The sequence below is a fragment of the Apostichopus japonicus genome, chromosome 20 (genome assembly GCF_037975245.1).
Source record: "Apostichopus japonicus isolate 1M-3 chromosome 20, ASM3797524v1, whole genome shotgun sequence".
Lineage (NCBI taxonomy): Eukaryota > Metazoa > Echinodermata > Holothuroidea > Aspidochirotida > Stichopodidae > Apostichopus > Apostichopus japonicus.
The window spans coordinates 21119042-21395040 of record NC_092580.1 but is presented as its reverse complement, the minus strand read 5'-3'; the positions used below and the strand labels follow the sequence as shown (position 1 = coordinate 21395040).

At 37.0% G+C, this 275999-nt stretch overlaps 11 protein-coding genes, 1 non-coding gene and 2 pseudogenes across 31 annotated transcripts; 8 read left to right on the top strand and 6 right to left on the bottom strand.

Annotated features, from left to right (window-relative positions):
- Positions 1–577: 577 nt before the first annotated feature.
- LOC139961725 (putative helicase MOV-10) lies at positions 578–27166 on the top strand. Of its 3 annotated transcripts, none has more exons than XM_071961157.1 (22): positions 578–737; positions 7008–7199; positions 8052–8188; positions 8780–8931; positions 9845–9976; positions 10489–10595; positions 11412–11506; positions 12783–12928; positions 13477–13572; positions 14419–14587; positions 15854–16002; positions 16504–16680; positions 17301–17463; positions 18160–18327; positions 19167–19279; positions 19540–19733; positions 20207–20427; positions 20924–21106; positions 21762–21962; positions 22438–22526; positions 22897–23027; positions 25214–27166. In XM_071961157.1, exons 2-22 carry the CDS (start codon positions 7010–7012, stop codon positions 25261–25263), a joined length of 3063 nt encoding a protein of 1020 aa, XP_071817258.1. In that variant the 5' UTR covers positions 578–737; positions 7008–7009; the 3' UTR covers positions 25264–27166. The 3 variants fall into 3 exon arrangements, with proteins under 3 accessions (XP_071817258.1, XP_071817260.1, XP_071817259.1); XM_071961159.1 differs by having other exon boundaries at positions 593–759; XM_071961158.1 differs by having other exon boundaries at positions 593–804.
- Positions 27167–28091: 925 nt separating this feature from the next.
- Positions 28092–50914, top strand: LOC139961727 (protein CFAP20DC-like). 2 transcript variants are annotated; one of them, XM_071961162.1, is made up of 20 exons: positions 28092–28653; positions 34349–34443; positions 34868–34951; positions 36035–36128; positions 36866–36938; positions 37614–37728; positions 38129–38285; positions 38646–38740; positions 39245–39326; positions 39803–39921; positions 40693–40738; positions 41430–41534; positions 42039–42707; positions 43482–43617; positions 44213–44330; positions 44663–45169; positions 45892–46113; positions 46852–46934; positions 48063–48166; positions 48551–50914. In XM_071961162.1, exons 2-20 carry the CDS (start codon positions 34423–34425, stop codon positions 48724–48726), a joined length of 3006 nt encoding a protein of 1001 aa, XP_071817263.1. In that variant the 5' UTR covers positions 28092–28653; positions 34349–34422; the 3' UTR covers positions 48727–50914. The 2 variants fall into 2 exon arrangements, with proteins under 2 accessions (XP_071817263.1, XP_071817262.1); XM_071961161.1 differs by having other exon boundaries at positions 40693–40744.
- A 1222-nt stretch (positions 50915–52136) lies between these two features.
- Positions 52137–63103, bottom strand: LOC139961730 (carnitine O-palmitoyltransferase 2, mitochondrial-like). The gene is made up of 12 exons (XM_071961164.1): positions 62892–63103; positions 62284–62333; positions 61748–61944; positions 61325–61384; positions 60882–60985; positions 60133–60266; positions 59441–59643; positions 58587–58860; positions 57285–57477; positions 56538–56711; positions 55837–56065; positions 52137–54683 (listed from the first exon to the last, which is right to left on the bottom strand). Exons 1-12 carry the CDS (start codon positions 62961–62963, stop codon positions 54358–54360), a joined length of 2016 nt encoding a protein of 671 aa, XP_071817265.1. The 5' UTR covers positions 62964–63103; the 3' UTR covers positions 52137–54357.
- Positions 63104–63255: 152 nt separating this feature from the next.
- On the top strand, positions 63256–87288 carry LOC139961724 (uncharacterized). The gene is made up of 15 exons (XM_071961156.1): positions 63256–63462; positions 64391–64558; positions 65557–65608; positions 66267–66411; positions 67462–67517; positions 68264–68365; positions 69496–69568; positions 71274–71311; positions 71822–71924; positions 72361–72468; positions 73193–73284; positions 73740–73797; positions 75479–75567; positions 75769–75878; positions 81197–87288. Exons 2-15 carry the CDS (start codon positions 64447–64449, stop codon positions 83206–83208), a joined length of 3150 nt encoding a protein of 1049 aa, XP_071817257.1. The 5' UTR covers positions 63256–63462; positions 64391–64446; the 3' UTR covers positions 83209–87288.
- Positions 75880–80689, bottom strand: LOC139961729 (uncharacterized). Its single transcript, XM_071961163.1, has one exon. The coding sequence runs from the start codon at positions 79576–79578 to the stop codon at positions 77488–77490; it is 2091 nt and encodes a 696-aa protein (XP_071817264.1). The 5' UTR covers positions 79579–80689; the 3' UTR covers positions 75880–77487.
- A 692-nt stretch (positions 87289–87980) lies between the features above and the next one.
- Positions 87981–124677, bottom strand: LOC139961722 (uncharacterized). 3 transcript variants are annotated; one of them, XM_071961153.1, is made up of 21 exons: positions 124349–124677; positions 123517–123626; positions 121803–121831; positions 120934–121016; positions 120177–120254; positions 119339–119451; positions 116858–116934; positions 116149–116297; positions 115223–115300; positions 114431–114546; positions 113201–113289; positions 111847–112019; positions 110954–111031; positions 110587–110708; positions 108266–110115; positions 99197–99261; positions 97283–97866; positions 96560–96683; positions 94167–94319; positions 93025–93154; positions 87981–91534 (listed from the first exon to the last, which is right to left on the bottom strand). In XM_071961153.1, exons 1-21 carry the CDS (start codon positions 124472–124474, stop codon positions 91446–91448), a joined length of 4416 nt encoding a protein of 1471 aa, XP_071817254.1. In that variant the 5' UTR covers positions 124475–124677; the 3' UTR covers positions 87981–91445. The 3 variants fall into 3 exon arrangements, with proteins under 3 accessions (XP_071817254.1, XP_071817256.1, XP_071817255.1); XM_071961155.1 differs by having other exon boundaries at positions 116858–116931; XM_071961154.1 differs by having other exon boundaries at positions 120934–121013.
- Positions 124678–131199: 6522 nt separating this feature from the next.
- Positions 131200–175610, top strand: LOC139961613 (putative N-acetylated-alpha-linked acidic dipeptidase). Its single transcript, XM_071960935.1, has 18 exons — positions 131200–132306; positions 145623–145785; positions 151002–151142; positions 151503–151625; positions 154328–154511; positions 156114–156204; positions 156876–156971; positions 162494–162579; positions 162811–162930; positions 163936–164021; positions 165042–165105; positions 165947–166014; positions 166691–166785; positions 168503–168593; positions 169577–169832; positions 171038–171119; positions 172189–172281; positions 173342–175610. Exons 1-18 carry the CDS (start codon positions 132047–132049, stop codon positions 173541–173543), a joined length of 2301 nt encoding a protein of 766 aa, XP_071817036.1. The 5' UTR covers positions 131200–132046; the 3' UTR covers positions 173544–175610.
- Positions 144196–144272, bottom strand: LOC139962267 (U2 spliceosomal RNA; annotated as a pseudogene).
- Positions 170567–170643, top strand: LOC139962273 (U2 spliceosomal RNA; annotated as a pseudogene).
- A 3087-nt stretch (positions 175611–178697) lies between the features above and the next one.
- On the bottom strand, positions 178698–178770 carry Trnai-aau (transfer RNA isoleucine (anticodon AAU)). Its single transcript has one exon. It is a non-coding gene; the product is annotated as a tRNA-Ile (tRNA).
- A 120-nt stretch (positions 178771–178890) lies between these two features.
- On the top strand, positions 178891–189403 carry LOC139961601 (U3 small nucleolar RNA-interacting protein 2-like). 2 transcript variants are annotated; one of them, XM_071960918.1, is made up of 13 exons: positions 178891–179101; positions 180501–180598; positions 181146–181264; positions 181839–181906; positions 182220–182388; positions 183076–183200; positions 184007–184099; positions 184855–184955; positions 185439–185573; positions 185915–185977; positions 186318–186457; positions 187195–187277; positions 187498–189403. In XM_071960918.1, the coding sequence occupies exons 1-13, from the start codon at positions 179030–179032 to the stop codon at positions 187684–187686; spliced, it is 1455 nt and encodes a 484-aa protein (XP_071817019.1). In that variant the 5' UTR covers positions 178891–179029; the 3' UTR covers positions 187687–189403. The 2 variants fall into 2 exon arrangements, with proteins under 2 accessions (XP_071817019.1, XP_071817020.1); XM_071960919.1 differs by having other exon boundaries at positions 178892–179101; positions 187198–187277.
- Positions 189404–190579: 1176 nt separating this feature from the next.
- LOC139961948 (interleukin-1 receptor-associated kinase 4-like) lies at positions 190580–221104 on the top strand. Of its 6 annotated transcripts, XR_011791105.1 has the most exons (12): positions 190592–190756; positions 193878–194090; positions 194774–194922; positions 195582–195623; positions 196574–196612; positions 197933–198093; positions 198226–198290; positions 198849–199067; positions 201864–202047; positions 204255–204473; positions 205227–205380; positions 221095–221104. XR_011791105.1 is itself a non-coding variant. In XM_071961660.1 (11 exons), the coding sequence occupies exons 2-11, from the start codon at positions 193903–193905 to the stop codon at positions 205254–205256; spliced, it is 1296 nt and encodes a 431-aa protein (XP_071817761.1). In that variant the 5' UTR covers positions 190580–190717; positions 193878–193902; the 3' UTR covers positions 205257–211364. The 6 variants fall into 6 exon arrangements, 5 of the variants coding, with proteins under 5 accessions (XP_071817761.1, XP_071817760.1, XP_071817759.1 ...); XM_071961660.1 differs by lacking the exon at positions 221095–221104 and having other exon boundaries at positions 190580–190717; positions 205227–211364; XM_071961659.1 differs by lacking the exon at positions 221095–221104 and having other exon boundaries at positions 190590–191088; positions 205227–211364.
- Positions 212156–257041, bottom strand: LOC139961946 (6-phosphofructo-2-kinase/fructose-2,6-bisphosphatase 1-like). Of its 5 annotated transcripts, none has more exons than XM_071961653.1 (16): positions 256901–257041; positions 245591–245716; positions 240428–240524; positions 239080–239143; positions 236273–236347; positions 234081–234137; positions 230279–230400; positions 229577–229638; positions 228959–229032; positions 228348–228566; positions 226378–226482; positions 225786–225827; positions 225392–225479; positions 224711–224773; positions 224534–224598; positions 212156–212378 (listed from the first exon to the last, which is right to left on the bottom strand). In XM_071961653.1, exons 1-16 carry the CDS (start codon positions 256962–256964, stop codon positions 212238–212240), a joined length of 1464 nt encoding a protein of 487 aa, XP_071817754.1. In that variant the 5' UTR covers positions 256965–257041; the 3' UTR covers positions 212156–212237. The 5 variants fall into 5 exon arrangements, with proteins under 5 accessions (XP_071817754.1, XP_071817753.1, XP_071817756.1 ...); XM_071961652.1 differs by lacking the exon at positions 256901–257041 and adding an exon at positions 253559–253764; XM_071961655.1 differs by lacking the exon at positions 256901–257041 and adding an exon at positions 249287–249423.
- Positions 249223–266993, top strand: LOC139961949 (ubiquitin thioesterase OTU1-like). Of its 5 annotated transcripts, XM_071961664.1 has the most exons (3): positions 258480–259160; positions 261300–261449; positions 261840–266993. In XM_071961664.1, exon 3 carries the CDS (start codon positions 261844–261846, stop codon positions 262783–262785), a length of 942 nt encoding a protein of 313 aa, XP_071817765.1. In that variant the 5' UTR covers positions 258480–259160; positions 261300–261449; positions 261840–261843; the 3' UTR covers positions 262786–266993. The 5 variants fall into 5 exon arrangements, with proteins under 5 accessions (XP_071817767.1, XP_071817766.1, XP_071817768.1 ...); XM_071961666.1 differs by lacking the exons at positions 258480–259160; positions 261300–261449 and adding an exon at positions 249223–249361; XM_071961665.1 differs by lacking the exons at positions 258480–259160; positions 261300–261449 and adding an exon at positions 249572–249887.
- The last annotated feature ends 9006 nt before the right edge of the window (positions 266994–275999 follow it).

Below are 275999 nucleotides of genomic sequence, written 5' to 3'. Positions count from 1 at the left end.
ATCATGCAAAAATTGTTCTTTGTCTGTCATGCGTGCCATTGCGTTGTATGTTGTACCTTGATTGCTAGCTACAACTACACTGTTCTCACGCTGGGGGATTAACACTAGCTCAGACTGAGCATGGTAACAAAATTCGCTGATGTGATTGGTCTATTTAATACCCGTATTAATTCTATTTACGTGGTAGAAAAATTCGCTGATGTGATTGGTCTATTTAATACCCGTATTAATTCTATTTAATACCCGTATAAATTCTATTTAATGCCCGTATTAATTCTATTTAATACCAGTATTAATTCTATTTAATGCCCGTATTAATTATATTTAATACCGGCATATGAAGCTGCATGGTGATTGGCTGAGAATTAATGCCGGTATTAAATAGAATTAATACCGGTAATAATTTTAATTCGTACGGACATTAAATCAGCAATTATTTCCCGTATGGCCTACCATAAACGTTCCATACTGAGCTGCCATGACTTTGTCAGCTGTTTTGTGCTGTTCTGAATGTCACTAAAAATGCCAACCTTTTCGGCGTTCCATATAAATATTAGGGGAATCCCAAGCCCTCTTATTACTTCGCATAGGGCGTAGTCGCATGTGTTCGATCAAGTTAAAGAACTGCCACATGTGGATTGAAGCAAGTAGGCGAATGTACGAATGTTACTCAGATGAAATTATATTCCCAAGCTTCCGGTATCCCTGAAAATAGAAATACCTGGATCAACAAAAAAGTGAGTTCTCTTCATTTGTAAGGTAGTACTAGTTGCAGCCGTACGTGTGTAACACTAAAATTTAGAGGTACCTTGCTTAGTCTTTAGCTATACTTTTCGATAACATTGAACAGAGCTTGAACCAAACGCATCACGTATGATTATGAACATCACACTTCAAAGAAATGTGTAATGCAAAAGACATAGTTACAATTCTAGCCTAGCGGCTTGTATAGATTAAGCCTATCATTATTCTAACATAACTTAGCTTCATCGCCATTTAGACCGGTTTGTTAATTATTCCAGTCGGATCAAGCAAGCCATCTCAGAAGTTTGTGACAATCAATTTCGTAGCAGTATGCCTAACTTGATAAGTTTAGTTTAGAGACCCAAGGACTAGGAAGTTTTACAGCTTATTTGAGACCCTATCTCAAGCTTTCTCTTTCGATAAGTGTTCAGATGATAACATGGCAGGGGTGGGATACAGCCTTGCATAATTAGGCTCATTTTATATATATCCATAGTCGTTAACTATTAATTTTATGTTTATTTGATGGGTGTTAAGAAGAGGCCTGTATTGATGGGTCAAATGGTATCTTGCTGTTAAATATCGGAAAAAGAAAGTAATTCAGCTACCGTGGTGTTTGCCAATTAGGCCATTTTGTTACGTTTCGGTTATGTAAGTTGTATCTTGGCTGTTGCAGATCTGGCTACTTGATACAGCTTTGGTTCAAGTTATCATTATAATTATTGGTGTTGTTGTTAAAAATGGATTACAATTGGACAAGCAACAATTGGTAACTGTATAATTAAGGGAGTGATCGAGTGCCAGACTCATCATGAGACCTCTCATAGAACTTAAGGCTTTTGAGCTCGTTGTGAAAGTTTTTATTAACCAACAGGCAGATATGACGGAATTACTATTGCTCTTTGAGTCGATAATGCTAGTCTAATGCCAGCTAATTAGCCCAAACTATTGTGTGTAAGTGATAGGTTGCTCTAGAGGTAGCATGTCTCGTAGCCCTATTTGGGTCCCTCGAGACTTACCATCTGGTCACTGCAGTATGTGCGGTATAATATTAGTTGTCTAGTGTTCAGTGTGTATATACAGCTGTGTTTAAACCTTAGATTACTCAGGTTTCATAGTCACTCAATCAGAACGTATTGTGTTTAATTACTGGTATGACATACAAGGAAATGTATAATGGCAGTTGGAGCTTTCTGCTAAGACCTTTGTCTCCATGGTAATCGATGTATGATATTCCGTCCCTCAATGCATTTCATACACTTTTTCATTCCTTAGGTATCTTTTAAGCTCTTTTTCTCCTCTTTAAAATTGTGCTTACGATAGTAACGTAACGTCTATTGAAGGTTGCGTTAAAGACAAAGGAATGGTTTACCATAAACAAACTGAAACTCAATGACTCGAAAACAGAAGTGCTCCTAATTTGTTTTCACTTTGATACGTCTCGTACGTTACTTACCAACCTCCACATCGGATCCGCATAGATCTGATAAGTTATCTGATTCAGCTAAGAACATCGGAGTCACTAATTTTGATAGTTCATACTCATTCAAGCAACGTATTTCTAGTACTTGTAGGTCAATCAACTTCTTCCTCCGCAAAATGGCACACATTCGGAAATATCTAAGGGCAGGTCCAAGCTATTTGCACTGTGACGTACGGGACATTTCAGAGACTTAAATGTGTCTAAAAGTTATAAAAAATCTATTTTCCAGAAACTTTTTCAGGTTTTCATATTTGTTATTGCTGCTACTTTATTACAAACTCATGAAGATTTCCTACACTTGCTTTAATTAGGTCCCATCTTAATTAATGTACAGTGTGACGTACGGGACCAGAGAATTTTGTGTTTTTCTTGCTAAAGAGCAATGCTGAAATCCCTCTGAAATTAGGAGGGCAGTGATCAAGCTGTTATAACTAGTGAATAGCCTAACCTTCCAAGGGCTAAGCTGTAACATATTAGAAAAAAATATGAAGCCATTCCAGTTCAGTGATTACACAAATGAAAATTGTCCTGTGACGTACGGGACATGTGACGTACGGGACAATTTGTCCAAATAAAAATTGACTATGAAAACTCATATTTTTATTCCTGAATATACCATAACAAGCTGATTTCTACATAAAAACATTAATTTGGATATGCCAGAACAATGTCATTGGTAATTTAATGCCATATTTCCTTCTTTCGGGGATCGAAAAGAGCAGTGACTGTACTTGTGAGATCATTCCACTACATAAAACATGGAATGCGTAAAGTATAAATCTACTCTACACATTCATCAAATACTCATAACATCAATTTTAGCTTTGTTGGACCACAAATGATCCAAGATGCAAGTTTTGGTGCAAAACTGTCTCGGTATATACTGTACAACACTGTATCATACTCCCCACTATTGACCCTCAAGTTGAAATATGATCCATCCCATTCAAAACATACCAAAATGTCCACAGTAACATCCACATAATGTCCATCTATGAAACTAGTACAACAAAGAAAACTCTATAGACCTACCTGTACTGTAATACTGATTACCAGACCAAATACTCATAACATCAATTCTAGCTTTGTTAGACCACAAATGATTCAAGATGCAAAGTTTTGATGCAAAACTGTTTTGGTATATACTGTACAACACTGTATCATACTCCCCACTGTTGACCCTGAAGTTGAAATATGATCCATCATATTCATTACATACCAAAATGTCCACAGTAACGTCCACATAATGTCCATCTATGAAACTAGTACAACAAAGAAAACTCTATAGACCTAATACTGGTTACCAGACCAAATACTCATCATAACATCAATTCTAGCTTTGTTAGACCACAAATGATTCAAGATGCAAGTTTTGGTGCAAAACTGTTTCCAGTATATACTGTACAACACTGTATCATACTCCCCACTATTGACCCTGAAGTTGAAATATGATCCATATCCCATTCAAAACATACCAAAATGTCCGAGGTAACGTCCATGTAATGTCCATCTATGAAACTAGTACAACAAAGAAAACTCTATAGAACTAATACTGGTTACCAGACCAAATACTCATAACATCAATTCTAGCTTTGTTAGACCACAAATGATTCAAGATGCAAAGTTTTGGTGCAAAACTGTTTTGGTATTTACTGTACAACACTGTATCATACTCCCCACTTTTGACCCTGAAGTTGAAATATGATCCATCCCATTCAAAACATATCAAAATGTCCACAGTAACGTCCACATAATGTCCATCTATGAAACTAGTACAACAAAGAAAACTCTATAGACCTAATACTGGTTACCAGACCAAATAGTCATAACATCAATTCTAGCTTTGTTAGACCACAAATGATTCAAGATGCAAAGTTTTGGTGCAAAACTGTTTTGGTATTTACTGTACAACACTGTATCATACTCCCCACTATTAACCCTCAAGTTGAAATATGATCCATCCCATTCAAAACATACCAAAATGTCCACAGTAACGTCAATGTAATGTCCATCTATGAAACTAGTACAACAAAGAAAACTCTATAGACCTAATACTGATTATTGAACAAACTCATGAGTGATTGTCCTCTGCAAAAATTGGGCGAGCAAAACTCTACACTTGTAACTAAAAATCTCAATGTCTACTATCTAAGTTCAGGACACAAGAACATTGTTGCACAGTCATGATAGTCACACTTCACAATAGGCCTACGAAATGTTGAAATGCAAACTCAACATTCTTGAAGTCGTCCTCATTCAACGTCAATGTTGAATAGCATTGTAGATGATTCTGTATCCCACACACACACACAATTGACTTCCCGATAGTATATTGAACAACACCTGGGCTGTTGGTGGTCATCAGTCAATGGTTTATTTGAAGCCATGTTGTGCTCTTCAGGAATGCAGGGATTATAAGTTGCAACTACCATCTTTCAACAAAATAAATTGGTAAGCATTGGAAGGTTTCCAGTAGAGGTCCCCATTGGAGCCCATGCATGTTTATTATGTATAAATACAGGGTTTCCCCCACACTATGTCCCGTACGTCACATTTTGTCCCGTACGTCACATTTTTAATTTTGATAATTAGATTTGCTGTGAATATTTTTTCAATTTTTTTGGGATGGATTTTGTTGAACAATGTTCTTAATTAGAACTTTACAGAATATCACCAAAAAAAAATTGTTCGTCCATATCAAAACTTGAAGAAAAGTGCTGAAAATTGTGACGTACGGGACACCAGTATTTGGACACTAGCTAATTAGCATATTTAATTGATGAACCCCCAAATATAATATGTCAAAATTATTGGAAGGAAGGGTGTATCTTGTCCCACATAACTTATATTCAATAAGTTCATATTGCTGGCAGGGAAATAGGATTCCAAATGTCCCGTACGTCACACTGCAACTTTAATTTATGCAAATTAGCTGGCTGTAATTGTTCGAATAGGCAAAAAAAAAATTAAAAATTATGAAAATCTGAAACTTCAATAATTCAGCTTTAACATGACACCACATTTAGGGTGCTTCAGTAAAGTTTGAAATTTGGCTTCTAGGGATACAATAGCTTGGACCTGCCCCTAACTGAAAAGTCCTGCAAGACCGTCATTCATGCTATTATGTCTGCCAAACTGGATTATGCCAACTTGCTATATGGTTTACCAGATAATCAGCTTTGATTGCTCCAGCGAACGCAAAATACAGCAGCCAGAATCATCACATGCTCAAAGAAGTTTGACTACATCACTCCTATTCTAGCTGTGGCAGCTGCATTGGTTACCTGTTTCCTACAGGATAAACTTCAAGATCATTCTGCTCACATATAAAGCCCTGCATGGATTAGCACCAGAATACATGAGTAGCATGATCAGTCGGAAGACCACCACCCGCTCTCTCCGATCCTCAAATCAGCTACTGCTCCATGTACCTAAGTGGAAACTCAAGTCATTTGGTCAAAGATCGTTCTCTAATGCCGCTCCTACTCTTTGGACCTCACTTCCACTGCACATCAAGTTGGCACCCAACGTTAACATTTTCAAAAACAGACTCAAAACACATCTATTTTTGACTGCACTCCCTGAGCACTAGGGCCACTGAGCATTGGTTTTCCTCTGGATATTGGCGCTATATAAATTTGCATTTATTATTATTATTATGTCAAGATCCGCAATAAAGAACACGCAGTATCTCAAATGGTGTCTTAGAGTATTCTGTGAATTCCACCTCTTACATTTAAACATCTTTGCCTCTTCTCTCCATTCTATCCTGATAAAGTTGACTGCTTTTGCATTGTATTCAGCTGCAAAACTTTCCTTTATATACCTGATTGTAACAAGATGGCTGCTCCAAACTTAAAGGTCTGCTGTATAGACTCCAACTATATAGCACGCTCTCATGGAAAAGTTTCTTGAGATTACGTAATCGACCTGCCTTGGTCGTAAAATGACCTCTTTTCACCCATGAGTCTGCAACACCTGCCACATAGTTTGTCTTGTATGAGGGTCATGTGTGAATGCTGTATTCATGATTAACTACACTGTAGACATGAACATATTTCCACACAGTGTTTGCAATACAAGGAGCCTATAATTGTGTTAAGAAGCTATGCAGGCTAATAGTACAGCCTGAGGTCGATTTACGACCGTGGCAGGTCGATTATCTATTCACAGAACTTTCCTAGCTATATAGTGTGCTATAATTAGAGCCAATAAAGCAGATCTTTAGGTCAAACATTACTTATATGGTATCACCCTCCTTTTCATGTGTAGTATATATGGTTAGTGGCTCATATTGATTCACATTGCTTGAAGTCCCTTTGTGGTAGCATTTTGTTGTAATTCAATAAATTATTTCACTCTTTCCTCTAAAAATTAATAGCCTTCGTCATGACTACAGTAGTAATTGAAAATGAATGAGTTGGAAAATCAATTAAGAACAGTGAAAAAACTTCCAGTCTCCACCGGGCATCGAACCCAGGCCTCCTGCTCTGTGTCCGGACATCCTAATCACTAGGCTATAGATGCTGATTGTATGTCCAGAGGTTCAAAACCGTTACGGAAGGTCGTAATTCCACTGTAGGCGTTTTGTCACCCGTGTCGAACAATACTAGTTCTGTTTTTGGTGACATATTTTGCCTTACTCTAGATATATATATATATAAAGTTCATAAATTGGTGTTCTGAATGAAATCTGAACAAAGTAAATACTGCATACATGATCTCTGACATTTCTGAGATTCTAATTGTCCTAACTTCCTCTTTACTGCTGATATTTCAGTCATGAGTCGGAAGAATGACCGCCAACAAGAGCAGTACAGACACTTTTCAGAGAGGATAAAGAGAATAGGTGACGACTTCTTCACCTATGTCAGACAAGAAGATCAAGATTGGCAGTTGGAGTGGACAAAGAGTGACCTTAGGGATTGCTACACGAACGAGTATAAGCCACCAAGAGGAAAAGAACTCACAGGTAGGAATACTGCAGGGCCACATAGAGAGTAACTTTTTTTAAAATTTTGTTGAAATTGATGACGGAAGCTACAGTTGTCATCAAATATTTCCTTCAGACTTTGCGTAAGCATTAAACTACCTGTATGCTATTCCAGATAATCAGTCAATTGAACATTTAAGAATCTATATGCAAGAGACTTTAATTGTGTAAGGCAGATTTCTTTTTTTGCAAGTTTGTAAACCTTGAAGAGTTTGCCTAATGTCAGCCTGGTTGGTGGAACTTTGATGGACACGTAAAATACGTAGCAGCCTGTTATTTATTCAAACTTACTCCCTGTTATACGCGTGTGTTTACCAGTGTTTACTAAATATCAACCAATTTGTATTGAATTGCAATCAAATCAGTCGATGTGTATAGTTCAACAATCAAATCAATCAATTAGTTTAAAATGGGTGGTTTTAGACCTTTTGGTGTTGTGTATATATCTAGGTGTTTAGATCATACTTACTGTCAGGGTGTGTTAAATAAGAAACTTCAATACCCACCAATGTGTTTGGTTTGCTTGGTTGTAATTATGGTTTTTGTAGGAGCTTTAATGGTATGCTGTCAGGGTGTTATACTTAACATAGTAAACTACCAGTGCAGAAACCAAATCAGCAAACCTTAGAAATTGTTCACTGTGGACTATGCCTTGAATGGTGGGAGTACTTTTCTTTTGGCAGAAAAAAACAACAATAAAAAAATAGAACAAGCTGGCAAAAAATAGCATAACAATTTCCATTGAGCTTCTTTTAAAACCACTATCAAACGATCTATTGCTAAGTTACGATGACGAAATAATCTATTCACTTTAACATTTCCTCCCCAAAGGGGTTTCTTTCGGTGCGCTCATGTTCAACTTGAGGGCTTTGAAAAAAATAAAGTATTCCAGGGGTGGACGTGTGATTTATTTCAAGATAGCTGGTACGGCGACTGTGGATCAGCATCGACAACCCCCTCCGACACAGGTAAGTCACTTCCCATGGGGAGTAGATTAATTTTAAAAAGAAAGTAAAGTTGCTTTCTTGTTTTATTAATTTGTCTACCTTTTTAGAAAATGTCCTCTTCTTTCTTTCTTGTCTTGTCTTGATATGCAGATAAATGATCTTAAAAATCTGTTGGAAAGAGGTATTCACAGCAGCTGTGACATTACCCCCTCCCTCCCCCCAGGGTTAAAACCCATATTTTGGGAACGACTGGTCTATAGTTCACAAAGCATAGAACAACTTCTTGCGGTTCAACAGCCCACTCATAAATACACTTTTAAATACCTGAACACATGTAAGCACTTATGTTAGCTTGGCAATAATGGAAAGTTACAAGTGCTGTCCCTGGATGATGTTTTGTTCATGTGAACATTTCTCCAGCTATGAAAGGCTGTAATTGTGGGCTAATTAATTGTCGTTGACTATCTGCCATAATATTGTGAATTAATTATTAAAAAGCTTAATTTGAACCTTAAAAAGAAAAAATATTTGAAAACTCTTTGCGGTGTGAATGAAACTTATCAATTAATTATACTGAAACAAACTTTCACAGTACTCTCTTTTCATTTGCAGAGCAACCCTCAAGAAACTTCCCAGGATGTGACATACCCAACTCCCTGTGACATATGCGGGATAATAGTTAATTCAGAGTTTCAAGAACAAGAGCACATCAGGGGCGCCAGACACAGAGCAAACTTGAGTAAACTCTTCATTAGAAAACGAGCGTAAGTTTCTTTAATGACATCAGACGTTGGGGAGCTCATTCAGGTTAATAATCAGCACAAATGGAAAAGGAGGAATTTTTGTATTTTTGACTACTTATTGGATACTTTGCTGGGAAGATGTTTTCTAATGGAGCCAAAACCTGCTCCATTTTACAGTTATACTTAACCTGTTTGAGAAACAATATGGTGCGGTAATGAAAATATATATTTCTAACAGTAGCACGCACTTAATGGTATTTGTTGCTGATTGCTGAAAGGAACCTTTTTTGTGCCTTGATATAAACTTGACAAATAGTATGCCTGTCAGATTAAGAAGTAATTATGTGCATCAGGTCATGAAGTAGTCAGTATGTGAATAAAAGGTGACGTTTTGTTTTGAAGTATACAATGGGCTAGTTGCATAGGGCTTTAATTACAAGTAATGTTGAGAGTATACACATTATCATCCTTTTTGCTGCAGTTATACTTTTGTTGTTTTAATATGCAGAAATTTCAAATACAGATACCTTCACTTTAAGGAATGGTGCGGCAAAGGTGTAGTCAGAGGTAGCCTTCCCTCACTTTGAAATGGCCAGCTCCGTCAGGGGGGGGGGGGAGGGATGGGAAGGAGTGTGGGGAGAGTCAGAAGTATCTGCCTTCTCAATTTCTATTCTCTAAGTTTGAAAGCACTCTTTGATGTTTGGTGATAATTTGCCACCATGACAACTTCAATTTCAAAATCAGACACTGTAAAACTGGACTTAAGAAGCATATCTATAGATTTCAATAGGAACAAGCTATTGCAATGAAATTTCCTACTAACTTGCGTGCACTATACGTATCAACCATATCAGTATCACATTTCGTAGTGGAATTACACAAATTACACAAGCTTGTTATGTCCACTTTGAACATACATTTTATTCTCTTTCAGAAATAATCTGTTGGAAAACAAGCATGGTGTTGTTATAGAGATTGGAGAAGGAAATTTGTCCAAAAATGGACAGGTGACCATTTCTACTAAGCGGGGTGTGTTGCAGACCATTTCACTCAATGTACAGAGCAGGTCTGTTATATGTACTCATTATATTTATTTTCCATTCCACAGAAATGTAATATGCTCACTTTGCTCTCTCAATAAATTTATTTATACTTTTATAGGATTACAGGGAATAATTTGTCTCTGCAAAATGGACAAATTGCTATAAAAGTTATTAGATGTATACTAGCAATTATTCCAGAACCATTGTAAATTATAAGAGACCAGATTCAGAGCCTTGGAAACTTACACAAAATTTGATCACTAAATTATTCCCCGGATGTAAATATGAAGAATGAACTTTCTTATAAATATGACTCTCCATTCTTGGAAAAATAGTTGCTAGCTTCATCTCCAAAAGCATTGTTAAACTATAAAAAGATGTAAAATCGAAAGATATTTGAAAGTCTGTTGATCTTACTATGTATTTGGGAGGCAGGGGAATGTTTTATTTTGTAGTTGACAATTTGAGTAAATTTATTGTTTTGACATTTGTTTAATAGTTGTTCTAATTACACACTGTTTGTTTTATCCTTTAGTAATACCCCAGTTACCCTCACAAGGGTGTCATTACTATCTCAGGACCCAAGGCTAACTCTTAAAGCCGCTGTTGGTGGCTTGACCAAGCAAAAGCTAATTCAGCCAGGTTGGTTATCACTATCTCGTTTTATTTAACAATACCATTGACACATTGACAGATCGTTATACTAAGATTTCATAAGAGTTTGGGAAATACTAAAGAAAAGAAATTCTATAGATACACTGAGTCAATCCCATTCTAACCCAAAATCTATTTGCTGTTGTCAAGTTTGTTTGTGGTTTCCCATTCAGTTTTTAAGGTTTTGATGTAACATGATACCAACAACAACTACAAAGACAATAACAACTACAACAGCATCTATTTTAACAACTACAACAACAATAAGAACAACTATAACAACTACAACAACAATAACAGCAACAACTACAACAACTACAATAACAGTAACTACAAAAACAACAAAAACTACCACAACAACAACTACAACAATAACAACTATAACAACAATAGCTACAAATATAACAGCAACTACAACTATCACAACTACAATAACAACAACTACAACAATAACAACTATAAACAACTACAACAATAACAACAACAATGATGTTAACAATAACCATAATGATTATTAAAAACAACAGTAATAATAATACTCCGTTTTATATGGCCTGAGACAAATTTAAGATTAATTGCGCTGAGACAAGGAGGGGAGTATGAACAGAATGATAAACTATAACATTGTGATGTGATATCACATGTTGTTGTGGTATGGTATGTTGTTATATTACATCCAATGACATTCATGTTGCTGTTAATATGAAAATTAATGATGTTGAGATTCATGTTTCCTATAATACTCTTCTACTGAGACTGAAATAATTTTGTCTGACGTTCCTGCCATGTTCATCCCTTTTGCAGGACAGAAGCACACGACAGAGCTGTCGTGTAAAAGCAATGATTTTGGAGAAGTCAAAGCTCTCGTGGCATTTGCATTTCAACTGCAGACCAATAAGGTTGGTGGATTCTTCTTTGTCGGTGGTAATGTCTTCCTAAGGTGTAATATTTTGATCAAAATTCCTGTCATGTCATGAATTGAAAATTTTGAAATTGGTTGCAAATGAGGTTTGCATAATATTAAATACTAATGTATTGTATAAACAAGGTTGAACACTTGGGTAGGTGTTACAACTGTTTGAAATTCCTGTTGTGTCAGTGAATTCCCACCTGTTTGCTTTTCTTTGTCCTTTTTACTAAAATGAGTAATTTTGTTGACCGAATGGACCAGTTAAAATTCATAACCTGTTAAAAGTCATAAAAAACTCTTTCTTTCCTTCTTACAGAATATATGCTTCTTCCATATATTCTGGTTACTTATATATATATATATATATATGTATATTACTATATATATATATATATATATATATATATATATATATATATATATATATATATATATATATATATATATATATATATATATATATATACATATATACATATATACATATATACATATATACATATATATATATATATATATATATATATATATATATATATATATATATATATATATATATATATATATATATATATATATATATATATATATATATATATATATATATATATATATATGTGCATAAATAGAATGTTCACTTCTTCAACATTACACGAGTAGATGTTTGCATACCGTACCTCAGTGTTTAGTTGCATTTGTGTATTAAACCTATGGCGACCGTGCCTTTCCATCAGCCGGGCCCAAGCTCTGGAATAGTCTGCCCATATCTGTGCCGAGTTCTCCCACTCTCAGTCAGTTCAAGTCTTGCTTGAAGACTCATTTTTTCAAGTTGGCATTCTATTAGGGTTGTACAGCGCTATTGAATACTTCATAGATTTTAGCGCTTTATAAGTTCATTTATTATTATTATTGCTAATTATTACTTTGAATTATGTCATTATTTTCAATCTCTGCTATTAAGTGGCTTTTGCTAGTGATAGACCCTCTGCTACCTTACCTGTAATTTTGATCTTATCTTAAATATTAGATCTTCGGTTGACATTTGCATGGTTGGAAGAGCAGGGTTGGTAGCAGAGCAGGGGGGGGGGGAGGTGGGCAGGAGGGGACTGTTAAAATACTATTTTGGTAGTCGCATGACAAAAAAGATCCAAACATTTACTGAGAAGAAAACTAGATTTGATCACTGCATGGTCCTGTATGGTAAAAAATGTCTTGTCCAAAACTCAAATGACTACAAAATTGTTGTGCATCACTGAATTCTCCAGGTGTTCCACATATTAAGATCAATCACATTCAGTGTTGGAGGAGAAGACAAGGAAGACCTAGCCCCAACAGCTCCATACAAAAGACCAGCTAAAGTTGCTGTGACTCCGCTTCCAAAAAATGTCTTGTCGGGAATTCCTGTTCAGTTGTAAGTCTGAATATTCGTGGCTTCGTTCTTTTGCTTGTCTCACTGCTCTTTCTTTTTTATATTTGTGCAATTTTTTTCATTCATTTATTCATATCCTTTACTCATATCCTCAGTTAAATCTTCAATATACTATCAACTATATAGTAGTGATCAATTTACAAACTTTTGTGGTTTTAAATTAAAGTCATAGTATCCCTTTGATTTTAAGTCCATAATTAAGTCTGGCTTTTTTTTACACAATGTTTAGAAATAAAGCATCATTTCCGTCACTTCGGTCTATTATCGTCTCTCCATTTCCAAGACAGATCAGTTTATCAGTTTTTGAACTCTGTGGCCTAAAACCAAGAAAGTAGGGCTCCCTCAGCTCAAAGAGTTTGATGATTTTTTATTCTATGAAGTTTGTTTTCTTGTTTACAATTTCTGTGACTTGTGACAGTAGATCTTTAGAATCGGTTTCTTTGTCAGAGTAACATTTCTGTTGATATTTGCTCTGTTATCATTTTTTTTCTGAATAAAAATCAGTTTATTCTTTGTTGTTTTTTCTTAAGTTCTGGCAGTGGGGAGTTGCCTCAGACAGTAAAAATGCAACAATATGGCATTCCAAGCAATGTATCTATGGATTTGAACTTGCCTAATGCTCCAAAGTAAGTTTTTTTAGGTTTATTTCAATCAGTTTATCATTCCCTTTTATTGTAAAGATTTGAATCACTGCACATGATTGTTTTTAGGTTGTTTGGATATGTTTCAGTTTTGTATTTATTTTCCAGTTTTGATTGTAGAGATTGTTGAGAATTGATTGTAGAGAAATTTCTGGTAAAATCACCAGGATTGAATCAGTTATCTCCATACTGTACTCGTGTAGATTTCGTAAAGATTTTGAAAATGAGGGTGTCCTTGAAGCCAACTGGGGTCTGGGCCTCCCTCATTATTTTCCAAAAAGTTTGTTTTCAATCTATATAATTGATTTTTCATAGATGATCAGTTACATAAAACCAATTTTTTATCTTTCACATGGCTTTAAAGCCATAATTATGCCAAAACTGAAGTAAATCCACATGTAATAGGTTAACAGGTATTTTCAAGTGCAGTCTTGTTATGATGTTTGCAAAGACAAGTCATTTTTTCTGTTTTCTTCTTTTCATTCTGACATAATTGAATCAAAAGCTTTTCCATGACTTTTCTTTCATTTTTACTATGTTATGTCATATAAGTCTGGGAATGAATAGATATATATGTATATAAATATATATATATATATATATATATATATATATATATATATATATATATATATATATATATATATATATATATATATATATATATATATATACATATATATTTATATACATATATATATACATATATAGGCCTACATGTGGCTCTTCCTAAACAGAATCGAGCACTTTCGGAGGTGTATAACCAAACTCTTACATCAATATACATATATATATATATATATAGATAAATATATATCTTTTCCTTCACAGTTTATTGGAAGAATTAGAAGCACCTTTATCTGCTGGAAATTATTCCCAAAAATTCCAGCTCCTCCTCTATGCAGAGGAACACCAAATGAAGGTTGACATTCATCAATATGACAGGAAGGGTGTAACACTGACAAGGAGTAAGAAATATGACGGCCTGCTCGACTTGCATGTGAGTTTTTAATTTAAGCTAAAACATTAGATTTTTGCACGAAATTGTCTACTTAGTTTGCGTGAACAATACCGGGCTTTCATCATCTTGGTAATGGTGTGGGGGGGGGAGGGGGGAGGGTTGTGTCTGTGTTAGCTTTGCTTATTTTTCTTTAGAATTGAGTCAAATCCTGTGACACCAAGTGCCAAATCGTGGCACTTGTGATATAATATGCTATACTTTTCCATGCAGGGAGAACTGATATGTGATGGTTAGTATTGGTTACTACCAGAATTGAAGTGAATCTGAACTCATAATTGTAATCTAGCATACATTTACTTGTAATCATACTTGCCCCTCAAGACTTGTACTCATACTAGGGGCTCTTTGGAAATCTGACATAGATTCTAGTGCAGGATATAATTAGTACTCATACTTGCGTGTAGAGCATTTGACTAGTATACTCATACTTGCGTATAGAGCATTTGACTGGTACTCATACTTGCGTGATGAGCATATGACTGGTTCTCATACTTGTATGGAGAGCATTTGACTGGTACTCATACTTGCGTATAGAGCATTTGACTGGTACTCATACTTGCATGATGAGCATATGACTGGTTCTCATACTTGTATGGAGAGCATTTGATTGATACTCATACTTGCATATAGAGCATTTCACTGGTACTCATACTTGCGTGATGATGACTGGTACTCATACTTCTGTGTAGAGCATATGACTGGTACTCATACTTGTATGTATGAGTACCAGTATGTATGGAAAGCATTTGACTGGTACTCATACTTGTGTGTATAGCATTTGACTGGTACTCATACTTGTGTGTAGAGCATTTGACTGGTACTCATACTTGTGTGTAGAGCATTTGACTGGTACTCATACTTGTGTGTAGAGCATTTGACTGGTACTCATACTTGTGTGTAGAGCATTTGACTGGTACTCATACTTGTGTGTAGAGCATTTGACTGGTACTCATACTTGTGTGTAGAGCATTTGACTGGTACTCATACTTGTGTGTCGAGATGTATACACAGGGGAGAAACTCAATGGTTTCTATTGGTTTCACCATCCTGCCTTACTCTCCCCATCTCTCATCCTAAGATTTCCATATTATTCCAATATCAATGAAGAACCTATGCATGCACTGAAGTGCTCAGTGATGTGGTCGTAGCAAAACACACTTATAGCTTTGTACTTATTCATGCCTGGATATTATACTGACTGCAGATCGGTCATAAAGATGTATATTCCTTTCTTTACACTTCAAGGTTCCGGGCTTGGCTGAGAACCGTCCTTCAGTCTTACGAGGGGATCATCTCTATGTAATGTTTGCTGATAGTAGCAGACCAGACCAAACTTACAAAGGCTTTGTTCATCATGTGGAAATGGAAGTTGTGTCGTTATGTTTCCACAAAGAGTGAGTCATGAAAGTTGTGCTATCCAACATAACTATATGCCTCTTATTTGGTGCATTTGCACCAATTCGCGCTGGTTGCAGTACATGAACTGTACTCATTCTTATGATATTCTCGAAAGTACTTCCTCTACAAATGTTCTCAACAAATCCAGTTTTTAAGTTCTTGTCTCTGTTCTATCTCTGTTCTATCCTCTCCCCACTCAATCCTCCCACATGCACCCCCCCCCTCACCTTCTAACTTCATTCCCTAGTTAAAAATTGTCCAAAACGAAAATGACCAAAATGATATCACATTAAAGACAACCTTATAGTGCTGCATTGATAAGAACTGGAAAGACATCTTATTAGCACAGTTAGGCTTAATAAGGATTAATAGGCTACAGTAGCCTATATATAGGATATATATCCTAAACTAATTAAATTGGACAAATGAGCAAATGAATAGAGCTGAAAGGATTTCATAATTCATCTTTATATATATATATCTCTTGACTGATTCAGCTTGATGAAACTCTTCATAGAGAAGATGAAGTTTGACATCCAGTTTACCTTCTCACGGTTTCCGATACGATCGTCACACTTCTCAGTAGATTCAGATACACTAGACATGGAACGTTTGAAACCAGTTATCTTTCCTGAACCAAAGAAGATGAAGAAAACTGAAGCTGAAAAGCTTGAGTAAGTTGGTGTTCATGACATTTATTTATGTGTGTGTGTACTCTAATTGAGGACTTGAACAAAGGAATTCCAGGTCATGTGATGTCTTATCAAAAGAATCAACATTTGATTGTTCAGGGGTATTGTTAATGATAGGGCATATAGATTTGAACAATGGATATGATCAAACAATGGGGTCCTCAGTCTGAATGTAAACCACACCTTCGTCTAAATTCTGATGGAATAATTGCTTGTACTTTTAATACACTGTGCTGTGATGTGCTGTACTTAAGTGGTTGCATTGCCCAACTTCATCACAACTAGTATAAATCGTTTTTAGCCTTCATGGAAAAGAACATTTGCTGATATCATTAATACAGGGAATCAAATACTCACGGCATTTGCAGTCTCTAAATGTGTTTTACTGTATTTTTGTATTTCACCTTGAAGCAGAGCTTGGTGGAAAGACGGGTGGTAGACGAATTCATACAACGGTTTTAAGTTCCATGCAGTACTATTTGACTTTTTATTGTGTATATGAAGCATTCATGAACTTTTGTGATTAAAAGACTCAATTTTCCCTGTTGGTGTACGTAAAAATTATTTCTTGCTTTTCTCTACCCCTGTGACTTTGTTCATAGCGCTTTTGCAAAGAAGCTATGTGATAAAAATTTGTCTAATAATATGGAGCAAGTCAAAGCCATTTATCACATTCTGCATGGCACGTCACTCCCTGCACCGTACCTCGTGTTTGGACCTCCTGGTACCGGCAAGACTGTTACCGTGGTTGAAGCAATGATGCAGGTTGGTCAATCTTTAGTTGTGCCGTACAACTTTCATTCATCTTTTTACAGAAATGTTTCTTTTTTATTTTCGTCTTTGATAGAGACATCTCTCTTTAAGCAAACCGCTTCAGTTATTGCAGTGATTCAGTTTCTTTTTTGTTAATATTGTGATATTATTAATTTTACTAGCATTTTTCTTGTTTAATTAAGACTTAAAAGTTTATATAAAGTAGCTATGTTCTACAAATGTGGTTGTACATATTTCATGATAGCTTGCGAAAATTGGTATCAATTTAGTAGTCAGTCAGTTTGTCACAAAAATAAAGGGCTAATCTTTTCGAAGTAGAATAATTTATGAACATGCTAGTATTATTTTTCAAGTATTTAAAGAAGTAACAAAGTAGTATTTTTTGAGGAATTTTCAAGACATATAAAGTTTGACCTAAAATGAGTAAGATGAACTACTGCCTAAAGGTTTGAGACATTTTAACTGAATATACAATAGAATAAGGGTCAGGCTGTACTCCATCCTTCAGTGGTGCTCGAAATACCCAATCTGTGATGAGTGACCATAAATGATATGTACGCGACACTCCAATTCTTCCACAAGAGGTCTGAAGGTTTACACAAATGAGACACTTGCTGTTCAAATTTGTTGAGATGGTTATTAATTTCTACTCTTTTTGTTCTGTTTCTCTATGTGTAATTAATTAAGGTCTACCATCAGAGTAAGAAGAACATCATCTTAGCCTGCGCACCTTCTAACAGTGCTGCCGACCTCTTAGCTAAGCGCCTCCTAGACAAAGGCTCAGTCGCCAGGACCCATCTGTTGCGAATGTGCGCACTCAGTCGCAACTATGATAGTGTCGATCCTGCTCTACAGGTGATTTCTGTGATATTTTTGTCCTCTCAAATTTCGCATAAATTCTGTCTAAAAATGTAAGGCTCATGGGAAACTAAGAGGAGTGGGAGAAGGTTGGCAGGAAAACTTGGTGTCAATTTTTCTGTGAGTTCTGATATGTTTTCATGGTAGCCTTGTAAGTAGTGGCAATATGTTAAAACAATTTCAGGTCAACACAAATTTTGCCATTAAGCCATAACTCCAATGGTTGACGAGGGGAACTTGTGATCAGTTATAGTTATGTTACTGGTTTTATATGGGAACATGATAGAAATTCACTAATCTAGATAGTAAACAAAAACTGCTTTTCAGTACATGAAATCAAACTTTTGAAGTGATGTCTTCCACAAGAAAAAAAAAAATCTTATACTCTTAGATGTTTTAAAACTAGGTGTGCAATTTCGTTTTCAAAATGTGCCTCAAATGGCTTTAAGTCTTTTTTTTTAACCCAATCTTCACTTTCACCATGTGTTACATTTTGTTTTTTAACATTGGTTTGAAATTTGTATAGGCTTTCTGAACTTTTAGTACTACTTATTTTTTCTATACTTTTGTTTGTACTTGTAATTTATTTTGTATTTATGTTCTTCCTTTGTAAATTTGATATTTTAGCTCCAATGAAAAACAATCCTTTGGGATGATTTTGATTCTAAGTAAACTTGAAACAGTAAAATGTAGTTGTGTTTCATAAAGATATAACATACTTTTATGTTTGTACTACCATGCAAGCTACCATGATGTCATTTTAGGTTTGTAAGTTGCAGTCAGTTCATCTAAGTTATGAAAATTCACAGTTTGTTTGAATGTTCTACTCACTGTAGGAGATTAGAGATGACTGCTTAAACTACGACAGGTCTAACTATGTGGTTTTCCCTAGTCCAACAAAGATCAAAGAAAAGAGGATCATTGTGGTTACCATGGTGACAGCTGGAAGGTAAGTTTGATCCTTTTGAGAGACATTTTCTGATGCATCGTATTGAATCGTACAATGGTAATCTGTCTGTCCAACAGTTTGTTACTCTTGTAACTTAATATATGGGTGGTAGGTGTTATTCTGAATTTTAAATAGTTCCCAGTTTTTAAACTTTTACAACCATGTGAAGTTGCAACTACTATAATTTAATAAGCTAATTCAAAAACTGTAAAATAAACGCCAGGTACTTTCATTACGATTGATGGTTCATATCCTTTCAGACTGGTCCTCTCAGGCTGTTTCAAAGACTTTTTCACTCACATCTTTCTGGATGAGGCAGGACATTCTATTGAACCAGAAGCCCTCATCTCTGTATCGGGTTTGCTACCGAAGAACGGTCAGCTGGTCCTGGCTGGAGATCCTAAGCAATTGGGACCGGTCCTGAGGTCTCCCATCAGTAAAAAGCACGGTTTGGGTGAGTTATACTTAATTATTATTCCCTCACCCAGTGAATGGTTTCATCAGGCTGGCAGTATGTTTAAATTTTTTAGATGATCTGAATGGAAAATATGTCAAAGCAACGGCATCTCTCTAGATTTAACTCAAGTTCAGCTGCATTATAAAAAACCATGGAATGCACCTTGCACAACCTTATACCTACGTATTAAGCTAAATACAAGTGACCACCAAAATTGTTATACTGAGCCGTGATTCATCACACATACTAAACTGACAACTGGATGTGATAAAGGTATAGCAGCCTTTTCCTGTGTCAGGAAACTAAAATCGGCTTTGGGAAAAATAGCGCGAGTTGTTTCTTAGCCTTCTGATGTACTATTTACCATGACTGTGCATGCTTCTGTAAGCATGGAACAATAACTAATAATAATCTGATGAGATTTTGATTACAATTAATCACTATTGATGTCATATCACTTTTATTCTTAGAGATATCTCTCTTGGAACGATTAATGACACAGTCAAAGGCATACCAGAGACATGAGGGTGTCTTCAATGACAGAATGCTGACAAAGCTTCTGTGTAACTACCGCAGCCACCCTAAAATCCTACACCTTCCGAGTGAGATGTTTTACGATGGGGAGCTCATAGTGTGTGCCAACCAAATGATGCGAGAATGCCTGTCAAAGGTTGATGCGCTTCCTGCTAAGGTAGTTAATGGATAACAATTTTAGATGGTTTGCAAATGATGCTTGACTTTTGGATAAATAAAAGCAACCACACAAACATAAAGAGTTTGTGCTTGCACAGATTCAAAAGGTTCTCTTGGTTCTACTGTTACTGACACTCGATCAGTACTACCAAACTTTTGGAAATAAATTAATAAAAAAACGGAAAGTATGAGTATCTCATTATTTCATCCTTTTGTTTAACTTTTCATCTGTGATTAGTATTCTGGATGGAGATATCCTTAGCTCTTTAATGATAATAAATGGCATTTTTCTGTTAGAAGTCCTGCATTTGTCCTAGCTTCCACACAGAACTTTCTCATCACCTTCGAGACTGTTGAGGGTTTCCTTGTTAGAACTCACTCCTATATTTCTCCATCCTCACAGCAACTTTCCTGTCATCTTCCACATTATTGAGGATAAAAACTGCCAATTGTCCAGTTATAATGGCCGTATTAAAATTCTTCTTCACTCACAGAATTTCCCTGTCATCTTCCACGGCATCGATGGTAAAGACGAGAGGGAGGCAAACAGCCCGTCTTTCTTCAATGTAGCCGAAGCAGAGCAGGTTTGGCAGTACATATCCTACCTCCTCAATCTGGCTGGACACAAGAATATGAGAGCACGAGATATCGGGGTAATATCTCCGTACCGAAGACAGGTCAGTCAAACACTACCTTGTACCGTAGTGTTACAGTTAAGTTTGTCTGACTAGAAAATACTGGACTTAGGACATGACCAATCTTGATAGAAAATTTAACACATTATAGGAATTTGCCAGTATTTGTGACTGATATCTCCCTAATAACTATAACTAACACTGATCGCTGAATGAAGTTTAAGCTCATTTCTATGCCAGTAGCAGACAGATGTAAGAGGGCAAAAAGCTAGGTCCCTTATGAGTGTGTATACACCAATGCTACTTGAAGAGTTAGGCTAACACTTATAAGGTTCATTTTAGTCAGAATTTTAGTCTTGATATGTTCAAGTCCAAGAAAAAAACACAAACAATTTGACTGCTAGGGATGTTCCTCTAGCTATTCCAGTTTTCAGGAAATGCTAGCTGATCAGGCGAAACGAATGAGGATGTTGGCTCCTCAGGATTTTGAATTAGCTCTTTACCAATTTGATGATCATTTTAGAAGGGAAAAGATTGGATTTATCCCGACCCACCTTACTTTAGTCTGGCTAGTGTTTTGTTCCAAACCCTCTCAGATGCTAGGACTCTTTGCTTCTTTATCCACTAGTTCATAGCATTATTTTGAATTGTGTTACTTTTTGTATTAATACAAGTTTTCTGGTCTCATATATGGCAGGTGCAAAAGATTCGTCAGATACTTGGCAAGAAGAAAAGAAGGATCAACCGGAGAGACCTTGGCGACATCAAGGTTGGGTCTGTTGAGGAATTTCAAGGCCAGGAGAGGTTGGTTATCATCATCTCCACAGTCAGGAGTACAAATGCAGAGTATCTTAAGATGGACAAAGATTACAAGTTAGGTTTCTTGCGGAACCCAAAGGTAAGTGACAGCTGCCCATTGAAATTGATTTTGAGGGGAGGTATGTTTACAGGGTTATAAGACGGTAAATGTCATAGCATATGTTTGTGGAAACTAATAACTAACCATAGTAGATTGTTGCATTTAATGCCACGCACATCAGTACAGAAACATCTGGTAATTTTCAAAGGGTATATTGCCAGATAATTCTAGTGTCCAACAGCATTGTTTCTGATCTAGGCATGCCTGATGAGACGGGGATGTTAATGATATTTGTTATAGAAGCGCCATATTCTGGAAACAAAGAGCTAGGAATAGAGACACTCATACAACTGTACCCTTAATGCATGGGAAACTAATACAGTAACAACAAGTGTTGTTTCTCGGCCTTGTGTAATACGAAGAAATACAAAGGTTTTGTTTGATATATAGTGATTCGAGACTAAAAATATCTTCTTACTCCAACTTTTGACTCTCATTTCTGCTTCCATTTTAGAGATTTAATGTTGCAATCACAAGAGCCAAAGCTCTGCTCATTTGCATCGGAAACCCTCACATGCTGAGTAAGGACGAACATTGGAATCGGTGAGTGCCTTATCGTAATGAATTAAAGAAGTAAAACTATTATTTTTGGTTTCGAACAGTTGCAACTAAACATCGTTTTTTTTTCTCTTCTACTTTTGTTTTCTACTAATTTGCATGATGGTGTGACAGGATTGGAAAGCCATGAGACAAATAGACATTCTAGAAAGATCATTGAACTTTGGAAACTAATCATTTGCATATTTGATGGCTTTTGATGGTTACATTCAACAAACCTAAAATGATAATTTGATATCGTCTGCTACAAAAGTGTTTGGTCTGTAGAAGAATACATATATCATATCGAAATTGAGTCCATTGTGGACGATCTTTTTATTTCTTAGACTTTCTTTTCAATTGTCATTTTCTCAAGGTTTCTGGAATACTGTAGAGACAATGGTGCTTACAAGGGATGTCCTTATAGTCCGGAGGAAGTAGAACAAGATATTGAAGAATTGAACGCTGAGATGGAGAGTCTCAATATATCACCCGAAACAATGACACGTAAGCATGCATCGCACAGATATAAGCTGGTCTCTTTCTTAGTGTTGTCTATAGGGAGCATATGTATAGTTCAACTCCAACACATATGAGCTTGCTATTTACCTAACATTCTTGTAAGCATCATCACACAACTATAAGCTGGTCCCATTCTTAGTGTTGTCTATAGGGAGCATATGTATAGTGTAGTTCAACTCCAACACATGATCTTGCTATTAAACTAACATTCTTGTAAGCATCGTTGCACAGCTATAGCTGGTCTCTTTCTTAGTGTCGTCTATGGGGATAATATGTATAGTTCAACTCCAACACATGAGCTTGCTATGAAACTAACATTCTTGTGAGCATCATCGCGATAAGCTGGTCTCTTTCATAGTGTTGTGTATAGGGAGCATATGTATATAGTTCAACTCCAACACATGAGATTAAACTAACATTCTTGTGAGCATCATCACGGTAAGCTGGTCCCTTTTTTAGTGTTGTCTATGGGGAGCATATGTATAGTTCAACTACAACTCATGAGCTTGCTATTTAACTAACATTCTTGTAAGCATCATAGCACAGCTAAAATCTGGTCCCTTTCTAAGTGTTGTCTATGGGGAGCATATGTATATTGTTCAAATACAACACATGAGCTTGCTATTAAACTAACATTCTTGAAAGCATCATTGCACAGCTTTAAGCTGATCTCCTTCTTATTGTCTATGGGGAGCATATGTATAGTTCAACTCCAACACATGAGCTTGCTGTTAAACTAACATTCTTGTAAGCAGCAGAGCTTTATTTGTATCTCAGACGACAAGTGGATTTACCTTAAGATGAAAAAGGAAAGATGTGGGTTTTACTCTTTTTAATTGTTCTTTTGAAAATGTTCTCAGCAACTTTGGGTTATATAATTCAGCCTGTGAATTGGCACAATAAACAGTACAGAAAGCATCCTTCAGAGGTCACTGTGATCAGATTGTGGTGAAAACATTTAAGTCGGTAGCAGCTAGTGCATGGCAATTTCTCTCGACAGCCTTTGGGTCCTCTCTTGAACCAACGATTTATTCTGTTGCAGTTAAGAAAGGGTCAAGGGTTATCTCAGTGTAGGCAGCATTGCCCAGCAATAACTTTTACCTAGTGGTCAGACTGTGTATGAGTTTAATGTCAATTGAGGTGGAAATACTGTATCTGTATAAGGTATCTTAATTTAATAGTCAGAACTTTGTTTGAAGCATTTGCTTCAGTAACATTTTTGCCCACTTTTTACTAGTCTCCCAGTCATGAGATCCCCGTCATGAGATCCCCGGTTCGATTCCCCGCCAACAGCAATGTGTGTCGTCTGGCAAGGGTGTTGTTCAATAACAACTTCCCGACATGGACGTTAAATGAATGTGTGCCGAGAGATTGGCTTCGGTCAGCTTGCGAGTCTACAAACCTCCATGGCTTCTTTCGCGAGTTCCTGCTTGCGGGAAGATCACATATACATACATACATACATACATACATACATACATACATACATACATACATACATACATACATACATACATACATACATACATACATACATACATACATACATACTAGCATTAGTTAAAGGGAACGTGTGATTAATCCATATACTCAGGTGATTAACATCTGGAGAGTATAGTGCAAAGCAGTGAATACATTCTGCCTATCACAACATATGAAAATTTATTGTTGTTTTTTGGGGCTGTTGGGACAACTTTGACCATGCCCTGTATTTGGAAAAAAGTGAATGTTGAGAAATGAAAGCCAAGGTCATGTCAGGACAATTCCATCTGAGCTAGGTCAAAGTCTTTGAAGAGTTTTTTTTCTTCCAAAGTTGTGGCATGCTAGCTACTGACCCATAGTTTGCAAGAGGACAGTGTCCTTTAAAGCAACAATATCTCAAATTGGTTGGTTAAAATCTACAGAAATCATGGAATTTTGAAAAATTTACTTACATGTTGGTTGAGGTAAGGTGAGGTATGGGGGAGGGGGGTAGGAGGGGATGGGATTGTTGAAGTGTTCATTGCAAGGATATACAGTGATGTTAGTTTTATATGCCCTGTTAGAGTGATTTTTCTTCAGTTCAAACATTTCAGTGACTTGATTTTGTATCTGCCCACACATTACTCTGCCTTTTCTACCGCTCTTGTGTTTAGCATCTTCAGTGCTCTAGTTTTCTTTTCCTCTTGCAGAAGAAGAGGCAACTGCCGTCACGGATCAAGAATGGAGAGGAGACTTGTAAATCACACTGTCATCAATTTGGAAACCCTGGGATGTCATCATTAGACGTTGACAGTATTAAACTAATTTTTAGATCTTTTATTTTGTCACAATTCACAATTCAAGTAAAATCTCCTTGATATACCTCCGGTGTTCACAACTTGGTGCTAAATATTACAATTTGGAGGTGCATTAATTCGTATGGAATTCTGGCATGTCTTTTCTTGGTACAAGGAACATATGCATTCCTCAGGTAATTTTACCTACATCAATCTTTCCAATAACATAAAGTGGCCTTTTCATGTTTCTATTCTTGTCAAGAAGTTTTTCATTCCACCATAAATCTTGTGGTATAATACTCATCTTGTTTGATGTGGCTGCAAATGGGACATTCTATATTCTTAATGATGACAAGGAAACTTGGTAACCATTCCTACCTGTTCTGAGTTTCAAGGGTATTTTTTTTTTATTCCAATAACTAATTTGAGATGTTATTTGGTTACAATTCATTGGAAAAGTAAGTAACTAATGTTTACTGCATATTTTTTCCAAAGGTATTTTGCATGTCATAACGAAAAGAGGACACTCTCATATCGGTCCTAGCTAGTTCTGCGAAACTTGACAGGGCTGCATCCGATAGTGGTACAGTGAGTTGTTCAAACCTCAAGTATTGAGTAGTAAGTGATTATGGAAGAATATATCTTTTGGAAATACATTTTCAAGGTTCCAAGTCAAACTAATTGCTTTAAGCACCTTAACTTGATGGTTTCTAAAGCATTTTGTTTGCATACAGTCAAAGTGCACTTGTAGTGGAAGCTTGAATTTAGTCAATCACCCAAGATGCAGTCTGTCTGTAAGCAGGTTCATCCTGAGTTTCAATTAAGACATTTGTGAGTGCTTTTACATGTATGTCTTGCTTTTGGTTCAGAGATCTGCAAAAAGTACAGATTACACAAATAAGGACCGATGTGATAATTTTATTCCTATTTGTGATTAATTAGTTGTTGATTAATTGTATGATGGTAATGAGAAATACATGGGCACATATGTGCATTTAGGATGTATCTTAAATACTGAAATAAGATTTGTAATAAACTATAATAGTAAATGACATAAATAACAAGTCGATTAAACTATTTTTTGTGTATTTAAATCTATTAAAGGGCATGACACTCTTGTTATACTTTTCTCCTGATATTATAAAAATAGAAGCAATACATAGTTAGCAGTAAAACATCTTCTCAGTGGAAGCCAGAAATATATTCTCAATTTGGTATTTACTACAGTTACTGCATTTTTAATTTATAAGTGTATGTATTCTAGAATAAGTGGTATTGCAAATGTTATCATTCCTATTTTTTTTTCTTTGCATGAATTTGACATGACATGGGACATATAGCAATATGTTATCATTTACTTGCACTAAAATGCATCTTTGTTTCCATGTTAACATTGTGCCAGCATATAAAGGTCAACAGTTTTAGCCCCAAATAAGCTAACAAAAAGTAAAAGTCAATGGTCAAACACAAAAAGTCAATGGTCAAACACAAACTTTAAAACTTATTTTATTGAATTGAATTGAATTTGTAATTTTTTGTCCACAATCGGAAATTCGGCTTACACAGGTCGTAAACGAAAAAAAAAACAATAGTATAAGTATCATGACTTGCCAGCCTTTTAACATTGATTTGATTATTTATGGAATTATTTCCACCTATTTTCATAAATAACCTCCTAAGAAGGAGTAAGTTTATAAAGCTTTAATTGAACTAAGATGATTTTATTGATATGAGACAGCCAAAGAATGCTTTATATTCCATTCCTGAAGATTTATATTCCATATTCAAGCAATATTTTTCTTTCTTTTTTGAATTGTGAGAATATTAAAATAATAAAAGAAAGGCATGCAGCTGATATGGAATTAATTACTTTGTGTTCAAGATTCTTATTTGTCTGTTTCTCTTTCTTGGGGAGGTTTGCACGACCGTGGCAAGTGCATGTATTTAATGCTCATATATTTCACTTAACTATGATCACACAAGGATGGGAAATATGTACAAAAGATGACTAAGTTTGAATTTTAATTATGAAGCAATAGAAAATTAGGGAAAGAACTGATTTGACATTCGTTGGAACTTCTCTCTGAATATGCAAAATTTCTCTGCTCAATTATTATTTAAAGATATTAGCGAGCGGCTATGACAACAGGGCGCCATGGCAACGTAACAAGTCAATTGTTATGCTACTTGCAGAGTAGGGCTGATCATTACTACTTAAGATACTGGGAGTAAGTGAGTGGCAAAAACAATGCGCAATTCCAACTGAACAAGGCTATTGTAATGTTGTTGCAGAGCACAACTGTCTATTTTATTGAGGCAATGAGGCTTAGCAATTATTGGGAGTTTCCGGGTTCGATACCCAGCCAGGTGATAGTAAGGTGGTTTTTCATCCAAGAGCAATCTATGGTTTTCCCATCTGAAATGACTTTCTAAATTGGAAAAGATTCCAGATTTGAGTTAACTTAAATGTCGATTTGGCGGAAGCCACCCAACATGTAAGTTGTAATACTTATGATGTAATACTTCTCCCACATTTGTGGTCACTTTAGCATTAAAAAAGGACTGCGCTGATTATTATCATTATTATTATATTGGATATTAGTGTGTGGCTGAGATTGCCATGCACCCTTGCAAACTCACAAGTCCATCATTGTTTAATGTGATGTTAGCAGGGCACTTTTGACCATTGTTATGTAAAGATAATGGCTATTAGCGAGCTGCGAAGATCAACGCTACATTGATACAATACGTACAGTACAATACAATACAAGACTATATTGTTTGGCCATTTGCAGAGCACTTCCATTGACGGGACGAGAAAATGACATATATACCAATTTAATTACAAATATGTTGATTTAGTAGTAGTAATAAGTTGAGTCTCGTCTATCCGACATACTCAGTGATTAACCTCCGCCACTTATCACGATCTTGTGCAAGGTTTATTGCTTCCTCAAAATTATTAATGTTAACGACTTCATTTTTCCAAGCAAGGTAGTCACGGGCCTTCCTACTGGTTTAGCAGTATGTCTCAGTGCTTCTCTTATTAAAGCAACCTTTGCTGGAGCGTCCTCCTGGAGTCTTGCTACGTACGTGACCGAAAAATCTCAATCTTCTATGTGCCACTATGACCAAGGTGTTTGGTTGGTTTCATTGTAGAGCTCATCGTTTGATAACCAATTTCACAGGACTAGTATTACAGTGAAATTTCATATGGCGTTCCAAAGAAATGACCATGGTCGCAGACTCGCTTTTGTACACAATAAGTAATTTCGAGCTGAGCTAGCTTATGTTACAGACTTAGGCCTAGCAACAGTTACGAAGAACGCTTTTTTTGTGAAAATTTTGTCGAGGTACTGCAAGTCCTTCAACTTTGCATGTTCTTAAGCCGACTGTAGTTTTCTTGTAACCCTAATAAATACATCAGATTCTCCTTATGAGAACTTGGGCTCATACTGTGCGTTATGTTAGCCAGTTTAGGCCAATTAACAATGTAACGTCATACTCAGTCATAGTTCATACAACTTACAAACTCATAGAGTCATATGCCTACTAGCATACTACTACTAGCACCTAGGCCAAGTTAGCCTAAGTTACTGTAGGCCTAGGCTAGCATACTTAGGACTAAGTTGCCAAACGTTACCAGTACAAAGTTTTGTTGAGGCCTTAGGGCTACTGTAGCATACGGCTTACAGCGCAACAAGTTGCTAGCTAACAAACCTAGGACCTACTTCCAAGGCCAATCATTGATCTAGGCTAGGTGAATCATAGCCTACTTACGAGAACAGCTATACCGTTACTAGCCTAGGCCTAACACTAGTAACAGTAACTACCCTACTAAGTATTACTAGGCCTGTAGCCATACTGGAAGTCTGGATTAGTGAAGTAAACTAAAGGCGTCATAATTGATGCACCTTAAAATATTACTAGCAATGATACAGCAGGAAACCAAACTTTTTTTGTTACATATTTCATAAGTTTGAATCCATTTCAGGTAGCCTATGTCACGTGCTGACGGTCACACTAATTAGCGTCAACTCACGACAACTCACGACAACTCAAGACAACAGGCTTAAAATAACATCAAATACAATTGATGTTATCAGAGTATATCTGGAAACACGTTTAAAACTGACTGGAACCAGCGTGCATACAGATCTTTCACGGGAAAAAATGTTTTTGTCGTAAAAATCGCCAACTTTTTCCTAACGTTGAATTAGACGACGTGATGCTATTGCGCTTGCGCAATGCCATCGGACCGAACCATTATAATATGGGTGGGTTTGTGCTAGGTTTGGAAAGTACCTTGTGTACAGTGTCGGTAAGGTGGGTTGTCGTAGTAATAAAGCACCAAAGGCCTCACAACCCACGTGCGTTAGGATATCACGGTGGTGATTGGCGATCTTTGGTGATCTACTAAAGTTACTTAATTGACAGCAATTTCGAAATCAAATACACTCTTCATCACTCTGCAATTAAATCCTATCACACAATCATGAATTAAAGCTAACCCTGAATATAACACGATCTGGTTAAACATAGGAATGGCTCTGTAAAAATGAATAAAAGACCATTCACAAAAAGTAGTAGTACTCACTGACACTAGTAGTAGTAGTATAGTATAGTAACGAATGATTCTCATAAAAAGTAGTTAAGTAAAATTAGATGGCGCTCGTCGCCTTTTGCCAAGTTACCAGTGTGTGGGCACCATTCTCAATTGAAAAATTACACTTACCTGTAGTGGAATGGTTCGGTCCAATGTCATTGCGCAAGCGCAATGGCATCTTGTCGTCCAATTCAACGTTAGAAAAAAGTTGGCGATTTTTACGACAAAAACATTTTTTCCCGTGAAAGATCTGTATGCACGCTGGTTCCAGTCAGTTTTAAACGTGTTTCCAGATATACTTTGATAACATCAATTTTATTTGATGGTATTTGATGTTATTTTAAGCCTGTTGTCTTGAGTTGTCGTGAGTTGACGCTAATTAGTGTGACCCCGTGCTGATCAAATTGTGTTTTTATTACAGCTTTTAACACCCTTCCCTACCCCCCAGTTTTGCATGTATTTTTGGAAATCTTACTCCCTAAAAATAACCAAAATTACCTTAACATGATACCACTACTTTCTGGGGTCTGAGCTTATAGACTTAGAGGCTCAGAGTAAGCAAACAGCATCCAGAGTCAATGGATGTATACTAACACAAAAGTTACAGTACGTTGCATTGGCACAGACCAATAAATGTTTTGAGATCATTACATTTTGGAGAATCACACATGAAAAACACATACAGTTGAGTGATTTGGATTTTTCCGTGATACAGTCATCGTTGATTAACCCTTAAGTGTGTCAATTATGAGCCCTCCATGCTACTAGGCTACTACTTTCATAAAAGAGGGGGTTGCACTTGGGTCATTGTATCCGACCGCTATATAGGGGTTATGGGATCCACCACTGAAAAATAACCTCTTTCTAAGGCATACATTTTGGTCTATACAAGTAGCTCCAAAAGCATCAAGGTGCTAATTGTATAGCCTTGTAAAGCCGTAGACTATGTAAATACCAACACTGGCAGTTTGGCCTAATGTTAGGTTAGTCGGCCTTACTACACTTTTCCATCATTACTTTCCATTTTGTGGCGGAAAGGCACAGTTTTTATGGTGGAAAGTTGCCTTCTGAGATAACCCTTTTTCACACTTGGTAATCCACTGTCGTCTCAATCTTCTTGTCAAGTACCGTCAGGTGGCTAGGTTTATATTCCTAGGGGCAGAGTGGGTGGGGTGCCTATCCCCCAAATTACTCTAATAAATTACATAACCAAGGCCTTGCACTAAGGCCTTAGTAAGCTTTTTGCAGGATTTCATTGCTAAATATCGATAGTCCTAGTCTATCTACTACTGATAAAATCACGTACATGTACTGTTGGACTACAAGGAAAAGCCTTACAGTATCACTGATACCGTCATTCTAACTACAGGTGGGTACTAACCTGAATGCCTACTGTACACCTTTTAGTACTGCTTGATGACTTGGAAAGTTCTGGCTATCTTTGTGATCACTCTTAAACAATTGTCAAAAATAGAAATCATCCTTCCTTTTCCTATTATTGGTTCCTTGCTTTAGCAAAAGGAACCTATGCAGTCAGGTTGGCGTGTGTGTGTGTGTATGTATGTATGTGTGTGTGTGTGTCTGTGACACTTGCTTGGGTACGCTCTATCTCAATAAGGGAATGTTGGATTGAGGCCAAACTTGGACTATAGATCCACCATATGGAGAAGGTGTGCCCTATTGTTTCTGGTGCCCACAAAGGTCACCAAAGGTCAGTTATGGTCCAAAAACCGAAAATATTAAAACTGCAATAACTCCCAGTGCCAATGTGCGACAAGATTGATATTTTGGGACAAGTTGTGAACTGGTTAGGGGAGCATTTTCAAACTTAACGGTCATGTGATCCGAGGTCAACAAAGGTCAATTAATGATAAAAAACTAGTATTTTTGCGATAACTTGAGAACGAAATGTCCGTTAGGGTTGGGAGTTGCTTCAATGTAATCCAATTGTCGACCCGCACCTGGGTGACCCTTGACCTCAATTTGACCTTTGGTGACCTTTACGTGTTTTGGGGGATTTTTACAGTTTTGATGCTATTTTCAGATGTCAAAGGTACCTTCTGAACATAAATGTCAATAGGTTGACCCCGTGTGACCTTTATGTGCGAAGTTATATGGGGTCAAAGTTTTTCGGTCGGAGTTAGGATGGTTGTACAGACTTGTCGTTTTGTTTTTTGGAATCAGGAGATTAAACTACATTTGAAACCAAGGTCAAAAGGTCAAAGGTCACATTAGAAAAAATGTGCTTATTTTGGGAGGAAACGAGCAAAAAAGAATATGTTTGGTTTTTGATGCTAGATTTGGATACCAAAGGTACCTTCCGATCAAAAATGTCAATGGGTTGACACCCGTGTGACCTTCGTGTGCGAAGTTATACAAGGTCAAAGTTAATTTTCAGACATTTAATGCAATAACTCCCAGTTCCAAGGTGTGACGTGGTTGATATTTTTGGACAAGTTGCAAATGGTATAGGGTAATATTTTCAAACTTAACGGTCATGTGATCCGAGGTCACCAAAGGTCAATTAATGATAAAAAACTAGTATTTTTGCGATAACTTGAGAACAAATTGTCCGTTAGGGTTGGGAGTTGCTTCAATGTAATCCAATTGTCGACCCGCTTCTGGGTGACCCTTGACCTCACTTTGACCTCTGGTGACCTTTGGTGACCTCTTTGTGTTTTGTGGATTTTTACAGTTTCGATGCTATTTTCAGATGTTAAAGGTACCTTCTGATCATAAATGTCAATGGGTTGACCCCCGTGTGACCTTTGTGTGCGAAGTTATACGAGGTCAAAGTTAATTTTCAGACATTTAATGCAATAACTCCCAGTTCCAAGGTGTGACACGGTTGATATTTTTGGAGTAGTTGCAAATGGTATAGGGTAATATTTTCAAACTTAACGGTCATGTGATCCAAGGTCACCAAAGGTCAATTAATGATAAAAAACTAGTATTTTTGCGATAACTTGAGAACGAATTGTCAGTTAGGGTTGGGAGTTGCTTCTACGTAATCCAATTGTCCACCCACATCTGGGTGACCCTTGACCTCAATTTGACCTCTGGTGACCTTTTCGTGTTTTGGGGATTTTTACAGTTTCGATGCTATTTTCAGATGTTAAAGGTACCTTCTGATCATAAATGTCAAATAGGTTGACCCCTGGATGAGCTTTGTGTGTGAAGTTATAGGAGGTCAAAGTTAATTTTCAGACATTTCATGCAATAACTCCCAGTGCCAAGGTGTGACAAGGTTGATTTTTTTGGACAAGTTGCGAATGGTATAGGGGAATATTTTCAAACTTAGCGGTCATGTGGTCCAAGGTCACCAAAGGTCAGCTAATGTTAAAAACACTAGTTTTTTGGGGGGAGAAAATGGGCAAAGAAAACATGTTTGAATTTTTACAGTTTTGATGCTCCGTTTAGGTCTCACCGATCAAAAATGTCAATTGGTTGACCTACGGGTGACCTTTGTGTGTGAAGTTATGTATACAAGTTCAAAGTTAATTTTTAGACATTTAATACAATTAAATCCCAATGCCAAGGTGTGACACGGTTGATAATTTGGTACAAGTTGTGAATGGGGTGGTGGAACATTTTCATACTTAAAGGTCATGTCATCTGTGGTCACCAATGTTATCATATCTGTTGACCCGCTTGTAGGTGACCTTATACTTCTTACATTTTTCGGCGCCATATTTAGATCTCAAAAGTGCCTTTTGATCAAAAATCCGATCACATTTTGTGATCACAAAAGTGTTGGCCATAGTGTTGGTTACTTTATGCGTACATGTAGGACCACAATTACTTGGACTATTTGAGCCCAATCTTGCTTGATAATATTATGTGTATTGTCATATACCCCAAGCAAGGAACCACAGTGCCCTTGGGCTCTTGTTCCTTTTTGAACAGTTAATATATGGTTATTACAACAAACATACATATTCCTGATATGGCAAGGACAGTAGCTACCCACATAGGAAGAGGTGTTTTATGACATGGCAGAAAGTCAAAAACAATATTTGTTCAAGTTGTCAAGTTGCAGCATGATATCTTGACAAAAATTGTGTAATTTTCGAGTTGCTGTCTTATGTCGTGGATCTATTTATCAATTAAATCATGACAAAAATTTGTTAAAATTGTCAAGTAACTCTGTTCTAAAGTTAGCAACATCCCTTGTCACATTCCACTAACATGACATCTTGACAAAATGTATCAAATTGTTGAAATGTCATATTTAGGCTAATACAGTACATCTGCAACTCATTTGTGCCTACAGAACCACCATACTCTCTCTTCAGCCATTTATATGATTAACAGTAGGTTAATCAGCTCATTTGGAAGCTTCCAACAAGAGTGCTATATTCAACAATAGAGATACTCAGGCATTTATGTTAACAAAGTTTGCATACAACTTAAATTGAAATATTCTCTTTTTCTTCATTCAGGAGAGGGCAAATATGGAATGGTTTGAAGGGTATTTTGCTGTTTCTAGTCACGGATAGGGACATCCTAGACCAAGATGTTCAAAAGTCAGTTCCAGGTGAGTGATAGTTCCAACCTTGCACCACTGCAGGGGAAACATGGTTTAGCAGACCAAGAGTCTCTTTTCTCTAAAAAAGTGCCTGTTGGTTCACAGTGGTTAGATGCAATCTGGTGCCAATTCAGTGTAACCAAGAGCACTTCTTTGCCAAAATATACCCCATGGATATATCCATAGTCTGGTCTGTGCACCATCAACCTTGTGAAATTCAAAGTATTGTCTCCAGCAAAACAGTTCATTTGTACACGATTAGAAAATAAAATTAATAAATAATTATGATTCTCCAAATATCAATTGAATAATAATGACAGCTTTCTGTAAATGAAAGGATAAATGTAAATCTCAGTTCTGAAGGCTATTTAATCATGTTTTTTTTTTTCTCACATTTATATTCTTAAAAAAAAAATTCTTGTTGCTTCCATAGGGTGGTCCATTTGTTGAGGTTTTCAGCTGCCAAGGGAAAGAACCACTCTCGAAATGGAAAGTGAGTGGCTCTTCCATTCAGAAGGTAAAAACAAAACTTACAGATTGTTATAGATTTGATAAAGTTAGTCTGTATTGCTGGGCGTCCTTTGGCATTTAGCCAGTAAATAGCCTGAATATCAGGGCATGATTATGTAAACTGTATTCTATCACAGTCTTTTGACCTCGTATCTTTTTTTAGAAATGAATTTTAAGAAATGGATCAGGAAACATCCTTTGCCATGATTGTGTGATATATTAACTTGGATTTAGAGGAGTTAGATCCTTCGTTTAATGATACACTTGCAGGGATGTGCCCACGCTGGGCGGCCCTGCCCAGCACTAAAAATTACCCCCCAGCACTGTCTTAAAAATCGTGAATCCCGCCCAGCACTATTTTCATCTAAAATCCCGACATTCCTAACAATATATTCAACATAAATTGGGCCTAGCCTATGCCAAAATCATACAGACTAATAATGCAGTTACGCATGCAAGAAACATTACTTACGGCTCTCAATGGGTTTCTTGTAAAATCTCTTTGAAACAAATTAATAACTTTTACCAGGTACGTTATATATTTCACTAAAAAAATAAAAAAATGTAAATTGTTAGCAAAACTAGTACTTGTGTATGTGCTTAATAAGCTTCACAAGTGCCAGCATTTGGCATCTGAGCACCTTCAAAAATAGACCCCTCCCCCAGGACGGCGATCAGTATACCTGGCACTCAGGAAATCTTGGGCATATCCCTGCACTTGCAGAGGTGGAGAGAGAGAAATAAGTAGTGAAAACCCATGTGTAGATCAATGTTCATAAATGCCATTGAAGATCCTATGCAGAATTGGAAAATCATTACAATTGACCTCAGAGGTCAGTGAAACAGAGAACACTATGAGGGATTCCGAAGAAGCCTTGTAAACATGATAACCTAAGAAGAAAACTTCAGGTACTAGACTACAAAAAGATACATCATCGATACCTCAATGCATATTTGAATTTTGTTTGAAAGAAACTTGATTACGTTTGTGCATATACAGCTCATGCAATAGCTCCTACTTATTTGTGCAATTAAAATAAAAAAAACATAAAGATTAATGTTGTGTGGTTCAAATTTCTTCATTTAACAGACTTATGAGAAAGAAGTGAAGAGTTATGTCTTTACATTGGAAGGGTCATCAACCACCACCAAGATGCACCTTCCTAAAGACTCTAAGCAAACCTGTAAGTTACTAAAAATTATTTTGATGGAAGTATTGCCAATGTATGATATTGTGATAGTTACTTTTCAAGTGTTTTTGCTTTCTAAAATTGATAGGCTATAAAATGATTTGTTTACTATTGGACAAAATGGTATGATAACGTCATGTGTGACAATGTTGGCCTTCCCTTAGAAACCGAAAGATTTTGGTCACATGCATGCAAAGTTAGTCTCGATTCACCTTACGATAGAACTGAATAATGAATCACATAGCGTAGTAACTCTGTGACTGCGACTGTCGACTTGTGATACGTTTGCCATCTCATTGGATATCACACAGGGAATAATTTATCCAGTATTGCATAGCAAAATACTAATATGCAAAATGGCCACATAGCTAACAAAGTTCAAAGATGTATATAGACAGCACCTGTTTTTGCACATGAACGAGTATATTTAACCATCAAAACTGCTATGCAAAACATGAACACTAAATTATTCCACGTTCACCCGTTAAAAAAAAATTGAGTGCTTCCTGAGACCGTGATTATGAATGCATTGCTATTAACCAAGTAGAGTTCAGCAAATTCATTGAACTGTACAAGTCCATAGTATGCCAGTTTTCTAGCAAATAGTACACTCATTAGAGTAATTGAATCTTAATTAAAAATTCAGTCAAAAAAAAGTGATGGCCACTTCTGTGCAAATACTATGGTAGCATTGTAACTTGTTACATTTCTTTTTTGCTTTTTTTTGTCAGTGGCTTTGATTCAGAGGTATTTCTTGATTCAGCTGAATGCACCAATGGGAGCTGCCCTCTCCCTTGAATTAGGGTAAGGTTTTAAATTAATATTCTTGAAGAATGTTTTATTCTTTTGTACACAAAGTTACTGTGTATGTTTCCACTATGAAACCAGTTTGCCAGCACCACGTTTCCCACTTGTCTGTTATATCCCCTACAAAAAGTGGTATGTATACAATTGTAGTATCTTCTCTGTGGATTTACAATACCTCCCTCCCATTCTCTCCCTCTCCCTCCAATAAGAAACATCTCCCTCTCGGCCTGACATGTTCCCTATCCCAACCCCTCTCCCCCTCCCCTCCTTTAAGTAAAAAATTTCTGATTATGCCATCAGATTTGTAGTCCAGAAGTTATAAAATCTTGACAGTGCAGGTTACATTGGGTTTACAAGAGTTATTACAGAGGGGGTTGATTTATTCTTGTAAGAGAAAAAAATTGTCAGTTCTCTAGCACTTCACCCTTCCTCTAAGTTTCCATAAGTCCTTTCAGGACGTAGCCTCAACAGTTTATGACTATATTGTCTGTAGCCACAAGTATTGAGGTTTAAAGAACATCAGTCATTAAACTTTGTATCAAACATTTAATACAACCAAATTGTTTGTGGCTAAAATAATTGAAAGAGAAATTAAACTCATCCAGCAGGTGTTTAGAATATGTGCCAAAATGAATGGACCAATGAATGATTAAGATTTCTTTCCTTTCTTAGCATTATGGATAACAGCAACAATAAAAGGAGGCTGCTATTTTCTACGGCTCAGAAGGAAATTTCAATCACACCACTCCATGTCAAACTACCCCTGCAGGTGCTCAGACGAGGCATGGTAAGCTTTGACACCTTTATATTAAAGTACTTTGTTTTTGTTTGTGCACTTTGTGGGGTTATCTAAAATATAGAAATGAAAATGCTCGGCAGTATTTTTGGTTTGTTAGTCTAGTCCTTGTTTAACAGTATATATATATGTCTTGTGACTCTGTTTTAATAGAAAAAGTTGTGAATCAGGCAAATTGCTAGTGTTGATATTTATTCATATCCAATAAGTATCACACAATATTAACAGAACCGGAAGGCACGGGAACGACCATGATATGATACGTAGAACATTTATGTAAATATTTAGATGATTTTGAAGCAAAGCAAAAAATATTTAAACCACTCAAGTCTTTTATATCTTGGGTATACTGCATTTACGTGTATTAAATGACTTACCCTTTCTTGGATAGTGGCTGAATCTGTGCTTGGATTTGACGTCAATCGTTGGAGAAGCTTTCAGAGGGCAAACTTTCAAGTCACTGGACTCTATCACCCTCTCTGCCTCTTGTAAAGTCAGGAAGATCTTCACCATGAAAAATCAGCCACAGGATAGCACTGATGACGATGGTGAGAGCCAATTTAGTTTTCTTAGTTTTTTTGCCCGGAAGAGTTTTTTTCTTCCTTTCCCTACACATGGGTGAAGGAAGATGAAAGATAATACTTAAAGGAAATGATAGTATCTGTATGGGTACTTCATTACATATTCCTTCATTTTGGAAAGATATTGATAGATGCTATTATACATATGGTAATTGGGAGTATGGGTTGAAAAGCCTTAATTTAATGTGAAAGACCATGGATATTCCTAGCTTTGTTGCTTATTACGAACAGAAGTCAGGTCGTTTAGTATTTCAAGTTACTTTCCTGTTTTTTTGTTTTTATCCAAGCTATTACTGATCTGTTCTGTGTTTCCCTGATCAATTTCAGATCTATATGAAATCAGTCCATCAACGAATAGTGTTGAAATAGAAGTTATTCCCAGAACTTGCCAATTTCCTTTCGATGTGGTTCATCAAACTCAAGTAAGGTCTCCTCGGCTGTTTAATTTGTTGATGTTTTTGGTCTTCAGAGTTTGAAATATCTAGCTATCAAGGTTTTGTGCTTTCCAGGTTTAAAAAAGGAAAAAATATATATATATACTTTTATAGTCCCAACCAGTTTTGGATTTTTCATTGTACAAATAAATGGTATTAGATAAAGAACCTGCAAATTGTGATTAAGGGATTAATGAAAGATTAATAAAATATATGCATCATCCAGATATTCAAATATCTTTACCATGGAAGGCAGGCTTATAAAGATGTTTTTAATTATCTCTTTTTGTCATTTGTGTATATTATCTCTGTAATGTAATTGACCATCATTTCAAATGCCACAGGTTTGAAAGTTTGAAATGTTAAAATTTTGATATTGCATATGATATTGATTTTGTTGTTCCTGCTGTCACGCATGGTTTGTTTTTAGATTAGTTTCCTGAGTTAAGTTGACTTACGTTGTGGCTGTTTCCTCTTTCTCTCCGTACTTAGGTCGTTAACATGTCAAAGTTACGACACGTGGAGATCAAGATGAGGATGGATGCATCAAGGCCCCCATCTTCCACAGAACCGGGTAAAAATAATATTTTACACTCCTGAAATTTAAGTTTTACACTTCATGTTTGCTATAGTTGTATGCTGAAGTTCTGGCTATCTGATTGGTCAAAATGTATAAGAAGAGGTTTACAATTTTAATCATTGAAAAGCCTACAATATAAAAACAAAAGAAATACCTCATCACTGATAATTATTTTTCAGTGTTAAAAGTTTTCATGTGAAATTGATCAACAATTAAGCTTTGCTCAGTTGACTTCCTCTCTAGTGACTAAACAGTACTTTTACTGTGGAAGGAAAAAAGTATAGGATCAAATTTTCATGCTTCCTTTGTTACCTCAGTCAGCCATATAACTGTGTTGTTATCTTTTGGGTAATTCTGTGTTCTTTGTCAGGCTTTTTATATTGTCTGGAAACAATCATTAATTGTTTCACAAATCACCCAAACAAGAAAACGTTACTGTTTTGAGAGTGATGGATGGTTTTTATTTTCAGATTTGAATTCCAGTATGAAAGGGAAAGATGACAAGCCTATGCACATTGCGTTTGGTACCAAGGTCCCTGTACCTCAGTCTAACCAAACCCGGAAGGCAACGTCTGCTCCATCTAGGGAGGTAAGTTGCTCCGAGGGCAGGCTCTCTCTTTATTATTCAGAGTTTGATGGTGTATTGGATTAAAGAAACATCCATTCTGTTTGTTTATCTTTGTCTTTAATACTGCGCTTCCTTTCTCTCTTCTATTGTTTTTCCTTTCCTTTTCTACTTTCTTTTTGATTGGTTCCTGGAAATAGATAGAAGTGGACCTCAGTAGTTATCCTTGTTTGTGGTCAAGCCTTCTGAGCCAGTGTCCGCTCAAGTAGACCAACAGATACATGATAACTGTTTACTGCTTTGTTATCTCTGCAGAGAGTGAATAATTAACTTCATTCAATATGACAAAAATCACTTGTTACCAAGGTCAAAACTTTTTTTACGGTTCAAATAGTTGTCTAATGCAACTTGTATTGTTGTTACAAAGTATATTGGAAACCTCAACAAAACTTGTTTCTTCCTAAATTCTAAACATCTTGGTCTCAGATGTTCCTAATCATAGTCCCCTTCTGACGGTGCACAAAAGTATGAGAATGGAATTGTTATTAACTATTAATTATAAGGTGGTTTCTGTGGGAGAAGACCCACCCATTGCCCTTGTTACTTATCTGTGAGTCTGGTAAGATGTGAACTATGATGATACTATGAGACAGTAAAGAAGACTGATTCGTAGGTTTCTTCTTCAGGACTGAGTTTAACTGATCCCAAAAGAAATATACATGCAGATACATAACAACAGATTCTCTCCAGTTTTTTATACCGTTTCATGTTTTTAGTCTTTTCCTTTTCCCAAAGGGTTCTGTGACATCCAGATCCAGCAGGTCATCTGGAACACATAGAGGTACAGGTCAGTTTGTAGAAGTCAAGAGTTGGATTTGATATAAATTAGTACCAACACTTTTTAGCAAATGTTTTCTTGTGCTCTAATATAAAACTTTGGCCTGTAACTGGCTCTGAACCCAGTATAGATATGTACTCTTCCAAGATATGCTCCATATTACAGGCATGAGCTTTTTCCTCGACTTCGCGGAATATCTGTGATTTCTTTTCTACCTCGGGGACAAAAACTATTATCCTAACACACTGTAGTATACCCAAACTGGAGCCTATACCGCAACATTTGCAAAGTTCCGTGCTTTTTTTTACCCCTGGCTCATCCCTGATATTATCAACTTATCATGTTTGTATTATCTATAGTTTTACTTAACTGTCTCCCACCCCTTCCACCCAATCTGTTATCGAGTCTTACTTCACAATTAATCAAAGTTTTGAAAGAAGCTGATGTACCGAAGAAAGCCTCAAGCTTTATGCCTTGAAGATGCTTTCATTCATAATAATGTCATTCTGATGTGTGGGATTCAAACTTTGAAAATCTCATAATCATTGCTTTGACCATGACCATGATAGACAATGTAACTATAAACTGTTTTGTTTCTGTAAATGTAATGAACTATTAAGATTTAGGTTTTATAGAATAATGGATATTTAATGTTCTGCGAAATGAAAATGTGACTTTGATAATTTATCTGTAGAAATAACAAATTCTGGAGATGTCACCAGCAGGAAAGAAGGACACAGTCGACAACGGTCGGATCCCGGCTCTGAGGTCAAAGATCCAAGTTTAAATTCAGAGAGAGGTTTGCATCTTGGATTTTCCAATTTTTTCTAGTGTTCAAAAGTGTTGAATAAAAATGTCAGTCATTTAAGATCATCCTACCGGGTGCCAGAATTTTTTTTTTATATATCAAACATTTTTATGAAAAACTCTTTTGTCAGTCGTTTACAAACAACAATCTAAATTTAAACATTAACATATTCGTTCAAGTCTTTCTATGTCATGAATATGCACAATGCTGACATAACACATTATGAATATTCGCTGAAATATTATTCTCAAACATGCCAGTCACCTTTCAGATTAATTTTATCTGAGATTTCATGATTTTAGAAAGATTTTGTCATCCTATTCCCAGTATAGAAAACTTTTGATATAAATTTAATTTAAAGATGTGCAGTTAACATCTGGACTCATTGTCATAGTTTATGTAAAGTCTCTTTATTGAGTAGTATTTTCTGTTTGTTTCAGTTTCTTAAAGTTAAAGGAGAGAGTTGAATTTTACTTTTTCTGTGCTTCCTTCCAGGTACTTTGACTGGGAGTAGAACATGGTCGGCTGGTGTCGTCCAGCTAGACGATAAGATGGCCCATCAGCCGCACCCACCTCGTCAGAAATCTGCGGAGAAGTCCCGCAGGGTGGTCAAAGTGAGACCTAGCAGCGGAAAGAGAGAGTCTGAATCTTCTCAAAATTCACAGAAGAAAGAACTCAAAGAGCGAACTTCTAACGGAACAGCCAATGGTTCCACGCAAGGGCATTATGATCCACAGAGGTACACAAGCCGCGGTAAAGGTAGTCGTGACGACACCGAAGACTGGCATGAATTTGACCCTTCTTCTGGTCAGTCTGACCGACAGTCGAGGAACTTAGAGTTGAGAACGTCTTCAGAGGTCAAAGTGACATCCAGAAGCGATACAGAGACTCGACCGCCTCCGCAGAGGAGAGAAAGCGAATCTTCGGAAGGAGTGATGCCAGAGAGTGAAGGAAACTCCGACTCGCTTTCAAACAGTTTAAAAATGGCCAGCATACACAGCAGGGGTGAAAGTCAGTCTGAATCGGACGAGGTCACAAGAAATAAGGTCAAAGGTCACAAAAGCAAGATTCCGAAAAAGAAAAGATCGCAGAAGAAATTGGGCTTGATGGACAGCTTGTCTGAGAACGAAGAAGTGCAATATGACTTGAGACGGATAAGGGAAGGTAAAGTAATTCAGGAAAATTTCATTCCAGTAGTAGGGAAGTAGATACAATGCCAGGATATGAACTGATATAAATAGGTGGAACTGTGTTAAAGCAGCAGCTGGTTTCATTTGAAGTGGTAGAAAGAGAAAACAAAATGCTATTCCACATTCTGCTAGATTCACATTAGTTAAATAGTCCAATATTTACATTTGTTGTCAAGAAAACTCTTAACTGGTAGACTGGCTTGTTATGTGACATCAGACCATCATACAATGAAGGCTGGATTTAGGATAGTGGAATCGATTTGATGTTGAACAAAGTTTAGTGTTTCACTCTTGAAGTAAAACTTGTTCTTTTAAATTGTTTGTGTGCATGCTAAGTAAGCTACCCGCTACCCCCTCCACCCTAAAGACCTCCCTATCTGTTTGTTTTTATCCTGTTGAAAGCATCATGACCTCTGATAATAAATCAAATTTTGAATGCTTGATGTTGAAAACTTTTCTGAAAATAATGAGAAAGAAATCCCAAAAGTTTGAAATGTCCAAGATTGATCAATTGCTATCTTGATGTGAGTGATCCTCAGTGGTATCTGTCGAATGATCATAAATTGGCAACCAAAGACAAAAGGTTACTTCCAAAAGATAATCAATTTGACAATCCTGACCAAAGTGAGGACTTTAACATAGATGTAACAAAGTCTACCAAGGACTTGAAAATTGTTTACTAGCCACTAGCAGTAAGCTACTACTGTGGTTGAACGGTTCGTGACAATATCCCTCTTTCACACTTTAGAGAGAAGAGAGCTAACTCAGACAGACTCTGGAGTCGCTCTCACAGAGAGTCGGACGTCCGTGGAGATTGTCAGCTCCCTGGAAGAGGATGGGAGTAGTACCCACAGTAAACCAGAAGGTGCTAAATCAATTAACAGGTAAACTCATATATGGTATGAAGAAACTTACAGAATTTCAGCAAACAATTGAAAAGAAAATGTTCCAGTTTTCCTTTTTTTTTTTTTTTCTTTTTCTGTGATGTCACCCAATCAGAATTAATTTAATTTAGAATGTGAATTTTGAACTTCATTCTTTACCAGTCTCATTTCAGAGAGTTCAAAGTTGCTATATTCCCGATTATTTCTTTCCTACTTCAATGCTACTGGACCCCTCTAGACCAAAGTCTAATGTTTAAGTAATTTGAATGAAAGAGTATATCAAAGAAAATCTTTTATTCATTAATCTGTATATTTATTACATGTTTATATTGGCTACATGTGGCTGAATGCTTATTAGTCTCATCATCCCTAGCAAAGTTGTATATCCAACTACATCCAAGAAAGATTAGTCCTGATGAGTACAAGACTATAGCCCTCTAGAAACTGAAATCTCATCTAGTCAGTTGTGGAGAGAGATGAAAAGACTCATAGTCAAGGTGATAGTCCTCACAGCTTTGAGAGTTTTGTTCCATCAAGGTTTTATTTTTAGTTTTTTACTTGCTGTATAAACCTCTTTTTCTTTTCTTCTCTCCAGGCCAGCCGAGAATGGTGCTAATAGTAACCTGTACACCTTTATGTCTCCACCAAGATCAGCTCCCACCAGACAGCTCCCACCAGAGAGATCAAGTTACCTGGATCAAAAGGCACTGCAGGTGAGTTCTCCTTGTAAACATTTGAAAATAAGTGAAATACTCAAATCCGCTTATTGAAATGACTGAAGTTCTTTCAGCAAGTATTCTAAAGTGTTTCCTAAAGTCCTCTGAGGGTAAAAACTGATGCCCTGATGGGAAAAACTGGTGGAAAGGACTTGTTTTGTCGTCCGGTAGATTAATTGTTTTTATTACTTGGTCTCATGCCATTATGTTTCAAAAGCCTGTTTGATCTCACCACTTCAGAACCCTGTCAGGTTTTTTTGTAGGTAGTGGCATAAACTTTCATGAGAACTTTAGCTTAGAAATCAGAGAGTTTTGTCTTTTCTTTTCAGGCCAAACTGCAGAAGATACAAGAGAGCTCCCCTCCTTCAGACGAGGGGATCATTCCTCACGAGGCAGCAGGCTCACAAGTGAATTATAACAGCAGCGATTTTACAAAGAACACCCTGGATGCAAGCCTCTCAGAAGATACATATGCCTCTATCATGAAGAGAACTCCCAGCCCTTGTCTTGGGAGATCTCCCGTCTCTAAAGACGTAAAGATGGAAACCAGCCGTGGAGATGACGATGATGATGATGAGGACTATGGGTCGGGGAGCCCTCTTCCCGTTCAAAGTCATTCGCCGACTCTGAGGAGGTGGAAACTTAATTCTAGCGCAAAGGGAGGAGCCGAGCATTCTGGGATAGATAAAAGTAGGAGTGGATTAGTCGGTACGGATGGTATGCCTCAACCGATGGCCAGTCAGGTGTCTCCTAGAGGGATGGGTACCATGTCAAGACTGAGCATCCATGCCAGTAAGGTGAAAGAAATACCAAAGAACGACCCACGATTGTCAGATGTAAGTCGTTGAAGTTTTTACGTGTAATATTGGTCTTAGATTAACTTGGGAATATCATTGCAGCTTTGTAATTTTTAAATGAAGAACATATTTGATTTTATGTGTGTGTGTGTGTGTGTTGTTTAGTTATCCTAATTTGAAGTCACAATGTTCAAAGTACAACTCTAAAGAAATTAACCAAAAGTAGACAAATTTGTATGAATTGAAGAGAAGTACAACTGGGCAAATAACCTAAGATGTTACTGTTATGTATTATTTTCAATCCTGTGGTTTAGCTTTATTTCAATTTACCTATTACACCACACCATTGCATTAATGGAGCAATATAAATGTGTTACAAATTGATTATTGTACTGTTTACTTATTTTTGTAAGGAGGGTAGAGTAGGGGAGGGGGGGGGGCTGGAGTAGTGTTTACTCTTCCTGATGATGATTGTATAACACTTTACATCAAAGAATATCTCAAAACACTTTACATGGGACTATAGTAAAATATTATGAATTACAAATATATTTTATGTAAGGTGGGTAGATGGGGGCTGGAGTAGAGGTTTACTTTTCCTCCTTATATTCTAAAATAATAATGATGACATCGACGACAACGTTTAGACAAAATAATAACAAAATCAGTCTGTAAAGTAAATGATGAAAAGATAAGTTTTAAATACATTTATGTGCCGATGTTGGTGTTTGTTTATTTGTTTACTTCTAATTTATTCTAAGGATTATGACTGGAGAAAGCACCATTCCAACAGCAGTTCCTTAGCATCCTCTTTGGAGGCTAAGATGCTCGCCAGTCTGAAAAGAGAGCAACTTGAAGAAATGTACGAAGAAGACAAAGGACCAGAGGCGAACAATAGCTTTGAGCTTCATAACTACGGTGATGACGATCTCAGTAGTTCTAGTGATGACACCACCACAACATTCAGTACCTGGAAACCCCCTGTGAGATTTCATCAAATTTAAACCATTTTTTTTTTTTTTTAGATTTATTTTGGACAGTCAGTAATAAATGACAAAGGTCTCATTTTGGTTGTGGAGAGCATGAGTAGAATTATTTTAGTGTACACATTTTGAATAGCAATTTCAAATAGCTAATGGGTTTTTTGTTTATCATAGAATATTGAAAGTATAAAGGTTGTTTGTTACAAGAACTGCTACACATCTATGCATTTGTGTAGCAAGTTGACCTCTTTGAATAGCATTTTGCTGTGTGATACCAGAAGAATCAATGACTCCATGAGCATTTAGTATTCACATTTCGTGTAGCACTGAGGAGGTTCGTGAATTTTAGTTCTCATAATATATATTGACAATTATATGTTACAGTGTGTACAAAGCTGCTGTGTACATGCATGCATTTGTGGTGCAAAAATTTGTCTATTTTTACATAGCATTTGGCTACGCAATAGAGATGAATTATTCCTTGATGTGAGTCATATGTAATTGCAAAGCATATTTCTCCAACTCTATCCAGCTGTGCACAAGAAATGTTAAACTCAGTTTTACAATCAGTGTTGTAGCTAACGTCATTGGCTGTTCTTGCCATATATGTGTACTTATCATATCTGCTTTAGTGCACCATTGAAACGATACATGTGAAATAATTGTTTTTATTTTTCTATATGAGCTGTTCTCCTGGTTAAAAGTATTGTGTTTTTCTTTTTCATTTTTTTGTGATAGGATGTAAATAAAAGAGGCCACAGATTCCAAGATGAGATGCACTTCCCTGCAGCTGAAGAAAAACTCATGCAGTCTAATCCACGGTAAGAATGAACATCCACAGAGAATAATATTATGCCTCTACACATTGTGATGTGTTGCATCACTGCTTTCTGCAGTTTCCCTAAATCATCACTACCAATGCACAGTCACATAGAAGAAATAAGTTTTTGTGCTTTGTTTGTGTTTTATCCAGCTTCCCAAAACCTAAGTAAATCATCTAAATTGATCAAGGCAATAGCCAAGATTATCCTTATAACATAAATGATAAATTAACCTGTCTGTATTCTGTGTGTGGTTTTTGACCCTTCTGTTACTGTTACTTGTCATTTAGCCTCTGAAGAAGATCCTGCTAGGATTGAAACGTCAGGCCAACTTACTTTTACACAACATAAATGGAGATTAACAAGGAAATAGTTGGTGATTGCATTCAGTTATATCTTGTTTCCATATGAGTATTTATTGATAAAGCTTTTACAATCTACTTGAAATGAAAGTTGACGTGTAAAAGCCATTGAATTGCATTGGTGTGACATATTATGTTCTTTCATATCGCATAGCATCAAAATTGTTTATCCCCAAATTGACTCACAAAGTTTCTTATAGTATTTAGTCTGTATGAATATTTGTCATAATAAGTAGAGGAGCGTTTATAAATCACAATACCACCAAAATCTCATTAAGAATTACTGTAACAATTTGTGAAATCAATTCCTCGTTTCGTCAAGTATTTAATTTGTATGTGTGTACGGCTGTGTGCCTGTGCGTGAAGTTATGATCTCTGTAGAGCATATGGAGCTATGTCTCATTGTCAGTCATAAATATTCATGACTTTAGTAGTCTTGCAGTAACCAACCTCACATGAATGTTGACTGTCTAAGATGCCCTCAAGCACAGATACTGAAGGAGGGAGGATACGGATTGTCCCAATTAGTGTAATTAGGAACTGACTAACAAGCTACTGACACACATGACTGTACAAATATGTAAGAGACTGCTAACATGACAGTGATACCTCTAGCCAGCAAGTCACTAACAGATTACAACCCCACCCACCTGTCCTCCCCCCGCCCTAAACGCCACCCCTAAAGTAAAGATTTGTCTGGTCTTGACAGTCTGAAGATGTACCCAATTTGTTTGTGATGGGCTTCTTTTATTTCACCTTGATGCAGAGATTGGGGAAACTTGTTTAGTCCTCCTATAGTTCTGCCCAGTGAGAAGATGAAAGAAGAGGTGTTGGTGGAGCAACTCTCTCCTGGAAAGGAGAATCCAGCAGGTATCAACAATATTTTATTTCTCATGTCTAAACCAGCAGATTTTTGGTGAAAGTTGTTTGATACTATTAGTTACTAACAGAAGCATTTGTTAGCTTCTTTTATTTTTTAATTGAAGAAAAGGACAAAATGTTCCAAACTATAGTCTGATATTGAAATATTGTAATTAATACTAACAAAATGAAGATGAGTATTTGTGGCAACTTATTTCAGGATGCACAGATTCCGTAATATTTCATTTAATACTCATGTTGTGATTAACTGGGACAGTGTCTTTTAATTTTCAATTTGCAGGAAAGTTACAGCCATTTAAAATATATATATATATATATATATATATATATATATAGATATATCAATTACCCTAATATTTATACCTCTCTCAGGAGGCAGTCTTGGTTACCAGAGGCAAGCATCGTCTACGGGGAGTGAAGGTGGGTCATCTGGGGTGTTGACGACAGGTCCAGATGTACATGGAGAAGATGAATTGGACCTCCTGTATGATCCCTGCCTCAATTGTTACTTTGATCCTGTGACAGGGAAGTACTATGAACTGGCATAGTGGCTGCAAATGACAGATATGTGATAAGTCGCTCATCCATATTCAAGATGGCTCTCTGTTGATGAATATTCAATAGGAAGGTGAAATATGATCAGGGTTTCTATTTGTCTTCTTTGAGTTGAGGCTGTGTGTTGTGTTGGGGTTGTATGTTTGTGTGTAATAGTGGTAATAGTTACAGATAATTGTATAACCATCTGTCTAATGATGACGTATGTATGTTGTCTACAAGTGTTTGGTTTATACTCCAATTACAAGCTTGGGTCATATTCTGTGCAGAAAAGTTTGTTTCCCACAAATGTTGTTTGTGGCTAATACCATAATACCTGGTGTAATGTGTGAGGAGTTAACTAACATACTATGTTTTTATTGCAAATCAAAAATCCACAAGGTAGTTATGCTTCAGTGTGTACCATGTTATGTCAAATGACTGCCACATATTCTCTAGTAGGGTGGGGGGGGGGATGGGGAGAGACTTTTATGCTTCTTTGTTGTGGGCATGAATTCATAAAGATGTGTTGTAAATACTGAGAGTTGAAACAATTGCATTTGAGGGAGAGTCTTCATATCAAAAAGTGAAAGCTTTATTTCCTGTATGGTGCCGAATCTTTCAGAAAGGACTGGACTAAAGTGAAGATTTTAACTTTGAAAGAAATGATTTCCTTTTTGTATAAAGGTTTGCGTTCAACCTGATTCAAAAGTTGGTTCTTTTACACTACTTTTTTGTTTTTGTACACCAACCCATAAACAGCGTTTGTTACCTCTGCATATGTTCCCTAAAGTGTGACTAATTGCTATGTATTAACTTATAAGGAAAGTGACTTTTTTTTGGATAACATTTGATGTGACTTAAAAGTTTAATGTACCTCTTGTACAACTTCGGTTATGTTTTCATTTGGATGTTCAAGTAACTTGTTTGTCCGTCCAGTTTGACAATGACAAAGTTTTATTTTCTGTACCACCATTGCCTAAAACTGTTCAGGATTGATTTCTTGCAGCAATGAAGTGTCCTTTGTACCAACACCTTATGTAGCACATTTTTTGGAATATACATTTTTATAGGTTTTTTTTGGGTACATTTGTCTATGACAATCTATAGTGACTTATGCATTGCATTCCGTATTTACGATTGCCTTGAGTATACACAAAACCTTGCAGTTTCTTTCTTTCATCAAACATTAATTCTTGAAAAATTATAAATAGATATATTTGTAGCCGAAGCACTCCATATAAAATTAAAACATTAAATTATTCTATTTGCCTAATGACTTTCATTGTATTCATCCTATTATCCTAAAATATTTTTAAATGAATGAATGAATTATTAAATTATAAATAATTTGCAAAAGAAAAGAAATTATTTTCAATTCCTATATTAAGCATATCTTTAAGTATTTAGGTATTTACTAATTAATTATTTGTTTTGAGGTCAAAAGGTTGCCTTATTTAGAACCAGGATATTCAAAGGATCTTTGTTAGGGATGTTTTCAAATGTACTGAACCACATCTTAGCACATGAGGAGTATGTGGTTTTTTATAATATTCCATCAAATGGAAATTTTAAATGGTGGCCTTTTATTACAGACTTAGAAACCTAAATCAGTCGCTGGAGTCTGGTCGTTAATTTTTACAAGTCAACTGAATAGTAATCAAAATACCATTGCAAGTGACAAAGTTATATGACATCCTCCTTTAATTAATTAAGTTGAATCAATTCCCTATGTTTTGTGGACCAGACACTGTTACATGGTAAATATTAAACACATTTATTTGGAAATATAAATTTGGAAACTTTAAACAATGTTTGCCTTTTTTAAATCATTATCTAAAATGAATCTTGACTTGTTTAGCTAATAATCCTACGTTGAATTTAAGTGTCCAAACACACAAAATTTATGATTCTGAACTCAGAATGCAGCTTTGAAATGTGTGCATGAGGAATTCATTATTTATAAGAATATAGAGGTGAGTTATATAAAATTTATAACAAAATGTTCACCCGTACTGACAAAGTGCAGATGTGCATGGAAGTCGTTGTAGACAATTCCTTGGTACACGTCATTATTTCAAATTGAAAACTTAATTATTTACAGGTTTTCTCAAGGTATTAATTTAGACCCAACCATACTATAAATACAATAAAGGCAAATTTATGTACAAAAGACCAATTATTTTTCAGTTTGTGAAGATAATTCAAACATTTTGGGGGTTGAAGATGTCAACATAGGAAAATTTAAATTGCATTAATTAATTAATTAAAAGTATTATTGTCACAGGAAGGATGTCTTCTGAATGAGATAACAATGACTCTATGTTTTTCAAATCGTTAAATTTAACCTGCACTTTTCAAGAGAGTGAAACTGAGAATGGTTTCAGACATCAATGTTTTGTTACGTGTTCAAAGTTGCAGTATATATTAAAAAATTAAAATTATAAAAGTAAATTCATAATTTCAAATACTTATCAATTCTCCATCTTAACTATTGAGAATATTCTTAAGGTCACTCTGCATTTGACAGTGTCTTTAATGATTGTGGTCTACTCTGTTTAAAATGGATGTGATGCTGTATGTAACTAAACCCAATATTAAATATTCGGTAGTAATGAGAAGATAGGTACTTCTTCATTGTGGAGCAGGCTAAGATTGTATTCATAAAAGTGACTCCTAATTTTTTTTTATTATCTCTTTCTTGTCATCCCTAGTCACTACTTATGCCTATGTCATTTATTAGATCTCAAGTCATTTATTAGTCTCAACTGCAAAAGGAAAAAAGCCGTCCACTTTTCATTTTTTTTAATTAAAAAGCTTACATAGCCTTGAACAGCTCTTGTTACAACCGTTTGTTACAATAAGTTTGTTTCTTGGTGTTACAGCCTTTAATAGAATTTATGTTCTTATCAGGTATGATCAAGTACTCTTGGAATTTAATATTTGATTTCAAGTATTTGGAATTGCATCGAAGTAGAATTTATAAAAACTAAAACGAGAACAGGACACATTCCCATTAGGACATCACAGATCAACATGCCAATCTTCATGTCAACTTAATATGACATCGACTGTTTGAAATTTTAGTAGGTTATATTCTTGGAAATTGCTTGTTTCGACTACTTATTTTTTCCGTTATTTGATATAGAGCTTGACAAAGTGACAGAAGCCGACGTGGTGAGTTTCCTTTCTGATCTCTGTATGGTGTTTTTTGATCTTGTGTCTTTTAAAGATTATCTTTCGGAAGATAAGAATTTAGTGTAATCTACTTTATTATATCAAATTTCATATGGCCATTTCCTATTGTTTGCTGTTTTGTGATGTATTTATGGAGATATGAAGGAATTACAAATGAAATAATATATTTTGGCACCAAACTTGCAAAGAAATAATATAAAAAAAAGGAAAAAAGAAAGAAACACTGTCTTCATTGCACTTATTATTCTCATTTTAATGATATTCATATATGCAAAATAGATAAAATTATGCGTAGGTTTTCTACTTGAGAGAATACTTTATGAAATAAGGTTTGACCATTTTCATGACAACTTCTGAGAATAAAAGAGTGATTTCGAATTTATTGCAAGAAGTTTGGACTTTGATTTTTTTCAACTACCTACCTCTCTACACAACATAGACAATTTATTTGTCTGGTTTATGCAGTATTGTTAAGTCACAAGGCAATCAGACCAGCCAGTCCTGAATTTATATCCATCCATTTTATCAAAAGGCATGTACATGTATAATTTTTATTTTTGATAAAACTAACCTGTTACAATGAATATTCAATATCAGTTGGTTTTGAACAGCTGATTGGGACAATTTCCTAATGCCTTGGTATATTGTCCTCTCATATTATGCTTCAAAACACTTGTATTGCAGTTTACCATCACGATGGTACTGACCTTTTACAGAGACTTTTGACTAAGTTTTAAAGGCATTGAAGACTCGCCCCAAACCGCGCTCGGAAAAAGTTAACTTTCCGTTGCTTGCAAGTGAAGTTTTCTGCTTGTCGCTACAAAATGCAGACAGTAATGAAACGTGTTACCTTGTTATCTTTAGCTGGACCTGAGATGTCCATGGCTGTATCGTTTGTACACTGTGTTGTAGGTATTGACCGCAGCTGTATGTACTGACTGTACACTAGTGTCTAATTACCGAAGGTAGCAAGCTGTGTGCGTGTTTTCTGGGATCGATGGTGGTGTCTAACACTTCTGTTACACCTCATTCGAAACTAGGTCAGATTACCGGCATAAGACGTTTCTTTTTGCGTGAGTCTTCACACTCTTTAAGTTTAAATGAGTGAGGCAATGTGCTAACTTCTACATTACAGACGAGAAATGTTTCTAGTGAATACTAACAGATTTTGACACATGAAATCTTCATTAAAATAATTACCCTGTGGTATACATACATTGTATGATGCAATGTCATAATTCATAGCACACCTTCCCAAGAATTATTAATAATGCATGGCACACAGTTCATACTTTGTAAGACCATCATATCCTGACATTGACAGTGTTAATGTGCAAACCAATGTGATTTCAATACAATAGCATACTACATATAAGTTACATACTGACCTAACGTTAAAATTATGAAAGACATAACTAACATATCGGGTACCCTTCACCAACCCCCAAATTTTAAATTTAAAAAAGAAAATGTTTTTCATTCATAAAACTTTTCTTCCAAAAAATTCCAGTCAACAGAAATTATTCAACAAAAATTGACAACATTAAACACTGTAAGTTAAACCTGACATACTGAACAGTTTAATTTGAAAATAAACCATTTTTAATCGTAATGTTATCCTACTGTAATCTAGTATTGATATACAATTTACTCTTTCCGACATCCCCCACAAAGGGAAGAAAGCTAGCAAAAGCTAGGCATCTCCGATAGTTTATCCACCTCTCAAAATGGTTTTCATTTCACTTTAAGTAATGTAAATTACTGAGCACCAGGGCCATTCAAGAACCCAGTGGGAAGGAGACAATCCCCATGTGCTCTGTTAGCCTGTGATTTATTTTTGATGATATTTCATAATACTGTATGGCCAAACAATCACAGCATCTTTTATCAGACACAGTGCGTGATGAACCTATAAATGATGATTACTGCTTAATACTCCTCAGAAAGTTGGTAGATAATTTGTCTGTCTGAAAAAAAAAAAAACCTAGGAGGTATTCTTAGCCAACATATTTATAGCAGAATGGGTTTAATTGCCTAATGAGAAATATTTCAAAACAATCTGTTGCATGAGTGCATTTAACATCCAATTATATCCAATTTTGAAGGTGTTGTATGAAACAAATAATGAATGGTTTCCATTCGTGCAATAGTGCTAATATTTCATTCGTTGAAAGATGTAATTTGTTCCATCTTTCAACTCATGAAATATTTGCACTATTGCACGAATGGAAACCATTCATTATTTGTATACTGTTCAACCTTTCTTGTAATAAATTTCAATAAGGTATGGAGGTCATAATTGTTGACACACCCTATACTTTAATGGAAACCTTGTAATTTACAGGTGTTTATATTAAAGTCATCGCAAACAGGGTTCAAGCAAGTTTAGCTATTTGATTGAGATACATTATACGCATCTTTGAAGGGCAGACATATATCAAATCAAACTAGTCTTTGGCAGCTGTCAATACCTCATGGATTTGATCCCAGCTGTTCCTGACGCATTCGATGAAGTCACTACCACTGGATGACTCTGGGTAAGTGGTCACGCCCATCATCATGGTGTCTTCCTCCGGGTAGTAACCGATACCGTACCCGCTGGGAATAACGGGAGCGAAACCACCGGCCAGAACAGCCGGAGAAAATATGCTACTCGTGGAGAGAACGATCTGGCAGATATTGATGTACGCTGGATCAGAGAAGATGCTAGGTTTGGTGCCACTCTGCTCGGCAAGAGTGCGCAGAGCAAACAGATGGCGATCCCATCCTTGGCCTACGTGGAGGAAAAAAAATTGAAATCAGGAAACGGTCTACCTAGAGAGATGACATGCATAAAAACTGCACCACTGTGGTGTTATAATAATAATAAATCATAATAATATAAGAATTTGTAAAGCGCTCTTATCCAGTTAAAAAAAACTGCTCAGAAGCGCTGCAGGAGCAAAGTACCCAAAATGGACACAACAGTTATCAAACAAATGAATACGCATTCATGCATAAGATTGTCTTGAGTTCTTTCTGAAAAGTTGACACATGCTGGATTGTTTTCAGATGTAAGGGGAGTATGTTCCAGAGTTGTGGAGCTGATCTAGCAAAGCAACATTCCCCATACAGTAGGTGGAAGTGCGAACAGTAGGAACAGATAGCATTATGTTGTACACTTGAACGTTATATGCTATATCTGTCAAGAATCTGACATTTTCAGGGTTTGCAGGATCTGTAACATCATCTATAGTAGAAATGATAATTTGAGGGTTCTGGCTGTGTATATTGTTTAACTGGTTTCATTCCAAATACGAGACAAAAAAAGGTATCTGGAAAAAGGGGGGGGGTGAGGGGTCGGAGGGGAATACCCCAGTCCATTTTCAGCCATTAACTCTAGATATCCAAAAATGGTATGAAATTAAAATGCAATATTTTGTTACAGTTCTACCACCGTCTTAAAATGTCAGTGAAAATCAATCACAGGAATACATCCTAAGTTATTCTGGTACTTTGAATGATCCAAAAGCTCCAGAGCAGTTGCATGGTTATGTTTGTTTTTAATATCTTCAGCCATGAAAGAACGCTTGAGTAAGAATATTTTGATACAGTGTCTAGTACTATTATTCATGTCCCAAGAACAGTCTAAATCTCTTGATAAAGTCTTTATTTCCTTTAGATACAAACATATCCACTGTATAAACCATGCAAGCCTTTACCTTTACACCTACCCGCCTGCCCAGCGTATTGGTCGATCTATGTATGGCATCTCCCTGGCCCTTTACTCCCAAGAAATGTTTCATATCTGGCTCACGTCAAAGATAAATACAGACCGTGGCTAGAGGATACCAAAGAGATGAATGAGATACTCAACATAACCACCAGAAATTGAGAACAAATTGTTCCTGGTTTTTAGGGCAATGAAAAGAATTCAATAATGTTACCCATGGCAGCTTCCTTTGTTAATTGGTTATGTCTATTGGAGCAATCTTTCAAGAGTTTCTTCTTCTCCTCATTGCTGACGCTGGAGCCACTTGCGAATGCTTGAGATGCGCGTAAGGTCTCTACCGTGGCTGGGCGTATCGTCTCAGTACGGCCGTGCTTGAAGGCTGCCGTACTGCACGATTCGTAGGTGGGAGCTACTTTCCCGCCTGACTGCTGAAAGTGTGCCATCTGAAGAATAAATTAACGATTGAGAAATGACGAAAGAATTCTAGCAAAGGGGTATAAGGGATGGGCAAAGAAGGAAGGTGTAGTGGGCCGACTTGAAGCGGTCCAACTAGATTTACTTAACGGTTGGCAAGTGGTACACTGTCTTTCATTAGCTAACTTGGTTTAATTGTTATTTTAGCCCAATTCCCTCAACTGCTGCACTCTAGACACATTGAAGCACCATTAGCAAAATCTATGTACACAAAACAAAGCCAGGAATAATAAAACAGATCTTCAGGTCTCATTGCTTGTGAAATCACATCTTTATCAAATCATAAATAAAAAAATTATGAAAAGGGCATTTTTTTTGGTATAGTTTTCAGTAGTAAAATGTAAAAGATGACATCATTAAAAGTTATTCCTATACAAAGAGCAGATGTTGTAATTATGTTCTCATGTAGTGATGGCAGTGATACAAGACTTAAATATTCACCTGGAATGAAAGTTGCATGACACCATCAGGACTCACTCCTCCCTTTTTGAGAAGATTTTTACCATATTTATCGTACTTGAGAGCTTGCATGGACAGCCGTGAAGTTTGTTCAGTGTAACGCTTAATGGCACTATTGATCCCATCTTTGACTGTGTCATCCAAGTTGAAATTCAGCTTTGATCAGAGAGCAGAGAAAAAAACATTAAATAAATGAAACTGGTTGCCAATTTTAAGCCAAAAATGTAACAAAGGAGATTTTGTCACAAACATGATATAAATGATATTACAACATGATAAGATTTAATACAGACTGCAATTTTAAGCATTAATGATAACCAATTTTGTTTTTCTGCTACTATCCTCATCTTTGAATGTAGCATAATTTTAGCTTTCCACTTTGAACTGAAAATTAACTATTCAGGAGAGGTATTTATTGCTTTTGTTATGACAGGTGAAATTTTCAACCTTACTAAAAACACTTTGGATACAAAGAAAGAAAAGATGAATAAATACATAAAATAAAATTCTGATTGAAAATAATTCAAATCCAGAGCTGACTATTTACATTTCGTCCCTTCTGTTACTGTTACTTGTCATTTAGCCTTTGAAGAAGATCCTGCTAGGATCGAAACGTCAGGCCAACTTACTTTTACACATTCTCCTACACAGGCTTTCTAGTGGATAAGCAGTTTGCTAACAGTTTTATTTTATTTTGAATGATATTTATTTATAACACTAAATACTCACCAGTTTGACCGCACTGCTAGAGTCTACTGCTGCTGGGCTGCTACCCGCCGATATCGGCGGGTTCTCTGTGGTCAGCTTGAAAGTTTCGTTGAAGAAACGAAGGATGGCGACACCGTCGCCCCACGCATGCTCAAAGTTGATGGACATCAGACCATTCTTGGCCAAGAGTAGTTGAAAAGATTTATCAAACCATCTAAGAAGTCAAGACAAGAAGGACCAATTCTTCAACATGAAATGTTAACTGATTGAATAATATGTGATACATTAGCATTTACCACATTCCCACAGATTCACCTGAGTAACGCTGTTGCCATAATTACATGGTGAACATGGTGAAGTAAATTACATTCTTTCTTTGACATAAAACTTGATATTACCTGGCTGTATGAGTCAATGACAACAACTTCTGCAGTCAATCTTATATCCAAAGAAAGGCCAGCATGCCTACCCTGCATATAATGTATTGTAGGGCTGGAGTAGGTATTGGAGGCCTGTATCAGGGGTGGTATGGCTAGACAAGGGGTTGTAGGGATAGACAAGGGTTTGTAGGGCTGAACAAGGGGTTGTAGGGCGAGACAAGGGGTTGTAGGGCGAGACAAGTGGTTACACGGCTGGACCAGAGGTAGTCCCAAACTAGAGGTTGCAGCATTACCCTTAGTAATGATCGTTTTGTGTTTAAATGATGCAGACTTTTCTCAAGCTTTTAATCATTTGTTTATATGACATCATGGTACAGATAAGTGGCAGACATTGTTACTTTACAAGTAGAACTGGCTGCGAAAAGTATCATGGTAGTATTGGAGTATTAAAAAAAAAAAAATCAAAGTAGATGGTTACGTAACAGTTGTGAATAAAGTCTAATGCGAGCAGTTCTTTTGCTGCTGTTCATGAAATTAATTGAAAGGCCATAAGAATTTTATTTGCTAGAATGATATTCAAACCAATGACCTCAGTTAGTATCACTAGTCGGTAGTGTGCTCCACCAACTGAGCTACCCAGGTATTAGTCTGTGGAGATCATAGTTATTGCTTTGCTGGGGGTGCTAGTCAGCAGCAGGGTCAGTACCGTGTATACTGGGTAGTCATCAGGGATGACACCCCAGTCTCAATCGATTCAACTTGGAAAGCGACAAAGAAGAAATCTTAAGAAAAATTCAGCTTTTTGTTTATATAAGACTATAACTTTATCACTCTCAATGAGAACTTATGAATCAAATTTTGAAAGAGCAAAAGAAGACATTGGCTGGAGAAAGTTTTTCTGTTCAAACGAAAAAGAAAAGAAAATGAGTTAATAATATGACACCTGTTTGCTCCGTCACCATAGAGAAATGCCCTGCAGAGTTCTATTTCATCTGTCGGTGCAGTATCATCGAAACATAGGCAGAAGGCAGCTGTGTCTATAACATCCATAGCTTGCTTGTTGTTTTCACTGAGATCCACTATGTGCTTCCTCAGTCTGGCCCAGGTGGTTCTCTCTTCGGAGGTCAGGTAGCCGACAGGGTGCTCTGGCCTGGGAGTGGCATCTTGGTAGATGTACTTCAGATGTGCATATATTTCAGATCCTGGGAGGATATTGCCTTTCATAATTGAGAAAAGTTAAAATCAATTATAATACACAATTGTTGTCAATACAGAATAATTCCAGTAACAAGCCAGGGGAGGTATGTATTATATTTAAACACTGGAAACAACTACATAGGTTCAGCAGGAAATCCACCTTCCATCATTTCTTCCACTCAAACGTTTATGAATAAATATTTCCCACTTGGTCTATAGAAAGGAACATAAATTTCAACATTCTTGATTCCATTATTATCATACTAATATGTTTACCAACTTTTGAATAATAGTTAACAATCGCATGTCACAATGGATTTATTTTTGGCATAAAGTTAATTTCCTTTGCACCTATCCTTCTTGTACAAAATATCAAAATTAAAGTTGAACCTTAATTTCATTACTACAAATTATATCAATGCACTATTGGAAACAACAAATATGAGCATTTTTGCCAGGGAGGAAGTACCAAGATTTCAATGAGACAGATAACAATCTCTCTGTCCCTACTACTGAACACAATTTTGCCTTTTTCTAAACTGATAGAAAATGTTGCAAGAGTAGACAAGGTTAACACAATCGTGCTACATGGAATTTTACCATCTTTATCATAGACGTCGAATGCGTAGAAGTTGCCGTTCTTCATAACAACCAGATGGCGTGCTGTTGGCACTGTGTAAAACTCATCCTTCTCCACCAAGGGAATCCTGGTAGAGTTCAGGAGACGGAAGTATTGGCTCATGTCTAACGGAAATGCTTTGTTCAGTATAGCATAGTACGCTGCAAATCTGCTCGGAATTAATCTACAAATTTGAAAGCAGAATCAAAAAATGAAAGAAAAATTATTAATGTAGTCTTCCACAACTGCAAATACTAACTGGAGACTACATAGGAAATAAGTACAGCAATGCAAAAAATTAAATATCAAAAACTTAAATATAAAAAAATTAATAAAATTGGCAAAACTGCTACACAATTGGAAAGACGAAAAGCATCGCTGTTTTGTGTGATATTTTATTTTGGTGTTGAAATTGTCTTCTTTTTAAGTTTTAATCTCTCTAGTCCATATAAAGATGGAAGAAAAAAACTTGCTAACGACCATAGGAAATAAATATGTGTCATACAGCAAAAAAATTGGCAAAACTGCTGCACAATTGGAAAGACGAAAAGCATCGCTGCTTTGCGTGATATTTTATTTTGGTGTTGAAGTTATCTTCTTTATAAGTTTTAAACTCTCTAGTCGATATAAAGATGGAAGAATAAAACTTGCTAACGATCAGACACATTCGTACCTAGCTATCTTACGGAACCGCTCCGTGTCGCTCTTCTCTGCATTAAGGTGATATATTTCAGGAGCCAGTTTGGATGCTCTCATCGTTTTAGCAAACCTCATTGCTGCTACCGTCATGTTTGCTGCTCGTAATACCTGAATTGAAATTAAAATTAATGTACAGTTTAGAGTAGAATAAGTAATAATTCACTGTTTGTGTTAGCAGGATACTCATATTTATTATTGTCTCTTTTTTTTCTTTTTGCTACGAGAATAGTGTAAACTTGAAGGCTACATCAGAACACTGACATTCACATGAGCAGAGCATTGAATGTCATATTTGTACAGTAAAGGACTTATGTGAACCATGGAAACTATATCATACATCGGTACATACCAGGTGTATTTGTACACAAATTTCAAAAATAATTATAAGCACACTGTCAGCCTTATGCTCAGACCTCAATAGAGACCTGATTTATAGTCTAAATATGCCTCACGATGCACCATGTCTCATCTCATTTGTTTTTTTCATGTTTTTGTCTAGGTGAGGATCCCTGCACACTGAAAGTAACATAATGATAATGGATTATTACACAATGTACTGAATAAGCAGATATCATCTACACGACTTAAACATTTGGTTAAGTTTAATTATCATATGTACAAGTACCTTGTCTCTAAGGTAATGTGTTTTATGATATTAAATGCTCTCTCATGTATCGGCAGTTCTTATAAACTCTAGCTACAGCTAGAGCTATGCAGACTTACCGGTTCATTGTACTCGGCCCTTTCATCGTTTTTAAAAGCAACGAATGGATTTTGATTGAGAACGATCGGTCTTCTGTCCTTAAGGTACATATCAAACCATGGACCTGATGAAAAGAAGGAAATAATATACCTTTCAATTTTGCTTCCTACTTGAAGAGAATGGGAGGAGGGGGTGGGGGGTGGGGTTGAAGGATGTAAGACATTTGACCTATATTTTAGTCCTTACAGCAATCTTTACAAGTGGACTTCACATAGTATCAATTTCTTTTTGAAATATTTAATATTTAAAATATTTAATATATAAAAAGTTGTAGGTCAACCAGTAAATCTGATCCATGTTATTTATGTTAATCTATCTAGAGTCAGGGAATAATTTATCAGCAAAGCTGGTGGAAGGAGGCGAGATAGCGGGGGGGACTGTCGGCAATGAACAGCTCTCTTACCTGAAATGTAACTAGTGTGTTTGTTTTGTTTATCCTGAGCTTTCAGCTGTTTTTGCAGATCTGAAACAAATGGAAAAACGTGTTGACAAAGTATTATAATAAATATGAAAATATCATTTTCAGTACTTTTTGCAACAAAGCAATCAACCATTTAAATTAAGTAAAAGCCTTCTCATCTCCCAGAATTGTTGTTTGCAGTTTAACTCAATACATTTGGGCAGCTCATTCCACTTTAAAAGAGGATGTCGAGCAGATCTTTAGCTTTTGTGTAAAGATATTTTATCCTCACAAGAAAAAGTATAACCAACCAACTTTTCTTTTAACAAAGGAAGCATACAATATGATATTTAACAAAACTCACAAACAAACAGCTTGCAAACTCTTCCAATATATATTTTGTAATTATGGTAAAGAGGATAATACCTTGTCCTTCCTTAGCTTCAAAGTCTTTCACTAATTTGGCTGTTTGAGCATATGCATCGTCGCTAAGAATAGGTTTCTGAGATGCAAGGTATCTCTTACAGGTATCTTCTAGCTTTGGGACTGGTAACCTTGGCAACCCTGCTTGGAAGTGCATTGTGGGAATAATGCTATCTTGGAGGTAGTCACTGTCATTGGTACTGCAGAAATAGAAATATACATCAATTCAGTTTTAATAATGGCTTCAGTAACATATAAAACTAAATTTACATCTCCAAGTGTCACTTTAACAAGGGCCATGCACATAGACGACCATTACCAAGTTTCAATGCATTATGTTATGCTCAAACATAATTCATTAGAAACACAAACATCTTAACAGGAGAATGAAAAAAATAGATGCCACTGCAATGAATCATATTAACCTACATAATAAAACTTTAGTGGCATCACTTTATGGTAAACATTTCTCATCATACTTGTGTAATGCATACATGCTATATCACAGTGAAATGTATATTGCTTGATAAGTAACTAACCTGTAATGATTTGCTGTGACATGATTCTCATTTCTGTGTTTTCGCAGGACCTGTCATAAATGGTATAGAAGTACACATGTATGTTAAAATGGTTTTCATAATTAACAATCTTGAGAATCAAACTTCATGTATAGGACATAGGGAAATGAACATTACAGTACAACCCCACACCCTCCTTGATCCACACCTAGTTAGAAGACAGGTTATCATAACTTTGAAATAGTTAATACCACTGGCCCATTGAAATTTTCAGTTTAATGGAACAGGCTATGTTATCGATAACATATGAACTACTGTAGCATACAGTATATGACCATTAAATAGACCGCCTACAATAATAATTAATATTTGGCTACTGCCACAGACTGACTGTATTGGTCTAGAATATTGAAAATCTGCATGAACATATGGCTTAAAATTTACCCTCCTTATAAATATTTATACATGTATAGCTTGTGACTCAATCTGCAATGATATTCGGTCGAAAACTGATTACTAGTTACTTGTTAGGTTAGGCGATGGCTAGGCATATAGGCCTAGGCCTAGGCTAAATTAGGTTACTATCTCTAGGCTATATCACTTATCAGTACCACCAGCCTAGGGTCTACCTGGTAAGCTGCGGTCACGGTCTTCCCCTTCGATACTGAGAGCTTTTGGTAAGCGTTTCTTACTTTTAACATCTTGTACTTTATTTCAAACGAAAAACAGAAGTGAAGCGTTGAAAGAAGTTTAGGCTAATCTAACGTTAGAGATCACAGGTTACACTTTCAGTGCAACAACTCATTAGATGTAGCCCATGACAGTCCTATTGCTTGCTTGCCACCGCAATAGAGCGGAAAGAAGGTGACATTGAAAAGTTGTTCACTTTTGTGGAAATATCAAATACTGAAATAAGGAAAATAGGGAAGAAAGAAGTTGAAATTTTTTTCAGGAAAATTGAAGACATAGGTTGTAGAATTTCTATGAAAATACTAACAAAAGGGGAAAACATAATCTAGTCCAACTGTGAGTTATATTATGTTGACTAGAGAAAAAAATTGCACGATACGCTAGCAGACGACAGACATCACTCAGCTCAGAGACCTGTCCAAAACAAGCGGAGACAAGTTCATGAATAGATTTCTGCTGCAAATAGGCAGAGGAAATCCACGCGAAATAATGTCCGAAGAAAAAGTCAAGGTATTGAATACGCAATGGACTAGTGAAAACTTAGTGTTTTTGTTTTGTGATATATAGTGTGCCATATGTCAATATGAGAATATTATGATGAACGTTAACGTTTGAAGGGAAATTGTGTGAATGCTTCAATTCTAAATTGTCACGCACTACTGTAGTACTGTTTCTAACGTTAGACCTAGGCTAGGCCTAGCATTGATCTTGGCTGTGTAATGTTACTCATACGGTTCACGTCAATTACAATAGGCCGAACTTTAGCTCCACAAACAACATAACATACAACTTAAAAGGCTATCTTAGTGACTCATTTAGCCTTGGACTGACTTAAATATTTACATTATCTGTTATTTACTACATTCTGGAGTAGCCAATGTCTATAGTAATTTAGCACGTTAAAGAGACACAAATTATTGTTAAGGCTAATCAGTTAGCTTATATTATTAAGTTGGTCATATCATAAGTAGCCTATAGTAATACAGTTTAAGGCTCAGTACTGAATACAGGCCAAGGCATATAGGCAATATGATAGTCTGAAATAATTCCAATTAATTATATCATTTTCTAATTTTGTTGTACTTAATGAACAAGGAACAATTTACTTTGGACTGCTACTCATGAACTAATTGATCTCGCACTTCTTAATCGGAAGAAAGAATCAACAATTTATTATTAATATGATTATATTTAAAACAATGTTTTTTCTTTATTAACTAATATGTTTACTTAAAATAATTATGAGGAAAACTTACTGTTCTGTGTATCCACACACACCACAACATCTTAACATTGTCTTGACATCCATTCCCCTTCCCCACCCTGCCATCCACCACTCTCAATTCCAATATAAAATGCCAAAATGTAGCAACTTTAATCCTTTTCTACTGTAGCTGTATTGCTGCTGAAATTAAGATAAATTTCTCCTCTTTCTCAGATGAAGTCTGCAGATTAATGCTGAGGAACCACATGTAAGGGAACCTCCCAACCATCATGAGTACCTTCAGTGGAATAACTAGAGAATATCCTGAGGTGGCCATAGACTATTTCAGTGGGAAGCAAATACTAAAAGCTCGGGCATATTTCCTGTCACATGTTCATACTGGTAAACGGATTGATTGTTATTCTCATCTTGGGTTTCGTGACTTAAACCAAGTGCAGTATCTCAATGATGAAGGGGAATGATGCATTGGTTGTCATTAGCACAATTTCTACTTTATTGACCATGAGACATCTCATAATTGACTGAAACTGGGGCATCCCTATCAAGTTGGTCTGACATATCACATCTGTAAATTGCTGACAATTTTCTTTAACTGAAACAAGCTGAATGTAAGCCATCCAAATTTTTGACTATAAATCAAAAACTTAAAAAAAATCAGTAGTGATTTCTATTGTAAAGAGGTCATAATATTTTATCAATGAAAAACAATGCAAACCAAATCAGAGAGAAATTTGAACCAATAAATTTGGAATCAAATGAAGCAAAAAATGTCTGCTGTTTTAAATGTATTTATAGCCAATATGCCATATTGGTGAAACCCAATTACACTAATTTTGTTTCAACTCACTAGAACTGATAATTGCCTTTTTCTTATCATGTGTTGCTGTATGTTATAAGATATGTTTACATGCTACGAAATCTCAACTAATCATGTTTTGTATTATCATGCAGAGTCAGTTCTAAATCTTTTGGTTTCTCGATTTTTTTTTTAAATTTAAACAGTTTCAATTGTTCTCAATCATAGTATGTTGGATGAAAGTGCATGTTTTTGGTTTGGTCTTATTGTAAATTCAATTCTTCTTTATTGTTGTTTGATGCTTTGGCACTTTTGAATCTTGTACATTAACATTAAGTACTTTAATGTTTGGGGGCTATTTATCAGACAAACAATTTTGCCCTTTTGAAACAATAAAATGACTGCTTGCCATACCTATGTCATGGAAAATTGTTGATCTCTGTAATTGTTGAACAAATTACAAACAGCCCAACAAAAAAAAAAACAGAAGAAAAACACCAAAAGGAAAACCTCACTTGTGGCATTATCTTACAATTTCCCAAATAATATAGAATTGTCATGACATGTTTTATCTTTGTTACAGATCATACAGTTGGGCTTCACTCCAGCACTTTTGCCAATCACTTAGAAAACCAGTGAGTATACTTTTGATTTTTTGAAATTGTTCAGCCTTTTCATATATTTAATCTGACTGAAGTATATTCACTGATAATCATATTTGAAATTAACCACTAAATTTATTAAGCTGTGAGTAAACGTATAGCCAGTTATTTTGTGATTGTGATTCATGTGAGATTCATTAACCTCTTTTGCAGCAAAGAAATTGCTCATTCTTAATAAAGTGGCATAAAGACATTCCTACATTTTTAGTTCCTAGCATATATATTATTGTGTGTGGTACCCATAAATAACTTCATTTTACAGTGCTGTAACCAGTCTTGTACGGAGTCTCAACCAAGTTTGTCAAGTTCTCCTCAGATCTACAGAAAATACAGTGATTTAAGTCAAAGAAAATTACATTTGATGACCCGATTTGACCTTCTAACAAAATAGCTTAGTAACTATTAAACTGATAGGGAGAAAAAAACTTGTATGTTGAATTTTATATCTGCTGAAAGAACATTTTTGGGACAAACTGGAAAAGAATAAAGAGAAATTGCCTTTTTAAATGACAGTAGTTTCTATGGAATTCTGACATTACGGTTATAGAACAGGCCATAATTCATAGTTTCCCTGCTAAAATATCCTCAGGATGGCAAAGTTGCTTAATGTTTTGAATTTTCATCCTTCCAGTCCAACTTACAAGTTATATTGCTCAGAAGTCACCAGAGAATTCCTGCTGACGAGTTCAAAACATCGGCACCTGAAGAAGTCTTTGTTAGCCTTGCCCGTAGAGCAGCGATGCGATGTATTCATTCCCAATGACGTCACTGGAGAGGTATTAGTCTATCGAAAAAATATGTGCATAATAGACTCACCTTAAAAGGCTTCATGCTATTTCTTAAAAGTAGAAACATCTTGAGTAAAGTTACATTTAGCCTGTTAGCCACAAGGACTGCTACAACTAATACAATCCAGCTTGAAAAGTAGTTTCAAGAGAAACGTTCGTAAAATAAAAGTCCAACTGTTATGAACAATCAGTGCATATCCACAGCGATGTAGTATTCTAAAGCTGGGACAGGCTCCGCAAAGAGAAAAACCAAAGTGCACACAAAAGTTTTCTCTTTCAGCTTGTCATTGTATATGTTCTCTTACACAGGCTCTCTAGTGGATAAGCAGTTTGCTCACAGTTTTATTTTTATTGTATATCACAGAGTCTTTACTTTGTATTGCATGTATGCTTGTTATTGATAATCCACCCACAATCTTTGTTATGAATTGATTAGTAAAGTCACTGTCATTACTCTTTAGTGTAATCTCTGTATTCTCATAGTAGTGTACGTTAGCCATATCACCAGCTAATTCGGTTACGACGTGGGTCTTGTCGTAGTAGTACGAGACAGTTAAATATATGTACACAACTAAACACGAAACTGAGATTGCGTGGAACTCCTTCTAATATATATTATTATATACGACAATGTGCGTCGGTTGAGACCCCATCCAGACTACGCGAGCCTCAGCTCCTTACAATATCTATGTAAGACACTTAACAAAGAACACACAATGACACTAACACAATTACCAACATAACTGAGATGCATATAACTACAACAACACGTGCAAGTTAACATACAAAGAAAGTAACAATACAATGGTATGCCAACATCGCGTGACTATAACAATAACATTAAAAACCAAAAAAAAAATGGTGTGCAATCTTACTCTTACATCAGCTTGCAGAGGTCTGACACAGTGAGCCTCATATTAGAATCTTCCTGCAGCATATAATTTTTTTCACACAGTGTTAACTGTGTATCTATCGGTAATATAATTTGTTGACATATTTTGCTTTTCATAAAAAATCTTTCTGTTTTGCTTTTGACAGAAAGAGAAATTGCAGGTGACACTATTACCTGCTGGTCACTGTCCCGGTTCTGTCATGTAAGTGAACATTTGAGATGGAAAAACGTTTAAATAGTTGATGATATTTTTTATAAATTACAGCATCATGTGCTCTAGTTGAAGCAGTGCCAAATGAATTTCTAGCAAACTTTAAAATAAACATGACTGTAAAGAACTTAGTTTGAGGGAAGCAGTCTTGTTGGAATCAAGTCAAAATTGCTATTCTGTGAGCGCCATACAAACTTCAAATTTGTCATAGTGTCCCTGCAGACTGTCTGTTATTGGAAGTGGAACAAATTTGCTAAAGTGAATAGTAGTGCCAGGGTGTAGAATAGGTATAACAAATTCCAAGAATGCCTTTTTAAATATATTGACCATGATTCTGTATTATTAATGTCACACTAAATCAGAAAGAAACATGTCATTTGCAATAAATGTCATAACCAAAAGATATCACTAATGGTGAACTGATACAAGTATCAGCTGCAGTGTTGACTACATCTCAACAACACTTGTTATTTTTAGAAGAGAGATACAGTTAACTATATAATTCAGTTGCTTTATTGTCTTTCTTCACTTCAGTTACTTGGAAAACTAAAAAACTTTGGTCTTGAGTATATATGCTTTTCATGAATGATTTTCAACCTCATTTAATGGCTTCTGCAAATCCACTTGACTCTGAGAGAATTTGAGAAGTCTTTTGTTCATTTTGTCTTTGTTTTTAATGTTTTTTCTATAACAATGTGTTGAAATACATTTGCTTATATAACATTATCTTCATACAGGTTTCTGTTGGAAGGCTATGCTGGTAAAGTTCTATACACTGGTGATTTCCGATTTAAGATTGGAGATGCAGCAAGTATGGATGCCTTACATGATGGAGAGGGGTAAGAGCAAACTGAATGAATCTTTGTCAATGTTATAACAGTCTATATGTTACAATTGGAATAATAAATTTAAGTGACAAATCCGTCAATACTTTTGTCATTCATCTACATGTTCCAAAACCCTCACTCCCATGTGTAAAGTTGATTTAACTAGGGGCTGAACCTTAATGGAATGGCCAGAGGATAATGAACAATGAGGGATGTGACCCTGGGGTTGTTATAGCCTACTCCCATATTGGGGGTCCTTTCATAAAAACAATGAAACTTTAGACTTCCAACAGTGCATAGTGAGGCATATGTAGACTACAAACTGGACCACTTCTCCAGACTGATGATGGAAGGAGGGAGGGGAGGGGTAAACATGGCTCCCCTTTGTGCATGCCACTTATGCAGCCAGTAGAGCAAACAAGTTTTAATTCTGAAGTCCCTGGTTCTAATCCATTATAGCCAAATATTTCTTTAGTCTTCCAAATTTGTTCATACTTCAGAGTCAACTTCCCCTTTTTTTATTATATATTGAGTATCTCAGTTTTACCATTTTTATACTCCTGAATTCAATTGTTCATTCACTTTAGTGATGCATTGATGAAACGTTTATAGGTGAAAACAAGTTCCTATTAATTATGGGTACAGTAGATTGTCACTGTCACTTGTCACTGTGTTATTGTTAACAATCAATTTCTATATCTTCGAATTTGAAATTTACCTTCATAAATCATAGTGAAGTTGTGTATCGCCTAGATTTTTGTGTCATGTTTGTACATTTTCTTACATCTGAAACTTTATAGGGAATGGCACACTGTCTGTCTACAAATTCATTTCTCGTTTCCTTCTCGTTGCCATGGTTTCCACTTAGGCTTCTTTGGTGATGCTATATTCTCCACATATCCTACCCTAACAGTAGATGATATAAGCCATCCTTAAATCCTGGTATTTAGTTATGATTTAGGATGAATTATTTTCATTCAATATATTTTTATGGGTTCTCTAAAAGTTCAGCTTTGTTTCATTTCATATAACTAAAGCCATAAGAAGATTGCAAATCCTTGCTCCAACATGTGGATCTTGTTCTCCACCATTTTCTTCTATATGTGACACAAACTGCTGATATATTTCTAATATCTCAACAGAGTCAAAGCCCTCAAGAGTCTCTATATTGATACAACATTCTTTGATCCAAAGATAATGTTTATCCCAAACCGGGTGAGTATTTCTCTTAGTAAAATTGAAAAAAGTTGGGGTTTTTCGGATTATGAATTTCTCTGCTGTATCCATTGCCTGCAGCCAGGCCTGGGAACATTGGGGGGGGAGGGGTTTTGCCCCCCATACAGACAACTATGCCCCCCTTCATTTGTGCCACCATCATGATTACAAGATATTCAAACGGTTACAAGACATGAATATTTTGCACCTATTAAATTCTTAAATTGTTGGTGCTCCTCTGAATTCTTGGCTATGTGGCTGACTGTATCGTTAATAGAAAGACATTGCAGTGTGCCTTATAGCCATCAGTTCAGGTAATTTCCATTACTGTAATATCCTGCCAAGTAAAACCCATACAATTGAAAAAATATGTCATTTTAGTGTATGTTGTTAAGTCACCCAGGCATAGTAAATGTAACCATTTCTCTGCAATAGATTGTTTTGTGCACAATACCCACTGCCCTTGGGTTGGCCATGGTCATGTAGAGACATTTATGATACTTTGGGTAGTTATAGGAGGGGGGGGATTATCCAAATTTAAAATCTTTGCTCCGACTTTGTAAGCTTTACATGAAAAGGCAAAAGGTTTGCTGCATTGGAATAAAATTCAGCAATTTTCTTGACAACCAAAAATCTTCAATCAATGATGAAATTTGTGGAAAATACAATCATTACCAGAACCAGGATCAGCTGCATTTCTAGCTATGGTCAACAGTTACAGTTAAAGAGGACTGAAAGTATGCAAGCAATTCTACTGAAATAATACACAGTAATTCCTAAGCTACCACTTGGCCTAGTGCTGAGAAACTCTTATAAATCAAACTTTGGATGCACTAAACTCGTAACTATGCCGGTAGATGTAACAAACATTAAGATTATCTTTACAAAACTTGACAGTTTGCTAATTTGGGTAATTTTATAATGCAAGGAACCCTGCATGTTGCAACACTATGATTCTGTCTTCTCTCGTACTGTGTGCATTTACTGCCGTAATGTTTTCTATATCCATACACACAGAGCAGATGGCAGCAGTCAAAATGAATAATATTTTACTGTTTTTGTCAATTTCAATGATTCAGAAAGAATACTCAATACTGTGATATGTATCTACTGCGAACATACATTGAGCTATTGATAATTGAAAACACATGTCATAAAAACTAGCTAAAGTGGATTTTACATTTCTCAAATACTTTGACGACAATGACCTCTTGTAGAGCTGCTGATTAATGCTATTGTTTTCAATAAGTGGCATCATTGGCAATTAGCACTAACGATGTTTGCCATCATAACATCGGTTGTTGAAAGAGCTTACTGTCAGTGTGTGTTACATTGTCTGCTGCTGGATAATTTTATTTTCACATACCATGATTGTCGTATGTCAAATGATTTTCTCATTCGTCTCTACATAAAAATGTCTTTCTCAACAACATGGAATTACAATTTACAGTGCATTATTATACAGATATTGCATTATTTATTAGCTGTGCATCGTTAGAGGAAAGAGCATTAATGTTTCCTTAAATATTCATTAAGAGCTTATGATTGTTTGTACAAAATATATGATTATTTGTATTTTGTACAGAACCTTTAAGGAAGTTATTTACAGGAATCTAAAGAATATTATTATTATTATATAAAAAATCTTTCAGATAAAATTTTCTCCTTAACTTTTTGAATTTTCTTCCCTTCCAAATCTTTTCAGGAGCAAAGTTGTGAAGCTATGTTGCGTGTTATAGAAGAGTGAGATTTTTATTTTATACATTTTATCAGCAACATTTGAATTAATTAAAAGTGATGGCCATATAGTTTTTAATCACTTCTGAAAAAAAATGTATTTTAATACAATGTTTGACAAGAAAATTAATTATTTTTAAAGTCCAATTATCAGTATTTTGCACTGTATACATTGGTGTTGCTAAGTACTACATTTCAAATATCAATGTGGTTACACATCAAATTCTCAATACTAATTTATTCATGAAAATACAGGTCAGTCTTCTCTGGCAGGCTATAGTGCTCAATCTCTTCAGGGCCTCTATGCTGTGGGAATTTTCTCTAGATTAAAGCCATTTACAATATTGTCCTAATTGTATGTAACAAAATTTCCAAAGATACTAACCAATTATTAAATTAAATTCACAACATCCTTGGCAAATAGCATTATAATTATGTGGCTGCATGCTTTGTTTTGCTCTATCTATGACATATTTTCGAGTAGAAATATTCTCAATATTGTCTTACGTCTTACAGGCAGTTGCAACGAGGTCCCCGTCATATGGTTCATATCAAATGCAGAGCAAAATATGGTTATGAATATCTCTTTATTGAAATATCCAGGGCATTTGGCATGAAGGTGAGGGTTTTTGAGCCTCTTTGCATTCATTAATTAATATTTATTTGTTTGTTCTTGTCTTTGCTCCCTTCTATAAATGTGATGCATTCATCAAGCAAAAGTGTTAACTAAATTTTTTGGAAGAAAGATCCTTAAATTTTACTGCAATATAAGTTAATTGTAATCAGTCATTCCTTTTCAGCAGCATAAAAATGGGACACTCATTGGATGAATTTAGCCTTCTAGAATTGCGATGTAAACCAAAGCCCTACATTTCCCTACCCCCCCCCGGTCCCTTCCCTTCTGATAGATGGTGCTAAGGGGAAAGAAAAGCTTAAAGTTAGTATATCCTTTAGAGGGTTTATAATAAAAAAAATAGATTATGAACAACTTGAGGTACCAACTAAACATGATAAAGTTTTGTTAAAAATTTTTATTTTGCGATCCCTCTCTGAAGGTGCATGTTTCTGGTGAAATAATGAAGCAGTACGAAAGAGTTTCCAGTTTAGCGGAACACATGACGACAGAGGGCAGTGCAACACGGGTCCATGCTTGTAGAAAATATGTAAGTATGTCTATTAATTATGTGCACCCTCTTCAGTGATATTGTCATGCACAGCTGGTGGGGATAAGGCAAATTTTTGTTGTCCTAAGAAATGTATCAAAACATCAGAATTTACCACTATATGTACAGTGTATAGGAGAGATGTATAGGTTTGATGAATAGAACACCAACCTTAGTTCAGAAAAAAAAAAAAACTTCCCTTTGTGTGGATCATAGTCCTACCACTGTTATTGCTTTATTTCAGTATCTACAAAATGATTGATGGTGTTTATACCAACTTATAATTTTCTCAGGGTATTAAGTTACAATGCGATCTGAATTTGATGTGAAACAATTAGCCGTCCACCATATGACTTTTAAAGCTGGTTTTGGTCTCCAAACGCAAACTTGGTCATCTCAGATAACCAGGGTGGCCAAGCAAAATTTGCCTTGTATACATATATAGGACACTGTGCAGTGGTGTTCATGTAAAAGGAAAGTCGGCATTGAATTCAATTGAGAAGTGGTCACCAGTTGACAGGAGTTGTATGACCACAGTAGCAGAGTAAGTTATGGGTGAAATGTATTCCCATGCCCTCTCCCGCCCATCTGTCATGAGATGAATGGAAGAGTATCATTTTTGTGATGTGCTTAGCAACAAACTTTGGATAAAAATAGGATGTGGAACTGAGAAGAGACAGTAAGCTTTTTATCTTCTTAACATTTTGTACTTTTGTTATAACAGGCTTGTACCTTGAAAGATGCTGTAGATGTTATAACAATAACACCAAGTACAATGTGGTTTAACAGTAATGCCCAGCCTGATGATGTTTTGAAGTAAGTTAAATTCAGAAATTGCAAAATCCTTCTTTTGATCTTCGTTGATTACATGATCCTGCCTCTTGGATCTTGACTACTCCTGTGGTACTTTGCAAACTGTTTATATTATAGTTTCCTGTCATCACATGGCATGTATGACTTTTGCTTTACTTACTTATGAAAGTGATGGGATAGGTATATATTACGAGATATGATGGATTATTCATTATGCATCTGCTTACTAGTACCAACTTTAATCATTTGCAAAACAGTCTTCTGCAAATTCATTTTGTGGAAATTGAGAATGAAATTTGAACATCATGTTTTCTATTCTTCATTTATAGCTGAATAAAATTTATTTTAGTCACGCAGCTGAAAATGAAAAGAGTAACATGGTGAAGAGTACATTCATGTAGTAGAAGAGAGCAATATATCTTAACCAATGTTGTCTGCTTTTGTTCTTACCCTCACAGGAAGATATCCAGTCACTACTACAGGCTTTGCTTCTCATTTCATTCCTCCTACAGTGAGGTAAGATCAGGAAGACAGTTCTGGATATGAACGTCAAATCTTACCACACTTCATTGGGAAGCGTATCATGTACGAGCCGACCAGCCCCGTACTAACACACATCAGTGTCAGGCATACCAAGGGCAAACTTTGTATGAGACTCACACTAACCCTAGACCCAAGCTGCCACATATTAGTGGGAGCCATTACTAGGACAAGATAACCAGACCCACTCTGCCACACATCAGTGAGAGGGGTACCTAGGGCAAACTAACGTTGTATATGAGAGTCACACTAACCCTAGGCCCACTCTGCCACATGTTATTAGGAGCCATACCTGGGACAAAATTAACAGATCCACTCTGCCACATGTTGGCAGGGAACCATACCTAGGACAAGATAACCAGACCCACTCTGCCACACATCAGTGAGACGGGTACCTAGGGCAAACTAACGTTGTATATGAGAGTCAAACTTCAAACCCACTCTGCCACACATCAGTGGGAAGCATAGCTAGGGCTAAAGCACTATGCCACACATCAGTGGAAAGCATAGCTAGGGTTAAAGCACTATGCCACACATCAGTGGAAAGCATAGCAAGGGTTAAAGCACTATGCCACGCATCAGTGGAAAGCATAGCTAGGGATAAAGCACTATGCCATGAATCAGTGGAAAGCATAGCTAGAGTTAAAGCACTATGCCACAAATCAGTGGAAAGCATAGCTAGAGTTAAAGCACTATGCCATGAATCAGTGGAAAGCATAGCTAGGGCTAAAGCACTTTGCCACACAATCATTGGGAGGTGCACCCATGTGGAAACTATCCTGTAACACAGCTATGCAAATAATACTGCAATTGGTATTCTAGTCTAGCCAATGGCTTCTTTGCCTCTTACAAACTTTCATTTCTAATTTACTGGTCGGTTTATGAGTTGTACATCACGTCTCTCTCACCTTATGAAAGATATGCTACCCCTTTTCTGCAGGTTAATCTCAGTCAACCTGATTCAATGGGACCTAGATAGATAACACCTCTGTAAACTGATCATGTAGGCTGAATCACCTTAAGCATGTCTTGAGGTCAGAGGCTGTTGGAGTAATGATCTACAGTATATATATATATTTTTATATGTATATATATATATATATATATATATATAATAAATAAAGCATAACACACCAGAAAAATTCTACTTCATGATCGGTTTGGCCCTTTTTTGGGACTCATCATTGTGTCATGGACCGAAGTCCGTACCACTCGACCACAGTGATTATACTGGTGTGTGAATGCGTATAAATTGGCTTTGTATAACTGTTATTGAGGGCGTATTACGCAAGTGTTATGATTGTACAGAGTGCACCCTGGTGCTTTGAATCTGACAATTTACACAGAATCACCAATCTTTATGTGTGAGCCAAGCCGTAAATAAGAATTGAATGTGTAGCAAGTGGTATGACAGATATATAGTAAATAAATAAAGAATAACACACCAGAAAAATTCCACTTCACGACCAGTTTCGTAACCGGACGAAACCGTTCGTGAAGTGGAATTATTCTTTATTTATTTACTATATATCTGTTATACCACTTGCTACACATTCATTATATATATATAAACACATAAACTTGAACGTAGTTCCAACAAATTTTGATTCATTTTTTCATGATATTTTTTTTTTTTTTTTCATTTTTCTTTCTGCAGATTTGTGACTTCATTCAGTACCTAAAACCAACAAACATCTACCCAAATGTGATTCCCTACAATTCCACAGAGTACCAAATGATTGAGAGGTAAGGCATAGAGAGTGATTCCATGTTTACTATAGACTTGAATAAAACTGCATATGCAGATAAGGAAGCATGGGTATCTAAACCCAAATTGCAAATCAAAATTAATGTCTTTTGTTTTTGCATCCTCAAATATGTTAAATAAGATGGACTCATTTTTAACATGAGAATCCCTTTTTTTTAATTTTTTTTTTAAATTTTCAGATTAGAAAATGTACTCAATAATGTTTCTGAAGTCGATTCAAGCAGCAGCAAGGACAAATACAAGCCACTCGGTAGTCTGATGGCAGGAAAGAAAAGAAAGAGAAAACGAGGTACCATTTCTTGATATAATTATTAACCGAACTGTAGCAACTGTTTTATGACCAGGTACAGAGCTATTATGGTCAGTGCACAGCTTAATCCCGGAAACTGTAAGAGCCATTTTTCATTATGAAGAATGACAGATTGAAATCATGAGTCATTACAACACTGCATGTGTATTGACATTGTCAAACTCTCCTGCAATATTGTACATCACAACAACAGCAAAGAAGAAGGAAAATAGAAAAATTTTCATAGAAAACAGTACATAACAAATATCACAGATTTATATGGAATCTTTTCATAAAATGAATAATATATAATTCGTATAATGAATCTTTCCATAAAAATTTTTGTAATGAAACTTGATGTAACTACTAACTAGGTCATTCCTTCTGTTCCATTTAGTTTTCAAGTTCTAAATAATTTCATTTCCAAAGTTAGCCGTGCTTGCGACTGTATCTACCTCTGGCTGTCTTTTGCCAAAAATTAAACTTTCCCAAAGTTGAATTCTTTCACAAAATATGTTTTAATAAATTACAGAAACTCATGTGAGCAAATAAGTTTGGTATTTTCGGCTTTCGAAAATATTTATGCTGTGATGTTTTTGTTGTGGATTTTAAGCAAGCTATTCTTATCTAGACAATTGATTCTTTGCTTTATTTTTGTTAATGTTTGACAATATATCATATCTGTAATTTCTGGTTGTTTCAATAAAATTGAAGAATAATACAAATCTAATTTGAAACTAATTCTAACAAATTCCACTTTACCTGACATTCTCTACAAAGTGATCAAGTTTTCCTTTATAAAGGAAGTTAATAATAAAACAGACAGCCAGATGTTGGGAATTCCACATTGAGACAAAAATATTCTTCTCTGCAAGATGTTAATATATTTACATTTTCTCTATGAAAATATTTTACTCTCAAAGATGCACTCTTAACCATGTTATGTTTTCCATGCAAACAGTTCTCTAGAAGAAGTTACACATAATTGTGTGACAATGTTTATTGCTTGTTTTGTACCTTTCTCACGTTTGCTTCATAACGATTGCAAATTATTTTGAAATGCTTACTGGAGAAGCCCTGCTTTCAACACAATGAATGGTACTTTGGTTTCGATTAAGAGTTAAATTGGTCATTAGTTTTGCTTCCTGTGAGACAGGAAGACCAGGCAGCTTTCCTTGGAAAAAGGCTATGATACATTTATATCTCCAGTTGATTATCTGATAATGAGGAACTCAAACCTTGTTCTCATTTGAGAATACAAGGAGCTGAAGATGGTAGAACCTGATTTCAATACCTTTTTTTTTCTTTTTTTGTTGTTGTTGTTGTTGATACAAATAGTGTTCTCATTATTACTATGATACAACTATCTGTACAAAGCTCTGTCTCTTGAGATCTTTTTTTGTTTTTTTTGACAGAGATCTTCTTTTTTTTTGGACATGTAAGAATATGGGAATGTCATGAAGCAGTGTCTTCACATTCTAATGATAACTCGAGGCTATTAAGAAGCTGCTCCAGTAAAATTACTTCACATCAAAAAATTGTTAAAGTCCGACCTAAACTCGGAGACACTGCGCTTGATTTCTTCATTCGTATCTATATATAGTTAAAATCAACTTGCATTGTTTATGGCTACGGCTGCATGATTAACGTATTGTGCATCGCCCACAGAGCCTACCTGTAGGATCACTTGTTGGTCGATATGAGCGTAAGGCTGGGAATAATAAAGACTGTTACTTCCTTTTTGGAAGGGAACCTCGTAAGCTCCTTCTGAATCGACCCTCTTCACCGGTGGTGGTGGGCAAGGCGACTGCGGCGTTCGGAGATCGCTCTCATCTATCGGTCCGCCTCGCCTCTGAAGGCGGATCTTCATCACGATAACGCATGCGATTAATAGAAAGACAATGGGTACGAGAGTCACTACGAGAGTCACCAGCAGAGTTTTGAGGGGAAAACTGGAGTCTTCTGGGGGTGGCTCTACCTCAACATCTCTACAGGTCTCATTCAGATAAGATTCCCATAGAGTAATGGGCCTGGGGACAAAATCCGTTTCCGATGTACAACTTATGCTGTCTGCCATGGAGAAGTTTGTCTCTGCTCGATCGTAATACTCCCAGAGCGGCCAAAGTTTTTTGCAGTCGCAAGACCAGTGGTTGTCGTAGAGTTTGATTTCGGAGAGGGAGGAGAGCCGGGAGAGGGTGCCTGGCAAAATATGCGATAACTCGTTGTTATTTAGACTCAGGTGCGTCAGGGAAGTGAGACCCGTAAAAGAGCCTGGGTGTATCTCCCGTATGGCGTTATGTCCCAAGTCAAGAGTCTCCAGACGAGACAGGCGTGGGAAGTCGTATTGGTCGATACTCTGAATGTAATTGTGAGACAGAGCGAGTTCCTGAAGTCCTTTACGAACCAGAACCCCGCCGAAAGCGTGAGGGACGTGCTGCAGCTGATTTCCATCTAAATTGATAACGATCAGCATTGACAAGGTTTCAAAAGCTGTCTCACTGATATTTGAAATCTGGTTACCTTGCAGATTAAGATGTACAGTGTCAGTAAGTGTACGAAATTCATTGGAAATGGTACGCAACCTGTTTCCTTGTAAGCTGACGTTGGCTACAGTTGGAACATCGATGAAAGAATTCGATTCCAGAACGGTCAAAGAATTGAAATCCAACCGAAGATCGTGCAGATTACTGAGTCCTTTGAAGAAACCGGAAGGAACGTCGCTGATGTCGTTATATGACAGTTCCAGAAAGTCTAGCTGGCTCAGACCCGAAAATATGTATCCATGTCGTACTTGACCAAGTCTGTTACCCTGAAGCTGAAGAGAGAATAGCCTGGAAGTACTGTTGAAAGCACCCCTAGGAATATCTCCAATCTTGTTGTAGGAAAGATCTAGATGTATTAAGTTATGCAAAGAAGAGAATGAGTGTAACCCGATGTATTCCAGGAGATTGCCCTGGATAGAAATATTCTCTACTCTCTCAAGAGGTGGGAAAGTCACTTGGTATATGATGTTGTCATCAAGTTTAAGGGTGCCCAAGAGAGCCAAACTTGGAAAGTCTGAAGGGCTGACCAATGTAATTCTATTACTTGATAGATCTAGAAATGTTAGATTTGTAAACTGCGACAGATTACGTAATGCTCCATCATCGAGTAGATTTTCGTGGAGGTCAAGCCTCTGTACCGATGAGTACACCAACTCTGTATCGTTGCCATCAGTGTTGTTTTCACTCTGAGGAGAACGACAGATCAGCGGAGATTTAGTCGACCAAGTTTGAAGTTGGTTACTGGATAGATCCACGTCCATCAAGCCTGGTATCCTATTTAAATCAAGGACAGAAGCTCCTCTTAAAAGGTTATTGGTCGCCCGAAGCACTTTCAGATTTGAAAGTGACTCGAGCGGTAAACACTCAAACCGATTGTGACTTAAGTCTAAAGTCTGTATGTTTTTCAAGTTTTCAAAATCTTCTCCTGTTAAACGACGCTCGTCAAGGCCGTTGCCCTGTAAAAGAAGAACGCGGGTATCCAGTGGAATTAAATCACCCCACGGCACAGTGGTGTAGTTTTGTAATCGACTGGAACAGTCAACTGTTTTTCCATACTCTCCCCGATGTATGTCGCAAATATTACTACGGGAATCCGCGGTGCCACAGACTTTGAGAAAAGTCACTAGACATACAAGGAATGAAGTAGGGGAAGACATGTTTAGTTTGATAGAGAAAATAAAGTTTATAGCAGTGGTGATGAGACTCAATGTACTAAACAGCCAAGTTGTGTTGGTCTGGACAACACATGAAAATATTTCCTGGCCAGTCCAATCGCCTAATATATCCTTCACAGCGTGGATTGAAACTGTTTTCAAACTTTTCCTTGTATTTTTCACAATTTGCACTCGATAGCAATAAAAAAATCCAGAGCAACGTAAAAATCATTTGGTGTGGCGCTCTCTCTAAGATAAAATCCAAACTAGGAATGTTGAATAAATCCACAGTGAACTATCATTAAATGTTTGTCTCATACAAAGGGTAAGGTAAGAATTCAAAGTCACTCAACAAAGGTCGTCACAGAGTGCTCAAAACACGAAACACTACAGGTACGAGAGTATGACAACCAGTCCCTTGATACCCATTAGATCTTTGTATGGTTCACAGGCATTCAGCACAATGCTATAAATATCTTGTTTCCTATAAGCTGTGTGGTGATTACATTGCAGGTTGACCGCCAAGATTTGCTAGTCTTTGGTCATCATTTGCCATTTAGTTCCTGTTTCTGTGGAGGGTTAGAAAGCTGTCCTAGAGACAGGAAATGTTTGTTGCATATCGGTGGCTAGTTTCCTGGAAAGCAGGAAGCAGATACCATGAAACAGGACTATTAAAGATAAAAACCACTCAAAGGATCTTGAAAGTACTGATTCACCACTACTGATACCAATTAACTTAGAGTACTACCAACCTAGACAGGATTTAAAGGTGTTTTTAGCAGCTTTTGTTCAAACTATATAACCATTTATTCTGAAACTTGGTTCGCCATAAACTATAAGAGCATGAACAGTTCTTGTAATTAACACTGCATTTACTTTAAAGGAATGGAAGACTCGGGCACAAAGAAACGTCTGAGGCCGGTAATCTGACCTAGTTTCGAATGAGGTGTAACAGAAGTGTTAGACACCACCATTGATCCCAGAAAATAAACATACAACTTGCTACCGTCGGTAATTAGACACTAGTGCACAGTCAATACATGCAGCTACGGTCAATACCCACAACACAGTTTACATAGCAGCGATGGACATCTCAGGTCTAGATAAAAGATAACAAGGTATCACGTTTCATTACTGTCTGCATTTTGTAGCGACACGAAAAAAAGTTCACTTGCAAGCAACAGAAAGTTAACTTTTTCAGATGGCGGCACGTGGTTTGGGGCGAGTCTTTCAATGCCTTTAATACATAACTATAGTGTGTCAATACACTAGTACATTGGTATGTTGTTTTGGTATTCTCATTCATTGTATCATGGATTTACCATAGACAGTTGAAACTTTAATAACCGTATTTAATTACAGTAGTTACAATGATTACCGTAGTAAGTACCATTTAATTACCATATTTAATTACCATATTTAATTACTGTATTTAATTACCGTAAACACTTGAAAGTGTAATACTCTGGAACTAGCAATTAGACTAACTGTACAACAGTTTAACAGCCCAACTATTTGTTTCGTTTGATTGCAGATAAACGGTTGCTAGCCTGTCAGGTGACCAACTTGTTAGGACAAATTTAAAATATTATTTCCCTTTATTTTATCTCAATTTTGGCAGGTCAGTGCAAAGAACATGTGCAGAGCAGAAGTCTCGAGGTACTGTTTGGAGATGGGTCTCCAACAAAACCCAAGAAATTTGGGATAATTGACAGGGAAGGAGAGTACGAACAGTTGAAGCACAAGCCTAATGACACCGGTGATGAGGAGAGATCAGACAATTTGGAAGTTTGTGGAGAACTTTGTGAGCCCTTTACCTCTGGCACTGGTACAGGGGCTTGGATAGAGGAGGATGAAGGTACCAGTGAATCACTCTTCTCAGAGGATGAGAATGCAGAATGGGATATTGAGGAAGTGTCCAATAGATCTTCATTCTTCGATGAGGGGAGTTTAGCAGAGTCTTTTATAGATGACCCAGAGAACCCAAGCAGCATATCATCACCAGAGAGTTCGCAGGCCGACCAGTCGCCACTGTTTAAGAGCTTTGCTAAATACCTACCTTCTGCAGATGTGCATGAAACTAAAAATAATGTCAAACACTTACCGAAAGATGATTTATGGGAACTCAACAGAGAGAGACGTGCAGATGGCGCGGCGGTATCGGGTTATGAGATTAAAACTCGCATCGTTAAAAGAGACCTGGAATATGATTTTGTTGGAGTTGATAGACAGAAACATGAAGGCACGTTACAATTAGGTGAAAGCAAGCCACTATCAGTAGCAAGCGTTTCACCATTAGGTGAGAGCACTGCACTGTCACAGGAGAGGAATGTACCGTCATGTGAGAGCATTGTAACCTCAGGTGAGAGCGTTGCACCATCAAATGAGAATCTTGCTTCATCATGTGTAAACTTGTGTTCAAAGTTTGCAATAATTGACAGAGAGAGAGATAAAAGCCAGGTCGGTGCACTATCGGGTGCTAGAAATGACATGGGAATTCACCATATACAGAATGGCAGCAATAACACTCCACCTTGCATAGAATCCAACTATGACATCGGTAAATTAAACGTGGTGACCACCAATGGCAGTTCATCAGCCAGAGGTGAGCTGTTAAATGCAGAAGATAGAGATTCAATTAATACAGATGTCACGTCGGCAGGAAGTTACAATAAACTGTCAGAAGAGGGCAGCTCCCAGGACTCCATCTCTCCCATTAAAAGCTTTCTTCAATATTTACCGGGGAAGTCGTATAAAGAGGATGCACGTAAGAGAACAGAGCCATCCTCTAAGAGCAGACAATGTGTCGTAGAGGCCAAGTGCAATAACAAAATAACAGAGATTGAAACGATGAAGAAGCCAAAATGCTCAGTAAAGGAGAATGTGATTCGATTGAAAAATGAACCGGATGATAAATTAGTGAATTTAGTTAAGAGCGCTGGGAGTAGAAGTCCTGTGTATGCCAAAACAGGGATGAACTCCGTCAGGATAGTTGCAGATGATGAATTGAACAAGTGCACGCTAAATGCGAAATTGAAGATGAATTTGTCAACCGAAGAATCGTCCAATGGGAATGGAGACTTTATTTGCCACAAAGCCAAAAGTGAAAATTTCTATGAGACATGCTCTCATAAACGGAGAAAACATACTTCACTGTCCACGGTGGGGTTAGTGACATCAGCACCTGAGGACTTACAGTGTCATGAAAATGTCTCAGAAAAATCTCAAATTGAAGACGTGAAAGGCAAAACAAGGTCGCCCAACTCCTGCGCCGGTATGAACGTCAGTAGGGAGAATTGTGAGGTCACAGGGAATGTTTCAAGCAGAGGAAATGTACCGGATGGAGACTCAGGAGTAAGGGATGTCCCGGCATTAGAGAGGCAGGAGATACTTTATGTGGATTTAACCGAATCAGATGAGAGGGATTTAAAGAGTGAAGTTGACGAAGAGGAGTTGATTATAAGTTCCCAGAATTCAGAGACGACAGTGGTATTGTCTCCCAGCATTAAAAGCTCCCAGGAGACTTACTTATCCCCATCAAAACTTCAAATGTGTAATTCACAAGAAATCTTCTTATTATCCTCTCCCGAAGCTTCAGATGCTCCAACGCCCGATTGCATAGAATTACTTTAATAAAACGTGACCTGAAATCTGGGGTAATAATGTTGCCTGTTGACACACTACCCCCCCTCACTGTCCTCCCCCACCCCTCTATTTTTATCATGGGTTATGAAACAATATTATAAGTTTAAAGGGAGGGTGACCGTTTGAGGGCCTTTGTGGTATTGATGTTCAAAACACAGACAGTGAGAACAACTCATCCTGAAAAAGGTTTTGGGCTCAAGCTATAAAAATCCAATGCCAAAATGACTTGGAAGTTTATTGGGAGTCTAAGTTAGAAAAGATGTCTCCCTTGTGAAATACAGCCCATAGAATTATTCATAGATCTGAGATGCATTTATCTGTGACTCTTGAATAAGACTGTAAACAATCAAGGAATAAGTTGAAGCTGTTTCAAGGGATGGAGGGCGCCAAACAGGAAAAACTGAAATAAGTCATTGCTGTTTTACAAATTTGGGGACATTCCTGGGACGGTACATTAATGCTGAGGACAGGTCCAGGGACACATTTAATCCGGGCAGGGTAAATGAATTTATAGGACTGTCAGGGGTAATCTTGGACTTTTGGTCACCATACTTAAAAAGGTTTCATACATAAGGTTTTTATCTTATATTTAATTGATGTAATGATACCTATAAGCCCAAAAGCAGAACCTTACAAAATTGTACCAATTGGTATTTATAGAGTGGTAAATCTTTGGTGGCAGAAGAAATGCTTCTCAGTCTTTACATCAAAACAGTATCAGAGGAACAAAGCACACTCAAATATCTTTGTCACTAATGTCTAGCAGTAAATATTATAGCATGAACATGCAGGATGGAATTCATGATGGTACCATGCTGATACCATGATGGTACCATGACTCAATTTTATTGCAGTAGACATAATTGCATGTCCAGTAGGACACTATTGTCCAAGTCTAAATATGGTTGTAAAATTGTCATTTATCCTTTCAATGATTATTTTCCAATGTATTTACAAGTATCAGTGAATGTTCCTCCAATGGCATAGCTCAGCTGAGTTTTTTTAGTGAGGGGGGAGGAGATGCCATGGACCCCTCCCCAACCTCTTTTTGCCCTGACACCTCAAAAGTAAATAGGGTCTCTTCAATCCAGTTTGCCTTCTCAATGTATATTCCTCTGTGATGATTATTTCATCATATTTGGTGAGGTAATATTGTAATGTCCGTTCTTCATTATAGAATATTAAGTTTATGGATTTGGCAATATAACTTTATGAATTCTGTTGAGTTGTTTTCTTAGCTTTCCTGCTTACCCTTTGTAGGCTACTATAAACTCTATAGAGTGTTTAACCTGTACAACGCAACAATTATTCAGTTGGAATTATGTTGTTGCTATATTCAGCAAATGTCAGAGTTTGAGAATTTGTCTGAATGAACATTTTACATTTGTAATAGGCATTGGATTACCTTATTGAGGTATACACATTGCTCTATATTGAAAAACATGTATATATAAGTATATTTTAGTTTTATATTTGTATTTAATTTCTATATTTTAAATTTGCGGTTGAAATGAATTCAAACGTATTGGCAGATGCCAATTAAGAAATGTTTACTTTATTTTACATTAGGCAAATAGTCATACATTTAAAGATACTGTGCTTTTTAATATCTTTGCGGTTTTTGTTTGTTAGGCTAAGATTTGTTTCTCAATGAGCAAAATATTCAAAATGGCTGGATCACTTTCTGGTGTGTGATTGGTAGTAATTTCATTAGCAATGAACATACTTTGGTATGTTCAATTGTTCAAATGTTGTGCCTTTACAGTATATTTTTTATGTAATAGGTTATATTACTGGACAGGAATTACAGATGAAGCAATGCAGTGTCTATTCACTGCAAGATTTTTTGTGAAGGAGGAGTTGGTCAGGCGCGTAGCCAAGGGGGCAGCTGCCCCCCCCCCCTTGAGCATATTTTTTTTTATGTTTTAATGATATCACTATTAATTTCAAAAGAGAAAATGCTAAGATGCAACTTACAAGGCCTGGGAAGTGCCATTTTCAGCAATCTGAAGAGGCGTTTTCAGCCAAAATTTTCTTGTACACTTCGCGCCAACCATCGTGGCGCTACGCTTAGATAGTTTGCAAGCTCTGATAGTTTGCCTACATTTTCGCCCCTCCCTTGGCAAATTCCGGCTACGCGCCTGGGGTTGGTGGTGGTACTGGGCAGTGACAGGATATTGTATGATTGATTCAAAATAAGTTGTTTAATATTGCAATTTAAAATGAGTTACTTAATCATCGTTTTCATCTATTATAGAGAAGTGCATTTTGTATTTTGTATTTCTTGTCAAAGGTTGGTATGGAGAAACCTTTTGTCAGCACATTATTAAACACTAATGAAATTGATGGAAGGGAAGTTAATATTTTGAGGTCAACCGAGGTCACACTTTAAAAACCTGGAATGGACTTCATGCTTGATAGGTAGGGGCGGCATAAGTGCAAAAGCTGTGCTGATCACTTGAAGTCAGCAATAGTCAACACTTAAACAGTTTGACTGCAATTTAGCTGTTGAATTTGGCACAGAATCACTAAGCCTATTGGCTTCCATGATTTAAAAAGGAACTCAGATGTTGGATTGAACAAAGTACCTTGTGGTGCAATATATATTTATTTTTCTTTGCCACTAGACCATTAGGTGGGATAATAATGTGGCTTGCTGTTCAATTATTTAAAGATTCAGTTGTTTTCAGTTACAATTTTTATAAAATATTTTCTCCACCGATCCTCGTCAGGGAGGTTCGAGGCCCTGCAACTCACCTAGACCGTTTGGGAACCTTGTCATAGATGCTGGCAAAGTCCTTGAAGGGCGATTACTCACTTAGAACTTGGATCAAGCTCCTGAGGAATATCTCTGGTGGGTAACAGGACGACCCTTTACAACATTTTGCTTCCCAATGAATAAACTTTGTTTCTTATCTTTATACTTCAGTCTGCCCAAAGAACAGAAAATCAAGACTCAAACCTGGACTTGAACCAGAGATATACAACTGCTGGGATTTGAACAGTAGACGAGGAGTTTGTATTGTTCTCTCCTTTATAGAGTAACTAGTGAGAAATAAATTCTCGTTTCTAATATTTCCACCACAGAATGTAAGGAGGAAAAGCAGACAATTGAAATGCAACAGCTGGGAATTGAACCCTAGACAAGAAGTTTGTTTTGTTTTTTCCATGTTCAGACCACTAGCCACAGTAACTGTTGAGAAATGAAGCTTCTTTCTAATATCTGAACATTACAAATATAAGGAGACATAAAAAATATAATAAAACTTGTCAGAACTGTTTTGCTACAGAAATTGATCCATTCCTAACATTTTAGTTGCTAATGATGTTCCTTGCTTTGTGGCTGGATGCAGGGTTGGGCGGGGGGGGGGGGGAGGGGGTGAAGGAGGCAAGAGTCCTTTTCTCTATAGTTATCCTTCACCTCTCTAACTATTCTTGCACACTAAGCAATAACTGTTATCAGTTCTTTTTCCGAACTTTTCCTCAATTTGTCTGCATCAATTTTTGCATTGTTACAAACATTTAACAAACTTCAAATATTGAAATGTGTTAAAACTTTCAAATGCCTTGAACTTTATATTACTTTTGAATGTTTGTATCAAATAAAGATATTTTGAAGTGGTTGCTTTTCACTTCATCAATGCATTTTTCATTATTATTCTTTGAAATTTGGATGTATGTGCAATTTCATTTCAAATGAAAATTCATCATTACAAAATTTAATGGCAATAAATACATGCGAGAGGGCACAATTGTATGCTTGTATGGTTTCGACTGGTTTCTTGGGCTGGTTTCTTGGTCTGGTTTTTTTTGTCAAGTTGTTTCTTCAAAATTTGCAGTTTTCAGGAAATTTAAAAGGATAGGTTTGGGTGGAAAAAATCATTTTGTCTGCAATAGCACCAAAAAATCCTCTTTCATTGTTTTTTGTTGCATTATTCTTTCTTAGGTCATTTTCTCTCACTGTTAGGACTTACCCTCGTTTTGAAGGGCAACAGACATATATTTTTAGGTGTAGAATACTCCTTTTTGACAAAACTGAATAAATACATGCGAGTGGGCACAAATATGTGCTTGTATTCTTGTGTGGGTTTGACTGGTTTCTTGGTCTGGTTTTCTTCGAGTGGTTTCTCAAGTGGTTTCGACTGACACGTTTTGTCAAGTTGTTTCTTCAAAATTTGCAGTTTTCAGGAAATTTAAAAGGATAGGTGTGGGTGGAAAAAATAACTTTAATGTCTGCAATAGCACCAAAAAATCCCTTTCTTTGGTTTTTGTTGCATTATTGTCTTAAGTCATTTTCTCCCACTGTCGGGACTTACCCTCGTTTTGACGGACGACAAACTTCTTGTAAAGTTGTTTGTTCAAAATTTGCAGTTTACAGGAAACTTAAAAGGATAGGTGTGAGTGGAAAAATAATTTTAATGTCTGCAATAGCACCAAAAAATTTCCCTTGGGTTTTGTTGCCTTATTCTGTCTTAGGTCATTTTCTCCCACTGTCGGGACTTACCCTAGTTTGAAAGACGACAAACGTATATTTTTAGGTGTAGAATACTACTTTTTGACAAAACTGAAATTTCTGGATGCCATCCTAATTCCTATGGAATTGCAAAGGGGGTGGGGTGGAGATGGGGGGGGGGGTTGTACAAGACATCTTCCCTATCCAATCCTTCTGGTTCCATCATTTCTATAAGGATCAAACATGATTGCTGATACTGAAAGCAGTGAACATTAAATGCAACAATAATGAAGAGAGAAGATATGAATTGTAAATTTATCTAAAATGATTTCATTTAATCAAAACTCCATTTCCTATATAAAGGAGAGCAAAAACAATGGGTGTAGATATAAACTGAATGCTCTAATAATCTCTATGGTGCTTTCTAGGAATTAAAATCAAATAGACAAATCCCATTAATGAAACATTTGGAGCATCATCTGTCCAGGAAAGAATGGGATTGAATCACAATTTGCAATCGTCTATGTGAGACAAAATATTGACCTGGTGGAATGCAGGTCCTTCTGTTAATAAATATTATTCTTTCTGACAAATCTTAAACCTCTCAGCTTTGCTAAGCATGTTTTTACCTTCAATAATGTGTTTAGTAGACTCTATAAGGTTATTCTTGTACAACACTGTCATATCACTGTAAGAAGCTTCATTACCATAACTCTCAGTAAAGTTTCAAATAATGCATTCTGTTAAACAGTCTCTTGGACTTTATGGAATTACCGATAAAAGTGTGAACTATAAATCCCCAAAGTCAACTGCAGTCCAAAAATGCTTATTTAATGTTTGTTAGATTTTAAAAAAAAAAAGGGAGGAAGTGAAAAAAGGTGGTTTCAAATGTTTACAATGAAATTGAGCATAATTAAGTAAATATAGGCAAACTTGTCCAACTACACATCAAATGCAAAAGTAGACACAAAAAAAGCGTGTCTATTCTGTTTTGAATAGAAAAAGTTCTTCCAAAAGATGGCCTTTGAGACCAAATGACAGGATAGGGATGTCACGAAACTGCAAGGTCCAACTTGTCATCCAAACTTTGACAGGGAATCAAGAAAAAGATTTCTCTGAAAGAATGTCTAGATTTTTGTAATGGACAAATCCTGAAAAAAAAATTGTTGATTTTATACTTTAAAACTGTTCCACTTCTTCTAAAATAGCAAGACTTTCTTTTCTTTTCTTTTCTGATCAGAATTTGGGGTAGACATTTCTGTTACAGGTTGCCTAGGCTATGTTCCACACAGAAATATCTTGTATGCCTACTTTGTTTGTTTTCCTTAACTTCATGTGAAATTTACTCAGTGTATGACGATAGCTCTTTGCATTAGTTTCATATATATTGCAATAGCATGACAATATCTTAATTCCTAGGGGCAAAACACAAATCCTTCATCACCATCATCAGCTAACTGGCTTCGGTTTCTGATGCTATGTGGTCTGTTGTTCTCTCCGCACTACAGCAGCAGCAGTCTTTTTGAGGTAAACTTTTTATAATTCAAGCAGACAAAATAGACAAAACAATATTTAATTTGGAGAGAGCTTAAGCTAGGTGAACAAGAGACTAAAAAATTTTTTTAAAAAACACTTGTGCAGAAGATTATAATGATGCCTTGGGAATTAAAAAAAACATGGAGGAAAAAGAAGAGGGAACAAAAACGAAAAAAAAAAACGAAAAGTGTCTTAAAAAAAGAATACCTGATGTGAAATATGTACAAAATATTACTATAAGGCACAACCCCACCACATTTCACTGTACAAATATCTGGCATATACTGCTACTCTGCATTCACTTTTTTAGAGCTTTGGTTTCATCAATCATCAACATATTCTTATTTTCCAAATGCCTCACTTCACAACAAACCCGACAACAGAGAGAATAAACCGCACGGTCAACACAGGTTGCAAGTAAACCTACACAAACTGCTGCTGAATTGAGTGCAACCTATAAACGGTTAGTTTGGGTTTTTGTTGTAGATATTTTATTCTGTATTCCGAATGCCTGCTTTCGTTAACTGTAACCTGCAAGAGTCTTGCAGTCGATGCCAGTAAAGTACTGAAAACCAAGTCTGCACACACAATTTCATTCCGTTGATATGTTACATTAATGAAAACAAATGAAACATATGACCGATAACGGGCAAACGGCATACCACTTCTACCTTCTTAATAGGTTCCCACTTCCTCCTCCCCCACCCCCTCCCGGTCCCCTTCTATCAAGGAGAGAGCTACATGAAATCAGGACATTTACAAGGATGGTTATGCAGCTTGTGATCTACTATGGTATGCATTCTGTAGCCCTGTATAAACCAAAAATTCCCCGAACTATCGTCTTAGTCTTTGGAAGCCAATAATCCAATGACAGAACATTTTGAGTTCCACAAATTTAATGTAACGTGTTTGGTTGCCTTTTTGCAAAACTTTGATATTAAGCCCTAATTTCATCCATCACCGGGGCCCTCTGGATGGCCTTGAGTAGCAGCGGGCCATGCTTTCAGGTACCGTATCTTTCTAATGGGTGCAATATGCTACCACAAGAAATTGGCAAACTCAACACCAGAGAGTACGAAAAAAATGTCAATTTCCCTATGATGTTTTACCGTTTTTCCATATTTTTAAGAAATGACTACTAAGCATTTTCTGCAGCTATGAAAAAAAGCCAGCATTTTTTAAGTTGTCAGGAAGGCACTGAAATGTCACAAAATTTTAACTTAATTGAGTCCACCACGTATTGAGAATGACGAACCGACCTATATAGCACAAGACATGCTACAGCAGATTTAATACAGTTCTTAAAACATGTTTTAAAAATATGAGAAACAATTTACTTATATCTACAGTACCTCAAATAATCTGCATACTGTTGCCCACAGTACAAATTTCTGCCCATTGCTGCTGCTGTTTACACACTAGCCAAATATCACCATCCAAGTTTGTTTTTACAAAGGTTCTTTAATACAAACCTGATCATACTTTCTGAGGTATCAAATAGCATTGCAATGTATTTCCTTTCTTGCAAGGAAATTCATCCAAAGTACAAGAAAAGATATGCCAGTTTCATAATATTTTCCCTGCGATACCATTCTGACGCAGCTTGTTAAACACGTACGCTACACCACTTTCCAAGGTTGTCAAAATACAGTTACCATGGGGAACAAAGCCTCTTCACACTTAAATCTCATCTGAGGAAGGTTTCCAAGATTCCAAGTCTTTTTTTAACTTTTAGATATATGACAGAAAGGTAAGCTTATGTATCTAAAAGTTAAGTGACAAATTTCATCAGCTGGCAAATTTAAATTTTAACATACTGTAGCTCAATGTGTCTGCAATGGACATAAGTGTTTCGTCTCGCAGTCAATCAACCAACTTAAATTTATCTTCATTAACATTTTTCACCGTTCACTTTCACAGTAGAGTACACATATGCAAAAGACTCTCTCACTGCAGCCCACAAGACACATACACAAACAAACCAAAAAATAGCAAACATTGTCAGGAAATGATTGACTGATGATGCAGACCAACTCATTAGCTGTATATTAAAAAAAAACAAAGATCATATCAAAGTCACAATAAAAAAAAGATACTTTAAAAGAAAAAAGATGTTGAGAAAATTGTACTGTTCCGATGGTAAGGCAATTTGTACCCTAGTCTACTCGAATGTGAGCGAAATTTTGAAATGATCTGAACAATTTACATTCAACTTTACATAGTGACGTGAGAGATATTACACCAGGTAGCCTCTACAGTTTTCAGCTCCACACCTGCAGGCCACGTGCTGAACTTTCACATCTGGACTCAAGTCACCAACTTCACCTGTGGGAAAAGGATAACAATGATCGTAATAATTGAATGATATATGACTTTGATCAAGATTTCTTCAACACTCACATCAAGGGGCTAGATATGAAGCACAAATAATTATAGAAAAAACAAATCAAATAGGAACCAGTGTCTGCTACAAGCTCTGTGAAGTTTTCAAACTTGTAAGCCAACACACATCTTTAGATAGCTTTGTGCATTTCACAATGATATATAAACAAGGCTCAATATCCAACAGCTGCCATGTTACATACAGTGTGTTCAAATTGTGCATAGGCAGAGCTTTCAAAGGAATAACAGTGTATGTAATTTCATCAGCTAAGGTTTTCTGACAAGTGACTCAATTTTTTTATTATTTTTTTTATATATATTTTTTTATTATTGTTATCTGTAATGAGGGTAGTCCTGCTCAGTGCAGAAGCACAATACTAATTAATGAATGATTCACAAAATGAATTGAGAGGAAAGGTGTAATGAGAATTGCTGGGATAGAAGCAGGGACATTAAGCACATGTATTGTTCTCCAGTTGCCAAATGTTACAATGCAAATGTTCATTTCCTTTCGGGGTGATTTTGCTTGGTTATTCATCAATAACTATGGAGTATTGGAGTAGTATAATTAGTGCGGATTCTTATAGCGGAATGCTACACTAGTTTGTCAAATATCTACATAACAGTAATAACAGCAAAAGATAAATATATCTAAAAAAAATGCTAGTATTAAGGAAAATACATTTGTAGAGCAAAAATTGCTTAAAGTTTTTGGTAGTCTTTCATAAACGTGCTACTTCCAGGACAAAAGATTTGACTGAGGTGACTGCATTGTTCTGTATACAATTAATGGCAACAACTATATCAGCCTCATTTCATGTTTGCAAATTGTTATTATTATTATTAGGTATGTCTGTCAAGAAAGTTTGATAGGTAAGAAGGGTAAGTGTTGACCCAGAAATATTTTCAAGACTTTAAACCTCTTAAGCACTAATAGGTACTAAATGATCTTGGCCTCTTTGCAGAGATCAAACCCATGAAGCTTTCAAAGGTAATCACCCTGTGCCCTGTCTCTGTTAACGATGGTTCTTATTCAAGAATTAATACGACCTTCACTGTTTAGACAGTTTGATTCGATTTCAGTTTATAAAGGACTGCGTTAAGCATCGTAATTACAAATCCAGTTTCTCCATTCAACGTTATTTGATTGCATCAATAGCAAGACCGTGCAAACTCAACAAGATGCCAGCAGTATTTGCCCCTAGGGCCTGAAAGTTGTGGGGACTTATCTGAACTTTATGTGAGATATCATGTTTTTGCAGTATAGGCTCCAATTTGCATATGTTTACAGTGTGTTAGGATAATAGTTAGAAATTCGCAGAAAAAGCTCATGACTGTTTCAACTGGGACGGAAAGATCGTGTGGAGCCGAAACCAAATTTCAATATTTTGCCAGAATTCTGGCATCCCTGTTGAATACTTCTGACAACTTACCTGTCATTTGATAATCAAACGTCAGCTCCTCTCCAGCTTTGATGTCCCTGTTAGCAAAGAGAGCAATGCGCGGTAACCTCGGGTCTACGCAGTTCACCCACACGCCGTACACTACAAGGTTGGGATCACACTGGGAATAAAATGAGAAAAAATAAAAACATTATCGATTAAACATCACAAATGCAAGTTAATTGAAATTAGCATCCACCGGTGACCAATAAAGCTATGTCCGCTCTCATATCAGTCCTAGTGCGCCTGATCTATACCATTTACAGTTCCCTGAATCAAAGTGACAAGTTTGTGTGAAGAAGCTCACAAGCATGCTTATACGCTGGATGAACTTCTATACAAACTCGCTGCTGTGTGATTGAGTAGTTCATGGTTCCACTTCCTGGTGGAGTTTGGCCATATGATAAAAGAACTTAATAAAACTCATGTTAAGGTGCTTAAAGCAGTAACTTTGACTTCAGTTTCAAATTCCCAAAAAATTTGTATATACTACTGACGATGAACACACGGTACAGTAATGTTCATGCGATCGCAGACTGCAGCTTGGTCAAATTTCGCAGAACTAGAAAGGACCTGTCTTTGGAAACAAGTTTGACCCATTGTTTAATTTAAGTGAACAACAGCACTTTATTGACCTGTATACCAAGTATAGCCAGTAAGTATAGCCAGTACCAAGTATGACCAGTATACCTGTTTAGCCAGTAACAAGTTTGGTATCAATTTTGAATGTACCTGTTTATAAGAGTAGCCTCCCTCCGAGGGAGAAAATAACATGCACACAACAGTCAATGCTTTGTTTGATTACCTTAATAGGGTTAACAGTAACAACTTACAAATTAAAGGATAAATGTAGGCAGCATTTTAGTCTTGATTTGCCATTAGTCCAAGAAAATAGAAACACTTGAGAAAGAGTAATGTCTCTATAGCTATTCCCATGTTCAAAATATTCACATTTAAAAATAATCTAAAAATCTCTGGAATGCTCCAGCTCCTCTAAATTGATGATGAAGTCAGATCCTCAGTGAAGCCCTGATCATTAATGTTATTACACATTTTTGATTTTATACATTCAAACAATGCAACTACCATTTGTCCAGGAAATCCTGACTTGAATCTTTGGAAAATTGACTTACGGAATGGTTGACAAAGTGAGATATATTTCCTGACTTTCCAGCATCGACTGTGAAAGGACAGTCATCATCATTGTAATCTAAGTCAAAGAGGTAAGTCCGACCATTGGCATCATATTCCTTGCCCCGCCTCTCGGCTTCCTCATTAGTAATGACCTTGAAAGAGAGCAAGAGAAATTTACGGCTAGAAGGGGATAGCCAACCATCGACCTCTGGTTCACAGACCCCAGGGGCTCTACCAATTGAGCTATCTAGCCATCAGTTGGTGGGGATTACTCATATAGTCATTTCTTTGCTGCGAGGCACCGGTCAGAAGCCACAGTATATACCTTACATACTGTGTAACTAGTGATCATTCTCCCCAGTTGCATTCCATACAACCCAGAGACTGGGAGGGAAGTATTTGGAACTCTAATGCAACACATCAATCTGTTATACTGGTTGAGCATTTAGAATCTAAGCTTGCAAAGTAAGTAAGTAAGTAAGTAAAACTTTATTTCATCCCAGAAGGGAAAATACAAGCTCGCATATGTACATCTACGACAAATACAAGATGATAAAGAGTAAGAAGATATAAGAATGACAAACATGAGAGTATCAGAGAATTAAAGTATAAAAGTTTAAAGGCGTGATGATAAAACAAATGTAACACCCGAATAGATATGTACAAATAAGACAAATACAAGATGACAAAGAGTAAAAAGACATAAGAATGGCAAACATAAGAGTATCAGAGAATTAAAGTATAAAAGAATAAAGGCGTGATGAAAAACAAATGTAACACCCGTATGGATGGCAAGAACGGAAGGAAAAGCAGGCAACTAACGATTGAAACGAAAATTAAAGAGCTTAATGCACTGAGGGATAAAGGAAGATTTGTGTCGATTTGTTATTGCACTCGGAAGCCTCATCCGCCCACTGCGAGATATAATTACACTGTTGAGATTAGGAAACAATGGGTGATTCTCGTCGGCAAGGATGGCGTCGAGCTTAGACTCTATAACATTATGATACATACACTCCATTGTGAGCTGATCCCCACCCAGAATACGGTTAGCCTGTCTGATAACAGAATCAATGCGACTCTTATCATAAGCAGTCACATTACCACCCCAGCATGTCATACAATATTTAAACACGCTACAAATGACTGAGTTATAAAATATAGTGAGGATACGAATGTCAATGTCAAATTTACTCAATCTACGGAGACAGTATAGTCTAGGGTTTACTCTCTTTACTAAATAATCAATATGCTTATGCCACGCCAGTTGATCATCAATAACAACACCAAGATATTTATAGGATGAGACTTTTTCTAAAGGATTTTCTTTAATCACAACCTCTCTTGGTTGACCCTTGACCCTTCTAAAATCAATATTCATTTCCTATGTTTTTTTTAACATTCATTTCCTTTGTTTTTTTAACAAAGGTGCCAGACATGAAAGAAAATGGGCTAATTGATTAAGTCTAGCTACATTAGTGTAACACAATCGCATTCCTTGATTACATTAACCCTATTGCTCATTTTTAATCAAACCAGTCCACCATGCACCAGAGATGCCAACCTCTTGACACAAAAAAACATACTTAATATCCTAAAAAAAAATCAAATTTTGGAGAGAAAAATCAGATTTTCACGAAACTGGACACTACCACTGGCCCGTTGGCCCCGGTCCTGTTAAATGTCAGAAAAATGTTTTACTGATAAGAACGGGCAAGTAAAATGTTTGCTTTTTCATTAACATTTAATGAGAAAATTGTAAAGCTGCGGATTCCGCGTATTTCCCGCCCATGTAGGCTCGGTGTTCAACGTGTTTGTCAGGGTTTGGGAGGGTTACTTGTACATGTTTCTATGCGATTCCGCTTCCTTCTTTTTTTTGAAAGATGAAAAATCGTATTTCAAGAGGCAATATCGTAAATACACTTGTTTTATAGTACTAAATACGATAAAATCGTACTGGTTGGCATCTCTGATGCACCAAATACAAATCTCTTGAAAAGTGAAACAAAGATTTTGTAAACCTACAGTACTGTAAAGACTGTACATGATGAAACTTCCAATCTTTATTTGGCTCGAACGCTGATTTAGGTTTATATGAATTTAAGAAATGCTTTGTGACATTTAAGTGTCTCTGTTATTGTTTTTAAATATGTCAGCAATTTTGTTACGGGACAGCTAATCTATAATGACGATTCTGTTGTGTTTCTTTGTATCAAGAGATGTTACACAGAAAATTCCTTCCTGATTCATTGTACCAAGGACACCCCACAAATAATGTAACCAAGCTCAGGGGTCTTTACCAATTAAATTACCTTTTCATTACAATACATGTCATACTTCATTCATAGCACTTAAGAAAACACTTAAGAGAAGACTTAAGAAAACATCTTACCTCTCCAACATATTCCATGACAAATGTGCTCCTCCTGATATCAACCAAGGTCTTCACACCCCAACCTCGGTTGTTCGCTGTTCGAAAAATGGACATTGGGTATTTCCTTCCTAACTGCACCACCCTAGAGGGGCAGAGGACAAAATTTTGCCATTACTGATAAGGATGATGTTGCAATAAATAGTGAATAATGACCAATTTGTGCTCCTTTCAACCAGAAAACTTACTCACTCTGGATCTCATAATATACTACATTCAACTATGACAGCAAATTTGCTTTAACATAAACATCACAACTACACTGGACACTCGAGGAGCACTTCATATAAAAACATAATATACACATAAGCTATTTACTCTAGCAAAAAGGTAGCAAATTGACCAATTCTTACACAAAGATCACTAAAATACCTTTAAAGGATAAACAGCTTAAATTCCCTTTGCAAGATTAAATAAAGCATGTTCCAACTATAAAATTTTTGATTGGAAAACCAAAAGCCTGTCTTTGTTCTAAATCAACAAACTCTAATCAAATGAATTGTAAACTAATATAAACTTCCCTGTGTATTAACACCTCCACTATGACCTGCAAAACCTACAGTATATTAGCAAATTAAACTTGTGGCATTACTGCCGTGATATGTCATCCTAAAGAGAACGTACAAATAGTGCTGGAATCTGCTAATTAAATAAAAAGACTGACATCGCAAACGGTCATTTTACCTGTTTGGACAATCTTCTCCACATTTACAATACTTGTTGCATTCGTAGATTGGGGTTCCCGGTTTGACACGAATATGCTTCAGCCTGTTGTAGGCAAATTTGACGCCGCTGTTTTGAGGACAGCATTCTGGCTCATCCTCGGAACATTTAGTACACTCACAACCGACCAGAGGATCATTTGGAATGGTTACTCCCCTCCCAGATATATAGTCATTGATGTATGTAAAGTCAGTGGGAGGTCCCTCAAAGTCAACATCATTTTCAACTACTATCGGTGCCGTATCGGTACAGATACAATTTAAACTAATGGTCCAGTTCTTTAATTCTTCCCTAACCATGGCTTGCAACGCTTCCGTCGAGACTGGCGACATGGGTTGCTTTTGTAACTTGGGTTTCTTCGGTCCGAGTACCAGTCCGTCGTCGGACAGTTTCCGCTTTCGACTCAGATGCGTCTGCTGCGCTCGCTTCAGCTGCCGATGGAATTTCTTCAGGAGGTTCGAACAGCCACTCAAATGCTCCGACGGTTCCCAAGTGTTCTGATCCGAAGAATAACCCAGCCACTTGACGTAGTACCAATCGCCGCCCTGTGGAAGTGAAATCGTTATAGTAAGGGCACCAGGTGGGAGTTATGCAACATAACCTTAGATGTGACACATGACAGATATTCTTCCTGAAGAAATCTTTGATTGATGACTGAGCTAGGCCCTCTCGTTTCAAACTTACTCAGTGCTGTAAAGACGGTCACCTTTTTTATCAATACTTTTCACAACCAATGGAAAGGATCCATATATTACAAATACCATTCAACAAATCCAATAGATAGAGAAAGGGTGAAATGGTCCACAGGTTAAAAATGCTGTAACATAAATTGACCTGGCCAATCGATTTGAGATCAATTGGCTGGAAACTCAAAATCGAGAAGTTAATCATATATCTGTTGAAAGACTACTGAAAACTACCTCTACATTTATGGACCTATTTTAAAGGAGATAAAGATGGGGGATTTCCAAATTGCACAAAATGTAACCAGGACTAAGCTAACTTTTGTCCATGACATGTAATGAGAAATCCTTTCACTGCTGATTAGTGGATTTTACTTTCTCTGAATGTCACGCATTCATGTCCCTTAATTGTACATCTAAAATCACACAATCTGCGTACTGCGTATGTAACACTGACTCAGATACGTGTGTAGTAACCGCGCTGGCAGCCTGATGCAGAAAGAAACACATCTGATTTGCAAACTTGGGAAGCCAATTGTTTTTTTAAGTTCACAGTTTTTACTAACGATGTACAGTAATTAGACATATTAACGATTTGAACTTGAATATGTAAACCAAGACTATTTTATGTTTTCACAGTTCCAGATGGAACGGTCTGTATCTCCATTTCCTTGTTTTCTTTCCCGTTTACTAAGAATGGCGGGAAGTCAAGTCTTGGCTAAGAATAAACAGGTCTTGCAACTAGTAATTAGATATATTGTTCATGTTTTGCCACTTTGTCGCTTTCTGAAGCTTGTCTGACAGGAAACGCCTTGTAAAAGTTGCGTTAGGAGTTCCAAATGCCGTCAATAATAGATAAAAGTGTTTATACAGATAATGAAACTGCTAACAGAAAACGATTTCAAATTTGTGCAACAATTTTAATATCATATATATGTCATTCTTTCCCTTGTTTTCTAATGTCGTAAGTCTTACATACATAGTAATTGTACTGTAAGTGCTGTAAAACTATGTTGGGCATTTTGGTAACTGTATGAAAAGTTGAGAATGTTACACAATGTCACACGTGCTTCATCAAAGAAGACGCTATTTAATAGAAAATACAGGGCATACATTCTCTTTAAGATGTTACTTGGCAGTCTCAAACTGAATGAGTTTACCAAGTAAACACTACTGAAATAGCATACTATACCTCACAGTCTTGGGCATGTTTTAGGATGGTATCTACCTCAAAGATCTCTGGTTCTTTCTTAGGATCTGCGAAAGAAACATGTGTACATATCAAAGATAACTTGTCTGCAGTCACAAGAAAGAAAACCTTGGATAAAACAATTGTCACCTTGAAAATAAACAGCTGGTAGCCAAACAAGTAATCCCATTCAATTTAACTTAAACAATAAAATGTACATTAAAACAAATTGCAACCCCTCCCCCCCCCCCCCCCAAAGACAATTTTGTACCCTTTGGGTTTCATTGTTTCAATATATCAAGCAAGAGACTGGAGCAAGTCTAAAATTACATCACAGAGCCAATGGCAATGGTATTGGCAATAGGTATTGCTGAAATCATGAATCTTTTCAACCCTATCCCATACTGGCATTTATGTCAGTAACAATATTTACCAGTACAGTACTTTCACCTTGAAAATTATATAAAGTGAGAAAGTGAAGGAAAACTAACAGATCAAACCCCCAAGTTCGCTGTCGCACTATTATATCGCTCATTGACAAAAATGAAATCTCCCGGACATGACATCTAAGCCACAATCATCTTCCAAACTTTATGAGTGCACTATTAATTTGGGAAAGCTGTCTTTTTCAATTCCAGGAAAGTGTATATATGGGGAACTTGATATGTATTAATTAATTTGATTGAAAACTTGTTTAACATGCCTTTACCCAAACTTAAATATCTGCTTAATTTGAGTTTTGAAAGTTGAGAGTCCATGTATTTATTTAATCCAGCAAAGGTCTCCATACCAGACAATATTCAGGAAACTGTTGTAAGGGAGCATGAACACTTTGGCAACGGTAGCTATAAGCTGTAAATCATGCTCATAAATTCCATCATTGGCTTCCTCCACAAAAAATAAATTCCCAGCCCAGTTTGTATGTTCTCTTACTATTACCCTCTGTTACAACTTACTAGTAAGTATAGTACTTCTGTACTAGGATATATATTGGACAAAACTTAACTGAAATTCAAAAGACATATTTCAGAAATTGCTACCATCCAGCAAAGTCAGACATCCTACTCTAGCAACCATAACTCTGTTTTAAAGTCCACGACACAAATGCAAGTTCCAAATCATCAAACAGCAGTAAAAGAGTATATTATGCCAACTGTGACATTCACCATTATATTGTACATAATATGTTCAGTAAGCTTATTTATAAGGTTTTCATACTGACCTTTCAAATCTCTCACTAACAAAAGCAGCCAAGAACTTTGTAAAGGGAATTTACATACTAAGTTTGAACTTCATGCAATCTTTGCTTGGTGAGTTATCACATTTAAAAGTGCAAGGTGACAAATATACACATGCCACCACCATTGCATATTCCTTTGCCTTCAGCAAGGAACCAAAATTGATGGGTAAAAGGGCTCTTGGCAAGAATGCTATTTGAAGAAAAAAAATGGATGCAAATCTAAAAAATTCATTCCCATTCCCAAGGTTCATGGCATTACAACTACTGTAGAATGCCTTGTTGCAGGAAGTGTTTCATTTCTGAGAGAAGTTGAAGATATTTGTTCAGTCTTTAAGTGGTATATCCTTAGTTTCCTCATAATAATATCAAGGGTTTTATTGGGCCTCAAATTGTTAGGCATGTTAGGGCTTAGCCGATGCAGTATGGTGAGTCAAGAATCTGTCAAAAATTACTGAAGCCTGATGGCCTAGCCTATTAAAAATAACGTTAATTAGGCCAAGGCTAGGCAATTCTCACAGTGAAGTAATTAGAGCTAATATAAATCGCACCTTGCATACTCTTTAACGAAGATTCAAACCATATAATAATGCAGCACAGTTCACCACATTTGCGGATTAACTGGAACATTTACTTTACCACAGTGCAGTACTACACTAGTAATACTAGTACTACAGCCTAACGGTAACACTCCACTAAGCACTTTAACAATAATACTGCCATATTGTACTGAGTGCGCTGTTTACATGAAATCAACCTAGGCTATGCCTACGTTAGACATACATGAATGAGCCTAACGTTAGGCTAGCCAGACACGTTCTCGTTCTTCCCACTTTCTTTCATAAATCTACATTACAGATAAATAAATGAACCACCTCACCTTTCAAAATTACACGAGGTTAAAACTGAATGCATTAGATTCAAATGGACTAGCCGATTGCAGTCTGTTTGTAGTGAATTTTTGAGCACTTACCCGTAGCTTTGTCGGCCATTTTGCCTCATTGCTCAAGTTTGCCTCGCATATCTCAACTAGATTTGTGATTGGTTGATTACAAGAAGTTCAACTCCTCAGACTAATGCCACTGTGGCCTGAGGTATTGCGATATGATACAAAGCACATAGGACTAGGCCCTTCTATGTAATACTGTATTTAATATTCATAATACGTATACATTTCCTTTTAGCGTCTAAAAGAAACAAGTTCGGAATTCTATTCGATATATAACTGCACACAACTCCCAGACTTCTTTACTTGGCCCGAACGACTACATTTTGCGTATTTGTTTTTGAATTATAGGTCGATATGTTTGACATTTTAAGTGACGATTTTTTTCCATTTTCTTTTCAGTTCTCGGATTTCACCAAGCCTATGCCCAATTTCTGGCAGCCACATTTTGCCGAATAAAGACACATAACGTCAAACCGTCAACAACCGTCAAAACCGCACTCAAAAAGTCGTAACAATTAGCCTATTGTAAAGAAAATTATTGCGCTAGCTACAATAGACTTCAAATAGCGGGAGAGAAAAACTTCCCATTCAGTAATAAGTTGCAGCTCAGCAATTTAGGATGCGGTCAGTAGAGGAAGTTCTTCCCTCTGCCCCCCCCCCAACCCCCCAAAAAACTTCACTTAACCCCCAAATAACTTCCATGAACCCATACCACATATAGCCCTCCTCTTTGTGTACATTAGCCGCAACTATACAGTTTCCAAAATACGTCCTACGCTTACACTGTTGAGACTATTCTTTCTTTCCGCATATCTCAGCATGTATGCATTCTACTGACTTCCGACCTTGCTGCAAATAGTTATAAATTATTTCGTCAAATACTGTCTACTTGAAATCGTTATAAAGACTGTTTGGAACCGTATATTTTCTCTTTCTTTTTTTTTTTTTTTTTCCTTTTTGCATTTTCAGATAATGAACTCTTAAAGATTTGCATTTCAATTCGCCTACAAAAATTACTGTGTACTCTAATCCCTACTCTAATTCCGTCGCCATTACCAAACCGGCTAAATTGCACGAGATGTGAACGTCATCCGCTCAATATTTACATTCTAGACAAGTGTATCATTTGCTCAATTTAGTTAAGTAAGAAAAGTGTCAGGAACGAAATTTTCCTCATAAAGGGACCTGGTAAAACAAGAACCCAAACCTTAAACTCACTGCATGGAAATATTTCCTCACTGCATGGAAATATTTCCTCACTGCAGGAAATATCCTCACTGCAGGAAATATTTCCTCTCTGCAGGAAATATTTCCTCACTGCAGGAAATATCTCTGTTAAGTGCACTGTTAAAGGCATTTACACTTTTAGACATAACAACCGAATCGGCAGAGTAATCTACTCATCCACAACTCTCTGTGAGAAATTTTTCCGGACATCCAACCAGAGGGGGCAAAGTGCCATCCCCCCCCACCTCACAAAAATTTGGGGGACTAAATGCAGACGACTGAAAACTGAGTGACCATATGGGTTAATAGGACACGTTTTCTTTCTCCAAAATATGGGAAAGTACAGTGTTTCAGTCATAATTGGTGTTAATTAATGTCTAAAAGGGCATATTTTTTCGAGCTCAGCAGCGGTGGCTATTAGTGTGGGCCGTAAAATGAGAACAATTTTTTTTTTGGGGGGGGGTGTTTTGATTTGTGAAGGCTCGGGTTTTACGTATCATTCAAGGCAACTGCAAAAAAATCCAGTTACAGAATATTGTATGTAAAATACACATTCTGTGTATGTTTTCTTTAATAAATTATTTTAAACACATTCAAAATTTGAGACTAAAATTCTTCTTTGAGCTTTATTGCAGTGCTTCGGTATTTTCAGCAGTCAATGCTTGTGTAGGGGGTACTTGTTCTAAATGATGTTTAATGGTAAGTTTACATTTTTGTTGAGTTGAGGTGAAATTGTGTTTTTCCACTGATGCAGCAGCAGTCAAAAACTTCCGTGTGCAGATTATCGTGCAAATACTTGGAGCCGAAATTCTAGTTATTATATCATATTTTCTTGTTTTAGCATGATATTTTCATGAATATTTTCGAAATAATTATATTGCAATTGTGAAAGTTTCATTTTGGAGTTACATGTCATAACTCTGACAAAGCTATGTAATATTCAAATATTCATTGGATATCCCTGTGACAAACTCAAGAGATCTTTGAGATTGAAGGATTTGACTGGTCCCGAGCTGCTATAACTTGAAGCCTGTACACTTCAGACTCCAAATACCACAAGGACACAAGTCATATATTATTACATAAAGCCAAGTTTAACTACACACAGACAAGTTTAACTACATGCAAGGTTCAAGTGTTGTATACAAGGTTTAATACACTGTTGTATGTATGCATTGAACCGTTGCATCACACCAGCAAATCACTATTCTGCAAATATAGCCTTTGTAATCTTTATCCTTAGTATCATAAATAAAAAGCAACTATAATCGTTCTAATATATAAATAAGACATGGGTGTAAGGTACGTTTGTTGTAAACATATTGTAGAATTGGTAGACTATAGGTCTAATTATCTATTATATCAGTACTCTTAGATTAGTAAATTTATTTATATCTTATTTTCTTGTGTCAGTAAGAGATTTATATCGACATTTTCTAAATGATTATATTTTGATGTGAAAGTTTCATTTTGTGTTTAATAGGTTGTAACTACTAGTGATTTTTTTACCATTAAGGCCAATAAATGGGGTGCATACATACATACAAACAAACATACTTCTATATATATATATATATATATATATATATATATATATATATATATATATATATATATATATATATATATATATATATATATATATATATATATATATATATATATATATATATGTTGCCACACAATCATCATGTAGTGTTTTATTTCTTCATTTGGAAATTGTTTCAAATTTAAGTTACCTTTGCTCATTGTTCCAGTTTCAACTATAGTTTCAAGTACCATATATTTGCGGCATCGCTCAGGTGTGATATTTGCAGTGTGTGGCATACACAACAATAAATACTGCTTTATTGAGCATGCACTATGATATATCTATATAGCTGGCATGCATTTGGCATGAAAATAATAATCATAGGTTGCTCAATGCATTTTGCATGGAATGGAAAGCCTTACCTTGTAACAAGAAAATTACTTCTTTGTCCAATAGGCATTACTTTCAATGCCATAGATGAGAAAATGCAAAGGACAAAATAATTGCATATTCTGGAGACAAGAATACTGTGCACCCTCACAAAAGCATTTAATCATTTTTTTAATACACAATGGTCCTTTATCCATGGTAGATTAGGCTTTCGGTGAACTTTTAGGAATTAACCGCATTAACTTTCCTTTGTAATCACAATACCCAAACACAGATGAATTCATAATGTAATATATATATACTTGCCAGTTGCATTATGTATGAAAAGCGGTTAAAAGAAACATGTTACATACGACAAGTTTAAGGTAAATACCGAAAAGCAGATAGTCTCCAAGTAAAAGGACTGATTTAAAGCCTCATTGTGTATTCAATCTCAATGCTCTAAACGGTCAGGCTTTTTGGTTCGACTGTGAAGTAAATAATCACACATTATTGATGGCCCATTGGAAGAGATCCAGCAAATGTATGCATCTCTGTACTGTTTTGGTTTGACTCTTTTGAGGGAAACAAATGTTTTGGTGGGAATTTTTTGTTTTGGCAAGTTTTGGCCAGAAAGTACATCATTATTATATACAACATAATATTTAATCACCCAACTAAATATCCCCCCGCCCCCACGCCCTCCAAAAAACTGGAAATGATATTTAAAGGAAGCCATTTGTCATGTGTGAGAACTCGTGAAGTTTCCTTTCTTGAGATATTGTGCTTTAGAATGTTTTTAGGATTTGACCTCTGATGACCTTTGACCTACACCAAATTGTGTAAAATCTTTACACTACATAAGGCGATCATACCATGCATATAAGAGCTCCTTTGTTGTTTAGGTTTTGGAGATTTTTTAGATTTTCACATTTTACACTCTGCTGACCCCAAATGACCTTTGACCTCCACCTAAAACAATCTTCTTCTTGTACTCATTATAGGGAAGCCACATGTAAATTATGATAGCAAATAAATGTTCCCATCTGGAGATAACATGTTGACAGGGATTTCAAGTTTGGACCCTTCGTGACCTGAAATGAACTCAGACCTACAGCAAATTGTTTAAAAACTTTACCCTACATACTGCTATTCTACCATGCATAAATGGAAAATAACCAAAAAGCATTGCAACTTAAATATCCATGCATGAAGAACAGTTTTGTATGTTTGCAGTGCAAAACAGAAGATAATGTTGAATGGATGATTATGCAAACCGTTACCAATGTGGTACCATGTACTATATAGTCATTATAGTGTGTAGTTATTCCAAACCAATAAAGAGAATACAGACTGCAAACAAAGCAAAAACAAATATTTATGAGAACGAAAAAGAAATTCCAACTTGAGTAAATACTAAAAAACAATCGTACCATTATAAGTTAATATCTTTTATACGAGGGACACAGACTCTACCGTCCATTTCACTTCCAATACATACTGTAGGTCTAAGGAGGTGTTACATGAGTTTAACCAAGGTCAACGATGGCCCACATTGTAAGTTCAAACTTATTTTAATAAATTTCTCAGTACCAAGCCACCTGCAATATGTATATTTACTGTAGTACATGAAATGCAATTTCCCAACTACAACCAGAATACTGTAGATATGTATATTTAGTGTCAAGAGAAAAAAGGAAAGAAAAATAAAGAGTTGACCAAATTGTTACTGTTAGTGACTTGACAGAAGCCAATCAATAACCTGCTGTCAATAATACCCTTATCTTTGTAAGGTAATGGTTAAACCAATGTCAACAGAAAAGATGCCTGCTCAGGTGTTTGTTCTTCGTGGCCAATCTCAGACTATTGTTTACTGGAATGGTAGACTGACATTGAACGAACCCAGACACCATTCTTGGATGTTCAAACCAAACAAGCTTTTTTTCAACCTGTAACGACCGATTCCAGGAGATACTAAAAATGTTGTTGATCTCAGACATTATTAGCTGTATTCACAGGAAATCAAAATTTGTCTACTTTATTGATTTTATTAATTTGGGTTGTTAGGGCAGCTTTTCACATTTGGTTGCCAAATTTTGTCAATCCCAAAATTGATGTGTTATTTCAAACGAGACTGCACGGTACATTAAGCTTACTAAATTGTCTTAGACCGAATGTAAATAAACCTATCACACAAGGGCAAATTTTTAACGGTTTTCAGATTGTTTGGGACGACCAAAGTCCTGTTCGGACAAAGAAAATCAGCAGTTCTGACAACCAAGCAACTATATATTATGATGTGATAGTTATACTATTTCTCATGGGAGACATGCTTTGATAGAAATATCACTAAATGATGGTAATTATAACTGGTGGAGGTACACTGATGTACAGTAGCTATGTTTACTTCTACACATGCTATTTTGCTAGTCCATTTAATTTATGAATATTAATGAGTTACTTTGCATATAGTATTTATAGTATGTTTATAGCGTTTATTGCGTCAATTGTTGGTCTAGTTGGCGGTGTGTCACATGTTTTCTACATACCTTAAAGAGTCAGTCTTGTGTTGTTTCTCGAGCCATTCATAGATAGCCTAAATCATTTTCTTGTTTTCTTTAGAGCCTTGTATATATAGTCCAAGGTCCGGTCAGATTATTACAATTTATATTTATAGTACTTTAAACCATTCCCACATGCCCTTCGGGTGTTTTCATGTGAACTCCAGGCTTGCGATACCATTTAATGGTAATGCTGTATTACAACTTCTGCCAAGGAATAAATGATGGTATAACTGCTCCTGATGGGGATACCACAAACATTCATGACAGTATGACAAATCCCAATTGGTAAATCATGACATGACGGTGTAATATACATTTACAATGATGGTACTACCACTCCTGATAAAGAACAAATGATGGTTTTACCTCTCCAGATGGGGATACCATAATCATGTCATGACGGTATGACAAATCCTGATTCGTAAATCATGACATGACGGTGTAACATACATTTACAATGATGGTACTACCACTCCTGATAAAGAACTAATGATGGTTTTCGCTCTCCAGATGGGGATACCATCATCATGCAATGACAACATAACAAATCCTGATTCATAAATCATGACATGAAGGTGTAACATGCAATGATGATACTACCACTCCTGATAAAGAACAAATGATGTTATAACCGCTCCCTCTGGGGATATGCTGATACTGGTCAATCATACCATCATAACCAGCAGCTTGTATTTAAAGTTGGTCTTCAAGTTTCCTAAACCTTCCCAAAAATATGATTGCATTTTGTAACATTGCTAATTTAAAACTTCTCACAAAACGATGGTTTAAATAAACGAGAAATTAGATCGATGACATCTTCAACAAGTCGTTGTCCAGAAAAATTTCATGCCTGAAAATATTTTTTCAAAATGTTCAACTTTTTACTATTAACCTTTTTATATCTAGCTGATGAGGTACATTCAGGGAATAATTTATCCAGCATCGCATTGCAAAATGCTATGTCACCAAAATGGTCAAGTTGCTATACCAGCATTAAAGATGTACATGTATAGCAGTTTCCTATACAGGAACTACAGTATTCAATGGGAGAGAAAAGCAAATCAGAACCTTTCAAAGTCCTACACAAAATTTGATCACAAATTATTCTGTGACATTTTCATGTCAAACAGTGTCAACAACTTGGTCAAGATCAGCTAAAAAAAAAGAAGCTGCTTATAAAGTTTTAAATGCTCACCTCTTTGCCCTTTCGCCATCTTTGTAGCGAAACCTTTCCTCTTCGTCACCCCACAGATACGGCTCTCCTTCGCCTCTTCCTTGAGGTCCTCTCTCGTCTCTTCTTGGCTCTCTTTGTTATCATCGTCTCCCGCTTTGACCCTCTCCTCACCAACCTCACTGACCTTGAGGTCACTGTCATCTTCCTGGCTTTTACCAACATGCTCTCTTGCCACTTTGCCAGTTCTAGGGATGATCAAATTTCTTGCCTCACCCTCACCTTTTGGCAAATCTCTTATCGTGGAGTATTCCACCAATTGTTCCACGTTCTCTTCCCGTTCAGCTCCTCCAACTGATTTACTTTCCATCTCGTTTTCTTTTTCTATGGTAATTTTGTTCTTTTCCACCTTCTTAACAGTCTTTACATTAATTATCTTCTCCTGAATACTCTTCTCAATTCTCTTCTCATCTCTGACAGTTTGTTCATTCTTCCTGTCCTGCCCCTCATCTCCAGAGCTTGCTTCTCCACCCTGTTCTGTTCCCCTTCCCTCTTGTGTCCCCCAACCCTCTTGTTTGCCCAATCCCTCTTTCTCACAATTTTCAACATCATTAATTTGTCCTTCAACTGTTCCATCCTCTTTTCCATCCTCATTGCATTGGTCTGCCACACTCTGTCCATCCTTGCCCTCCTCCTCCTCCTCGTCCTCCTCCTCATCTGTTTTGTCTTTAAGACAAACCTGACTCTCTCCTCTTTTCTTTGGTCCTCCATTCATGACAGCGTTTCTTTTTGCCATGCAAAGTGCATTAACCTTAACCGTTAACGTCTTCTTCCTCTTCAACTTGTTCTTCTGTAGCTTTCTAACTCCATCCTCTCGGCAAGGATCAACTGGTCTCTTTTTTGCCTGCTTCTTAAACTCTTCATCACTATCAATATTCTCACCCTCTTTACTTGCCTCACCCTCCTGTTTTTCCTCAGCCTCCTTTCTTTCCTCACTTTCCTTTCTTGCCTCACCCTCCTTTCTATCCTCACCAATATCATCATTTTCCCCGGTCAGATCCACCACCTTGTTCTCACTTGGCCTCTTCCTCCTCTTCCTCCTCCTCAGCTTTTGCTGCCTGCTTCTTGTAATGTTACTCTGGCCCACATTTGAATCTTTCTCCTCGAGTACCTCCTCAATCCCTTGGGTTTCTTCCCTTTGTTGTCCTTCACCTTTCTTCACATATTCCATCCTCTTGTTTCTATCCCTACCTTCATCACCCTTCTCTCGTCTGCGACCGGCAACCTCGACGTCCCGTTTCTTACGGACGATTAAGTACTCGTCCAATCTTTTCATGTTCAGCTTTACGTTGCCAACTCTCTTGCCTTGTCGAACATCTCTGCCGACCCTAACGGCATCTTCCACTTCTTCAGATTCCTTCCCTGTTACCCCTCTGTGTTGCCTCTCCTCTTTTCCATTGTCACCCTCTACGTCCCTCTCTCCCAATACTTTACTGACACCCTTGCAGCTTTGTGGCTTCCTGATTTCGGGTGTACCGGATGAATCCCCGCAAGTATTCTCATTGTTTAAAGCAGCATTGTCTGTAGGCGGTTCAGGCTTCTCTACCATTGTTTCCAATTTCCTTGCTGGTACCTTTAGTTTGAGTTTAACTTTCAACCCTTTAATGGCGGGAGTCTCAGCTCCCTTTCTCTTCCTTGTAACGGGCACCGGTTTGTTCTCAAGATCTCCTTCCTTGTCACTTACTTTTGGCAGACAGCGTTTCTCAACATCACATTTCATCTTATTTGAGGCACCATCCTTTACGTCTTTATCTGTTTCTTTCTCTTCTGCGGTTTTCTTTACTCCGACCTGTTTTGTCTTACCATATTTAAGTCTAGAAAAGGAAAACAGAGTTTTGTCTTGTACATGGAAAATATACTGTGCAGAAACCACAATCTCCCACTATGAATTATCTGGTTAAAAGTTACAGGTTTTCTGCTCATCCATTCCTCAGAAGCAGATGTTTGTATTCCAAATGCTAATTTAATTCAAGTCTACCAAATGTATTAAATATTAGTAAAAATTAAATGCAATGAAGATGACATCATTTCAATTATTTAGTTTCTGTAAGCTGTCAGTGTATAAATCCTAAATAAAACGGTAAACTTTTTAACATCTAAAACTCAAATTTCATATTACAATTTTACTCCCTGAAGCCATTAATAAAATTGTTCAGTGTCTGTTGCAAAACCAAACAGAAGATTCTTACAAAAGTCAAACGGTAAAAAAAATGTCTATGGCCTTAAAAAACCAAATGTGGCGGGTCGAGAGTGTGTTAAAATTAATGAACTTGATAAGATCCTACCTCTTAGATCTTGCTCTGCTAGCTCTGCTAGCCTTGCTGCTCCTCAGCAACCTCTTCCCTATCAATCCACGGTACCTCTCGACGTTGACCAGAGGTTTCAGGGCGGCAAAATAATTCATGACCTGTGTAAAGACAACACGGCAAAATTCAAAGCTTGTGATCGAGCTGAACCACATAGGGAGTGAAGTAAAGACACTGTTACAATGCTTTGTGTCCAGTCACAAATGTACTACATGATCAAATGTAGATCTCATTTATATATATATATGTTACGATCAAGATCGAGTTATTTAAAGTACTTTGCGTTTCAGTTTTATTTTTCGGCTCACTACGAATCTGAAAGAATTATCTTCTGTCAACAATGTACCTGCGTGATGGCAACATGGTAATTTTCACTGCGATGAGAAACTACATTCAGATTGTACGAGACCTCCACCATTGTTTTCTGTTGTAAAGACAGAGAGAGAGAAAGAGAGAAGGACAATTAATTAGATATTAATTAGTTTTGGTAGGTCATACTATCAAATTCAACCTGATACAAAGTGATATAGTGCTATAGAACAAGAAAACATGGAAAAATTCATTTTTAACAATCTAATTTTGAGTCTTTGATCTAAGATTGCAAAGAATTGGTTACTGAATTATTTCATAGTTCAAATGTTTTTCCTTACAAATGTGAAATGGAAGATCGAGATGTGTTTTGTTTCTGTGAAAAAGTAATTTAAAGATGAACAAATGAGAAAATTATTTCATAATTTTAAACCAAGTAGGATCCAAAATTGTTGTGGTTAATGATATGTGACATTTCAAGTTTTCAACAGAAATTCTCTACTTCCGTGGAGACATACTTTGTGTACTGTTTCATTCATTACAAAAATACACATAACATCTGTGAAGGATTTTGACGTAAACCAAAATTGCTGGGCCGAAACCAAATGGTGACTTACGTATCACATGATTCTGCAGCGATAACACTTTTGCTGCTAAATAGCAGACAGACTTTTAATCTTTAAGCACGACCACTTGCAGGGACAGGCTGCCTCTCTCCCAAGCAGATCATGATAGAATCTATGCATTTGGCCCATTGAGTTTAGCAACCATTACCTGCACAGGTTCCCTTTACGTAGATAAGACAGTTATTTACATCTATTTCCAGACTATGACATTAAAAGCTTTGGCTACCTGTCAAAAAAGATGCCAGGTGTAATAACAACAAAAGAAGCAGTTGAATAAATGGGATGAGAACTGATAATTTCTTACCACAAGACTCAAACGAGCTGGACAGTTGAGATCTCTACTCAACAGCTCATGCTTCTTCCATACATTCTGTAATTGTTCCAAACCCCCCTCCTCATCTGACTCGGTCTTCTTTGGCGGTGCGATCTCTGGAACTGGAGGTAGTTTGTTGTTGTTGCTGTTTTTCAAGGCTGAGACTAAAATGTAGGGGAGAAAAACAAAACATGTGATTCAAGATTGTTATATCGGATGGTTTATTTGTAGTATTAGCATTAATGCACAGGCGCACAGCTTGGTAAGGCTCCCAAAATAGCAGTTCTCTCAATACACCGTTAGACGGTAGGATATACATGTACGTAAGTAAAGACTGCAACACAGCTTGGTTAGGCTCCCGAAATAGCAGTTCTCTCAATACACCGTTAGACGGTAGGATGTACATGCACGTAAGTAAAGACTGCAGTAAGAGTACATGTGTAACGAATTACGTTCTCTATATTTTCTCCCTCCTCAATCAACTCCAAGTCATTCGCTACATCGAATGATGCATGATGGGAATTGTTTACCGGACAACATATGAATAATCATGAACTTGGATGACAATGATCTCTGGCATTTTCTCAATGAGAAAGTCATATAATGAATACTGCCAATTTGTACCGGCTAAACCGGATTGCAATCGACCGGATGGCCACTTGTACTAGGACATTGATTTAAAAACCTGTGAAAGACCTATGAAAGCATTGCAACTAGGCCAAATGCAGCTCCCCGGGCATGGCTACAAGTGCTGAGGGGGGAAAAACCATCAACGGACAACAATGGCAAAATAGATAAATCCACTCCTGAAAAACCCAACAAAATGAGGATTCAAAAGAAATCCTGTCCTCGTCGCAGAAAGCCAGAGAGTGCCATATCTGGAAGTTAAGGTGGCCATGACATGAATATTTCAACGTCCTATCCTTTGGGGATCCATCTAAGCATTGTCTCTAGAACATATATAAACCATTCTGCTAGTTAAAAACTTGATTTTTCCAGAATTAATTTACCTTCTTCGGTAATACAGTGGTTGTTCTATCAGTGTAAATGTGCGTGAATGTGTGACGGTATGATCGTCGCGCATCCAGTACATGCCTGTGCTTGGCACTTCAGTTCCTATCAGACGTCATCGTTGTCTTGTTTTAAGATCACATTTTTCAGAGGTCTGTTTGCGGATGCGAATTTTAAATTGTAATTTCTAATTAGTCCTTGAGGTTTTGAAGGTGATAAGAATAGTTTTGAACATAGATTTTCTAATAGATTCAGAGGAAATTACTCTGGATGAGTTGGATTTAACATGTCATGGCCTCTTTAACAGAAAGTTTTGAAAGATCTAGGTACTTACTATCGGTGAGCTTCCTGACTCTGGACATGAGACTTGTCTGCTTCAGATGCTTCTTCCTTGTATCATTTTTGAGATAAAATTCAGCTAGTCTGTAAATAGAGAAAAGAATGTCAAGGTTTTACTTTCTTTTGCAAAGGATTTAGAGAGGCAATCAAAACCTGAATTGACATTTCATTCTATAAACATATAATTGTTTGTCAATGTATATTTACATAACAGTTAGAGGAACTGACTTTCGATCCTAGCAGGAACTTCTGCCGAGGCGAACTGAAACAAAATGAATACTAAGGACACATTGGTCAAAGATCATTTTCTAATGCCGCTCCTACTCTTTGGAACTCACTTCCACTGCACATCAAGTCGGCACCCAACGTTAACATTTTCAAAAACAGACTCAAAACTTATCTATTTTTGACTGCCTTCCCTGAGCACTAGCGCCACTGAGCATTGGATTTCCTCTGGATATTGGCGCTATATAAATTTGCATTTATTATATTATTATTATTTAACAGTAGACAGATGTGTCTTCAGTCTGTTTTTGTTTTAAGTTCACCTCTGAATAAGCTCCTGCAAGGATCGAAACGTCATGCTCTTTAACTCTTTATATTTACTCACAGAGGCTATTTCAATTGATGTGCAGTTTAGTTATATTTATAATTTTTATTTTTGGGGGGGAGGGGGCATTTTTACCCTTTGATTTAAAGTGTATAGTCATTTATACTATTTTACTGTTTTTATTAAGTGTCGAAAAATTTTCAGTCCTATTGGAAAATAAAGTATCATCACAACGTTATTCATAAGGAAGACTACTGATGTTTCCTTTCCAAACGAAGAAAAGAAAAGAAAAGGAAGATTTTGACAACTTCCTAGTTTTTTGTCATAAATCTGTGATAAATACAAATTGCTCATTAACCTTTCTTTCTAGGGATCTTTAATTAGATCAATTGCAATCCTATGCTAAGTAATAATCAGTTCAGGTTGGTTAAACATCTGCCGATCCAAAATGCAATCAGGTGCTTTAAAGACTTAGCAGAACTAGAATCGTGTAACCTGCAAAGAAAGCCACCTATACTGTATCTTCGACTGGATTCATTAGAATCACAAACTTTTCACTGTCCTTTTGGTGAAATATGTTTGTTAAGTTCCAAATATTGTCAGAAATGATGACAAAAACTCAAAAAGGTGACCAAATATCTATGAACCAGAATTCCCTGCAACTTAACAACTTACCTCTTCTGATCGCAATTGATGCGAGCCTTCAAATTTCCCAACATGTGTTTCTGCAGTTTCCTCTGAATGACTACGTTGTCCACGTAGGGCTGCAATTGAGGAAAGTCTGCTAATATCTGTAAAATAAATGGAAGTCACATTTGCATAATAAATAGCAGAGATTTGTCTGAGAGAATAAAGTCATATTTACCACCAATCTTACTTATCATTGTTGTGTAAATTAAGTTTGTGCACTGTAAGAGAGAATACTGTGAGGCATTGTTGTCTGGATTTAAATCAGATTGCCCCAAGATGTCTCATTTAGCATGAGACTTTCAGTTCACAAAACTGAACCTTATTCGAGGACTTGATATTGCCACAAGAGAACATTAAGTTTCAAAAGATACTCGTTTAGTGCCCAATTATTTCAAGCTGGAGATTGCAAACCCTTCAAAGGTTCGCCAAAATGTATCAGAAGGTCGCCCAAAAGTTTAATAAAAAAAAACTATTTCCAGTGGGTATGGTGTAATTACTGACTTCACGCGAGAACACCAAATTTTTCAGTTTATCCATATAGGAATGAATCCAATACCGACTATATGTCTTTGGGCAAAATATCAACGATATGAATATAGCTTGCTATACCAAATGATCTCAAGTGTGAGCCATTTTGTGCGGCCTACATTACGATTAACTCTACATGTGTAAGTGCCACATGTTCAGAATGTCAGAAAAGTTTTAAAAAATTTATAAAAAAAAACTTATGGATGTTTCATCAATAATCGATGACTTATGATGCTGTGAACCATGTACCTGTTTGATGGTCTCCAGAGATCTTTCTTGTTGGAGTCCAACCAATCCCAAAGCATCTGATGACAACCTCATCATCTTCTACAAAGAGAAAATGCCAAAAATGTATCCATCTAATGTAACAATCAATAACAAAACTGGGTAATGATTAAATCCCACAGTTTGATTAATCTTGGATATCAGATCAGAATGATCCAGAATCCAGATTGAAAGAGTTCGGGATAGTTTTGTGATATAACAACTGTCGTTTCTGGCTATTTTGACAGTTTAGAAACAGTTTGAATTCTAAAATTGTTTTGGGTGCGAGATTCCACAACATGCTGTGTGCATATAGTGTACAGGGTAATTGCTAGTCGTGTGAACTGATGAGATAAGTGGTTGCATCAAAATTGCAAGTTTGGAATTCCAGTCATTCTTTGTTGTGATAATTGGAGATCTGAGACACAGAACCATTAGATCTGAAAATCACAACAAGAAGACATTATTACAAATAAAATCATAGCAACGTTGTCATGAATGTGACCATGAATCACATGTTTTATTAGCAACAAATTAAAATTAGTAAATGCTGATTTTGCTGGCGACAGAAGATGGGGTTGAAATTATGATTGTATCGGTTGTGATGTTCTTAAATTAAAAATGGCCTTCATATGGCCTCACCAAAGGTGACTAGAAAATAGATTTGTACAAAATAAATGAAAGCAGTTGTTAAATACATGTCTTATATACACTGATATTTGGCGTAAGTAACATATCATCAGCGGGGACAGCTTATTGTTACTGGATTTTATCGAGCTATAAATACTCGTGGCTCGCCGTACCATACATCACGATAAAATCTGCAAATGGAGAACAAACATCACAATAGATGAATATGTAAAATCTCATATCACAATAAACCTAGTGAATTGCATGATGGGAAAGATAACCTTTAATCGTTGCCATTCGTGTATTGGACGGTGACCATTGAGCAGTTTCTTCGCTTCCAGAGACAATTCTTTATCAAACTCAGAATTTTGTTCCAGCGAGGTAGTCTTCTCATCTTTGTCTTCGTTTGCCTCCCCTCTGCAGACTACATCTAGAGGCATAAACAAAACAAAAAATTAGAAGACAACCAATTGATAATAAGTAATCTATATATGAAATTATGGACCACTAGAATATTGCACTGATCCAATATTCTTCCATTATCATGTTTCTGCTGATTGCTTGAATTTATGGACCACTATAATATTGCATTGATCCAATATTCTTCCATTATCATGTTTCCGTTGATTGCTTGAATTTTGACAGTTGGTTCTGCCTGCAAGGATTTGAAATTTTTCTGTTGCAAGTAAATATTAATATTTGGTGTTTGCTGAGTTGAAAAATGGGTGTGGCTTGTCATAAAATGAATCGATACCATGAAACGATATCGATTGTGAGGGAGAACAGAGCTCGCATTACTTCAGTACGGAAAAATCTCATATCAGGACAACCATAATGAAAACAAAGCTTAATTAAGAAGCTAACCACTTACAGAGAAGTGCTCTGGCCAATTTAGGGATTTTTTGTTCAAGCTTGAACATTTGGAGATAAAGTTGACTCCACTTAAATAAATTATTCTCTGTACTGGATGACTAGAATCAGATGTCTCACCTTTGTCGACAACTTTCTTCTTCCAGGACGGATTATTGCCAGAATGAACAATCTTCGCAGATTTTCCTCTCTTTCTACTTCAGGAGGAAAACAAATAAGAGTATACAGTGAAAAAAAAAGGCAGAACAAAACAGTGCAGACCTAACTGTTCATGTTCATCCATTTTTTTAAATGAACTTCTAATAACTCCAGCCAAACATTTTGTTTTAACTTCATATTAACAAGAGAGAATCCTTCGAAGACATTAAACAACATTCATCCTTGACAAATTTGTAATACATTGTAATAAAACATGTCATTTTAGGCCATAAAATTCGTACATTCCCAGTGAGTTTGTGGTCCACCTGAGGAACTGACCTGACCTAGATTTAACAGTCCAATCACTTAATGTTGATGATGAAAATTAAAAGTGTAATAGAAATCCAACCTGGACTAATTGCAGTGTGTTTTCATGACCAGTCTAAAGCAAATTAAAACAAATATTATGCCTTAAGTCATCTTTTAACTTTAAGGCACAACTGTGAAGAAAAAAATAGTCTTTGATAAACGATCCAAGCAGACAAAAGAATATTAGTAAATTAGACAGAGAGAAAATGAATAAGCATGAGAGGATTGAACTATCTAAAAATCAAACTGGTCTGCCGCAGGTTTCGTAAAAGTGTGAACCGAAACTCCAAAAACTGGTCTTATTTGTCCTGTTCAAGTAAAACTGCTCTTAATTGTATGGTCCAAATAACTGCGCCAGGACAATTATCTACAGTCTAGTGAACATAATCTTGATAAGGATCAAACTATTCCTTACTGTAATCACAATTATCTACCGCCTGGTGTATATAATCATAAGGATCAATCTATTCCTTACTGTAATCACAATTATCTAGTCTGCCTTATATAATCATGATAAGGATCAAACTATTCCTTACTTTAATCACAGTTATCTACTGCCTGGTGTATATAATCATGATAAGGATGAAACTATTTCTTACTGTAATCACAATTATCTACAGCTGGTGTATATAATCATGATAAGGATCAAACTATTCATTACTGTAATCACAATTATCTGTCTGGTGTATATAATCATGATAAGGATCAAACAATTCCTTACTGTAACCACAATTATCTACTACCTGGTGTATATAATCATAGGATCAAACTATTCATTACTGTAATCACAATTATCTACTGTCTGGTGTATATAATCATGATAAGGATCAAACTATTCCTTACTGTAATCACAATTATCTACTGCCTGGTGTATATAATCATGATAAGGATCAAAATATTCCTTACTGTGATCACAATTATCTACTGCCTGGTGTATATGATCATGATAAGGATCAAACTATTCCTTACTGTAATCAGAATTATCTACTGCCTGGTGTATATAATCATGATAAGGATCAAAATATTCCTTACTGTAATCAGAATTATCTACCATCTGGTGTACATAACCATTATAAGGATCAAACTATTCCTTACTGTAATCAGAATTATCTACTGCCTGGTGTATATAATCATGATAAGGATCAAACTATTCCTTACTGTAATCACAATTATCTACTGTCTGGTGTATATAATCATGATAAGGATCAAACTATTCCTTACTGTAATCAGAATTATCTACTGCCTGGTGTGTATAATCATGATAAGGATCAAACTATTCCTTACTGTAATCACAATTATCTACAGCCTGGTGTATATAATCATGATAAGGATCAAACTATTCCTTACTGTAATCACAACTACCTACTGTCTGGTGTATATAATCATGATAAGGATGAAACTATTCCTTACTGTAATCACAATTATCTAGAGCCTGGTGTGTATAATCATGATAAGGATCAAACTATTCCTTACTGTAATCACAACTACCTACTGTCTGGTGTATATAATCATGATAAGGATCAAACTATTCCTTACTGTAATCAGAATTATCTACAGCCTGGTATATATAATCATGATAAGGATCAAACTATTCCTTACTGTAATCACAATTATCTACAGCTGGTGTATATAATCATGATAAGGATCAAACCATTCCTTACTGTAATCACAATTATCTACTGTCTGGTGTATATAATCATGATAAGGATCAAACTATTCCTTACTGTAATCAGAATTATCTACTGCCTGGTGTGTATAATCATGATAAGGATCAAAATATTCCTTACTGTGATCACAATTATCTACAGCTGGTGTATATAATCATAAGGATCAAAATATTCTTTACTGTGATCACAATTATCTACAGCTGGTGTATATAATCATGATAAGGATCAAACTATTCCTTACTGTAATCACAATTATCTACTGTCTGGTGTATATAATCATGATAAGGATCAAACTATTCCTTACTGTAATCACAATTATCTACAGTCTGGTGTATATACTCATAAGGATCAAACTATTCCTTACTGTAATCACAATTATCTACCATCTGGTGTACATAACCATGATAAGGATCAAACTATTCCTTACTGTAATCGTTGGTACTTTCTTGTCCATATGTTCGACATCATGGTTTGAGCGATACAAGCTCGAGTAGGGGATTCATTTACCAAAGGTTTTAAGCTTTCAAAACGATTCATTACCTGGAATAGCAAATATAGCAAAAAAATCATAAATGAATGTGAACCTCGACATTTATATGCATGTTTAAAATTGAAAAATAACAAAGCATTTTTTATTGATGATTTTGCTGCATAGTCAACATTGTAACCTGCATACCAACAACAATACTTACTTGCACAATAACAAACAGAATTTATTAAAAATGTGAGATGAACCGAACCTGTGTAACATGTGTGTAGGAATTAAATGGTGGATTAATGATGCATATTCAGATATATCCAAATGGCACAGCTAGGCTCCCAAAATGTTTGGAGAGATCAGGGAAACTAACCCGAGAAGGTGATCCAGAATAACATGTTATCCTTAGTTTACAAATATAAAGTGTCCCAATAAATATGCGCTTAATAGTTGGAAATCTACCGGTTCATTCACTCTATGGCTGCTAATGTTGATGTCACTGAACAAACGGTCCACATGTTGACATTTGCTCGATTATAGTATAAACGTCAACAACAGCACAAAAGACAAAAAAAGGAATGTGGCATTCGTACCATCGGTAGGGTCATTTCTTGAGTATCACAGCATCAGTTTTCTTAAAGGAAAAGGCGCAGATAGGGAAATGCACCGCCAACATCAGTTTTGATTTAAGCCCTACTTACTCAATAAAGTACTACACTGTACCTCAAACTCTTTTGACCATCTCTTACTTCCTGTTTTCCCTTAAAAACATGAATCAAGGACTTACCTCTGTGACAGCAAGTTGACAGCTCTTTGATTTAATCGAAATAACATTGTGCTTGCCGGACACCTCCCTCATTACACTCTGAAAGACAAGGATGGAAAAAATAAACAAAAAAGTAAAACAAGGGTCATTCAAGAAGAAGAAGAATACTGAGGATTGAGATATTAATATCCCAGCACTTTGTCATGCACCAAGTTAAACTACCAAATTAAAAGCTATGGTCAGAGACTTTTTGTTCCATTCTGAGAATCATTTTGTAACTTTCTATGGTTCTAAAACACCTGATTGCACCCAAGGTACAGTAGCAGTTCACCCCCTACACACACATCCCCCCCCCCTATAGGTAGGGTAGGGAATAATTAATTAAATGTCTTCATGTGTATATCCAAATTGTGATTTTATACACTCATTAGTACTTTATTAAAGTGCTATGCTTTTTTTGTACAAAAGTAGACATCTTTTCTGCCTTCATTTAGCAATTGAGACATTTTATTATGCAATACCAAATATCATAAAATGTTCCCTGTGGAGGTAAACTGTGGTCGCCGACATCATTACGACCTGGAATAACATTTATCAAAGAACCATTATTGGAAATAGGTCAAGATCATTAATTGAGTGAAATCATTTTTAATATTCAAAATTGGTCTTCAATTGTCTGGTAAAGTTTAATAAGCTGACTGTGCTTTTACTGTCCTATTTTGGTAGTTTATCAAATTAAATCATGAACCTCTTTGACCTGAAGGTTTTTCAATCTTACCAGAAGCTCTTTCCTTGCAATGGTGAATCCTGATCTCGGTTTCAACAGTTCTGTCACCGTCCAAGGCACTGATCTGCTTTCTGTTGTCGTGAGGAAAGAAAAAAAAGATAAATTCAATATTTGACAATGACAGACTTTTGTCTGTTCAAGAACAACAAAAGACGATGCCAGTATAATTAGTGAGGTAGTTTTTTTTATTTTATGGCATCATATTACTGTACCTGTCCACCTTTGTTTGCCAAGACCACATCTTTTAATACTACAGAAAAATTTTTAAAAAATGAGATCGTATTCAGAGAAATTTGCCCTTTAAACCGAAGAAAATTATTTTGAACTTAAGCTGTTTTGTAATTGTCCAAACTTGTAACTAATATCTATAATATGTACTGTAAAGTAAAACTCAAAGAACTTTGCATCGATAGCAAAAACAGAAAGTATTCACATCGACCCCAAAAACATTGATGTTAAAATGGCCACCATACAGTATTTATAGAGAACTTTATAGAACACAATTTTAATAAATTGTCAATTTTTTGTCTTTGCCGATAGTTCTGCATTCACAACTTCCCGAGGACCTTTGTGACGACTCTTGAACATTGCCAAAGTGAAACACACTGACTGATGAAGTTCTGCAAATGAATTTTGATTTATAATCAATAGACATTTGTTTTCTCCCCACTGGGTATTAAATGACAAACAAGGAGTTTCTCCATATAATAATATTCAAAGTGAAAAACTAGCCTCCGTAGCATAACATATATAGCAAAAGTATAGTTTTGCCTTTGTTATGGTATTCAGAGCTACTGTAATTACTATAGACTATGTTGGTTAAATCGATACATATTCTGCTTGATATTTACTGTACCTACCTGTTTTCCTTTGCCGTGCCTTTCTCTGGCTGTAGAAACAAAAAATCAAAACTACGGTATGAAATGTTTCCCCGAAAGGTAATGAGGGCGGTATTTAAGAACTTAGCATGCATAGACTCTAGATGTGTCACCTGATTAATTAGCTTTGGCTTTGCCTTTTGAGTACAACATTTCTGTATGCCACAGTGTTCGATGAATCTAACCGTAAAATAGTAATTACCGACTTTATGATCCGTGTTATAGTCATCGCCGACAATTTTGCGAGGGCAGTATGAGTGAATCCATAGTTTTCCCTTTCGGGAAACCAAAAAGGAATTGAAAAATGTGGGGTATAAAAAATTTGAATCGATTCCATCATTATGCTAAGTATATAAATCATTGGGCAGGTTTAATTGCTTGAAGAGAATAAGAAAGTATTGCCAGCTACACAAGAATGATGTAAAAGAAACTTATAGCAATAGCACTTCTTATCAAACGCAATCAATTATTCACCATATAAAATAATGCACAATCTGAGAAGAAAGGATTTGAACTTTTCGGTAATACTGTAGCACTACAATTTATGCCTGCTAGTGTGGAGGGCTTGATGCATTTCTTAAAGGGGGCATGGCATATTGCATGTGCCATTAGAAGGCTAGAAAATTTAAGGGAACTAATGGCACATCTTGATGATAGCAAATTTAAATTTTAACGCGCACTCATGGTATGTGCACGCTTCCTGTTTTTTTACGATGCTTTCAGAGAACAATATAATTAAAGAAAAGAATATGCCTAGAATTACATCTACAATTAAAGTAAAACCTTGGCTGCCAAAACATTTTGCAGTTTGAGTCATTTCTGAAGATGTGTAACACCACTATTCTAAGAAAAAGTTCTTAATGGTAAAGAGTACAGTTTACATTCAAATAGTAACCAATCCAAAAATGTTCTCTCAAAGTAATCTGGTTTATGCAAAGATCTATATTTGAATGGACCTTATATTTTTGACACTCCCATTGCCTCTTATAGTTAAGTTTGTGCTTCACATAGTAACATGTCGGTCTTATTGTTGGATCCACAGAAAGGCCTAGCTATTAATTGGAGACCTGTTACCATGCACTGTACGATATGCACTTACATAAATACACAACAACGCAAACAAAAATTTGGATTCTCTTCAATTTTGATTCCTCTGCATTAAAAAGAAAAAAACAGACCCGTGCCTGGCCTCTATGTTGTCATGAGAGTTTGGGGTGTGCAAATCTTTTTACAAACTACAAAGAAGAAGTACAATTGTACTAGCTGAGCACTTCATTGCTTAAGATTAGATTCAAGTCCACAGAATGACAGGTCTGCACATGGTTGTAAAGCAAATATTCATGGTGAGTGACAACCATCGATTTTCTGTTATAGATGAAGTTAAAAGAAAATGTTTCGACCAAGTGTTAACGGATTAACCGATCAAAGGTCCAGATCGAGAAGCCAACGTCATGATCGAATTTAGCCTTAAAAGTAACGAATCGGAAACTCAGCATAATTATTCAAGGAGAATATCTTGGAAACTAGAATTACTATATAACCCTTCAGTGAAAACATCATTTTGGTTGGAATGCGACACGTAAGGAAGCTGCAGATGTTCTCAAGAAACAAAATATGTAGTAATATAAATATATCATAAATCAATATTTCCCATTCCTGCAAATGAGAAAAAGTGATATACCAAAGAGAACTTTACCGTATTGTTCGTTTCTGGACAACATCTTGGCACTTTTCCACTGCCAATGGATGGCTTATTCCTGGACCTGCATGGCTATCAACAATGGGTTCTACAACTTCAGACTTATTCTTAACATTCAAGAGGCACAGACAAAAAAAGAAAGAAAAAAAATAGGAGGAAAGGTACGTACTAAATAAAGTTAAACATTTCAATTTTTTAGAGGTAACACATTTTGCTATTTCAACAACATCAACACATTCTGCATTTAGATAAACGATCAACATAATTGAATGGCCATGTATCTTGTAGCACTAGCAGTTTAAGGATTATAAATTTTCAGATATTTTGCAAAACCAAGCAGTGGAAAATATAAAAAAAAATCACATTATTTAAAAGTATAACTGCTTGCTTTTACATTTCTTACCCTCTACTAAGGATACTTATGAGGGGGGGGGGGGGGAATCAGTTGTTCCTTCACATAAAGTGATTGGATCATACATCAAACTTTGACACCATAAAACTTTCTAAGCATATCTATTCTATGCCTTTCAGTTGTGTGGTACACTTAACTTACTTCAAACTTGAAACTAGTTGCATATTATTAGTGAGAAATGACAAAATGTATCAACAATTATTATGGTCATCGAGTGCCAGCATTTTTTTGTTATGTTTATTCAAATGTATTTTTTTGTAATGTAATTTTTTGTTATGTATTTTGGTTTCGCCAAATCCATCCCGCTACTCTAGCCTTCATATGCCTTACAGTTACACACAGAAGCCGGGGTTTTAATTGGCTAGGCTAATTCTTAAGAAAATACGTCACCCAAAGACAATGGCAGGATAGACTTACCTGTACTAATGTTATTGCAGCTTTTTCGTCACTACCGGTGTCAAAAAGCTGCTGACGTTGGACATTCGACTTGGAGTCCACCCTTGTCATAATTTCGTTTGCAGATGATGACGAATCGTCTTCCATTTTTATAACCTTTGTGCGGTTTAGTCCCAGGTTAGTTCATTTTCTGAATAGAAATAGCTTATTTTCACTCTCTGTTGAGAGCAATTTGTGTGGCACTGCACGGGTACGCACTACTGTACCTATACCGTATACATGGAGAACGTTGGCCTTGTTATTTTGAATATACAATCAACGGAATTAACGTCAGCGAACCACAGCCCAGGCCAATTGTTAGTGCACAGTTTTCTTTATGTTTTGGTAGAACCTCAACATGTGGTGTTATCATATTACCCGCTGCAAATATCGACGCATGCGCAATTGGGCCAAATAAGGGGTCGTATAGAGGTCAATGGTCGCATTCTGAAATCGTTGCACCTGCGGTGCCTACAATTTAAAAGGCGCGCTTTTCTAAGTTAATTCTCAGTTCAACCAGTGAGTTTCCTTGTGTAACTCTGTATTTCCGGAAAATATTATCCTGACCTGTAATTAATAACAGCTCCCTGGTAAATCGTGGAAGTATGAATCCATCGAATTTAAAATGTCCTGGAAGACACACTCCCACAGTACGAAAACGAACAAACCATGGGTATGGAGGATCATGTGACGTACTCCCAGCTATAGGTGCTACCATGGGTGCTACTAACCTATTACTTAACCCTTTGTCAATTCGAAGAGATACGCTTTTCGTAGACAACAGGTCGCCACTAAATTTGAGAACAATTGCTTAGGTTTGGATGATAACTTTCTTGAGATTTACTTTCCATCTCATAGAAGGCTTGATCTGCATGGGCCCTGGCTACTATTCGAACCGCTACTGTCAGAACTCATATAGATTGCTTATGGCGGTCGATCACGCCTATCATATCACAAACACTTGTTTACGTGCAAAAACCGACAAGGAGCCACAATTATTTTACAATAAGCTAGATTCCGTAGTTCGCGTAGCCTCAGCGACGTAGCCAGGAATTTGAAGGGGGGGGGGAGCACTTTTTGCTATTGATATGGATTTTCAAAGTTGTAGGCACGACTATCTGAGCGGAGCGCCACCATCGGTTGGCGCGGAGCGTACAAGAAAATTTTTGGTTTTACAAACCCCCCAGATGACCGGAAACGGCCCTTCCCTAGTGTTCATTCTGGTTCCCTGGTCTCTTGCTAACTTGAGACACCTCATTCAATATCACTTTTAAACCCAAAAAACAAACGAGTTAAAATAGTACGTAATTCAATAATACATAATGTATTAAAATTAGCAAGTTACACAAGGGCGGCGGAAGCACTTTTAATCTGGGGGGGCGGGGCACCGACGTCAAAGGGCACTTTGCAGAAATTCGATTGGACTGATGCAGCCTGATATTTAGTACCCTTTATAAATCTTATTGTTATTATCTTATTTGCGTATACACATCACTCCATCAACGCCCTCCCCCCCCCCCCCCCCCCGTCTTAGTAGTCTTACTTTTCAACTTCTGATACTTGTAGATACAAAGATAGGCCAGAAATGTCTTTGATACAACCATAGCCAGTATTTGTCTTTGATACAACTGTAGCTAGTAAATGTTTATCGAAAAGGCTGTTTTGGAACTTGGAACGCCGATCGTGACAACAACAGGCAACAAAGTGCTGCAGCTCTATACATATAAAGTCTGTTAATCAACGATAGGCTTATTTGACTGTGGAATGTTCTCAACTGAAATTTTATCTGCGTAAACGGGTTCTTAAGTAGATGTTAAAAAACTGACAAGATCGTATCCTAGTCTTTTTCGGCGGGTAGAGTATTGAATGAAACGGCACGCGATATGAATGACAGCCTAGATGACAGAAGAATAGGTCACCTAATTTAGCCATAATCTTGCTACGTTCATTTCAATAGTTTTTCCTGTCTAGACTCTTAAACTCGTCCAGCAAGCTTATGGATTTCAATTATGGGTGTTTTAATAAAAAAGATAACTTGGCCAAAAAAAGTGTAGGCCCGGGCCTACAGTGCTACATACTGGCTACGCCCCTGATAGTTCTAAATTAGGATTAGATCTCTTACTGAAATATCGCTGACCTAATAAGGTGATCAGGAGTACAAGTTTTATGTAGAAAAAGGGCACATTTTTAACCTGAGGAAAAGTGGGGGGCACTTGCCCCCTGTGCCCCCAGTTCCGCCGCCCTTGAAGGTACAGAGTAGTCTTACTTTTCAACTTCTGATACTTGTAGATACAAAGATAGTCCAGAAATGTCTTTGATACAACTGTAGCTAGTAAATGTTTAAGTTAGCCTAATAAGAGAAGGCGAAAGCTATCCGACGATTGCCATCTGATGCAAATTCCTCAAGTGTTTTCTCAACTGAAATATTATCTGCGTAAACGGGTTCTTAACTACATGTTAAAAAACTGACAAGATCGGATCCTATAGTCTTTTTCGGCGGGTAGAGTGTTGAATGAAACTATCGTGCTACATACTGGCTACGCCCTGATCATATGATATCAGTATCAGCAGATTTTGTTTCCTGTTTAAATTCTTTTACATGTTCTTTTACATAATATATCAGAAAGACAAACATAGTGCTCTTTTACAAGTTTTCCAGTAGGTTGATTCTTGTTTATTGTCCAATGTCTGGACTTTAATACATTTCACGAACTTAACTGATGGACAATATAAACTTTCATATTTTGTAATACAGCCAGATATGCAGTGGCCTAAAAACAAATATCGTTATCGCAGTGTATTAGCAGTGTAATAATTAGTTGAATCAGTAGGCGTGAATGTTACTATGATTACAATCGAGTTAACAGAGCTGACGAGTATTCAAGATCAAAAGAGCACTGACAAAATACCATGCTAAAAAAACGACAGTTTAAAAAAAAAAAAAATCGACACTGAAAGGGGGGGAGCGGTCGCTCCCCCTGCTCCCCCCCCCTGGCTACGTCCCTGCGTAGCCTCACCAGGAATTCGATAGCCATGAGTTCGTGACATTAGTTTATAGATTACACATTGAAGGAGTACTATATGACGTACCGTAGTGCTACAAGGGAGTAAGTCACATGACCCTCTATACGGTAGGTATACGGTAGGCCCGTCTCCTCATTGACATTTATTGGTCCAGGTTAATGTATACGCCGATGGTTGTGAACCCTGACAGGGACGTAGTACTTCCATGAACATACCCCCTATGGATGTGCGTATTACCAGGGAGTTATTTGGGAGTTTTAAAGATCTTTGAAAACCCTTTTTTCGTCTATACCAAACGTAAAAAGTCGTTTTTAAACGTACGGTGTACCAATCGTCTTCAAAACGGCTGTAACATGTTTCGTAAGTGTAGAAAATATCCCGTAAGGCTAGTACACCAGAGGCGCATAGGTAACTATTTCTGAAAGGGTAAAGGGGGGGGGGGTTAACATACTATTACTGACTATAAACTGGAAATCACCCATACATAACACAACAGGAGGTCAAGAAAAATCTGCACATTTACATGAAGAGATTTCAATTTTGAGAATGTGATATACACATATAATTTAACTGTAGAAAGAGAATTTGAGAAAAGTTTGATTTGCTATAGGACCATTCGGGACCACAGCCTTTGGTCGGAACTTTCTATTCAATTTTTTTACGCCTCATTCTGGTTTGGTCTTGTAACTCCCATAACATTTTCTCCCGTCTACGATCGATTTCATGTTCGAAAGAATTGAAACGTTCCTTTACAGGTTATTAATTGTATGGCTTGATATACCGTCAATATGCTAGTACATCCAGATATGCGGCGTCGTACAAACAAATTTTTTTCTTTCTTTCTTTTTTTTGCTTCATATAGTGTAAGTCAATAACAAAAGAAGCTGGGAAGCATAGCCCATTATAATTTCAAAACCTTTCTCTTTTATATAAGATATTTCTTAATAAAATGAAAAATTAACAGAAATTGAGAAATATCGCTTACAATTAATGAAGTTTTTGAAGATATAATCCTTCACGACCTTGAGCACGCGATGTCAGTGTCCATACAATGCCATACCGTGCATGCAGATCCAGCGGAGTCTAGATGCAGCTGGAGAGCCCCCACCCCCCCCCCCACCCCACCCCACCCCACCCCCTAAAACCGCAACTGGAGCCTGTATAGAGAAGCGGCCCTGAGACGAGGAAATTTATGAAGTATAGCTAATCTAAATTCTACCATAGTATACTTTGGTTTAACCTTATAATTGTCTGGATTTTGTCAGACATCTTGGTAGGTGTGTTAAAAAATATCGGACCGGTCACTGATAAGCATGAGCTTTTTTTTAGTTATGCAGCAGTATTATGGTACAGTTCAAGGTTTTTATATGTGATACATTTCTTGGTCGGACCTGTATATGTAAAGCCTATGTCGAAGTGACATTTATCTTTGGCATGGGCAACAAGCTTAAGCCTGATCACATTTTAATTGATTAGAGAGAGACTGTATAACCTCTCGATTCACCCCCCCCCCGCCTAACCCCTCCCCTCATCAATCAACCAATAGCATCGATCAACACTGACCCAATGAGAAGTGGTGTTTAAGTGGCATCCATTGTTTTTTTGTTATATATGAAGTTAAAAGGAAAATGTTTTGATCAAGTGTTAATGGATTAACCAATCAAAGGTGCGGTCAGAGAAGCCAACGTCATCACCGATTGAGCCTTACTGATAAAATTGCGTATCGGAAACTTAGCATAATTCTTCAAGTAGAGTATCTTGAAAATGAGAATAACTATAGAATCCTGGAGCAACAATTCAGTGAAACCCATCATTTCTATTGGAATGTGACATATAAGGAAGCTGCAGATGTTCTCCGAGGCTCCTCGAATACATCAACATTGTGCTGTAGTAGTACTCTAGTAGATATCAAAGGCAGGATTTAAACATATACGGCTCTGGAAGACATATTGGACGAGCGCCCTCGCTATATGAAACTGCCGCCGAGAATAATAACTATCGAATATAATAGGCCAATACCCAGAAATAAAGATGGCTTGTATTAGATCACCCGAGATGTTTGTTCAGCTTATAACGATTCGTTGAAGAAAAGTGACGTGGAAAATATTATGTCAAAGAGGCCACAAGAGAGGTGTTGACTTCATGTAAGAAACTCGATATTTACCGTGCTAGAGATCATGTCAGAAAGAAACCGATGGCAAAGTATACTCTCTTATACCATCGAAAAACAATGTGAACATTGTGAACAGACAGATCTTTGAAAGTTTATGCCGTGAAACACCAATTTTGTTTTTTTGTTTTTGAATTTTGTTTAAAGACAAAAGTCTCCCCCCCCCACCAAAAAAAAAAAACCCATTTGGGATGTATGGCTAATTATGACATTCCGTGATGATAAGCCTTAGTGCCAAATCAAAGTTCGAATTACACCCTAGATCCGGAAACTACTGAGTCGCGAACAATTTTTCCAGATGTCGAAAACTTTATCTATATATATATATATTTATATAGTTTTCGGAGCTTGCTTGAGGAGATCGATTAATTCATTTATGTTAACATAGTTCAGGTTAGCTTTCATGAATTCTGATCATTTATTCTGAGGAGGGGGTCGTCTTGGGGGTCGTGGCTAAGTCATCGTGGAACAATCTGTGTCTTGGGCCAAACAAGTTGAGGAGTCCTGCCCTACATGATGCGCAGTGAATCGATTGTCCTTCTCAAGTTTTAGTTGTTTGATCCCATGTCCCTAAAGACAATTTAAAAACCGGAGTGTATAGCCTAGTGTATAGCCACGTGGCGGAGTGTATAGCCTAATGGTTAACGCCGGCGTCTCCCAGTCATGAGATCCCCGGTTCGATTCCCCGCCGACAGCAATGTGTGTCGTCTGGCAAGGGTGTTGTTCAATAACAACTTCCTGACATGGACGTTAAATGGATGTGTGCCGAGAGATTGGCTTCGGTCAGCTTGCGAGTCTACAAGCCTCCATGGCTTCTTTCGCGAGTTCCTGCTTGCGGGAAGGTCACATATACATACATACATACATACATACATACATACAATTTAAAAAGCCCTTTGGAAGTAATTTTCTCCCCTTCTCCCACCCCCCCCCCCCCGTTTTCCCTATATTATAATAATCTACATAACGAACGCTTCTAAACCTTTCTGCATAATTTAACTTTTGATAAGTGGTAGGATCCCCCACCCAATCCCCTCCCCACTCCCACCCATTTTTTTTATTTAATTCTGAAAATGTCAATGCATCATAGTATACAAAATACACCTATATCCGATCGCTGGACATATATGATTGGCCACAGTGGACCATTAGGCCTAATGGAACATAACATATATTTAATGTTGACATCAATAAGAATTACAATCAGGATGAAGTTTTGTGTCGGCATAAATTCGATTTAAGGTAGGATATAATAAAAAGAAAGAAATACAGACACACATATAATATAATCAAGTAAAACAAACAAGGTGGAGAAAAATATAATAAAACGAGCCTTGAACCACAGAATAAGGGCGTTCTATTGTTTCTGGTGATAATTTTACATCAAGTATTAATAGGGTTTATGTCATAGTGAATCTGGTAGCCAAATATTCGAAAGTCGCCCGAGTGTCAATCCAATCACTCTCGGCGAAGTGTTTTTTTTTAACTTGTTCACCTTTCAGCTGACAATCCCAGGCACATGTTACCCTAAGTGATAGATTTACGTTAGCAGATGTGCAACAGTTACAGCCTGGTACTTAACAGCTCCAGAGGTAGTAGTTTATGCCACTACTCAAACCAGCCAGCATGCTACCGTGTGTATGTATGTGTGTGGAAAGTATAGAACCACCGAGAGACACAACCTTTTAGTTACCTATATGTGAAGGAAAAAATGTGTTTTTTACTATCAGAAACCAAGGGAACTTTCATATGAACTTGGATTTGACTTTGTAATCGTACTTTCATGTTTTTCTTTCATAAATAGAGATTTTCTGAGATAATAGCTGGTGCACCATCGTTGCTATTGATTCATACCTTTTGAACAGACCGATTTTCTTCATGTTTTTGACATAAAGCTATAGTTCATGTTCGGAAGTTATTTATTTAATCGCTGATGTCCTTAGGGCCTGAAAACGGAAAAGCAGCTTTAACTGATCGATGTGACAAGTAAGGGATTCAAAGAAAGAGAGGTAACGTAGCGACTGTGTCCTGCAGCATCACCGTACAAATAATTGCATAAACAATCGGTTCATATACATGTATGGTATTCTAATAAATATATAAACATATATATATATTATAGACCTGCTATACACGAGGAAACTATACTACGCTGTTGTCACGTTATATACGCATGGACTTGGATACTATTTTCTGTTGTCGCATCACTGTTACTCTCTATATATGCTACGTTGCTTGCATATAGCCACTTGTAGCAGCTCAGGCTAACTTTGTATGATAACCTGTGTAGCAAGTCGAAGGGTCTAGTAACTTTGTATTCGATAAAAGAAAAGAAGATATCGCACTGATATACATATATCATGTCTATATATATTTTTTTATACTGGAGAAGAAATTATAGCAATTTAAATTTGAAATTGTAATTCTTTTTCATCCGTTTGGGTTGTAAAATTTTTTGTCTTTATCGGATAATATAAGCGAACATCATGGTGAAGAAAAATTCATGTTTGACCGCGATTTTAATGGCATGCTTATGCATTGTCATTGCGATTGGGTTCAGTAAAATCGTTATGAGCAATAAAACCGGTGCACCACAAAAAGAAGAAACAAGTAAGCATGAAGATATTTTAACAGAGGAAGCCGCGAATCAACCAGTACCAGAGAAGATAGTGCAACTATCAACAATGGCCGTTGTGAGAAAACGGATTAAAGGAATGAACGCCAAAAATATCAAGAGAAATTTAAAGTAAGTTCACAGTGTTCACAAGGGGTGAGGACTAGGTAGGGGGGGGGTGCGGCCGTAGGGGGGGGGTTGCGGCATCACACAAATACTTTTGTCGTATTTGGTTGACAATGTTGCGGAACAGATGCGCGCCATGCATGGGGCTATTCGATACAGACGTCCCGGAACCACGTACACCATTAGCTTGACGGCTCATATGGGCTATCTATTGCAAACTTAGCTTGGCCCTTAGTAAATTAACTACCAGTCATGTATAACCTTGCTTGTCTGTAGGTTATATGTAAGAATCGTAGCGGCCCATTGTTTTTGGACGTATGTGGTTAGGTTTTGACACCTATACTGTCTTGATTGCACCATTTCGGGTAAAAAGAGAAAAAATGTGTATATCTTACAAATTTCGTGCAAAGTATTGCACTGTAGACATGATAGGCTACGTATGTGACAGCTGAACATATTGAAGGGCATATCAAACTGAAGCCAAGTCTAACTTTATCTGGAATGATTATTCAGATATGATGCATGATTGGCAGATATTATGGTCTTCAAAACTGTCGTGTCTGGTGTCCAAGCGATACTAAAGACGGAGAAACCTTGTTCTTTCTCTTTGGTTTTCTACTTTATATTTACAAGGTGAATGTAAACATTGTTGGTTATGAAATTACCAATGACAACAAATAATGATCCTGCTAGGATCGAAACGTCAGGCCCTCTTACTATTACACATTCTCTTACACAGGCTCTTTAGTGGACAAGCAGTTTGCTAACAGTATTTGTTTTATTTTTTATTTTAACATATATAATGAACTTGGATAAATTTGGATATTTTATAATTGGCAAACTCCATCACCTATATCAATAAAAATTAACAATGCAGATAGTAAAGAGAATAATCATCAAATTCATGCAAATTTCAGTAGTTTCATGATAACCTATATTTAGACTTACTCAAGTCTCCAGTCTAGTCTTAAAAAACCGTTACTCCAAATAGAACCAGATTTTTGCTAAATTGTGTTGGGGGAGGTCTTCGTCCTTATAAGACAATGATGGTGGTTCGGTTGCGTCTCTTTTCATGTTTGTAAAGCTTCGATGAAACACTTCCGAGACAAACAAGAAATGGTATGGCCACAACTAACACGTTTGCAATGTATAAAACAAATTTGGCAAGGACAAATGGTGTTGAATTTCATCCAAGAATATTCTGTTGTATGGATTTGAAAAGTGCACGTGTTGTGTTATTTGAGTTTCAAGATTTTAAAGGCATTGAAGACTCGCCCCAAACAGCGTGCCGCCAGCTTTAAAAAGTTAGCTTTCCGTTGCTTGCAAGTGAAGTTTTCCTCTTGGCGCTACAAAATGCAGACAGTAATGAAACGTGATACCTTGTTATCTTTAGCTGGACCTGAGATGTCCATCGCTGTATCGTTTGTACACTGCAGTGCTGTGGGTATTGACCGCCGCTGCATGTACTGACTGTACATTAGTGTCTAATTACCGACGGTAGCAAGCTGTTTGTGTGTATTTTCTGGGATCGATGGTGGTGTCTACACTTCTGTTACACCTCATTCGAAACTAGGTCAGATTACCGGCATTAGACGTTTCTTTTTGCGCGAGTATTCACACCCTTTTAATGGATTAATCTTAATACTTAGGCATACATACGAACACCGAGGAGGCGATGTCATCATCAATTTAGCCTCCAAGAGATACGATATTTTAAAGCAGAATATCTTGAAAAAGTTCGGATAGGCTATATATTAATATTACTCTCATATATATTTTTCTCTTTTCTTGGATTATGATATAGGTATACCCAATTGACCATTCCTACCTATGGGCATTGTCTACGTCATATAGCTGTCACGTATAAAAAAAAAATCATCGGATTAAGAATTTGAACCACGCATTCCAATTAAATCTTCAAATAATAAACAGTGAGAGAAGAAAGTCCATCAGGCCAGTCTTGGGGAAATTTGAGGAGAATAACTGAAAACGATTTTCAAAAGCTGGAAGATGTGAAATCAGTTTTGTGCCTGTCATCGCAATTTGCAGTCTGTAATAAATTAGAAGTGATTTGATCTATGAGTAGCTCCAAATGCTACATACTTATTTCTTGCCTGCATGGAAAAGATCAACCTCCTCTTAAAATTTAACAGATATGATAAATGCATAAAACTATAGAAAAATATTTGTAATACTTTTCGCAGTAATGTTCATCACCTCACTCAGTTTTTGGTTCCGATGCTAAGGCATCCATCGGAACATATATGCAGTAAAGTTGGCGTATGGGTGTATGTGTGTGGTGTGTATGCGACGCCCTATAGCTTGTAAACATGGTATCTCAAGAAGGAATTATGTGATTGATGTCATACTTGGTATATATGTTGACCAGGGTCAGTAGATGACCCCCTTTTCTTTGTCACCAACACCTCCTCCTTTATCGCACCCCTCTCTGAAGGTTTATTTTTAAAGCTGTTATTCGTAGAACATATAGGAAAACTGCTGGAGAATATAGTGTTCATATGGTACGTATTAAACTTCGAAAGTCTTGTGGCGTCCCTTAGAAAATTGCACCAAGCAAGTAGAGCCAACTGTGTAACAAATACCAAAAAGTAAAAGAATTTAATGGGAAAAACCGACATAAATCGGAATATGGTAAGACCATAATGAGTTATGTATATGGGCGTCTTATGATTTGATATTAGCAGGTCGAAGACTTTACCCACCAAAAAAAAAAGTTCAAAAAGAAACTAAGAAAAAGAAGGATAGTAGTTTTTAACATATTGGCGCACTTCTTTAACATATAAATTTTTGAGATGTTATATCGCTTTCGACATGTTCATACGTTTTCGAAAACGTCAGTTAGGAAACAAATGACGTTTAAGTGCGTCTATATGTTCACTGGCGTTAATGTGTTTAATCATAATGCCGTTTTTTGCTTTTAACTCCTTGCGGTATGCATAATTAAATCGTACTATAGTATGCTGCTTTCGGGTATGTGTCGATATTTCTATATAGTAATTCACATATGTTTGGAACGTTTCATTCTCCATAAGGAAGGGCAAATCTAATAAGGCTCCATACATATACACTCTACTATTAATCATGGGCGGCGATCCTGGGGGGGAAGGGGGGGATATATCCCCCCATGAAAATGGGTGGAGGGGATGTAATACACCATATCCCCCCCCCCCCACCAAATGCCAGGGATAAGAATATTTTCATGCCTACATTTATGCATCATCGTGAATGTACGGCTCTTTTTTAGCTTCATTTCTCGCCTACCATAAACGCAGTGCGATCTTTTCAAATAAACCGTCTTTATAAAGCAAGAAAATTTGACTGTGGGCTTCATTGGCCCTATAACAACAAAATGTATTATTGCGCCCACGGTATTGATATAGTACATATATGCACCCTCATAGTATTCATATAGGCCCTATAGTAGGCCTACACACGTACATGTTCCCTCGAACAGCTGAGAACCTCATGTTACCAGGGTAATGCTTAATACACGTTTCAGCTGGATGCCCTAGCAATCGGTACCTAGGAATGTAACTATGTGTAATTGTGTATTGCATGTATATAGGCCTATAATAGCCTGCATGAGGCCATTTTCTTCATCGAATAATATAAAAGAGCTCTCGAACATTCTAACGTAGCGCCTGAAACAAGATTGACAGGGGCAATTTTCCCAAAATAACACCCGAAATTAAAAAAAAAGTATTTTGGATCCTGATTATGAGATATTTCGGACATGATATCCCTATTTTAAAGTTTGGTATATGCCGCTTGGAAACCTCGGGAAGTGCCGTTTCCGGCCATCTAGAGGGTTTGTAAGTCCCAAAATTTTCATGTACGCTTCGCGCCAACTCATAGTGGCGCTACGCTTAGATAGTCAACAAGGTCATATCCCCCCCACTCGGAAGTACGGATCGCCGCCCATGCTATTAATGTTTAATTAACGGGATAAGCGATGTCAATAACCTCGTCTGCAGGCATATGCATGTGTTTACAATATATATGGGCGACAGCTATACCGTACGTTAGATTACCTTTTCTAATATTACACCAGAGTCTTCACTATTGTTACTTCATCAACAAAATGGAAGCGTCTTCACGTTAGGAAGACCCTTAGCTTTTGTGTCCATTGAATCCAAATCATTGAGAAATACATAATACAAAAAAAAGATATTCGGTACAGTAAAAAATACGAACATTTCATCAAGTACTTATTATATACAGAAACCTGCAAGAGTAATTCTTTGCGTAAATACGATGTAATATAATACGCATATTTTAAAGTTCCAAATTTCCGTTACCTTATAACTTGCGGAAGAATCGAACGCTTCCAGAGCTATATGATGTTGTTCATTGTTTCCGTTGTTATAACGTTTATACAGCGGGTGGGTAGTTAGAAAGTGGATTTCCACCTGTACTGTTGCCGCTATATGACTCTTCAGTCGGCCTACTTATAACTGGTTGCCGAAGGGGGAGTGAGCGTGTACTTTTAAATACGTTTTGTGAGTTTGGTTCGACACCGCATGACATATACATACGTACATATATACACTATACGGTCAATTTTTTACGCTAAGTTTTTTCACCGTTCTCCCTACAATTACAATCACACACATACACATTTATATATGTATATATATATATATATATATATATATATATATATATATATACATATATATATATGTATATATATATAATATATATATATACATATATATATGTATATATATATAATATATACGTGATATATATATATATATATATATATATATATATCACGTATAAGTATAATCAGTAGTAGCAGAAAGTGCTCAATACCGTAGTAGAGCAATAATAGCCTGAAGATCGTCGCTCTATGCGTGCGTGAAACCCAGGGTAGCAACATGGTGTAATTTGTATATCTTTTGTTATATGTGATATATATATATATATATATATATATATATATATATATATATATATATATCCTACTTTGACCGGTACACCCGTCCTGCATTTTGCTCTACATCAGTCACTCCGAGGGGGGCAGTGAAATAACTCCCCTGCTAAACCATTACCCACCCACGGTTACACTTGCTTCCTCTGTATCTTATCTGTGATATAGTTATAGTTTATGTTATCAATATACCATTGAACACAAACAAATTTCAAAGTGTTTATTCCGAGGTGTTTCTTCTTCGCCTTCTTCTAACGTTATATATATCTGACAGCTGAAAGATGGTAATGACGTTGACACAGAAGAGCACACGCAATTGCCACAAATTGAAAAAGGTCAATACCAGGTTAAGTTAATTTAGATGCAATTGTGGAGGTAATTGAAAGTATCACAAGTTTGAAGTCGAGGTCAGTAATATGATTTGACATATTAACGATATTTAAAGCAGGTGCTTCTGCATCGTCGGACAAACAAAAACCACCAATATGATATATTTGACTTAATAATAGCACGGAAGTGTCGAGATACGTGCCGCATATATTTAATCTAGGTTCTATATATGAACCAGAAGAGTGGTACGAAGGGTTCAATTATTACAATTTTCCCATTCCTTTTGGTCACGATCAAACGATTGTTACCCGTAAAAATGGAGAACATTATGGCACCGTATACAGTGACAATAACGTGGAAACGGATTTATTTTTTTGTGTTGATTGCATCATCGTCATCAACAAAGCGTCCTCTGCCATCTCAAGCATCGTCATCACGATATCCGCATCGTCATCGGCATCGTCGCCATACTTCGTACCTTTTCATGGTCTTCATCGTCGTTACATGAACAATCTTCATCGTCGTCGTCATCGTCGTCGTTTCATCACCGTCATCATCGGCATCATCATCATCATCATCATCATCATCATCATCATCATCATCATCATCATCATCATCATCATCATCATCATCATCATCATCATCATCATCATCATCATCATCATCATCATCATCATCATCATCATCATCATCATCATCATCATCATCATCATCATCATCATCATCATCATCATCATCATCATCATCATCCTCATCCTCCTCCTCCTCCTCCTCACCATCATCATCATCATCATCGTCGTCGTCATCATCATCGTCATCATCGTCGTCATCGTCGTCATCGTTATCCTCATCGTCATCGTCATTATCACCGTCATCATCGTCATCATCATATCATCGTCATCGCCGCCCTCGCTCTCCTCACGGTCATAACCGTCATTGTCTTCTTAGACATAGTCATCCTATCCATCAGCGTGATTGTCAGCAAAAATTTGCCAACTTCATCATTCTTGTTTTTCTTAACCAGTTATGCATTGGTAATGGTGCATATTGTTTTCGTTTAGTTTGGTATCATTATTCATATTCGCCTACGGATTTATTTTGTGTTTCTTTCGTTCTATTTTTTTTTTCTTTCTCAATCATTCATGAATTTTTCACTTCCACGTTGGCTGCATAAACAAGGAGCCGCCATTTCCCTGATAGAACTAGATCTCTGAGCTGCTTTGACATAGTTTCTTCGGTTGCAAATGTTCAACCAATAGGTTACATCGATCTATGATCTGACCTTTGATAGCTTCGCCAGTCTTCGTTTAGTCGTTTTCTTTTTATCAGAATTGTCAGGTAGCCTGAATTGGCAGCTACGCAATAACCTTCATAAAAACTATATTTATGTGTGGTTATATGTAAAGCTGTTTTACGCCCAAGTAAAGAACAGCGCATATGATATTTTATATGGTACATTAAGTACATAATAATACCCTGTATATATGAAGGAGAGGGTAACATTTTGTCACAAAACTGTTTGGGATTCCAAGTATTCTTTGGTCGAATCTAAAGGCGTGCACAATCGGTCACGCATTCAGTATAACTACCGTAACGGTCATCAGTTACTAAACAGAACACTCCACCACTCCCCCCCCCCTCCCTGCACCCTACACCCTGCATCCACACTCTCATTTTAGACCGGACGGATTGTGCACCATACAGATCCAGATCGAATGGATCGGTGTTAGTGCGTACAACGAGAGGTGCAATAACGTTATGGCAATATATCATGTTTCTATGATTAGTAAAACGAAGTTGGGAGGTGCGGGGCGGGGGGGGGGGGTGCGGCAAAAGGATGAAGAAAGTTCACCAGGAGTAATTGGCTATCTTCAGTCTTGAGAACATGTTTCTTATCAAATTTAGACGTTCCGTCTCTTTCATGACAAAAAAAAAATAATAATATGCTTCTTATTGTTTCTGCACACTATTGACGACATCCACATGTTGTTTATAATGAGTCTAAATCTTTACATACATATTGAAATTCTAAATTGAAACGTTGTAACTATTATGTAACCATGGTAATAATTTTCTCATCTTAACAGTTTTATTGGAGAATAGTTTGGGTAAATAAGTCAATAAACAGCTGCCCACCAAATGTTAAGACCAACCAACAACAATGTTTAAGGCCAAGAAGTAAGAAGCCATGGCACGGAAGAAAAACCTGTGTAACAGATTCTATACTGTCCCCGCTGTGAAGATATACACCAAATTGTCATATTGTCTCTTTGAACTACGGTAGCCGAGAAGAAACCTACGATGGACATTCGATGAAAATAATAGACTTGAATAGAGAACTTGACAGTTATATAAAGCCGACTAAGTTGCTAACGAGGGACTTGTACAGGAAGTGGGAGTATGCATGCATGATAAGAGACGTATACACATGCTTGCGAATGTGTATAAAATTATATGATATGTTTTTCGAAACAAATTTTTTTTTTTTTTTTAAAAACTAAAAAAAAACTGATAGAGAGTAAAGGTAACAACAAAGCAAGGAATGAAGAGAAAAACAATATTTCGATCGTTTGATAGTTGAGCCACCACATGTGTTCGTACTGTCATTTACACTGCAGGCTATAAAAAGATGGACACATTGTGACGGTTCTTATTTAAATCCATTTGTTAATTTTCATATCGCTTTATAAATCTGGCAACACTTTTATGCAGATAACATCGAAGCTCGGAGAAATGGGCAAAAGGGATAGGATAGTATGACATACATGTCAACGGTAATACCCATAAAGGCATACATGACCTGCATGATGCCGGTTGGTAATACCTATATATTTCATATAGTCCATTTGTGGTTGCGGGTTAAATCCGTCCACGGGAGCTGACAGCAATGCTAAACAGTAGTCGGCTCTAGTCTAGAAGGGTTATTCCACGGGAGGGGTAAGGGGACGGGTGGTACCAGGCAAGGGCGCCGTTTTGTTTTGAAAATTGGTGGGGACGTGACTATCTAAGCGGAGCGCGACCATGGGTTCGCGCGGAGCGTACCAGAATTTTTTTTGACAGATGTACCCCCCAGATTGCCGGAAATTGCATTTCCCAGACACAATTATGATCAAAAATGGGTCATTCATTTTAATATTTCACGGTTTTAAATGTTTCATGAAAAATAGTAACTAAAAAAATACAAGAATAAGAGTTACTGATGATGAATTTATCAAATACAAACATCATAATGAGCCGATATAAAACAAGAAATTAGTCCATCTTCACCTTCCTTCACCGCCCTTTGGGCAGTTGGGCGTGGGGTCCCATTAATATGTGCTGGGAGCTACACGCAAGTTGACGCAACAACAACAACATTGGAATACACAAACAAGACTGAACAGGGAGTCCTGCTGCCCCCCTGGTTCGACCGCTGGGTTCTGCATTAGCTAGCTCCCAGACAAACAGATAACAACAAATAAACAAAGCAGATGAAATAGAATATTGTGCTGGAGAAAGGCGAACAGGGTCAACTATAGGTATGATGAGCAGCATCAGTCGTTGGAGTGCAAAATCAGCCAGTGGAAGGGGAGGAAGTGGCAACTGTGAACTTAGGAAAACCGGTACGAAAGTAAATAAATATCGCTACTCTAAAAGTTTAGAGACCAGGTAAGGGGTGGCTATCCTACCACGCGGTATAGCAGGATATCATGGATAGTCGGACTTCCAAAATTCACTCAAAAGATGGTGGGGACATGGTATACCATGTCCCCACCTCTGAAATTTTTGGTGGGGACGCGTCCCCGTGTCCCTGCGGGAAACGGCGCCCCTGGTACCAGGTCGGGGGCAGTTCCCGGCTAACGTCAACCTATTCTGTGTTACTTAGTCTCTTGTTTTGTCGTTTGGCATGCATACAGCTGCTTCCATCTGTTGACAGATTCTTGTCTAACATTTCTTATTGCCTTTTATACTACTATATACTCTCTTTCTTGAATTTATCGTTTTTTTGTAAATACCTTTTTCCAACCTGAAGAAGATACACTGCAGTGCAGCTCCAAACGGGCATATTCGTACATACCTATAAAACACACATGTGAATAGATATTACCTAACAACCGGAACACAAGTTCTTCATGAAACTTCTTCGGCCCAGTTTTTTATTTTTGGTAAGGAACGGAAAGCCGTGGGGAAGGAGAAACAGGAGAGGGATTTTTTTAAGGGGAGTAATGTTTTCTCCTGTCAAATTCTCCTCCATCATGATTAAAATCGAGCCGGAAATACCCGTGAACTAATTGAAAGACATGCAGGCAACAAAATCAGTTATCAGCAAATCTAAATGGCATTGGCTTGGACTGAAATTGTAATCGAAACACATGAAACAATCGACGTATAAATAATTTTTTCATATGTTTCTTTGTCTTTTAACTATTCCAAGTTCTTGTAGCAAGAACGTGTGCCTTACTTGCAATATAAGATCTACATGTAATATGTGATCAACATATAAGATCTACATGTAATAATATTACCTCGAAGAGAAGTCCCTTCCCGGGCGATTTAATATATAGTTTTCTTCTTACATATTAGCATCTGTTGAACTCAACAAGGGAATGCCAGGAGGAAGCAGTTGATCTGTATAACCCTCTCCTATAGTGTCTAGTAATATCGAACCAATATAAGTACAACAGGTTACCGCTCTCATTTCACCAAATTAGCTGACATATGGTTGTAACTGCTTTATGAAGACTTGATGGAGACGCTTTTCTTCCCTTTAACCTCTGCAGACATTGATACAATAGTTTAGTAGTGATATAGCAGGCGCGGGCGGAGGATTTTTACAAAAGGACGGGTACCCTATGTGACCCAGGGGGCCAATAAACGATTTCCCTTGTAGGGGATTCTGGGTTGCCAAAATAACTTGGCGTGCAATGGTGCATTCTGAAGCATGTTTATGGGCCCTAAGTAAGGTCTTGAAAAGAGAGGGGGTGGGGTTTGTTTACCCACACACGGTGCACCCTGGATCTGCGTTTGTTATAACCTGTGTGTGTTTAAGCTTTAGAATGTAAATAAACTAGTCCACGGGGATAGGTCACATCCTTCAGGAACTAGGACAAGAACGTATTATAATGGAGACAGCTTTCAACTAATAATGAGACAATATATAGATGTTATCTCGGTAGGCTAATGCCAATGGCTCAATTTGTCGGAGGTTTCAATCTAAAAGGATTAATCAACTCCTTTATCAACGAGGGACTTCCTAACCGTCACAATATCGAAAAACACACGGATGTTTGAAAGTCATTTCATCGTGTACTGTATGTATTAACAATGTAACAATATAATATATCTATATATAAATAGGCCAATGAGCATAAAGTCATGATTCTACAATAACATGCGTTCATCCATCTTTACGGGGACACGACCGTACAGGGACTCGAATGTAGAGGAGGCTTTCATATAGGAATAGTGACGCAATGCAAAGCCTAAAAGAGTATATATATATATATATATAGCCTATATATATATATAGCCTATATATATATATATATATATATGTAACACTGCACGGTTCCAATCTCCTCATACATCGCGGAACTGCGACCATTTGATCTTGTAGTGCAGTATTTAGGGTATGTTCCAGAGGACATCTATAAGGGTGTACTGGGTCGTTAAAGGAGCATATTGCGTTAAATATCACCCCAAAGTGACGCCTGCATACCATTGATTAAACATGTACCAAACATATTCTGTGCGAAAAACGTCTCGAATTTTACAACATTTATCAAAAAGGATGAACATTATCCAATGATAACCACGCCTATAAACGTTCCCTATTTCATGCATATAGGTCACGTCGGTTTGCCTTCGTATTGAGCAATACCTGTGAAAATTGTTAGATTCCTGACCGTTCCATGAACTGTACCAGTGTTCGAATGATTTAATTTCAAAGAAATCATCCATGGCTAAAACCATCATTAGTTTACGGAAAATCAAAGCCCAAAGTCGGCCATGACTGACTATGCTACAACGTGCTGTCAATCACAAATCGGACGTGACAGCATATACCCACATGGACACTGATTGGTCAAATTGAACAACACGTTAAATTGACATTTTGAACGGAAACATTCGGAACATAACGTGGATTACCGGTATATCGCATGATGGCCTAACTGATGCCTTAGGACTATAGCATAAGTCAAGTCTATAATTAATTGTATATATACGCCTTGCAATTTGCCATATTGATTCGTTTCACGATCATCTAATACACCAACTATAACGTTACTCGTTAGTAATACTCTAACAGTATGCGTGCACAGGCTGCAGCTAATATACCTATATGGTTTGTCCGCGTTATAGGCTACCTAGCTCGTTCGTGTTTCCGAAAGCTTCAAAACGCGTAATGAGTATTCGTATAATACGTTATTATAAGAGCTTTGTTTTCTTCTGTTTGGAAGGTTTGATCGGTAGTTGTCGTTACGTGTAAAGGAAATTGCTAAAACACATAACTTGTTTTAAGGAAAAGTCGCCCAGGAAAGAAACTGGGCACGAAACCAAACTACCAAACGACTGATCCGCTCTCAAACCCAGTCCCCTTGCATCGGGACTGTGACTGTGTGATCATCGTCGGGTGTGCATCACCATTCCCCTCGAAAGGGAACAGATACTACACATGATCTTAGCCAAAAAGCCGAGAAGCGATGCCACATGACTTAGTTACATGTAGTAGTATAGGCCTTCTACATTAATGTACGTGTAAAATCAGCGAAAATGGGCGGTTTGTTATCATGATTGTCGGACGTCACGTCATAGAGATGATTTGATTGGTCGGTTCTAAAATATGAGTAAGAAAGGTGTGGTATGCATGCTACATGCACAATTGTTTGGGCCAACAAAATTGTAATTTTTTACGAAAAGGTTCTTTACTCCTAAGTTAATTAGTGTTCGCCGAGTAAAAATTCTATCACAGTAATCTCTCTTTCATCAATCGCAAGGCTTACATGTGTTTGAATGTATAAGTGACAACGGAATGCTAACAATTCCAAATAAACGCATTGTGGACCTTTAGTCGATACCGGTTCAATGATCCAAACAGGCGGATATGGGAACTTGACGCAACTACAGCAGGGCTTGGCGGTTCCGATAAAACAATGGTTACAATATCCACATTCCTGGATGAAACTCTCAAGACCTAGATGACATCGGCATCTTCGATACCACTTTTTGGCCGCACTAGAGAAGTCGCGAAGGTTTAGTGGTGGGAGTGGGCATTCCCCAGTTTTAACTTCAAAAGTGCCCCTTTTGTTCACGAAAAGCCTTACCCTTTTCACCTATTGTAATGTAAAAGTGCCCCTTTGTTAGTTCAGAAAGTAACATGAAGCTGTTATTAGGAAATGCAGTTTTGTTACTAAAATAAAAGAATAAAAGTAGGCCTACAGTAAATTAAAAAGTGCCGTAAGTTGGTGATAAAACATTGGAATTTGTGGTTCAGAATGCAAAGATGATCCATCTTTTCGAGACGTTTTTAGAGGTGAATTTGCGGTTTGCTTCCTCAAATCAAATTCCCACGTCCCACTGCACTTCGGCGTTTGTTCCCCCCCCCTCACCCCCAGTCCACCCCTCCAGTTGAACCCCTTCCGTAGGTTATCTTATCTGTCTTTAGTCGGTCAAGTATGATGACATCAGACTTTGGATAAATGCAACTCCAAAAAATAAATGCAAGTGTAATTGTCAATTCAATGTTATACTGTATAGTGCAGAAACGGTTCAAATTGTATAGCTCGTATATATCAATTGCATATAGTACTCGCCATATATTTGACTGAATTATGCTGAGTGGTCATGCATGTGGTTTAAGTTTAGATGATTTAAGTATGCTATTAAGTACCGGTATACTAACAAGTTACCCGCCGCGCTATGTTTACTATTTCGATATAACTGATTTAGGTTGAGTGACCTGTAGCTGATTTACTCACATAAATGTTCACTCAGCAGGGGGAAAATTATCAATTTATTATTATAATGATTATAATTATTACTTATTTCTTTATAGACATCTCACAAGGATAACTCACGTAGGTGGAACACCCGGCGAGGAAGAACTCGGAACTTGGATTTATAACAAATGGAAGAAGGGAGGGTTCGATAAAGTAGAGCAGAAGGGATACGACGCACTTTTATCGTATCCCTCTGAGAAGGAGAATGAACGAAACAAGGTAAGTAGTGAACAGTGAAGATTAAACTTCACAGACAACTTTACTCTCAGATGACGTGTTCTCGTGTTTTCAATTAGTATATTTCATTGTTATAGAGAAACGATGGATAACCATACCTGACGATGGAGGTAAGAGGGGAGGGGGGGGGCAGGAGAGGATGTGGTGGCCTGGTGTGAATTTGAGGCCCCATGTTAATGAGGTATAGATAAAAGTGTATATTCATTTACATGGTCCCGGTGACATTATTGTATATCTCAGCGCACCTATAAATATATATATATATATAGACAAATGGACAACCGTACCTATTACACCCATTTAATCACGCAGACCATCCGCAGAACAGATTCTATAACAAAAACCCATTTTTTCGTCTTATGACTTTCCTCAATATATTACCCCATATATAGTCGAAGGTACACATCGTTAAGGAAAAATCATTTTCGTGACTCCTATAGCAATTTTAAATGATGCTAACATTGTTGGGGTAATATGCTGATTTAATTTATGTGAGGAACTGTTGGCGTTCCATAGTAAAAAGAACGGAAGAAGAACACCGTACCCAATTTACGAGTAAATCCTTCAACGATCCGACCAGTTGGGACATTTTTCTCACGACCTTTGCAGGAAGCTGCCCTTTAGTATACACGCCATTAAATGTATAAAGCAGTGCTTACTTTTTCTTCTTTCAAAGTCTTCTAATCCTGGCAAGTTTGGCCAAATGTTATAATGTGTATCATGGTTTTGCCTCCAACTTTTAAACATGGTAAAAAATTGTATTTCCTGATATTAATTATTCCAGGATATCAAATTTACGCTGTTACATATCGTGAGTGAAAATGCATGTGAAAATGTCAGTAAAAAGCGATACTGTAATAGTTGGTTTAATTAGTGACCAGTCTCTGGTCTAGCATATTGGGATATGAGAGATCGGGTTGGGGGGGGGGGTAGAAATAGGGATGGGAGAAGACGGTGGGGGTGCTGAGATTTTGCCACGCTATTTAACAAGTCTGTGGCCTATGTTCTGCGATTCCATATATAATGACTGTATGTGGTGCTCAAGAGGCGATAAGTCCAGTTGACCCTTCGCGGGGCAGGTTGGAATTCTCTGGCAGGCCGAATTTGCGGGCAGACGAGACAACAATTATGAACGGTGCCCCTGTATGGATATTATGATAGACTCAGAGTTAGAGAAAGAGAGGGAACATGCTTTGAGAATGGCAGTCAAATGCTGGTTGGATTTTGGCTATTCAGTGTGATCAACATCTTACTTTCTGGCCGCACATTCGTGCTGCAGAACTGAAGACTATTCCATTGAACTGTGAAACACAAAACTTCATCGGATGACATTCATCAAACTGCATGATACTAAGTATATAGAAGATAGATTGGTATTTTGTTTTCACGTTGGCCCTTAAAGCGAAGAAGCAAATCCAATCAGCATCAGTTCGTGATGTAATAAAGATATCGTAAAATGAACAACTGTACAAGAACAGTCGAAACAGCTAAGAATAATTCGACCCCGATTGGGAGACATAATTTTTTAAGTGTTCCTTCATACAGGGTTGAAGACTTGAGCAAGTCTAAACGTGATACCTCAGTGCCACCGTACTAGGGTTTGAAATTTTGGTTACTTGCCGTAGATAGGCAAGAAACCAAGTATATGTGTGTATGGGTGTGTTTGTTTATAGGTTATGTGCATGTGTTTTTGTTTTATATTTATATTTATATTTATATATGAAGCCATAACTTGAAAACAGCTTATCGCAAGATGAGAAAGTGTTCAAATGTGTGGGCAATCGTATCTACCATGAAGGAATAGATAGGTTTTGCTTCCAAAAACCAAACTTCGACCGTCGCTTTGGTTGATACTATATGTTTCAAACTGAGTGATATTTGCAGACGACATTTTTTAAGCTATAATCGATACCCCAAAATTATGAGTCCATGAGTATATAATAGAATGTTTATATGGCATTACAACACGTAAACGTGTTTACAAGACCCCTCGCAGTTCATCTCGAATGTGTCGAAGGGCCTAAACATTTCAAGGACATACACTATCTGAAGTTCTGCAGGTGTATACACTCTCACAACGTGAACTGTTAGTGCAGTGCTATGCTGGCTGGCTAGCTTTATGCTCTGTTTTGTTTGTAATTAACCTAAGCCTCTTCCTAGGCCTCATTAATCGTTGAACCAGACTAAGAAGTTATCTGCAGATACAGCGTTGAAGTATAATTGGTGCTCACGACACCACTGGAATGTCAGAATAAATGTTCATGTCCCTCGGATGACAGCGATCGGATGTTGGTATTTATGATGGAAGCCTGGATACTAACAAGATTAAACGCTAAGGAGGAGACCATTTTAATGAATAGCATTGTTGCAAATTATTGCTAGAGGACGTCGATCAAGCCTGCATGCGACATATGCTTTCGTACTTTTTATACACTGCTTGTTGCTGAGAACCAGACGTCAATAGTGCGTTCTGAGGAATATATATGAAACAAATTAGGCCTATAATAAGGTTTGACCACAAGTTTGCTCATAAATCATTTTGAGTTTTGGGTGAATTTTGAAAAGAATGGTTGTGGGTTTATATCCCTCATCCGCGCCTGATATTGACCTGGGCCGGAGGAGCATGGTCTCATGCATTTGTCCATGACTGAATAAAATAATCAGGTGACTATGATCTCATATCACGTGATTAACAATAATGTTAGGTTTGTAACATCCTGTGTGTTTGGCTGTCCGGCGACCACAGGAACTACAATGTCAAACACTAAATTAGCAGTTGGCATTTGTCATTTATTCGGTAATTAACTATATCCCTATTTGTTTACAATTATTGTTTCATTAATCAAAAGTAGTAGATTGAAATCAAAATCGTTGTAAATCATTGCAAATGAACATTTTAAGACCATTTTATCCCACAGATTTTCACCATTCTTCTCACTGTTTGATGATGTAAATTACATTAGTGTCTTGTCAAAATGGTGGTTATGTTTATTAATGTCATAAGAGGTTAAAAGCCTATCTAATTTAGTGTCTATAGCTTTGTTTATATTGAATTCACTTGTTGATTTTGTTACATCAGTGGTAAGCATTACATGACTGTTTGCTTAATACATTACTGTGTGATACAACTGACAAGTCGACATTGACAAGGCAGTAATCCGAAGTGAAACGTCCACACGGAAGTGGGTAACCGGAAGTATCTATTATAGTTATCCCTCCCAAATCTCAAAGCTGTGTCGAGGGTCCTGATACCAACCCCAACCTACTATTCACCGGCATGTAACTTGTATCGTGACGTTGTAAGTTAGTATCGAATTTTGCATTTTCATATACCACGTCCCTTAAAATTGAAGCATTGATGAAGGACAAACTTGGTGCACCGTTTAGCAGTACTTGTTCCTCCAAACTTTAGCAACCAATCAAAATACCATACACACATTTGTCGAGTGTGAGGTTTTTCCAGTTAGTATATAACGCTTCGAATTCCACAGTGTCTAATGACGTGATGACAGAACCACATGGCATATTAAAACGAGTTAATTTGTCTCTTAGGGAACAGTAAATCAATAGTACAGATATGCACAAGTACAAACCGTTACTTCTCAACTAAGAGTAAAAAAAAGAAGAAATTGGGCCGCCGCTGAAATAAATCATGTGATTCCTTTCAACCCAAAGAAGTGATAACAACATTCCTTGTATGTGAATTTTAATGTGTATTATATCTTCAAACACAAACCGCTATGTGGTTATCGGTCTCTGTTAAGTAGTTCCTTGTGATTTCTAGTACTATATGATATGAAAACATGGATGTGAAAATGAATCACGTGACTAATTAGAAACAGTTAGGTGAATTTCCCTCACGCTGTGACATTTGTTCCAATAGTCACGCTCGCTTCCGGGCTGGTTGCTTCAAGGAACATGTATATATGTTAAACTGTCCTTCAACCCAACATTTATGAACTTGAAAATCAAACTTACCAACTTTGTAAATGTCGTTTGGTCGCGTTTGTAACAACGATTATTTGTAAAGGTTGACTGCCAAGGTACAAAAAGTCCCATTAAAAGAGAAATAATTATTACTTAATATAAAACGTAAAATGGGACCAAGATCATCAGCTAAAGTGAGGTTGGTGTCATACTCACGAAGAAAATTTTGACAAGCGATAATTCCCTCGTCATGAGGGATATTAGTGTACAAAGAGGATACGTCCATAGTAACAAATAAGGAATTAATCGGTAACGCCTGAATAGTGTTAAGAATTCTCCAAAAATGAGTAGTGTCCTGAAAGATGCTCAGTAAGCGTACCAATTCCTGAAATAATAGGTCGGCAAGCTGAAGTGGGAATAGTTTGAGTGCCCTGGCTAGTTTACAAATGTCTGAACGGCTGATATTCTCAGGGTCAGAAGGGGTCACTACGGGTAGTGCTTGTTGAGCGTCTGCTATTAATTTAGGAAGTTTGTGGACTTTGGGTAAAGTATAGAACGTACCCAACGATGGGTGCTTAGGTGTGAGTTCTACTATCTTGGTCGCTACGTGTTCTGGTAGTGATTGACATAACTCGTCGATTTTGGGGTGGAAGAGTCTAGAAGGGTCCTCCGGCAATGAAAGCTTACAGAACCTGGTACCAGACAATGCCACAAATATATCTTTTTTTTAATGAAAGTAGAAAAAGGAAACCTGTAGTTCTGTAACTGATATCAATCTCTGTCATATATGCCTCTTTAGTGTGATTTTAATTTATTATGATATGTTTTTTATAACAAAAAAGAATTAATATAAACAAAATAATTCGTGATACAAAAAAAAAACAGTATTCGAGATATCTCAAAACGACAAATGAAACTTATCTAATATTGATAAGTTATTTATCATGTGCAATGTTATTTACAAATTTAAATCCACATTATTCATAGATAAAGAGGAGGAATGATTGACACAATTATCATCTCTTGATGAGGAAATATTTTTTGGAAACTATTGAAGTTTGGACATCTGTGACCATTATTTGGCTTTCTAACATATTTGGATTAAAATATTGGTGATCCGGCCGGTGGTGCAACCTTTCGCAGATGAAGAAAACAACAAAATCTGTTCTTTTCTCACCGATTTCGTAATTGAACCCTTGGAATAACCGACACACTGTCAATTGCATTATCGGCATACGTTTTGCTGTTCTCCATTTTCTCTTTTTACAAAGGTAGAAGTCGTGGAGATGGACGAAGAACGAGATGAATACGTTACTATCTTCGAATCACAACCAGAAACCCTGGATCCCACCGTGAAAGATGAAAATATTATGCAGGCATTCATTGCGTATGCAAAGGCAGGAGTGGTTACGGTACGTATACATACATACACACACACGCACATACGTACATATAGCTATATATCATTTCGAGGACGTAAATTTCTGTCAGGCACGGCACCTCAATTTGAGGACCCCTCAGAATTGCTGTGTGTATAAACACTGTGTGTGCGCATCTCGCTCGAGCGGGAGGAGAAAGTGAATTGAAGCAGAACAATGGATTGAGATGGAGGGGGGTGGGGATGGGTGCATGGATGTGGTTGACGGATGAAATATATGCAGGAGGGGACGGGTGGGTGATTGAAATGCTCCCTGTCGCATAACTGATGTATGTGTCATTATTTTTCTATTTGTTGACACTCATCTAACGCTGATCTTGTTTCTGTTGATCAGGGTGATTTGGTATATGTCAACTATTGTCGAGTTGAGGACTTCGTACAGCTGCTATACGAGAATGTCACAGTGGAGGGAAACATCGCCATTTGCCGCTACGAGAAAATTTACAGAGGCGACAAGGTGAGGATGAAAGTACCATTTGAATTAGGTCAAGGATACATCATGATGGGAAACCAGCGGTGGGCAACATTACTTAAAATACAAGAAGAGATCAAACTAGAGGCGAATGTATAGGGCCAATCTTTACGTAGCATGCGACAAAATTGTCTCGTCAAAAGGTCGGCACACCTTTTATACAGTGATTGTATGAGAAAGTTTTTGAATTTCGACTACATACCCGAAGTTTTTAATGCCGCAATGATATAGAGTCCTTGGTTGGAAAGGTTCACGGTGGAGGTGATATGGAACGCCAAAATGCTCACCAAACAAGGGCAAACAATATATATGTCCATGTTCTAAACGATAATGCTCATATGGATGATATTAAATGATGTGTTCAATGTATACATATATGTAACAGCTGTCAAAGGAGAAAATGTACGTGACATTTATTAGAGGTGATTTTACGCATTTGACAAAAGTCGGACGGCAGGATTGTATTTGGTGAGGTATTTTGGCGCGCATATCAGAGAGCACCGATAGGTTCACAAACATATGAAGAATAATGTGTTTTATATGGTTGTGTAACTGACACTTAACAACATCACCATAAAAATATGTTTACATCAGCTACATGTTAGCTTAGATTATGGATGTATCGTTTAGAACTTAAATATGTATCTCAGAACATCACCATATCCGGTGATCATTTTGGCGTTCCATACAGTTGACCGCGCCATATAGTCATTGCACTTGTGTAAAGTCAGTGTGAATGCCACTCTGTCTCCGTTTAATTGAATATGACAGATTGAATATTCAGGCTGGATGCAAACTTCTCAATCCAACCGATTGAAATAATAGATAGAAACAGTGTGATTTTGCCAGGCAGGGTATATTGGTTTTCATTTTTATTTTATTTATACCTGGCTTGGAACAGCATTGTGACCTCAGAGGAATTGAAAATAGAGCTCTAGAATTACAATGTAAGGTAAAGACTGAATTTTTCAATCAAACCATGCAAGAAAGCTTTCGATATATGGAGTAGCAATTCCTTCTTCCTCAAACGCTCCAATTTCATCGGAGAAGTTAGCACTGTACAAGGTTTATTCACCATCCGAGATGTCATTCGTGAAAAAGCTTGCTGTAAACGAAACACTGCTTTGGCCTATTCCACGGTTATTTTAGGGGGTTTTGTGTCGTTGAAGCTATCAACAGCCTAAAACTGGAATTACTGGGATATCAAATACAAGGGTATTTGGTACCAAATCTGCACCTGGAATTAAAGACTTCTTCTGTTAAATTAATTAAATAAACAATTCCGTGTCCCCTTGATCTGAAATTAACACACAATGTTAAAATATTACGAATAAGAAGATAGTAACCCCCTCCATAATAATGGACGGTGCCAAAAACGCCATGTCCGCATTGCAATTAAAACCTCAACAACAAACGCGGAATTTAGTCCCACATTTTGGACGTCTTGAAAATGATGTTTTAATACAATTAGAACGTTTACTAACTTAACTTATATTCTGTAACATATAACGTCCTCTTACATCTTTTTGCGTTTAATATCAGGTAAAATTGAGAGAAAAACGTTTGGATCAAGTTTTGCGTACTTGCCAGTACATATATGTGTAGAAGCAATATGAGACAAAATAAATAGCTCAAGATTCTACATGCAAATTTTACAAGGCCTTTTATTGGATACTGCAATTTACGAAGCTAAATTTGATCCAATCGGCTTGGATTTTATATCAATGAAGAGGGAATTGTTGTATTCTGACGTATGAATCCGAGAGTAGGAAACATTGCTTTTGAAAAGAGGAGTAATCCTGCTTTTGATGACCGGTTTATGGTACATTGTGTAATTGTATTTGTACGAAAAAAGATTAACATTGTCAGGTGTCTTTCATCCTCTTTAAATGAAAATATACGAGCGTATACCCAGTCTTCCTCGCAACTTAAAGGTAGACAGTGGTTGACAAGATGGATTTATTTATCACTGGAAGAAAGGACTAGGAATTTAATCGAGTGGATAACAGCCGGAGATATGGCAAATTGAAAGAATACCCAGCTCCACAGTGTAAAACATAGAGCACAGTTTGAGTGTTTTAGGTTCCGATGCTCTACATGCATCGGAACCTATATGCAGTCAAGTTGGCGTATGTGTGTATGTGTGTATGGGTCTCTCTCTCTCTGTATGTGCCGTCCTAGCTTGAGGTCTCTAGTACATAATGAAAAAGCAGAACAATCGTAAAGTTCATGACCACCCCCCCCCCAAAAAAAAAAGCCCACCACAGCATTTGTACTTGTAGATCTATATAACAGAGCAGAAAGCTAAAGAGTTTAAATTCTCAATTCCACAAAGAAGAGCTTTTGAATAAATTGGATGACACAACTACTAATTGTTATCGTAGCCTCCTATGAGAATGATGGACAAGATAAAAACTGCCGAGGTTTGTCATTAGTCTATATCTGAAATCAAAACTTGTATTCTGACAAGAACTTGCAATGTAAACGTCGGTCATGTCTAATGATGGGAAAAAATTCACAAACGCAAACTTTTACATATTTTTTTCTGTTATTTTTTTCATTCATCGTTGGGAAGAGAAAGTTTATTGATTCGTGAAATGAACTGGGGTAGAAAGTTCACTCACGGAAACGCTCGCTAAACAGCTGTCGGTATGATTTTTTTAAATATTTTCTGATTTGCTTAACAGGCCAAGAATGCAGCCCGATTCGGTGCTGTTGGGCTGATTCTCTACACGGAACCGAATTTTTTAGCTCAGGTATATGGTTTCCCAACTTATCCTGACGGTATCTATCTCCCTGATACCGGTATTCAAAGAGGGAGCATTGCCCTAGAAAACGGTGATCCACAGACACCCGGCTACCCTGCGTCTGGTAAGTACACACATCAGTTCATTGGTGTATATGATTATGAAAAGGTGTCGTAAATATACCGATATAATGAAAAACACAACAATAATAAATTATAGCGCTTTACATGGAAGCATATCACTTAACATGGGACTAAGAAGTACAACAATTTAAGACACATGTATACAGAGTAATAAAAGGAATGAAGTATTCGCAGCAAAGTCAGAAAAATCAATCGATAAACCAGTAATTTTCTATATCCAGACACTGGGACGCATATCGTCATCTTTCATTTGGATGTAGTGTTCTTCAACCATCACTGTGGCGATAGAAGTGGTCTGAGTGTTCGTAATGAATCTATTCCCCTGCATTTATTGATTACGCCTGTGCAAGAGGGGGGGGTTGAGGGTGGGGTGGAGGGGGATGCTTGGTAGCAATTTGAAAACTTTAAACCGATTGAAGCTACACATAATGCTATAAAGACATAACCCATAACAACATGACAATCATTTTATGTAATACCACGTCATCGTAAAAAGTCAACTTTGCCAGGTAAGTTATCCCATATCGGAATGTGACGTCAAATCAAAATTAAAGATGGATTGTCGCCTGATGTTGTGATATCTTGATGCCGATCAGGCTAAGAGCATGTCATGATTCAACTGCGCATGCGCATGTCGTACTTATGGTATATGTCAACGGTATCACTTTAGCACAAACTTATATCACGAAGGCCAGTGTATCCATGTCGTGCCCCTTTAATATCATCTTGTAGAGCAGGGGTTCCCTAACTGGGGTGTATGAACCTCCAGGGGGTGCGTGAGTCCATCCCAGGGGGTTCGTGAGACGTTTCTGAAAGTCAAAACTAGAGTAATTTTTGTTGAACTAAAATTTGATATATCATTTAATTTAGTAATGTACAAAAGTCGTACCTCTCGACAAACTCTACAATATTACACTATGAGCTTGATCTTTTACGAAGCACTGTTATGCGTATTATAGTATAATAATGACTCAGATCGTGTCTCGAAAAGTTGGGGGTTTGTGGACAACTCTGACATCCACAGAGGGTTCTTGGGAAAAAAGTTAAGGAAACCTTGTTGTAGAGGATCTGTAGACTGACGGTTTTGTGTTTGTGGTGAGTGATTTGTGTGACCTTTATACCCGACTTCAAATCTTCAATGATATAACCCGACGGAAATACTCGTAACGTCCGTATAGGCGACAGTCGGTGTGTTTTCTATATACGGATTCACGTTTGCGCTTACGAAGTATTGAAATCATAACCATAAATCATAAAGTGTATTGAACACACCCGGAGCTATACCCAGCATGGACAGGTTTGCGAACCTTATATATCTCTTTATGATCTATATTTACTATTTCACGAAACGGGTTGAATTGAAATAATACTCATAATTCGACGACATTATCTTCAAAATGAAAGCAGCTGCTTGAGAAGATGTTGATAAAGATGTTGATGCTGTTCGATACTACTGCTTCAAAGATATAGATATACAGACATACATACAGAGATCGAGATGTGGAGAAAGGTGGAGAGAGAATGCCAATTCGAAAATTTTGAGATGTACAATGACTATTTGTTATTCCTTTCTTTATATGTAGAGGGTATCTATCGTACCCCTGAAGAGGACCTGGAGTTACCCACCATCCCAGTACAATGCATCTCAATACGAGATGCCCGTTACCTCTTAATGTAGGTATAAATTAGATCTATCGTACAGGGCTAAACAAAGTTGAGGTCAAAAATACTCTTGGATTTTTGTGTGAGGTTGAAGGAGGGGGAGGGGGAGGGGAGGGGGAGGGGGTGGGAGGGGGATGGGAGGGAGGGGGAGGTGTACACCCGTAGGAGTGGTCTAATTCTTCCCTTAGATATAAAAACCTCGGACTGGACCACCCCCCCTGCAGACTGACATTCACACCACACCCTCCTCTGTGCACCCCACTGACCGTGACATGTACGTCGATTTTTATGATTGCAGTTATGCTACCAATGCAAATGTATTTTGGTCGTGTGCCTGGAATAACTTGCTCGCTTATACGACGAACATGGTAAATGTGATAACAATTAATGATGTGGGCCCCTCCCCCCCCCAAAAAAAATATGTATATATATATATATATATATATATATATATATATATATATATATATATATATATATATATATATATATATATTTATATATATATATATATATATATATATATATATATATATATATATATATATATATATATATATTTGGTAACTTTTCGTTTACCTTGCCCAGTTTGTGACGTATATAAAGGTAACCTCTGGATTTTGAACAGGGGCCTACTAACCTTTACAACAATATGTAAGTATTTTAATTTATTTTCTTTACAGGCGTATGAGAGGTGAACCCATTGAGTATCCCCAGTGGCGTGGGTACCTAATGAATGTCACTTACAGATACGGTCCAGGCTTTGTAAATTCTACTGAGTAAGTAGTCAACGCTTATACGGACTCACTGATTACCCTACCCCACCCCCGCTCCATTCCACCTTACCCCCTACCGAAATGCTGTGTTATTATGACAACTCAGTGACGGTTTTCCTTTTGAGTACGAAAATAAGTTTTTATGTTATAGTTGAAGCCGAATAACCAGTGCTATGATCGAGTGGTTAAAGGCGGTATAGCAGCAAACGGCATTATAAAACCTAACATTTGGCAGTTAATGTGCTACAGTCCTGGCCAGAACCGTATACGGCTCTGGTCCTGTCCTGCTTACACCGCCGTCTTCAATTTGCGCAGTGGTCTGAATATGTGTTAATATGCACAGCTGTTGTAACTGTAAACATTTAAGTGATGCATGGTGATCCTTAGTGCTATCAGCTAAAAAGAGGATAAACCTTAGGGCATCATCATAATGGGTTAAGTACGGTCTTCGCGCTTACACCGGAGGGACCAAAACACAGATGCGATGGGGGGGGGAGGGGGATAGGATAGGGTAGGGGTGAGAGTAATACGTAGTGATGTTGAAATTGCTATATGTGGCGGCACCACGCCCAAGTGAGTTAATTATTGCTTTAAAACGTATTGGTGTCATGCCCCTCCCCTGCCACGGGCATGTTTCGGGTGCCCTGTTACTAAACACCTACTTATCAAATCAAGGCCATATCTGCATCAGCATATTGTGCCCTGAAACAATCAATCAATTAATATCCTGCCCCTCCCCCCCTTAATTAACAGTGTTTCAAACTTTTTCAGACTAGTCGCTATAACTCTTAACCGTTGGCCTGAAAATGAATGATATCGGAGTGAACATTTTCAATCCTTAGACTATACTGCCAGTGAAATGAAAAGATATATCAGTACAGTGTTGAACATACTGGTTGTATAATGTAGTTCTCTTGATTTGCCCTCCCCCTTTGAAAGGAGGTCTTACAATGTAGTGCGAGTGTCATGTGGTCATGAATTTATGGTAGGGCGACGAAATCAACCAACCCTACATGCGGATAATCATACCAAAGGGAATTAAATTCATACCTAAGTTCTCGTTCATGGAGCCTCACACACGCACCTCGCACCTGTCACGACAATGTTGCTGCCAATGTCATAATTGCGTTCAATTTACTTGTGACATCATATCCGCGGGAAACGCAGTGCCAATTAGCCTATAATATATCACGACGCGTTCTTTCAGTTTTTTGTGCTGTATAGGCCCATAGTAACAGTCTTGTTTTTAACACAGAGCATTCGGGCTATAGGTTAGGCCTTACACCCTAGTTACTCATTGATAATGCTAATCATGTTCGTATTGATTGGGAAATGAAGTTTAGCAATGAGGCCCAGACAAATTTAGCAGCTTTAAAAGACCCACTTACCACAGTAGAAAAGAACAGAAAGCAGAAAATAAAACAGATAAAATGCGTCTTACTCAGACAAATTCAGGGACAATTATCAAAAAAACATTTCCTTTTTTCAGAAGGTTATTGCTCAGTTTGACGTCATATAAATGAGAGAAAGAATTAGTTTGGAAGAGGGAGAAAGTATGTCTGTGTGTGTACGTGAGTGAATAGATAGAAATATCCACCCCCTCACCTCCCCCGCCTCCTATTCCCCTCCGACCCCATCTCATCTCTCAGCTCAGTCGACACATACGCAGTCACACACTCCATGCATGATTTTGGATTCAAAGGTTACCCTCGCACCCACTCATTTCTTAGAGAAAAATGTACGCTAATAGAGCGACCTGTCCATTTTCCATACATATATGATAGTTAATTGCGTAGGCTATATGACAAGTTATTAACTTGATACTGATAGGCTATGATTTTGTCGGAGTGTCGTTGCACGTCCGTGACCTAACGTTAGCTAACACACAAAGGCTGTCACTCATTACCGATCTGTATACTAGTGTTTGTAGTTTATATGATATTTATAATAGGTTATGCTAAATCTCCATTCCCTGCCCACTCCCCCTTTCTGTAAGCCAAGTACTCCCACTGGATATGATAATGCCGTCATAAAATATGACAAAGAATATTACGTATCTGCGTATAATATTTACTTACAACTTTGATCCACCTTTTAACTTAGTCCGAAATAAAAGTAAATGAAATTGACAACCAATAAATCATCAATGAAACTTTTCTTCTACGAATGTCAATCTTTTTATAGACGGTGTACCCAAACTTGTTAAAAGTCACTTATGCGAAATTGGTGGGTGGAGGGGAGTGAGGGGGTGTTGGGAGGGCGTGGGCGGTAGCATGTAATCCCTGTCTATATAGCGGACGACTCCCTCAGTATTTACGCCATTTTCCTTTCTTTTGAACATTCCTTTCAATGTTTTGCGACAATCGTCTCGCAGGATGAATGTTAATACATGTGTTCTAGAGTAGTAAAGTTTTTTACCACATGGACCGGTAAGAAAGCACACACCGGAACGCTAATAAGCTCCGGAGGGAGTCATTGTAGGAGATATAAGCTTTCCCATGCAGTCTTACCAAAGTAATTTGTCTCCAAAATGTTACGAGGACCGGGTGTATTTTTTCCCTCTCTGGTAAGTCCAAACGTCAACAATATACTGTAAGATATTCTCTATAATTGTTGACGAGAACAGGTCGCCAATAAATCTAAACAAACTTTTCTCAGAGGAATCATAACCTGTACACTAGAAATTGATGGCTCTCTATCTCTGGATGATATCTACCTTCCCGTCTCCAAATATATGAGAATAGACTGTACATATTATCTATGCGTTTACTATATATAGACCTATAGCTCGTTAGTGTTACCTTACCACGCTGCCTAGCACCCCACTCTCTGTATCCTCCCCCCTGTTCCCTGCACACTCTCTCCCAAGCGAAGCCAGGGGCGAGGAGGGGGAGGGGTGGTGGGAATGAGGGCGTCTCCTTCCCAAAATCAAAGAAAAAAGACAGAGAGAGGAAGAGGTGGAGCGAGGAGAATTTGGAGAACAACGTAGAGAGATCTCACATAAAGTTTCAGAAGTGTGGAAATTGGAATCTCTCATTCCCATTTATGACTATACCATCTCATATCATTTATGATTCAATCGCAACTCATGTATGACTAAAATAGATTCCATGGGCATAAAATAGATTTGTTAGGCATAGCGGTATATCTAAGGCCAGTGGCGGCGATTTGTTTCAAATATGGGGGAGGGACATTTATATATATATATATATATATATATATATATATATATATATATATATAGAAATCTTGTAGGAAACAGGCCAAATGGAAACCCAGTGAACCCATATCGATGTGGATCATATATATGATTGTACGTACTTACACTCATACACAAGAGATGTACAGACATTATGATCATAATCATGAGTGACAACATGCTACACTGTCACAGATCACAGAAACGACACGAAGTGTCATTTACTTCATACACCATTTTGTTGGATGAAGTTTCAGCCGCCGCCTAGATGATTTGGATAAATAATCTCACGCATTATTTCCTATTTATAGCCACAAAAAAAAACAACTATGCCACCAAATATTGGGGGATATTAGATACTATATCCCCCCCCCTTGTCCCCCATGATCGCCGCCCATGTCTTAGCCTTTTGTCCAGCTCATGCACACTTTTGAAAAGCTCTCTACGCCGGTATCGCGTAGATAGAGCCAAACTTCGAGAAGGCCCGCAAACCACCAAACTATAGGCTACATAGGGTCAGAAATCGAACAAGAATGTCTTTGGTCTTTCTTCACTCGATTTTGGCTGGTAAATTCTCTAAATATGACCTGTTATGTTACATAAAAACATGGTAATCCTGCTACTGTAGGCTGTAAACTTCAAACTCGTATGACTCCAAGACACCACCGTATTGTTTATTTTCTGTTACTGGCTACTGCCACAGTGCCACGAATTTGACTACGCCACCCTAGACTTAGCTTCTATTTTGAGTGAGATATTACCACTTGAATAATTTCTACCAAACGAATCAACAATAATCTAATCACTGGCGGATCCAAGGGGGGGGGGGGCCAAAAAGTGTTTCCGAACATCCGCTAAATCATATGATTGGAAATTAAAAATATCGAGAGGAATAGCAGCGGTAGACTAGTCTAAACCTTTTTGTTTTGTGGTTTAAATTAAATGCAGAGCTCCCAACTGACCCGCAATTCGCGGGAATTAGACCCGCATTCTAACACCCAAACCCGCTGACCCGCACAAGCGTCCGAAAAAACCGCATTGTAATTGTCAAGTATACATAAAAAAATTTGCATCAAATTTTGGCTTAGCAACCATCATTTCTTTAGAATTTAGCATAATAGAGTATAAAACCTCCTTTACAGCATCATTTGAACCTCAAATTAGCCTATATTTCTTTTCATTGGGGCGAGCAGCGAACATTTTCATGCCACGGGAAAGAATGGATTATCACCTACTATTCAATTTATTGATGTTACACACAAGAAAAATGCATATTTCTCAGAAAATTTTGGGTGACAAAAGCCTTTCTAAGTGCCACCATTTTACATGTAGGCATCACCAGGATTCCAAAAAAAAAATCCCCTCCCCCAGGACGTCGATTCGTGGCATGGACCAGCATTTGCCTTCTCAAGAGTTGGGAGCTATGTAAATGTATGAGCATGAGGATTTACAGTTTAACACCATTTTGCAGTTACAGGCTGGTTGTAAGAAATTTATAACCTATGAGAAATAAAATTTCTTCAGAAAGATGATCCCAACTTTGTTTTATAAATATTTTAGAAAATTACACCTGGGAAACATTTTTTAAGAAGTAAATTAGCATCACCATTGTACACTTTTGTCGCACCAAATTGCATCTGAGGGCATTCAGCAATAGAAAATTTTCCAAAGGGGAGGGGGGCACCCCTCCCCCATATCACTCTAATGCCACTTTGGCCTCTCCCAAACAAAGGCCCTGGATCCGCCAGTGAATCTAATCAGATCCAATATTTTGAACATTCGAATATATTTGTACAATCTCGGCCGATTGGATAAAAATTGAAAACTCTGAAGTCTCTAAAGTGTATCGCATAGCTGATAACCCACAACGTTCTTGTTGATAGGTCGATAACTGACCCCCCCCCCCTCCCCGCTCCCCTAACATGAAATCCTGGCTACGCTATTGTCTTCTTCTTTTATGTCTCCAACTATATAGCTGCTCCTTTCTCCTGTTTCTGTCTCCTGCCGAAGAAACGATACCAACAGAACAACATGATATTCTCCGAGTAGAAGTGTCCCAGAAAAATAAATATATTGGCCTTTATATATATTTATATTTTGAGTAATTCGTGGGAATTAGTTTAAGTGCCGTTTTGTACAGCCGTTCCATTCCAGTGTTTAACAACTGAGACTGTTATCACTTATCTCCGCTTGCCAGCTAAAAAACTTAAAATGCTTTCAATATTTTTTTCTTTCTTAATTTTAACTTCCGTTCCTCTGTGAACAACTGTCCACCGCACCTTGTGCCTAATTTTGTTTTTACCCTTCTTCTTCTTCTTTTTGCCAGAAAAGTTCGTCTTTCAGTTTACAACAAAAATGAAGTCAGAAAAGTTTATAACATCATAGGAACCATTTACGGAAGATCAGAACCAGGTAAATCCAAATGTTTCATTTAATTCCCTCCCCACCCCTCCCTTCCCACAACCATTCTGCGTGCCCCCCTCCCCCTCCCCTAAGTAATTTGCTCAATCGTAACAACTTGGTTATTTATCTGCTACCATAATGAACTTTTTCGTCGAAGTCGGTCAGCTTATCTGAAAAACCAGTGACGTCATGGGTGTGTATATTTGATCTGACGTCTATATTTGCTTGAATGTTTGCTAGATCGCTATATACTGATAGGAAATCATCGCGATGCCTGGGCCTATGGAGCCATCGATCCATCAGGGGCTACCGCTATCATGATGGAGATTGCTAATGTCTTCGGATCGTTAAAGAAGAAAAGTAAGTATAACCCACCCAACCAGCTTTATAAATGTCAGTTCATATATCTATGAACAGCTGTATATCGTTTCGCTGGTGATCTCCAGAAGTCTCCTCCTATACGAGGGCCACAGAGAAGAAACATTGGTTGTGTATGGCAATGTGCCACACAGAATCAACATCTCACTATAATAACTAGATTGAGCAATGTGCAGTCTAAGGCCCTTAAAGGCATTGAAGACTCGCCCCATAAAGCGTGCCGCCATTTTTAAAAAAAGTTAACTTTCCGTTGCTTGCAAGTGAAGTTTTTCTCTTGTCGCTTCAAAATGCAGACAGTAATGTAACGTGATACCTTGTTATCTTTAGCTGGACCTGAGATATCCATCGCTCTATCGTTTGTACACTGTGCTGTGGGTATTGACCACAGCTGTATGTACTGAATGTACACTAGTGTCTAATTACCGACGGTAGCAAGCTGTGTGTGTATGTTCTGGGATCGATGGTGTCTAACACTTCTGTTACACCTCATTCGAAACTAGGCCAGATTACCGGCATTAGACGTTTCTTTTTGCGCGAGTCTTCACACCCTTTAAGGGCCAGCGTGTACCGGATTCGATCGTTAGTGGAAGATGCATGTGGGTCGGTTTTTCTTCCTCATGCCGGATTGAAATCTTTTGCGGGCCGCCTATTGAAAACGCCTGGCGCTTATAGGGTAAGAGAAAGGTACGAAGGGGAGATGGTGATGGTATACACAAAGGTAGGGAGAGGGATGGGTGTGGTGGAGAAGTGGTTGGTAGATGAGATGGGGGTAAGACGTGGCCTTGTTATGCATAACTCAACACTTATAGTTCCCTGCAGGATGTATATATGAACAAAGAAAGGCTTTGTTAGGAATTCGGTTATTCGGGCTGTCTCTAACATGCCCCCATATCCCAATACCCCCCCCCCCTTTGTACCTGCCGTAAATTTCGATTCCCCTATATTAGTTCCAACTATCATTATTTTGATCTATTCTTGTAAATCAAGTGAATTGGCGGCCGAGGAGGACGATTATCTTTTGTAGCTGGGCAGCGGAAGAATTCGCTCTGATTGGCTCCAATGAATTTGTGGAGGTAAGTTAATCCATGGAGGTACATGGTTAATCATAGCTTGACCTTATAAATGGCAAATGACTTATGTTGTTGATAGATTGGTTCAGTTGTCATACATGTTTATGTTATATGAAAGAGGACAATAAAAGAAACACAATGGTGAAAAAACTGTTAAAATATATTTTTCGGTTAAAGAGATATTCAAGTGTAAAGTTTTATCAGATTGTGTAGAAACTGCTGAAATCTGACTAGCTGTGATGTCACATCCTCACATTCCTGAAAAGTCTTTGTTTTTTTTTCTCTAAATATTTTGTGAGATTTCATGACTTTCAACCAAAAGATATGTCAGGAAATCTCATATTTGTCAAAGGAAGTATTTGAGATTAAACATCTGAAGAATTTTTGATTATATTATTTTCAAATGTTTTAAAAAATGTAAATAATTTTTAAAGAAATGTATTCACAAATGTTAAGGAAGTGATGATGTGACGTCACACCCTCACAGTAAGTCTTTCTACACCAGTCGTTTTCAAAGAAATGTTGATATCTTCAAAGTGTCATATCTCATTAACAGAGCATGCTATCATGGTAGTTTCTTCACTGTTCTTTTTGTCTTTTTGTGCTGTTTCATACAAAATAGACATGTCAAACACCTGAACCAATCCTTTAAATCATATATAAGGCGTTTTGTGTGGAGGGAACGCACGTTCTTTGGCACCGTGCATTATGTACGGAGGTACCCGCAGATGACCGTTTTTTTCTTCAAAAAGTAGGGATTACCTATATAATCCTCCTCCCCATGTTGAATAGAATTTGTCAATATCATATTTCAGCTATATTGTCACCCTCTCTCCCCTTCCGGATCAATTCACTCGAACATGTTTTCTAACATTTCGATTCAGTTTTGCAATAACAACACTTTACATGTAAAGTGAAAATATTGTTTTAACCAAGAATGTTGTAAAACGTTACTAACGTGATAACAAGCCGGTATGTTCCGATATACCAACTTTTAAGGCCTATATTTCCTTCTTCATTCAGGACTATGCACGAATACTTACAACGAGAGCAGTGGCTTATCTTAACATGGACATTTTGGTTCAAGGTTTGTTTCGTTTTACAATCGAAAAATCATCATTTAACCCCACACTCCGCTACCCCCCCCCCCCCGTCCTTCCTCCGTAAACTCGTTCCTATGTATAAATCACCATTATTGTAAATTTCACTGGAGGAAGGGACGTATCGTTCACACGATCAATTGTTGGGGAGGGGAAGGGGTGGGGGTACATGGCATGTCTTCCCTGTCGTAGGAATCCCAAAGTGAAGGTAACCCCCTCTCCGTTTTTTGTAAGGGAAAAGTTCGGTAAAAGTTGAGAGTGCTCAGATGCAAAAAGGGGTGCTTTTTTGGGGGGTCTCAAATTTTTAACAATTTATAGGTTGTACCTTACAACTGAAACTTTTCTTTGTACAAAATTGCCAGTTTCACTCCCTGCACTGAGGCTCATGTTGCGCATACTTTCAATATATGCCACTATAACAATCGATAAGTCCCTACATATGGTTTCGATTTCACTCTGAAATTGAGGCGGATTTTTGTCAGTCCGGACAATATGGTGTCCACTAGCAGGAGTGCAGCAGCGCATATGGATTAAGGAGGGTGGGGTGTCTACTGTATGTACATAATTATGATACGTAATTTTGGATAAAAACGTATCCCGAGGAAGGTTGAGCGTCGGACTTCCCAATTTCTTGCTGTTTCTTCTGATTTGATTAAGTTTGATTTTTTTCAAATGTTAGTTTAGTTTACCTTTGGTCTATATACGATAATTAATTCCCATTGCCGAACCCCTCTCCCCTCCCCTCCGTTCTCCTGTAGTATATCTTCCAATTGAATTCGATGTTAAAGATATATATATTAGTTCAAGATTCCTTCTTTATATGAATAGGTAATTTTACTATAGCAGCTAGTGCCTCTCCAAACCTGAAGGAAGCCATGTTTGAAGCAGCAAAACTGGTAAGTATGTAAACTTTTCAACAAGGAAGAGAGTTTTAGATTTACAATTCAACGGCAAAGAAACATCAAGTCAAGTAGAAATAATAAAAAAAAAATGTTGTTTGAGTATATTTACGTTAAGAAACTATATTTTTCTACTGTCTTGTTTGCAAAGGTAGAGATTTTCTCACCTGGTAAATGCTTACGGCCGTATACCATGAAAATAATTACAAAATGTCATTATTTGAATACGATTACATATGAACTGTCCCATCAAGTGTAGTAAGTTTAGCCAAGGTTCAATACTGATGTGTGTTGCTTCTGCGTGAGAAGCGTGAGTGATGTATCCGGCTGTCTAATCGAATTTTGCGAAATAGTCCAGTTTAAACGGTTTAATTGTATTTAAAGATATAACTTAACAAATATATTTATTGAAATGTTATCTACCCTATAGACCTATAGCCTACAATGTATTGAATTAATTAATTAATTAGTTACTTAATCAATTACCTTCCTTTGCGTTGGTTTGTTCAGTGAGGAGATAGAGAGAGACAGGGGGGGGGGGGGGTTGCATCGAGAGAGATTCATATTGTTCCCCTGGTTCCCCTATCTACATATAAGATCAAACTAGAAGATGACATTTATCTTTTGTTTAATAATGGTAACTTGACATTGATCTTTCGTTGACCTATAATAGGTTCCGGATCCAGACGGTTCTGATTCCACCCTTTATGACATCTGGAAAGACAGGCAGTTTGCCAACAGAGTTTACGGATTGAACCTCCCACCACAGTACGGTTCCTTTATTGTGTTAAATAATAAATGCTAAAATTGTTGCTATATTGAGTAGCAGCTATAGCTCATCCCAGGCCTGTGAGTCCTTCCCAATTAAGTACTCGCATTCTATAGCTTTGTTCATTGTAATCAGTGGGTCTCGACCTTGTGAATTTTGTAGTCAATAGTATAGTATATAGGGACTAATGCAAACTTACGTAGACTGGTAATCGTTGTTAGAGCCTAAGTTGTAGCCTTCCGCGTACTCACACGAAGGGAAACTCTACGTGTATTGGTACTCATGCTGTTGTACTATACTACTTTAAGTCTGGAGCAATATCTTGGTGGCAATATATATAGAGGCCTATTTTCAGGTATGAACTCTTAACTTGTTGAGTACCGTGGGTGGAATGAGGAGGAGGGGGGGGGGTGTGTGCTCGGCCAAGGGAGTGGGTGGGGCTATACGTATTTAGTATCCACTGCTACTGGTACTCATACTACAAGTAGTGGATCCTCATCAACGTACCGATCAATATGTTGGTGGAAATATGCATAGGCCTATTTTCAGGGATGAAGTTTTAACTTGATGAGTACCGTGGGTGGAATGAGGGGGGGAGGGGTGCTCGGCCACGGGAGTTGGTGGGGATGTATCTATATCCACTCCTGTTGGTACTCATACTACAAGTAGTGGATCCTCATCAACGTACCGATCAATATGTTGGTGGAAATATGCATAGGCCTATTTTCAGGGATGAAGTTTTAACTTGATGAGTACCGTGGGTGGAATGAGGGGGGGGGGATGCTCGGCCACGGGAGTTGGTGGGGCTGTATCTATTTAGTATCCACTCCTGCTGGTACTCATACTACAAGTAGTGGATCCTCATCCACGTACCGATCAATATCTTGGTGGAAATATGCATAGGCCTATTTTCAGGGTTGGAGACCTAACTTGTTTAGCACCGGGTGGGAGGGTGAGGGACACGGGCGCGGGAGTGGAAAGCGACTATGTCATTTTTTAGTATTAATCGCTACTTTTGTTTCACTCGGTATGCATGTATTGCCCGGGTAAGGAAGATGGGTTTGTGTAACCGCCCAAAATTGATACAGCAGTATTGTATGTTAACATGTATAACACGGACAGTACTAAAATGAGTCCTGGTCCAAAAAGGATTGAAACTTGCCGGTTCGCATTGTTTAAGCTTAACGCTTGCAGCTTTTTCCTTCATTTTCTGTATTATAAAGATCTTCCGTTTTTTCCCCGTTTATCAACATGAATGTAAGTGTATCCAATATTGAGACATCTGCTTGACTTGTTACTTTTATTCTGCTTCAACAAGAATGAACCCGTCGCTTATTGACATTAAGATGGCATTTTCCTACGGCTGATATAAGAATTTTAATCCAAAAAGGTCCTCATCTGAATTTTAGTGAAATGTTTTCTTTATTTGATGTGCAGGTCAGACAATAAACGATCATATAGTTACTGAAATTATGCCACAAGACCTAAAAATGTGTAAACCAAAATAACCCCGCAGGCCACTCCCCCATCCCTCCCGAAATACAACTTCGCGTCCTTTACGCCAAATCTAATGGGTTTGTGAAACCTCACAAGAGATACAGGTTTCCAAAAACAAGTTTTTCGATGCCATTTTTGTGCTGATAAAGTCACACAATTTCTCCCAAATATGTTTTTCTATATTTTTTATGTTCTTTATCTCCTTCCCCTGTGATACAGGGTAGGCCCATTAGGTGCTGGCAGTGATTATGCATCTTTTGTAGGCCAATGCGGAGTTTCCTCCATGAATGCGATTTATGTACCAGACCCGGTAAGTACAGCTTTTTTTCTTCTTCTTTGGTTCAGACTCACCCTCTCAATCAGAGAAGTGTAAACCTCCAGAAGTGAAAAAAAAATTGTTCTATTTCTATCGTAATAGTTCGAATCACGCAGTCACGTGTATAGTACACGAGACATTATTTTCCATTCGTAAACGCACAGGTATTTGCCACATGCATGTTCTATACCTACACACCTATCCATTTCGTCGTGACCTTTAAGCTTTATACGTCCGGTCTACGTACTTCGCTACTTCCAATTGGAATTGTGATATTTTCTAAAACACATTCATTCACCTGCATCCAGGGGCGGTGGAGCCGAGGTAATAGAGGGCAGATACACCCTCACCCATTAAAACGATACACTTTTGTCGATGAAAACACAGTTTCCACCGGCTTTGTCACGTGGGAAACTGGTAAAATACTGAAATATCTGGTGAAGAATGCACGGAGGATTCAGTTTTGAGGGACGTTCTGAGGTGGCTTGTGGTTGACCTCTGGAATCAATTCACATGTCCCACTACCCTCGAAGTTTTTGCCCCCCCCCCCCTCAGACTGAACCCTTCTTTCACCGCCTCTGTCTCATCATACGAACGGCATTCTACTGCATCGTATATTCCTTGTTAACGAATGTTTGTCGAAGATGACTTTGATATTGTTGGCCATAGTTAGTATAAGACCAGCTGTACGCCACTGATTAATACATTTCGTAGCATCCACCAGTACATGCATGATCTACAGTGTACCACATTTGGCTATCTATTCCTAATTTAATCTTGCTTCATATATTTCACGATACAGGAAGCATTCTTCCACAGAGTATAATAGCCCCTTTGAGCATACTGTCTATATAAGAACAGTTTTATAAGGCTATGAAATTGGCAAAACCTGAAATTATATCATTTTGCCATCCATACGCCATTTTTTAATGTATCTCTAATTGTAATTTCTTTTCATCTCTTTTTACGGAATATAGCAGTCAACTTTCTACAGCGTATATCCCCTTTATCACACTGTCTACGAAACTTTCCATATGGTCAAGAACCTAGTAGATCCCGAGTTTATATATCATAGAGCCTTTGGTCAGTTCTATGGTTACCTACTGCTCATTCTCAGCAACTCAAAGGTCCTTCCATTGAACTGTAGGGATTATGCCATAGATCTAGCGACCAATTTCGCACAGTTAAACTATACACACGGTGAAGTCTTTAATGAGCAGAACATTGACTTGAGTAAGTATAACCGTCTCTTTATCGACATACATATATATATATATATATATATATATATATATATATATATATATATATATATATATATATATAAATATCGGTCTCGTATCTGAATATCGCTGTAATGAATATATTTTTATTCTCGAAAAAAAGCTGAACATACTCTGTTGGGAATATTCCATTTCTGATAGGTACTGCTAAAATAAACCAATCACATCAATTCGAATAGAAAGAGTCGATCAATTCAAGTAAAGCAATTGACACCATGGGCTGAATATTATACAGAAATAGGTAATAAGACCATGCAGAAACTATTAAGGAAAACAGGAGACTGGAAACAGCTGAGGTTTGTACAAGTTCAAATATTTGTAGAAGGGCAAATTATGGCCAATTGATGGTTGCAGTAATCGGGTGGAGGTAGGGGGGGGGGGGGGGTTAAAAGGGGTTGGGTGAGTGGGTTTTGATTTGTCAAACAGATCTGGATCTAAATCTTTTAAAATTGACTCAAGGGTGTCGTCAGATAATCTGATAGTGTCTCTAATATGAATAGTTAATAATTGACGCACTGATGACAAATTGATGACTTAGTGATACATATCCTGACATTTTGAAAAGAAGATGGCTTCCTATTTCAACGCCAGTGTATGTTTTCAGTGTGCTTACAATGGTGCGGTTGAACGTGGGGCTATAATCTATACCAACAGAGGGTAGACATCAGTATCACCTCTAGTCAGTATACTTCTCGGCCTTTTGGCTAAGATCATGTGTAGTATCTGTTCCCTTTCGAGGGGAATGGTGATGCACACCCGATGATGATCATACAGTCACAGTCCCGATGCAAGGGGACTGGGTTTGAGAGCGGATCAGTCGTTCGGTAGTTTGGTTTTCGTGCCCAGGTTCTTTCCTGGGCGACTTTTCCTTAAAAAAAAGTATACTTCGAGTTATCCTTTAAACATTGATTTAGTGTAGAATATTATCCCTTCCCAAGGGACTCCACAGTGATACCCACTTGACATGACATCGTTATGATCATACGCAGTTACAGTCTAGGTGTGATGGGACCGTAGCTCTGATATTGGAATAAATTAAATTTGGTTTTTCGTGTGGAGGCTCTATCTAATTGGCCGACTTTTCTATATGAAAAAAAGGAGAAGAAAAGTAGGACTTTGAATTTTTCGTAAAATTTCATTTTTTATCTGTCACAGCTTCGCTCACAACAGTCATTGACGAGTTGACCGAAGCGACAAAGCAGTTTCATCGGAGGTTAAATTTCATTGATACGACCGAGTAAGTTCCGATATGGAGAACACAGTTTTAATAATAAATAATAATCAGCAATTACTTTTACGACGCCTAAAGCTACCACAAATGTGGGAGAAACCCGCAAGGGCTTATGGATTACAACTTACACGTCGGGTGGCTTCCAATCCAACATTTTAACTCAAATTTGGAATCTGTTCAATATAGAAAGTCTTTTCAGATGGGAAAATCGATTGATTTGAATTAAAAACCCAACCGTACATATGACCCGGCCGGGTATAGAATCCGGAACCTCACGATTGCTAAGACTAGCTCATTGCTTCAAATGCCACCACCTTTATCCACTCGGCCACTGCAGTACCGGTATTTGTGTTTATAATCAACCCCAAACAACCACAGGGGTCCTATAGACACTGATTGGTTTATACACTGACCCGTGACCAAGTCAGAAAGTGGAGTAACGGTGTACCAGCGAAACCTATGAAATTGGCCCGCACTCTAAAAAATTTCTAGCTGAGAGAAGCCTTTAAGATTGGAGCGAGGTGGCGGAGGGGAGCCGAACCAGACCAATTTTAGTTTAGTTATATTGATTTTCTCGCTTTTGGCGACATCACGACCGCGTTGAAATATCTTTGCTATAAAGGGGGAGGGGAAGGGGTTTACCGATAAGAGAAAATCCTCAGAGTTTTACAGAGCGGTATACACTGACAAGTCTGAACTAATCATCAGCTAGGGGATCTACTTGCTTCCTCGAATGATTTCCTCTATAATTATCAGTCGTAGAGACTCCTTTTATATGAAAGTGAACCGGCAGTTTCCCTTCTTTAAATTAAAGGGAGTGTCCGTTACAACTGCATGTGGAATAACATATAGTGGTTTGGGAAACTGAATGGACATAACCAGAATGTGTTATCATTTGTTTAGACTCATTTTATGTTAGAAGTGAAAGTCACAGTCCTCTTTTGAAAAAAGATAAAGAAAATCCTGACAAATGTCTTAAATTTAGGACTATTTTGATAAGAGCTATAACGGTATCTATAACGGTACATAATTTGTAACTATTATGTATTAAGTTGTCACCTCTTTATTTCTTCAGTCCACTCGCCGTTCGAATAGCTAACGACCAACTTATGATGTTTGAGCGCGCTTTTGTAGACCCGGTTGGGTTGCCCGGCAGACCGTTCACCAGGTAAAGCAAACTATAGAGAGATCATCAGAATTCCCCTTTTCCTCCGGGAAACGGGGAAGAAGTGGTAGATCGGGAAATGCAGCTATTTCACCAGGTAGGGTGAGGTGAGGGGGAGGGGGGGGGGTGCTTTCCAACCGGATGATGTAACGTATACAGAGAAACTTCATAAGGGTACTCAACATGCATACACATACCGTGATGGGTTAGTCTGAATAAGTTGGGTGGGGGAGTGTGGGGGGGGGGGATTAGCATGTGGGTGTTTTAGGAGAGTGGGGAGGCTAGTCAGTCGGCTTTGAGTATCCCATAAGTCTTTGCTTTTGAAGTTTTGTTCGATTATTGGTTTAGGCCAGAATTACCACCAATCTAAAACCAATCTAAAACCAATCTCCCACTAATCTCAATTTCCACCAATCTCAAACCTCATAATGACCTGTCACCTTGGTTTTACTACATTGGCCACGGCTTGGGACAAGTACATAAGGTTGCTACGTACTTAATTTTCTGATCATAACACTTGGCCATCCCTGCACCTTTCCTTCCTCTCTTTAGTCATGCATAGTATTCAAAGCAGAGTATTGGATTGAAGAAACACCTGTGGAAACGGAAGAACGTGTCCAAACAGAGTAATTCATCATCCCACCTTGGCCCTCATGATATCGACAAACTAATGAACACTGCTGTTTTGTACATCTATCGGTCTTGTAGCCGCTTCCGACCAATATTATATGGACTATTAAAGCCACCTGATGAAAGTACATCACGTTTATCCATCTGACACAACATGTTAACTGCAACCGTAACTGTCTTTATTCCCTTGTAGTCCAAAAGCTCAAAATTATCAAAGTGGTCGGCAGGTTTCTGATGTCCGGGGCCGAAGAAAAGACTTACAAAAATCAGTGTCTCGAATACAATCTTTCAATAACCGTGACAAGCATGTGTAAATTTCAGACTTTTAATTGTAAAAACTTCTTTGGTTTCAATCAATGAAGGTTTCATTCACTGCGCCGATTTTACATAATGTTTGTTTCATTTACATATCTCTTTCTTTCTGTATTTTCAGAAACGTTATTTACGCACATAGTTACCAGGATCGTTACACGAGTGCTAAATTTCCAGGGATTGTGGATACCATGTTCGAACTGATCAATAGTGAAACCCCCGACCCTAAGTTATGGATCATCATTAGGAAGCAAATATCTACCATAATCCATGCGATCCGATCCGCTATCTACACTATAGAACCTTATCACGTGACCGATTGAGAGGAAGAGGGGTTATAGTATAGTTGAGCGACGTAGGTTTGAATCGCCGAGAAGCTCGTGAGCCTGAGAATCGCCAAAATGGCTTAACTTTGACGTCACCGAGGATTTTACGCTGGCCAAAATGTCTGAAATATAAACATTGATATATATTACTTCTAAGACTGATGCATTGCCGATACCAATTTTACTAGGAGTCGAATCTATAGCTTAGGATAAAGGACCGCGCCTTCAAAATGAGTTTGACCGAATCACTGTCAAGCCCATAGGCTGCGCACCCCTAAACTTGTCAATCTTTATAAAGACTTCTAATCATGGTCTATCGAGCCAAAGAGTGTAGCGTGACGCAGTGATCAAGCAGACAACAAACACGTTACCTATCATTCGTGAATGAAGCAACTTGTTGTCCTAGAAGGTAACACATTGCATTCTGCTGTCTAGGTCCAACGTTACGTGCTTGATTTTTTAGTCCAATGACATGGCGGTCCTACTCCTCTGAATTCACATCGCCGAAGATAAGGTCACTGCAGCTGCTCATCTTCAGCTAGTGCGCATGGTCAAAACATATCAGTGAAAATGTCCTCATCGATGTAAGGGGTTGAGTGTGGGGAAAGTTGTTTGGTATTTGTGCCCAGCTTCTATCTATGGTGACTCCTCTTAAGAAAAGTATTATTCCTTTTCGAAGAAACTCGTGATATTCTTTACTTGACCTTAACACCGCCATGACCACAAGGTTTCAGGTTCATTGTACGATGGTGTAAAAAGAGCATGTAATGCCTTGGCTAACCATCGGATTTTCATATTGAATTTACTTATCAAGTAAATACTTTAGTTGGACACGAAACTATTTTATTATGAATTATAACTTGAAACATTATATACCCGCAATAATTATACTAATAATTTGTACCTATAGTGGTATGAACGAATTATCTGTACAGTTTAGTTTTAGACGAAGAAGTACTTGATGTTAAAAGTGTCACCCGTTTTACAGGTGAAGCTGAAGTTTGGTGATTTTTACAGTTTTTTGAACTGTTTTGTTGTATAATGCACTACATACATATGTACAATGTTATGCTAAAACATCATTTGGAACGTTCCGTACTCTTTTCTTTCGTTTCTTTGTGTCACCGTCTCGTTTATTTTCGTTTTGCTGGATTATATTTCATCTTGCTGAACCTTCATCAACAACGCAATCTTTCTCAAAAACAGTAAGGAGCGCCAAATATGCAAACGCCAGGTTTGTCTATGGACAAGTTACAATAGATGTATCATGCAGCTTTTGCCCATAACACGCTATATTCACTGTACAAAATGCAAATGCATTTTTTTGTAGATTATTATCTGTTACGAATTTATTGCCTATACAGCGGTAATCTTTTATAAAGGACAGATAGATAAAATCATCTAAGAAATTTCGTATGTAATACTTCAAGAATTGAATTGCTGTCACCAACAGTCAGTTAACGGGGACAAACATGGACCTGTTTTATATTGTCATAGAAGGCTCAAGACTCGCATGGACCTTAACCTTAAATATTTCAAGATTTTTCTCGTGAACCAACACTACATAACTGGATATTAAGTTCACCTACGATTTCATTTTTGGACATGTTCAATTAAAAAACGAGGCTCTCACTAAAATCAACGTAAAACCCTCCAAATGGTTAAATGAAAAGTATCTTTCCTTCATATAAACCTACTGTTCGTATTGGCCAATGAGTGGTATATATTATATATATATTAATTACCTCATCAGGTTGGATTTGGTTTTAATTCGAATATCTGGCTAAAATATGTGCCAAAAAAGTAATGTTTACCATTTTTGCGAATAATACTAAAATTTTGACCAAGTTTCGCCAGTTATACATCGAAAAGAAGTAATCATAACTGGTTCCTTGTATATATAAAATTGAATTGTGTCGTGATTTGGTCGCCAATTTGAATAAGGGGTTAATCAACGGTCTAGCGTGCGTTACTCACAGGATTAATGCACGATCGGGGGATAATGCAAGCGATGCACGAGGGCGGAGCCCGAGTGCATCCAGCGATAGCATTAACACCCGGAGTGCATTAATCATGTGAGTAACGCACGCTAGACCGTCGATTAACCCCGTTCATTCATACACTACCATTTGTGTGGGGGAAAAATCATAAAACAAAACTTTTTTGGTTACATAACCAAAGATTTATTAAAGTGATGCCCCGTAATTTTACCGTGCGTTACTCACAGGATTAACCACGGTCAGCTGACCTGAATGGACCAATAGGATTTAGGAATCTTTACTAAGTATGAATGAATAGTGGATTAATAATGTTAAGTCCCATGAACTTCAGAAAAGATAAAAATAAAAACTTAGATTTTAGATGGGGCTAAGCTTGTTTGGGTTCTCTCTCTCTCTCAATTGTTTTTGAAGTGTGTGCAGGGTTGGTATGTTATACCATGGAGCTCTGTTTATTGCTCCATGGTTATACCAGTATCTACATGCACTTTGCATGTATGCGCTATATATATAATTTTTTTTATGAAGGCCTACGTGAAATTGGTTTTCAAATTACTAGTTCCCATGCAGCGTGACGTCATGAACTTCTCGGTGACCAAGGGAATATTTCGTCTTGTAATTATTACAAACAAATGCTGAACATGCACAGACAATGTTAAATACATAAATATCTATGACTTTATTTATTTATTATTTTTATAAATATAGAAAGATTTAAAACGTAATATTAGTGTTCTTCCCGACATATTGGTTTGTGCCATATTGGTTTGTAAGACTACAGCACAACGATAAACGGGAGAGTGCACGGAAAATTGAGATACGAAAGAAAGTGATTTGTTGAGGAACCGGAAGAAAAGGGTAGTTACAGAAAAGATATGTAAATGAAGTAGTACTTCAACTGAGGATTTTAATAATTGAAGTTAGTGATGATTTCGTTCAAAACGGTATATTACAGCTACAATGGCTGTTTGAAATGGTATCGTTCGAAGTAAATAATGAATTGTCTATGGCAAGCCAATTGGGACATAACGGCTGTCTAATGCGCGCGCTCGAAACAACCAATCAGTGCAGTGTTTTCAGTAAATAAGTACGTAATAAAGTTTCCCATGACGCGTCATAGACGGTTGGCGCCATTCACTATCATCTACAAGAACGCGTTCTCGAATGCATGGGAGTTAAATACAAGTGTAGATTTGTCGTTTCCAGCTATCGTGTAAACGTAACATATATAGTACAAATTTAAGTTTCTTCTTCTTAATTCCCCGCAAAACACATAAGCGGCAACTTTCTTCCATATCTACTATAACTTGGAAACATTCAGGGTCAGATGCAGGAGTTTCAAAAGGGGCTGATGTGGCCATAGGATCGATGTCGTCGAATCCCGTGTTGGGAGGGAGGAGGGGGTGCGGTAGTTGGGGTTCCCCTTCCGCCCAGAAAAGAATAATTTAGACGTGAAATGTTGCATTCTGAGACATGTTGAGGCTATAAATAAGGTATATAATTAGGTTCGCAAGGTTGTGCTAATAACTATTTTTCATTTTGGGGTTTGGGTTGCCAAGGAGAGAGGGGTGCACATCCCCACCCCTAGATTCCCGCTTGACATGATACAGTTAATCAAGTTGTTGAATTTCGACGATTACACGTTGTGGAGTTTTTGATGATGCGTGTCTGAATGGATTCGAATACGCTGCACTGATTGTTAGTGTCGAACACGCCAGTAGTAGACATGACTTCTGGCTTGTTGGCGTGCCATACTTATCTTAATTCACCAATTATTTGCCCCGGCGACAGTAAGCTAGGAAAAAGTGCGCAATGATTTAACAGCAAATAATGTATAATGGGTGGGGGGGGGGGAGGCACTATGCACATACATGTTTCTGAAGTAACCTTTATATACAATTCCGTATATCTGGACGTTCATTGTACAAAGGTAGCCTCATATAGTTTATTTCAGTCTTAGCATATTTTGTTATTAATACTACAAGAAATAAATGATATATGCTGTTACCATGGGTTACCTCTGAGTTCTGTTTCGCTTAGTGTCTATATACAATCTAGATAAAAATTACCTATTTACCCTTAAATTTGAAAATCGAATCGACTTTCCCTTCCTCCACCGTCTACCACATGATCAAATCATAGTAATGTTCTTACCAAGCGAAAATGTTTATCCAAGCGTTTATCCATTGTTTCTACGACATTCAACACCATTTGTCCTTGACAAATTTGTAATGCATTACAAACATGCCACTTAAGGCCAAACTAGTCATATATTTTTTCATTGAGTTTTGTGTTGCATTTCAGGGTCTCTATATTAAACTAAGAATGCCAGCCACTTTCATTGATGAACCATATCTGTTTAAAGTATCATTTCTCAAAACTTAAAGAGTGGTTGAAAAACGACCTGGATTGAAATTAGCAGTGAGTGAGTCTATAACATTTTGTGCCTAATGTTATCCTTTAATTCAGTTGTTCACCGTTCTGCACAGGCTATTATTTAGGACATCACTGAGTACACTTTGAGATGAACCAGCGGCGTAGATGAATAATTGAAGCCCCTTTTAGGGACTCGAGTCCGTTTTTAAGGACTCGGCTGTACAGAAACCGTACTCGTAAGAGGATGTTAGGACTTTGACTTGGAAGTTCAGTAATGACTCGAGGATTCGGAATCGGTTAGCCAGGACTCGGAGTTGAAAAGCCACAGCTCGAGGACTGGTGAGGAGACCAACATCGTCCGGCACTTGAAAATTCAGCCTACCTCATTTACTTGCCCAGCATTTTATCTCAGAATCCAGGAGGCATGCAAGTCATATAGTTTTTCTATTGTTTTTTAATTTTATTGTCACTAAAAAAGAAAGAAATAGAAAAAAAGCTCAGATACTGCCTTAAAATATCTGGCAACATGTTGGCTCTAACAGGGATGTCAGTGTCGATCAGTTGAAATTTGGTCCTACACCCCCAATTAATGAGAGGAACGTTTCTCGTATAACAGTATGGCCACCCCAGCCCAGTCAAGTAATTAAGATAATACAAGACATATTTCCCTTAGCTGTTAAGAAAATAAATGATAAATTTCCCCATATAGTACATATCGCGCTCCTTTAGCCATTGTAAAAGAGCAGTACACTTTGAAAGAGAAAAGAAAAGACTGTATTGGTCGGTAAGGGGCTCGAACCCATGACCGCCGCGTTATTAGCACGGTGCTCTGCCGACTGAGCTAACCGACCAGATGGTGGCAAGGGCAAATGTAAAATACTTAAACAGAACCATCTAGTAAGCCATGCTTATTACGCAATAGAGTGGCTTAAAAACGTGGGTTTCACCTGTGCTATGTTTATAGTGTAGACCTCAGTGTTCATTGCTTTAACGTTGTGTTGGAAATCGGATTATCAGTGATATGTGTACATGCTTGAATACAGAACATATGATTGTCAATACGTACACATAGAAGGTCTCAATTAAAATTTCAGACGAACAAGACTCGGGATGTCATTTTTTATCAGAAAGAAACGCGGTGGTCGTAATGCAGACGCGATTAGTAATCACTCACGAAAAAGGGTAAAAAGATATCTTAGGGCCGAGCGTAGGCTAACTTAGTTCAACTTAGGCTCAGTGCTAATACATAGTACTAAGCCCAGGCCAAATACTAGTACTAAAACTAAGTAGGCTCGGGCTTACCCAGGCTAGACCATTTGCTTATTTTTTCCCTTGGTGCCTAACAGTTGTTGGCCTAACTGTTAAGTAACATTGCTGTTTGCAGCATGGTTTGGATCAAATCCATCCATACATTGATAGTAATGTTTGTGTGTTTGTATGACAGGTAAGGTTCAGTGAGATCTTACTAAAGGCCGGGTTAGGGGTGCCGAGGTGGTAACTCTAACATTTAACGTAACTCAACTGATAATGTTACTTATTCTAGTCTGTGTAGTATGTACCCCCTAAGCCTGAACACTGAACATACACACAAAAGCAATGTCAGTCATTTTAGTTTGAAGTTAATATGTTATACTGTTGTGAAAATAAGTAAGCATAGCCTTGGCTTTAGTTAGAGAAGTTAGGCAACTTAGGGATGGATTTTATTTCAAGGACTAACAAAGTTGACATGTACGTTAAAGGTCCAACACATTGTCATGACTCCTTAGGCTGGTTTGTTTTCTTCCACTGACTTACACAGTCTCACCAGTTAGGAAATATGCACAGTTTGCATCCATTGTGTCAGTAGTCTGTGTCTTAACAAATATTTGAAACCATAACAAAATAATGTTTTCTAAAATTCTACATTAGAGTAAGTAGTAGCAATACAATTAGTTCCTTCCAAAAGAAGACAAAAGACACACAAGTAAGTTCTTGGCTTGAAGCAACTGTGACAGTTGAATCTGAGTCAAACTCAAGTCAGTTTTGTGGTGCCTAGAGTCAAATTAACCATTTGGGTTGACAAGTCAGCAAGTCATTTTGGGTTCAGAAACTAGTTGATTCAATGTCACCAGGGAATATGACTCAAGTCCAAGTTAGTGACTTGTACAACATTGTCAAGTGGAAGTCCGTTTTAGTTGAATTTGCTTTTTGTTGATGCTTTTTTTGAATTTTGCAAAATGTTAGCACTACTGTATGCCTACATTTAACCCTATAGGCAATCACTAAATGATTTTAGCATACGTTTGGGAGACCTGGTGGGCTATTTTAAAGTCAATTTTTATGGGGTGAAAATATATATATTGTATTGACCAGCCATTTGTTCTCCATCTTTATTGTGGTAGGCTACTGTATATATGTTATACAATTCTTATATAGGTCTTACACTACATTATGTAAAGTCTGTCACAGACTTAACTACTCAGGTCATACTCCAGTCCCTCTCAAAAAAGTGATAGTTAAAAAGGCGGAATAGAGGTTCCTGTTTATAGCATGTAAATACAGTACTGCAATTAATTGAGCAAATCCCTTTACTTTACTACAGAAAACAGGTGACAGAAAAAGTCAGCAGTTAACAGAAAAAAAGAAAAAGCATTTTGAAGATGAAGAGATAGAAAGTGAATCTGACGAAGAGGATGTGAGGTAGGTTTAAAGAATGTTTTTTTTCTCTCTCGTAAACCCAGGATCTTGTCACGTGTCAGTTTCAGCCATATTGCTCAGAATAATGTATATATGTGTGTTGGAAATTTGGTGCATAAGCATGACAATGTAACAACAACCTGTATCTTTTGTTTATGTAGTAAACCTCAAATTGGCAACTTTCAACACACATTAATGTAATTACACCTACAAGCTTTTGCAAGCTTTTTGTAATCACTGCCCAGTCTCTTCTTTTCATTCACTGGTTGTATACTGTTTTTATTCTATTTAAGATGAATGAGTCAGAAGTAAAGTTTTATGAAACAGTAAAAAAAAAAAATTGTATATGACTTTTCTAAATTCTGGAAGCATAGAAATGAAGCCATATGACAAATTTAGAAAAACACAGAGGAAAACATAAACTCAATTATTAAAGATACCTTAAATGTAATGAAAAGTACTTCCAATGTAGTAAGGTCTGTAGGATAACATGTCATGAGAGAAATTTCTCGGTGGGCATCAGCTTTATTGTTCTTACTTTTGTGAACAGGCAACCTGGAAAACCAACAAAAGAAGCAACGTCAGATGAGGAGGAGGAAGACGAAGAAACAGCACAGGAGAAAAAATTGAGGCTAACCAAAGAATATTTGGCACAGTTAGCTGAAGAAGGTAAAAACCAAAGCCAGTTGATGACAGCTCATTCACCAATTGCTTGTTATCATATATATGGTTGGATGGGATTTAGATATTGAGAGAAGATGAATTCAATAATGTGTTAAGATATATATGTTAACTATAATATGTTAATATAACATGTGAATATTCAACAATATGTTTGCTCAATAGCAAGAATTGTTTAGCCTTTTAACTGAGAGTTTTGTGTTTATCTGTGTGACCTGTGGGACAGTTGGAGGGGGGAGAGGGGGGTGGCTAGGACAGTGGCACAGTGCACAGAATTTCATAGTTGGGGATAAAATGCCATTCCCATTTTACAAATGATCGGTGTGTCATTGAAGGGACTGTCATGTAGGGGGGGGGGGGGTGGGGGGTCTGGGTGCTTGCCCAGAAAAAATTTCAAAGTTAAGGGGCCATAAATTAAATTACTATAAATGAGGTCTAGATAACGTACTAGTACAGCTAGGATTGTTAACTTGTACAAATCTTATAAAGTAACAGCATTATTGTAGTCATCATAACTCTTTTATTTATTTATTTATTTTTTTGTTTTTTGTTTTGTTTGCAGAAAGGAAAGATAAAGAGGGTAAAGACATTGATCACGATGCAATCTCTCATCGGCTGAAAGAAGATGTGGTATGTTTATTCATTTTACTCCAAAATTATCAAATGAGCATTTTGTGCTATGAGTGCCTGTGTCAGAATTAAGCAATCATTTTTGCAAACATGTGTCTCTGGTTTCCAAAGTTGAGTTACTCTCTTTTAAATTTCTGTTATCGTAAACGATTCTAGTTTTAATCATTTAAAGAAAGTACATATGGGGAGTTCTTCTCTCATATGTAGGTAAGAGTCACAAGATTGTTTTGACTTGCATGGACTTTTGAATGTGCTTACCACCAGACAGCGAAAGAGCAGTCTATAATACTGTTAATTTTGTCTTATTTTGCAGTTGGAGCAGAGTGGCAGGCTTTTGAAGAATGTAGCTTGTGAATATGCACAACCTGCTGGTGATGACCTTTGCATATTAAGGGGTCATAAACTGGCTGTGACCTGCCTGGTTATATCTCCAGATAGCAAGTACATTTTCAGTGGTTCCAAGGATTGCTCTGTGATTAAATGTGAGTAAATAAACCCAGTGATGGCTATGTATCTATGAACATTAATTTAGTCAGACATAGTTATTATGTCATGAATATTCAACAAATTAGATGGAGTTGATCTATTTAGTCAATTCATGTCTCATGTCTTTACAGATGTCTCAGTGTGTTTAATCATCATCAGTGTTATTGAATTTCAAAAAAAGTGGTATAAAGTTGGTTAGCTTCAAAAAGTTAAAATCGGATCCAAGGCAGTATTATAAAACCAAACAAATGAAATGCAATGTGGAAGTCCATAATCTGATAAAGAAAGACGATAAAAGGAAGGGAGACCTATTAACGAGATCAAGCTGTAATCCGAAACGATAAAAGAGAAACCGAGGGAACAGTAAACCCTTGTAAAGACTAGATTAAATTTGGTATTGATTTAAATATCAATGGTTTGTTTATTGCTGTAGTTTGCATTATGGTTGAATATGAAAGAAGACATCCTGCCCTTCCCCTTGTCCCTTCCCCTTGTCCATCCCCCTTGTCCCTCCCCCTTGTCCCTCCCCCTCCCCTTGTCCCTCCCCTCTCCCTTCTTTCTGCCCTTCCTTTCCTTGATTCTCCTCTTCTTAGCAGTAATTTTAAATTCATTTATGATGTATTTGTTTGTAGCTGCAGCCGTCTTGAATTTATTCTAAGTTATGATATTTTTTGCTTTGAAAGGGAACATTGCCACGAGAAGGAAAGAACATGTCATCCACGGAGGTCGTAAGGGCACAGAGGACAAGCACAAAGGTCACACAGACCATGTGCTCTGTATGGCCATCTCAAGTAATAACAAATATCTGGTAAGTTTTTGTAGGTTAACAATGTTGAGGTAATGTTGCAAATATTAATAATTACCTTTATCATCGTCATCCTTTTTATAAAATTTTATGGCATTTTCAAACTATTTTTTGTAGCAATGTAATTTTGACACCTGCAAAGATGGTAATTAGCAGGCAAACATGCCAGCTGATCAATTGTATGTTGTGAGCTTAATACGTTTTGTCATCTGACCTATGTAACATGAGAATCTTTTCGTCAGCAATAGCTTTAACAAAGCAGTAATAGGGCCTTTGGGGGAGATAAGCTTTACGCTAACCGAGTATACCCTTCAATGTTAATGTGTGGTTCTTTTTAATACCATCTAAATTCATTGTATTGATGCATTAATTTCACAATCCAAGAACACCATGTCGTTGTCATCTTGGAAGTATCCGTTTTCATTTATCAAAATGGCTGGACTTACCAATCTAGACCAGTAATTAACATTAGCTCATCAGAAGCAACAAACATGCACCAGGCCAAAAAAAAAAAGTATGAGGGAAACTACAATTTGATGACCTAAACATGACAGGTTTACAATTCATTGTAATTTGTTCATTGTCAAATGGTTTTGAACTACAATCCTTGCTATATACAAGCTGAAAGGTTTATTGTTTTATTAAACATTTAAAGTTAGGCCTGAAATGAGGAGTTGGACCAGCTTTCATGGATATCCTCAGCATTGAGGTTCTATCCTTTAAACATTTAAGAGGCTTTTGAATCTTGGTTATTATCATCAACATCCTTGAAACATTACTTCTTATTCTTTCTTCTTTTCTTTACGTAGGCCACCGGTGGCAAAGATAAAATAATTCATATTTGGAATCCAATTACGTGTGAGCTGCTCCATACATTTAAAGGTCACAAAGATTTCATTTCGGTAAGCCATTGTACCATGAAGGATTTTGTAGGAGTAAATCTGAAGGCATGTCAGAAAAGCTAAGAAATAATACTCTACTCAAATGTTAGAAGTTTTGGAAGAACATGTGAGGTGTTTTTGAAAAACATGTTGAAAATACAAACGCACACACTATTGCTGAGCACTTGAGTATTTGAATAGCATTGCCAGGTGGTAAGACTGTGCCTGCAAGGTATCATATTTTCTGTGCCAAATATTTTCACTGATTTCCAAGGATAGGAACCAAGTAATTGTCTTCATTATTCTTAGTTGTTAATGTCAACATGGATGGTCAAAGAAACAAATCCCTTTATTTACTTGTTGAATTTATTTCAGTATATACAATGTCAAACTCAGGGCTTGCAGTTATCTCTATACTACTTCATAACTTTATATCTACGATACAGATTATCTTCTTCAGTTGTGGTATCACTGTTTTTTTTGAAGGCCTGCAATTTTATTTTTTTCTGTTCTGGTTACCAATCCAACTTATTGGAAGAGCTTGTCATTTTGTTCCACATTTCACCCATGACAAACTCTATGAAAAAATTCCCCTCCACCCCACCTCCCTTGTCTGCTACTACTAAAACCTCTCAGCCCCCAACAAATGTGTCCTCCAACAATAAGTCCAGCCAATGTGCATATGAACCTTATTCTTAGGTTCATTGTAAGCCACATAACGGTTTAGTAAATTTGCCTGTTCCTAATTTGTAGTTGGGCCGTTCCTTTCTTTACAGGGCCTGGCTTTCCGCCAAGGGACTAGTCTCTTATTTAGTGGATCACACGACAGATCTGTAAAATTGTGGAATGTGGATGACTTCGCCTACATGGAAACCCTGTGAGTAATTCTGTTTGAATTTTTTACCGCTTCAATTGACTTTAAATTTCATGTTGAAGAAAAACAAGGATATTTTGCAACAACAAAAAGGAGTTTAACCCCTGATCGACCTCGCGAGAGGTCCTACAGGGGATAATAGCATTCTTTTATAGAATAGACATTTTTTCTTTTTTTTTCTTTGGAAAGTTCTATTCTTCAGTCAAGGAGATACTGGTAAGTGAAGTATTATGTAATAACATTGTATAGAAGCCATAAATATACCCAAGGTGGATATTTTGCTCTCAACTGCCACAATGTTTGTATGTCTCATGCTGCTGTTGCAACAACATTTGCTCCCAACCAATACTTATCCCAATCTTGCCCTCATGGAAAGGTAATTGAGAACTCTATCAGCTTCTAAGAGTTATTGAATGACAAGATTAGTGTACACTGCCTTTTTGACATGATTTGGCATATTTTGTGTGTCTGATTATGTTACTACAGGTTTGGTCATCAGGAGGCAATCACCAGCGTAGACAGCCTGATCAGGGAGCGAGCCATCACATCGGGAGGCGGGGACAAATCTATCCGCATCTGGAAAGTGGTAGAAGAATCCCAGCTGGTTTTCACGGGCCACAAGTAAGATCTGACTTTTTGAGAATTTAAACTTACCTGTAGTGCATTCTTCCTTAAATTGTGACTTTGCAAATGGAATTTGAATAATTATTGCTTTGTAATCTAATCATTAATTTTGTGTGGATGTTCACCGACAGAAAAACAAGGAGAACTTTCTTCCTAGGTGAAGCAGAGTAGTTTTATAATCAAAGTTGTCATCCTGAAATTGTACTTGTGAAAAGTTTTTGTTATTTCCAAGATTCTTACCAGAGTCGTTCGGAATTTAGTCACTGGAAGCGACCCAAGGAATGTTTCGGTTGGTTTACAAATCATCATTTCATTCACAATTTTCGCTTGACTTTCAGAGGCAGCATTGACTGTGTTAAGTACCTCAACGAAGAATTTTTCTTTTCCGGTGCAGACGACGGGTAAACTTTTTGCGTATTTTACGTCTAGTTTGTAAGCTCTCAATGATGGGTGCATTTGAATATTCATAATACTGGTTTTTTACTCAGATCATTGAGAAAATGTGTGTTTAATCCTTAACTGAATGATTCCAATTAGCAAATTTAATAACATTTATTCAGAATTATTGTCCCTAAGAATTAAGCACCCACAAAACCCCAGGGTAGAATTTGTGACAGTTTTATTTTAGAAGCTAACAAGATTTGGTAGTAGGATTTTCATTATGTCATTATTTTACCTGCTCACAATGACATTGTCAATTAAAAAGGACATGCCTACATTAATGTTCACCTTCGTCATCAGGTCGTTAGCATTATGGACGCTCAATAAGAAGAGACCCCTGGTCGTGATACCCAATGCTCATAACGAATCGGGAAGTCTCGCAAACGAGAACTGGATATCATCACTAGCTACCTTGCAGAGTACTGATCTACTGGCCTCAGGTACATAGTAGTATATCTAGCTAATGATTGGTCAATATCCATTATGAATGATTTCGGTGTATTGTTATTATTTATTTTGGATAGAACAGACTGATTCAGGTTCAGACTACCTCATACCAAACAAAAGTGTGAAGGTGTATACACTTAGAGCCCAGTTATCTGCACTTTGAAAGCAATGCCATTAAATGCTTATACTTTACAGAACCAAGGGATTAAAATAAAAGTTCCACTGTGGGAAATATCAATCGAGGCTCTCTAGTTCTACTACTAGCAGCGATGATTTGGGTTCAAGTTTAATGTTTACCCGATAATGATCACTCAATCCATTTGGAAGGGATTTGATACAGCCTCTTAGTCTTTGTCATATGTTGAAATGATAGTGAATCTGTAAATGAAACACCTCCCCCCCCCTCCACACACATCCCCTTTCAAAGAAATGAAGTTTAGGAATGAAATAATTCATTAAAGCATTCAATATTCTGTCAAATTTCTGCTAAATGGTAAATTAAGAGAAACTTGTAATTCAGAATCTTGCCACACCCACCAGCCGATCACATAATTTCCTGTCTTATTCTGGGCTGAGATGAAGACAATTTCCCCCGTACAGGTTATCTCATGAAGACAGAATTGAGTTTTGACCGTTTCTAACGTTTACTTACACGATGAATACAAACCAACTTATCTCAGAATCACTTTTAAATAATGGTCCGTCTCTCTCTTCTCTTCCGTTGCCTCAGCAGGTTCTAAAGATTCTCGAGTTCGTCTTTGGAGGGCAGAGGAAGGTTGTAAAGGACTAAGACCCCTCTTTGACATACCCGTGGTGAGTTTGGCAGTACCATTTAAATATATGCAGATTAATAGTAAATCAATGTACTCTAAAGCTGCCTGTAAACCTTTGTATTAGACAAAGTAAATGAGCTCTTACTTATGCAATTTCTTAAACATGGATTCAGCTTGAAGTAAGGTCTTATTTTCTGTAGGATTGACAGTAGAATCTTATCTTCCCTGCATCGTTAATTCTCTTGTCGATTTTCCATCAGGTGGGATTCGTCAACTGCCTCCAGTTTTCAGCCGACGGTGCTAGGCTCGTCGCTGGCGTCGGTCAGGAACACAAGCTGGGAAGATGGTGGAGGATCAAAGAAGCCAAGAACAGCGTAGTGATCATTCCTCTCAAAAAGAAACCGTCAAACGGTGAGGACCGACCAATCGACGAAGAGAAAGACAAGTGAATCTGTAGATGGCAGGCCGAACCATCAAGATATAGCAGGAAGGATAAACACCTCTCCTTGGGCTACAGTGACTTTCCTGGAATGTTCACCAATTCCTCGGACTGTCAATAACAGAGAAGAATGAAAAAGATCTTAGAGAAGGAAGAGAGAATGGACCAAGAGAAGCGTCAAAGAGGGGGCCTTGTTGTCCAGTGTCATGGCAACGGGAACGGGTTCATTCTTCTGCCAAGATGCTCGTAACAACCACTGACCAAATCCCCTTGGTGAAGATTTTGGTGGCTCCCTTCACATGTGACATTGGTGTTCCTGTTCCCCTGTGCTAAATATTTTGTGAACAATGTGATTGGCTTTGAGACAACAAAGTAACTGAATGCTATGAGTCGTTAGTTTTTTTTGGGGGGGCGGGGGGGTTGGGAAGTCAGGCTCTACCCTGCTATGACAGCTTAGTCCAACAATTTCTAGTGAATGATACTGAAGCAAGTTAGATTTGGACCCTGACATATGGACCATTGAAAACGAGAGATTATTGAATGACGTTACCCAGCACAATAAACTTTTATCACTCAACCTTTGTAAGCAGGCTTGAAAAGACATGCAAACTTTGTCGGACGGTATTAAGGCAGTTATTTTGATGGCTCTAAGCAGCCACCATGTGCATATGGGTGAAGCCGAATGGATTATTACTCACACTTTAGGTTGGGTGTTCTCTCCAATTAAATGTTTTAGTCCACTTTGGATATTTTTTTCATTTTGGAAGAGCATTTCAGATGGGCAAACCGTGGATCTCTGGATGGGAAACCCATATTACTTTGGCCGGCCAGCTGTCAAATCCAGTACATCTCAGCTGCTAGCTAGTTCTCATTGCTTCTAATGCCATTGCCTTTATCCACTCAGCCATAGACCATATGGTGAGGTGAAAAAAGCCAATTTCTGAGGGTACTAACAGATTTGGGCTTGGTCAATATTGTCTGTGACAACATTATGAGCAATAAAGCTTATCACAAATATAAAAATACCAGACTGTAAATTATTCATATTCCAAAACTGTCAAAAAAGTATGCCAAGTGTGTGACTTTCTTGAAAGCAATGATATGTTTGCCTGTTTACTAACATTGAGGTAAAGATATTTTCCCTGTGAAAGATTTAAGAAAAATCATGTCGAATAAGAGATTATGTGACTGCAGTCTGTTGGCAAGTTTCATTCTTGCCAAAAATTATGTTATTATAAGCCATCAATACTTACAAATTTTTAATTCTCTGACCTTTATTGTTTTTACCATTATCATTAACGATTTTATTAGGTAAGTAGAACTAGTTTTGTGCTAGGAAGAATAACTATGCGTTTTAATTGGTGCATAAATGTAAAGGCACTGAATGGTATGCCCAACATATGTTGGGATGTTGTGGTGGACATTCTTTTCTCCTGGGAAGGTTTCACCAATGTCACGCTTGTAGTTCATGAAAGATACAACTATCGCCATCGGCTACACCTGACTCCGTTCATCTCCCCGGAAAACATCTCTTCAGAGAATTATGTTTGTGCTCTGTGAGATCTTAATTCCAAGAAAAATACTAGCATCACTTCTGCAAAGTGAAATCTTTCTTTGTTACATTTCTACTGTAAGGAATCTAAGGGTACTCATATTTGTGTTTGTTTTCAGTCATTCAATAATGTGAAGGAAAGTAAAAAAGTCTTGAATCAAAGTACACACTGTAACCCCCTTGTTTTTGTTCTCTTTTAACTAATGTAATGTTGTTTTGTGGTGTACAGAGTTTATTGTGTAACCTTCTGTAAAGATAGTACAAGTCTTCACATAGGCTTAGGATTGAAACATTTATGTATTTAGTATCAGCTGGAGTTTCAATCCTTTGTACCACCCCCTGTGTGACCTTCAATGTTTTCCTACATTCCAAGAATACTTTTCTTCAGGCATGTTTCAAGCCCATCACCTATTCCTTGTTGCAAAGAAGTTCAACTTTACTTGAAACTGCATTGACTTTTTTGATTTTTACTGCTAAAATCCTAAATTTCAAACAGTAAAGAAGTTGTGCCAGGTTTCATATCTTTAGATCTCACAGATATCTTCTTGTTGTATAAACTCTGCAATATTAATGACATAAACTTGCCACCTTTGTCTTCCACATGTTGCAATAAGACTGCTAAAATGCTTCAACATTTCTTTGTAATTCTGTACAAAGACAACAGTACAGAATCAGCAACTCTCTGAATAGCATTCATACAAATATTTTCAATACCAGCAAGGACTTTACTTGTTTCAAATGTCTGCAGATCCAAAGAGACATAGAGAGAGGGAGGGGAGGGGGGGGGGGTTTCAGGGGATACACTCCCATTGACTGGGGTAAATTTGGCGGCCCAGGAAATATTGGATAAATAATAATTTATTCTCTTTCGTAATATACTTAAGGCAACATGAAGACTTCAAAACGCAGCCATGCAGGTGATAGACTGCCCAGGGCTCAACTAACAGTGTGTTCTTAAAAATATGCAATGCCAGGTAAAAAGGCATTAACTGTTCTATGACAGTGTCTGTCTCACAAATAATGAGTTAACACTTGTAAATTGTTCAACTTGTTTCACACGATCAGGGAGTAGGCTACGTGGGTCCTATAATAATAATATGCGATCTTTCTGAGATAATGTCGGTGCAAATAATTGGAAAATTGCATTAATCCTTATGAAGCGTTGAAAAGGTACCAAATAATGTCATTTGCCACTCCATCCCGTTATATGACAATGACGCTTCATGCGACAGAGTGACTTGAAGCCACAGTAGTTGTTACTTAATGTCTAATTTTGCGTTCCATGTTCAAGTTCCCATTGGACAATCGTCCTTTGGCATTTCTCTTCTGCGGGATTCTGGTCAAATTGGTGTATTATTCCCGGAAGTGGTTTCGACATTTCGCGAAAAGAGGCTTTATCATCTATAATGTTGTTTCATTAATGTTGGGAAACTATGGTTGACGTAAGCTCTGAAGCCTGACACTTTGCAGGATTTATGAGGCTGTAACTGTAAGATAATTTGGTTCAACATTCAATCGCTTAGTCTCGGTGAGATAAAAAGTTTAAATTGAGTTAGTAGCTAACCACATAATTGCGTATATTATCTGGCTGCATAACGCAGAAACACGACGGAAGCTATCACCATCTAAGTGGTTTTCTGTGAAAAGAGGATATGTTACAGTAACTAACAGTAACGAGATTGTTGTGTAGGTCTAACACAAAATAGTGTCTCTGTCAGCAGCAATATTAAGCCTCTCTGAAGGTTAGTCAGGATTTTGGTTTTGTTATAGGGCCTACAGATGTTTTAGCCTAGGCCTAAGCCCTCACATTTGTTAATGTTAAGCAAGGACTTCCTTAATCTTAGCATGAGTCATAGACTGGTAAGTGGTAGCCATCTGTAAAAGTTAACTTTCCGTTGCTTGCAAGTGAAGTTTTTTCCGTGGCGCTACAAAATGCAGACAGAAATGAAACGTGATACGTTGTTATCTTTTATCTAGACCTGAGATGTCCATCGCTGCTATGTACACTGTGTTGTGGTTATTGACCGTAGCTGCATGTATTGACTGTGCACTAGTGTCTAATTACCCACGGTAGCATGCTGTGTGTGTATTTTCTGGGATCGATGGTGGTGTCTAACACTTCTGTTACACCTCATTCGAAACTAGGTCAGATTATCAGCATGAGACGTTTCTTTGTGCGCGAGTCTTCAATGCCATTAAAGAGCTGTGCTTTGCCATGCACACCTTTAACAGGCCTATACTCCCTTGATTCCATTGATCTAGGACTAAGTGAATCTCCCTATTTTGTGTAGTAGATCATATTACATAACAACAGATATGCATACATTTTGCAGTTGATGCTATATTTCTTGGGGCAATCAGGTGGATGCTCTAATCAAGAAGCTGAATAGCAGGTTTTATTGTTTAAAGAGGTTATGTAATGGAAAAAAATTCTTTCTCATCGTATTCTGTATACTCGTAGCTTTCCAATGATATCCAATTTGTGTCAAACGGAGCTTGCATCCTCGAGGATTAAACGATCAAAAATTCGAGGGTAATGAAAACTTTCGAAAAATTGTTGTATTTACGGTAATGCGGCGTGACGTCAGTCGAGGATCTCAGCTCACCTCCGAGACGCTATGTTTACATTTTTAAACGTCTGAGAACTCACAATATTACACTGTTGCAGCGCTCCGTAGTAATTGAGATTTGGTGTTTGGAGTTTTGATTTATGTAAATTTATCTCGTTACTGTTAAATATGCCGAGCCGATATGTGGTATCAGGTTGCTCCACCACAAGTAAAGACGGATTTCTACTGCAAGCTTTTCCAAAAGATGACAGAAATCGAAGAATTTGAACACGACTCGCTCAAAACACTACACATACACAACGTTATGAGTGCCTGTAGGCCTATACTGTTGCCAAATTACTTGTTATGACCATAGCCTATAGGCCTCCTTGATACAGCAAATGACGATTTTTTGTTGGTTACCTAATATTTTGCTCAAAACTTAGAGCCAGTTGGTTTTAGAACAATCAATTCTAGATCTGCAAGATTTCTTTTGTGGTAAAACTGGCATTGTGTTGTGATTTTACGTAACGTTGGATGATACAATTACACGGGCTAGCCTGTTATACAACGTCTATTAGTTAGGTCTAGGGCCATGTTACCAGTACTACTATAGGGTTGCACTGTAACAGAATGTCACATTTTCCTTGCACTGCAAGTCACAAAATTGTAGAAGCTTCGCTACGAAGTTAAGTAGCAGGATCATCGACATTCGAGATAATTTATATCATATGAAGGTCTTAATAACGGTGGTTTTGTTTATGCTCAACCGACCAGTTTCAGTTCAGGACTTCGCACGGCAGCCATCGGGATCGTTTTACAATTCTTCTGCAAGGGGCTCAATTGATAGGGAAAAACACCGATATTTTCTTCATCACCCTCAAAACTATTTCCTCCTCTTCTTCCTCAAGAAAATAATTTTAGTCAAAGCTTACAAATGTCCTGAGAGGTGAAGTCCTATTTCCTCGGAATCGGAAGATTCGGGAGAAGACAATTGATGAGAAGAGTGTAGTGGATACATTGTTGTAAACTGTATAACGCCGTATTGATAAACAGCAGGGAGTCGGCTTTGGCTGAAATGGTTCTTGGCTGAAATGAGAGGTCTCTAGGGAATACTTTGACAGCGAATTTCTGGCGTTTGAAGCCGTATTTACGGAAAGTTGTGCATGGTTGGTGTTGTATTAATGTAGATAAACCATTCCAAGACATGAAAATTTTTCATTTCATAACCTCTTTAAATAAGATGGCCAGTTTTAACGTCCGTACTTCTATAATGGATATTTTTTACAACGCTACTATCTGTGGCGTATGGCGGTATTGTCTCGTCGGCTGGGGTGGGAACGCAACGGGGACTGACAAAGGTCGTATTGACAGCATTATTCGTAAAGCGGGTATAGAGTCATTGGAGACCCCCAATCAACAGTTGAGGAAATTTATGTGTGCTTGCTCCAAAACAAACTAGACATTGTTTGGAATGACCATGATCACCCGCTTCACTGTTATCTGCACGATAATATCATAACTAGGGGCACTGGCAGACTGCGTCTCCCACCCATGAGAACAAACCGTCATCGCAATTCGTTTATTCCACGTGCAATAAGGCTTTACAATGATAACTTGAGCCGTTAGGTCCTGCCTATGTGTGTTTTATTGTTCGATTGTTTACTGTTTTATCGTTCCGTTCTATCCCTGTTTTTCATATTTGTAACATAGCCATATTTTTGTACTGTCTTTTACATTTTATTTGCAAGATCTTAATTTCCTTCTTTGGAGTAATAAAGTTCTACTTATCTTATCTTATCTTATCTTATTTTAGACAGTCCCTCAGGATGAGAAACCCCCATGATAGATATTTTTTAAGTATCAGTAGAAAACATGTAGTGAGGGAACAACATTAAGTTGGTCCATAAATGATTTAGCTAATGGTAATATGTTCATTTACCAGTTTGTTAATCTTATAATCAGTTATTGCAAATTCACCAGGAACCACATCAGTCTATAGTGAACATATATGTTAGGTTCATATTTCATGCTGGGAAATGGCACAAACAGTTTATAACATCTTCAAGATATATCTCAAATTACGTTGTTCTGTCACAGATAAGTGGAATTCATCCCGTGCGAAATGATGGGTGACCCTGAAGTCTGTACACCGGAGACCTTAGTCAGAAGGTTAAGACTGACGACGGTAAAGTCCTTAGCAAGAGTGCTTGACGTAGAGAATGAACTCTCTGTCGACTGGAGGGACTTTGCTCAGCGTTTACCAAAGAGGCCTGGCAGCCAGCAGCTGAGATATGACATCAAAGACATCCAGTAAGATCATATCAAGTAATACTGTGTACATCACTCGTACGTCTTCCAAAATCTATGAATCCTGAACGTTGTTGCATAGGCTAGGCCTTAAGTACATCATCTATCAATGTTCTCCAGATTTGCCTTACTGGTTAATTATTCTTTTAAAGGCATTGAAGACTCGCCCCAAACCGCGTACCGCGCTCTGAAAAAGTTAACTTTCCGTTGTTTGCAAGTGAAGTATTTTTCTTGTTGCTACAAAATGCAGACAGTAATGAAATGTGATACCTTGTAATCTTTAGCTGGACGTGAGACGTCCATCGCTGCTATGCACACTGTGTTGTGGGTATTGACTGTAGCTGTATGTATTGACTGTACACTAGTGTCTAATTACTGACGGTAGCAAGCTGTGTGTGTATTTTCTGGGATGGATGGTGGTGTCTAACACTTTTGTTACACCTCATTCAAGACTAGGTCAGATTACCGGCATGAGATGTTCTTTGTGCACGAGTCTTTACACCCTCCAACTCTCTTAATTGAAAAGCGTCTATATTGTAATATTATTTGCATCAAGCAATCATTGCACTGTGCATTTACAAGCTGTAATATACAATAAATCCTGTTGTGTAAACACAGCTAACACTTTAAAAAAAAATAATACAGTGAGATAGATTTTTTTTTCTTTAATTCCATTTCTTTGTCAGATACATCACTCACAAACAAAGAACATGTGGAAAGAGTCCTACAGAATCGATCTTGACCGATTTGGGAACTCTGAATACTAGAGTGAAAGACATTGTCAAAATTCTAGAAGAGATGAACCATCTTGAAGCTATACAAATCCTCTTGCCAGGTAATAACAATTTATTATTGCTCACCATTATTTCATGAGGATAGAAAGAGGTAATTGCAGAAGGCAGAGCAACTTAGGAGCAGCGAAAAAACTGGGAAGCTCACAGGAGCGTAAGTGGTGTGAACTAACAAAACCCAAAGATGTGAAAATGCGTTGAGGTTTTGATGACTTTATATATAGGTTAGAATTTTTGTAGGAACCAGCTATATATGAAGCATGAAGATTCCTTTCTTGAGATACTGTGTTTATGTACACATTTTCTGCATCTGCATGTTGACACCAAGGGACCTTTGACCTCCCCCTGCAGAGAATAAAGCTTTTTCAGTCAGTTATGAGGCATAGAAGTATTTAGTTTCCCTGCTTATGTAAAGAGAAACAAAAATCGGTCCAACTCATAACATGGAACACACACACTATCAGACACACACACTATCAGACACACACACTCATGTTCACAAAATGGGGAGAAAAAAAGATGAATGAAAAAAAGAAAAGATAAAAAAAGGTTTTGAATAGTTTCATATTATTTGTTAGTGGACTACCCCTACCTTTTGGCATATACCTACATGATTATTGAATCCAAGGGCACAATGATGCTATATTATTCCCAATCAAACCATGGTTGATTGATAAACTCTTTTATACTTCCTCTTTTGCAGATCATGTTATCGCAGTGCCATCCAGTGATTTACCTGGTCAAGGTAACATTGACATTTTAATTTAAAAAATTTTGTAGAATATATCGTCTGTAGAAGAAAAATCCTCTTTTTCCTGTAAAAAGACACAGACAAAAGATCCCAGGAATGAAACTGCTTCCAGTGTTTTCCAATAAATAATTTTGATATCATACTGTCAGTAGCAATCTTCACTTTCAGGAGTATCACATCATCTCAAAACGTGTAATGAACGTATTGGTGAATATAGACCGTAGGGCTTCGTATCTGTGTTAAAAATACAGATTTGTTTTGCAACAATATATACAGATATTGATATTATATCATAGTGTTATATTTGTAAGGGTGTATGCACATGTAGCTGGGTAAACTAATGAATGCATCCCACATTCACAAAATATTTACAAGTTTACCTTCCAAACATACTTGAACATTTCCAGAACAAAGAGGTTGGTGTTTGAAATGAGAACATAAGTATGTTGGCAAGTTTATTAAATTAATATTTGCCGTAGAATTTAATATATCTGTTATGAAGGTGACTTTACCATGTTAATTTCTTTCTTGTCAAACTGTCCCATTTATCGCCCCGTAGTGCGGATAGTCGTTATCGATTAATCACCAGTAGTAGAAAGTAGATTGAAAGTTGTTGACAGTTTTTGTTTGGTAGATGTCTTCACACGATTTAGACACCGTACGTTGAGACACTAAAGAACAAATAAAAACATTGCACCATGGGAGAAAGATTTGTTTTGACTGTATTTCTGCAATGTAAAAATGACAGTGATGACGTCATGACTGTAACCGAGTAACCGCAGTAACCGTGAGAAGAGCTATGCTATGCGATCAATCGGTTACAAAAGAAAGAGTCGACTATCAGCACTATCCCCCTACCAGTAAAGTCTTATATACTTTTCGCAGTTGTACTTGGAAACATTCTTTAAAAAAAACCCAACAATTTCTCTCTTTCCTTTTCTCAGGATACCGAAAGCAGACACCTGAATTCAATGCCAACAAAAGTAAACAGATTTCATTAATGATTTATATACATGATGTATGATGATGTTATATAGTAGTTGAAATCCACCCATTTTGCATGAGTGAATCATACTCTCTTAGTCTTATTTTGACAAATCAGTATTTATTCAGTAATTATCATTCAGTATTTGCAATGACATAGTACCTATCATACTCATAGGCCCAGCCGTTATCTTACCCATAAGCCCAGCCGTTATCTTAACCATAAGCCCAGCCGTTATCTTACCCATAAGCCCAGCCCTTATCTTACCCATAAGCCCAGCCGTTATCTTAACCATAAGCCCAGCCGTTATCTTACCCATAAGCCCAGCCGTTATCTTACCCATAAGCCCAGCCGTTATCTTACCCATAAGCCCAACCGTTATCTTACCCATAAGCCCAGTCGTTATCTTACCAATGAGCCCAACCGTTATCTTACCCATAAGCCCAGTCGTTATCTTACCAATGAGCCCAGCCGTTATCTTACCCATGAGCCCAGCCGTTATCTTACCCATAAGCCCAGCCGTTATCTTACCCATAAGCCCAGCCGTTATCTTACCCATAAGCCCAGCCGTTATCTTACCCATAAGCCCAGCCGTTATATTACCATAAGCCCAGCCGTTATCTTACCCATAAGCCCAGCCGTTATCTTACCCATAAGCCCAGCCGTTATATTACCATAAGCCCAGCCGTTATCTTACCCATAAGCCCAGCCGTTATCTTACCCATAAGCCCAGCCGTTATATTACCATAAGCCCAGCCGTTATCTTACCCATAAGCCCAGTCGTTATCTTACCAATGAGCCCAACCGTTATCTTACCCATGAGCCCAGCTGTTATCTTACCCATAAGCCCAGCCGTTATCTTACCCATAAGCCCAGCCGTTATCTTACCCCGCTTCATTATATGTACACACTCCAGTTGAAGACGAAGTTTGTGTTTCTTAATTTTCTTAATGATATTCATTTTGACTTTTATCGAAATATTTTATATCATATAGACAATGAAAAGGTTCCATTTTAGGTTGATCAGTGAAAGTGACATAAGTAGCTAATGTGGCACATTACACATTAATTCAGTTCCTGACAAGATGCACAGAAAGGAAAAGTTAAAGAAAAAGGGAACTAAGACTTTCACTTGTAAAATAACATGATTAAAATGCATGAAAAATTTGCGTGACCGGCAAATAGTCATGAGTTTCATCCTTGTGTAAGTTCGCTCAAAAATGATCTATCGCTCGGGGATGCAAAGCCCGCAAGAGTTTAATAAGACAATGAGCAAAGGACCCGAACTTGAACTTTCAAATTCTCTCATTTCCGATAGTCTGTGAATTTACGCAGGGAGAAGTGGCAGCACTCACAGCTAACTTCAACACAACATCGCTATTGGACGGAGGCCGTCAAATTGGAGAGGGCGGATTTGGAACGGTATTTCTCGGTTATTTCAGAGACGGAACAAAATGTGCAGTTAAAAGACTATTCAAGGTAACTTCAGATGGGTTTTTTTTTTTAAATGCCCTTTGAGTTAGTACTGGGGTTATGGAACTAAATAGAAAAAAAAGTGTTTTTTTTTTAGTACAAATTTATGATGGATCTCTCCTTGTGTTTTTGTTTCAGGAGGGGCTTCATCCAGATTTCAACATCGTACAACAATTAAAAACTGAGGCAGCAACTTTAATGAAGTAAGAGGAAGTTTGATATTATATCATAACTTTAATTGTCATCCTCTTTTATAAAATGACATAGGAAACTTTCATTTTTATTTGCCGTGGATGTAGAGTGGTTTCACATTTTGAAGATTGATGAATTTTGATGAAAATGATAATGATTAGAGAACTTTAATTGTGGAGTGTTGTTGGTATTGGAGGATTCCCTTTCAGCCATTTTTTCTATCAGGTCTGTGCACAATTGTTCTTTATGGTTTCTTGTTTTGCTCAGTGGGATATAAGCTTCTGAAAATTTGCTACTTTTTGTTTAAAAATGGTGTATTATGCAAATAATCTCTGTATTTTTAAAATATGTCAAAATTGACTGTTTAATTATTTTTAGTCCATCAGGGATTCATTGACACTTTTATGATAATCTCTCAAGTGAATTGATGATACCTTTACCAACAAAACATGCATTACTACAGAACTGTGTTGCTTTTGTGTGTGCGTGTGTGTGTGTTGAGAATGTTACATTGTAACTACAACAGTCTATATGAAAAATAAGCCAATGTTCTTTCCCCTTCTCAACAGTTTACAACACATCAACTTGATAAAGATTTATGGGTATTGCTTAGATAACCTTAGCCTGGTTCTGGAGTACATCTCTGGTGGTAACCTAGCTCAGAGACTCGCATGCGAAGATAACAAACCACCCCTCTCCTGGAAGTCTCGTGTCTCCATAGCAACAGCAGCTGCTAAGGGAATCAATTTCTTACATGAGATGAAGTATGTGCACAGGGACATCAAAAGGTTAGATTATTTTACATTCAGTTGCTTTGCCCGGCCAGAATCACAGAAATTGATATATATCGCACCTGCTGACAACAAACACGCTTTGCATGCTACTTGAAGGTCACGCGAGCAATCTTGGTACACCTAATACTGACGCAAAGGGCGCCTATGATATAGTAACAAGTTTCCGTTGAAAATCCTGATCTTATCGTCAAAATCTTTCATTTCCACATATGGAAACACTTGATGCATCACATTAGCTCGAATTTTGTGGAACAAAATACAGTAGTTGAAATGAATTACAACATATGGGTATTTAGCCACTGCTTACACAGTTCTTGCTTTTGGAGAAGAAATCTTTGCATGGTCGCAAATGTTGTACAATCTTACGTTAGGCCCTTAACTAGATACATAGGGCAAAAAGCCCAATCGTGGTCTTTATCGTTCACCATGTAAATTTTGAGTAGACTGAAATGTAGGGGAGACAGCTTTACAGAAATGTTTCAGCCCCTTGGGAGGTAGGTACTTTGAGTTGGAGGACACCAAAAATTTATGGAGGGGCGAATTAAAAGAGGGGTACAATACTCATGTGTTGTTTTGGAGTTTTTGTTCACATGATGGCAGGACAAATTAAGGTGGTTGGGTGGAAGAACACTAGTCTGAAAGTGGAGGGGGAATGGCCCCTGGTCCCAGCCTGGCTACCGGACTGCTGGGGAGGGGTTCATATTCAAATGAAGCCATATAGCCACCTTAGACACCTGCTCTTTGAATGATAAACTGATGCACAATTACAGTCATTTTGAGCTAAAAGTATTTTCTTTAATGTTTTTATGGCACTTAAGTCTACAAAAGCTGAAGCTCAGTGATGAAACAACCAAGATGCCATTATGGCTGTGTATAAGTTGAAGATGCAGGGGTATGGAAAATAGGTCAACATTCAAAACGATTGTGGATAGAACTTCCCAAGATATATTTCTCTGTACTTTCTGACCATTCTCAATCGACATATTTGGATTGTAGTTTACATACTTGCAAAATAATAGTCAAGATGAAAAAAGAAATAGGCCTAGATAACCTCCCATACTCTACCCCCCTCAACCCCACTCCAATAAAATGATTATAGGCTTTTTCTTTAGTACGTGGCTTAACAATGATTGACAAGCTGTCTTTATAATTTTAATAATGCGCATGCCTTTATTGAAGAATATTAAAGTTACAAGGCACCTTCATAGATGTAGGCCTACAGACGTTTAATTGCAGCATTTTTAGTAGTCTGACACAGTACATTGTTGTCTGCTTACAATTAGTCTATTTCCTCTGTACTATGATATTGTTTGCATTTTGCAAGTTTATCTTTAAGTTGTCTCAGATGTCTTTGGTGATGCATGGTGACTCACATGTGCATACTTTAAGTTGTCATAAATTATATTTTTTTACTTCATAACCTCAAAAAAGATGCATACGTTTACCACAAACTTTTAATCTTCATCGTCATTTTCTTGGAAGGCACAAGGACTGCGTCGTGTGTTGCACCTTAGGCTTCTTAATTTGCAATTTCAAATCAGTTCGGCCCATATCAGCCTACCAGACAAGCGCTAACAGCAAGTACAGATTGTCATATCAGTCCCAACAAAGCTTGTTATCACCAATACTTGTGTTGAAATCTACTTTCATATCCTAGCAATTGGATATAGCCTAGACCTAGTAACTACTGTAGCTTGAATACAACCATAACTGTATAGTTGCACTAGTAGTAGTACTACTGTACTACTACTAGTGAACTTGTAGCTAGGCCTAGGCTAGGCAAACCATGTATGCTTTCGCCCGTTGTGTCACTGCCAGTAATATACCAAAGGACAAACACAGTCTAGCGGTAATCTAATACCGATTGATGAATGATTTGATAGCATCCTACGAGTTGTATCTTTGTTCAGTTAAAAGCCGCATTTCAATGTCTTGGCACATTGAAAATGTTGTTAATTGTGCAGTATGTTTCCGTAGATAGTACTGTTAAGTGTTGTTATGTGTGAGCAGTACAGATCCAGCAGCAACAAACTGTTTTGTGGAACCAATCTTTTTTTAATAAATATATGTAGAAGATCCCTTTTTGCTTTCCATTCCACAAATATGGACCCCTAGATGTTTCTCATAATGCTGTGTATTTATTTTACTTTCTTATCTTAAGAATTTCTTACAATCTGGAAAACCAATTAGGCATTTCATTGCCTAACCTTAAGACTCCATGTAAAGTAGTGTAGGTTGATGCTTTGCATGAGCTGTTGATCTTCAAATTGCTCCAAGCGACAAGCTGGAATTGGCTTCTATGTATTAAATGTCTGTGGCTAGAATCCATTTTGGATGTTCTACAAATCTATTATGCTTAGATTTCAAAGTGGGAGAGAAGGTTCGAAAGAATCAATCAGCCATTTTGTTGGGGTAGTTTTCCATTTCATAGAGTTTATTGCAATGATTACTGTTATGTTTGAACATCATTCTTAACGTTTTAGTATGTACAAGTACAATACTGTGTGTTAATACAGGTGGAGGTTTGCATTTCTAATGTTGACTGTTTTAAACAGCAGAAAGTGAATTAAAACCTCCCAAGTTACCGACTTGAAACTTGAGAGAACAGATTCATCTTCTCGGGCATCATTGTGCCGGATTGTGGGACTGGAGGAGTAAAATTCTCTCTTTGTATCCCATTTCTAATCGGTCCAGATTGGAAGAGGGTAACTTTGATGTAGATTTTTAGCATTCATTTGTTCGTTCAGAATCTATTTATAATTTTCCTTCCTTTGTCTATATTTCTTCTAGTGCCAATATTTTGTTGGATGGTAACTTGATACCTAAGATAGCAGATTTCGGTCTGGTCAGGAAGTTAAACGACGAGCGTACCACAGAATATACTTCAGTCGTGATCGCATCAATAATATACCTCGCACCGGAGTGTAGGTCGGGCCAGTTTTCATCCCGATCTGACGTGTATAGTTTTGGCGTGGTGAGTATGTTTTGAGATCGTACGCCATTTGAGACTTGTTTCACAGCAAGTTAAATGGACAAATATTGTGCCCCCTCCCACACCTCTTAAATTGTTGGTGCCCCAAACTCGGATTTTAAGCATCTAAGTGGCGTAAAAGCTACATAAGAAATTCAATTGCGGCTCTACGTAGTAATATTTAGTAATACATGAATGTGTACAGGGATTCAGCCAAAAAATGAGCTCCAAATCCTTTTGTGCTTTGTAGCAGTTGTTCCTGTTGTGGTTGTCACGGTTTCGATAGACATTTCAATCGGGAGAAACTCATCTTGGTTCATCAAGTTACAGACGCTTCGAGAGTTTGTTATAATGCATGAATTTGCTCCCAGATTGTAGACCTAGTCTGCTGTTAAAAAGTTCTAATGAACCCAGACAAGCTGTAACAGAATACGTTCATCAAATTTGTTAGGTATATATGTACAATTCGCTAAATATTGTTTTCCGATTCACTCCTGAAATTGACCTTTGTCACCAGCAATTGATCCAGCTGTATATTAAAGCACCTGCTTGGGAATTCTCTCAAGTTTTTTTGGCCATTAATCACTCATTTTTATGTAAATTTTATATTACCTAAAAATAATTCTTCTCTTGACTATGTTTGCAAAGTAAAATCTTTCATCATACAAGTAACTCAGCGCAATATTCATTTACCAGTTTCTTGTATTAATATTTCGATGTATCCTTCATGTCACATGAAAGTTATAACTGTTGAAAACAAATATAAACTTTATAAGAGCTTTCTTGTAGCAGATGTATTAATGGCTTAGGCTATACTTGGAATAGAAATCCAAGTATTAAAACAAGCTGTTCAGACGATTAAGTGTTTAATTTTTCTGTGCTTTGAGGGGTTGTGTGAGAGCTGGAGAGAGATAGAGGGGGGGGGGAGGGGTGTGTGAAAGGGGCAAAGTAATGGAAAGGACTCCATGCTGAACCTTTCATTAGTCACATGACTGAATTTTGGTGGGGAGTGAAACCTTGGAAATGATTAACCTCATTACTATCTGTTTTTGGTTACGATGCCGAAGGCTCAGTAACCTTTGTAATCATGCTGGCTTGTGTGAATGTGATATCAAGCCCGTTGAGTCAGTGTGATGTATGATAGGTAGATGCCCCATGATAATTTAGATGTGCCTTATTGTCGTGGTTCCCATCTCATGTGTATTGATGAGTGGTCAGGGCTGAACATAATTTTTTTTTTTATAATGGCAATATATCTTCTACTGTATCTCAGATGTAGTTCATACTTGGTATGGTGACTACATAGTAAGTCAATGCTCCTTTGCAGCAACAACTTTGACCTCATTAATATTCATGAGTTGGTGGGGCTTAATGGGAAATAGTCAAAAACAGTTTGTAAACATGATATCTCATCAACCACAAGTTGAATCAATGTCATACTTGGTAGACAGATGCCCCATGATTGAAATTTGGAAGAAGTCAAGATAGGTCAACAGGTGTCAAAGTCTGAAATCCTTTCAAACAAATTTATAGCTCCAATAAATTTGTCAAATCTCTAATGGTATGGTTTTCTTTTGGTAAACATAGTTTGGTCAAATTCAGTTCAGTTAATTTTTGTGAAGGGGCTCTATAAGTCTTTAACATACATTCATACAGGAAAGTTCAATGAAAGTTGATATGTAGTATTGCTTTAAGCACACTCAAGTGGCCATTCTCCAGTTTCACCCTCTGAGCTTCAAGGGATCAACAGGTTATCTCAAAATGGCTAGAAAAAAAATTGGATCAAGGGTCAAAAGGTTATCTCAATTGGCAATTTGGAATGTTATTAATTCCAGATGACTTGTAGGTTGTCAAAATATCTCCCTGTGCTTGTTAACAATCTCTTGCAGGCTGTCAGTCTATCATAGCAAATCTTAAAGGGATTTGCATAAGGAATTGGAATAAAAATTCTATTATGTAAAATCTTTACCAGTGTATTAAATGGTTGATGCTTTGTCAACAAGGTAACTGATTCCTGATATCTTTCTTTATGTATTGCCCCATTAGTCAATAGATAATCATTCATTTTGGTGTGCGCAAGTTCACGTACATTAACATGTATGGCTTACCACACTAGTAAGTAATGGTTAGGCATCGTAAAATTGTAACCACTAAACGTTTTCATTTCTGGTCATAACAAATGAGTGACATTTTTTGTGTGAATAAAACAGGTACTCCTGGAAATCATCACCGGTCAACGAGTTTTCGATAAGGATAGGGTGGGTCAGGACATTATTACGTACATGGAAGAAATCTCAGAGGTGGAAGATGCCATTATGGACGTGGTCGATAAAAAATCCAGTCCGTTCGTGGACAGACAAGTCAAACAGATGTACAGCCTTGCAAATGATTGTCTTCAACCTAAGAAACAACGACCGCACATGAAACAGGTGAGAAAAATGGTGTCGGAAATGTTGCACGAGTGTGAGACGAGAAATCCTTGGTCTTGTAGTCTGATATTTTGTGTCTCAAGTAATATGAATAACAACCCAAAAGGGATTCAATCAGCTTCTAGATTAATTTAACTTGTGGACGGTACGTGTATACAAGTCTTATGTTCTGTGTATTAATTCCTCTTTATCTCATCCCCATTAGCAATGTGAGAAATTTTAATTTGTTGGCTCTTGTCTTTTTGGAGATTCCTTTCTTGGACAATAAGAGACCACATAGCTTTGTATTTATCAGATTGACTATGATAATTTCCAGTGCCGGTTTGGTTGTGTCATATTTCCCAGTACAAAACTTTTATCCTAGATTCTATGAGTCGTGACATTTTTAATAGGCCATCATTTTGGTACCAAATGAAGCCTGTTAAAAGCCTATTCAAAAGTGTCTCGTCCTTTCCTGGGATTCTGACTGTCCAAATCATGCCAGATATTGGGGAGTGTTTAATAATAACAACTAAAATGTTTCATTGAGCTAATTGGAAGCTGTATACTGCCCTCTGTATGGACACCAATGAGTAATGCAGTCTTACCTAGAATTTTCAAAGCTATGTTATAAGAGTTTGAATTGGAAACCCTGCAGGCATTTGTATTTAACTACCAACTTAGACCTGTTCACAGCGATTATGATTGATCCCGACTAAACGTTAATATGATCCCTGGATGGATTATAAGTTCAAGATTATTTTTCTTTCAAAGATTTACAATCGTCTGATGGAGATCGGTTAACTAGAGAGAAAGAGACGAGAGGAGCAACTTTGGTGAAATCTGGAGAGGACTGAGAAGTTGAGGTCAGAATAATGCATTTAACAATGCAAGGGCCACGTTGATGATTTAGCTTGCCATTGTTGTTGTTGTGAAACCAGGAGGGTAGTCAAAGGGATTGGATACCATGTGGAACAGTGGGGAGGGGAGATAGACACTTTGTTTCAAAGGGTGAGAAGGGGAGGGGTGGTGTTTCTTACAGAAGAGGGAACAGTTGTATTTTTCCCCCTCACGGTTCTTCCCTCTCCTGGTTATATGAACATGTATTTTTAGCTTTGTAAAGTAGTGGATTAAAGATGACCGTTGTGGTCTAGACTGAGGAACTGGATACAGTTATTCCAAACATTTCAACTCATTTCATTGAAGAAATTTGAATTAGATCATCACTTGCAATGCTAATGAATAATATCTGTATGCGTTTTTGTAAGACTCAAAATATAGAGACCAAATGTCTATGAAAAATCACCACTTTGGATCACCGAGTTGCTTGCATTGGATCGACAAGTCGACCAGAACTCAAATGATCATAGACGTGCCACACTTCCAGATTTTTCACATAGTGGAGTTTAATGAACCCTATAATAAATTGACATTGGTAGGACACGTATTCACATTTGTCCTAATCACATGCACAATCCTATTTTTATTATGATGAGGATTTTATGATATTTATTATGACAATTTTAGAAGCATATATCATCCATGATTTATCAAAATTGACTCAAAAAATGTTCTGCTTAAGATTCTCTTATTTTGTGAAATGTTGCCAATTGGAGGCCGGTGAAGAATGCTCCTTTAATGAGTAAACGTTCACATAATTTTGTGATGTATCCTTACGGTAATTTTTAGTCCCCATCTTGTTAGTTTTGAAGGTCCCTATGTATTTGGTCCCCTTTTAATGTTCGGCCTCGATTAGCAAGCAAACATATGATTGCATCACAGTACTAGAACATAAAGGAGTAACGCAAGTTGTGATATAAATAAATCATGCAGGTATATATTGTCGTTCAGTTCTGCCTCTTGGTATCTTTTTCAAAATTTTTAATGATAAATTTATTTGGAAATAAAATCAGTACTATTGTTAACATTTTTAAATGTTCCCATTCTCTACGCACTTTGCAACTGCTAGAAAAATTTAGGTTCCAAATTTTGTGCTAATTTTTTAAAACAAATAGTGTATTCCAATAATTTTTGCTCTTCATTTTCCTTTAAAAAAAAAAAAAAAATTAAAATAATATTTTAATTATTTTTTATTGCATGTTATTGCCCTCGATATATCAAAACTATGCATGCAGGAGTAAAATTTTAATCTTATGCAATGAATTATGGTTCTATTTTGAGATTATTGAACCCCCCCTCCCCTATATTTTGTGTTTCACAACTGATCAATCCTGAATGCAGCAATATAATTAATTTTCATCGTTACAATGCATATTGAAGTGTTCAATATACAGTAGTTACTAAGGATAGTGTCAGATGCCATGGTCAAATCTAAAAGGTATCCAGTAATTTCCTCCTGTTGCTTTTTCTCTTTTCTTTAATCAACATTTTTGGCTTCCAGTATTATTTACTTAATTAAGGGTGTAGAAAGGTGTCTATAATAGTGTATTAGATGTTTACTGTACAGAGATTGCAACAAACACAGTGTATCCTCAGAGAATAATTTAGTGTTCATTATCTGTATAATCTTCTTCCATTCATCATTCTCCTTTCTCAGATTTCTGAGATCATTTCGGTGTATTATTCCTTGCAAAGATTATGAAAGATTTAGAAAGGTTATTTATATCTCTTAGCTTTACTTTCGAGTTTATTATGTTGACTTAGATTTTGTCATGAAAGTGGAAGCACTTGCTTTAATCAAAATCTATTGGATACTCAATTAGTTTCTCCCTACTCCCCCCCCCCCAAAGAATGATTTTGTATTTCTTAATCTGTAAACATTCACCTTTCAATTACTGTAAAAACATGATTATAACAAGATTGTTAGATTCATTCATTTTGAAATATTTAATAAAATGTGGTCACATATCCAGAGAATTTTTTTTTTTTTTTTTCTGGGACGAAAGATTCCCCTTGGCCGGTAATGAAAATACATTCTACACTTGCATTGATAGCAATATGCTAAACCTGTCACAGACTCAATACCACTAGTGGCATGATCATGTGTAGATCATGTGTAGTATCTGTTCTCCTTTCGAGGGGAATGGTGATGCACACCCGACGATGATCACACAGTCACAGTCCCGATGCAAGGGGACTGGGGCTGAGAGCGGATCAGTCGTTTGGTAGTTTGGTTTTCGTGCCCAGGTTCTTTCTTGGGCGACTTTTTCTTAAAAAGTACCACTAGTGGCATGAACAACTTGCATAAATATCACAGATGTTGCAAAAACACCATCTTGTACCAGCATGAAGATTATTGATTTATTTATGATTAACTAATTAAGTGTTAAGTATTGTTATTTTGCTTGTGAATGCATTCAAATTGTGTTCAATGAAATGGCAAACAAGGAGGTAGGCTTTGTATCAAATATTTGAGGCATTAAACTCTTTTGTTTCGGTCAAACAAGAAACATCAAATGATGATAGAGAAATATTTATCGGATAAATTGTGAACATATATTCTTGAAATTTCTGGAAAATGATACAAGAAAATGACTTAGAAATGTAAAAAAAAACCAAAATAAAAAAAACCAAATTCATGCTGGAAAATGACATAGGTTTAAATGTTGCTTTTTTGTTGGCTTCCATAATAGAAAGAACTATACGTTAAATGTTCACGGCAAACATTGAGTACCTGTGAGAAATAAAGAGGATAGATACAGATGTAAAACTTGTTGAAAACAGCACAACACCTTAAAACAAAAAATGTTAGGTTGCCAAAGCTTTGCAAACATTATTTAATATAACAACACCACCAATGGAAAGTGATTTCAGGCGGCCTAAAAATATGTACTTCCTGTCGAGACAAAAATTCATTATAAAAACAAGTTTAATTCAGTTGTGCAAAGAGATGTAAATATAAGATTTTGTTACTGTCATAAAGTGTTCTTACTAGTAACCATATTATTTGTTGGACTTTCGAACTGAATTAGAATCGAAAGGGATCTTAACAAATATACAAACGATATTGAAATTCCACAAGATTCCCACATTTAATTGGTACAATGCAGCCAAGCCTGACAAGAGGGGGCTCAGGGGGAGACACCACTGAGGCCTGGGGTCCATTAGGGGGCCTGGGGGAATATGTGCAAACGACTGGTCATTTTCCCAATCACAACCTCAGATCCTAATCACTGTTGCCCAGATTCCTGTATGTACGATAGGCTAGGTTAGTCAGCTATATTGTACTTGTCATGAAAGAGAGAAATTTCTGTGGTTCTTTCTGTTTAACAATCAAGAAGATTTTCCATATTTAATGATGTGAAACAACCTAACAATACAGTTGTTGCTCAGGTTAATGATGATAGTCTTGGATGGAACAGGGAGTTCCCCTGGATGGCATTATAACCATGGAAACATGCAGCCGTATGTTTGTTTTTTATATTCTTGTGTTTCTATAGCAGCAACAGCAACAAAAAAAGGCTACCCTGAGATTATGAATTTTAGACAAAAAAGCTGACAATTGTAAGCAATTTTAGAAAAATGATGAAATGTTGATAAAGATTTTGAGCTGTTACAGATTCAATGAAATGTAGTGTTCAAATAAAATATTTTCATGAGTAGTACGTCATTTCAATATATTGGCATTGATAATTAGTCAAGGCTGTTTGCTTCAATGCCTGATTCAAATCACTCTTTAGTACATTATGACAGTGTTACTCATGGACATGATTGGTGATCAGAAAGAATGTCATAATTAATGGTTTATTTAAGTGAGTAGGAAGTAGGAAGTCACTTAATTGTGGCATACCATATAGGTCCTGAATGCCTGAAGACTACCACAGCTGTTTTAATATACAAAATGATAAAAACATTTAACCCTTATTTTCACTCCTCCTTTTACCACTCTTTTAATCAAATTACATTCCAGGGAAATAATTTTCTCCAGGAGGTTCCATTTGTAAACAATCTTACTAATATACTTCATCATTTGTTCCCCCCCCCCTCATAACCCACTCCTCCCTTTGTTTGAATAAAAACAGTAATAATACAAAATTGACACAAATTGAAAGCTACGTTAGTAGTACCACACTTCCCTTGTGAGTATATTTACAACGTGTATGTTGTGTGTATGTTAATGTGATAATTACCCTGATACCACGACACTTATGCAGCAACAAACAAACCTATGAGTGATGTATAAACAAAGTAGATAAACTTATTTACCAGAGTGTTGACAATATCACTCTAAACCTCTGATATGTTGTAACATTAACTACAACTCCGTCACATCGTATCAATGCACGAAAGGTACATGGAAAAGTAAAAATAAATGTGCTATGACTTACTAAAGCTATAGAAAACAATAATATTCTTTTAGATAGTATATGATATTAGACTTTAGATTTTATTTACAGATTGTACAAATTAAAGCATAATGACCTTCAAAAATCTGTTTTTTTTTTAACATGCCACTACCACAAGAAAAGACTTGTCTATAAGATCAAGATCATACACCACTACATATATAATAGTACAAGACCAAACATTAGTTGTATTAATTATATTCAATATGCTACTTTATTATGAGAAATAGATTGATATGCTTTGTTTTTTCTAGTATTTCATTAGAAACAAGAGTGACAACAACAAAAAACTACCAATAAACTTCAGGTTTTAATGAATATAAACGGAACAGTACTATATACTAACTAGAAACATCTGTTGAAATCACTTAAAGTTTTGCTGAGATCAAAGAAACAAAACAAAACATTCTGATCAGAGTGAAGTGACAAAAGTCCTACAGACTAATTATGCAAATGAGGTTGATATTAATGAGAGCCTTAGGTGTCCTGGTAATGGTCATTGTTTGGTGTTGAGAGAGTTTTGGAAGCGAACATATGCAGTTTTGCCTTTGGTATGCATGACTTTTCTAGAAAGTCTAAGAAAACATGTTGCATGGAGAATAATTAAGATCTTCCTTTGAAACTGTTTAAGACATGAATACGATGCTTGATAAACACAGTCACACATCTGTATAAATGATATGTCAGCAAAACAATATTCCTTTCAGAAATAACAAAACAAAAATTCACACATTCTTGAATGCAATAAAATAATTGATTTGGACATTTTGAGATGGAATTACAAAGCTTTGCTCAATGACAAGTACCTTGTCTTTTTCTTGACATCTAGAATGAGACCATCGTATATTGTTTGGATCATGTAGCAAGCACACAAAATACCTTTTTAATGTCTTCTTTTTATATTGAGTGAGATAATTAGACGCAATTGCCAAAAGTGACATCCGTCTCGGGGGGGGGGGGAAGCAAAAACATACTCTAATGCAAATGTTCTTAATTCTGTATCCCTCTAGCCCTATTTGTCTACCCCTTTTCTCCCTCCCCCACCTTTTCTCCTCACCCCATGAGAAATGAATGTGCGTGAAAATCTGGAAAAGAAAGTACATGCCTTTTAAAATAAAAACAAAGTAAAAAATGAAAACAAAACCCTTCACAGCAATTTCTTTCAAACAAAAACTTGAGACTGTTTCAGTCTACCTGAACTATTTCAGAGTGAACCATTTACAATTTTTTTGTTTTTTTTCATTACAATTAAATACAAAATTGAATGTAAGAAATCGGTTAAAGAGCTTATCATAAGAAAATCTGATTGAAGCATATTACAGTATAGGAAAAAGTCGCCTCTTTTATGTAAACTAGGAAAGCGACCAAGTTTTACATAACTAATTGAAGCCAAAAATAACCCCAACATATATATAACTCATTATAAATGTTTTGTTCAAGGTGTTTTCACCTCCCATAAAGAAATTTTAACACTTCAAAAATAAGCATAAAGATTTTGAAGCAAAATAGTGAATACAGGTTTGTTTCATAATTATCATACAACTCTATACTGCACTTAAATCTCAAAATATCCACTTTTATCTCTAAAGAACTTAAATGACAAAAACCATAATAAAAATTAAAAGTGTAAATGAGAATTCAGCCTGATGGAGTGTGATACAACAATATCTGAGTAATATGATCAGTCGCAGGCTCACCACACACCGTTCAATCAGTTCCTCCTCTCAGAAACGACTCCATGTTGGAAAATGGAAGCCTAAGTCTGTCGGTCAAAGATCTTTCATGAATGCCCCTCATTCTCCATGGAACCAACTTCCCATTGCACATCAAGTCAGCATCGAACATTAATATATTCAAGAACCGACTCAAGAAATAACTTATTTTCAACGGCATATCACTGAGCAAAAAGTGCCATCAAGCATTGGGTTTCCTATGAATATTGGTGATTTATAAATGTGAATTTATTATTATTATTACTATTACCAATTCCAAAGACAAATAAATTCCTTTCTTTATGAAATTCTCTGTGAAGGACATTAATGAAGATAGATTGATGGTCTAAAGGACAACAGGTTAAATTACCTTCATTAGGATACCCAAAAGTGCTCTTTCTTTTTTCTTCTCTCTACAATTACTCAATATTTCCAAACTGTGATGTTGACCTTTACAGTGTATCAATGTGTGCCATATATATGACTCAACATTGGAATGTAAGAAAAGTGTTTCAGTACGTACAAGCAAAATGAAATCGAGAAGATTAGTAGAAAAAATATATAATAGAATGACCCACAACTTCTTCCATCACCTCCCCAATTCACACACAAACTCCCCTTAATTAATGTTACATATTTAGCACATTGGCTGAAACCACTAGAATCCCAAGACATTTTTTGTGGAGGGGGGGGGGGGGTGAGGGGGGTAGAAGAATAACCATGTCTATGTTAAGCTGACCAGTGGAGAGAATGAATGCTAACATTTGCTACAATGGGCTGACCGGTGGTGTTTCCATGAAGACGCTGCTATCTCCATCTGCTTCGATGTCACTGGATGTCGATTTCAGATCCTCGTAGGGAGGGACGGTCGATAGAGCGTCCTCTGGTTCTCTCCCAACACTTGTCACCTAAAGCAAAATAAAACCAAAAACAAAGGTATGCAGTCACAGTTTAAGTAGATTTGATAAATAAAAATTGTCTATTTCAATATCAGAACTAGAGAGAAATCTGTGACAATAAATATGACATCGATTCTCACCACGTTGATTGTTTGGTTGGCTGTTAAGGCTTCAAAAGGAAAAAAAAAAGTTATTCAATCCAATATTGTATGTAGGATTTCAAAAGAAGATTGAACAAAACAAGAATCAGCTTGTGGAGTTGAGGGTAATAGGTTACAGAGTGGGGAGGGGTGGGAGAGAGAGGGGGGAGGGGAGGATGTTTCCCTCCATCCTTTGCAAAGAGGATGCAACAACTTTGCAAATAACTTTCTCTGCTTTTCCTGTGATAAAGGAAGATCTTCTGAAGATTGTTGAGGATTGTTGAGGAGCCGACGTGAAGAAAGAAGACACGAGGAAAAGAATACACTTTTTGATAACATATCAAAGTTTATTGATAATAAGTGACTTTCCATTAAAAGATTCCTTTAATTTATTTTGGCAATTTGTATGCAATTTACAAATATTAGCTTATTAACTCAAGAGTGTCTCATGTTCATAACATTTAAATAAATCTTTCATAAGTAAAACTAAATAACGTCTCACATATATCATTACAGCTTACATACATACATGACAACATACATAAATAATCTTGCATAAAATTTAAATATTAACTGTTTAATACATAAAATTAAAAAATGTTGTCAAACCCTTGGTTTTCTTACTGATCAACCTCTCACATGCCACTGCATACTATTATATTAACCTGTTGTATGACACATCAAATACAATCTATAAGGAATAGAGCTGCCAGAGTTATTTATGGAAGGAGGAATGATGTCTCTACCATTTTAAGTAAGAATTACACCAGTTCCCTGTGAAAGGACATCTCTATTCTTAAATCCTGCTGTTTTGGACCACAAATGTGCTCACAATGCTGCTTCCTGGTTAATACCTGACATACTTTGCATGAATTCTTTCTCGCCCAGCTGCCTCGTTACCTTCCTTACCACGATTACGTACCACGATTGGTATATATAGAACTGCTTTGTATTCTGTGGACAGAAGTTAAGGTGTCCCTTATCCATTGACAACCTAGAATTTCACACATCACCTACAGTGCACATTCTTTTTGAACGGTATTGAATCTTATAATAAGGTGTACATGTATATATTTGTTGAGGTCTTGTATCCTTGTTCTCATCGGCACCCTTGTATATATCTATTATCTTTTCAACATAGACAAGGTGGGCTTTATAAATATCTCTTTCCATCTATGAAATTAACTAAAATATTACATATTACATACGTAAGAAGCACAGTCTGTGACTTTTCAAATCAAAATAAAATAAATTCATATTTAGATACTCTTACTTTGACTTGGTGGATGAGATTTTCTGTGCAATCTTTTCCATTACAAGTTACAAGTGCAGAAGCTTTTCTATGTCTCGAATATGAAATTGTTCAATTTATCCAATAACACAGGAAAAATGTGTCATTGCTACATCAGCTCTCAAACTATTTTTGTTCAGTTGTCTATTTTAACTGAAGGCATGTAATTGTCACCAACTTAGGTCTTGTAATAAACGTTTACTGGTTTCGATTCAAAAGATAGCTAAAATAATCTACAACTTAGATAACCTGTCATTGAACTTTAGCCACACACACAATTGGTTTACTTTTGGTTTTTAAATGAGAAATTATATCGAAGAGTTGTATGTAGATATATGGATATTACAGCAAGTCATACAGGGAGTTGACTGTAAATACACTGGTTGTCTCTAAGACCAACTACAGGATACATCTAGTCATCCCAGGTAGACATTTAGTCATCTGGGACCACCGGACGACCCTTAAAAGCAGCCTATTGTTCAAACCTGTGTGCTAGTTTGACAATAATCTGGTAAATAATGAAAAAATATGAACTCGTTCAAATACTAAAACTTTAATACCTAAGACAACGATCAATTCCCATCTGTGAAATTTGTCTTCAAAAGTATCAAGTTTAGTAAAGGCAAATCTAAAATACAAACAAAAACGAACTGAAAGAAGAACGTATTGAGCTCATGGCTAGTACAGGGTTAATTGTTAACGGTCGTCCGGACAACCAAAATCAGCTTTGGCGCTCGTCCAGTGGATGAATACTTGTTGACATTGCATTCAGATTGGATCGTTTCAAAATACCCCCGAATAGGTAATATGATAAACCAATAACACCCCTGATCATTTTAGAAATATTGAAATAAAGGCAAAAATAGTGGTAGGAATATGATCCACATGAAGGAAAGTTTTACTGGCGCCAAAGTTTGTATTCTATTCACCAAACCTAAACATCTCTCCTACAGTACACACATTGGTCATTCTTTCTTGATTTGCTACATTCCTTTTGACAACCAAATTTGCTATTCGGATGATGAAAAATGTAAGACCTGGCTGTCCGAGGGGGCAATCAGAAAAAATCATTTAAAAATTTACCCTGTATTAGATTTTGGTGGTATCTTTCATTTAAGATCATGAATAACAATAAATTAAGTTCCAGTCTACAAGGCCATGAGGCAAACTTCACATTCTAAGTAGGCTTAAAATGTTATGCATTTAAATAATTACTAGTTACAGATTACCCTTTTGCAATCATACAGATATTTTGACATACTATTGTCAACAGACTTGTCGTGTGTTCATGTTCTCAACGTCTACTGGCCAAAGAAAACTTCAAGTCCCTTCTTTGTGTACTAGTAAACAGGGATAATCCACTGACATTTAGCCAGTGAAACACCCCAAAAATTTTGAAGCCTGCATGGAAACTGTGCAACTTACAAGAGCAACCAGTACCCTGACATTATTTGGGGCTTGAATAATCATTAACTGTCAACAATAATCCATATGATTTACGACTGATTTTAATCGTCAGTCATTATAAATGCAAAATTATTCAATTGCGATCGTAAAACTGTTCAGAGCAATGGACACAATGAAGGTTATAAGCCTATTGGCCATCATCACATTTGAAAAACAAAAGTGAAATGTATGTTAATGAATTCATTACATGGAATAGCTGAAATTTAATATAGTAGATAGAATCTATTATCCATCTATATCTTTTAAATGAAGTAAAATCTCATACATCTTGAGGTATACTTGTGCAATAGGTATCATAAATACTGGAATACTGAAAAGGACAAAGAAGACCTTTTATATATATATATTTTTTGGGGTAAACTGATAAGAAAATGTTTCTTCTTGTTGTGGCAAAAGCTACATATATATATATTAAATACATTGTATCAGACCTAGAAGAAATAAAATGCTGTCACCATGACAATGAAAGTTTGTGACCAGTTGGCTTCAAACTTTTGTCACAATTGTCTTTTCAAGATATTACATATTCACATGAACTAAGGTCCATTTACTGAACTCACAAAGTAAAACGATGGTATTCTTTTTTAGACAAGTCATCCAAGATATAGTAAGCCTGGGCACAAAAACCCGAGCTACTTGGTTCGCTCTCAAACTGCGTTTCCCTTACATCGAGATATATGGAGATGTATAAACACAGGAAGTATAATTAACAGTTTGGTAAGTACAAGCAGTAATATTTATAATTGCTCAATATCTCTCATCTTTATAACATGTAAACTCAAAAGTTCTATTCTTAGAAATAATTCTCAACAAAAATAACACTGCCAAAATATTCAAAATAATAGAGATAATTTTCTTTATGAAATGATATTACACTACTTGACAACAGTAGGAGTGGAACAACGCTTCCTCAGACCCACCCTGCTCATCCCAACCCCACCCCCAACTTAAGAAACAAACCATTTCACTGCATTTCACTTTTAGCAAAACGCAAGCAAATGTGACAGTGAAACAGAAAGTTAAGACAAATGAGCACAACTGGTTTGTAATCAGGTCCAAATAATGTCCCTCTATTCCCCATTGTCACCCCCCCCCCCCCCACTTAAGATTAACCCATCAGATGTAACACCATTACATTGTGACTACATATTGATTCTCGTTAGTTGAATGCAACCTATTCACATCCTGATGAGGTCAATAATTTAATTTCAACTTTCAAGGGACAGTGTCTTTGTCTAGAAAGCTGTTTTTCTTTCGATTGAATTAAACTGGTTTTCAATATTTGTGTTAAACTTGTACTCTGCTGGTTATTGTAATGGATGCAGTAGGAAACCATTTAGTAAGTATAAATCAAAAGACAGTATTTATTTAATAAATATGATTGTGTAAGCATCTACTCAATGGCCAATTAATAATAAATGTCCATAATAAATTAACAACTCTTTTCAATTTTTTTCTTATTTAATTACAAGCTGTCTTACATCTACTTTCCTTAATGCTTTATTTTTTGTGTGTAATTAAATTAAACTAATAATACGAGTCAGAATGATCCCACTTAAATGCCAAATAAAATAGACCAATTAGAAAGGACTTCCAAAATCTACAAAATACTTTTCTTCACAGAATCTTCTTCAAAGCTGCACATGTTTTGAGGTAATGCAATACCAAACCTGATGATTGGTGTAATTCCCAACTTCATGACCAAGGTTATGCTTATTACAAATAAATCTGTAAAATCATTCAGCTTCAATTTAATCTCTTAATACCAGAACTCTGTACACATTGTACAATCAGAGGTGATGGCGGAAAAACTTAATGTTTCCTATATTTAAATTAAATTAAGTTAAATTAACAGTTAATTGTAGTGACCATCATACTTAAATAATAAGGCAATATCTAAGGCTAATAATGCCAAACTGTTGTACACATATGGTGGTGCGGTGGGTGCGGATGGGTAGGCACAGGAGATGGGATGGAATATGTTATTAATGCAAGAAAGAGTCACTGTGATCAGAAACAATAAATATAGTATACCTACGTAGCAATTCTTAAAACTTTACAAATGGTCACGTTTTAAAACACAAACTGCACACTTTGTAAAGCTTTGCAGTATTTGTGTAAAAACAGTTACAGAGCCGTTCATTCGAGGAATTCAAAACAAGGGAACAGAATATTGACTGTTAATGTTTAAAAGTGCTTCAGAGGATAATAAAACGAAAAACTTTGCAACAATGCTGCATAGTTTATTTTATTATTTTGGCTAGTTTGCCAATATCTACACATTCTTTTGTTACCGTTGAACTGTTTCTCCGTTTGGTTTAAATTGAGAATGATTATAGCTTGTTGTGTTTCTGTTCTTTTTTAAAATGTAGACTCTCATGTTGCAAAGTTACAAAGGTTTGGGGTAATTTACTTGTAATTTACAACATTCGATACTCACATTAATAAAGTAAAAGTGACATAGTTTAAATACATCATTTAACACATAGCAAAGATAGCAGAATAGCAATGTGAAGACCAGCTGGTGAAGGTCTGATTTTGAGCATTTTGGTCAGCAGCAGCAGCAGACGTAAACATTAACAATCCTGTTGGGGTTTAAATAATTACTCAACATGTATTCAACAGATGACTCATTTCAGTAGGGCCTTTTAATCAAATATTGCTATTTCTCAAAGCCAAATGTTAATCTAAATCCACAATCCAAATGTAAATAATTGTATGATATTTAATAAAAAGACGTAACCATGTTTTCATCAAAATGGGTTGAATCTATTCATCTAACTCATCCATTCCAAAAGTGTATCCTTTTTTTTCCCGCTTAGAAAACTAAGGAAAAAAATTGCAATATTTTGCAGGATCAAATAGCTTGCAAAGGCACAAAAAGTTTAAACAACACTCCTGAAAAAAATGTTTTCTTCAGATACAAAAACCTTTCAATACAACGAATCTCCAACCACAAAGGCCAGATTTCTATATAGTTGAAATCATTCATGTTGTGCTATTCATGTCATTAACACATTTCTCATGACATTGCTTAATACAACAAATCTCCAACCACAGAGACCGGATTTCTAGATAGTTTTAATCATTTATATTGTGCTGTTCATGTCATTTACGCATTTCTCATGACATTGCTTAATACAACGAATCTCCAACCACAGAGGCCGGATTTTCTAGATAGTTGAAATCCTTCTTGTTTTGCTATTCATGTCATTAACACATTTCTCATGACATTGCTAAATTCAGATAGGTTCTAAATGTAGGTTTTCTTCAAATTGAACAATCTATATTAAAATTTCTTTAATTATGGCAAAACAGAAAGCCATGGAATAAAACTGCATCTCCAAGGGTACTGCTTTGTAAGTGGTTGAATTCAACAATCACGACATTGGTCATCAGATGAAGCCGAGAAGTTTAAATCTAAAGAAAGTCATCCTCTTAAAGCGATCGCACACAAAGGCAAGCACCAATCAATATTATGTCCACCTTAATTTAACCACAGCCCACCATTAAAGTTCTTACAACTGGCTTCAATATAGGATACACACTTCCTGAAGATTATTTGGTGAAATACAATATTATACAATAAAGAGAAAAAAAACTGCCTGAGTAAATCTTTCACAGCCAAGGTAGATAATTGGAAATCAACGTCACCAAAATGAAATAATTGAGGTACTGCCTATTTGAGATCTCCCCAAGTAAGCCAATCCCCTCCTCAAGTTATTTCAATCTCCTTGTTTCTCCTCTTTTAGGGTTGACACGGTCTGTATTTAAAAAACAAAGAATGGGAAAAGAGTATTAATAACCAAGTTTTTTGCTTTTTTTCAATGCGACCCATCTGTACTTCTTTTTGTTTAATCTGCCATGAATTTGACTGGAGGGAAGCTTACATGGGCGAGATCTCACCAATTTTTCTTTCTGATTTTTTTTGGAGGCATGCATGAAGACTTGAAAGTACCTTTAAGGGGTTGAAAAAAAAAAAACGTGCACACTTACCACATGGACAAATCTAATCATGCAATTAGAACTCATTGTGGTTCATGATATCCTTTTGCTACAGGACTCCCCTACCGGAGCTCCTGTGGCTACTGGCTACTTATCTGTAGTTTCCGGACAATGACTATATTAATCAAACATGCTTTTTTTTATGGCTGTCATTGTACACAATATTACAGGCTGTTTCGATATTGATAAATATATATGCCGGTACCACCCAAACTTGAGAAAAATACTTACAAAACTACAACAAATTCCGCACAAATACCACTCTCCTCACAACTTACAGAGATGAAAATTTGTCGCAGGAATTGGAAAGGAGTTTGGGAATGGAAATGTTACGATGACGTGAAAATGTTGAGGTCTCTTCTCCTGCAATTTTGCTGCAATTGATCATTGTGCTGCAAAATTGTTGACTTGATGACATTTTGATGCGTGAGCGTTATGAATCATATTGTCGCGAATGTTGATTTCACAAGTTTATAAATTATGGATTTATCATCGTGCTGCTAAATGTTGACATTTTGAACGCGAGCGTAGTGCATCATTTTGTTGCGATTGTTGATTTCACAAGATCTATAAAATGATCTCATTGAAATGGGTGCGGGTGGGTAGGCCCCCCAAAATTTATCAAAAATTTATCAAAAATTTATCCATCCAATAATATCCAATAATAAATATCCAATCTGAATGCAATGTCAAATTTATCAAAAATTTATCAAATTAATCAAAAATTTATCATTTTTGCTACAAATTGTTGAAAGGATGACTCTCTGGGCATGATTCATCATTTTGGTTCAAAATGTTGATTAAATGATCAATCTTATCAGTTTCTTCAAATTGCCAAACTGACGATATTTGATAACATGATAATTGTTTAAGTTGAATTCCTTTACTCATTAGATTTAGGAATTTACCACTTTGCTGCAAATTGCAGATATTTGATAAACAATGATTTAATGTTGAATTTCTTACTTATTAGATTGAAAGAATTTGTCATTTTGTTGCAAATTGTTCATGTATTAACTGAACAATTATGTTGAAAACTGCTGCCATATTTATGAAGAGATCTTGACTATTTAGACGGCACCCTGACGTTTCCATAGTTTTGCCCTTTTGAGCTTGCGTAGACAATATAATCCAGTGATGGCATTTATATTTGACCAAGGAAGGCCAGGGTAGGTACATTTTATCTTCACCTTATACAGGGATGTGCCCACGCTGGGCGGCCCCGCCCAGCACTAAAAATTACCGCCCAGCACTTTATTAAAAATCGTGAATCCCGCCCAGCACTAATTTCTTCTAAAATCCTGACATTCCTAACAATATATTTCACAAAAAAAAATAAAAATGTAAATTGTTAGCAAAACTAGTGTATGTGCTTAAAAAGCTACACAAGTGCCAGCATTTTGCACCTGAGCACTTTCAAAAATCGAAAAAATTTCTCAAAGGGGAGGGGGACACCTCCTCCCACTTAGACCCATCCCCCAGGACGGTGATCAGTATACCCGGCACTCAGCAAATCCTGGGCACATCCCTGCTTATACCATTCACCATCATCCTATCCCAGGTCAACACTACTGTATCATTACCGACATCATTTAATTAACAAATCTCTCGTGAGACCCACACAGGCATCCTATTCAAGGAAGCATTTGCTATATCGCATGCCATACCTTTTTCATCATGGCAACCCATCTATAAGTTACATCCGCAAGATGTGTGGTATCAAAACTGAAAACCCAGTTTGCAGAACTATCAAATGGCATGAAATGCTGATGATCCCCCTTCTGCACAGTTTTAAAACAACTTTGTGAAGAAAATCTATAAGAAACCAGGAAATCATTACAAGAGACAACATTGAGGCGTTCCCTTGTAATCTCTTCCGAGCTGCTCTCTGTTTTTGCATCAAATGAAACTGATGTGTGATCACCATTTCATTCACATGTGGTATGCAAGGTACTGTGGTGGCGTGTGACTGGCGCCCCCAGAAAAGAAAGGGCTCTATAAAAGGATCCCCCCAACAACTAAGGGCTAGAAAGATGAGTTATTAGAGTGCAGGGCTTGTAATCCTTAGGCCTCTGGTTCCAATCTTGTTCTAGTCAAAGATTTCTTTGCTCTTCTTGACTTTGTTTGTCATTTACCGGTCAGTTCCCACGGTTCAATTACTTGAATAATTAAACAAACTCGACAGAAAGTGGAATCCCAGGTTTTGCCAATGTGTGCGGTTCTACTAACAGTCCCGCACCCCAAAGAACAGAACTTGGCAGAAAGTGATGTCGGTGTACTGAGAGTCCACAGACAATTAGTGGTTTGATAATACTTGTGGAAAGTTGCCATGAATTAGAATAAGAAATAACTTTTAACTAATCCAGCACTTGGATAACACACAAAAATGATAACATTACAGTATTACACCAGGTAATATTTCTGAATGACAACTAAAGCTTGGTTTACCCGCTCTTTCATTGAGCTTACACACAAGTACTCTGTAGCTTTGAAGGTATTAAAAAACCTCATTGTAGGGTGGTATATTAATCAATCTTATTTTTCATTCCATAAAGAATGAAAATAGAAAAAGAAATAGCGAGACAATTTTCAAGGTGTTAGCATTATGAACACAACACATTGGACAAAATGGCAGCCCACTTAACTCTACCTTTTGAAACTTTAATATTTTGTAAATGAGAGTATTTATCGTAACAGTTGGTTCTTGATGATTGTTTTAATGGTCACATGGTAACTCTCTTCCATTATAATTTAATAGTTATGACTGGTATCCCTCTTTAATATAAAGTACTGGATAGACTCACAGCTGGAACTGACTTTCGTTGTTTAGTAATTGTAATAACAAAAGCCTGTCACCACATTTAACTAGTGTTATATTGGGTTGCTATAATGCAGTGGCCTTAGAAGTAATTTACTTGGAAACAATTAACTGGTTATTCCTGGTATGCCTTCCCAATTTGGTAAAAACCAAACATTAAACATAAACAAAAACTGTTAGAGTAAATGTCTCAACTGATGTAAACTATTATTTACAAGCACTTTGGCTTTCACAACATGCACCCATGTGACTTCTTAAGTGTTTTAAAATAGCTATCGAGCTGAATATTATTGTTGTGAAATCGAGTAAGACCACTAGAGCGATTCATATCTTAGCTGTCTCTAATCTGATCATACAAATATCAGGTTCACACCTAACAAGATACCAAAGTTTCTTTCCAACAAAATCACCATTTTTCTTTTATATCCAACATGTTATATATTTGCAAATCTTAGTGAAAGAATTTGAGTGATATGTTAGTCACAAACATGACAAGATGCATGCTTTTGAACAGTGAAAGTAAGTTTACGAACGCAGATGGCGTACACTGCAAAGTTTAAATCACAGCAACTGCCAGCATTCTGTTTATATCACCCTTGTAGTTGTGGGGTGGGGGTGGGGGGAGGGTGGAGGGGAGGGGTGGGATAGACAAAAAATAGACCATGATAAAGTGGAATAACAGAGTTCAAACTATGAGCAGGTAGAAGAACAGAATCGTCCAACAAATGTAAGCAGCATGGCCCCCCCCCCCATAAAAACTGGAGACGAAGCAGAAGAATAGCTTGACTTCAGCCGGGGGCTTCCCAAATCTGACACCACCCTCCCCACCCCTTGGGATACCTTCTACAATGACAGTTTCAGCCCCCCATGTTAATATGCAAATAAGTTGCAGGCCTAAGCCAAGTCTTGTTAATTTCTTTGAAAAGAGGCATTCTTTCTTGTGTTAAAGATGTGATCTATCTGACAAGATTTATGCAACAATCTAAGTCAACATTCTCTGCTCTTGCAGGAAAATGATGCAAATGAGGGGAAAGAAACATGAATATGCATACAGCAGATGACGACAGAGAGAGCTAAATGTTTCATGAATGAGCTGAACCTACACGTGTTGGCAAAATGGTTGCCAGAGTAAACAATTAGTAAAGGAACATCTGTCATGAAACATGTAATAAACTCTCATGAACGCTACTGTAAGAAATGAATGCATAATAAGGAGGACAAGACCACTCATTACCATGAGATAAACTGAAATGATTTTGCAGTGAGGAGGAGTGAAGAGACAGATACGTCAAGCAGGGAAACCTGAAACCCGAAACATCACCAAAATGAAATACTATGAGTGAAATCCTACATTAATGGACCTCTGGGTGGAACTAAATGGCACTGCAATCCATCTCTTACAGGTGCTAGGAACTTTGAATAGCTCTCCTCTGAGATCAATTCTTTGGGTGGGAGGGGGGGGGGTGTGGAGGGGCAGGTTAGGGGGTGCACAAACTATTGCTGGCAAAATATCTTGATGAATAACCAGTTGTTGTATATACATCAAAACAGTGGAGAATAAGAACGATGCTTCTGTACCGAAAACGAGTAAAATAATACAACTTTGACTAGCATTTCACATCCTTAGGATTTTTGATTTTTTTTATAACAAGAGTATTTCTGTAGTGGAAGGCTAACCCACATTTTTATATTTATAAAGTGCTAGCCAGCTGCATGTGTTGAAAGCCAAATGACTTGGAGCTATATCTTTTTGCAAATTTACAGATTTTAGCACATTTATAATTGGCTTTTCATAATGCACTGCCCAGTATCAGGATTATCTTTATCGATATGATGATTTTTACCAAAACCAAAATCGTTTTTTGGGAAAATGGCTGTACAGTTATAGGAATGATTTTCTATATCTTAAAATTTGGTGGTTTACCATCCTTTACTTCAATGTATTTGTAACGTAGTAATTTATTTTTTATTAAAACAGACAGCAACAAAGAGAGCAGCTCAAAAGATGAAATGAAAGAAGAAAAAGCAATAAAACAAAAGAAAACATTTGAAGTACTCCAATCGTAATTTTGACAATTTCTTGTTTTTGTTTTCAATTGTGACTGGCACTGATATTAAAATAAAGTGTCTGGGGAACAAAGTCTCTAGAATCAAATAGAATCGATAGTTACGGGCCAAGTGACATTCCTTTTGGGTATCAAAATTTCTATTGTGGTGTATTTACACCATTGGCAGTCTTATCATTTTGAGGTCATTACCAAGCAGGCTTGGCAAAAAAATTGGAGACCACATGCAGAAAGCTGCTTTGCAGTTAACACTTCACATAATGACATGGTTCCTTTAAAAAAATATTTAAAATGTTTTCAATCTGCTTTGTTGTGTTATTGAAAGAGAGTCTAATTACAAACAGAAGTTATAGTTAAGGCAATGATCAGACACTCACCTCTGGCTTTGGTCTATGGGTATCTACTGCAGGCACATCTAATGGAACGGTTTCTATCAGACAACCTGGAGAATAACAACAAGAATGTAAAAAAAAAAAAATAGAAAACTTAAATTTCATGTCTCACTTGAAAGGAGAATAAACAATACTTGAATGAAATTTCAGTAATCGACTCACCGTATGCGACTGGTTTCAGCTTGATCACTGTGTGTAGCGGACATTTCAGGTATGGAAGCTCTTCTACCATTGGCGGCAAGAAAGAGACAGAAAAGAATAAACATTAAATGTTAAACTTTACTTCACTGCTCCTACTAGTTCCTTACTTGCATTGGTTTAATTTTTCATTTCTTCTTGAGGCAAACAAATATCAAATTATTCTTAAACTTGTATTATGTGACCAGATAGAGTGTAATGCAACCACTATTATGAAATGCTTGTCAGATGTTAGATATCCCTAAAACATCTCTACAAACAGAGTACAAAATCAGTACATTCATTAGATCTTAAAATGTTGCGCCCCCTCCCCCTTCCTGGTCTCCCCTTCCTGGTCTCCCCTCCCCGTTCCTGGTCTCCCCCACATCAGAGCAGCAGTACACAAACTATAAATCTTCAATGAGTGCCGAACCACAACACCAATCTGAATCGATGATCAGAATGCATCAAGAGTTAGCTTGGACTATTACGTTTGAGGGAAAAAAAAATCCTACGTAAATTTTTCAACAACTGGAATCAATCTCGTGCCAAATGGAAAAATACTCAAGACCCATTGTTGGGTCGCGCCCCACTGTCTGTATACCATCGCTTCAAGAGCATACCTGGGAGTTTTCGTAATGTCTTTATCCCACTCTCTTTTATTACCTGATTTCTTATCCAAGAAGTACGCCAGGAGGCATCTCATAACACCCTGATGACAGATGACAAGAACGTTTCTCTGTCTCTCCAATTCCTGGAAGAAAATAACATCTTTGTTTAATCTCAATTACGATGAAACAAGTAAATTTGCATTATAAGGGAGGGAGACTGATGGGTTACACTCCCCTCCCCTTTCTCCACTCCCCTCCCCTTTCTCCACTCCCTCACCAAAGACAAGAAAATAAAAGACATCCCCCATCAATCTGTTTCTTTTATAGACACCACCTCAATCATAAAGAGAGAAACAACTTCAAAGAGAGATAACTCTTGGTCAGACCAAAGCTTTTCTAAAAATTCCAAATATTTTCTTATTCTAATTAGAGTAAATAGGAAAACTCACCATTGTCACTGGCTCCAATCTTGCCACAAGATCTTCATATGACTAAAGAAGAAATTTAAAAAAAAATCTCATGAAGCAAGTGATACACTGAGGACATACACTCTTTCAAGCACCATCCACTAAGAACTAGGAAGGAAAGATAAATTTATACTACCAAACATTCCTTAAAAACTGTTTCCAACATTTCCATCATTGTGCAACATTCCTTATTCATGGCAACTGACAGAAGCCTCCTTGCAAATGACAAACAGCAATTTAATATACTGATGAAACTCTCTAGCAAAATTTGAACAAGTTTACTTTGAAGTACACTATTGAAATGAAAGGGTTGATATGGTCTAATGGATGACAAGGGTGGAGAGGAGGTTGACCCTCTCAGACATCGATGCTTACTACAAGAGTCAGTGGGTATCAACAATGTATGAGACAATACCAACCAACCAGTTTCCAACCAACCAACCAACCAACCATACCAACCAACCAACCAGTTTCTCAGGTAAGTTGGCAATTAAAACAAACATTGCAACTTCTGCAGGGTCATGTAGCACCCTTACAGACCCAGTATGAGTAGATTTAATATGAGTTATCTTACCTCCCCCATGGGGTACCTGTAGTGGAACTTGTCCTGGTCCCTCAGTGCGAACTCTTCGGGGTGTTTTTCTTGAATTTCCTGATAAGTCATACTATCACACACCCCCTGAGAGATGAAGACAAAAGAATATTTACTTGCATATTCACAAAATGCAGAAAGTCAGCATAGATGAATGTACCACAACAATAATGATTCATTCTGTATGAATGTAATAATTCATGGGTATTTATTCTTTCTACTACACACACACACACACAAACACAAACTACATGCACATGCAAAGAAAAGTTGGTGAACCACTCAGAAGTAATAAAGCAAACATCACAAATGGATGCCACAGTGCATAGTAAAGACAAAAACAAGGCACACATATTTAAATGATGGAGATTTTGTAAACTGTGTGTGACTGTCTTCCAATGTAAAGCTTAACAAATGTAACCACAATAAATAGGCATTGAAAGAAAGCTGATGCAAGGGGTCATAGTAGTAAACAACCATGTCTTTGTTTTCTGATGAACTACTTCATGTCACATAATACTTTCTTGTAGGTGAAGAAATTGCCAAGAATGAAAACCAATCCCCCTCCCCAACACACCAAGTTAAAGACATAAATAACATACATTCTTGACAGTCTGGAATTGTTTTTAAAAAGCTAATAAAGGAAATCAAGCTAAGATTAAGTTTAAAAAAAAAAAAACACTAGCCCTCTAACATTGTGATTAAAAAAGAAATCCAAATTTGCTGTCAAGGTATATGATATACATCTTACAGCCACTGGAAGGGTTGTGGGAGTGGCATGTGTGTGTGTTTGTGTGTTACATCTTTTATAACTATGTAAACTCTAGAGTTATTTGTCTCATATTTGATGTGAAGAGGACAACGAAAGGCATATTAACTCCTGGAGATCAAATGATGCATATTTATGGCAGTTCTCCAGCAGTAGACACAACATGTGGCAACAATCAAAACCTCTCAATAACATAATCTTTCCTGCTTCTTATACAGTATACTGTACATAACCTGTCATTTAAGTACCACTCTCTTGTTATTCTATCTCAACACAGAAAACAAGCAACTGTTCATCTTGGCTTTGACTCAAGTGCCCTTTTTTGAAAAGATGATGAAGTTTTAACGCTGCCTAGTATTTTTCCATCTTGAAAAACCGTCTGCTCAGAGTATCTTTTCTCCTCTCACTTTTTTCACACTTTAATTATCTTTCCTCTTTGAATGGTTTCTCCAAGACAAACATTGATGGGTGATTGCCATGACAAGCTTCTGAAGTTTCACTAAGGTTCAGTCTTTTATGAAGTATGCATTTGGAAGAGACTCATTACAAGAGATGGGTAAAAAAAGCCTGGATCTTCCCCAGAAACAAATTTACTGGCAATTTCAGTTTTGAGTGATGCAAAGAGTCAAACAGTAATGATTGGAACAGAACCTAAAGTTACTGCAATCAGTGATATTAAGAAATGTTTGGGAACCAATTCATGGGGGAGGCAGAATTTAATCAGTAATTTTGAGGTAAAAGTATTCTTGCTTTACGTATAATCAGAATAGCTTACAGATGGTGAGATAGACGTCTAAAACCGAAGATAATAAGTATTGCTTACGTGCACAGATCTGCGTACAATATTACCAAGCAAGATCGACACAGATATAGGTGGATGCTTGCGATATTACAATGCAAGATACCAAAACCAGTATGTAAACCAAATAAGGAATAAATACAGTATATATGAACATGTCATTCTATCAGAACATGAAGCAAAACTTGCATCTCTTTACAAATAATCTTTTCCTCCTCTACACATAAATAAAAAGAATAAAAGAAAAGAGACATGGGAAAAAAATATATAAATAAATAAATAAATAAATAAAAAATAAATAAATAAATAAATAAATAAATAAAAATCAATCAATCAATCAATCAATAAAAATCAATCAATCAATCAACAACGAAGGGAACTTACTGCATCCAATTCATCCAGGGCTTTCCACTGTTCAATCGGTGCGTCAATTTTTTCGGCTGTCTCTATTGTACGATTCAGCCGACTGGTCCAGACCTTCAGGTCCACAAGATTCTGTTTACTCATATACTCGGCAAGAGCTGAGGCGTACTTCTTACCAGCTGGGGACAAGCTTGCGTTACCCCCAATCCTACCGATGAGGTTGAGTTCGCTCTCTCCATGCTGTCAAAGAAGAACGGGAAGAAGGAAGATACTTGAAAGAACCGTCCAAAGTATTATTAATGTATTATATGTTTGGAAATAGTTTAAGAACACCAAGGTACAGACGGAGTCCAGAGTGATTCCTAAATGTCAGATAACAAAGCCATTCACTGTTCTATTACTTAATACAAATAATTCAATTCATTGCAATACAATACAATACTAAAGAGGCAGTATAATTTGTATCGACAAATTGCAAGATGAAACCGTCTAGGTGCAATTAACAATAATTAATGTAAGATTGTTCAAAACTTAATTAGACAAATTGCAAGATGAAACCGTCTAGGTGCAATTAACAATAATTAATGCAAGATTGTTCAACATTTGAGAAAGGATTAAGGAACAGCACTCACCCTAGTAAGATAAATTGTTCTTGGCATGATGTGAATATTCATTAGATAGTACACGACTCTACTTTGCAGGTGACCTAAAAGGAGAAAGGAAGATGATAAAAGTGAGCAAAAACGAGGCTTTTACCATAAGCGTTGAAACTTTTACTGAATACATCAACACCTAGCCTACTGTAGACCTACAATCACTAATCACAGCAGATATTACCAGGCCTAGGCTTCTGTACTCCCCACACAAGCCTCTACTGCTGTAACTGTTAAAGGGTATCTTCTTGGCAGATTTTGGCATCTCTTCTAATACATTTTATAAACATTAAAACTGTTCATCCTTCCACCTTCAAATAGATCCATTGTAAGAAAGCTAGAACCGAGATGATATTTTCGCCAGACCAAAAGAAATCAACAATTAATTGAAAATAAGGAAGCAAAACAAAGTCAAAATACATCAATAGATTTGTTTTGACCAATCAGATCTTCTGAATTTCTTTTGCAAGTGCAGTATTTAAATGTTTCCTTTTAATCATGAGAAATGAGTTTTTACTTGAATACAATTTTGCAACCTGTAGGACTCCCATAACTCAAAAAGTTGAGACATGACCGTCAACAGTTTGGTCTCCTCACCTGTGATATTGTTGACAAGAAATTTAGAGTTGACGTTCATTATCTTGATAAACGAAAGATGTCTGCAGAGCAGGAAAAGAGTAATCTCAACATTAATTACTGTACCAGTTGGTTTAAATGGTTTGACAATGTCAAGACCGGTCTAAGCTTCAAAGGTTTGGTTATCAAATGATGTAAAACTACAAGAATGCAATTATAAACTTGAAGCAGGAGTTCTATATAATATTTACATGCCTTCCTCACTGTTACACTCCAAGGTAAGTGACATTTCACTAAACCGTCTCATCAAGGTTACAAAAGTAAATATGAGGGTAAAAATTGTTCGGATTATATGGCTCGATTAATTCTGAGGCTGTTTGTGCTTCAGTGCGATCATTTATGATGTCTTCACAAAAAGATATTAGTTTCAAATTAATAGAACCCAAACATATGCACTGGATATCTCTAAAGTGTTTTATTTTTCAAACAAACAATATCAAAGCTAAAACATTGAGTCACCTAATATTAATTATTGACATCTTCTACAAAAAAAATAACACAAGGAAACTCAGTCAAATTTAGACCACAAGTGTTTGTAGAATAACAACCAAATTCGAAATGAAAAGATTGTTTTTCAATTAACAATGTCAAGCATCAACTAAATTGAATTTATAACTCCTTTTACTGGGAGAAGAAAAAAGAACTATTTAGCCGATTACTCACTTGTCAAGTTCCTCATCGATGGTTTCGTAGTTATCTTCGTAATGCTGTATTCTCAACAAGAAGTCTTTGATTGCGTCTTCTTGGGCAGTCTTGTAGTAATCAGGACTGGATAATTTCACTTCCTGTCAAACACAAAGAACACAAAATACAGTACGGTAATGACAAACGGATAAACCGTCTTGTTATTCACGATTTGTTTCGTTACCTTCCGACATTTCCCCAACATTGCATAGATGGCATACAGTTCTGTGCACAAAATACCAGCAGAAACTTTAATATGTATGCACAGAGAGTTATTTCATCTGGAAACGTGATACTTTTATGGACGAGGCTATCGGCCTATCCTGAACACGCAGATACAGGACCCACTGTGTCTATGACAAACAGCAAGTTTGGCCAACTTACAGCCGACCATGTTCAACTTCTATTCCAAAGAATCTTGTTATGGGGAAGGATGCCAGAACTTGATACTATTCTCTAACAACACTGGGCAGTTTGGATGGTGAGAAAAATCTCCTGGTATCCAAATAAGACATTTATGGTAGTTCTATAAAGCTGTAATTGAGGATTGTCCAACTAAAATCATGAAACCATGCATTTATGTTTTTTTTTCTCATTATTCATTTTTCTCAAGAACCTTAAAGATGTTAGATCTTATAAACATGTCACTGGAAACTGGGAGTGGGACACTGAATCGTACTTTATGTGCAAATCCAATGAAGACATTTATTTAAAAGGAAAGACTCCCATTCATAAATAAATAATTTTGAAAATGAAAGAAAAAAGGAGAAGGGGTGAGGAAGGGGGGGGGGCGAGCAGGAGGAGGAGGCAGACTGGCAGAGCAACTTTAACACACTAATCTTGTTTGAGATACGACAAGATGGTCACTAAAGACACATGAATTTCAAGATGGATCCTGAGACTGTATTGTTTTCTTCCACAATGGAGGACCTCTCATCATTTTTTATCACACTAAACTGATAGTGATATTGCTTCTTGTTACCCTGAAGAGGAATGCTTGAATTAAATGCCTTCATGAAGACCCGAGGGGAATAACAACTAACCTCGGATAAAACCCAGTGTATAAACTAGCATGGCTAGCCTACAACCAAACAAACCTCAGATAACATCCAGTTTATCTACTAGCACGGATAGCCTACAACCAAACACACCTCGGAAAACACCCAGTTCATCTACTAGCACCGATAGCCTACAACCAAACAAACCTCAGATAACATCCAGTTTATCTACTAGCACGGCTAGCCTACATTGTTTCTAAGTAGTTCTTTTTAATCTAACAGACCTTATAATAAATATTAGAAGTTAAAGATCTCTTCAGACAGAAAAGCTTTCCTACCTCCATTTAGTATCGTTCATTAGAAACTGCCTTTTAAAACTTGCAACTTATTCAGCTAACAATTTGTTTATGTTTGTATACTTTTACTTGTTAAATCTTATAAAGGCAGTATCATGTTTGTTAATTTTTTAAGAAATAAGATATGTATTAAACAACAACAAATCATGTTATGTGATGGCCAACATATGCCTACTGTTCATTTCTTAAGTGTAGATCTTTTTACTCCTTCGTCAGCCTCATTTAAAAAAAAAAAAAAAAAAAAAAAAAAAAAAAAAAGATAGCAAATTGTTGCTCTTTGGAATGTTATTAGTAATTAAATACATTTAGAACATGATATAAAACAGAAAGAAACTTGACCCTAAAAAAACAGGCAAAGCATTATCTTGCTTTCTGCATGAGTTGTTTTGAAGAGAGCCATTCTCTTGACGTTTCCCCGACAGGTTTTGTCTATCCTACACCATGTTAAAATGCAAAACTAAGTTCTACGTTGATACACCAATACTGATATGTCCCAGCTTTTTGAACATCGACGAAACTATACTTCCGAATCTTTATAATTGCCTCATATAGTTGTCCAGGGCTGACATTTGTAAGAGCATCAAAACATGTATGTATGACTTGTCACTCAAGGTCTTAAGCACACAGTCAACAACTTCAAAATAATACAATTTTAATTCAATATCTATGATACAAGGTCGTTCACATGCTGATTCATGAGACCAAAAGACACTTCTACCAATTAACCAGAGGTCTGTGTGAGTGTTTCAGGGACGAAGAACGACAAATTATTTCACTTGGGTCGCATAGCTTGGGAGGACTTGAGGCATTCAAAATAGAAAGTTATTATTACACCCTGCCGCCTAGCAGATCATTTGCATATTAATCGGGAGGATATGTATGTATCTCTAATACCAGTACATGTATCAACAGATAACGTTACTATACGGGTACAGTGTGAAACTGTTCCATCATTTCCTGCAATTAACAACCATCAAACTGTCACCTTTCGTTATCGTAAAATCTCAATCATATCTCTCAATTGAAAGTTTCTTTGCTGGTGGATCTAGCTAAACTATATAGCTTGATACAGACCTTAAGGTATATATATGTATCTGCCTGGCACTCAGTTCCTAGGTCTTCATCTGTTAACATATCAATGTTGGCATACCTTGACTGTCATCAGTCAAAAAGGTTAGGACACCCTACCACCTGTAATCTAACTAACTGTTTGTACATACATACAGTAACTTTAGGTGTGAATATTAATACAAGGTCTATTTATTTACTTATTTATTTCAACTTTGGTTTGAGAGGTTTTAACTCTGTTAGCAGCCCTCTTAAATATATTTGTCTACTATAAGCTGTGTCAATATCAGCTATTAAAGCCTTGTTTGTTGTCTTTACACATCAGGGCCTGATGCTGAATTGCCTTGTTCTCTTCTATTTCTGATGTTTCCCAACTTTCTAACTCTTTCAATCTTGAGTTGGCCCACACACTGCTGGACTGATCGTGACCCGGCCCAACTGTACTGTCATAGCCTACTTTTTCGATACCCCTGAAAAGCATGTCCTCACGACTGAACCCTGCACACATAGCGACTGATCAGCACATGCATAATGGATATATTCTCTGTTACAGACTGGTGATGGTTTAGGTCACTCGCAATTTTACTTCCCCATGATTTGTCACGTTCGTTAAGGCCGTGCAGTGTTAGTCGTAAACCACTGCAGACTGTCGGTCGGGAAGATGCTAGTTGTTTAGTTCTCCCAACCTCAAGTGGACGTGACTTAAAACTGGCAGAATCATGATCAGTTGTAGTCTTGAAAACACACACACACACACTGAACGGCTATCCAAGATTTCTCCATTTAAAATTGATCCTGCTGAGTGAAGTGGGGGGTAAGTCTGACAGGGTGCTGTGGGCCTTTTCGAACTTACCCACTTAAACAAAAACGTTGATTTTGAAACTTAATCTACCAAGAATTTATCTACTTACAGAACTGCTGCAAAAAGACTCAAGGTGTATTTCTGCAACCTGTTGTACTTGCCAAGCCAGGTACTGTATAGTCAACTTGTGAGAAAACCAGCACAGATTTTGCTCACAACAATCCTGGCGATAATATTTCCTGGTAATATCCCATTAAAACCAGCAATGAAGGTAACATCATGTCATATGTTGTTTTTGAGCATGATGTTTACACTTTCTCTTAAAATTGTGAAAAGCCTTTCATTGGTTAATACTGAATTAACACACAAACAACTGAATTTTTAAATGTCACACTTTAGGGTAGACTACTAGATGGCAAACACTATGAAGTGTGAAGGTCTGACACCACCTGTCGTAGAGTAAAGAGGTAATTTTACCGCTTCAGAAGGACGTTGAAGCCTGTTCAAGATCGATGATTCTTGATGACATGACATGCGATAAAATGGTTTTTACTTACTTTTATATTGCACTGTATGACGTCAGGATCGCTGCACATGGACTCCACAAAGAAAACCTAAAAAAAAAATATATAAAAATTGACAAATAAAAGTAAAGGAAGAATGGAAAGCCGACTGTGAAGTGATCATATAAACTGATCAGTTTTGAAGTACAGTATATTGTGAGAAAATATTACACTGTTAGCCTATCACACTGTAGGTGTGAGAAATGCCTCCATGCTACCCTCGGTGTACATGAAACTGACAAACAATGTATCGTAACTTTTCACAGAGAAACCCTAACAATGATGTACAGCAGTTGATCAGTTTTAACTAGAGAGGAGAGTGAAAACTATAAGACAGTGTTAAAATATCAAACTGTAGATGGAAGAAAAATATGTTCATGTTACTCTAGGTGAATTTCAGCAGAGATAGCATTTAATGAATGTATCCTTGTAACCAGCATTTGTTTCATTTGTTACATTTTGTTACAAGTTTGTATTCAAGCACTGTTGTTGAAGTACCCAAGTACTGTAATAATACACTATAATATTCCACATAAAACCACCAGATTGAATTCAAGAGAGCTATGCATTTTGTCACCATGTGAAATAGATATATAAATTTGCTGGTTGTAGCTTCATCAGTGAATATACAGTTTAACCTAATTCTGAAATGAAATGAGGCATTAAGCTGTTACGAAGCATGGTCGGTATTGGCTGGGTGTTGATGTACTATAGATAGAGCATACACCGTAATACTGTAGTAAACAAAGAGCATCAAACTAACAATATAGTAAAGTGCTCTAATCTATTAGCATGTCCAAAGCAATTTGTTGATGACTAACTATAACCCGGCCTATAGTGTAACAAACAATGAGCTATGCATTTTATCACCATGTGAAATAGATATATTAATTTGCTGGTTGAAGCTTCATCATGTAACAAAGAATGATGGAGATGTATATTCTGAAAGCCACTTTGATCAAAACTGCCTCCTCTTTTAATGTTTCCTTTCTCTCCCTCTGTCCTTCAGAAAGTCCTCTACACTACCTTCTAGTAACGAGAAAAGGTACAGAAGCTACCAATTAATCATTTTTCCCAATTCAGAGTCAAACAGAGTTGCCATTAAATAAATAAAAGATATAGTAAAAGAAAAAAATTAGAGTAATAATTTTTCATCTCTGGTGCTAAGTCTGTAATATCAATCTCCATACACTACTTTCTACAATCCCCTCCCCCACCCCCCACCCTGGAATGTCAACATCTTTTATTGACACCATTACAAAATTCTCATGGCACCAGTTCAACCAGAGATTCCAACAGAAGGGGCCATAGTCAACTTGCTGGTAATGCAGGCATAATGTAGCCTGTTTGTGGGCTACGTCTGTAGCCATTAAGTCCCTCTATTACAGCATGCCATTGGCATGACCACAAGATTTAATAACTAACCTCAAATAGGATCTAAAGTTTACTACTCCAATAGTTACAATAAACGAATGCTACTGTTCACAAATAGCATAAGAGGATGCGGGGGGGGGGGGGGGCGGGGGAGGGCATACTAGTGCTCAAGTACAGTCATTGCAAAATGTCAAATTACTACACAAGCCTGAGGTATACATCAGTTTATGTACTGAAACCTGAAGCACTGTCAGTTTTATATCATGGATTACATTCCCAAGCCTCAGCATTGCTATGTAAACTCTAAGCACTATATTTGACCCTGCAGTTTTTTTTCCAATTGATGCTATAGATCAGGTAACATGTAAAGGGGCATTTATTTGTCACAGAATTCTTATGAAGAGAGAGGTAAGTTTCAAACTTGCCATGTTAGCATTGAAATTTGATTTTGTCTAAAAAGGTCGACCATGTTACTGTAGCTAATCTGCTCAAAGTCAACAACTATACTAGATTCTGCAAGGTAGCTAAAAAAAAAAATATGACAGAAATTATTAAGCTTTATCAGTTGATTTTGCCTTTCATCATCAACGTCCTGAAAAATTGATATGATATAGCACAGAACAGCCGATATACAGTAAATACCACATGTGCAGTAAAATGGTCTTTAAGAACTGTTATCCACAAGACTGTGGATATTTTAACAGAAACAGAGGACTGTTTAATTCAATACAAGTCCTGAGCATATGAATCCTTTGGCATACATGGGTAAATACAGGGACTTCCTGTTGTAAACAGATCATTCCATCACTCACGTTAAAACAATGCTCCTGGCAAAAGCTAACAATCCATTCTCTTCTCTCCCTTGTGGTGTTGGTTGCATCAAAGACCTGCGGTAATATAAACAAGAGGTGAATACTATTAAGGGACGCAATTATGAAGCTGATGATAGTGTGTTGTAAATATCTTTTTGAGTAAGAAATTATTGTTCATAATTATTCACTGAATTTTATTTGAATAAATGTTACACAAACTTTAATTTGGCTAGTGGAAGGTAAAGAAACACTGATTACACTAACTCGACGAATTGCTTGCTGCTATGTGACAGGACTACTTTTGTTGTATTTCTACATTAGACTGATCCGTATTACCTGGGAAAAAATAGAGACATGGGTATAAACCCTTCACCACTCTCGAAGGGGACCTGATCTTATAATGGTACATCAAAATCCAGTGCATACAGTACATTAGAACTAAGATTAAACAATCCGGATGGCTTCAAGACATCCTTGGTGTATGAAAAAAAGGAAAGTTATTTGCACTAAATATTTTATGCTACCAATCACACAGTCCCAAGACTATATTGTGGTAGTATTCGGACTATGACTAATTATTTTGTTATACAATTCTGAATCAAATGCTGTAGTCCAAACATACTTGAATTCACGAAGGAAACCAAGCAGACATCTATTTACTGGCTTCCATAAAAATGTAATAACTTTGAAAAAGTAATACAACTTAAAAACCAAATTCTTTGTTTCTTTTTGGAAATATTTCTAAGAGTATAGTTTTTCTCTGAAAACGTTTTGTCCAAAATATATGAATATGCTGTGAATGTCAGCAACTAATGTAAAGTAAAATGAGTGCCTAGAGAGAAAGTGCAAGAATAAAAATACCGTACTTTCAACTGGTTTAAATGAGGCCCTTAAATGATGCAGAAAATATTACTTATAGATCTCAACGACACAAGAACACGCCCCCCCCTAAAAGGCCTAGTACTGGCTCACAACTTTAAAGAGCCCCTGTCGTAAGTTACCATTATCAGTTACCCAATGCAAATTTATTCTCAACAGCTGGACAATCTGAATTTTCCGTTGCAGTTGCCCATAGGGTTATACGGTGACTGGTGGAAAGACCTGACTAAGAGCTCTAATTTAAATTATCTTAACTAGCTGAACTTCAGTAATGAGTTAAGCACACATACTTTATACGGAGGCTGGTTGAAAGACCTGACTAAGAGCTCTAATTATATATTAACTAGCTGAACATCAGTAATGACTTTAACACATATATATATACTTTATACAGTGACTGGTAGAAAGACCTGACTAAGAGCTCTAATTATATATTAACTAGCTGAACATCAGTAATGACTTTAACACATATATATATACTTTATACAGTGACTGGTAGAAAGACCTGACTAAGAGCTCTAATTATATATTAACTAGCTGAACATCAGTAATGACTTTAACACATATATATACTTTATACAGTGACTGGTAGAAAGACCTGACTAAGAGCTCTAATTATATATTAACTAGCTGAACATCAGTAATGACTTTAACACATATATATACTTTATACAGTGACTGGTAGAAAGACCTGACTTAGAGCTCTAATTGTAAATTATCTTAACTAGCTGAACTTCAGTAATGACTTTAACACACATACTTTATAACTGAAGTAGTACCAGTATGTGTCCATGGCTATTAATCCTGATTAAAACCAAAGACAATACTGATGCATGATTCCTACCTATGCACTAACAGGACCCTAGATACATACTAAGCTCATGTTTGGGGGGCAATCTACTCATGTTAACTTTTGTACTTTTTGCACATACACTGGTATTCATGTCACTAATAAACAGAGGCCCATAGATTAATGGTGAATTCCCAATCGTATTTTCTCCACCAAGGAGTCATTGACAATGCTCTACAGGGGCATGTTATGCATCACACATCTTGATAAATGTCAAGGCAACATTCATGGGTAAGTGTGTGTGCTACACATAATATATATGTATTCAACTGCACCATAATAATATACAACATTCATAATCCTATTGGGTTATGTACACAGAATAGAGAAAGAGGGGCTTAGCCCCCTGACACCTAATCCCAATCACAATGTACCAGGGCTTGCTAGGCAATTACAGACACATTTTCAGGAACAAATTTTATACACATCACGACAACAAGAAGTATTAAGTCATAATATACTGATTACTGTAGGTATTAATACATCTTAAGGGCATCTATAAAGGAAACAGACCTAGGTATGGATTCAACAGTCTGAGCACTTTACAAAACCAAATGTGTTGGAAATTTCATCATTAAAGTTTACCAAAGGACACCAAACTAGTGCAGAAGTTTAGTCTGGGCTATACATGCTTTACTAATTATTATTACTAATTAATATTACCATACTGATCATTATTTAGAGAAAAAAATTCACACCACCCTACCTCCAGTTACAGTAACTGAGTAAATGTAACTACTTACTGTGATCCCAAGTTTAATAGGTACATGAAACAATGTGTTTTAATTAAGTGTATACAGCTGAGAGAGGTTTGTAAGGTGGAGTGTCAGATGCTTTAATACCTGGAAATGGATGAGGAAGGGCCGGGGCAAAAGAAACAGCATTCCCTTCTTTACACTCTACTGAATAAATATGGCTTAAGTGTATCAATCCATTCAGAGATAAAATCTACTGATTGGGGATAGAAAAATAAAATTTTAAGGTTTTGACAGGGGGAGGAAAGGGGGGGGGGAGATGGGACAAACAGGACTGTAAATTATATCAGTATAAGGGTTCGTTACAATGTCATCAAACTCACCCCAACCTCTCCTTCTCCTGCTAACCATTTCACCATGTCTTCCATTGCCATTTTAGCACATTTCCTGAAAGTATTTTTAAATAAAATAAATAGAAATACTAGTAATAATAAAAAAAAAGTGTGGGAAAGAAAAAGAAACATGAAATGTAAATAACACCTCTGTAGGTCACACTGTAATAATTATCACACAATCTTTTCCATGATGTTCATCAAAATAAAATTGAAAGTTTTAATAGTGAAATCAATTGGCAGTTTCATCGAAAAAAAACCCCAAAAAACCCCAGCTGTTCACATGTGGCAGGATCTTGGGTCATATTCAACAACAAAAAATATTCACCAACAAAATATGTTAACACTGTAACTGTTCAATTTTGTTTTCTGCTTACTATCTTTATCTGACACTAGAAGCATACAAACAATACTCACAGTGTGAATATATAGTTCTACGTATAAATATTGTTGTCAATTTTCTGCCATTTCCTCTGATTAACAAGGAAGAGAAAACAAAATTTGGTAAGGTACCTAGATTTTCAGATCATATTTTTACTATTTTGCACTATCCACAAAAGCTTTTCCAGAAGCTCGCAATCCCTAGTTAAATGACATTTGCTTGTAAAATAAGAATTAATTGATTCGGTTTCAAATGTAATAATTATTATTATATTTAATAATAATAATAATAATAATATTAATAATAATAAATAGTCTTACTGAATATAGCGCAGAATCCAACCTACTGTAAAGGTTGCTCAATGCGCTTTACAGATGTTTAAGACTCAATTCATTGAAAAGACACTGCAATATATACCCTGTCATCATACTCTGTTAAAACTTACTCCAGATAAGCCCTGAATTATATTAATTCTCATTTACCCAGTGCTCATTTCACCTCAGTTTGAAGGCGATCTGTGACGACACTGATCAAGCTGTTGATTGCAATTCATTGGTCTGGCACAGAATCACTATTATTGACTTCTTTTTACGTTCGCTGGCTAGAGAAACCTCCGACATATTACAAAATATTACCCGACATGTAAGTCACCTTCTACACGTACATATAGCTGAAAATAGTATGAAGCCAATAAAATTCATGCAGAGGCTAATAACTCTCAGACATGAAATGCAACACACTGCTGCCAAACAATTTTGAAAACTGCATTAGCCAGAGGGAACATATCATTAACTCTCTGCCAATTGGCGCATAATATACTGCAAAAACAAGTTGACGATGGAAACCGGTTTTGGCCAGTTTCCAACATCTTTGTTAGATAGTGCCCTGATAAGAGACCCCGGTGGGAAAAGGGGTACATTATTTAAAACTGAGAGGGAGTACCGGGCAGTAACTTACCTTCTTATTTCTAGTGCCTTCTCATTATCATGCCGGAAGAAGTCATGAGGACTCGATCCCCCTACCACCTGTCTCCGGTATTCACCTACATTGAAAACTGGAAAGGAATGAACACAACTTCTTAGTAACATTCCCAATGGATGTCTTTAACAGAGAGGTACAGCACAATACTGTACAGTAGAGGAGAATTGTTGTTACATGCAGCTAAAAACTAGTATCTTACAATTCTTACAATATCTTACAATATCAAACATGGAATAATCTCCAGGATAATGTTAAGAATAAGCCTTCTTACTCTGTATTCAAAAGGAATCTCCAAACTGTAATTATTTCTCACTATTGATGGATTTATTCTTGTGTGTGTTTGCGATTAAGATCATTATAAAGATTGTTAGGATTGCTTATTAACATTATTAATTTCAAGTAGAGTCAATTCGATTATTTCATCACTGCAGATGCTACTATTAACTTTTCATTTTCTATTCTTAAGTTTTTCTTTCTTTTTTCTTTTTGGGGAGTCTCCTACTTTGTTAAGCCTTCCAGGCTTTATAGGAAACTTCCCGTCACACTGTAAATTGTGATGAAACAAATAAATATACAAATATACAAATACAATTGAAACGAACGAGAAACATCAACATAAAGGACACAACATTATAATATGAGAAATTGTTGAGATACTGTCGGCTGTCAAGATTTATTGAGAAAAATTTTTACTAGTAGCTTTTAAGGCTTTTTATATGTTATGTTTGGTACTTGAAAATAATTTCCTTCCATGAGAAAGGGTCATCATAGCCTGACTGGCGAAATTTCTTTCTACAAAATGAGGCAAAATCCAGTCAAATTGCTTCAAAGATGTATGTGACTTTGCTCTCATCAAATCTTGAAACTACTTCATTAATAACTGTGCTCATTCAATCTAAGAAATGGACTTGTTCAATTGAACAAGAGCCCAAGGGCACTGTGGTTCCTTGCTTGGGGTATATGACAATACACATCATATTATCAAGCAAGATTGGGCTGAAATAGTCCAAGTAATTGTCCTACATGTTCCCATAAAGTAACCAACACTATAGCCAACACTTTTGTGATCACAAAATGTGATCGGATTTTTTATCAAAAGGCACTTTTGAGATCTAAATATGGCGTCAAAAATGTAAGAAATATAAGAGACCTACAAGCGTGTCAACAGATATGATAACAATGGTGACCTCAGATGACATGACCTTGAAGTTTCAAAATGTTCCACCACCCCATTCACAACTTGTCCCAAAATATCAACCATGTCACACCTTGGCATTGAGATTTAATTGCATTAAATGTCAAAAAATTAACTTTTGAACTTGTATGTAACTTCACACACAAAGGTCACCCGGAGGTCAACCAATTGACATTTTTGATTGGTGAGACCTAAATAGAGCATGACTGTAAAAATTCAAACATTTTTTCTTTGCCCATTTTCTCCCCCCATAATACTACTTTTTTAACATTAGCTGACCTTTGGTGACCTTGGATCACATGACCGTTAAGTTTGAAAATATTCCCCTATACCATTTGCAACTTGTCCAAAAAAATCAACCTTGTCACACCTTCGCACTGGGAGTTATTGCATTAAATGTGTGAAAATTAACTTTGACCTCAAATAACTTCGCACACGAAGGTCAAATGGGGGTCAACCCATTGACATTTATGATCAGAAGGTACCTTTAACATCTGAAAATAGCATCGAAACTGTAAAAATCCACAAAACACGAAAAGGTCACCAGAGGTCAAATTGAGGTCAAGGGTCACCCAGATGCGGGTCGACAATTGGATTATATTGGAGCAACTCCCAACCCTAACGGACAATTTGTTCTTAAGTTGTCGCAAAAATACTAGTTTTTTATCATTAATTGACCTTTGGTGACCTTGTATCACATGACCGTTAAGTTTGAAAATATTCCCCTATACCATTTGCAACTACTCCAAAAATATCAACCTTGTCACACCTTGGAACTGGGAGTTATTGCATTAAATGTCTGAAAATTAACTTTGACCTCATATAACTTCGCACACGAAGGTCACACAGGGGTCAACCTATTGACATTTATGATCAGAAGGTACCTTTGACATCTGAAAATAGCATCGAAACTGTGAAAAATCCACAAAACACGAAAAGGTCACCAGAGGTCAAATTGAGGTCAAGGGTCACCCAGATGCGGGTCGACAATTGGACTTCATTGAAGCAACTCCCAACTCTAACGGACAATTTGTTCTCAAGTTATCGCAAAAATACTAGTTTTTTATCATTAATTGACCTTTGGTGACCTTGTATCACATAACTGTTAAGTTTGAAAATATCCCCCTATACCATTTGCAACTACTCCAAAAATATCAACCTTGTCACACCTTGGAACTGGGAGTTATTGCATTAAATGTCTGAAAATTAACTTTGACCTCATATAACTTCGCACACGAAGGTCACATGGGGGTCAACCCATTGACATTTATGATCAGAAGTTACCTTTAACATCTGAAAACAGCATCGAAACTGTAAAAATCCACAAAACACTAAAAAGGTCACCAGAGGTCAAATTGAGGTCAAGGGTCACCCAGATGCGGGTCGACAATTGGATTGCATTGAAGCAACTCCCAACCCTAACGGACAATTTGTTCTCAAGTTATCGCAAAAAATACTAGTTTTTTATCATTAATTTACCTTTGGTGACCTCGGATCACATGACCGTTAAGTTTGAAAATATTCCCCTATACCATTTGCAACTTGTCTTAAAATATCAACTGTGTAACACCTTGGCACTGGGAGTTATTACACTAAATGTCTGAAAATTAACTTTGACCTCATATAACTTAACATACAAAGGTCACCTTGGGTCAACTTATTGACATTTTTGATTGATGAGACCTAAATTAGAGCATCAAACTATAAAAATTCAAACATTTTTTTCTTTGCCCATTTTCTACCCCCAAAATACTAGTTTTTTGACATTAATTGACCTTTGGTGACCTCGGATCACATGACCGGTAAGTTTGAAAATATTCCCCTATACCATTTGCAACTTGTCCAAAAATATCAACCATGTCACACCTTGGAACTGGGAGTTGTTGCATTAAATGTGTGAAAATTAACTTTGACCTCGTATAACTTCGCACACGAAGGTCACACGAGTGTCAACCCATTGACATTTTTGATCGGAAGGTACCTTTGATATCCAAATCTAGCATCAAAACCAAACATTTTCTTTTTTGCTCGTTTCCTCCCAAAATAAGCACATTTTTTCTAATGTGACCTTTGACCTTTTGACCTTGGTTTCAGATGTAGTTTAATCTCCTGATTCCAAAAAACAAAACGAAAAGTCTGTACAACCATCCTAACTCCGACCGAAAAACTTTGACCCCATATAACTTCGCACATAAAGGTCACACAGGGTCAACCTATTGACATTTATGATCAGAAGGTACCTTTGACATCTGAAAATAGCATCCAAACTGTAAAAATCCCAAAAACACGAAAAGGTCACCAGAGGTCAAACTGAGGTCAAGGGTCACCCAGATGCGGGTCGACAATTGGATTACATTGAGGCAACTCCCAACCCTTACAGACATTTCGTTCTCAAGTTATTGCAAAAATACTAGTTTTTTATCATTAATTGACCTTTGGTGACCTCGGATCACATGACCGTTAAGTTTGAAAATGCTCCCCTAACCAGTTCACAACTTGTCCCAAAATATCAATCTTGTCGCACATTGGCACTGGGAGTTATTGCAGTTTTAATATTTTCGGTTTTTGGACCATAACTGACCTTTGGTGACCTTTGTGGGCACCAAAAACAATAGGGCACACCTTCTCCATATGGCGGATCTATAGTCCAAGTTTGGCCTCAATCCAACGTTCCCTTATTGAGATAGAGCGTACCCAAGCAAGTGTCACAGACACACACACACACACACACACATACACACATACATACACACATACACACACGCCAACCTGACTGCATAGGTTCCTTTTGCTAAAGCAAGGAACCAAAAATTCAACTTCTTTTGAGTAATGGTTAACTTCTAGCTGTTTCATTTTAATAATGCTGACTAAATTGAAAAGAAAGCTCTGTTTTATTATCTTAAGTCATACAGTACAGTATGTCATCGTGTGCCTAGTTGTTGCACCTTAAACATGCTTTATGATGTATCATACTGTACATGTATGCAGCATGGCGAAAGTCCTGTATTGGTGGAACTAGAACTAGAAGCTCTTTTGATCGATCAAAATGAGAGAATAAGTGATCAGTTTAAACATGTGGGGAAAAGCATATTTACTGTACTCCAAGTACACAGAGCTAGACAACTGTAAAATGAAAAGGTAAAACTTACATATTAACTGTACTTCAAATTGGATGTACACAAAATAAACCTTGTATTACAATTAATAGCCACTGTCATCATTATACCAGTACAAGGTGTTTTAGCACAGTACTGTTAGAGTTGTATCTAGATTGATGTGTGCGGCATCTACAGTAAATGGTTCTTATTTAATTGGTCTTGTTCAATAAACACAGCTGCAGCTGCAACACAGCTGCATCAAATATCAATTTTACTACAAGACTTTTCCCATGGTTGTATGGGCTCATATTAGCTGTTAATATCGTCAGCTGTTTCATATTTCTTACATGCATTTCATTTTTAATTGAAATTCTGGACACTGGAAAATTCACATTTCCAAGGAAATTAGTCTCTAAAAGCTATTTACTCAGTGCTTTTGCATACGAAATACAGACAGTCACTGGAATTAATTTTACCTCTGCCAGCTGGTAAAGCACTGTTTACATATATAACTTACTGAACATTACAAATGGATTGTTTGAGTTGCTCACTGATGCGTTCCCATTTGTTGCTACTGTACTAGGCGATTTTTTATCTCGAACAAGAAATCTAACCAACTTGTATAGTGCAGATGTTCGATGCTACATTGCATTTCATATTAGAGCAGCAAAGTTTTTTAATTTCAGCAGGACATTGAAAAAATCCATGCATAACCTCTGTGTGGATTTCCTACCATGCTGCAGAACTGTTCATGGCCAGCAAAATACTTTACACCGGGTCTCTTGAATGAACATCATCAACGTGAAACTGTGTAAACTAAAGACAACTTAGTCTACTTCAACACACCTTTGGTGGAGATCCCAACCCAATTCAAATAACGGCTAAGCTTTTGGGCGATGTAAGTTTTCCCTCTTGCTGGCAAGCCGACCATAACAATCACCGCAGGTGGATTGGAGAGGCTCGGACAATGGGCTGAAAGAAAATTAAGAAATAAGAAAATTGTTGATTTGTTTAAAAATGACACTTTATGTCACTGTTATATCATCACCAAGAGAATGACTGGTTGCATGACCTTCAATTCAATTCCCAATCACAAACTATCTCGGTAAAATCAAGATGGAGAAATCATTTGGCTACTCTCACATGTAAACAACGACCATATATGAGTAATGCTGCATTGCCCAGAGATACAAATCTTGATCAGGGTTGCAGTCACGTGGCAACTCCCAAGGTAGATTTGTAGCCTCACTCAGGCCCTCACTGAAGGAGGATAATCATGAATTTGAAATACCAAAGTTTGGGTTGACTGAAATGGGGCTCTCCAACCACGCCCAACAAAAACAAAGGGTGCTTTAATGTCGGTCTCATCAAAATTCTGCAGAACTTGCCAAACTGCAGCCTCTGACCCACTTTCATTTCTAATTATCGCAATTTTTTTTTTCGAGGTGTCAAGTCAAACCAATTTTTTAAACTTTTGTAATTCCCTTTTTGCGTTCGGACAAACTGCACTAGTGGAACCCATAAACTAGTCAATCACCCAGGACGTCTGTATGCAAGTTCACTATGTGTGTTCACAACTTCACATGCTAATAAGCCCTTCCACAAGATCATGTTACTTTGATTTAGAGCTCTGTTAAACAACATAGATGCCCTCCCCCCTACTGTAGGACCGATAAGACAGCGCCCTCTGTATGGAAACATGAGAGCTCAATTGCAGCACTGTCACTAGAATAAAATTTCAGCTTGGCTTTGTCCTGTCCACCATGAATTATATTTAAACAGTTCAGTTGGCTAACACTACACGTCGTATACGACATCCCAGAATGCAAGGTTTGGGATTGGCAAAGCTGTGCAGTTCAGTACATACTGTATGATACTATTTTCTGCACATGTATGCATGTCCAATTATCTATATTTTTCACAGAGCAAAGCACAAAAGCATAATCCAAAGTACATCAGCCAAATTGCCTGTACTTAACTTGTAGTATTTCATTATATTACATGTCCCATGTTGCCCAAGCAATACAGTTAGCTAATTATGCTATATAACCAGGGAGCTGTGTTAGAGTAGCAGCTCCCTGATATAACTATGCTCCACATTGTAACAGATACGAATTTAGGCATGTTAGCAACCCACAGTACTTACAACCACTGTTGGTGAGTGTAAGCACTGCCATACATTGCATCAATGTAGTTTGATGAAAAGATAAACAAATGTAACTTATGATGCAAATTAAATTATCATGTCAAAGAACAGTTAGTGTAACCACACATAGACAAATCTGACCACTGGTACAGTACATGCTGAAAAAATACATCCCTTGAACTAAGTTTGATGTAACAAGGTTATTTTTTAGAGTAAACTTTCATAGCTGCCCTTAATCCACCTTGAGGTACCGGACAATGGCAATCTACAATAGAGGAGATATTGGTCCTGTTCTGAAATTATTGGGCAAATATAGAAATTGTTCTTTTCTACAGTAGCATAAATTTATTAATTATGTAATATCATATGCATAAATATATGCAATTAATACTGATGTCCTATACTCTAGACTAAAAGTTTGTTATACATACAGTACCTTACAGTATATGATACATACTGCACTAACATTTAACACTGGTCAGGTCTCAGCATAACTGAATTTATACATACAGTTTATATAAGAAACTATATTGCAAGAGCACAGATGCAGCACGTTTTCAACGTGGCAATAGACACACTATATATATATAAATATGATTCCCTCAGCTCTGTACGGTTCATCATGTTAATCACAAATTATAGTCCTCGAACTTTGCAATTTAAATTTATTTCGTTTTCGTCCAACATGCACAACATGCACTAATTCAAAGAAAATTATGCTATATTTATATATAATAAAGCATATAATCTACATCACGTGATGATGTCGTGTGAGCAGCTCACAACTTTAATTGATAATTTTTTTTAATACAGTTCTTGATTACCAAAGTGATGCTTATGGGGGATGTTTCATGAGGAGTACACAGATGTACTTTAGAGTATGGACTAGTTTACAAATGAACAATGGCATAAGAATACTATACATTGCATCACAGGGCAAAGCAATGGCCGTCTGGTAGTCTGAGACAAGCAAATTTCTGTTTCTGACAACTGAAATAAGTTTTTTTGGGTTGTCCCTGGGACAACCAGCTGTTTTCATCAATTCAGATTACATTGTGACTAAATACCCTCAAACAGGTACAATGATATAAAATGGTACCAGCCTCCATCTCCATAGTAATTACTACATTGCATCTTAGGGCAAAGTTTTAATGGCCGTCTGGTAGTCTGAGACAAGCAAATTTCCGTTTTGGGCAACTGAAATCAGTTTTTGGGTTGTCCTTGGGACAACCAGTTGTTTCATCAATTCAGATTACATTGTGACTAATTACCCCCAAAAAGGTCAAATGATATACAATGGTACAGTACCAACCTCCATCACTATGGTAATACTGAAATAAAAGAAAAAGTACTGGTAGGCCTATGATCTAGCTGAAGGAGAGGTTTACTGACCCAAAGCTAGTGTTCTATTATAACTTCTATTTACCAATCCTAAGCATCTTTCCTACAGCTACATATCGGTCAATCTTTGTTCATCCTGATAAATTTTTTGGATAACCAATATCAGCTGTTGGGACGTAAAACTAATCACTTCAAATCAAATTTGCGGAACTTTGCGGCATTTTAATATCCTATCTAGCGAGTTTGGTGTCACCAACTAATGTAAGGAAGCATCCTACATTGATACAACTATTATAGTGCAGTGCTATACAGGTACACTATGATGCCTATGTGACAATTGTATGAATGACATAAGAAGTGTTAGCAATATGACAGAGGTTATATCAGCCTGCATATAGTTACAAGTTAACTATGCCTACAGTTCTGCAAAGATGGTAAATTTCTTAGCATCTAGATTTCTAGATATTTAATACTGTTAACAAGTTAACATGCACATCAATAATTACACCTTTACCATTAGGATCAGTGATGACACTGACTGGTAAAGTCAAATCAAATCACTTGATTTAGTTTTTATACCTGTTTTACTATTCGGGCAACCAGAGGTAGACTTTTTTGCACTTTGCCCAGAATCCATTTGACGTCAATTCAAGTCCCACTTTCTCAGCAATTCTATTCTAATTCACTAAGCCTCACTTCCTTAGGTCTTGCCTCAACTCACTACCAATGACTTTACAGTTTGACCATAGAGTCACCAAACAACACAATACCTGTACTGTTACAACAGCATGTAAACTACACCTACTATATTGCCTCTGTATGACTGTACAGCCAAAATGAACTGATGCAATACTCTCATGCTATTGAACAGGATGCATGCTCTCACAAACACACACACATACATACACAATGGTAACCCTATTACACACTCCAAACCACTCGGCTTTCATAAGAATGCAACAATGGACAAAGAGTACAACAAGCAATCATCAATGACTGCACCCCTATCGCAACAATGGTGAGTGATGGGTGATCATTGAGGCATCCTATATTACCTGGCTTATATCCTGCAAAGATGGGTCTATTCATCACTAGTAACTACTTCTGCTGTACAAGGACTATAATACCAGGTAAAAGCTTGACTTGATTCTTCTTCAAATCTGTGTCGATTACTACACAGGACAGTATACCAACAAAATCTTATCAAGTTGCAGTTTATACTGTTTGTTTATTCATTAACTTACTTGAGGTGTATGTAATATGTTGATTATTTGACACACTATGTATCCTATAGAAGTTATAGATAATGGTCACAGGATGTGAAAACAATCAAAGGTCAGGAATGTCACTGTTGGTAACACAGGGGCTTCCTTCAAATACTAACTAAGTGGAAGACATGAGCTTATAAGTGCTTATGTGTTGTAGTGTGAATATTTAGCTATCTTAACTGGAAAACACACAGTGTAGTGATCCACACTGTTGAAACGCTGAATCTTTGGTGTGTGGAAGTTACAACCAGTTTCCAACGACGAAAGTGGTACAGTAGTGAAAAATTGGCCCCAAGAGGGTTCATAGTGGTGCAGCTGTGCTACTGTAAACATTACTAAGTTTGGATGATTGTATAGCAAGAAAAGTGATGCTTTTGTGAGGAGACAGGTAAGGGAAAAAGAAATCAATTACTATGTAATTGGGTTCTTGTGAATGTCCCCTTCCTGCTGAGTTGCATGTAAATATAAAGTTATATATTCATCTAAAGGACTACTGCAACAACTTTTATGACATACTGTATATACCTCATATAATCTTGTGTACAATATACTCTTGAAAAAAAACCAGTACTTTAATTTAAAAGGGTTTAGATTGCAGTCAAAATGTCCAGATGTACTTTTGGTTGTGGGCCATGGTAAAGAAGAAGCTTTTTGGTGGAACCAAGGGCCATTTGGGCATTTTCTAGTCCATTTTTTCTCCTTTTGAGGACATATTTTCTGAGGAATCTAGGGAGATGTTTGGAGGGATGGCCTATGCATACTTTCAACCTTGGTTGTCTGTAAGGTACAGTAGAAGTGTTGTTCTTGTGGTGAAACATGCAACTATGTTACCTATAAAAGTGATGTCTATTCTTCTGTTAATGCTTAATTAATTTACAAAACTTTTGTCAAATTGTTAGTCCCGAAAGATGACCCTGCCAGGATTGAAATGTTATATCTACAGAGCAGGGCAAAATGCAGTTTGTCAATAGTTTTTGGGTCTCCTTGAATTCAGATTGTCTAATTTATCAATATAGAGAGTTTCTTTGAACACAACAACATATTACTGGTGATTCCTAGTGATTTAATAACACTCTAGATCATGTAAGTATGTACTGCAGTAGCATATGCTTTACTAATTAATCTCATATGGAATAATTTCACCATGTATTCATTGTACACAGTAAAATGCTAAGTTCTAAGGTTATAAGTTGATCGAATCACTACACAAATGTAAATATCTACAGCATTTTTTCGTATTTTAAGTATACTTTACAATCACCAACACTCATTTAACTGGCTGACTTCATATGAATATCAATTTATTTCTTTAAAAGATTCAAAGTCTGATTTTTGCTCCACCCAAGGTTAAATTACCAGTACAGTACTGTATATACTGTAGTGACAATAGTACCACTGGATGCTTCATGCAGTACACTGTGTGTGACTTCACTAACTTTCAAGAGTAGTTGGTATTACAGCTCTACTGTATGGAGCCTCAGTGAACCTGCAACACTTACAGATTAGGATCAATTAGATGATGACAAAAAACTAGAAATATTTTATATGCGGGAACTATAATTAATAGACCAGGAATATGTATGCAAAAGATCCACCCACCTTTTTACATCCAATATTTCATGTGTTTGCTTTTGTTCATTCTGTGAAATTAATTGCTCCAGTTTACATTGCTCACGATGTCATGATTCTGAAGGCTGCTTGACCTATATAGGGCTTTTGATTACCTTGTTTGCAACTTTACAGACCAAGGAAAATTCCCCACGGACAGCATGATACCCTCACCTTGCTCAACTTTGTTGTACAGATTACTGAGTCTAATACCAACAAATACTAAGTCTGTGAGTCAAACCATGGTCAAACTAACGTTATTAGAGATTCCTGGTGCCCAGGGAAATTCATTACACCGCAGAAAAACCCAATCCTCGATCCATGTGTTTCTTACATTTAAGTTTGGTTAAAGTTCATTAACATATGCCATAATTTGCAATACATACTGCGCAGAATTTTATCCAGTATACTGTACTTCAGACCTGCATTTTACATCGGTTGGACGAGAGCTTTGCATCATTCTGACGAAGCCATACCACATACTGTGTCTATCAAATTAATGTCAGAATTAGTGTGTTACTAATCTTAAAACCATTCAAGGCAATGCTGAAAAGTTTGTAACCACCACCCGCTTTATGTATCAATCACTTTGATCCTTGAACCAACCAGAATTCTGCGTCCGGGGCGCAATGTTTTAGCCAGGGGCGCAAAATCTTCAAATGGCTAGTGTCTGGCGGACGCAATTTTGTTTTTATTACAGAACACACCCCACATACTCGCACTCACAACTATGCCTACATGCAAAACATAAAAAGTAAACATTTTTGAATGTACATCTTTCTTTCTTCTTTAAAAAAAACACATCTTCTTCTGAAAGAACCAAATTTCTTCCCATCTGACCTACTGTATGATTGAATTTGTTTGAAAACAAATAAATCATATAACAATCAACAGCAATGTACAGGGTAAACAACATTTTGCCTTGTTGTCACATACTGTACAGTTAGGTATGTTTCAACAACAAGCCATGTCATTGAGATGCGCTGGAATTTTTGAGACAAGATATCACAATATTTGAATTATTGTTTTGATCAGTAAATGTTGTGATTGACAATCTATAAATTTTGTAGGAAGCTAACATCTACGATACTGAAAAGGATTTTCCATCTCACAGTATGTTTGTTCTCTCCGTATTGAGAGTTGCTCATGTAAAAATGTGCATTCATACCGCAGTAGTTTATCTTTCTTGCAAACTTTTTGCGGTCCATTTGACCATGTGGTTCAGTCAATTTTTTGTGTGCAACGTTCGTGTGTAAAATACTGTACTTCATGCATCGTCAAAAGTAGCCATTGAAGTTTGATTTCTTAATCGACATTGCGTAAAAAGTTATTTAATTTTCCTGGAGCTGGTTGTTTACAAGTACTGCAAAGCGCCCAGGGTATTTAGGATTTGCACATGTGTAGTTAAAACTCCCAAGTTCAAACAGGCCTTTCTACTTGCAATATGCAGTAGTGAACTGTGTGGAATTTAGTGAGAGATACTGTATGCACCCTGTAGGTAGAGGACTTTTGAAGAGTTGGAACCGCTGCAAGATCTAAGATTTGAGCTACTACAGAGTTGGTGATTAGGGAAGTACAAGGGCGGGTGAAATCAGGGGCTGGGCGGTGAAAATTGGTTGAAAGGGCAGGGCGGGCAAAAAGAGGGGCAGGGTGTGCTTCCCCAGTAAAACAGCGAAGCTAGGGCCCTAAAATTGTCTAGATTGTAGAACATTCACACAGTAAAGGCAGTGATATCATCTCATTGTTAGGCTACACTAATAAAGTAGGTCATACAATAAACGTGATTTGGTGTTCGATTGAGACGCAAACTTTTTTCACGGGATGCAAACTCTTTGAGGGACTTGCGTCCCTGGGACGCAAGCTTTTTTCTCTAGTTACATTACTGCATATAAAGCAAGAATACACAATAATAACATACCAGGATGTAAACAGTGTTCAATCTGCATAATTATGTACTGGTCAGCAAAAGTACTAAATATTTTCTCTAACTCTTATGACTCTTCTCAGTCCCTAACCTCCAACCCCCTCAGATTCCTACTCACCACACCCCCACCCCCCCCCACCCTCCTCCTTCCTGATGGCAGACCAGATATGGATCACATTTCTCCACTACTGTGGATCTAAATCGTAGATCGTACATACGAGCAGTTCAACTTATTCTCTGAACTTTTGGAAAGGAAATTATGGCACAGTACAGGACGACTTAACAGTGATGTCTATACAGTATACTGTATTTAAAGTATATCCTCAAATTTGTTCTACTCTCTGCAGCTTGAACAAATGTTAAATTATTCTGGCATTTTCACACTAATAGATTTACACATTGCTTTATGCATTAACGAAAATGAGGCAGTACTTTCCGTTGTACCAATTCTATTTCTTAAAACAATTTTTAATTTTATGTAGAACTAAAACATGAATGCAATGCCACATGGTAGAGTCATTACTTACTGTAAGTTCCATCAGGGGCTATGGTGGTCAGCACAACTGATCGACTCCTAGGACGACCTTTCATGGTTTCTTCTAATCTATACACTGCGATAATTAATTTCCAAAATACAAAATTCTCTCATCACACAGAGAGATATAATTTTCAGTACTTCAGCAATATGTAGACAGACTGACAATGTTATTCTGTGAGCTGGTCACTCCGGAACAAGTCTTTTATATCTTATTAGAAAACTTAACATTAACAGCTACTTCCTGTTCAAAAATGTATGTCTCAATGTCATTTTGACTGTGGAGTAGTTCCCTGTCAGCTTGGTGGCTAGACGTACGTATGTACACAATGGTTGCTGTATTGCACTCACACTCACAGTGTAATTACATTCCAATCCAAAACTGCAAATCTCATGTGAATGCAAAACATCTGAAATTGCACTGTCCTAATGATATACTTCTGTACAGTACATCTCAGAAAGTAATGAAAGGTGACAGATCTGCACACTAGAAAATTAACAAACAATCCTTCCAGAGTCCAGACACTTCAATGGCAACTACACTGTACTGTACATACAACCTACTGTACATGTATGTCATATTAATCACACAAAATTTTGAAATGTTTTCAATTGTTCTGCAGTATGGTGTGTACAGTAACACAGCAATGAAAGGAATTGTTGTTGACCGTCTCCATTGTGGTGGCTATTGCTGTGAGTCTGTCAGGCATGATAAACAAGACCTGGACCCAATTGACCAATCAGAATCCAGTAAGCACAGCCCAACCTATAACACACCCACACTGTATGCATCATCCAAAAGAGATACTGTAAAGGTTATGAGCTGCACAACACAGACTGAGGGGGGTATTTCACAAATATTGGTAATGTGTGACATAATTTATTTGTGCTGCAAACTGGTAGGGAATTTCTGTGATCGCAACCCCTGATTTAAGCTACAATATGTAGTCTACTAGCTAACTAAACAGTCACAATGGACATTGTAATTTCATATCTTGTTTTGGATATATACTGTAGCAGTTTTTGAACTTTGCAATAATAACATGCTTACATGAAGCTCAATACTTTCCCTTCATCCATATTTTGAAGTGAAAAGTACAGTATGGTTTCAAATATCAATTACATCTTTCTTATGTTCGTTATTTCATGTTATTAACGTCCAAAACTGTTGAAATTGCTTGACGCAATGTTCACTTGTTTAATAACACTAACAGTATGCGTCCAATTTACAGATTGTCTTTGAATGTTTATATACTTATCCTCATGGATGCCTAGGATCAATACTCACTCAAACAAGTAAAACCTATTTTACTTTGGAGAAATCAGCACTTTGAGCATTCAAAATGAAACAAATAATCCACTTGGTTATAGAAACTGTTGTGAGCATCATAAAAAAAAATATATAAGAATGCAACACTGATAACTCAGAATCCATATTTTTAAGTTAAGACTACAAACTGATGTAAATTTGTTATCAGTTTCAATAACGGATACGTTCGAAACCTACTCTAGGTTTATTCATAAATCTTGTTGTGTGATCTCATCCATTCACTTTGTTTTGTACATACAGCTGAGCATAGGCTACACCCACACTTTCACTAACTGTGTAAATGTCGATGTGCCAAGCAATTGATTGTAGTGAAACAAAGTGTGATAATGAAGTCATATCCTTGTTCGTACTTTTGAATAAAAATGGCGCTTTAAAGAGGATTATTCAATGTTAGATATCTCCCCACTTGGTAATGTAATTGAGTTTAGACTTGGTGAGTTGTGGAAGATTAATATTCTCTTCTTTCAAGATTTAACTTTGAATGCCATGGATTATTCTTTTAATACAACTAAATTGAGACTGAAAGACTTTAAAAGTTTACCAAAACTACAGAGTACCCTCATAACGGCTTGATTTTTAATTATCTTCTTAACCTCATTCTTCTCTATAAATAATTTACTGATATAATCCTAAGCTACAAAATTAACTAGCATAAGTACCAATCTACCACAGTAACAATGCATCCCACCCACCCAACCACCCCCCCCCTTCCATTTTGACCTACTCATTACTTTAAATATTGAAACAAGACTGGTGGTAAATATGGAAACGGTTGCTGAAAGAAAAGAATTCTTACATTAGGTATTTAATATACTGCAAAGAAAATATGCAATTCAGAGTAAAACCCCAGTCATTCATACATGGTGTTTTGATCACAGGAATGTTTGCAGTACACAAACACTAAGAATAAATAACTGTTTCCATTACAAGGCACAATCTTAAATGTTAGGTACAGTACAGTAGTTCAAATAACATCATAGGCGTAGGAGGCGGGGGGGGGGGCTGGGGGGCTGCAGCCCCCCAACCAAAATTTTTGGTGAAAATTCTGGCAAATATGCTGAAAATTTTTCAGGCACCAACTGAAAGAAGAAAAGTTTGCAATGTGTTTTTCCATTTTGTTGGTGAAAATTCGGGCAATATGCTGAGAATTTTTCGGGCACCTACTAAAAGAAGAATAACTTGTAATGTGTTTTCCCTTTTTTTTGGGTGAAAATTCGGGCAATACGCTGAGAATTTTTCGAGCGCCTACGGAAAGAATAATAATTTGCAATGTGTGCAATTTGCAATAATGTGTTTTTCATTGGTTAAACTGAAATTAGTATTATCGGTATTATTGTAACCACTTCCCCAATAATTATAACCAATATGGAAGGGTAATAACAGGGAAAATAAAGCCAAAATTTTCTGTGCTCTCCGCGCACGTTTGAAATCATATTGTGCATGTCAAATAGGCATTCCCCGGTTATCGGCATGTGATGTAATAACCGATGAATGCCTATATGATGGCACATTAGGATATTAAACGCGCGCAAAAATTTTCGTTATATTTTTCAGGCAAGTCGTTACAGCCCCCCGAATCAAATCAGGCTCCTACGCCAATGAATAACATGCAAGCCTGAAAACATGAAGGTTTCTGTGCAACAACTTGTGTGCAATTGGCCATTGATGTAGGCACTACATGCGAATTCCAACGGAATGCTTCGACATTGACTTTATAACAGGACCCTTCCTCACGTTTGTAGTTTGAGGCACTTTCATGAATTATTTCACCCATAAACCAAAATAATGCAGTTAACTTTAGAACATACCCGATGCTAACAAAATTTTCCCTTGCTTGAGTATTTGACTGAAGATCTTTAAGTACAACTTTTCTCATTCTGGCAACATCTGATCAAAATTGATGAAATCCTATATGCTATAGGCCTAGGCCTAGTTAATGATACTGTAAACATGCATTATTTTGGGTTGATATGAATTTGAAGAAAATAATCATATAGACCTTACCTCTTGTTGGTCCAGCAATTTTCGAAAGCAATACTGACACCTTCCTTTCCTTCCTGAACGACATTTAGCTGCAATTTAGTATACGCTATCCTGGTATCAACAAATAGTCTGTTGTATGAAAGGTTTTAGTTCAGTCAATACCAGATTTAGTATCTGCACTTTCTCTCACACTGTGTCACAGGTTTTCCATCACTCTATCATTATTATTCTGTCTCTATACATCACCACCAATTACATATTCCACATGAGCGTAGCTACAGTAGATAAAAACTAACTGTTGAACTAGTTATGGTCTAGGAAAAGCATGATAGGGGCCTATATTCATAAACAAGGCCTTTATGCAATGTCAAGTTCACCCAACTCATTGTTCGATGGCAACATGCAATTCCATTTCATTTGTAGACTGTCGTTTGGCTAGCCCTTGCGCATGGAGCAAGACCATTCTCTTGGTAGCCGACAATGGATAAAACAAGGCTAGGCTAACTTAGTAAGGTTGGGTTATACTCAATAGACTAGAAGTTAGAATCCCTCCTAAAAATTAAGGAACTTACTGCCACCGTCATTCGTCAAGAATCACATTAACTCTAATTGCAACATTAGTAGCTCACAGTCACTTAAAATAACAGTCGGAGTTGTAAGCTAAGTGAGGTATCCAAAGTGAACCTAGCCTTGGTCTAATCCCCAAGCTTAATTTGCATAGCCAATATTTCTATACTACAGTCAGCAAGTCGCAATGTTTATGAAACCATTTCTGACTGCAATCGACTGATAATCGGCTACGGCTGGACTTTGGAACTTCGGCTAGGTTAGTTGATTGGAGATTATCAGCTACAAAAAGGGCTCGTCTGTGGAAAGATCTACCGTTCAGTTGAAATCTAGTTTAATCTGTTCTTTCACAAATCTAACTTTGTCGCGTGTGTGCGCGCACCGTGTACAATTTCTGAACCTACTTAGGCTGGCCGAGCTAACTTGAACTAGAAAAAATAGCATAGCATACATGCGGGTAGAATATGGTATCGTGCGACATGCTTAGGCCTTACAACGTTCTACACAGTGTACAAGTTAGGTCAGGTCAGCCATGTTTATTGACAACGCATAATCATGCAGTTCTGCGATTAAACACCTGGTAAAATACACACGGCTGCGTCATGCATTAAGACCGTGACATTCACAACAGCGGTGACCAAATTTTTCCACACAAAATGGGCTAGGTCAAATCCGCGAAAAAACAGTCTATAAACTGCAAACATGGGGTTGGAAAACTGGCTATTTTGAGACTTGTTTGGCCTGAAAATATTTAATTGGCTTATTCTGAAAATTCGGGCCTATTTTAGGCTTTAGATGAGCCTTCTCACTTGTCTCCCTGCAAAACTTTCTCATGAAATTATAAACAACACACACGTTTATGGACAGAGGCTTTCAGAAGTAACACTTTTTTTGCAGATTTAAAATAGGTCTCTGGGACTGATATTTGGCCTCTTTTCGAAGGCTGAGTTGATTGTTGTCACTGTCCCACTGTACTGATAACAGTGGGAGGACAACTTATTGTTTCATCCTCGCCACTCACTTGTATAAAAGGAAAAGTGACCTATCTAAAAATTACATATATGCGAACCGTTTTGTTAAAATGACCAGTAAAACTGTTTTCCTTTAAATTACGATGACTCTGTTTTTAATCGCAAAGGAATTTGTGATTTTTGGAAAATGTGATGTACTGGCATGCCCATGTCAAACGTTCCACTCAGTTTGTCCGTCGACTAGTTCGTGGTCTCCACCCAGACACCGCCTTCACCCTCTTTATCTGTCACCGCCAAGCATGATACTATTTTTCTGTAGACTATTGACATAACAATATCATCTTTTCATGTTCAAAATATCTCTCTGAACAAAAACAAACAAAGGCATCGCATTGACGATACACAAGAATATAACGCTAAATTTACCGTACGCAGAGACGTATATATAGACACGACTAGTACTCTACCTGTACGTAAATAATAGTCATGGTTAACAGAAATAGCACCACTATTTAGTACATGCGTAAGCATTGATTATGTCCGTTCTCTCGCGTGTGTTTTCTCAAAACTGCAGAACGTATGACAGGTCAACTCTAACTACGATTCCGACGGTCCCAAGTTACACTTAGCTCTTGGCCTTCACAAGTTAAAGTGAGGCTGAAACTATACGCGAGAGAGAATTTACTATTACGAGTTAATGGTTAGACCAAGGAGGCACTTGTGTTCGAACGAAAAGCCTACAGGTGATGCCGTTGGATTTAGTACACAAAGTATTCGTACTTCTTAGCCTAACTTAGGCTAGGCATCCTCGATTATACTTAGGCCTAGGCCATAATAATATTGTGGCGTAAGCTGTATCAAAGACAAAGCCTGATCGTCAAAGTTACACAAGGCTATGCCAAATTAGACTTCTGCTGTAAATTGGCAGTGGTCTAGGCCTAACTTAGCCTTTTTCGAAACCAATAATGATCTTATACACACATCAACGCAATAACCAAACAAGCTCAGGAAAATAAAGTCAGGCCTAGCCTACATAAATAACATACATTGTATGTATTTTTTTTTAGATCTTCCTGCAAGCAGGCACTCGCAGGAACTCTCGAAAGTCACGAATATTGGTTAGCACTAGCCTGGATATAAAATAATAAAGGCCTAACAAGAAGTTAGCCAAGATTCTTATTGGTTGCACACACATCACTTCCTGTAAAATTTGCATCACATCATGAGGCTGTGGTGAAAAGTGTAGCATTACTTATTAGGCTAGTGTGGACTGCATGAGTGTGTAGTTGTAGGCCTACGAAATTGTTCAGCAAATGTTTGCAAAGATGGTAACTTTCCTTCATTCTGTTTTCAAAATTGGGGTCAATGATCTTTCATTTGTCCACTAATATCATGTCTCATATGATTGATTCTAGGAACATAAAAAGAAAAAAGGGATATACTGTAAAATGAGTACGAGCTCTGTAAATAGTGTAATATCTAGCACACCTGATATCACGTGTTTCCACTTTTTCTGACATACTTGGGACTTATTAGTAGTCTTTGTGCTGGGCATTTACTCACATCTTTATTAGTTTTGGAAACACAGGCTATCTTTATAGTCAGAAACTCTCACTGGTTCACAATGTTTAGGGGACAACTGCACAATTATCTACTTAAACATGAAATATATCTTTTACAAATTCTACATGTTTTCATGCCATCCACTGTGATTTGACCTTGGCTTGTAGAAATACCAGGATGAAAGACTGACAGTACAGCCTAGTCATACCCTACATTGGGAAACTTACATTTGGAGTGATTTAATAGATTTTTATACATGGAAGTCTCTTCCTGATGTTGTGGTCTCTGCAACTTCATTGAATGACTTCAAGGCAAACTTGGACAACCACTGGAATCTGAATGATAAGGAACTGTATAGTTGTTTGGCAATTGGAGTTGTACAGTGTATCTTTAGTGTGCAGTGCTGTTAGTTTATTTCTGTCGTTTGTGAACTTTTGTATCTGTTTTGTGCTGAACTTGGAAGGGTTTATAAAAGGACTTTCCTTTCTTGGAGCCCGTCAAGAATCGAGTGCCTGTGGAACAAACTACTAGGCCTCGGTCCTCTTGATTATCATTCTTGTCACTAGCAAAACAACATGACACCAACAAACCACAACACAAAACATCCAACGTACTTGGGTATCATACAGTATGTAAACATAAATTAAGCATACAGGTGCACGTATATAGCTTCAGCAGAGTCATTTCTAAACTGTGACAAAACTCTAGTCTTGGCTTCAGCTTTCACCAAAACTTAAATTGATATCATTCATTATAGATCTAATACAGAACTGATAGAGTTCTACATTAGTACAAAGCTGTTGCTGATAGCTTTAAAGTCTCAACAATGTTTAATATTGAAATCCTATGTCCATTGTTATTGTATCATTTAATATTCCAAACTGTCCAGGAATTACTAAGTCCATTTGGTTCCTTCTTTGGCATTGGTATGGATACTATTTGATCATATCCAAAGAGCTGGTGCCACTCATTATTTAAAAATAATTCAGTTGAACAGAGTATTCATACACGTATATACCAATTGAGTTTAAAATCTTGAAACCAAAGTACATACAGCAGGCCTAGAATCTTACAATTTTAGCCACTTGCTGAAAAATGATAGTGCCTAAAAAAATCTACTGGCCAAAATCAAGTTGTTGCTGGCATTTTTCTGACATAGAACAAACATCAGTCACTATACAGGCTTTGAGAGTAGCTCAATAATTTGGTAACAAGCAGGAGAACGTCTAAAGCCTTTCTTAGGCACAGAAATAATGTTGATTCTTGAACTGAGGATCGCTTACTGACTTAACATTTGTTTATTTACTTAATGTCTACAGTCAAGGAATTGCCAGTACCTTCTTTCTTCTGGCAAATCTGGCAAATCCACAGGCATTTAGCCTGTAAATATCCCTGAATTTTGGAGGAACTAAGTTGATATACACTTCCTCACTTCTTTGTTTTTGTTTCTGTCAACATGTCAACAAAAGGTAGTTAACGTAAATTCACTTTTCATGTACAAAATTTATGTCATTCCTTTGATTTTCTTGTCTCTCCTATATGTTAACCTTTTTAAGAGACTCATTAAACAAATAAACATTTTGAAAGACGTATTTATCACTGCGATAAATTTCCATTACAAATTGCTAAATTTTCTGCTGTTGTGCAAGGAGGGCTTTCCATATGATTCAAAACCCTGCCATAATAAGGAAACACTTTTCACCTAATTGCTGTTGATATTTCTCTCCAAGAGAGAAGACTTTGGAAAAGGAAAAAATTATTGCAGGACTATCATACAGCTCTTGTTCTTCTCCTTTTCAAGCTCAAATCTTTTCTTTATCTTTATGTATAGTAATCCTCATTTTTCATTTCGCCCACAGAATTATGACGTCATCACAGCCACTTCTACTTCGGATCAAGTCGAAAGATGGTAATGCAAAGCTCGATGGCTTGACGTCTCATTCCACCGTGGGTCATCTGGTCGACAAAATTCAAGATTTGACCAAGATACCTGGCAGCAATTTAAAGCTACTGCATGGATTTCCACCTAGTCATGTGGACCTATCAAATCCAAAGACGAAACTGTTAGATTTCTCCCTCAGGACAGGCGACACCATCATCGTAGAGGAGAGTAAAACAGGGAACAAGGACGTCCGACAGTTATCTGTGCCTTCGGACGATGCAAACATCCATCCAGAAGAATGTGGGATTTTAACCAGGAGGGTGGTACCGGCTGATAACTCCTGTCTGTTTAGAAGCATAGCTATTTTGATGGAAGGCGGCGAAACAGATGTCAATCGTATCCGAGAACTGAGGGAACTCATCGCCTCTGTGGTGTGCAGCAGACCTGCCGAGTACACCGAAGCAGTCCTCGGTAAAAGCAATCCGGAATACTGCCTGTGGATCCGAAATTCAGAGACGTGGGGTGGCGCTATAGAGATAGCCATCCTGGCGGAATTTTATGAGGTAGAGATTAAAGTCGTGGACACGCAATCACTACGGGTGGACAAATTTGGCGAAAATCGCAACTATAAGAACTGTATTTATCTCATTTATGATAACATTCACTATGATCCTCTTGTGCTGGAATCTGGTTCGGAAAATTCCGGGCTCAAAACTGTGTTCTCCGTTGATGATGATTTGGTTTTCGCTCAAGCCATGGAACTCGCTCAGGAAGCCAAACGCAGTCGACAGTATACAGACTTAACAGGGTTCACGCTGAGATGTTTAGTTTGTCAGTTAGGATTGCGTGGCCAGAGGCAAGCCCAGCAACATGCTATGGCTACAGGTCATACAAATTTTGCTGAATACTCCAGCCCATCGTAGGAATTCAAGAAGTGGGACTAATGATCCTTTTTAATGTTGCTTGAATGTTGTGTGTGAAATTATCTTCAATATCGGTGCTTTTAAACATTCTACGGACAACAACTGATGCAATTCTGTTCCATTTTCTATGGTTTACTTATAAGTTTGTTCTTTATCAAATTGCAATTTTTATATTTTTTTATTATTTTTTGTAGGAATGTATTACAGTAAGTAAATTTATGTCTAGTCTCTTTCATATTGGACAGATTCTCTTGTGACAAGTGTTGTATGTTTGGAATACTGCCTGAACACCTTGTAGTGCATATCAATGGAGCAATCATCGTTTCTTGTTAAAGAGCCTTAAGGCTGTCATGCGCATTAGGTTATAACTTTAATCAAGCTATGCATCTTATTGTAATTCAAATATAACTGGAAAACCTGCAATCTCACCACGGAGATCAATAGGGTTACGACCATTTAGCCTCTCCTAATTATCAATTTATTATACATTTATTCCAAGTATGTAAATTATTGTGTCCCACAAAATTTAATGTAATGTTCTATTATTTCGTTTGGAAGCCTTTGCAGGTGTTGCCTTGATTCATAGCTTCTGGTGCGGTATTGGTGCATAAAAGTAAGATATTGTTTATTTTTCCTTTATATGTGAAATTGTGAAGTATATTAGCAAAGGTAGTGACAATTTTATTCTAAAATTCAGCATTGCACGGTCTGCAATTATACACATAAACATTGTCAAGTGAATTAGCAAACTTTCAAATAGTATTGGTAGGGGTATTGGGGCATGGGGGGAGGGGGATGGGAGATTGGGGACGGGGTGGAAGAGGGCAGAATGTTAGCAGAGTTTGGATCTCTTTCCATTGCTGGTTATCAGTGCTACAAATAGCAAATATTGACTGAAATTTTTAATGTATATGACGATCATTATTATACTTTGCTAAATTATTTTGGAAGGGGAGGTGAAAGGACTGGGAGACAAAGTGTGCTGATATTTTGCTTGTAATCATTTGTGTCGATAAACAACACCAAAAATACTGCCACAGTTTTGTTGATGAATATTTAACGTTCATTTTATTGTACAGTTCTGCCACTGTAGGCTGCCAACCATGCAATTATAAACTTGTTGCTGCAGGTGATCAGTGCTACTACATACAGCACATATTAAAATAAAATGTTCATGTAGGGTAAATAATGTACTTAAGCTTTTATTTGGAAGGGAAGGGGGAAACGGGTTGGGGTAAGAAGTTAATTCAGTAATTTACTCTTAAACATTAGTGAAGGGTAACGACAGCCAAAAAAACAACTTTGCCTTTAGTTAGTTTTATTGTGTAGATTCTCTGCCATTTTTGCACCTTTGTGCTCGCTGGGCGGGAATTAAAACAGTCATGGCGAGGGGGGGGGGGTGATGGGGGAATTAACTTAGTCAATCCCTGGAATCCAAAGTTTGCCGCTGATCAGTGAGCTACATACAACATATATTGAACTGAAATGTTAGTGTAGATAAGTATGGTATTCACAGTTATATTGGACTGGGGAGGGGGGGGGGTAGGGGTGGAAGAAGCAGGTTTTCATGTTATAATACTGCCACAATTTGTTTATTAGCCTCTGTCTAAAGTTTAAATCTGTACATTCCTGCCTTTCTCAGTGCAATACTTTCTGATGCATCATTTAGTGAAAATTTACTCTACTCATTCAGGGAATAATTTATCCATTATTGCATTGCAAAATGCTATGCAAACTGGTCCAATTGCTCTGCAAACTGGTCCAATTGCTATGCAATCTGGTCCAATTGCTATGCAAACTGATCCAGTTGCTATGCAAACTGGTCTAGTTACTATGCAATCCGGTCCAATTGCTATACAAGCCCAATGATTCATAGCAGTCTTTTTTTCCTTTCCTTTACACAGGAACATTCAGTATTTTCTAATAGATAAAAATAAGAGCCTTCAAAAATGCTGCACAATAATTTGAACACTAAAATTAGTACCTGTCATGTCACGTTGTCATTTGATGAAATAAATTTCTATAAATAAATGATGTGTTAGATTTGAAAACAACATGAGAAACAGAAAATGTTGTTCTGACGGAGAAAGCTCAGTTGTCAAGTTGAAAGTTCAGTTGTCAGTTGTCAACATTCATGAAAATCTGGAAAACCTAGTACTTCAAAGAATGTTATTTCCTAAGTGTCTTGTTTCAGTTTTAACCACCATCAATAATTAACTTTGTCTTAAAGCTTACACTTGCTTCTACCTCAGCATCTTTTTTATCTCATCCATCCTATTTGAATCTCAGGATTGTTTGTTTTATTTTTGAAGTTAGTTATTTTTAGATATTTTCAATTTGTGATTTATATTTGTGGTAGTGAACTACATATCCGTGTTGAAAAAGTGACATTCCTTTCCCTCGAATAAATACAACGAGATGTTGTGTGTGCTACTTTAATTTGAACCACCTTAACTTTGTGCAGACATTAAAGAATGATTTGTCAATTTAATGTCATCTTTGTGTCAACTGTCATACATAAATTGTTCTGAGATATATCTTTGCATATAACTTATAACATAAACTTCAAAAATATTCTGCTGTAGGACCTAATATTTCTTTGAGAATCTAGCATTTCAGTAGCAAATTTGTAAATGTGAAGATGATTTGGTTGATGTATATATTTCATTATTGCTATGGAAACAGTCCTCATTGGAAGTTAAAAGTGACAATATTACCTATTTTGTGCCTATTCATATTGTTAACACATGTCTGTACTGTATGTATAATGATATCTGTAGAACATGTCTAATTAAAAGTGTTCCAAAAGACTGCCCTCTATTTCGACGCTAGCGTACATCGTCTGCCTGACGTAACACAGTATAGTAATTGTAGCCTATCGTTTTTAGTTAAATATGTGGCTTCCGATTGCCTCAGTATTTTGTTTGTCTAAAACGAAGGGTGTTCAAGTATCAGCTTTTCTTGGTATCGTTAATTCACAAGTCCAATCGGGAACTGGAACACAGCGCCAGTATACTGGAGGTGTAATGGTGTTGGTGGCATACCACAATTATTTGCTCCATTGACTTACACAATAAATTCGCCACTTGTAAAGGTCACTATGGCAGAGAAAGAGGTTAACAACTGACATGTCCCACACACTAGTGACGGAGCTAAGGGTATTGGTTAGGGGGGCGAGAATGGTCTGTAGGGGCGCTTTCGACACTATCTAAGCGGAGCGCCACCACAGGTTGGCGCGGAGCGTATACAGACATTTTTTGAGTAAAGATACTCCCTAGATCGCCGGAAATGACCATTTCCGGGCCTTGCTAATTTGCAGATAATGTGACAAATGTCAATAGGTAGATGAGAGCGCAATAAAAAAGTCAATAATCGCAAATAAGTAGAAAGTGGTAAAAAGCTGAAAAGGGCGTCAGCTGTCCATTTGAGTCCGTCAGGGGGGGGGGGGGCATCCGCCACCTGACTGTATGGACGCTCCGCCACTGCCACACACCCTATGATAGCTGATCGCGTGGGCTATCATTTCACATACATATCACCCACTATGAACATTTAAGCTTAAGCTAGAAGAGGTGAAAGTTTAAGATGGGTACTTTCAAACGCATGAGCCCAGCTCTCTGTTTCAACAACGAATTTCAAATATGCCCTGAAATTACCTTGAGTCCTCTTGAATTTTCCCCATTATCAGTAGATTATTTCGTCCTTTTAAACCTCCAAGCATCAAAACTAACCAAATAACTGACAACTTACCAAAAGTATCACTTCAGTGTTAGGGCCTTGTGCTGAAAATGGTTAACCAAGTATGGGTTGGTACCAGTGCTCAAACCTTAATATTATATCTAATGTATGGTTGATTCACTTCTTTAAAAAAAAAATTAATTCTTGTTTCATACTTGCTAATTGAAGTGAAAAAAATGGACAAATTATGAGGTTGAAAATCTGGAAGTTGGTGGTGATAGTAAAGGAACAGGACACACCTGCATGACAATATGTGCAGGTATAGTGTCCCCCCCCCCCCTGCAGGCAATTTGGCGATTGGACACTGAAGATAATTTATTGTAATGCTGGATATTAAAGCAGTCGTTAATTGAATTTAATAATGCGGAAAAGGGTCAATAAATTTTATTTTAACGTTTCGTCATGTCATTTCAATTAGAATGAATATGGTAGCCTATTTATGAAATAAAAATAAACGTTTCGTACAGTAACATGTTTGTAATGTGTTTTTTTTTTCATTTCGATGGTTATTTGTAATGAAATGCAGTTTACCCTGTCTGGAATGAAATAATCATAATGGTTTAGGTACCCGTTGGATGCCTTATGGATTTAGTACATGGTCTTTCGTATTCAACTGGTCAACATGTCTTAGAGATGTTCTGTTGTTCACTAACAGTCATTTCACTCCACGACTTCAACACCGTGGCGTCGCTACCGGGGTGGGGGTATGAGGGGCAAATTTCCAGATTCCACCTCCCCAGTTGCATCTGGTACTTATCCAAAATATATAGAGCTAGGCTAACCGTTTGTATTAGAAACAGCTCCTAATGCAATGCATTAGACTCCGGACGCATTCATTTCTTCTTGCCCATCCCCTCACCCAGTTCGCCCATCCCTCACCCAGTTCGCCCATCCCTCACCCAGTTTGCACATCCCCTCACCCAGTTTGCCCATCCCCTCACCCAGTTTGCCCATCCCCTCACCCAGTTTGCCCATCCCCTCACCCAGTTTGCACATCCCCTCACCCAGTTCGCCCATCCCCTCACCCAGTTTGCCCATCCCCTCACCCAGTTTCGCCAACCCAATCTGGTACTCATCCAGAATATAGGCATATGTGTCAGTAGGTAAACACAGCTTCCAAAGGGGATGCATCATGCTTTCGGTGCAGTTACCGTTATCTCTGCCAGTTATAAACATACCATACTTGTACTTGTCGCCACTTCGAAAGTAGACCATACCATTAATTCTCTGAAATGTTTACAAAAGAATGAAGATGAAGATATACGACTATCGATGGCGTTAAAAACTCAGTTAGTCTTTACTGTTAAACTTGAAGTTGATACTTCAATCAAGTCGACCGCTAAAACCATTTTTATTCGCTCAAAGCCGCCGGCACTCAGTTTGTCAAACTGCGAACACAATTCTTACTTGCCATAACGTTGCCATATTGTAGGAATGTTAGATAAACCTATGTGCAAAATTGTCAAATGATGAGCGCCATTTTGCTTCTAAGTCATTTTAAACTTGTAGAAAACTTCTCGAAGGGGGAGAGAGACAATCCCCCCTTAGACCCCTACATTAGATCAGTGCTAGACTTTTGGCCATCCGAAATATTTCTTGCACCTAGTTGCCCACCACACCCCCACCCGATTACCTATAGGCTGGTGCCACCACTACAACATGCAATGTTTCAGAGGGACTTCAAAGCTGCTTACTATTACTCGTTAATACTAATTGAAAAAGTTACATGAATGGAGAAACATTTCAAATGCACCGCCAATTTCTCATGGATATGCCGCTCCTTTTCCCGTGACAATGATTTAAGCTTGTTCAGAATTCGGAAGCACGTTTATTTCCGGCTTACGAAGCAATTCTTAAAACCTGCAACGCCAACGATCTCCAACCCCCTTTCTTAAAGTCCCCATTGGCTAAATCCATCAGACAACGAATGCTTTCAAACTCTCTCTCACAACTCCGTTCACAACTTAATACCCCTCCCCTCCGCCCTTCTTATTATGGAAATATATAAAAAGTATCCTGCGTTTAGGTCATTCTCTCAAGCAGTTAAACTCACTATGGAGACGGCCGCCTTTTAGTTGCAGCTCCATTACTGCAATTCTTTCCCGTTGGATATATCAAAAGGCTTCGAATGCAGATTCATTTACAGGAGGGGTGGAAATTTTGGTATGTTACTTCGGTGTGGTACCTAATGAAGTGTGGAATGGGCAACCGATCACCTTGGAGATGATGAACAATCGCTTTTGAAGTTTGTGTACAAGGATCTATGGTAACTTTATGACAAGGAAACTTTATGCAAATTGTCTGCAGTGACCTCATCATTCCTTGATCATGGGCTGAAAGGATTGTGGAATAGCAGATCTGACATTTACCTATTGAGAAGAACATCCACAGTAATTTTGAAGGGGTCGCCGCACAGGGTTACATGTGTGGGGAGTAATGTTACCAACGTTAGAACCCCGTAGCATGAATTGGCCAACCGATTTAAAGTTCATTTGAATAATTTACCTGTTTGCTTTGATAAGTGTGATTCGAGATTTGAGTGGTTCAGACAGATGTTTGAGAGACTTTCCCACCCAATGTACTCATGGTGTTTCCATTAAGTTTGACCTAAGGGTAACACTCTGGGGGTTATGTTTAATATTTCAAGATATTTTTTCGTTTTTTTATCCTTGCTAAATTTCTCCTGACTTTTGTAAGGATATATTATGGGATTGATTGTACCACATCTGTCAGCAATACACCGTATGTCATTTGGGAATAAATGTTTTGTTTATTCATAATTTGGTTTGCAGTAAGGATATATGTTCATAACATATCGGCATTATATTCTCTTTCGTTACAATGTAAACCATTTACGATGCATGTGAAAAATATCTGACAAGTCAATGTGAAGCCACACAATGTACAGGAGAAGGGGTTGTTTGCAACTATGCTAGAAAAAGAATAACGAAATGAATTCTAATTGGTCTTCGTTATGAATTAAGATATTTGGCTTGTTTTGGGAGTTTTTAATTAAAATTACACAGAAGACAATTTTTAACTCCGTTTCAAAAACCCTCAACATGTTTTCTTGCTCTTCCATTCATTCTTCAGATAAATCGGTTGATGGTTGGTGATCTTTCCGTTATGAAGGATGCAAATCTTAAAAGGAAACCTATAGTCATATGTACCTTTTATGATAGGAATGCTTGTTATGACCAACCCCTTCCCGCCACCCCTACCAGTCCCACCTTTCCAAGAGGAACACATTGGTTCAGAGGGCTGCTATTGTGACAGTGAACAATAGTGCCAAAGACAATAACTTTACATACTGTGCTGTTCTGTCTTCTTCATGTTTTTACAAGAATTGAAAATAGTATTCGTACTGAAAAAATTCTAGATAAGATTTAAGTGTTAAAAAACAGCAGTTTAGCACGAAATACAAAAGTCTCCTCGGTCCAACGAAGATGATACAGAAACAAATAGGGAGAATACACTCTAAAAACAACCTGGTGAAAGTTCACCAGGAACTGGTGAAATTGGGTATTCCACCTCATTCCTGGTTAAATTAACCAACATTTCCTGACTGGTGCCCATACTATCCTGGTCATGGGCGGCGATCATGGGGGGGGGGGGGGGGGGTTGAGGGGGACATGTCCTCCATTACTTTAGGTGGGGGTTATATTATCTAATATCCCCCCAATATTTGGTGGCATAGGTTTTTTTTGTGGCTTTAAGTATAAAATGATGCGTGAGATTATTTATCCAAATCATATTTGGCGGTGGCTAAAACTTCATCCAACACATGCTGCATGAGGTAAATGACTCTTCGTGGTCGTTTCTGTGACCTGTGACCGTATAGCATGTTGTCACTCATGATTATTATCATGTCTGTACATCTCTTGTGTATGCGTGTAAGTACGTACAATCGTGTATATGATCCACATATGGGTTCACTGGGTTACCATTTGGCCTGTTTCCTACAAGATTTCTAACCGCAGGCGCGTAGCCAAGGGGGAGGGGAGGGGAGACCGCCCCTCCTCGAGCAAATATTTTGTATTTGCTTTATGATATCGAAGTTTTATAGTAGCCGTTATAAGAGGTTTTAATATTTGTACACCAATAAATTAACTGTCTGAATTTTCTTCAACATACTTCCCTCTACTCGTGCAATTTTGACCGGTCTGTTAGGTTTTGGTTTTGGTTGTCCATAGATTGAATTTTGTGCTACATTATGGGTTTGTTTTGAAGTGAATTTATTATTCAAATTTTGCACAAATAATGGGCTTAAAACCTTGAAAAGTGGGGCTGACGGGTATTGTCGGCCGTTACGTAGAATTACCTACAAAAGCAATGATCCACATGAGATGCGATGAGGTCGAACATGATGTGTGACTGGTGACAATCTTGAAAAACGTTATGGATGATAAAACACTATTGGGAAAAACTTGGTTCTCAGGCAAAAGAATACAGCTGGTTGGTCATTTTCAAGCCTGAGAAGTGCCATTTCCGGTGGTCTGGGGGGCTATCAAAACCAGAAATTTTCTTGTATGCTGCGCGTCAACCAATGGTGGCGCTCCGCTTTGATAGTAATTCGCGCCCCGGGTAAGAAAATCATGGATCCTGCACCCAAGCAAATGCCCCCCCCCCCCAATATTTGAAACAAATCGCCACCCCTGGATGTGACTACTATCCTGGTTAATATCAAACGTATTCCACCTCTTTCCTGGTTAAATTAACCAACATTTCCTGCCTGGTGCCAATACTATCCTGGTTAATATCATAGAACATTCCACCCCTTTCCTGGTTACATTAAACATTTCCTGATTGATGTGACTACTCCCCTGGTTAAAATCAAAAAATTTGCCACCTCATTCCTGGTTAAATCACCACAAATGTCCTTGTTAATACTATTGGGCATACCACCTTATCCTTGATTAAAGTTGGAATGCATCAAATTATGGAAAGGCAAAACATAAATTATAAACAACAAAATTAATGTTGAAAGTTTATTTGTGTCTCCTTTCTTTTGAATTTTGAGTAATGAAGATTCGCAAAATAGTTACTTAATTCCTCAAATATTTATACGATGAATTTCTATAAGAAATGCAATACTGAAGTCAAAATTTTGAGGACATATATTTCACATTACCATCGTCACATGCCAAAGCTCTGATTGCTCGACTTCAACTGTGATTGTGAAGTATAACAAGGAATACCAAGACCTTGTTCAGCACAAGGAAACAAAATCACTTGAACTGTTTTTACTACGGAACAAGAATTGAACAAAAATTGACTTAATTATAGGTCACATGCTATGATTTTACTAAGGCAAATGGACCCTTTACCTGTCTCCTAAAAAACTTGATCAAAGCCTCTCTCGCAATAACCTTTATGTTACGACAAAAGCCAGCCCTGTAGCAGTAGCTACTTTTCTTTGAACTAGATAGGAAGATCTTAAAAGATCTATGTTCACATTGTTGTTGATAAGGATGACCTATTAACAAATTTATTTTTTTGGTTTAATTATTTAACTATTGGTAATTAATTTATATTCTGAATTTAATTACCAATATATTTTACCACTTCGCACTGGCAAACCAAACATCTTTAACCATTAAATCTAAGCAAGGCTCTTCAAGACAATAATGAGGTTACCAACGATAAAGTGAATTGAATTGTGCATAGTGATTATCTGTTGTGCCAAAGCATCCATTTCTGATAAAGAGAGCTCTACTTACACCTTTGTTGCAAATAATCAAAGTCTTGCTTTATCTGTAATTAATAATGCAATGGCACTAACACACTAAGACATGTAAGACTCATATACACCACAGAGAAATAAACTAGAAATCAGAGATTTGCCATCTACACTATAGAATGTATGATATGCTTAGAATAGTGTACAATTATATGTTGTACAGTCCCCAGATTTGGCTTTTCTGTTTTGAAATTTCGAAGAGACATGCACTTTCATTTAGCTGAATTTCACTCAAGAAAATTCCTCTACTATAAAGTTGAAGACTTCGGCAGTGGCTTCAAGTTATGCTTCCGCACTTGGTGGAGAGTAAGTGACCAAACTTTTGCGAAGATAAATCAATACAAATCAACGCTTTAAAAGGAGGAAGTGTATGGAAGTAAGACAATATGGTTACTGCGATGGTACCAGTAACCTTAATTGACCTCTACATGCATAACTTGTACATGGTATCCATAGCCTTGCAACTAATTTTGTGTGGAACTTTTAATAAAAGTGTAGTGTAATAAAAGGCAAAATGTAGCATGTCTTTGTTGTACCAAAAACTGTTTTCGTTGCTCAACTTGTGCGGAGCTGTAGGTTCTCTCATAGTCAGGGCTCATTTTAAGAAAATTTTAAGGATTGTTTGGTTGTAAAATGAAAGCACCACAAAATACTACTGGAGTTGCCTGACGTGGTACTTCGCACACATCATGTGCACTAAAGTTACTGAATATATGACCAGGGACTATTATATGTGTTGCAATTAATCATGTTGGTTGCAGGAATTCTCTGGTATTGAAAAAAGGATTTCTGTAATCGTTTCCGATCCTTTCCAGAAACAGAGGGTGAGCCCAGGGTATACAGCATGAACATTGCAGCAACATAAACGAACATGTTCACTTGTTGCTTTTTTATATGAAAATGGTATATCAATTTGAATGACAAACTTCTTCTGTAGTTAAGCATATCAGTATTTTGGTATGGAGATATTTAACTCCTGCTTGACAGTATTCAGTTGCATTATATTGAACAGTGCTTACCATCCCAGGCCAAGTAAACTGAAGCCAGCAGTTTTTTCATGTAGTTTGCAATGGCATGGAAGGCTCAAGGTTGTGTTTGATGTACTGTACTCTGTCATGGCTGTTAGCTCCTGTTGGGACAAATCTTCTTTTTCTGCCAAAACACAATGACACATAACAGCAGAAAAGAGTAATTTATTTCTGCACCTAACAGTAGCTGGTCACATTTGTTAAAAAATATTTTAAAAGTAAAACAAAATTAATTCCAAAGGTCTTTATTTGAGTTTTGTACCATGTTTAAATACTTACCAGTTTTTATCTATGTAATGTTGTTAACATTCCTCTTTGAAGAGATGTATGATAGGGCAGTGACATCTCCAATGAAAACTGTAAACGTGTCCCCTTTTGAATGTTCAGAAAATCATGCCATAAGGAGTCCCTGCTATGGGCAGTTCAGTATATTGAGATTTAGACCAATTTCATGATCTGCTCAGCTGTGCCTTAAATGGAAATATAATCTGCCTTACTTACAGTGCTCCAAAACCTACTTTTCGGGAGTATAATCGTAGTATAAGAACAGCATGAGATGTAATAATCTAACAATTCATATTCATGTCTGTTTTGTATTGCAAGCAGTGTAAGGAGTGCAAAGCTGTGACCTAGTTATGTGGTGTTTCATTTTACATTTCTCATGTGGATAAAACTTACATGTGACTAGGACAAGACTATACCTATATCAATGCATGGATAGGCTTAGACTAATTAAGTTACATTTCAGCCAAAACCTGTTAGAGTTTGACACACCAGTACCCCCCCCCTCCCCCTACCCTAAAGCATTGATTGTTGACCAGTTCAGATTGAAGAATATTTTCATTATTCTCAATAAATTTCACATTATCAATACATATAACCTAATATTGCTAGCTGCTATATCCTAGCCTGGGTAAGTTTTACAGTCGGTTAGTCTAGGCCACTACAATATATGCATCACATGCAACAGCTATATTTTCTTCTTTCAATGTCGGCAATCACTAGTAAAGCCATTTTCCCGAAAATGTATAGACCACTATAGTGGTCTTAACATATCCACTGTAAAGCTTAGGCCTAGTCTTTTTAAACGTGAAGGCAAGTTACGGTTTAACTCTAAAGTGTGCTGACACAAGCGTAAAAAAAAATGCTGTATATAAATTTGTGGCTTTCGTTAGGTGTGCCCTCGGAGTTACCATACACCACAATAACTCGCATTCGGTAGAAGAAGAAGCGCCCGTGATTTAGCGAAGGTCTAGGTCTTGCTAAGTATGGGTATGATACACTGTAGTGTAGGCATACACTTTCTTAGGTCTAGTCCTGAAGGAACTTAATAATTCAGCTAGGCTATTCTATATCGTGATACGTGGCGAAGATTAATCACTGAGCATGTCGGATAGACGAGACGCAACTTACTACTACTACTACTACTAAGTAGGCTACTATTCTAAATCTCATAGTCAGTACCGTATATCAATACCACATCAGGAAAAGGATCTGGCCTAACCTAGCCTGACAACGTAAGGGCTAACGTTAGGTTATACTTACAATATCGCGCGTACTGACTGTATCACAGAAATGACGAAATATACATGATCCCGGTATTTCACCTTTACATTTAAACAAGCACTCAGTTAGGGTAACTCATACCCCATTGATCTAGCATGAATTTGACTTCGTCATTTGCCATTACTAGATGGTTATTTGCAGATTTCTTAGTTGTATTTGACAGTGTCGTCGGCTTGCGATTGTCTTACGTAGGAAGGCCCAGTTCGAACGTCTTGATTCGCGACCAACAAACCAATCAGAGGTGAGGATTGCAATATGCTAATATTCTATTTTAATTAATTCACCAGAGTTATGTTAAAATCAGGTTTACCGCACTAGATAACCAGGCGTAACCAGGATTAACGTAGACAATATCCAGGATAATGTTAGCAAATTGTTGACCAGGAAATTTTCACCAGGTTGTTTTTATAGAGTGTACATGAAAAAACATTGTAGTTTCGCGTTCATTTCAACATAATATTTAAACTTGTTCAAGTCGTCGATCTTGTGTGAGTAGAACTGTTAAACATTTCTCTAATGGAATGGAAGTTAGTTTAAAACTGTTAGGGAAAATGTTTATTACTGTACCATCACTTGCTCATAAGACAGGAAAATGAAACGAACAGTTTCGGGATGGCTATAATTAATGTGTGGCTGCCGAAATCACGTAAAACCGATTATTATGAGCAATTCGTATGGTAAAAGGAAGATGGCTCGAACAGGATTGTGATTAATTTATAGGGCTATATCGTATATGAAGTATCATTCAAAGGGTTGAGGTGCGGTATATATGTTTCTATTTCTGAAATAACGGAGGTACAGTATTAACACCATACACAAAGTAATAATGAGACGCAACCGAATAATATAGGAAAACACGATGAAGTCAAATACATATGGAATTGAAATCAGATATTTTCTTTCTTTCTTCTTTTTCTTTAGGAATAAATTACTCAAATAATGCAGGGCAAAATGGCACTGTCAAGCTTGCAAGTAATGGTGATATTCAAGATTTTTGGTCTTTGTACTAGTTGTACAAACAGGGGCGTATCCAGGATTTTCCAATAGGGGGGGCGCCAGGCATGAATGATCGCCGTCCTGGGGGATGGGTCTAAGGGGAGGGGTGTACAATTTTTGCTTTCAAAGAAGGGCTGAAATGCAAA

Coding starts and splice junctions, on each gene's coding strand:
- LOC139961729 (XM_071961163.1), bottom strand. CDS start 79,578: ATGTCTTCCCCTACTTCATTCCTTGTATGTCTAGTGACTTTTCTCAAA.
- LOC139961727 (XM_071961161.1), top strand. CDS start 34,423: ATGTTCAAAAGTCAGTTCCAG. Junction 36,129..36,865: donor TAAAGACTCTAAGCAAACCT/GTAAGTTACTAA, acceptor TTTTTTTGTCAG/TGGCTTTGATTCAGAGGTAT. Junction 43,618..44,212: donor GGTGCTAAATCAATTAACAG/GTAAACTCATAT, acceptor TCTTCTCTCCAG/GCCAGCCGAGAATGGTGCTA.
- LOC139961601 (XM_071960918.1), top strand. CDS start 179,030: ATGTCATTTTTTATCAGAAAGAAACGCGGTGGTCGTAATGCAGACGCG. Junction 180,599..181,145: donor TCTGACGAAGAGGATGTGAG/GTAGGTTTAAAG, acceptor TTTTGTGAACAG/GCAACCTGGAAAACCAACAA. Junction 182,389..183,075: donor GGATTGCTCTGTGATTAAAT/GTGAGTAAATAA, acceptor TTGCTTTGAAAG/GGAACATTGCCACGAGAAGG.
- LOC139961725 (XM_071961157.1), top strand. CDS start 7,010: ATGAGTCGGAAGAATGACCGCCAACAAGAGCAGTACAGACACTTTTCA. Junction 9,977..10,488: donor TCACTCAATGTACAGAGCAG/GTCTGTTATATG, acceptor TTTATCCTTTAG/TAATACCCCAGTTACCCTCA. Junction 22,527..22,896: donor AAGGACGAACATTGGAATCG/GTGAGTGCCTTA, acceptor CATTTTCTCAAG/GTTTCTGGAATACTGTAGAG.
- LOC139961949 (XM_071961666.1), top strand. CDS start 261,844: ATGACGTCATCACAGCCACTTCTACTTCGGATCAAGTCGAAAGATGGT.
- LOC139961730 (XM_071961164.1), bottom strand. CDS start 62,963: ATGTTAAAAGTAAGAAACGCTTACCAAAAGCTCTCAGTATCGAAGGGG. Junction 61,385..61,747: donor TGAAGCTAAGGAAGGACAAG/GTATTATCCTCT, acceptor CATTTGTTTCAG/ATCTGCAAAAACAGCTGAAA. Junction 56,712..57,284: donor CTAGCAGTGCGGTCAAACTG/GTGAGTATTTAG, acceptor CTCTGATCAAAG/CTGAATTTCAACTTGGATGA.
- LOC139961724 (XM_071961156.1), top strand. CDS start 64,447: ATGAGTACCTTCAGTGGAATAACTAGAGAATATCCTGAGGTGGCCATA. Junction 65,609..66,266: donor GCCAATCACTTAGAAAACCA/GTGAGTATACTT, acceptor TCATCCTTCCAG/TCCAACTTACAAGTTATATT. Junction 68,366..69,495: donor GCCTTACATGATGGAGAGGG/GTAAGAGCAAAC, acceptor ATATCTCAACAG/AGTCAAAGCCCTCAAGAGTC.
- LOC139961613 (XM_071960935.1), top strand. CDS start 132,047: ATGGTGAAGAAAAATTCATGTTTGACCGCGATTTTAATGGCATGCTTA. Junction 132,307..145,622: donor AATATCAAGAGAAATTTAAA/GTAAGTTCACAG, acceptor ATTTCTTTATAG/ACATCTCACAAGGATAACTC. Junction 165,106..165,946: donor CATGGACATTTTGGTTCAAG/GTTTGTTTCGTT, acceptor TTATATGAATAG/GTAATTTTACTATAGCAGCT.
- LOC139961946 (XM_071961653.1), bottom strand. CDS start 256,964: ATGTCGTTCAGGAAGGAAAGGAAGGTGTCAGTATTGCTTTCGAAAATT. Junction 245,717..256,900: donor AATTGCTGGACCAACAAGAG/GTAAGGTCTATA, acceptor ATTTTCTTTCAG/CCCATTGTCCGAGCCTCTCC. Junction 240,525..245,590: donor GGTTGGGATCTCCACCAAAG/GTGTGTTGAAGT, acceptor ATTCCTTTCCAG/TTTTCAATGTAGGTGAATAC.
- LOC139961948 (XM_071961660.1), top strand. CDS start 193,903: ATGATGGGTGACCCTGAAGTCTGTACACCGGAGACCTTAGTCAGAAGG. Junction 198,291..198,848: donor GAGGCAGCAACTTTAATGAA/GTAAGAGGAAGT, acceptor CCTTCTCAACAG/TTTACAACACATCAACTTGA. Junction 199,068..201,863: donor GTGCACAGGGACATCAAAAG/GTTAGATTATTT, acceptor TATTTCTTCTAG/TGCCAATATTTTGTTGGATG.
- LOC139961722 (XM_071961153.1), bottom strand. CDS start 124,474: ATGGAAGACGATTCGTCATCATCTGCAAACGAAATTATGACAAGGGTG. Junction 116,298..116,857: donor GAAGAAAGTTGTCGACAAAG/GTGAGACATCTG, acceptor TTATGCCTCTAG/ATGTAGTCTGCAGAGGGGAG. Junction 91,535..93,024: donor GTTTGATTATCAAATGACAG/GTAAGTTGTCAG, acceptor CTTTTCCCACAG/GTGAAGTTGGTGACTTGAGT.